We start from the raw sequence: 234,976 nt of genomic DNA, 5'->3' as shown, positions 1-234,976 counted from the left end.
TCTATGTGCACAGTATTTGTACTGCAGGCGGTGGTAACTGGATGCTGGTGGTTTCTCTTCCACATAAAGTCTTGTCAGCTCCCATTTAAGCCCCCATACTCCTCAGCTTCATGACACATCCAGGGCTCCTTTTCATTTTCCACCAAACTGATCTCCTCGGAGACAGCCGCCGCCTCACTCCTCGCCCCTTCACCCCCCTCATATCTTCCTCGCTCCCCTTTCACATCCCTCCTTTTGTCACACCTCATTTTCTCCACTTTTGTACCGCATCCCCAACCAGCCTTTTGTTCCTTTTTTCATATTTTACTTGCCACTTCTCATGACCCTGTGCTTTTCCTTCACTCCATTCGTTGTACCACCAGTCACAAAATGTGCAAATACTGCCACCTGCGGGACATTTGCTGAACTCCTGCTGCTCAGTCCAGCTCTCACTGTCACCACCTAACTGTACTCTGTTCTATATTGTATCATTTTCTTCTGTCAATCCTTAATACCACACAGTAACAGTGTAGCTTTTCCACTGAGGTCAGTTTTGACATGTCACAGAAGGAAATTATGTAAATATTAAAATTATATTTGGCTGCTTTGCTTTTAGGGCACTATTGTGCACTGCAGTGTCTTACCGTCAGAGCGGTAATTAATATGATCACTAACATCTTCGCTCTGCCTGCTAAGATAAGTAAAAATGTATGCAGTGAAAAGGGCCTATGTCTAAAATAACTTAAATGACTGTGTGTGCAACTAAAACTAAACGTGGAACCTTCAACTCCTTGAAACCTCCCTGACTGTCTATCTACAGGGCTACCTTCCTAAACAGTTTATTCCTGCACGCACTGTTTCCTTTAAACACTTTTCCTTCAGATAACATCTTCATTCCCACACATCCTCAGTGGAGTCACCACAAACATCTGTTCTCACAGTTTGCCAAGGCTGTACTATACTATAACATTTTTACACCCAAAGGCTTTAAAATGAAAAATGTCTGAATGAAAATATTCAAATATATCATAAAGATTTTCCAATTGATACATTGTAGGATTTATATGTACAATTAACACATGATTGGTGTGATGCAGATCCAAGCAGGAGTCGTCAGACGGAGTGAAAGGGTTGAAAAATAAAAGCCATTCCTAAAATGAATATGCCACCACTCCTTTGATTGATATTGATTTGATTGCACAATAAAGAAACACATAATTTAGCTAAATAAATTAAAACGGAGATACCTGTTTTTGCAAATGAACCCTTGATAAGGAGAAGTGTAAGTGTGAAGCTGGAGCACCAGGCTTTAGTTTGCAGTTTTATCAGTTTTTGGAATCAACATGACTTGAAAAAGGGAGCAGCACTGAGTTTCTGTGCCAGAAAGTAAATCACAGTAATTGAGCTGCTTGATTTTGATGTAATTTCCTGGCACACCCATTAGCGTATGATATGATAGATAATAGAGGTGTGGTCAGCTGCCCATCACATACAATCACCACAGTCTTGGCAGCTTGAAGCAAGGCCGGCCGCTCTGTAACTGACAACATCAGACAGCTCTCAAACTGCTGAGTCATGTTTAATTAAGGGAATCGTGCATGGATGGACCGAGCCGGAGAGGGGAAGGAAACAGGAAAATGAGGAGATAAACGGACAGGACAGGGAGAGATGAGATAGAGGGGAGGAGTAAGAGACTGAGACATGAGTGAGTGAGAGAACAAGACAGGTTTCTATTTATAACTGATTGTTTCTGTTGCTCTGTCAGCCGGCCGGTTGTAAGGACTTCAGCTCCACTCTCAGCTTGGCTGCACTTACGGGAAATGACCCTTCACTTCATGCTTAACTGCACACACGCACACACCGTGCAGGCACCCACACACCTGCACATAAACACCAAACATCTTTATACTGCCTTGTGATGAACATTTACTCAAGTACTGTACTTTTTAGGGACTTTACTTGAGTATTTCCATTTTCTACTACCTTATAATTCCACTCCACCACATTTTGCAGGCAAATATTGTACAAATATTGTACTCACTACAACTATTTACTTAGAGTTACTTTACATACTTCAAGCTGAATAAATGCTCATATTGGTTGATTAATAGGACAGTTTATACATTCATGTAAATATTTCTACAGTTTACTTCTACTCGTACTCATGATACTTAAGTACATTTGATATCAGATACTTTACAGGTGTAATATGTAAGAATTTGGCCCCTGTTGATACTCCAAATGAAGATCAGGCAGCATATCACCAGAGTAACTGCTAACTGCTGCTGCTATCAGTTAGCTCAGTTAGCCGTGCAGCTAGCGGTCTGGACTGGGAGCTCTAAATGGTTTTATGAGAACGGACAGGCCAGGGCTAGCAGTTAGCATGCTAACTTCAAGACATCAAAACTCTTCACATCCGTCTGACTATTTCAGTTAATTTTTGAATGTTTTTACACTTTAATGCTTACAGATAGTGTGTGTTTACTTTAAGTGCTATTCCTATGGTTGACTTTTACTTTAACCAAAGTAACATTTTAACACCATATGTTTGGTTTTGATGACATTTAGGCACTTTTCACAACACTGTTTGTCTCCATTAGCCCTGGAACAGCCGGGTCACATGCAGTACTGTTGTATCCATAAATCTTTCTCACAGGAACACTGTGAGAGACCGACATCTACCTTCCTACCTACCTCCATCCAACCTCTCTCCTTTGCTTTCCTCTCTACATGTCTCTGATTAAAACTCCTGCAGTCATACTGCATTATTTTGACGAAACCAGAGGGAATTCTCGCCAAGTTTCCATATAAGGGCCCAAAACGAACCGGCGCCTCTTTGCAGCTGAATACTTGCTGGGTGAGCTGTCTCAGTGGAGGGCTTCGACTAAAACAGGATGGGCCAAGAGAGAAAGACACCCTCCCTCAAACATACACAGAGAACAACACACATGTGCAGACACACAAATCCAAACAGTTTACAAGCACATATGCTCACCTCATATATCAGTCTTGAACACAGATGCATGCACATGTGCACAAGTTTTTGCTTACCCGTGGGTAGCCCCTCACAGTCAGACATGGCCACAGACAGGGGAGGGTCAGGACAGTGTCTTCTCTTGTCAGCTGAGTGTCTGCAGCCTGTTGCTTCTTCTGAATCTCCTTGTTTTTGCTGTGCAAACTCTCAAACTGTCCCACTCTCTCTCTGTTTAGCTTTCTTACTAAACTGTCTTTCTCCTTGACCTCCCCCCTCTCTCTCCCTCTCTCAACAATCTGACCAGTGGCCAGTGGATATGCCAATCAAATATCAGACACTGCGCCATTGGACACTAAATTTGTAACCAACAGTCCTCCCTTGGGATACAGTTTCCCTTACATATGGCAGGAGTTCTCAGTTATGATTTCATGAACTCTCTTATACATCTAACATACATCTGACCTCTAAAGTACTTCTTCTAATTGTTTTTTAGAAGAAGGCCGAGGGCTCTCCTTACAGACTCACCCCAACATTTGAGTTTGTAAGAGCCACAGTTGTTTTCTCGTATCAATTTCTCCTTAATCCCTTGAGCCTGTGACAGTAAACACAAAAAAAGTCTGTATCCCTGGAGGAACAGGTTGGCTAAAACCTGGCAATGATCCAGAAAAGCTCAGTATTTTTGGCAGCAGCAGCTTTTCTTTCCTCTGGGGGGCGCTTGTGTCTCATTGAATGGCAGCTTGTGCAGGAGAAATCCTTTGTTGTCTCCAGTTCCTCAAGTGGCCTGGATACCAAGAAATTTCCAGGGTCAAGTGACTGCACTCAAGACTGCCATTTTGACAGCAAAACTTAATCACAATAGTCTGTTTTATTTCCCATTAAAGAAAGCCAGAGGCCGTATTTCCAAGGAGGTGCATTTGCTGCCAATTTCTACTGAACGCAGACAGACAGGCAGGCGGCGGAGCAGGGAAACAGAAAGTTCTCTCCTCAGCAGAGGCAACATAAAGAAGAACCCACGATGAGGAAAAGCAGGGGAATCAAAGATGGCAGCCAGCTTTGTCTCTCCTTCTAAGTCCTTTCATAACACGGGAGACAAAGAAAAATGCTTGCAAGGCACTTCATAATGCTGTACAGATTACTGGCCCACTTGAGTGCACAAATGTTCCTCAGCTTTGATTAAGCTCACCGCCAACCTCTCCGTACCCTCGTTCCTGAATTACTTTTCAGCTCACTCAGCTGACCCTTTGTCACTTGACTAGGAGGATTATCACGAGGGAAAGGTCCAGCATGTGACTGAGTGGGGTCAGGCGTTAACTTGTCCAGCAGCACCGGTGTCGGAGGGGTCAGGATTTAACGTCGGGGACCGGGGTTATCTTGAGATTTTGAGAGAACACAGGTGATGAGATGTTGGAGGGTTTCTTGCCCCGTTATCAGAGACCCCCCCGCCCCTCCAACCTAACACAGCACCCCAGCCTTCACACCGGGACCAGCTTTGATGTTTGGTCTCCAACTCTTGTTTGCAGAAGAGCTGGAAGGCCCTTGTGCAAACGTAACCCAAACCTTCACCCTGCAAAGACCTCTCGACCCCTCTCGTTTTGGCAAACAGAAAGTGGACCATCCACCACTGCGGCTGTTTTTCCTCACTAATGATCACATGCAGTTACCTCGGCTGAGGTAATACACTCCAGAGTGTCTCTAAAATAGGACTTAATTAGATTGTAAAGTAGTTTAATATGAGTTTGCAGGATTTTTGCATTGGCTACAAACAATGAAATGTTTAAGACAAGAAACTAGGTTATTATGAGAAGTTAGACTAAGCAAGAAACCTAACAACATATTAATGACCACTGCAAAAACCTGGCTACTGTACGACCTGTGTCTACTTACAGCTGAGGATTTTAAGCTATATCCAGTAGCCTTAGTAGAAGAGTCAATGATTAATCTATTACATCAACAAGTGATAGGATGCTTCATGTTTGCTGAATTCTTTGCAAGCACTTAAAGTGTAACTCTCGCCAAAATGCAACCTAGGCTTTTTTTGTGAATGTACCCGAGTCAAACCTTCGTGTAAAAGCATAATTACGATGAAAAAGCCACTTTTAAGATTTCCTGTAGTTTCGTTTTCGGGTCAAAATCATTTTCAATGGCGTGCTAGGGGCAACATTACGGTAGCATCAAAATTGCTATTTTTTAAACACTAAGAAGACTCGACACAACATGAAACTTTGCTCGTAGTATCACCAGGGTCTCTACACATGAACTCGAGCATTGAGAACATTGGTTGTGTACACAGAGTTTGCTAAAAAGAAGGTTTTTGAACAACTCACGTTAGCAGTAGCAGTAGCTGTCCTGCCAGTCGAGAAGAGTCGATCCCTGGGTGCGACGCTTTAGGAGCTTTCCACCTTTACTCTCCTCCATGTCACGGGGATCGACTCTTCTCGACTGGCAGGACGAGTAATTAAGAACCTTCAAATGGTGGTAAAAGCTTAATTAATTAAAGCAGTTTGACGGTAAACTAGAGGTTAAATATGCAGTTTCCTTTCTCTCAGTCTGAGTGAGGTAGTCCTTCTGATGTCTGAGTATTATCAGACTTGACCTTCCAATGTATCATCAAGTAAGGAAGGAAATTTGTGATACATGGATTTTTAGATAAGAGACAGCAATGTTAGTATCCTGTCCACACAGAGAAGACCATCCTTCACAAGACAAATTGGTAAAAAATGACCGAAAGCCCAAGAGTACATTGTTAAACAGCATCAAGAGGTTACACAACATGGTAAGGACAGCATAGAGGCTCAGTTGTTAGCAGTGTCGCCTCACATTAAGAAGATTCATTGCCTTATTGTGAGTTTGCATGTTCTCCCTGTGCTTGCATGGGTTTCATTCAAAACATGTGTATTGGATTACTTTTCTTATCAGTGCCCTCGATTGACACGCTGCAGAGAAGATTCAAACATTGTCCTGTGACAAAAAGGATTCTTCCTTTTTTTATGTGCTGTGTCCATGAATTATGGAGTGCAGGAAAATATGAAACATTTTGTTATGTTGACCATCACGGTTCAAGCCAAAACACAGATACATGAAACATGTGAATATGTGTACCATCAATGGTGCAGATGTGAATTTCAGCAATAGGGCAATATTATCTTTAAAGACAGAAAATAAAATGGGACCTAATATGGACTGCTGAGGACTATAGACTTTAGAGGAAAATACCCCTACATCCACACTCTGTTATATGTATTTGTTTTTCAGATACTTTTCAAATATTTACGTATATCAAAAGTAAGTATGTCCTATCAAGCAGTGGTTCATGGTCAACCATGTCAACTTCCTTTGATTAATCAAATAAAGTGGCTGCACAATGCTGCCTACTATCTAGGGCAGAAGAAATAATTGCTCTGTGATTTGTCCTGAAACCAGATGGATAGTGACCTTTGGTCATTTCCATCAAAGCAAGTGTGGTAGTCTTTCATGTGGCGCTCTGTGTGCACTCAGTCTAACCAGCTGCTGCTTGAATTTGAATGCATAATCAAAAATGATTACATTGTATGTAAATATGAGGATATTAATATTACTCACCACAATATCTTTATTAGTCTACTTTACTTTTGAAGTATTTCCTCAACATTTAAATCTACTAAGCTATTGTGTCAGGACAAAAGAATAATAAAGGTCTAATCATCCTTTGCAAACGAGATGGTGGCCTCTGGGTTATGTTGCCCTTTCTCTTCAGTTCATCCCTCTCCATCACTGTCTCTGTCGACCTCTGACTCTTCCTACAGATGTTTTTCTTTCCCTCCCCTCCCCTGCATCAGTCCCTTTCTGTCTACTTCAGTCGCTGTCTCACTCATCAAGCTGCTACCACTTTCTTCAGGGCACATCCGCCCAGTGCACAACACTTCAGCTCTAAATGGGAGATATGAGACGCGCTTTAAGGTGATTAGCTTGTCGGCTAATTCAGGTCACAGACAGTCACTTTCTCCTGTCCCCTTTACAACTCTCATTTTTATTTATGAAAACATTAGTTCACCACGCTGTTTTGTTTTGATTGCTTGTTTGTTTTTTTGATTTTTAAACTGTAGGTTAATTCTTATATTACACACACCAAGTGGTTTTCATGTATATATGTCATCAGATTATATGAGGAGAGAGACTGATCTGAATGGAGGACTCAAAAATAAATAGACATGTGATAATTAAAGTTAATGTCATTAAATGCACCAAAAATTATACAAAAATAAATGTAAGCTTTAATTGATTCATTTATAAATTCTACAAAAATCTATATTTCTGGGATTTGAACTTTATACTTTAAATCCACTACATTTGAGGCAAATATCGACTACAATTATTTGATAACTTTAGATCCTAGTTACTTTGCAGATTGTATGCTGCATCTGAGCAAAAATAACACTTTTAACTTTATTTTATCTGCAATAGGATAACAAACTAACTACCACTACTTCTAACAGTCTCTCAATTCTGAATACCAGATTATTAGTATGAAATGTGATTTTTCTTCATCACATCAAGTTAACTTTATTTTTGATACCTATCTAGATTTACTTTAATTACACTTAACATCGGATAAGAATATTCAATGACAATTTAATTAAGTTATTATACTTAACCAGTTGCAAATTGAATCAGACGCCACACCACACTGTATCTTCCATATAAGACTGTTAATCTGTTACTCGCCTAGCTGCAACCTAATGTTTACGACCTGCGTTGTTTAGACTGCCTCGCTTTTAAGATAAAAAGATACAGAGTGTGTATTTATACTGAAACATGATATATTTTAGGAGTTAGGAGTGATGCAGTTGATGGTCAAAATGGGAGCTTAATTAATCTGAGTGAAAAGGCCTCCAGCCTACTTTAACGGCTCTATGTAAATGATCCTCCCGTGGCAGCAGCAGTTGTGTATGCAGGTACTAATGAACTCTTAATAGTGTTAAATCTAGCAGCCTCTGAATGATTCCCCTAACTGTTTTATAGCCGTGTGGGCAGAACCCTAATTGGGGACTTGTGGCAGAGAGCTCTCTTCACAGCCCTCCACAGGTTTAACAACCTGCACCAGGCAGCAGAGGCTGCGCTACATTGTGCCAGAGAAGAGAGAGTACAAACAACTTCTGCATTTGTAATTAAAGTTGCTTAATTTTTACTTCGTTGTCGTGACACATGTCAAATATTTTGCCCCATTTCACGTGAGATTGCAAGACAAAAATACAGATGAAAATGCCAAAAAAAGAACATAATTTAAAGTGAAATACTGTATATTTATGTAGATTCTGGATCTGAAATCTGGATTAAATGTGCACAGAGTTGCAGGAGAAAGACAGAAAGCGTTTTTTGATCACTATGAAGGGCTTTCTCCCACATCGCTCAGGCTTTTAAGAGAACAACCAAAACAAGTTTATTTGTGTGTATCACAAAAAGGTCAAAATACAGATTAAAGTTGCTTGTGTGTTTAAAGAAATTGGAAAACCGTATCAAATTAAAAGTCCTGCTGGCACAGATTCATTTAAATTGTGTGTAATTCTGTGACTCAGAGGGGGGGCCGTGGTGTATTTCTGGTGGAGGATTAACTGCAGAGAAGGAAGACTTCCTCTGGCTGGGGGCAGAAGTCCCCCCGCTGAGAAACGGCCGAGGTGTGACGGAGGGGATTCCAGAGCACGCAACAAAAGGCAGGCACTTTGATTTGAACAGCAGTTTTACTCAGCACACACACACTCACACACTCACAAACCACAGTTCCTGAACCTCAGCAGCCCTGCCCTCAGGTCCCAGCTAGTTCAAAGAAGGGGGGAAACTCCAGATGCTCCGCAGCAGTTGTGAGCTGCGACTTGGAAGGAGGAGAAGGCAGCAGTGGAAGACTGGCAGGAGGAGGACACTGATGGAGGGTTGAAGTTATGTATGGAGTGGAACAATTTAACAGCAGTGGCGGAGGCCTAAATTAATAGTACAGCTATGGAGGTTTTTGGCCTGAAGGAGCGGTCTCAAACAGAGAGGGAGGGCAGCGGCAGCAGCAGCAGAGGAGGACGGGTGGGGTGAGAGGAGGTTCCAGAGACTGTATGATGGATGGACTGGTGAGGAAGAGTGGTGGGGAGGAGGACGAGGGGGAGGAGGGGGAGCTTTAAAGGAAAAATTACCCAGACTGCTGCTGAGATGTAGAGGGAGGGAATGCAGGGCAGCAGAACATGTGGGGATCTCATGACCGAAAAAGGCTGGCCAAAGACTGACATTCAGTAAGATAAACTGAACATGTCATAAATAAGGAGGTTATGTTGTCCGATTGTTTATGTGCTGGTTGGTTGGTTGGTTGGTTTGTGAGCAGGATTACATAAAGACTGCAGTTTTCCACAAAACTTGAATGGAAGATGGGTCTGGGCCCAGAATAGACCGAATTAACTTCCACTGCGGACGCAGATAAAAATAAAAGTGACAGAACCAGTCATTTTACCTCCCTTTTTTTAACATTATGAGATTGGGAGTGTTTAGACATTTTGGTTTATTTCTCAGGAAATAATGCATGGATCCAGATGAAGAAATCTGGCAGCTGTTATGCATGATTGAGTACAAAAGTGTCCTCCCTTAGGCCTTGGTGGAGGTATGCGCTCTACTGAGTGCCACTCTAGCTTCTATTTCTTTTGTAATTATCCAGGTAATGTGATTGCCTCCTATTGGCTGTTGCTACTATTTGGGTTGGGTTTGCTGTTTGAAGCCCTGATGAAGACTTGATGGTCGAAACATGTTCACTTTTTTAATGACTGGCCTTTTAATGATTTAGCCTTTATAGCAAAGGCTTTTAAAAGGTGCCAGAATTGTCAGGTAGCATTGCACCAGAGGAGACGCTAACTGCTGCTAACTGTAGTCGCCGTTGGCTAGTTAGCTCAGTTAGCCGTGCAGCTAGCAATCCAGACTGGACTGCAACACAATACATAGACGTCTTTGTTACAAAGTCAAACCTGTTACTTCTTCACAAATGTTTTAAACCAAAATTCCCCCATATCGCACCTTTAATGTTTCCATCTGTATTTTTATACTTTGTCTTGTTTGGAATGCCTGGATTGAATCTGTTTTTTTTTTTAATACTCTCTTCTCCGTTTTCACAACACAACATGTGTCTACCTTGCTGGCTCTGAAATCATTTGCTTACATCAATGCTCCATTCTGAGGCATGTCATACAGCACTGCAGTAATCCGTTTCGCTGTATGCCAGGAAACTATGCAGTGGGTCCATGGAGATGTCACTGGATACAACGGTGAGCTATTACACCTTTCAAGATGCCTCTGTGGCTTTAGTGGTAGGCATAAACCTTTTGACTGGGGTTAACTTCAGGGCTTTTAAAACATGATCCTGCCACACACCCCCCTTCAACACAGACAGGCAGAAATGAAAACCTCTCCTCACACACCTACTTGCTCTCTCCTTCAGGGCCTGCTAAAGCCATTATGGCTCTAAAAGAGATTGTATCGGCTCCGGGCAGACAGGCAGACAGACAAATAGTTAGTTAGACAGTTAGATATACAGACAGCGCCCTGCAAACTAAGACGCCTCTGTGCTTGGGACAGGCTGGCTAAATGTCTGGCCACTCTTCAGAGGCTCTCAGGTGTGACCGGCCGGTCTCCTGTGTACCGCAGCCAAGGCGGCAGACAGGCACAGAGGTGTTCTGTGAGCCCGGAGTCGAGTGAATATCTGCTCTATCTCTCCCGTCACAGGCTGCGTACGCTCCTGCGAGCAACTCAAACACAAGCCAGATCTTCTTTCCTGCAGAACTATGCAGGCTTTCACTCAGTTAATGCATATTTTTAGGCTGAGCCAAGGTCAAGCATTTTTGCCAAAGACCTGCCTGACACGTAATTTCTCCCAGCAGCTGCGGTTTCTTGCATTTGATGACTAACTTTGCATTCGAATCAAAGACTTTAGCCAGACCACAAATGCATTGCAGCAGGATTTTAAGAGAGCATGATGGAGGCTTTGGTTCTTAGCTTAGTCATACACGCCGTTCTCACTGCCCTAACACTGTTACATTGGTGGAGTCTGAACCCTACAGAAGAGGCCCTGATGTCCCTCTCCCTGCACACACATATGCACACACACAACCCTTCCCTAAAATTGCTGATGGCTTGTTTTCATGAACATATATTATTTCCAGATGGAGGTCATGAATAAAACCCGACGGAAACAAGTCGGGTGAAACTGGAAACTTAAAAAAACAGAAATGGAGGGGTATGGAGCTGAGTAAAGAAAACAATCTTCCTCCTCCCCCGCTCATTCCCTGAACCTTAAGGAAAAACCAAGTTGTCAATTACACGGTTAAAAACAGAGAAACAGTGTACCACACAAGAACATGTGGACAGCACAACGCTTTAAATCTTTCACCGCGATGCACATATGTATCCCTAAACAAAAAAATGACTTTCAGAACAAAACAAACATAAAAAGCTTCGGGCAGCTCAACCTTCAAACCTCCACACATATTTCCAGCTAAATAAACAAAGTGAGGGGGGAAGAAAGGGAATACTTTCAGACTCAACTGAGAATACAAAAACGGGGCTGTGAAGACCTCGTCTGCAACGACCGCTTGTGCTGATTCACCGGCCCTGGGCTCTCCAGCAGAGCTGTACATGAAAACGCTGCATTATTGTGCTGTGAGTGTAGACTACATTCATCTGAATGACCTAATGAATCAATCCAGTCTGCGTTTGTGATGCGTTTCATAACATTTGAGCATAAAAAAACATGTGCATGCTACAAATGAAGCCAGAACATCCATTAGATCTGTCATAAGGAGTGCCAAGACAAACCGGTTGGACGCCAGACGTTTTCTTCTCCGAGCTGACGAGGAGGAAGATGAACTGCAGCTGGAAGTTTCAATAAATTATAGCTCATCACTGAGAGATATTGGAGAGGTGTGGTGTGCTCTGGGTTATCAGTGCGAAGATCTTTATATAAAAAGTTTTAAAAGTTAAGTCGTGTGTGACCACTTTTCTGAGTCAGCCGCTGTCCTGGAAATTCATCCATCAGCTAGCTACTTTGGTTGCCCCTCCAAATTCTTGTGATATGACTGTTGAGTCCGAGCTTGCAGGAGAAAGAAAAACAAGTGAAAAGAATAATTAGAAATTTTGGGTAAGACGCATGTTCACTGAGAGTTAGATGAGAAGATTGATACCACACCCCTGTGTAAGGTAGCCTAATTATGAAGCTACAACCAGCATCCGGTTAGCTTAGCTTAGCATGAAGCCAAATTAAGGTAATTGTCAGCCTACTTTTATTCTAAAACATGCTTCTCCGTGCTTCTCAACTTACTCTAAACCAACGAGCTGTTTCTAGTCTTTGTGCTGAATTAAGCTTATCGTCTGCTTGGGGTAGATTGATAAAAAAAACAGTCTGCTGTTCTTTCCGTCAGATCTTAAGTCTGTTTACTGCAGCACAGTTAAAACACACAATCCTGTGGGGGATTATTTCCCAACCATTCAACCGGCCCGTCGAGTCAGTCCTGCTGTGTTGGTCCAGTGAGTTGGTTTGGTCTTATCTCAATCTGGCTCAGACTCCTTATCTCCATAATCAGACTCTAATCAGCCAGCTTTGTCCAGACAACAAGGGGCCAACATCAGGCTAGGAGCACCCTGAGGCCTCCCCGGTGTCTCAGCCATAAAAGTGTAATTTGTAGACCGGGCATGCCCTTTCAAGTCAGCGGTAGTGGTATGGCTGAATGGCAAAGGAATCACATTCAAACATATGTGGAGCTTGTTGTACGTTCGTTCGCGACCCTTGTATTATTTTCTGCGATGAAAATGAGTGTTTTTTTTATTATTACTTTCTGTTTTTTTGATAAGACTCTGAGTTTCAACATAATTAGATTTTTTTTATATTAGGAATTTTAAGATATTAAGACAGATATTTAAATATTTTTATTACCCAAGCTTGGGCATCAAGCTTTAAGTTTTAGATTTTTTTCATCCCCCCTTTTCTTTCACAGCAACAGGAAATAATGTGAGCAGTGGGGGCTGATGTGTGACTGAGGTCTCTGGCTCATATCAGAACATCGCTGGTATTTGGTCTGCTCTTTCTCTCCAACCACAGACTCATTGACTGCGACAAGTCCTGACTTTACAAATCCGTCAGCCTGCCACCCAGCAGTGCTGCTCTTATCTCAACCTCACCTTGGTCCTCCTGGGAGGCACAGATGGCAAGCCCATTCGTGTGCAAACCACAGATTCAGCTCTGATTGTCCTGATGACCGCCTTTGTCTTACAGTCATGCCCCCGCTCTCACCATAAGAAAGGGCTGGTAAGTAAGCTAATTTACATGTATTAATTAAGACTCATAATGAGCTCAGCATGACGGGGCATTTGAATGCATTCCTCTGGTATTGTGCAAACTCTGCGGAGCTCCGTGGGTTTGCTGTCTCATCCATTCAGATGGGCTACAGATTGTAGATGTGGGGGCACGCGAGCAGATAAAGGATTTAAACACACACAAAACCAGGTCAGTATACACATGCAAGTTTCACCTCCCCCACTGACACACACACACACACACACACACACACACACACACAGACACACACATGAAGGTGCTAATGAGAAATAAACAGGCTGTTACTTATAGTACTTACAGCTAGACTTAAGGTGCATTATGTGGTTTTGGGGAAGACATTTAAATTAGAAGAGAAAGATAATTATTGACTGATTTTTTTATGCCTAAACAAACTAAATGAACAACCTGACCTTAGAGGACAACACAATTTTATACTGTTTTACTTTGTTTATATCTGGCGGACCCTGCCACCTTTCTAGCTTCGAACAGTGTTCTGGGGACCTTATTTTCCTCCGAGAGCAGCTTGTTTAATCACTTATGGAAATTTTGTATTATTTTTTTGTATTAAATTTTGTTTGTATTATTACCTCATTAGTATTGTAAATTTGGATATATTGTCCAAAACTACGTAGTGCCCCTTTAATACAATAAAAATGCAAATGACCACAACAGCAAAAAAGTAGAAACAATACCTTTATATAATTACAAAACTGTACAATTACAAGAAGTGAAGTATAAAAAAACACTGACGTGAAATAATTTTTCATTGAAAATATAAGTTTCACCCACAAGGTGCACGTAAGCTATAACGCACAATCATGTAAGAACAATTACATTTCATTGGATCATATAAATATTTATGAACTAAGCACTATAAACTAAGTTTACAAAAGCATGTAAAAACAGACCGCTCTGGAATGGTTCTAATCGTCTTCGCTCATTGTTGATGTGTAAAAAACTTACATGGTTGTTGCCGTCTCATACCACAGCGCAGCTAAGCCGGAGAACCATGAAAAAACAGCCACAACCTCAGCGCATTAACATCAAAGTGTATTTGTATAAGAGCTTGTTTTCTTTCTCGTCCTCAGGCTTCAAACGCTGAGCTGCGGCGGCTGTTCTTATTACCTCTTTGGCTTAAAAAATCCTACTACGGGGACCCGGCCTCACAAGGAAAGCCAACACACATGGCAAATAAAGACAAGGTAGAAAAAAAAAAAACATGTCGAGGGCACAAGGCTCTCCCCTCCTAAATTGTACCTGAAGGGAAATCCCTTTAAATAGTAGTTGGCAAAGGCAGTGAACTGGCAGGCACATCAAACAGTCACTGAGCAGAAGCCCTATAAATACATCACATTCACTTGCCTCGCTTCAAACGCCTCCTCCTCGGCCCGGCCTCTGCGCTCCTCCTGCAACGCCACCGAGCCGGGTCGCGTTCAACACGTTCGCGAGGAGGACGTTTTCTCATCTTAAGCGCACATCACTGACTGCATGTTATCTCTCATCCTGCTCGACCAAAACAGTTCTGCTCGCTCCCCTGCCTCACACCGTGGGCGTTTCAGGAGCTGTGGTTTTCTTCACGTACACCTCCGATGTCCCGTCAGGCACCAGATGAGCGAAGCTGCTCCTGAAGGAGGCCAGGAGGCGACCTGCAGAGCATGAAAAAGAAGAAAAAAAGAGAGGAAAAAAGCCATGTTAAACACATCTGCAACATCAATTCATGTTTCGACTTGATATCCTTAATTACTGTATACAGCTCCACATTCAAAAGCTTCAAGAAAAGATCAAGGGAGCAGTGGCTGTTTACTCAGCAGTCTCAGTCATGTGATGGACATGATTTACTGGGTAATTATATGTGCTAATTACAGAGCATTTTCATCATGTGTGCATGATTGTGCTGATTTAACTTGTGTAATGAGATTCATTCAGAACAAAGTGAGCTGAAGAGAGAAAACAAATGTAATAAAAAAAATAAAACAGATGAAAGAAGGAGTTCATGTGCGTCTTCACTGACCCGTCCAAGTCTTCTGTCCCGTCAGAGCGAAGCTGCTGCACTGAGAGTGGGAGTTACAGATGAGCGCTGCCTCTCTGGCGCTGTGCACCGACAGCACGCAGCCCTGCTGGCTGTACGACGGCCAGCAGCGATACTCCACGTTCCCAGAGGTCCCCATGCCTCGCATCACGGTGTAATCTAGCCACAGAAAGAGGAGATGCCACTTCAAAACATGAGGCGACTGAAAGATTCTGAAGCGCTCTCTGAGGATAAGATGAAAGTTTAATGATCCCCGAGGGCGAAACGGATACTGTGCAGCGTCGAATGACGAGAATACAGATAAGAACGCCAAGAAGAGCGAGCAGGAAAACAGGTTGAAGGTGAAGCGGCAGCGTCTTTATCATGCAGCTGCAGAGCTTGAGCTGACTCAAAGGGATTCTTAATATGGCTATGACTGACAGTTAAAAGGTAAAAGATACATCAACATATATTCAGCTGCTTCATGTTGACTATAATTTCTAGTGGCCATTTGCCTGCAGTAGCAGCAGCAGAAGGATTAATTTAGTGCAAAGCTGTTTAACAAAAATGAGACGTCAGTGAAACAATTTGAGTCCTGTGAAAATGTAGATATATTGATGGAAGAAAAATGAAATAACAGCCCTGAAATGTCCTTAATAATTATTCTATATCTGATGCAGTTAAAAGTTACCACGAGCCTTTAGATTTGGCTTTTATTTTTTTCTGCCAGCCAGTTTTGATGACAAATTTCCCATTAACATAACTTTCCAGAGCCCAAAATGATATATTTATATTGCATGTTTTTCCTGACTTACAGTCCAAAACACAAAAATATTTAATTTTACTTTCAAAAGTGCAAATCCTCAAAACTGATGAGCTGGAACCAGAAAACCTTTGGTAATTTTGCTCAAAATAAAGCAAAACAGAATAGTTGCTGATCTTTTCTCCGCCAATAAATTAACTACTAACCGTTTGAGCAATGACAAACACAAATTTTCCTTTGATACATATGTCAAAGCCAATGTCTACTACAGATTGATAAAAATAATCTACATTGACACTATTTTTATAGCTTTTCTTTGACAAACTGTTGCTCCGCACTGGAAGAATCGCTAAATCCCTTCTCTTCACCTCTCTCCTGCCCAACATTTGCGTTACATTCATCATCATAACTCTTTCAGTCAGACGTCTTGTGGATCGGGCCTTAAATCATCTGCTACACATTAGCGGGAGCCATGAGAAAGAAGTATGCACACATGTGCCGGCACACACACACACACACACACGCACACACACACACCAGAAGAGGACAAAAGCCTCGTCTGTGAGTCTGTACGGAGGAGGCACACGGTTACAAACTGTTAACCTTCCTAAATGGCAGGAGCCGGTGTGTGTGTGGGGGTATTGTTAAAGAGGAAAAAGACACGAGGATCTGAATTCTGGGCCCGAGACAAGGGAACAAGGAGAAGGAGTGTTTCGAGGATCCTTCTCAGGGGAGAGGAAAAATGAGGCCTGCTGGGGAGCGAGGCCTCAGCTGCTGAGGAGATAGAGACGTATGAATATAAGCTCTTTGTGTCTAAGATGAATGACGGGACAACAGCCTTCCCTTCATATTAACATAAAGAATATTGAACGTTTGCGGCAGGGCTCAGGACCTAAATGAATTTGCTCGTTGCCTTTCAGCACACATCTGAACTTGCATAAAAAGCTGTTTTTAAGATCCTACGTCTTTATGAGATTCTGGCCTCCTCCAACAAATCAAAGATGATGTCAACAGTGGAAAAGTTACATCCACATAACCAATGAATCTCCATCTGTCAGCAATTTCAAATTAAGACTTGGGATCTGATGATGTCTTTCTTACAGAGACACACACAGACACACACACACACACACACACTAACACACTGTGGTTGTCTTTGAGCTGCGTTGCCATTTGGCTTCTTCTGTCAAGCGCAGTTATGTCTTTGGCTGCAATCTCTCTTTTGAGGGGAGACAAGTTAATGAGCCCATATGTGTTTTTTTTAAAGCAATAATCTTGGAGATTTTCATTTAAATGTATGTTAAGTCCCTATCTATCAGCAAATGAGGCAAACACAATGATGATTGAGGCAAAGGCCCATTGATCAAAGCACTTGCATTCGCCGTATTACGAACTAACATTCCTGGGAAAAATCACCAGCAGGGCACAATTAGTGACCTGTTTTTCATCACACAGCGGTGGTTGGTTGCAGAGACGGTAGGCGACACGAACGCGACAGACTCGCTCTGGAAGCGGTGGACTGTTTTTTCCGGTCCCTGCTCGCGTCGAGAATAAACTGCGGTCACTGTGGTCGAACAATCAAAGAAAAGTTCGATGACTAAAGTCAGTGAAACAACGGCAAAGGCATCACACGAGAGACACTGTTTGGATCTCGAATGAAACAGAGATTGTTACCATAATACACAATGTTTTGTTCTTCATCCTCTGTTTGTTTGACAATTTAACAGTTTAACACTTTAGGAAACACACCCATCTGTTTTCTTTGTGAGGGTCGGACAAGAAGATCAATACCATTCTCATGTCTATGTGTTAATATGAAGCTAACACCGGTAGCAGTGGATTAGCTTAGCTTAGCACAAAGACTGGGAGCAGAGGGAAACGGGTAACCTTTCTCTAATTCATGGTTAAACAAATCCAAATACTGGAAATCGAATAAAGCCCCACCATGTGGCAGTAATTGAGGGAGATCCAAGCAACACCTTATGACTTGTACTCACCATTTTACAGGTGGTTACACGCTGCGCTATGTCTTGGCAGGGGCCAGGAACCTTCCTCTAAAATGGTTTTATCTCTTGACAGAGGCAGGCTTAGCCGTTTTCCCCTCGTCCAAGTTGGTATTCTAGGTCAAGCTAAGTGCCTGCTAGCTACACATATACCGTTTCTTCAAGTTTCCAGTGAGAATGATGATAAGTTAAGCCAACTGGCCACTGGCTATAGCTGTATATTTAACAAGAGAGAGACCGAGAGTGTAACTGTATGAGAGTGGTATAAAGTTTCTCATCCAAGTCATCCAATAAATAACCTCAAATGCATTTCCCAATCTGAAAGAGGCTAAATTAAGTTCAACTTAATCAACAAACTCCCCCAGTATGACGAAATGACACACACACACACAGACACACACACATTTTTTTGAGGTCTTATCACACACACTTAGCAGCAGCAGGGTTGACTCATGGCACCTCCTTGTTAAGCTAAAACATTCCCTCCTGGTGTCAGCCTCAGCGCCCAGGCCTCTTACCCTGAATCTGTGATTAAATTCACAAAGCGCTGCTATATAAACAGTCCAGCATCTGGGGGACGGAAAATCTCACCACAGGAACGCAGCCAGTCATTCTGTTATTAATATTTCATAGAGCTGAGAGGAACGGCGGGAGAGGGGGGTGGGGGTGGGGGGCTGAAGGGAGGCGAGTTGAAGAGAAGAAAAGTGAAGGACTTTCAGTGCTTATACTGAAAGAATACAAAAGTGGCCTGGAAAGTTTGCAAAGAAATAACTGACTATAACTATACTCAAAAGGCAAATTTATTTTGTTTTTTTCATATAAATATTTCAAAAGCTGAACAAAAAGTTTGCAAGAAAATCTCTTTACGACTATCCCAAAAGCAAACAGAACGTTTCTTGTGTAAAGAATAGCTTCATGTAATCCCAGCACTGTTTTTTTAAATGAACGCCGAGCTGTGCTTTCAGAGCCAGAGACATGCAGGATTAATCCCACTTTGTTGGTCTTGTCCTTCTCATTCCAGCTGCCTAATAAACCTGTCAAAACAGCCTGAGCGTGGAGAAACACCCCGACCCCCCTTCATTTTTTTAAAGATACAAAATGAAAACAGGGGTGTAGACTGTCTGAGGGGAACAAAAAAGCCAATTCTCCCGAAGAAAAAAGAAGAAAAGGGTCTCTACAAGAGGGCCCACTGTATCTTATAAAAGCTGCCTTCATTCCTGCGCTCTTACCTCTGATTATTGATGGAGGCAGGTTGTCCAGGTGCAGGCCAGACTTGTAGAGTAGGAGGATGTGTTCAAAGGCCTCCAGCGTCTGATTGATGTCAGCTTTCAGCTCCCCTGGACACACATGATGCATTCAATCTTGTAAAAGATCTAACTGACAACAGGCATAAAATCATATCCATCCAATATGGATGATTTGTTTGTTCCCCTCTCTATGCTCTCCCGTAGCGTGATCACAACACAGAACAAATTGTATTCATTACGGTGTTACATGTCGTGAAGCATCTTGTCGAGCTCATTAAAAAGAAGCCCTTAGAGTGAGGCATGTCATCACACGACTACAATGATGGAAAGATTTGCTCTCTGATCTTCAATAGTTAACGTCCCATCATGTCAAGACGTCTCTCGTCCTCACCTGTTGAGTTCATGATGTGGTCTACCAGGTGTGTGAGCCCGGGCGGGGCCTGGTGCGGCAGCAGGTAGGTGAAAAAATACCTGGGGCCAGGCAGAGACAACTTATTCAGTCAGACAGAAAGAAGACAAGCCCAATCACATAGTTCCCCAGAAGATGATTTGTCTCACACGGGTGTTAAAACAAACAGTCCATAAAGCTGTCAAAAATCTTAAGGCTTTTTTAAACAGGCAGGACTCCTTTTTTCCACTGAAACTACCAATTTATTCATCACACATCCTCCATCAAATTTCCAGCTGTATTTCTTTACAATCAACAGCATTTTAGGTGTCACTTGGACCATATATTTAAGCAATCATCCATGTAGCTGCTACTCCTTCCATTCATCACACGTCTATCATGTCGTAAAACTGTCGCTTTTCTTACCTATAGGCGTTGTAAATGTTCCTCTTCTCACTCAGGCCCTCACACACTCCCCGGGCCGAGCACGGCAGAGTGAAATTTCTGTGTGGAAACTGGAGGGTGCAGTCCGCATCTGTCTGACAGGAGGTCTCCTCAGCGCTGGCGTCATCCAGGTCTGTGAGCTTAAGGCTGCCGGAGACGGTGACAAACTGCCGGGGCTGGAAGTCCAGCAGGGCCACGGAGCCCAGAGGAGACTGGGACAGGAAGTGGAGGAGCCGTACCAGATCCAGACACACCTGGATGAGATCAGACATGCCAAAACCGGATTGGTTAGATTGATGACTATTTAAGTGCACAGATTGTAGTTAAGGAGAAACATATTGTTCTTATACTAGAGTGGAAATAATAAGTCGATTAGTCAACAGAAATGTAAATCAAGGACAATTATGATAATCAATTAAATGCCCCAAAAATGTCTCCAATGTGAGGATTTGCTCATTTCTTGCTGTTTTGTAGCATTTCAAATGTAATATTTTTGGGTTTTCTAATGTTGGCCAGACAAAACATCAATTTAAAGATCTCACCTGGTGATCAGGCAGCTTCAATTGCATATTTAAGGATTGATTTAGGGCTACAACTACAATATTTTCTTTATTATTTAATCTGATGACTATTTTCTTAATTAATCGTTTGGGCCATACAATCCATAATAAAATGGCCACCGTCGAAAATTGCAAAACCTGAGAGCAGTGGATTTGTTTTGCAAATGACTTAAATGACTATTAGATTAACAAATTGTTGCTTATTTTCTGTTGCTTGATAATCTGCTGTTTATCAGGTTATAATTTCAACACTAGATGAAGACCAAACGATTAATAAAAATGTTAGTTACAACCCTACTTTACAGGTTCCCTCCAACTTTTGTCAAATAAAACCTTAAAACAAATGTTTGAATAACCCAAAAATTCTTGGTGGTCAAGCTAAAAACAGACTTGTTTTTTCCTGAAAAGTTGACACTCTGGACAATGTAATTAAGACTCATTAAACAGCTAAAAATGGTAAGTTATTTGCTCGTAAGCCGTTTCAGCAACCGCATTTGCATGCCATTTCCTGAGACTGTTTTTATAGTACAAATTAAATCCTATAATAAAAACAGAAAGAGAAACTAAGTCGGCTACTAAAGGCAAAATAAAGGCATTAGCCAGGGATGGTCAGAGCATGAAATGATCCTGTCACACTACAAACATAGCTGCAGTGTTAGGTAATGCTCCGAGTCTCCTGGACGTCACTTGGTGGGATCGAAGCTCTGTAATAACAGGGCTGGGTGAAACCGAACACCCCCGGATTACTGTAGCCTGCGCAGATGCAACGTAGCTGAAAGGGGCCGAGCAGCTCGAGGGGGGTATTATGAACGGCTATTTGGGTGATGCAGCAGAATGAGGCCCATAGTTGAGATGATACTCTCAGACTGGGATGTTACTTTTGCTAATCCTAAAACAAAGCGTGCGTGCTCAGACATTTTTTTTTTCCTCTTCCAGCCATTCTTTCTTTTCAGACACATTCATGCGTGAAGACACACACACACACACACACACACACACACACACACACACACACACACACACACACACACACACACACACACACGTACTTGTACTTCTGTACTTGTGAGGACCCTCACTGGATTATTGCATTCCCTACTACAACCATCACAGCTAAATGCCTAACCCTAACTTGAGTCTAACGTAACCCTTAAAACCAAGTCGTAATCTTCCAACAACAATTTGTAATTGTGCTGGCAAAATGTCCTCACTTTGCACAGACGTCCTAATGTAGCAACAGTCCTCACTATGTAGCAACTACACACAGAGATTTAGTCGACCCCCATCACAGGTATGCTCACAGTGGGAGTCAACAGAGGCTGAATTTACACTCCAGGGATCCTAGTGTGTGTGTGTGTGTGTGTGTGTGAGAGGGATGACATGACATTCCTAGCCTGCAGTGGATTAACTCCAGGACCCATCTCCATTCCAGCCACGGCCTGATCAAATTCACTGAGGGACAGATGTCGGACCTCCAGGAGTTTCAAATGTCTGCCTCCCTCATCTCTCACCCTTCATCTCTCCTGCCAAGATGAGCAGGAGGGCTCGCACACACACACATGCGTGCACCATGTGTGAGGAAGACTTTGCAGTGTGCAAAGAATAAATGACAGAGCATGCATATCGACAGCTGGAAGTGGGCGCTGACGTGCTTACCCTGAATCGGTCCTCCCAGGGACTCTGGAGCAGCTGGATCATCTGGAGAGGATTCCCCTGCTCCAGAATGACTGTGACTCTTCCTTCCCCTCCTTCTCTTCCTTCTGAATCCCCTGCACAGTGACCCTTGAGCTGTGGAGTGGAGGATAACTGTGGTTAGTCACAGTGGTTAAGAAAAAAAAAGGTCATTATGCTACTGTTTGTATTTTAACTCTGCTGAAAGCAGCAGGCTAACGTGTCCAAAAGTTCTGGAGGTAAATCAAGAGGACACGATGTTCTGCCAGCCTTATACAGTCCGCAGCTCAGACTTGTGACAGTAAAATCGCATTAGCCCACAGGGGGAATGTGCTGTATACACTTGTGAATTAAATCGATTGAGCTGTCGGACACACACCGCCGTCACACGACCGCTGGATGTGAGAAACAAACTCGTCCGTTCAGTTCAAAACTAAATTGGGCTGTAATGGTTTGAGTGTATGAGCGCGGGGGGTTTCAGATGCAACCAAGGATAGTAGAGAGGACAGAGGCACATTGTCTGCTCCTGCCAAACTGGACGCAAAGGTCAGAAGAGGGTCAGTGAATTTAATTTAATTACATGGGAAGGTCCTGCAGAGCCAATGAGGCCTTTCATCCAGCTCACTGTGTGCGAGACAAAGGAAAATGTGAGCAGTGGTACATGGATTATGGAAAATCTTCATTATATACCAGCTGTAGTTCCAGTGTTCAGAAGGGAGCTTCTAATGTCTGAGAATCCTTAACTGTATTGTCTTTACGGCATTTGGACATTAACCTGAAGTTTTTTGGGTGCAGTCTACGAAAAGTTTACTCTAAATGTCCACATGGGCAGGGCTGCAACTAACAATTATTTTCACTGTCGATTAATCGATCAGTAGTTTGGTCTATAAAATGTCAGCAAATGGTGAAAAATATCGCTCAGTGATTAAGAAAGCCCAAGATTACATCCTTAAAAGGTGCAGTATGTAGTTTGAGGAAGACATTTTAAGAGAGGAGACGGAGAGAAACTGACGTCAAAGGAAAACACAATTTTAGACTCTTTTGCTTTGTTTCTAGCTTCAGACTGTGTTCTGGGGACCGTATTCGCCTCTGAGAACATTGTTTATTCAGTTTTGGAAATAAAAAAAACAAAAAAATCTTTTTGTAGGATTACCTTCTTAATATTGTAAATAACAAAAAACGACATAGTGCACCTTTAAATGTCTTGCGTTGTCTGTTTACTCCCACAGAGGAGTAAAGAAACAACTAAATAAAAAGTTGGATTCAGATATTTTTGACTGTTTTTTCTTAAAAAATGACTTAAACCGATTAATTGATTTTAAGGAAAGTGAGCTCTTATGTCAGCTCTGCACACAGGGCAGACAGAGGGAGCGTTTACCTTAATGACGTTCGGATGCTGCAGCCTCTGCAACAGGACTATTTCTTTCTTCAGCTTGTAAGAAACGAGCTCTCGGCAGCCTGTCGGGTCTTTAAAATCCTCCACACACTTCCCCATGTCTATCCCCTGCTCGTTGACCAGCTTTAACGCCACGGGCTGACCCCCGGCCAGCCTCACTTTGACAACCAGTTTGGTGTATCCAGACCCGAGGACCTCCACCGCCTGCATGTCCACCAGAGAATCACAACCCATTTCATCCATATGCGCCTTCCTCGAGCCATGCGTGATCTCACTCCACAGGCTGTTATCCAAAGTCGAGTCTGGAGCTTGTTCTAGTTGGAAGGAATGTCGACTCTCTCCGGGCAGTCCGTTTTCATCATCATCATCATCTTCAGGTAAAAGCAGCGGAATGATTTCTTTGCGCCTCTCGTTCAGTTGGTGGATCAACGCCCCGCGGAGAGACGCAAAGTCTCCCTCATCATCATCACCGGAGAGAGTCGCATTGGAAAAGTGAGATGTCCTCGCTCCAAACTGCTGCACGCTGCTAATCAAAAGTGACACCAGAATAGAAAGAACCACGAAAGCCAGGAGGGCAGCCGCGCGTAAAGAGTTGCCCATCCCGCCGGGCATTTTCCTCTCGTGGCACGGCTACTGCTGCTGGAGAGGGGACGCACGGCGGCCGCAGGCTGGCTACGAGTGAAAGACGCCTGACTTTTCTGCAGGAGAGAAGCGATCAGCTCCTTGTTTCCACCTCCCCGGGAACTCCCTCTAGAGGTGTGTCCTGTGCGCTCGTAACTTTACACCGGCTCAACAACTTTGCAGGAGAGCTCGACCTCATGTTGTCACTCAATCCGCGCGTCAAAGCGCTGTCCGCAGCTGATTTTACAGCCGCAATCACGCACTGCATCCGCGGTCGGACAAAGAATCGCATTAGCCGAATGATAAACGACATCTTTTATCCAACACAGACGCACGAAAAAAGGAAAAAGTGTAACTATTTTAACTTTTTAACTTTAAATGTTGATCACAAAATAATCCTGATTTGCTTGGATTAGTAATCTGGTTGATTTCCCCCAAAATCTAAGATAATGATGGTGTTTGTCTGACATTGACATACTTTTTTTTGTGTTCATATGTTGTACATTATTATGGAGAGAGGGATTGGCTGTTGATACCTTCACAATCTGTCCAACAGGTGGCAGCAAAACACCTGTTTGTCCTCACTCATAAACAACCAATTACACAGATTGATTTCTGTGTTCAGAAACATCACACAGAAACACATAACTCTGCTCTTCGTCCCCACGCAGTCTTCAGGCAGCACTGAGGCTGTAATGAAGTGTTTCCCCTCGCATCACTACTCTACACAGAGATCTGCCACAGGAAATTACTATGGCTGTCACCTCCATACCAGCCAGAAACCAAACCCCCCTCTCCGCAGCCTCTCATTATATGTGTGCCTGCTATCCAGTTTGTGCCTGTGTGGTGTATTTGGGTGTTTTTTCCTCTTGTGTGTGTGTGTATGTGTGTGGCAGGCCGAGCAGTGTAAGTTAATCAGTGTCTGAAGTCAGCGAGGCATTAGCCATGTCAGCTGCAGAGCAGGCTGTTCAGAAAACTCCATGCCAACCACCAACACAGCAGGCCTTTGTTGAGTCCACAGCACAAAAACACTTGAGCATGAAGATCGTTAAGGAGGTCTAAGCTCAAAGGTTCACTTACTAGCTTTCTGAGCTGTCAGTTGCATCCTTTGAACCACAGTTAACAGCTCTGAATCATTCAGATGACACCTAATCAACCGTTTTTTGCTTTCTGTGAATCCGTTTTGAACATCATGGCTCACTGAAGCACAAAATGAAGCTTCATTATTGAGATGAAAATAAAGATATCCCCCCTCCACCGTGTCTGCTTCTCATTAAAAACCATAAAACAGGACTTTTATCTCTCCCACAAAACTTTCTCACACCCTCCTCTTCCTGATCTTTGCCTTTCAATAAATCGTTTCCTTTTCTTTTTCCAAGGTGGCCCTTCAGACACAAGGGCCCAGCGCCATGATTCATATTTATAACCAGAGCCAGACCAGCGGCCGCCTCATTAGAGGAGAGTCACACAGGTCTGCTGTGTCACAGTTTCTCCTTTCTTTTTGAAACGGTCGGCTCTGGCTGACTCTCACTTCTCTTAATAAGTAGCCCAAAGTCATATTCTGCTTCCCTCTGTTCCCTTTTTTCTTCTTATCGTTTCATCTCATCTCTTATCTTCTGAGGAGACAGTGAAGCTTCTTTTTTGGCATCTGCAAATCAATATATGATGTCTTGACAACTTCATACAAAGGCTTTTATTAAAGAGGTTTTCTTTGTAATTGTCCTCCACAACATCTCAGAGGGAAGTATTGTTCATACTTAACTGTGTGTGTTACTGTATGTAATGACTGCAGCCTTAAAACAAAAGATAAGATAATAATCGTTCGATGAAGACTACGCTGCACAATGTCCTAATAAGGAACACTTAATAAAGGATTTATAAATTGAGTAATTGCTAATTTACAAATGCTTTATTGATCAGGAACTAACTTTTATTGAAACAACCTTGGGGTTTGGGAAAAAATCCTTTTCTGTCTGGGAAGAACAAAGTAATAATGTAATCAAGTCATTAATAAATGATAATGTTTCTAATAAACCATCCAGCCTGCAGCTGGGAGAGTTAATAATTAATCAATTATGGGATTTTACTCCAGGGCTGCGCCATATATTGATATTACATTGTTATCGTGATATGAGACTATAAATCATCTTCGATTTTGGATATCGTGATATGGCATGAGCGTTGTCTTTTCCTGGTTTTAAAGGCTGCATTACAGTAAAGTGATGCAGTGTACATGTTACATAAAATAAGATTTTGTGTTTTTTGGTCTAAATAAGTGTTCATGTATGGAGGACTGAAACAGAAAAAAATGAATAAATGAATAAATTAAATGGAAAATTAATTTGGAAAGTATATAAATAGTTGGATAGATATAAGGTTAATAAATACAGAGGCAAAATAAAAATGTCTATAGTCATTCATTTATGATTTTGGCAGTTTCAGTCCTCCATAGTCACAAGGTCCAGCTACTCAAACACATTTTTCCACAACCTGGCAACCCAAAAGTTGTTCTTATTGATCGCTAGTAGCTGATCTATAAAACATTAGTAAATGATTCATCAACCATAAACAAAACCACTTACAAACCCTTCATAAATACTTTCTTATATTTCTAACTTATATCACATGCTGCAGCATTTAAGTTCTTCTTTCTTGTTACTGAAATAATGCATGAAAAAACACAAAGTGAGCACACTTGAGACTTTTAAACCCTCAGTTTGATACTTACATGCATTTACCACCTGTGCTTCAATAAAAGCTCAATAAAAATGCCTCTTCTTTATTGAATTTGTGTTTATTGTGCTTTTGTTCAACTAAACGATTCAAAAAATGATGATCTCAGTCTCCTCCTTATAAACTGATTTAAATAAAGGCAACTGGGGGTCGTTGCTTTGACGTTTTGATCTCGGCTCCTCGGTTGATATGTAGGTCACTGTCAGTGTGCAGCACCGTGGTGATCAGCAGCTGGAGGTCCCGATGAAGTGCCTGTTGTAATTGATCCCATCATCATCGTCTGCGCACCTTCATAACGTACATTAAACAGCAGATGTAGCTGCAGCCCGAGCCAATTAAGCAGCCACTGATGCATACTATCCGTCACTTTAGTGCTCCAGCACCGCGGCCGGTTGGACAGCGACCAGGCAGCGTCCTCAGCATCACGGCGGCTCCGCCAATCAGCGCGCAGCTCGGGGCAGATTAACCCAAAGAGCCCCGGTGCTGCTCTGTAGTAGCAGCCTCAGAAACAAGCCCGCACCTCTGATCCTCGTGGACTCAGACTGGGCAGATGGAGGCTGCCGGACCCAATTCATGAAATAACAGCAACATTCATAATTGCCTTCTTTCAGATTGAGTCTCAGAGCGGATTCGGGAGGGAGATGGAGGCTTGCTCGAGAATAGGAGAGAGCACGGATGCGATAGTGATGGATGAGTCTCCCACAGATGAAAGGGAAATTCAGCAGGCTTGCCAGAGGTGGGTTGTTTTTCCTTGCGTGTGGTTATCTCTGGTGCTGAGTGTGTAACTTGACTACTGTGGGAAAATAACTGAGATTTGCAGCAGGAGACGTGGATGTGCCTTTACCCTCCGGTGGCCGATGTGAGTATTGTTCAATCCAGCTGTGGACAATGGGATAATGCACTGGATATGATTACTGCTGCTCTTTTTTTCCCCCATTACACTATTAGAACTGCCATTACAACATTATTGCAGCATTCGTTCCTGATTGTGTTTGACTGCTGGTGAAACCAAGAGATGGTCATGTGTGTCTGTCAAACTTACTTTTATTTTCTTACATTTCCAGGTCAGATATCCTCTTTTAATTCACAAGATCACACTGCATGTCAGTACGTTTGGGAGATGCTAACCAGAGCTAGTCCCTTTGATTTAACATCATGTAAAAAAAAAAAGGGAAAATCATTTTTTGCCTTTGATGCAGCAACACAAACGACCCACTCTCTCTCTCTGTCACTGTTACACTCTATTTGACTTCTGTGAGATCTGTTCAGTGTCATCAGCCTCCTGCTTCTCTGGGTCACTGATGTCACCCCGTCACTCACTCTGCTGCTGCATATAAAAATGGCCAAGGGGCTTCAAACATGACAGTCGGGCTGGAAACAGCTGAGGCCTGCCATCCTTTGGCTCAGCAGCGACAGGCCACGTTTTTGTCTCTCCAACAAGGATCCTCTGGTGGTTTCTTTTCCTATATCTCGAGGGCAGACCCCTCAAGTCTTCTTCCTCTTAATAAACGCCCCCACAGATACCAGCTCTCTTTTTAAGAAGGTTAACAGTTTGCCTCCCTGCACGCAGCCTGAGCTTTTGTCCTTTTTTTCATGCGTACGTGTGGGTGATTGGCGGTTTAGGAGATGTTTGAGGACACGACACTGACTGGCAGCCAGAGAGTTGATGAAAGAGATGCGCTGCAGAAAGGGAAAGAGACAGAGGGGAGAGTAGTGAAAGCTGACTGTCTTAAGCTTGTTAGATTTTTTTGTTATTCTTCCTGCTGGAGTCTTTTTAATGCCTTGAAGCTGTCCTTTAATGCTGTTGTTACAGCTTGAATTAGTACCCATAAGATTAACTTAATGAGCTGAAACTTAGTTTGGACCACAGTTAGAAGGAAATAAAATGAATCTAATAAACAACTTTAATTACATACCAAAGGAGGATGTAATAAAATGAATCACAGTGTGCATGGTATAGTAAAAATGTCCACCTCGACCAACTACAACACTAAAATGCACAATAACTCATCTTCAGTAATTATCGGATAGAATATAGAATTGTGAAACACCCCGAGGGGCCATTTTGTCTGCACTGATTAGTTTCACTTAATTGAGTAACATTTTCAAGGCAGTGTGGTTTTCTGAATGCTTCAGGCACGGCATACGTTCAGTCGTTGTCAGGTCCACCTAGCTTAAGATACAGCAGTCTAATACAAGAGGCCAGCACTTCCCTTTGTGAAGGTTATAATGTTCTTTTTTTCAAATTAAAATGTTTTAGTGCTGTGCTGATAAATCTTTCTTGTCATTTTTGAAGCTGTAGTTTGTGATGCTATTGAATTATAATGCTTAATAGTGCGAGGTGTTTCTAATATTTTGTCTGCCCTCAATAGTATGTCAAAGCTGTTGTATTATATAAGGTAATTTTAGCACCTAATGACCTGGCAACAGACGTTATGTAAAATAAAAAGAGAAAGCAACATTTATATATAAGCATGTATTCACTGAGTTTTGATTGGGCAATTCACAAATCACAAAAATACATTAAAGGGGCATTGTGTAGTTTTGCATAAGAAGTACAAACTCAGAATTTTAATATTTTACAATATTAATGAGGTACTAATACAAACTCAGAAATGTTTATCTTTTCTATAACTGAATAAACAAGCTGCTCTCAGAGGAAAATAAGGTCCCCAGAAGCTAGAAAGGTGGCAGGGTCCACCAAATATAAACAAAGTAAAACAGTATAAAACTGTGTTGTCCTTTAAGGTCAGTTTGTTTATTCAGTCATGAAAACAAAGGGGTTGTTTGTTTAGTTTGTTTATGCATGAAAAAAATCAACGAAGTGATGATCTTTCTCTTCTGCAAAACTACATAGTGCACCTTTAAACAAAACATAAAATGTTCATAACAATGTCAACCCTCCACCCACAAAGACAAAAACATAAAGAGCGAAAACAAAACAAACACATGGCGACAGCATTGATAAACACATTGGACTACCCAGCATCAGACTGGATGTTAACATAGGAGTTACACTGGCATTTCCATGAAAGTATCGAATTAAAGTGTCCAGAGCTTCCCCAAGATCACAATTCTCCAAGAATGAAAGAAAGGGACTCCAAACCTCAAGGAATTTGTCTGATTTCTCTTTTCATCGAGTGTGTCATTATTTCAAGGACTAGGCATCCAGAGAGCTCCTTAAGCCAGTAACCAACAGAGGGTTTTCACATCCTTCCAGCAAAGAGAGATTAGGCGTCTTGCTTGTCATAGACATAAATCAGTCATTTTCTTTCATGTGCTGTTTTTAATTACAATCCTTTCGGCACAAATTAAGAACACAGAGTTAAGGGCGACGGGGAGGGAGCAACTTTTGTTTCAGCTTTGTTGTTTGGATGTCTCTCACATTTCTGACGTCATTCTGACATAAGCGACAGCATAAGCGTCCTTTTTCTCTCCCGGGTGTGGGGAGCGGCACGGTGACACCTTCCTGGATGTATTTTTGTATTCATCCACTGAAATATTGATGAGTTTCACAAATTGCTCTCCTCATGTGTGTGTGCCCATCAAAGAGGAGTAACGGGCTTAAATGCTAACAATTATCCTGAACCCTGTAGAGAGGGGGCTGCCAGGCACAGGTTACAGTCTACCCACTAATGATTTAAAATATGGAGTTCTGGTTGGATGGAGTTTATCATGCCACAGCAATAAAAATACTGTACCTTTTATATGAGTGTATTTACTCACTCACTCGAGGCTAAACTACATGGTAAACATTTGCTATGTGAGAGAGAGCTGCTGAGTACACTGTGAGCTATTTATTATTTAGATCATATTACACTTTTTATTGTAATACAGAGACAAAACACTGAGCTCCACCACTAAGCTGCTCCATAACCTCTCTGCTACTGTGTACCACCGATTCAACAGGCTGCACATCATCTGTGTGCCTTATTATGGGATGCAAATAAACCTGTGTGAGGTCATTTAGACTCTGTTGACTTACTCCGTTGCCACGGTGACAAGACAGGAAGTGCGGTTGCATCCAGTCTACTGTGGAAAAACAAGCATGTGGTAGACTACACAGACCTCGTGGCCCCTTTAGTGAGACACAGCTAGAGCATTACTGAGCAGCTCAGTTCGGTCTATTTATTTACTCTATAATGAGACTTTAACACGTCTTAACATTAAGATTCTGGAAAGCAACGCTCAATAAAACGGGAGAAATTATTCTGTTGGACTGCGAAACAAGACTTTAGTCAGATTCAACCCCTAATATACAATCTCCTCCTTTAGGTTTATGTAAAAAATCATCTTTTCCTACATTATTATACATTATACACATTTGCTCCCACTTTGAAGTTCTGCAGGTTTGAATGATATTTTGAAGCCCAGCACTTACAAATCAGTGGGGTTTAGGGCCTTTAATACACTGGTGCATTTTGCAGGACATACATTTGTTTCCAGAATATATTAATACAGTAGGAAAGGAGTGGAGTCTACAGCCATGCTAGTGGCTCCATCAGGCTGTACTTTGAACCAAAAGCATGCTAACACACTAATGTTTAGCAGGAATAATGTTTACTCTTATTATTATTAAATAGAAAAAGATAGTGAATTCAAAGATGGCGCCTATTTCTGGATATGCACAGTGGAGTTTCTCTCACTCGCCCTGCCCGCAAGTTCCCACTCTGCTCATATATTTACATTGTGATGATGTTACAGATTTTCACCTTTCTCAGCTTGAGAAAATTTATAAACGTATGAAACCTCCACGGATCAAAAATTCAAGATGTAAGGGAAGGTTTTTTTGGTTTTGCAGGAATTTTATTTTGAATCCAATATACTAGACATTTTAATTTTGACATGGTGATGATGCTAGATACAAAGTCAGATAATCACCAGAGTTATCACAGTTCATCCGGGACATGAATGTCTGTAACAAATTTTATGGTAATCAATACTATAGTTGTTGAAACATTTCACTTACAACCACAAAGGTCAAGATCCCAGGTTCAACAGTCAGTAGGAACCAAAGTGTCACGTTGATCTGAAGTTATATTTCAGGCTGGACCAAAGTAATGGGCCAAACAACCACCACTGTCATCCCTAGAGCCGGTGTGGCTCAATATATACATACATATATATATGTATATATATACTGTATCCAAGTAACCAAGTTTTAAAAAAGTGAGCCTGCAACACACACTGTAGGAATGAGAACAGAATACTTTGCAAATATAGACAGGACAAACGTATCATTTCACTCGTCTCTCCAGGGTCCTCCTGACTGCTACCATTACCCACGAGTCCTCACTCAGTCTCATGTTATCTCTCCTTGACAGCCACCAACCTCTCTAATAATGGGGTCTGTGACACGATGCGAAAACAGTCCCTCACTCTATCTCTCCCTCTTCCTGCCTCCTTTCTTTTTTAATTGGGCCTCCTCACTTCCAGTAGCCAGAAATCCATTCCTTACCTCATTAGTTCTGCCGGCCTGCTCAATTCTCCGTTGAATATGAGGTGAAGCCAAGCAAAGAATGCAGTCGAGTAACTGAGATGTCAGTCAGCCTGTGGTGGGGAGACAGATTGTTATGCCTAAGTTTTATAAACATTCCCTTCTGCATATTTGCACTGTTTCATACTGAACTTTTGAACCCTCGACTTATCAGAGCTTTCCCCCTCTCCTGCTTATCTGTCAATCACTTCTCCTCTCCTGTTACCATATTTTTTACATTTCCCTTCTCTTTTATTTATCTTTTCACACCCTCTCACCCATCTTCCACTCCTCCTGTCTGTCTTCTTCTTCTCCTCAGTGAGATCCCAGCGTTGTCTCTGTGCCCTCCTGACAGTGAGTGTGCCACTGAGGCCCAGTTGACAGTCATCCAGTCTGAAGGGGAGCTGTGTGACAGCTGCAGCAGCCTCGGCAGACCCTCGTCCTCCTGCCAACTGTACCACCAAGTATGTCTGAGCTGACTGTGCTGTTTGTCTTTTAGGATAAATGTTTGTGGATCCATTAAGACAGCGTCAGTGTCTCAAAATGTTAGAGATAAATCCAAGTTTGGCAGGCACTCTTCAATATTTTCCTCTGTTTCCTCTCTAGGTCCCCCGCGGTCCTCAATCTGGAGCTTACGATTCACTACAGCCTAGAAAATGTCCCCACTGCAGCCATTACGGGCCAATCAAAGCAAACACCTGCCACGACAGTCATTCAAACACAACAGGTCCTCACGGCGAAGCAGGTGTAGTGGTGAAAGTGGGACATGGCTGTGGCTCTGCTCATCAGACGTCTCATCGTGGCGCGGTGAGATGTCACTGGCTGCACGGGTCGAATGAAAGTGGGACACAGAAACCGACGCAGCGACATGTGGTGACAGTGAGGTGCGTTTAAAGGAAAAGTTAGACATTTTGTGGCCACCGTCCTAAAGTTGTGTTGAGTCATTTGTATAATGACGTTTTGTTTTATTTACAGGGATGGAGGACTCTACTGCATCCTTAGAAAGTGAGTAGTGAAATCAGTTTTCGCTTTAAAACCCAGAGGTATTGCTAATCCAGTATTTTAAATGTTCTTCTTCGGTGGTTTTCTATTCGGCAGATATTCTCAGGTGATAGTGGACTACCCGTTGGTAGTGATGGTGGGTTGTGCTGTGCTGCTGCTGGGATGCTCACTGGCTGGACTCTTGATTGGTCCACTGCCAGACTTCTCTGACCCGCTGCTGGTGAGTCTCAGACGCACAGACACAGTCACAGTCATGAACACGTACACAAAAACATACAGTGTCTAAAATGTAATCCTGAGGCGCATGTGTCTCTGCTGTCACCCCTCTGTCAAGTCTACAATACACAGCACCCTCACCACCTCAGGCTGAATGTTAATTACTCTTTCCATAAAGACTGATGATCTCACCCGTACCCCTTTCCTTCAGTCTCATCTCCGATCCAATGAACCGCGCTGAATAAGATCACACTCGCTGTCATCTTAATTAAATACATCTTTTCACCTTTGAGATGCATGCTTTCAGGATAAAAGCTGATTAAGACATTATTCTAGAGATGCAACACGTGAATCACAACAATGCATCATTAAGGATGAGTCATAAGAAGGGCTACACGAGGGTTTCTGCATTGTAAGTGTGGGGATAACATCAAACACTCGTCGACCAAACAAGCTCATTCAGGCTGTTTTTTTTCTCTGTCAGTTCAGAACAACATTGGCTACTTATTATGCTAATTCATTCAGTAAGCTGCTGCAGTGCATTGATGGGCACCAGTGTCAACACTGTGTCTTAGCTTTGATGTCTATCTATGTGTGTGTGTGCTCTGTGTTCAGGGCTTTGAGCCTCGGGGAACGTACATTGGAGTTCGCCAGTCCAGCCTGTCCGAGCTGCAGGAGAACACAGGCCCGGGGAAAACTCTGTCTCCTTTACCACAGCAGCTCAGCAAAAGGTCAGCATACTGTTAAGATAAGAACGTACTAATGAAGCATGAGCAGTCAGTAAATATATATATCCACATTCCATATCGATATCTTTTATATTAACAATGATCAAATGACTGTGTTTATTGATGTCAGCACTAATTCTCAGTTCATTTCCAATTGTTAGACGCCTTTTGGCATGTTTAAGCTCATTGTTTTGGTTTTCTTGCTCTCACTGCTCTTACCAGCGTCATTTATGGCTGCAGCAGGTGGATGTTTTCAGCAAAAATATATACGCTCTGATAAATCAACCATACATAACCTGCCCAACACAACAGGCAGACAAGTTAGTCACCACCTGGAGAATAAAGTGAAGAATTAAGCAACTAAAAGGCTACATATTTTCCTGAGCAGATGGTGGAGGCCAAAAACAGAGCTAAAAGAAATACTGGACAAACATTTATCAGGTGGACACAAACTGGATTTGTCATAAGCAACTTTTAAAAGGTGACAATATGTCAGTGTAGTGTTCGCAGCTTGTAACACTGCCCCCAAGTGGCCAACAAAAGCATTTTTTTCCTCTTTAAACGTGACACCAGTTTTGTGTCATTTGGAACAAAATTAATGTGATTAATAAGGGTTGAATTTGCATGCGTGTGTGTGTGTATCTATCTGTGCTAGTTTTGGGGTTGCTGGCAGCGGAGACGGCAGCGGCAGTCAGAATCCCTCCAGGCCTCGCACCAAGAGGATGCTGGCTAGAGATTCATCTCCAGAAACCTTCCTCTGTGATTCTCCAGGTGGGTCAGTGCTGATCGGTTCATCCCTGTCAATTAAATCAAAATAACGAACGTAATCCTTATTGTAGATTTGTGTTGCACATTTGCGAAAATTAGGAGGGAACACTGCTGGCTCCAGCATAATCAGCAGAGCAGACAATGAAATGTTAATATTAATAAAACAGTGTAAATGTGATACGTGCCTATGAGCAACTTCAACAAGTATGTAAGCACTGAGAGCTGAAGGCAAAGCCCTCCAGCCTGTAGAGGATTAATCAACACTCAGCAAACTGATGAAAACAGTGACTGCTTTTTGGTTGAATGCAAATTCACAAAAAATAGCGGGATACTACAAAGACGTGAATAAAAGCTTTTATTGAGTGGCTTCAAAGAAGACAGATTTTCCAGATTTTCTCCTTTAAGCTCTACTTAAAATCGTGTGCTGTTAGATCAAAGACTTCTGTTTGTCTTATAAAAGCACAGAAAGCTAAATGGATTTATTAGTAATTCCAAGCTTTGAGGTTTTCATTTTATGAGACTTGTTTTTTTATTCTACACAGACAGCAGGATACAACAGAAAATGAGTTTGTTGTTCGCTGAGTTTTACCTTAACTTAAACCCCAAGACTTAAAGGGACAATTCACCCCAAAATGAAACATACACATTTACCTGTCGGGTGATTTATCCATCTAGCTGAGTGCCATCTAGTTCTATTATATTTATGAGAAGACAGACGTAACGTACAACTCACACCAATTAATCTAGATGGAGTAATAGCACCACAGGGAAGAGCAAAATATGTATTTTTGATTTTAGGATGTGCTGTCCCTTTAACTCTTGTCAAGTGCTGATTCACAGCTGGTCATCTTGTTCCTGTATGTTGAATCCATCTGTTCCTCTCCATGCAGGCGAGCGTTTGGCTCAGTTGGTGTTTCGATCAGAGAACTCAGCCAGTCTGTGGAGTCTGAAGGCCATCCACGCCATGTGTGAGATGGAGCAATCCAGGGTTCGTTCTGATCTACTCAGCCCTCCGTCTCACCTTTGCTCTTCTGCCTTTTGCTTCATTTCTTCATCTCTTTAGTCATCAGCTTCTGTCAGATTTCACTCTGTCTTCTATTTCTCTTCAACGCCTTGAGACTTAACCCAAATTTAAATGCCCTGCTGAAATTAAAAACACTACTTTATGTGCATTGCCTCGTCTAAAATGAATTCATTTTTTGTGAATTGTTTCAAAACTGGGCATGTGTTCAAAAAATATTTCCCTTGTCTGATGCAGATTCGTTCCCAGGCTCAGTTCCAGGACCTGTGCCAGCAGCATGTGAGGGGGGAGGCTGAAGGAACGTCCAGGAGCGGCTGTTGCCCCAGCTGGTCTCTGGGGAATTACTTGGCTGTCCTCACTAATGCCTCGTGCTGCCTCAGCCTCACCTCACACCAGGTACAGCAGATTTTAAAAAACATTAACAATCACTCACATTATAAACATAAAGTTTTTGTAACACAAGTAATAGTCTATCTGAGACTGTACAGTAAGTCTATCTTACACTGTACAGTAAGTGAACCAGCATGTTGTTGAAACAAAAATCTAATACCTAAAAATATTTGCTCATAGAAAAGCTGAAAAGAAGACCTTCAGTTAAGATTTAAACATTTTCATTTTGCATTTACAAGCTCATTTAGGTGTTTGTAGACATGCTTTTCAATTTTCTGTAAAATAACTGAATAAACATTGAATATGTTAAGTTATATTGAGTTTTTTGTAGTGCAGCTACAGCTAAAAGGTTTTATTGATAACAGTCAATGACTAAATGTCACATTTTATCCCCCTCTTCCACTGCATTCACGTCACAACACCGCTATTGTTCAAATCATCTGCCCCCTCAAGTGGTTGCTAGTTTGTGCACTACTGTAGCTAATGTTGCTCGTTAAGTCCCCAGAGTCTCGAGGACTTAGTCTTTTTACTCTGAGTTGATGGAGAATGCAGTTATCGGCTTTCGCACCAGGAGTTAGATGGGAAGACTGATACCACTCTCATGTCTGTACAGTAAATATAAAGCTTCACTGGCACCTGCCTGGTTAGCTTAGCTTAGCATAGAAAAAGGAAACATAGGGAAACAGCTAGGCTGGCTCCGTCCAAAGGTTACAAATTTCATCCTCTAAAGTTCACTAATCAACAAGTTGTATTGGTTAAATCTGTATACAAACCTTGGTGTGAAAATGACAGTTGGCTGTTTAATGCCTGGTTTTGTTCTGGACTATTTGTTGGCTGGGAACAGCGACTTCCTGGAGTCTCGACTGATTGCCTGGAAGCTGGTCCCAGCCAATGATTAGTCAGGCATATAACCCCCTGTAAACATTGGCACAGCATAAGAGTGGTATCGATCTTCTCATGCAACTTCATTTTAATATAACTCTGGGGTGCACTGAATGGGTATAGGTGTCTGAAGGCTTTTGTCATTCTCTCCCTTTCACACCAGGTGTCTGAGTCTCTGAACCTTCTCCGGAAATGTGCTCCGTACTATCATGAAGGACATCTAGTGGAATCCTGTGTCGAGAGACCCAAACATGGCGGCTGTTCCTCTGTCCCTTCTCGCTGTAAACAATCCCGAGTGGTGTTCCAAATCCTTCACTTCCTGGTTGATAAAGACTTCCTTGGCCCGCAGACTGTCGAATACCAGATCCCTACACTGAAGTACAGCCTCCTGTTCTTACCCGTCGACAAAGGAGAACACATGATGGAGATGTACATGAAAAGTCTCGAAGGCAGGGATCTTACACACAATAATACGACTATCACAGGCATGGACTTTGGCATCAAGCAGACGCTGTTCAAGTATTACCTGGCAAGAGATTCGGTCTACCCTGTCCTAGCTGTTGTGTCTCTCCTCTTCACTATGGCTCTTTATCTCCACTCTCTCTTCATAGTAGCATTATCTGCAATAGCAATCACAGGCTCCCTCCTGACCTCCTATTTCTTCTACAAAGTAGCATTCCGCCTTACTTTCTTCCCTCTGGTTAACCTCTCGGTAGCTCTTATTCTCTTAGGGAGCTGCTCCAATCAGGTTTTCATCTTCGCTGATTTCTGGAATCTGCAGCTATCCCAGAATCCCTCCGCCTCCCTGGAGAAGAGAGTAAACAGAGCTTTGCAGGAAGTGGGCTATTTGATTTTAGCGTCAGGGTTGACCTCCAGTGCAGCATTTTTCTCTGGATATCTCAGCAGCATCACAGCCATCAGATGTTTCTCTGTTTATCTAGGCACCGCCTCATTTATCAGCTCCATCTTGGCGTTGGTGTGGCTGCCGTGCTCTTTCATACTACGTGAGCGCTACACAGAAGCATCCTCTGCATCCGTAGCGGCGCAGGGATGGAAACCATGCTGCTCCAAAAACACCGGCGGCTTCTGGGATACAAGCTCGCGCAAGAGGTGTCTCTTCACTCTCGGGCAGAAGCTGAGAGAATTAAAGAGGGGTCTCTCAGACACTTCCAACTTACTATTTATGAAAATCCTGCCTTGCGGAGTGGTGAAGTTTAGGTACATCTGGGTGTGTTGGTTCGCAGTGCTCGCTGCAGGGGGCACCTACATGTCCTGCATTGACCCAGGCATGAAGCTGCCCACCTTAGACAGCAGGGTCGCCCAGCTTTTCCGCTCCAGTCACCCGTTTGAGAGATACGACGCAGAGTATCGTCACATGTTTATGTTTGAGAGACAGAGGAATGGAGAGGATAAACCTGTTACATTAATGCTTGTTTGGGGCGTCAAACCAACTGATAACGGGGATCACTTTAACCCCAAGAGCAATGGATCTTTAGTTCTCGACCCATACTTTAACATGAGCCAGCCAGATGCTCAGGTCTGGCTGAGGGACCTATGTGGACGTGTTCAGAACCAAAGCTTTTATTCCCCACCGTCACCTGAGGATAAAGATGTTATGGCAGAAAATATCTGTCTGGTGGAGCAGCTAATACACTGGGTATCTGTCAGACGGTGCTCAGAGAGTGATGACTCCCTACATTTTTGCTGTAACGACATCCCTTTCCCCTACCCTCCCAGCGTTTTTGAGAACTGCCTCAGTATGATGCTGGCGGAGAGGTATGCCGAGGGCCATCTGGCCCACAGCGGAGGCCTGTACTTCCAGCCAGATGGCACGGTCGCTGCCCTCGTGTTGGCATTCAAAACCACATACCTCTACAGCTTCAACTTCAGCAGAACCAGCCATTTCCACAGAGAAATCCTGACGTGGTTTAACAGAGAAATATCAGGGGCGCCACAAGGGCTGGAGAACGGATGGTTCATCAGTCATCTGTCTCTTTTTGACCTACAGCAGTCTCTGAGCTCAGAGACTCTGGCCGTGGCCGGCTTCTCGGTCGCTCTCACGTTTGCTTTGCTTCTCTTAACCACTTGGAATATTCCACTGAGCATATACGGGACTGTAGCCGTAGGAGGGAGTGTTTTTGTCACTGTCGGCCTCCTTGTTCTTCTTGAATGGCAGCTGAGCGGCATCGAGGCTCTGTTTATCTCATCAGCAGCAGGGCTTTCAGTTGACTTTATTGCGAACTACTGCATATCCTACAGCTTGGCTCCTCATTCAGACAGAATTGGGAAAGTAGCACACGCCACTAAAAGGATGGGATGTCCTGTAGCAATAGTTTCTGGTGCTTTTTTCTCCATGGGGATCATCATGTTGCCTGCCACGGCCTTGCTGTTCAGAAAACTGGGGATTTTCCTGTTTTTGGTGAAATGTGTAGCATGTGGATTCGCAACCTTCTTTTTTCAGTCCCTTTGCTGCTTTTTTGGACCCCAGAAAAATTGTGGAACGATCACGCTGCCGTGTTTTTCAGATCACGCGGATGGCACGGCAGCGGAGCCCGGTTCCTCGTCAGCCTCGGCTGCTAACGGAGCCTTTGGCAGATCTAGAGTGAGGAGGAGTTATGACAAAGAGGCAGGTGGCTATCTCTACCCCAACCACCAACATCCGCAGAGACAGAAACAGGCTGGAGCTGGAGGAGGCGGAGACCGAGGGCCGGAGCAGTACGAGCTGCAGCCATTGGCCTATCGATTGAGCGACAGCTTTGAAAACAGCACCTGCACCAGTAAGCTGTCCAACCGACCCTCTGTGCTCTCTGATGAGATTGAGTACTGTGGGAAGGACGCGGGCAGGAACAGCATGGACGGGGACAGCGAGGAGATGTGCAGCCGTCAACATAAGATCTGCCAAGCGCCTCCAGCCCTGCAGACTTCATCTCCTTACAAAGAAAACACCCTGCGGCCTGTAGGCCTGGCACAGGAAGACGTAGCCAAGGACAAGCTGTTATGTAAAACATGCAGAGGTCAGTCTGGTGGCGTGAAGCACTGGGGCAATACATCCTTCTCCTCATCTTCCAGCTTAGAGGAGACCATCATCAGCCACACGATGGAGACCATTGACCAGCCATCTCTCTGCAAAGACGAACAAGCCACAGAGGAGAGCCTCCATCCCCACTGTCGCTCCAACAAAGGACACCTCTCCTCCCTGTCTCAGAGCTCCTGCGAGGGCCTGGAGGACTCGAACGATACGTGCCTGAGCGACATTGAACCAGGGCCTTCCAACACGCAGCAAAACGAAGGAGAAGAAGAGGTTCAGTTACAACCAGGACATCTAAACGGGAAGAGAGACACGCTTCGTCTCTCACTGAAAGAAACTGTTTATGAGACGTGCAATAAAGGCCGAACCAGTCAGAGTGAGGAAGTTGTTATTATACCCAACAGTAAACCAGACCTGCCAGACGTTTGGATAAAGAGAGACGGACAGCGGGAGGATACATGTTGAGGGAAGTCGGAGGAATCTTTGCAAGCACTGTGCATTAATCGCTCTAAATTTATGAAAAGGGACAGGAATCACTGAACTAGAAAAGATGCATTCACTGTTAGTTTTGTACAACACTCAAAGGAAATATAAGCCAACTGCAAATGTAACATGTGACAGCATGGTTGTCTAATGTTGCTGCTAAGGTTGTTACAGTGTATGTTACAGATGGATGAGGTCAGAGCATGAGTGTTTCTTCAGCCAAAGGTCAAATCAAAGCATGACTTGTTCAGCCTGGCAATGAAGGAAGTCTATTTTTCAGCCACAACCTTGCAGCAGTATCACACTTGAAGAGACTGCAGTGTGTTCTTAACACAAAAATCATCAAGTGCTGCAGAATTTATTTCGTGCCTGGAACTTTTTAACACCTGCACAGACTAGGTAATGACAGCAGCCACTGGCTCCTCTTCATGCTGGTATTGACCTTAATGAGCCATATACATTCATGGTATTCTGAACATTAAAAGATAAATAGGAGATATGCAGAGAGAGAGAGAGAGCGCTGCACTGAGAGTTGGTTTCTCACTTTGTGGCGATAATATGTACAGTAAGTATCCTTTGTGACCATGACGTGGAAAACCAGAAACCTGAAGTTAGTAATGTGTCATTTGTTGTCATGACTTGTTTGCATTTAGTGTTTCGCTGTCAAATTAAAGTCATGCCGTTTGTTCCAGTGTCTGTGCCAAAAAATTAGGGATGCACGATATGATACACGATAATTACCTGCTTCTCATGGCTGATCCTGACAAGATAACCAATAACTTACAGTTTTGTTGTGATGGCAACTTTTCAGGTGACGTGAAAGATTTGTTGTATTAAAACTCTTACACTTTCTCCCTCCGCTCCAAAGCCTTGAGGAACATGTACTGCAAATTGCAATCTTGTTGTTCTCTGTAACTGTAAAACACCGGCGACGACATGTTTGGCTTTCTGGTCTGCGCTGCATGGCTCTACCCAGGTGCAGCAGTTTGATGTCAAGAGTGCGACAACAGCATGCTGGGCTTGTTCTTCTTCTCTGTGTTAACTGATGGATTGCTGGATGTCGACTGTTGGTAGCTGCCATTGACCGACCCTCTGCTATCTGTGTGTTACAACAACAGCCGAGCTAGCAACCTATACATTGAAATAGCAGTTTAGCTTCACATTAACCTGGTCGCTCACAAACCTAATCAAGCTAGCAGTTGCTACCTTTTTTCTTGCGGGGATGTAGCCATTCTAATGCCAGGGTTCGCCTCTCCCTTCTACAGTGGAACAATCGCTGCACAGAGAGGCAAAGTCCTGCCCGATCTGGTGTAGGACCTTATTTTGGAAAAGATTTATACAGTAGTCAATGGTGAGACAAAACATTTTTGATCTCCATTTGTTGTAAAGAGAGTAAAAAAATATCTAGTTTTGTGTAAACCTGCTCAGTGAATGACACCATCTCGCTACCATACATATTTTTCAGAAATAAGGTCCTACTATTGAGGATATGCAAGACTGGCAGATTGAAAACCAACTTAGAAGATACATACTGCCACCTACTGTTTTGGAGTATGTAGATGCTGCTTTTTTAAAATCGATGAAAGCAAATTTGACTTCATATTATCGGCTGTATTTATTAGCTATAATTTAATTATTGGAATAATAAATAATAGTCTAAATTTCCCGGCTGATAAGTTATTGGCTCCGATATACTGTATATCGTGCATCCCTACAAAAAATGTCATTTTTACTTAAAATACTTAAAGGCAAAAAGGGTTTCTTATACAGATATAAAACTATATGCAGGTTAAAACACTGTTAATGAGTTAAGGTGCGTACTATTCCAGGATTTATGGATGTCAGTGTATGCCTTAGCTTTTAAAAAGAAGTCATTTATTTCTAAAGCAGGAGTCGTACCATCACGTGCCACTGCTTCAACAGCTCACTATTTGTACATAGACCTTGCTGCAGCACTTTTAAGAGAAACTTAACAGAATATTTAAGGAACAGAGAGCCTTTATCTTCGTTCAGTCCCACAGCTGAGATGTCACATCAGCTGATTTTGTGTGTCTCGGTTACAATAACAGTATTTATGACATGAACAGCATGTGCCAAATGTCTTTCAACAGGTTGTTTCATATGTGGAAACAACTCAAACTGTGTGTTTTGTGCAAGGATGTGTCCTTTAAATACATTAATTAAGAGATGTTTAGTGTATGTAGTGATGGTGGTTCAGACCTGGATGAGAAGAGACTTGTGTGTCAAATGTGCCTATGAGCAGCGTTATTTTTGTTTGCTTTTGACATCTTGACTGTATAATCACAACTCTTCAATGAGCCTTCACTTTACATCACTCAGCAGAATAACCTGCCTTAGAGACGGATTAAACTAACCACAGGCTTTCAATGAAAAGGAGAACTTAAAAGGTCACCACCACTATTCTGTACAGGTGTCGATGTTGTTAATTTTTCACAAAACTGAAATAAAATCAACCATTTATTTTCCTGCAGAGTTATGGCTTTTGATTTATTTAATGTCTTGGTTGGAGTACCAGATGGATCACAGGCTTAGAGGGATGAAATTAGATTAAAACAATATGCTCGACATTAATACAGTTCCCAAAGTAAAATTAAAACTTAAACATTTCTATTTTCCATTTTTGTTTAAGGCATGAAGCTTGGAGCCAAAGAAAATCAAACAGTATCCTGGTTAGCAGATGCCAAAACAAATTTCCATGCATTTTATACCACCTTCACCTTCAAAACCTCTTAAAGGATTTCTGCTCAGGCTTTTTTAAATGTCTGCAAAACATGTCAGAAGGTCGGCTCTAGTCGGCTTCCACCCAGTCCTCTTTAGCCCAGTCAGGTAAGCGCGTGGAATATTCAAAATCAGGTCCTTTGTAGCGTAACGCGTGGAGATACATGATGAGTTCCTTCTCCGTAGGATCTGGTCGTACCAGCTTACATTCACTGCACAGGTGGTCTCTGGTCCCTGGAGGAGTTTTGGGAGTGGAGTCAGTTGCTTCTGTTTGATTTCCGTTTGAGTTGGTTGGGGATTTAAGTGGGGTATTGTTAGGGTTTATGTCTGTGCAGCCCTGATTCACCATTTCACTGCTTGTTGGCACCTGTGTATCATTCTGTGTCTGATTAATTTCCTTGCTTGTGTTAGGTTCAGAGGTGCCATCTAATTTATCTACTTTCTCAGACCTCTTCACATCCTCTGCGTCTTTTCCAATCCCATCATCGGGAATATCCAACATGTGAAGGCTTTCCTGAGAGCGATGCTCCTCTACCAGAGCCTGCAGCAGCTCCTCGTCACTCTTTTCCACCAGGCCCCCCTTCCCCATCCGAGGCCCCCAGGCTGAGGACCCATAGATGGGATCATTGAGGATGGGGAAGCCAAGGTACTGGAGATGGACCCTGATCTGGTGTGTGCGGCCAGTCAGGGGCAGACAGCGGACCACGCTGTTTTTTCCATTAAAGCTTATCCTCTGGAAGACGGTTCTGCAATCCTTTCCTTTCGGGTCAACCCTGCAGAGGCCAATTTTAAAGGAAACGACCAAAATGGGCTCCTCGCATATCAGCTCCCCCTCTGGAAACTCCCCTGCTACTCGGCATACGTACTCCTTTTCAAGCTGTTAGAAAGCACAGATGTAAAAGGACATTTCTGAGAATTATATCAATGACTTTATGGAAAAAGTGAGCTTTTTTTACTGCCACTATTGTGCAAGTGCACGCTTAAATTAACATACCTGTCTGTCTCGCACCAACTGGTCCAGTTTCTTTGAGATCTCCAGTGTCCTTGCAAAAAGCAGCACTCCAGACGTCAGCCTGTCCAGTCTGTGGACAGTGTGCAGCTCAGAGATGCCCCGCTCTTTTCCCAGGATGAAAATCACTGTGTTGTGGCGGAAGCGGCCACAGGGGTGGACCGGGATGGAGGCAGGCTTGTTAACCACAAGCACCTCACCGTCGTCCACCAGAATTTCCAGGGGAGTACCGACTACAGGGGGCTCGTGGCGGTGCACTGTGTTCTTCATGTGGTCATTATTCTGTGGACAGTCGGGGGAGGTTAAAACGTTTTCAAATGAACTTGTTTTGTTCCTTCAGATTAAGTATTTTGCAGCAGTACTTTATGAGAGGAAAGGTTGTTAAACATCTGGCTATTTTTCAGACGTTAGAGTTAGAGCTGCAACAAAAAAAACAAAAACAAAGCTATGACTACATTTAGATTTTGTATTGGTATGTGCTCAGTGACTTTTTGCAGGATGCGTACACAAATAAGAAAATCATATTTCTTGTGCCTTTAAGTAATTTTTGTTTATGTTATTCTTTCGTTAAGCCATGTTTGCCTCATGATAACACTGTGCTGTGTACCAAAGACATAAAGTCATGCATGTGTACAGGTGACACTGACCCTGAGCACCACAGACAGGTCCTCCACAGGTGTCTCGTTCAGCCGGATGCGACCCTCCTTGACAGCCTCCTGGTAGTACTCTATGGACTCGGCTCTGAACTCACTCTTGAACACCTCCAGGAGGCTTTTCCCAATCCACCGACCTTTGCAGTAAGTCTTGAAGTCAAAGTAGTACGGACACACTTTTCGCAGGCCTCCATCAAAGTAGTAGGAGGTCTCGTCGAAGTGCTCCTGGCTGAAGCTGACCCCCGGGTTCCTCTTCTGCGGAGGGGGGATGTATCTCTCGCCCCGACGGAGGTTCTTCCCGCCGGCTCCTCTCCGCCTCTTCCCTCGGCCTTTTGCCTCGGGTTCGCCCGGCTCGTCGCTTTTGCGTTTGCCCGTCTCTGTTGCCTCTTTCTCCGCGGGTTTCTCCTCTGACACCGAGCTGTTTACCTCCGCCGGTGATTCAGTGACGACGGCTGCCTGCTCCATCGCCGAGCTGCTGTGTTGACACCGTGACGAAGGATTCAGAGGACGATAAACGCTGTAACATGAACTAATGTGGTGTCGTACTTTATAACTGACACGTCTGTTAACTTTACTCGGAAAGAAAGACGGAAAATGACATTTTATCAAGCCTCTAACCAACAAACTCACGTGCATTACTCTCAAGCTAGAGGTCCTCCTCGTTTAAGTCGCCCAGTGATGACGTAGATATGTAGTCTAACCAACCACATGTGTAGTTCAAACCTCACTTTTTCTTTGACCTCAAGCGCAAATCACCTCCTTCCCGAAGCATTATCGCCACCAGCTGTTCATAATGTGTATTTAGTTACATGTGATGCTACAAGTACAAGATATGCCTTCATGATATTTCAAGGGTAATAAAATAATATGAGGTTGACGTCATAATCCCAATTTGTTTTTGTTTTTTTAAATCTTTGATGTGAAATGTGACAAGTGAAAATGTTGAAACTGCTGATCAATGATGATTCAGTAAAAAAATGATGAGTAATATGTCTTGTAATGTTGATAAAAGTACTGGCTATGATGGATCATTATTAATTTATCATGAGAAGGGGACTCATAATTAAAGATTTGTCCCCTCCGTGCTACTTTTTGATCATGGATATAGTATCATTTTGTGACACATTAGGGATCAAATGATGACCTATAGAGATTAAGTAATTAAGGAACCAATAACCAATATTACGAACTGATATGCACACATTTGCAGTAAAAATGAAAATCTAAGTGTCAGAATTTAGAATAACTACTGATGGAAAGTAACAAAGCAATTTACTCAAGCACTGTACCTACTGTAAGTACAATTCTGAAGTACTTTACGTCAGTATTTTCATTTATTTTATGCTTCTTTATACTTCCTCTCCAGTACATTTATTTGATAATTGTAGTTACTACTTACTTTGCAAGTTCTGATTATTCAGTGATGATAGGCTAATACTTGTGACGTGCAACCCATTGATAGTGGTGACTGCAGACGGAGGAAGAATGCAGCATCAAAGCCAAAATAGCACATTTCAAAATAAACTGATCTTACGGGCACTAATAATCAGAAAAATGCTGAATATCGGCCCAGATAATCAGCCAAGTCTTGAAGCAGTCTGTCTTTATTACATTTCATTTTTGAAAGTACTTATTTAAATACTTGTAAATAAAAGTAATGATGTAATTACATTTTGTCCTAATCTAATTCAAAATATAAAAAAATCCTTCCTCGGCCTAGCTCTCCCTGACCCTGATGCATTCATGTTCGGTAGAATAATGAAAACAACAAAGTATCCATTTAGTAGATTTTATTATTAAAGTGTACACATAAATCAATATTTGTACGGTTTCAGAAAATTAAGTGCCTCAGTTGATGCATTTTTGGCACTCCTCTTGCCTACAGGAACAAAGTCAACAACACACATCCTGCACATACACTAAATGAAGCCAGTAACAAGAAGATTTTATCACAAAAAATATATTACTTTGTTATTTTGCTGAATTTTCATTTATATCCCTTGGCTTGTACTGTCTTTATATGTTACTGCATTCATAACTAAAGCATTCCAATTAGATTACACACAAATTCATACATTAACAAACATCTGAATTTCCCTCAAGCATCCAGAAGGACACAAACTAGAAGCTCCTCATGCTGTTATTGCATTTTTCCTATTGCCGAACTTCACTAACTTATCCACAAACAAAACTGTGAGTCATCACAACTGACTCCAAGGATTCTGGGAGTAAGGTCATCAGTCCAGCGGTGGTCGCTCCTCCGGTCACTGTTTAAGTACCCTTGGAAGACAATCTGGTTTGGCAAACAGAGAGGGATCCTCCTTGTACGTTGCTAGGTGACAACCCAGCGGGGCAGGTGGCCGCTAAGTCTGGGGCTCAGTGAAACCACGGGGAGTGCTAGGGGGCCCCGGAGATGCAACACCAACGCCACCTCCTGCAGGGGCAACCACACTGCAGTCAGAGCTCACCTCTGGGGAGAGAGGGATAGCATGGATATCACCAGGAGCAAGCTAAGGGATGTAGGTGGATGTGATTAATGAATGGAGTTTACACCTAATGGAGGTAAGGTTTTTTTTTGTTTCCTTCACTGATTTTGGTTTAAAAGTGATAGATATTTTTGTGCAGTACCCAGGCCACTGATGCCTCTTGTCGGTCAGCGGGACGTAAACCACTCCCATCAAAGCTTTCTTGAGGAAGGTCCCATCACTCTGCCGATCGTACTGTTCGAGCACCTGACTGCCACCATCGGGGCCCACTGGGAGAACCAACCGCCCACCGGGCTTCAGCTGCTCCAAGAGCTTCAACAGAAAGGGCAAAAAAAGGAATTTCATGAGGCATATTCAGCTCTGTCAGCCAGAATGGAGACACTTTTGTCTGCCACAAATCAATATCGCCGACTGCAATGTGTTTCAACCTCAACTCATTGTGTGCACAATCTCTATTTTCTATTCTATTCAATTATATTTCATGAAAAATCCAAGCAATCCATGTAAGTGTCCTTACAGCCTTAGGAACAGTAGCTGCTGCAGCACCAACATGAATGGCATCATACGGCGCTCCATCTGGGAAGCCGAGTCTTCCGTCTCCCACTGTGGACACATGCACTTTTTTTAGTCTTCTGCAGCTGTGCGGTTTCAACGTCTAAATTTGAAAGACGCTCCTGACTCACCAAGAAGTTTGATGCGTCCCGATGTGAGCAGCTCTGGGTCGTCACCTTGCACATTCTTTATTGACCTTTGAACCAGTTCGTCGATGTGTTCAATGCCAACCACTCTCCCACTGGGTCCTGTCTACAAACAACAGACAAATTCAGCTATTGTTTATTCTTTTAAATGTTAAAAGCTTTCCCAGAGCATCCCAGAGCACCAAGAACCCTAAATTTAAGAAGGTGGAACCAGCTAGTTTCTGACATTTTTGCTTGAAAGATATAAATGTTTCAATAATTTTCCTCTTATCGTTGCAGCTTTAATTAACCAACTTCAGTGCAAAATATCTAGTCAGTAATAATATTTTTTTGGTACGAAATGTGTTAAGTTTAAATAGAACTTACCATCCTCGCAAAGCAGGCAGTGAGATATCCACTTCCTGAACCCACATCTAGTGCTGATGCTCCTTCAGTTAGTTGTTCACTTAACAGCTCCAAAGCATGAGCATGCTGTCAAATCAGCATAAGTGTACATAAGTGAATTATAGTTCATCTTAAGATTTCTATTACATATCAGCACAGTTCAGTGTTTGTTACTCACCATGTGTGGTGCACTGATGGTCGCCCTGTAGCCTGTGATAGGAAAATGACACAGAGTCACAATGTACATTTAGAAAACAGCTATTACTCTACAACACCCATGGATTCACTGAAATATCTGTTGCCATACTGATGTGCAAGTGTGTGTATGTGTCTATAAAGAGTGTCTAGAATGAATACCGATGGACTGAGGAGAGTCTGCATAAGGATAATCTGTAGAGTAGAGCCCTCTGTCTGTAGCCAGCATGGCGTCAAACACTCGGTCGCTGCGGATCACCCCATGATCTGGTAAAGAAAGGAGTGTAATGTGTGCAGGATGAACTTTGTGATGTTGAAGTTTCTGTTTTCTCCTTACCTTTTTAATGTGAAGAAAAAAAATCATTAAAAAAGGCTTTTAAGAAGAAAAGAATGAGAATGAAAGCAGATCATCGGGTCAATATTTAAAGCTAGGTGATATAATTATATACTATTCGTATTATGATAATCATGCATCATAAAATATTATTTGCCATACTTTACATTTTCACTCTGGGTAAAATCACCCTCCATTATTTTCTGAGTAAAATTCATAATGACTAATACAGTAAAAAAGTAAAGTTTTTTTTTTATTCAAAGACCTTGAAATGTCAAAGCTCAAGCCTCCCTTTTACCTCTCAGCCTGCTGATGAGCTCTGCATGTGTTTTGCCACTGGACATCCACGCCATGGTCCGGGACAGCAGCACACCCATAGGGATTGCCACTACTGCCAGCCTCAACGCTGCTTGCATCTCCTACACTGGGTGCAGTGACATGATGCACACATCAGTACATGACACACGCACATAATAACTGCAGTCTGGTTGCATCCTCCCTTTTGCAACCACGGTAACAGTTTGGGGAATGTCTTACAGTTTTAATACCAAACAGACTGAAATTAATCTAGCAGAGCAAATTCTTCACATATTAAAGTGAACTTGACTGTCAGCCAGCGAACTGACAAACGGCTATTCTAACAAGTTAACGTCACATTATAAGCAGATAACATCACTGAACAGTTGTCACTTCTAATATCAGTGCTAAAATGGTAAATACTCACAAATAAAATAATTCGACAGAGGTCAGCAGAGCTTTTTGTTTTTACCTTAATAGTTCGCCACCGTCCCTTTTTCCAGCTGAGACCAACTTCCTGGGTCCCACCTCCACGAGACACATCGCCTGGCCAATGAGATCCGTCCTCTCCAATGGGACATCGCAGACATCCAATCGCACCTCGAAGCAGTTTGATTGGCGGTCCAAGCGTCCAATCACATAAACGTAAATAAGGAAGTGGGCTGTCGCTCATTACAGCTAGTGGATCATGGACACAGTTAGCAAGCTAGGCTAATCTTCAGTCTACAAATTGATACATTAGAGGAAATAACAGTAGATATATTGAGATTTCCACACAGGTAAGACACATTTTGACTGTGTTACGATGACGCACTGTTTGGAGAAGATATGAAATGCATACAAATAGTAGTGCAACGAGTTAGACACCAATTTTGCTTAAGTATGTTGATGTAAATGAATCTTGGACTGCCCTCTGTACTTGGAAAACCTGCGCAGTTTTCCTTTGTCAATCACGAACATGTCTATCTTAATGTGTCGTGAAGAAACGGTCCATAAACAAGATTGGGCTAAGGCTAAGTGGTGCTGAAAACTGACGTTAACATTTGCTCTGACTTAGCTGGTCACGACATCAGAATGGTTGACGACTTCGACGGTCAGGAGGTCCGGTCCAGCGGGGAGCTGTGGACCGAAATCTGCTCCAGTCTGCCGGATGGGCAAACTGAAGCAGCCCCAGAGAACAACCCGGAGTTTAAAGACTCATTCCAGCCAGCAGCACAAGTCGAAGTGCAGGTCAATGGACTGTCAAATGGGACCAACACCAGTTCCTCCAGCGCCAAATGGGAACCAATGGAGGATTCTGAGATCTACATAGCCAGTTTAGGTGCAGACACCCTTCCTCTCTCTCTACCCCCTTCCTGATATTTAGCTCGGATTATAGCATCCATCATACATCCTTCTCATTAAAATTTTAGGGGATATTGTAGGGATAGAAGTCCATCAAGATGAAACTTTTCTCCTGCGTACCATGCTTTATTTCCCAAATGTTTCTAGCCATTTCACCTCCATCAGGGTTGTAGCTGAGGTTTTTTCAGATTTCCCCACATGTAGTCCATTCATTTGCCATTCGTCTTATTTATAAATGATCCCAAATGCTAGTAAAACATCCCAATCATCTTATCAAATAGTTTGGCGTAGTCACTGTTCGATTAACAAAAAAGAAAGAAAAGGTGATGAAGACAGTTTCCCTGACTGAAATTCTGTAGCAGAGTCGGGAGGATAAACAGACCCTTGTGCGTTTTGGGTTATTAGATAATGGTCTAAAAATTAGCCACACTCATTAAAAATATATCGCATCACGGTGATGGTCCCTATGCTGTTAATTAAGGTGAATTATTTTTATTTCAGCAATTTAATATCATCATCTTGGGCTTTAAAAACTGTGATGGAGCATTTTGTACTAAACATTTTTTAAACTGAGAAAACAGATTAATAAATCATGAAAATAATTCTATAACCCCAGACTAATTGACTTCTTCATGGATTGAGAAAAGAGGTCAACACATAATAAAGCTGTAGAGACAAAAACCGTTTTCTTTTTAAAGCTGTAATCATGTTTATTTCTGCTATAAAGTCTGGCATTAACATTGGCTCTTATGGGAATTGAGTCGCTCTTGGAGCAAGTCTTAAGTGGCCATTTGAGAAACTGCAGTTTTTGGTACTTCAATGTTGGTTCCGTCTTTCAGCCCCAGGTTGCTGCTTGATCTCTGCCCATCATTATGGCTGTTTGGATCAGTTCTGCAGTTGCACAGTCTTTCACAGCGAATGGTTCACACAGCACACATTACCTGGGGGAGATTTCAAAATCAAGTAAAACTGTAATTATACATTTATTTCTATATTCATCTGTCTACATCTTGGTGCAGAGAACCGCCTGAAGAAACTCAAGGGCCAGTCCAGTGATGTGACCTCCAGGGACATGTTGCGTTCTTTGTCTCAAGCTAAGAAAGAATGCTGGGATAGATTTCTGCACGACGCCCAGACATCAGAGCTCTTCCAGGGCGGCGACATGGACGAGAGGTATGATGGGAAGGAAGGAAAGATTGAAGATTATCTTGTTATATACACATTGCTTTGAAATAGACCTCTTGAAATAGACAAATGTTTTTGTGTTCCTCCCTTCCCCAGTGCAATTGAACACTTCAAGAGGTGGTTGATTCCTGAGAAGGTGGCCATCAGCGCAGAAGAGCTTGAATATCTTCTGAGGCCGCCCCAGAATAAGGAAGCAGCTGAGCCGAACCAAACACAGAACGATGACGAGGACACCGAGGGAGAGCGACACAACACAGAGGAAGACGATACTCACAGCCCGGAGAAATGAGTGTTAAAATAGTAATGCTGAAAAAAAGAACTAATCAGGCTCACATTCAGTAGAGGTGACTTGTTACCCGTGCGCTCATTTTGAGCTGCGTTATGTCACAGCAGTGTTATGGCCAAAGCTTTTGTTAACAGCGGTCGGAGGGGAAATTAGAGCCTGTCATCATCCTCTGTATCCCCAGCAACTGAGTGTTAAGTACTTATTCAGTCACACGTGTTTTGTCCTTGCTATTCATCCCTTCAGCCAAATCACACCATGAGAATATATAATTAAAAAATTGAAATTACACTTGTTTGTCCTGTAGCAGTAAAATTTGCATCTAGACTGTTAAGTGACCTCATTATATCAGTTACAAAAATGACTCTCTACTTTAAATACAATGAAAGGCTAATGAAGGACCACATGCAGTATCGTGTTGTAAATTACTCTGATGATGTAAGCAATGCATTATCTTGCAGAGACATTATTTTTCCGTTTTTTAAAAATTGTTAACGTCTAGAGTAGGACTATATTCCATCAATATTGTAACATATTGTCTAACATCTTTATTTTTGCCATGTTGATTTTACATCTTGAAGTTTTATCCATGTTTCAATAAAAACAAGTAGAATGGATTCAGTTTATTTATCTTCTCCTTGGGTGAATTGTTGTGAGTTGTATTAGACCATTTGTTTGAGCTAGATTTTTTGATTTGTTATTCTGAATCGAGCCATTGTAAAATCTTCTTAATCGGAGTTCATTTGAAAAACAGCAACCATGGCTTCATTTTTCTAATGTGTAATGTTCTGGACATGAAAACCTTTGGGAACTCCTTGATTACCTTCCCGTCTGTCTCAGGACCCTGAGGACTGAAAGTGTGAAATCAAATTGCAGCACACAATTAAATTTGTTCTCAATATTCTTTCAAGTGGAGAAACAATTCGGCCACTTATCTCAACCTAATAAAATGTCATAAAGTGAGGATCTTTATTCCATTTATTACTATTTCATTGAGTGGAATTAGTGACTTGCCAAGTCTCCAGGCCTCACAGAGCTGTGCTTTGGTGTAACAGGTCTGATTAAGATGGCAGGGAATTCAAATTTGATTGGCACCCATCCTTGATTATAATGTAATTTCCACTTCTGGAAGGTGTTAATACAGAAACCCAGCTGTGGTGTCCCCTGAGAAAAAGAGCTTCACCAACCGTTTAACCCTTATTGCCCTAGTTTCACTTTGAATTATAATATATTAAAGTAGTCATCTTTCATCTCTATATCTATTAATTTATATTCATAGAGTTTCCAAAAGCATAAATTATACATTTGTGATTACTTTTATCAAAACACTCTAAATGAGAGGACCAGGACTGATTCCCATTCTAGGAGGTTAAAATAATGAATGTTGGAAAGAAGCTGGATCTTTGAATGACATTGAAATATTGATGGTGTGAGTGCCACAGATGAAAATGTTCTATTGCAAGCTTGCGTAGTAAAACCAACGAGCAGGCAAGGTAAAAACATCACCCAAGGACAGAGAAATACAGGAGTGGATTCTTCACATGTGAAGACAGAAAACAATCTTCTCCGTGACACAAAATAACAAAAAGCGAGGAACACCAGACCATGGCCATCTTTTCTGCCTCCTTGATAGTATTAAAGATAGCTGTAAGACCCGTATTCACCACGGACAAATCATCAGCACTGATGAGCAGATCGTTACAGCACAGGCTCAGACAAGATATAGACAATACATTAAAGGAAAACCAACAACATGGGGCGTCAAGCTTATTGTGTTGGCAGGCAGTTGCAGTTGTTACACAGTTGACTTTGCTCTGGCTTTTCCATAACCTCTTTGTCAGAATAAATGTTGCCACTGTATGTTTCTTCAAACTGTAGATATGTTGAAACGTCACATTTGTTTAGGTTAAACTTGCAATTTTATGTTGTGACAGCACTGTGCTTATGGTATGCTTAGGTTTAGACACAAAAGCCACTTGATAAGGATTAGGGAAAGATCGTTTTTTAGCCTAAAATATCTGGTTATGTCATCACAAACACGGCTGGAAAATATCCCAAAGTCTTGTTAAAAATATCCAGTGCAAAGGGAGGTGAAGAGCCAGGCTGGCTGATCCACTGTCTACCATAAAACCATGAGCTGGTACACTGTTTTATCACTTTGTGGAGGATGTATCCATGTTAATGGCGCTATTAAACTAACCAAAATGTAAATTGTATATATGTCACATCTATAATCCTTTATTATTTTGCTTTTTACCTGAGGTTCTTTGGCTGCGTTGTAAATCCAAGTTGTTTGTGGTGGACAATGAATAAAATGTTGAATGTTTCTGTCTTGTATAATGCATTCAAACTTTTAGATATTAAGAGATGGGAGGCAACAGTAACAGGAAAAAAGATGAAAAATTGAGTGTTAAAATGACATGACTGTTGAAACAATCAATATCTTGGTTAAAACTGGATGATTACTGAGATGATCTGTATGACACTGTGCTACACCTTTGCATTGACAGTGACCACTACTTTGTCCTAAAACTAGTTCTTATTGAGATCCTAAATGTGTTAAAAAATTAGTGAGGAAATAATAACTGAACTAATGAAAAGAGCCTTATAAATCCTCACTTGATGAATCACACGGTCACGCAAGTCTTTTGGTACCTCTGGCTCTGAGACATTTCACAATTTTGATTGAGATTAATGAATATTTAAGATGTGCCGGATAAAGGTCATGGTTTGTCCCTTCATTGTTCTGTTTTTGCTCTGTGTGTTTTCCTAGACATCGGTCTTATTGGGAAAAACTGCACTGAATCATTTTACACCAAGCATCAAAGATGATTCAGGGGACAGTGTGGGCACAGACTAGTCAGGATAATAAATTTCCTTCTTCTGGAGTCAGTAAATTAAGGACAACATGATTGACGTCAGCTGAAGTAAAAAAAGAATGTAATATAAAACATTATCAACGTGTCGCTTCACAATAAATCGATTATATATAAAACCACAGACACATTATAAGTCCCAAAAGGTAAATTATAGTGATCCATGGCAGATAACAAATACCTTATAAAAGGGCAAGGTCATTATAAAGTCCAAATGTATTACCAGAAAGGCTCCATAGTTCCCAAGAGGAATATCAGGAGATTATAATGATCTTTCATTGGAGGTGATTAGGATTGAGATGACAGACAACCTTTTTTTTTTTCACTGGAGGTGACTCACTCTCGTGAATGAGTACGCTGTGTGAGAGAGAGACCAGCCGCACACCTCTTTATTCTGAAGCGGAGTGGGCTGCAGCGAGGAGGTGAGGCTATACAACTGTGAGACTCCTCGCAGACTGAAGACGCTAACAGGTGCTGGATTTGTTCAAGTCATTTCAAAAATGTCTGGCTGACATCTCTCACAGGTATTTTTTTCATTTAATATCTACTTTTTGAAAATTCATGCAGTCTGATAACTGTAATTTTGCATTTGATAGATTTTTTTTAGAAGAAATGGCTGCTTGATAACCAGACTAGGATGCTTTTTTTGTATTAAGTGCTTAAAACATGCTTTTTAAATAAGCAACCAGCTAAAGGTCAATTATGTGCAAATCAGTTCGTCAGAGATAAATTCAGGTCAATGAGGCACTGAGCTGATTCAGCTCGAGCACTGCACGATTCAACCAATAATCCTTGAAAAACTGAGATCATTTATGCCGAGAAATACAGTAACATTAGGATAATGTTACTCTTGTGGTCAGGAGGTCTCGCTCAGCTTAAGTAGGTCATTAAAAACGCACTTATTCAAGCTCTACAATAGGCCAGGGAAGATTTTCCATTTACAAATGTAATATTGAAGCTTTCCAGTTCTTTTAAAAGTACTGGGAATGTGGCTAATCTGCAAGGATTTGTTCCGATAGCTTGTTTTTATGGATGAAACTGACAAAATGAGAATGCAATTAATGCCAAAGAAATAATGCAACTGCTCAAAACATTTTCATTTTGAAGGCAGATGTTACTCATCCTCATCATATCTTGCAAATTTGAATAGAAAATCCACTCAGGCGCTCTCATTCTCCCCTTTGCTTTCTTGCGGTTTTTGTTAATGACCCAAATCTTTGAGTCACACCATGAGAAACAGATTGCTTTTCAAGGCCAGAGAGCATGATGTGGAATAAATCAATATTCAAGCCTGTTTTAACACTCTCAAGTAACATCCAATTATATGGTGATAGGCGATGAGTGTTTCTTATTGTTCAGCAACAAGTGAATGCTTGACCTCAATGTAGATAACATGATGTGCATATGTTCCAGTGACTAGGAGGAGAGGAGTAAGATGTTGTGAAGATGAGAGAGTACAAGGATGGAGGACTACTTTTAATGAGACAGACTGACTGACTGACTGACAGACACTAATTAGTTTGTCAAAATGTGAGTCATGAGCTCAATCTCTATCATGATGTTAATATCAACTTGCCATTAGTCATTAGTTGTACCCAGTTATGTATTCGGGACGGAAAACTGCCAAAATCAAAAATAGCTTAATCACTGGCTCAATAGATACATTATTTTGAGCAAAAACTATATTGAATATAAATGCTGGCATTAACGAATTTATAAAATGTAACAAAAATTGATAATAATGTTTTAATTTGCTGCTTTATTTTTTATTCACCTTTGTATTAATTCACCTACTTATTTACTTTCCAATTTTCCATTCCATTTGTTAATTTATTCATTTTAAAATTCATTATTTTATTTACGCCATTATTTATTTATTTATTTATTTATTATCTTCTAATTAATTTCCACAAAATTATCTATTTATGTGTCTTTCTTTCCTTTTCAGATATATATACAGATATATGCAGTATATGCAGCAGGTTATGTGGAATGATCTCACCATAAATGTTTTTTTTATTCATTCTGACTTCTGCAGCCATGGACTGGGAGAAGTCATTGAACCAATCCGGGGTGAACTCCCCTACTCCAGCCTCTTCTTCATCTCCGTCCATGTCTGACTCTTCGTCCACCTTCTCTTCATCCTGCTGCAGCTCCTCTCACCCCCTCCTCTTGACCTCCCCGTTCTCAGCATCCTCCTTCTCAGGGCTGGACCTCCTGTCCGACCTCAAGCTCGTCTTCATCCCTCTCTACTCGGCCGTGGTCCTGGTGGCCTGCTCAGGCAACCTCCTCCTGCTCTTTCTCATGTGGCACAACAAGAAAAGACACAACACAACAAATTTCCTCATCAGCAACCTGGCGCTTGTCGACCTCGTCATGTGCATCTTCTGTGTCCCTTTGACAGCATCTTACGCTTTTGACCAGCGTGGATGGATATTTGGTCCTTACATGTGTCATTTTGTCACAGTCATGCAGTCTGCAGCCGTCTACGCAGCGGTCCTGTCCCTCATGGCCATCGCAGTGGACCGTTACGTGGTTGTGGCTTATCCCATCCGTGAAAGAGCAGGGTGGCGGTTCTGCTGGGGTCTGGTGGCCTTGATCTGGCTGTCCTCTATGGCTTTATCCACACCTACAGCACTACACACTGTCTACCTGGACCTGCGGACTGCAGGGCTGCAGATGGCCATATGTGAGGAGTTCTGGGACGGCCAGGAGCGAGGCCGTCTCATCTACTCCTGTTTCATCCTCTTCTTCTCCTACTTTGTCCCACTGGCTGCTGTCACCATTTCCTACTGTGCTATATCCTATCAGCTGAAAAAGAAGACCACGTTGGGCTTGACGGCATGTCCAGAGTTGAGATCTGCAAAGGCTGCATGGAGCAGAAGGAGGAGGAAGACCTTCAACTTGCTGTTGGTGTCCGTCCTCTGTTTTGCCTTCTCATGGCTACCCTTACAGGTACAGATGAATGGGAAAGAGACACTGATGATTTGATGGGTATATGCTTCATATTTACAGTAAAGGATTACAGAGTCAATATTCTCAGCTTACTTTCTGCAAGAAAGCAAATCATCTTCAGACTGAAGTCACTACACTGATTCATCATTGTCACTGACCTAATCATTAGCAGTGGGGCTCCAGTAGTCTGGTGAAAGCAGCCTTGACAGCTCAATGTGTCATGTTACTTCCTTGTTACAAGCCTATTAAAAGACCGAACAAAACCATAATGTGATAGCTATCACGAATAGTTACTTGCTGAGCTTTAAACCTCATTAACAGTGCTTGTAGGCCTAGTTTCGTATTGAACTGAATGTAGCAGCTTAAACCAGCAACAGACTGAACATGTCTGATTATCACACATCTTTGACTTGAACCAGTGTTCCATAATTTAAATGGCTCACTTGTGTTGAACTATTTATTTAAAAATAACAAATTCCCAAAGGAATTCATTCTTGACTTAAATATCAGGTGACGTTTACCTTTGATGACTGCTTTGAATAACATAGTCTTAACCCTACAGGTGGTGAATCTGATCCGTGACCTGGACACAGACTTCTCCATCCTAGGGAAGAAATACGTGAACATCATCCAGGTGTCGAGTCACCTGTTCGCCATGAGCTCCGCCTGCTACAACCCTTTCATTTACGCCTCGCTGCACGACAAGTTCCTGTCCTGTCTGTGTCAACACTTTCTGCACCAGAGGAGAGCAAAAGGAAAGGACAGGGGTCAAGGGTCAAGCATCCTGACGATTTCACACAGGGTGCCGCGGCCCCACACCTCCACCACTGTGGCAGATTTACCAGGTGCTGTTGTAAATAACATTGGCCCTCAAGACAACTATGGTTAAATTGTTTTTTTTTTCAGTTCAGTAGACACAAACATGTCTCCACTGGTGTTTTCTTTTGCTCAGCTGGATAAGAATCTCCTCTAAAGAAAAGACCAGTGACAGCTTCTTCACTTACTGAGTCTTGCCAGCCCTCATACTGACAGACAGCAAAGTCACAATACACACCAGCTCTGTCTCTTTTACTGAATTTATACAATTTAAACATTAGCCTTTGATTAAAAGGACTTATGTGTAATAATTTATATTCTTCAGAAATATATGGATATTTATGTACCGAAAAATATGCTATTGTGAGCTTGAAAATACCTCTGAGACAGTTATTTTGCTCTCGTCTTCGTAAAATAATAGTTATATAGTTTTTTATCAGATTCATCATATTCTTGTGAACTCACACTGTACATCAACTTAATGGCATGTTTATGTACATGGTGTAATGCTCTATATGTGTATTTGCCATTCCTGTCCACTTTTAGTCATAGTGTATTGGGATAATTGTATATGTGGATTATATGTGTGATGTTAAACCTATTCTGTGGAATGTCACTTAATAAACAGGTTTATTTAATTTATCCTTCCCTCACCATCCATTTAATGCTGGTTTAGAGATCAAATAGTCATCATGAAGCGTTTCTGTGATATTGAATGAATAATGTATCTCTCTGTCATTCAGTTTGGCATTGAGCCACTGAACACTTTCCACACTTTCTGCAGCGGCTGTGACATTTGACGAAGCACAACACCGTATGCAAAATGTGCGGCGTGTTTAAATGTCAACTTTTTGATGGTCGGAGAAAAAAATCATCATCTTTGCTTATCATTTGTTTGTGTGAAACAGTATATAGTGAATAAAACCGAGGTAAAATGTAATTAATTGAGAAAAAAGAGAATGTGTATATCCTTTAAAAGGTGCACTTTGTCATTTTGGAGAAGAAATTTCTTCTTCATTCTTCACTGACAGAACTCTCGTATTTGTCAAGTTCACAAGAAAATCTCAACTGCGTCATCATGTCACCTGCAGAACAACATGAGCAGAAAAACCAATATGAACTTTGCAATAAGACTATGCAGTTGTTCTGATGTCTACTCTTCACTGACAATTCTGCGATAGTGTTGCAGGGCATTCTGACATGAAAAAAACAATTTACAGGCTTTCACTTTGTATTGCAGTGTATTCTCTTCTCTCTAAAGTCACAATGCTTCAAAAACACCTCCCATGGAGTTACAGTTTTACCTCGAGGGTGCTCTGAAGGAAGATGGAAAACCCAGAATAATTAGTGAGAGTTTATCATGCAGTTGTGCGTCAGAAAAAACATTAACAAATTAACATCATATTTCATATTCTATACCACATAAACCGAAAGTGTTGTCACATTGTTGATCATTCAGGAAAAAACAGCACCAAATTGCCACAATAATGTGAAACCGTCTTAAAGCCACTTTGGCTGTGACTCAGAACTTCGCCTATGTGTATAGCTGTACAGAGGGCAGGTGATGTTCAAAAGACTGCAGAGTGGTGTCAAATTGGAATGAGTCAGTCCCAGGAAAGCCTTGCAGGTGTGTAATTTAGACCCTGAAATAAAGAAAAAGAGACTTGCTCTCAGAACTCGTGTTTCTTTCATGAGAGAAAGAAATCCCATTTGAAGCAATTTCTTCACCTCTTCAGACAGTTCTGACACGTGAGAAAATCATTTGTTGAGAGACTTAAAGGGAAAAAGGCTGTTTTTTTTTTATCACTTAAAGTAGAAAGCAGGGTATGGATCTTAACCTCAATATAACTACCCTTGCAGCTCTATCAGATGGTGAGTGGTCTCACAGCAGTCGCTTAATGCTGCTGGACTGTAGAATTCTTTGTTTAGGACTCGGGTTGGATTTTCCTCGACAGGATGTGAATCTACCCAACGACCCGCTCTACTACTTGCAAGAAAACCGGTGGGAGTCCTTGATAATGGCACCTGTACTGTACCTACGAAGATATAAGATACCTGTACTGTAGGTACATAGGGTACCATCCAGTTATCAGCTTACAGCTCAAAGCTTACTGTTAATTGTGATGCATTTGTTTTTGCATGGCTCAAATTTGAATTGAGCTGGTTTGGAATTATTCATTATAAGTACATATATATATCTTGTACTGGCTGTCGCTGAAGAAAACAGGACCAGGACATTCAGAAGAAATAGCTGCAAGTCAAACACACACTCACACTGCACTGCATGCACAGAGGCACACTAACAAATATCTTCTGAATAACTTTAATTGAGGCAGTTGAACTTTTTGACTTATTTTCCACCCATTCGCTGTCACAGATGCAGATGATTTACCTACTCGTGCCATTTAAAATCTCATAACCTGATTGAGTAGTGCCACAGGCCTCATACATATTCATCCGAGGCCTGATTATTGTAGATGATTTATGTCTCCTCGTGTCTGCTGTCAAGATGCTCACACTCTTGTTTCTTCCTGTCAGGATCTACGCAGCGTAACAGATAAATGGTGGTAATCACGTCAGGTGCAAAAAGATGAATGAATTACAAATGTGGAAAGAAAGGGGAAGAGTGTGAGGCAATAAAAACGACTGATTTTGATTTATGTTGATAAAATATAATTTTTCTTTGCATTTTAAATCACATTTAAATGCAAATGTATGTGATTTCCTTAAATTCACATTCTTTTCATGCAACAAAAGGTAAGTTCCTTTCATTGCACGCACAGGCGACGGATCATTGTCGGGAATCTATACATTTCTAATTGTCCTTAAAAACAGACAATAAACATTTGGCTGACTGATGCAGAGATGAGAACTAGATGCTGTAAGAATTGATTCAATCATGATTGCATAGGAGCTTGTCAAGCCTTATTAAGTTTGTAATATGGATACAGCTTATCCTACAAGGCTGTAGTTAATTAATATTGACAGTCTTTTAAGTCCTGCATGAACCCTTTGGGTAGAGCACATTGTCTGACACATCAATAATAATATTATTTTTAGAAAGCCTTTAAAATCTCAGTGTCGTGATCGCTGTGATGACTGTATTTGATCAAACCAATCGGGTATAAAAAAATATTGGCTGACTGAGCCACCATGTGGGCACCAACTGTTACTACACCTCTTCAACCTGCCAACAGTGTATGCCAATTAAATTTGAACACAAGCCATAAAAAAAACCTCTCAACACATGTTCAAACTCATATATTATTTATTACAATTAAATATTTTTCTTATATTACAGAGGTCCATTTGAAACCATACAAATAATCTGTGCTGTGATTAATATTTCCAAGATATTTCCAAAAAACGCCATGCAAAGAATAAGAACATAAACTCACATCAGAGGAACCAAAGTTTAGGTTTTTGTACACCTGGGGATGAAATTAAATTCATGTTTCGATACCTTCTCCGCTCTCTCTCTTTTTGGTGCAAACATTTCCTTGTGGTGATTCGAGATCAGACCAGCGTCTTCTGACAAAAATGGAAGGCATTTGGAAGGTGGGTAAAAACAACAGTAACTGCTCGTCCTTCTCTCAATGGAAAAAAATACAACACTTGGAATATATATATGGGCTTAATGGGAACAGGCACAGAGGACCAATTAAGACATAAGTATCACACATCTTGATTACACATAATTAGTTTGCTGAGTGATTCCTAAGGCCATAATATGTGCTGTGTGTGGTCTCTAACTGTGATTCAGAACACCGAGGGGGATTTTAAATTGCAGAACCAAATCAAACCAAATGTGTTTTTACCCAATTCTGCTTTGTAGTATTGTGCTGTGTAGGTTTTACTGCTGTGCATCCACCATCAATATGCAAAAAAATGTTTCAGTCAGTGGAGAGAGTCTGCGATATAACCTTTGGTTTTCTGAGAGAAGCAGGGTCTATTTTTTTATCCATTTTAGCCAATAATTATTAATAATTATAATATTAATCTGAGCAGCCTTGCTCCAATTGAAAGTCAAACATTAAATCCATTCTTTAATTAAAGCAAGTTCTATTTCTGCAAATGAACACACAAAATGTATCTACACCCACCCTTTGTACAGGGAGTAAAGCAGAAGTCAGCAGGATGTGGGCATTTTCGAGTGATACTCCACCCAAATCTATCTTTTGACTCTCACATAATCACCCACTGATCTTGTAAGGTGGCTCTAAGCAGTTTCCTCCCTCATGTACAGCGGTTGCGGTCAGCTTGAAACGTGTCGGATAAATAGGATTCAAATTATGGCAAAATTCAATGGTAAGCAGAAAGAGGAGTGGAGTTAAAACATCTCAAACAATCCTGCAAATTCTTCGCTGTCCATCCATATCTTCAGTATTGTCACTAACTCACCATTTGGCCAAAATATGGCTAAGAACACCGACTCCCTGCTGTGCTGTCAACCTTGTTGAAAAAAACTATATCTTTAACTGTAATTTGGCAAAAGGTGATAGTTTGGAACATAATGAGCACACAGATGGACAGTTGAGAGAAGGATCGTGAGAGAGAAAAGGTTGAGAAAAGTTTCTTTGGACATTGTTTGCTTTTTTTGTCCACCATTAAATCTTGTAACAACTGTAATCCACTGTAACTGCTAGGATTCAAGCTGACTGCAGCCGCTGCTCTTCAGGAAGCACAAACTACAAACTTTGAAGGATAAGTTCACCCAGATATGAAAGTTAAATTTTGTAGCCCACAAAACATTTCTGGAGTTTCACAGCAAATGAGCATTCTACTAAAATTTAAAATATTCTACTTTGGGTGAACTTATCCTTTAAGCAGTTGTTAAATAATCTACCACGCCTTTGTCTGTACACTAACTACGAAGCTAAAGCCGGCAGATGATTAGTTTCGCCTCGCATAAAGACTGAAAACAGCTATCAGCAAACTTGTTTTTATGCTTTCATTTTTTTTTAATAAACAATGTGCTAATTAGGGAGCTTTACAGGTGCTTTTGTTGCCTTTTCCAACAGAGCCAGATTTCCCCCTGCAGTCTTTATGCTAAACTCGGATAATCCACTGCTGCCTGCTTTAGCGTGAAGGTATGAGCGTGGTATCAATCTTCTCGTTTAACTCACCACAAGAAATTAATTAGGCATATTTCACAACATTTTGCGCGTTGGGTGTTCAAACGTGGGCAGACTCTTGTCAAAATAAGTGTTTATCGAGGATCAGTTAACCTTTCAGATCATAGGAGATCGACGGACCTGCGATGCATCTCCAGCATCTAGGAATCTGGATCAGCACACTAAAAAGCTTCATTACCCCAGGCTGATATCGGTACACATTTCTAAATGAAAGGCTGGGAATGTTCTCTAAGGCAGCAAGATAAAGGGCACAGGCTAATGGCAAGGTTAGGTTTAAATCATTGAAAAAAACTCAGCATTTAAAGGTGAAGAGGCAAAGCTTTATCATCTGAGGAGTGACAGGAGAATGACAGGGAGCTGGGAGAGGCCAAGGTGCGTTTTGGTCCTGCAGGTTAAGCATCTCTGGTCACATGTGTGCAGGTGTCCTTCAAAAACTGTATCTAAGATCCTTCCAAATAATCCAAATGGCTCCTCTAATCTGCCTGGAGGACTTCAACATCTCAACACAACATTTAGTAGGTTCGTATTGGGCAAGCAAGCTCAATCAGTTACAGAAATACTATTGCGAATGACTCACACACTTTTCATCTTAGACAGTGCAGCTAAGAAGGAGAGACAGCCTCGACCTCCTCTCTAAACAGGAATGAAAGCCACTCATCTAAAAACTCTATTCTTTAAAATTATCTTTTGAAAATAAATTATATTTTCTCAGTACAGAAATAAATACATATCTTCTCTCAAAACATAGGAATGAATCATCATCACAGATCTAAATGCTACACTGAATACATTACTCACCATCTCATCGGTGAACAAACAAGAATATAGGTGACTAACTGATGCCATCTGCCATGAACAGACACTCATCCAGATATATAAATGCAAATATACAGTTAGCTGACACCGGATGTCAAATCACACCTCTGGCGAACAGCTTTGAGAAAGAAAAATATTCCTAAGCATTGGCATAACAGAAAGCCCCTCAATGCTCGGCTCATTGGACATCTTCACACCGCGAAATCAAATCAACTGAACTGTGCTTTCTTTGTAGAGTGCAGGTCAGTACGGAATCGTGAAAACCACCACTGAGGGGAGTTTCAGAGTTACGGATATGACGTGAAACTTGTAATTCTCTCGGAAAGTATCGAGAGACGTAGCCACGTCCACATTTCATTGTTTGCTGTGCGTGGTAATCAGTAATCAGTGGTAATAAAGTTAAACTGGATTTAATCAAACCTTCTGATCCAAAATCTCTCATAACTTCATGAAAATGGAAATGTTAACAAGGGACAATTCACACCGAAAAACCAAAAACACATATTTTTCCTCTTATCTGTAGTGCTATTTACCCATCTCGATTGTTTCAGTTAGGAGTGTTGAGTTTTTGAGATATCGGCCGCGAGACGTCCGCCTTCTCTCTAATACAATGGAACTGGATGGTTTGTGGTGCTCAAAGCGCCAAATAAATACTCAACAGCAATGGATACATAGCACTACAGGTCAGATGAAAGCATGTATTTTGGGGTAAACTGTCCCTTTGAAAAATAAAATTGTTTAAAAATTGGATAATACACTAATCTGCTTTCTTACAAAGATTTAGATAAGAACATCGATACCACTCTGTCGTCTAAATATGTAGCTGGAGCCAGCAGCCGATTAGCTCGCTTTAGAACAAAAGCCTGGTCTTTGTGCTTACCTAAGCTAAAGTAAGTTAAGATAAAGCTAAGCTTAACCAACCCAGCTTCGTCCAAAGCCAGTGAAAAACGCTAACTTAGGAAAACCCTTTCCCTTTGTTTCCAATCTGTATGCTAAGCTGGCTGGCAGTAGCTTCATATTCACCAGACAGACATGAGTGTAGTATAAATCTTTTCATCTAACCCTCGGCTAGAAAGTGTGAAAGCAAATTTCCCAAATAACAACACTAGAGCTCTTCTGTAAGACCTCTGTCTGCAGTGCCTCGTAGAAAACCGCATGTTTCCGCATTCAGATGGACATTGTGCAGCTGCAAATTACAGAGGAACCAAACGACAAACGTGATTAAATCTCCAGTCACTCTGAAAACTCTTTGCTTCTCGTCTCTTTTCAGGAACGGATGTGGCACGATATGCATCAAATTTTCTTTAGCCATGGCGCATCATTGAGACACACTGTGTGTCTGATATCTGTCAGGCAGACAGTAATTCACATGTAACATCAACTTCTCTTCGTATCTATCAAATGTCACATTTCTAAGAGCTACAGTAGCATTTTCTACAGCAGAGTACGTTCAGGTTCTTCACACAGCTGCTACGACACCAGAGAGCCATGTAGGATAAAGACCATTTACACTGCCATATCAACTCTTATACAACATGTCAGACCATTACGTATACTAAATAAATGTGTGGCATGTAAGTATGAACACGAGCGTCCAAAACAAAATCATTTAAAGAACAGCTCATCTCTCATCCTTCATCCTGAACTTCCAGTTCCTCTCACACAGGCAGCAGGTAGGTACGTAGCTAATTAAAGTCGTGGAGGATGAAACCGGAGTAACATTATCTCACGTCCCATAGCATCATGTGTCACGCCCCGTCAGATGCTACTGCAGGTTCTTGAGGAGGCGTCCGTAGCGGAAGTCATAGACGTGTCGACAGAAAAACACAAGGTCTGGGTCGACGTCATCGGGCACACAGTGGTGGGTGGGCATGGCACTGCCAACAACAGGTGGCACCACGAGGGAGGCGGCACTGTCACGTACGCCGTCCCTACGGCGTTTTACCAAGGCACAAAATCTGCAAAAAGAACATCAAACTCAATCAACGACCAACTGTCTGAGAACTGAGGAAACCTGCCCGCTTTTAATGTTAAACATCATGCTTTTTTTTTTTTTTGAGTTAATCCAGCGGGTGTTTGAAAAACGCTTCAAAAAGGAGCACTGTCGACTTTTCTCAGCAGGACCGTGTAATCTTTCAAAAGCAATATGTTTTCGTGCAGGGAAAATGCTTCAAATAAATACGCCAAAGCCACAATGAAAGGTAAAAATGCTTTCTCTCTTACCGGCAATACTGTGCCAATGTTAGGACATAGCATTTGTCTTCAATACAGGCCACACTGTTCACATCCTGGTGACGAGATGCAAAGACCTCATTCTGGAGAAAAGAAAGTTGTTTGTTGTAAAAAAAAACATCTTCCAGCAAGGCTCAAAATTAAACATGTGTTCCCCTAAAGCCTTCACAGTCTGCACATGTACACAGGGACTTTAAAAGACAACATCTGTATGTTTCATTGAACGCGATCACCTTCACCTCCAGGTGTGAAGACAGTTTCACAGGAGGAAGATGCTTCTTCCTCTGAGTCAAAGCCATGCTACTGTTCTCACACCGGTGCCATGATGTGTTTGTTGTTTGTTAGTGTAGCTGAGAAACGACAGACTTCATGCGGTTTATTGTTTCTGGAGATTTAATAAAGTGCAACTTGTTCCTCTGGGAGATGACTGACAACAGGAAGCGAGCGCAACAGAAGCTGCTGCTCAACATGTGTGCCTGCCTGTGTGCATGTGTGTTTGTTCAGTCGCTCCTTCAGACACACTTTCTGTTACTGACTCGAGCCGAAATCTTAGAAGTCTGCTCTTGAATTGTAATTTTCCTTTTGAGGCAAACTACATAGTGTATAAATAGGAACAATTGGAAGGCTGAGCTAAACGGAAACACATTACTGTGTCGCAAAATTATCCCACAATTAAAGTATTTTCTTAGAGAAAAGCGAAAAGTCACAACAATGAGCCATGATATGAGGAAAACGTGTAAAAGATCAAGCTGAAGAACAACCCTTCATGACTGTTATTTCCTTATATGGAGGCACTTTGGATTGTATTACAAGGATTACACCACGGACACTTACCAACAGATTTGTTTGTTGTCAATAAATCTCATGAAAAGTCCAAAACCAACAATGCATTAATCGTTTTCTCGGTACTTTCCAACTTCCGTCTGCAACAAAACCATTTGTTCCTACTGAAAATCTTTCAAATCAGGTCAAAAAATATATAGTTTCACTTGGAGAAAGGGAGTGTTTATTGACAGATAGTGTAATTAGGCCATTTGTGGCGGACTTTTTTCAGCTGTGGATTAATACGCATTTGTCACTCTGGTAGAGTGCTTACAACAGCAGGACTGTGTGTGTGTGTGGGATTGGCTCAAAATAACTTAGGGGCCATGTTTATGATAATGAAGGGGCATGTCACCCAGAGGAGCCGTGTGGCTTGTTGTTTCTAATAGTATCTGGACAACAATGGAGGTTAATGACACAGAGGAATAAGCTATATCAGGCTTTGTTTACACAGATGGTACTTGTGAATGAGATCAATTCATTGTTGGCTTTGTTCTATTCAAGGGATTTGTTGATAATAATTAATATCATAATAATATAAGCCTTATCATTTAAAATGTCAGCCAGTTTTAAAAGTCACTTCAACTGATGGTTATGTGAGGTTCACCTGAGAGACTTAAAAGCTAAAATGACACGAAGCATGAATATTCTTCTTCCTAAGTCTGAAATCCCATCTCATCTCAGTTTAGGATGACATTTAAGATTTTTGGTATTACAGAAACATGTTTCCTAACCGCATATTAGAAAACATCCCATCTTATCTTAGGACACATCCTCAATCGGCATCCTGAATCCTAAGTCAGGATGGTGTGGACCCGAAATTCAACATAATAATAGAATAATAATAATTATAAATTCCAACTTCTGGGGTATGGTGCCATTCCCAGCTCTGACTTCTGACTGAACTGTGCATTCTGGTCGGCCGACCACTCAGAAACCAGTTTAAAAGGATTTGCTTCTCACCTCACAATGTATATCGGGGTTGCGCCCCCCCTGTGTGTGTTCTGGACGGTAGTACCAAAACAAACTCATCATCATCTCTCCTGAAGAAGAGAAAAAAAAAACATGTGGTTCACTTCAGCTCTGGAGCCCATTATTATTGTATCAGTTCAGCATCTGTTGAGCTGGAAGTGTGCAGAGCATGTGTCCTACCTGATTCTGGCTCTTCCCACAGAGCTGAGATCTTGGCCACGTAAGGCAAAGTCTTCTTCCTAGGTCCAGATTTCAGCAGAACAGTGTCTCTGACCCGGATCAGATCCCCGTCCCTCTGGACTCCCTCGTAACACCTCCTCAGCACCAGAGCCTCCTCTTCCTGGGAACAAAGGCAGCAGAAATACTCACTCCTCAAGCAGCCATGAAACTGATAAGCTGTGAGAAGCTGTGGAGTAAAGAGCTCGAGGATGTGATTTTAATGACTTCTGAGTCTCAAGAGAAATGTGGACAGTCAGGTGTTTGGATGAAACTCAAAAAACAGTGACAAGCCTGTGATAAATTATCCCAAACTCTCTCTGGACACCCGAGTTAAACAACTTACACCGTATTTAATTACAAGCGGCACCATCGTGGTTGCGTCACAACGCACCAGCGTGACTTTCTCTACGTACCACTGAGAAAACCTCCTTCTGAAAGGGCAGGCCGACTGGCTGCCAGCCGTTGGTGGTTTTTTGGCGGCTGTTCTTCGGCTGCTTGGCAACCGTCCGCTCTCCGACGCTGGCAGGGCTGAGCTTCTGTTTCTTGTCCCTGTTGAGAGGGCAGACAGCCGAGCTGATGCTGCCGGTGCCGCGCGCGCCAGACCTCGACCCGCTGGGCGACTTGGCACTCTGCGGGCACTCCTTCGCCACCTGCAGCGGAGGCTGCGGTTGGCTGGGGTCGGACAGCGGAGTCTGAATGTGGGGCACTGATTGGCCGGCTGGAGGCACAGTGGGAACGGGGCAGCCAGTAAGGACTCTGGGGCTGGGACAGATGGGGATGGAGGAGGGACTGTGATGGTCATTGAGTGTTGATGAGTAGTCGTCTGAGGAAGGAACAGAAAAGATAATGGAGTAGAGTGGCAGAGAACATGCACAGTCCTTAAAGGAGCAGCAACAGTGATCAACCATCTTTAACAAGGTTACATAATGGAGACATGAACGACACTCGGTTGTTATTAGTTCTGCTGAAGCAGCAGAAAAAACAAACGGAGCCTCAATTAAGGTCAATTATAGCCTTAAACAGAGCAGACGCACACACACACACACACACACACACACACACACACACACACACACACACACACACACACACACACACACACACACACACACACACACACACACACACACACACACACACACACACAGACTGACACACACACACACACACACAAGACATCCCTTGTGATAAACACTGGTGCTAACTGTGTGAAATAATAACAGGTTGTGTGCACCCCATGACATAGCTGTGGTGTCGACATTATGTTGAAATCATGATAAATTTATTTCAGCGTGATCTCTCAGCTCCCAGGATCGAAACGGCAGCAAATACAGGTTACATGTCATTAGATGCACCCAGCACACTGATGGGTGTGTATCTAATAAGGATCAGTTAAGAGTTTAAGCACAAGACCTTTGATGAACAAATAAAATCCGATGTGTTGTTACAGATTCAACGGCCCTGCAGTGTTAATGGCAAAGTAAATCAAAGTTGCTTAACCACAAAACACCCAGCCACAGCCACAACGTTAAAATGCTGCTTACACTGTATTGATAACCCAGTGGGCAGGCATGGGTAGTAATTGATTACATGCTCACATAAATAATTGTATATATGTTCAGTATTGTTGTAGCATGAAGGAACAACAAATGTTAATTTTGTTGTGCAACCTTGTGTTGGATAACAACAAATAAATTACCTTGTCGCTATGCATCTGTTTTGATATGTTTATGGAGAATATTTGCGGATGTTAAAGTTTTGGAGCTGCATCCGTTTTTTTAGTATAAGGTGCAATACTTTCAATGTTTTATACAGTAAGTTTAAAGTATTTTATTATAATTTTTATCCTGTATCTTAAGCAGTACGTTTTCAGAGAATGGTTGAAAAGAAGGACTTTTTGTTGAAGTATGCATCAAAATTACGCTTGGACTCAACAGCTTAAGTGGGCATTTTTAGGAAAAAGACGGAGCCACACTAACATTTGGTAAACTGTGGCCAAATGTGGTGATTACACAACAGATTTACAAAAACAGTGAACTGACTCTGTTATGTTAGTGGCAGCAACATCACGTGAAGTTTTGCAATGCCCCTGGCTGTATTGATTTAACATGGTTACATTTGATTTGATTTATAAAAGGATGATCATTCATTTTCTTCTGTCACATAGTGTTGCTTTAGGTAAATGATGTGAATACCTCTGCAACTGCTGCATAGGAGCATTATTACATAATTATATCATTATTTTATTTCAGCCGCACACCCACACAGGTGTTTTCACGGCTAATTAGACCTCTGCTTGGGCGTTTGTCGGGTGGAGACTTGATGGGAATGACATGAGGTCCCCAAAGTCCATGTGTGAGTTGTTTCCCGCCGATCAGGTGCAACAGAATGAACAGGAGAGCGAGGGAGATGTCAGTCAAACCTGATCTGTACTGAGAGGAGGTCTCATCAGGCGGAAAAGTGGAATCGCCCGTGTGGGTGGACAACAGGTCTTTTCACCACAAGACGTTTTGACTCGTCAGGGCAGGAAGAGCACAGGCGTTGCTAATGACATTAACAATGGATCTGCTCTATTCAAGTCTCCTGGATGCAGGATAACAAGAGAAGCAGCTAAATGGAATTCAGCCGTCGTTAGTTCTACTTTTTTACACCTGTGACATGTCAAAATGTCTGCCATGAAAAAGGACTATTTGTGAGGATCACCGCTGAGATGAAGGCTGTCGGTGCTATTGTAGACAAGAGTCTCAACCCTCCTCGCAGCCTGACCTGGTTTTGGCTGCTGGAGACCACAGAGAGAGGGAGAGGGAGGGAGCAGCTGAGGTGCAGCAGTACTCTGGTGTGTGTTCCTGTGCTATTAGTGTTGTTTTGAGGTCACGTTCAGGTGTTTTTAACCACACATTTGCACATTCAGGCAGACACACACACACAATCTCACGTCCACACACACACACACACATCACAAAGACTTTTCCTGTTCTGCTTCACGTCTCTGACTCGAACACAGTCACTAACTGCTGACACTGGAGCTCATACAATCAGCTCATTAGGTTTCAGCTGCACAGGCCTTGTATTCACTTGTCCGGCAGCTTGTATTCAAACTTAGACAAAAGAGGTCTTGCCCTTTATCTGATATTTTTTTTTGTTACCTCCCACTCAAGTGACATTCCAAAATGGGAGATTAAAAACACCCGACATAATAGCTATTCTCAGCACATTGTACTGCTTTGGCAGCCGGATTAGGAGGGGAGCACTGCATGCAAAATAAGATTATAACTATAGTGCGCTCATGAATGTTGAATACTTAAACTTATTAGGAAGTCTGACTGTCTTACTTAAAGGGGTTGATGGTTTTACACATGACGTTCAGCGACTCAGCCTGTGTAGATAGTTAAGTTTCTCTCGCGGCTCGGCAGGGAGCTCCCTATAGTCGGAGAAAATCACTCTGATAATGCCACTGAACAACACAAAATTACTGGAGTGACCTTTTAATCAGCACTCCATGATGTCTGGTCTTCACCATCTCACACAACTACATGTACACCGACTTACTTTATTACCAGAAAAACAGCTTTTTTTTTTAAGCACATCAAGGTTTTCTTCAGTTTTTTGGATTCATAGTCTGGATGTGTTAAAGTATCCTCTTTTGTCACAGGCTTTTTGTACGTTGTAGGCATAGAAACTTTGCGTTATTATTTTTAGCTATGAATGCCCTGTTGTAATGCAAGGAATTATTATTCTGTCAAATGAATCGTACTTTTGAGGGGCTAAACGTGCTGGAAAACTCATGAAACTTTGCACATGCATCACACGTGGTTGGATTTTATGGGTTTTGGCCAAAAGGTGTGACACGTGACTATCACACTTGGATCTACAGTGAAAGCCTCTTGATGCCATGACTTCAACCCAACAGGAAGTCAACAATCTTGAACTCTGTGCTCATTTTCACCCGTTTACACGTGTCCTTGTTTAAGCTGATGTGACTGAAAGCTTCAGAAAAAAACAAATAAGTGGAGCCTGTGGCACAAACTCTCTGTCAAGCTGCTATTTCCACAGTCAAACCTTCAAGCTCAAAATTCAAGTTCACCTTCATTACATCCCTGCCATCATGACAGATACCTGTGCATTAACTCAACAACACTGACACACTGCTGATGTTTGACAGAGAGTAAACCTGCTAATGTCAAATCGTGCGTCTGCTCACCTCTTTTGATGCCGTGGTTACATGTGGTGCAGTCTGTGGGGTTGAAGGAGCACCCTCCTCTGGCGATGGCTGGAATCACACTGGTGTAGGAAGAGTAGCCCTTGATCCTGCAGGGCTCTCCGTAGCACGCCTCCACTGAGGTGCAGCAGTACACTGGATGGGTAATCCCTGAGGGCTGCGGACTGGTGCTGGGGAGCAGCTTGGCTCTCTTGCCGCTTCTTGGGCATAAAGTGAGGGGTGATATGGGAGAGGGGGAGTTGTCCGGGTGGCTGAAGTGAACGTAGTAGCCGGGGAAGCAGGTGTACGTGTGCGGGCTGATGGTTATGGCTGCTGGGTGGGTGGACTGAAGATGGTGGTGGTGATGATGATGGTGGTGATGGTGGTGGTGGAACACCTCAGACAGTGAGCCGTCCTCTGGTTCCTTGAATGTCTTGTCCTCCAGGAAGAGGGCCAGTCTGTGACAGTACTCGACGCACCTCTCCTGGGAGCAGCAGTAGCAGGAGGACACCTCGGCCTCCACCTGCTCCTCTTTGATTGTTTTCAACGGGAACCCCAGTGAAGAGCCACGGTGGAGCGAATGTTTGAGACACTCCTCTCCTCCTGCGGTGCCCTCCCACTCTGGATCCAAAGCCTCGCTTTTACACAAACTACAGCAGCCCTGGATGGTCGAGCCCGGCTGGGAATGAACCGGCTCCTCTGTACCCTGTTTTCTGTGCTTCAGTTGGTCCTCATGTTTGGGACGTGTTCGTCTTTTGGTCTGCGTTGTTTCTCCACACGCCAGCTTCCCGCTCGTCTCATCCTGAGTCGCAGCCGCTGCTTCACCTCCGCTTTCCGGCTTGGGCTCGGTCTTCTTTTGCCTTTTGGGTCCGTACGCGGTACTGGTGAGCTTGAGCAGCGTCGCAGCAGTGAGGCCGGCCTGACGTCGAGGCGTCGGTGCAAACAAAGCACACCAGTCGATATCTTGAGCCTCCACTGCTGACCGCCTCTGCTTTTTAGGTCTTTCTTTTGGGTCCGCTTTCCCTCCTGAAGGAACCTTTTTGGTTTTATGACCTTTATGTTCAGTTTTAGCTGGATCTTCATTAGCAGGCTGCAGTTTCTTTGTGAGATTCGACGTGAGGGAGTCGTCTCTGTAGAGCAGCAGGCTGTTGACAGCCTCCGCATTCAGAGATGCCATTCTCCGCCTGCGGGGCTCAAAGACAGGTGCGGGCAACATGAGTAAGGCGTCAGATCGGTTGATTTTTGGTTCAGGTGCTTTCTGATTGGCTGTTGAAGTTTTCTTAAATCCAGATTTGGTCCGTCTTTGAATGGAGCTGGAGTGCAGCTTCTTTTTGACTTTAACGCTTTTTTGTTTCCCCGTTTTTGGTGCATCCTTTCTCTTACCCACGTCTCCTTTCTCCTCCAGACGGGTGAGCAGGACGCAGCAGTCCAGTGCCTCTGCATCACCCACCGCCAGTGTCTTCTTTCTGTGTCGGTGTGACTCTTTCTTATCCTTCTTCTTCTTTCCTCTCATCTCATTCTTTCTCTCTTTCCCTTTTGTCACACCACCTCCTTTCCCCTTGCCTCCCTTCTGCTTTAGGGGCTTCCTGCATTTCACAGGCTGGCTCCGCTGAGCTTTCACCATGGTCTCAGCATCCGCAAGAAGATCCACCTTCTTTTCTTCATCCACAGGGTCGTACGATGTCGGGTTTGAGCTCAGAGAGACCCTTCAGTGAGCATCATCATGGATCAGCACCTGGGTCCATGGGGAGACACAGATCATAGATTTAAGTTTAAAGCTTAAGCCACAGAGACGCTTACAAAGCTCTGCTAATTAAGTGTTTAACACATTTATTTCCTATAAACTCCTCACAATAAATGTCCCCTGTTATTTTGTTATCTAAAGCTTTTACTATGAAGCATCAAAATCAGAAAATTCGGTGTTTTCACCAGCAACGACTGCGGTAAAGCTGAAAGCAAACATGATGAAACAGTAAAATAAAGTCAAGAGGATACCTGAAAGTAAAAACGGGGACGTAGGAGAGAAACCGAACTTCAAAACACAGAGGTTACAAAAGTACAGAGAGCTGAGCACACAGACACTTTAAAAAACGCCTTTGTCTCTGGTCTCTTGCACAGACATGAGTTGAATCTTGCAACACAGGCTTCTTTGAGGGGGAGAGGGGAGCTGTGGAGCATAACCACAACCTGTTTGGAGGCAGGGTGGAAGTCTTCTCAAAAGCACTTCATACATGCTAGAACCAAAATCAAATATCAGGATATTTTTAACCAAATAACTCAATGTGGATATAGCGACAATATTATTTTTAACACAATGAGACTTGATCATCAGTAATGTGGATTTAATGACTAAGAGGGGGAAGGCAAGAATCAGAACAAGTAGATCAGTCTGGTGAGCTCAGAATATTGCATCACTTTACTGTAATGCAGCTTTTAAAACCAGGAAAAGACAACACTTAATCCACTTCAGGATAAAACAGTATCCCATATCTAAGATGACACATAGTCTCATATCATGATAATGATGATATCGATGTATTGCCCAGCCATAAAAAGCCCCAGTCGACTTCATTCTTGTAGAATCTGAGCGTGACTTCATGTAACAGACTGGATCCTTTGATGAATTATTTAACAACAGGTTTTACTTTCTTAGTTTTCTGTCAATTTCCAGACCACTTAGACAACCTTTCTGACTAACATGCAAACCACACTGCTCCCACAGAACGGAGAAGAAAATGAAATAAAGAGCACATTATGTTATGTCAAGTCAAAGCCAGAGGCTTAGAAAACTCCAACCTCTTGCTCTTTAAAACATTTAGATCATGATATATTAATTAATTCTGCTGTGGCTGCTACAAGTTCTCCAAATTAAAAAAAAAAGATTGCCTTTTTGTCCCTTTGTATGGAAAATGACCATTTTCAGGTCCTTGAACCCATGTTGAGGCACATTAATGACTCACACAACCACCAGGAGCCCAATATTGCAAACATTCACCCACTCACTGATAAAACACAGAGGCACAGCGAGATGTGGCATTTAGGTGATGTGTTCAATGTTTGATTTGAAGTGATTTGGATGTGTAATTCACAATTCCACACCGATTTAATTTTGGACACAGCCTGTAGCTGATCTCTTACCAAAGAGTAGGTCGTTAGATTAAACATGAAAAGACTGCAAAGACCATTTCCCAGCGAAGGACGACATATTTCAATTTCTACAAGGTCAAAGAGGCGGCAAACTCTTTGAAATCACAGCGAGGTGTGAAATTACAAAATAATTCTCTGACAAAAACAAAACAGTACGAGCGATTGACTCATAAACTGATCCTTATTCCGCCAAAACTGGTGCCACGAACACTCATCACACAATAACATCTTCAGTTTCCATGTCAACAGGCCGCTTCATCAAAGCATCTCCAGCACCTTTACAGTGGAGGATTGACGATGAGCTTCACGATGCTCAGCTGATCACACAAGTGTTCCCGCTCATCTAAACACACACACACACACACACAAAAAAAGCCTCACTGAGAAAAAATCCTTTCAAGATCCCGATGATTCAACCGCCGGTGACCTTTATGCAATGACACTCCTGCGTGCAGCATAAAGAGATGGATCATCCTTCTTGCTGCAGCCCTGGAACACAATTAGGCCACTTGACCTCCAAGAACTAAGTCAACACGGGTCTGGTTTTCATATTAAGTGACTCTTCGGGGAGAAAACCATTCAGCTTTGGCAATCACATGCTCTCTCAGGAATGAATATGTCTGAATCTAAGTTTCCATCAATACCTCACAGAAACATGAACCATTAGGAGACTTTAAAACAAGCTGCTGTACTGTATATGTAGTTTTCTACAAACAGGATTAGGATTAGCAGGATTATACAAAAACTAGTGAACGGGTGACCACGAAACTTGGATGGAGGATGGGTCTCCCAAAATAGACCTCATTAAATTTTGGTGTGGATCCAAAATGATGCGAATTACTTTATCATCTACTGACTGTTTCAGCACTAAATGAATGACGTACACAGTGCACATGCAAGTTAATAACAAGGGTTTGACTTCATTTTGAAAGACAATGCACTACCTCACAAATAAAATCCCAAATTCTTGTAAAAACAGTCTTGACTCGCACCAAAATTCTGATATACATGAGGCCATAATTGGGTTAAAATTCCAGGACCATATCGGGACAAAAATGTCTTCTGGAAGTATCTCTGGTATTGACGATAACTGTCGGCGCTGATTGCAATGTGAGCTGCTCTTATATGCCCATTTATGCTCCCACTGTTTTCTTCCTCTGAATCAAAGCGCATCACATCATGTCTGAATGTCATTTTTGTGCACGCTATCCTGTTTTTAGAGTGAGCCACTGAGAGTTGCAACTAAGCTTTAAATGACTCTGGAGGGGCAGTCAAGGGGAGATAATGTGTGTGTGTGTGTATGTGTGTGTGCACGCTGCACGTAGTCTTTGCTCATAATACATACAGAACAGCTGATTTGTGTTTACCGGCACTGCTACCGGTAACAGTCACAATAACTCAATCCACTTTCTCGCGGTGAAATAACGTGTGTCAAAAAGAGAATGGCGACAGGATGTGACTCAGAAACGAACGCAAATTCTGCTCAAGCCGTTTCTGCACTGCATAATAATTACAGATTAATTCAATCAACAGCTTATTTAAGCACTAGAGTGTTTACGCGATTTTCTCATCACCAAGCGTGCAACAAATCTGCTGTTCTTTCATTCTGGTGACGCGCTGATGTGTAACACCCGATGAAGGGTCGGGAAACCAAAGCAAGGTGTGGTTCCTGACGGTTTGAGGAGTTTTATTCTCAGGAACAACATCCTCTATTCTTGTAGTTGGATATCTGTCGTAGCATTTTATGTCATCTTACAATAATTGAGAGCATGCTCAGGGTTGAGTCGTACCACAGACACAAACCCAGGCTGACTCCGGAGTGGACGCAACTATCTGGCTGGACATTTCTTCAAACCATCTCATAGCTCAGCCCGCCTTTATTGCCAAACGACTCGGTGAACCGTGAAATGCAATCCATGAGAGAGAAATTTAATTTCCAGATAACAAGAGGACAGCAGGAGCCTCACATTGAGTTTCTGTCTGAGGATATCAAATCAAGTTGCTTCATTTGAATAAGACAAGCACGCACAAAGGAAGGACAGGAGCTCAGAGCAGGGCATCATTATTTTAGTCAGCTGGAACGTCACCACACTGACCGCAACAGATAAAACCACAGAGTTTAACGCTAAACCGACTTGCTTTTACACACCGTTAAGAAACTTAAACAGGTTGCCGCTTTAGAGGCACTTTGTGCACCCGGCCTAATGCATAGCATTAACACCAATAGCTGCATGCACCCACACACACTACATTTGTGTGAGGACATTTTGTTTGCTTGGTGGGTTTTTTTTAGTTCCCCCAACCTAGAACCATTTCTGGCTTATATAATAAGATAAATAAAATTAAATAGATAGAAATTAGAACAATATGTGTATCTATATTTGAAGAAACCCTACAGGTGTGTTTAAGAAACGGTACAGAATGACATCTTTTAAGTGTAATTTTGCCATTTTGAGGGTTTAAAGGAAAGGTCACCCCAAAATGAAAATGCAGCCATTATCCACTCACCCCCCTGCTGATCAGAAGTTGGGAGAAGTTTCACAGTCCACCAAACATTTCTGGAGCTTCACGGCTGAACAGAGTCGCAGCGTTCTCCTTCTACTTCTGTCATTTAGGAGAATCTGCAACACTGTTTTGCTGTGAAGCTCCAGAAATGCTTGATATGATAGATATGTGAATTTATCCTTCATGAGATAAATCTGAGGGGTCATAAGATGATTAACGGGAAAAGACAAAATCAGAAACCCATTTCGTCTACATTCATTTATGTATATTCTTTAAACTTTTCTCTAAAAACTGAAATACTGTCCAGTTTCACCTTTTCATGCCTTATACAAGTTTTATTTCAGTTATTTCTAACTGATCACGACTTACAGACAAAACAAAGCAGGATAACAAGAAAAGCATTGCCTTGTTTTAGCTACACGCAGGCCATTTAGATCAATGTTTCATAACCTTTCTGGCCTGTCACTGTCAATTTGTGATCCCCTCGTCACAGGTTATGACCTCAATGGGGATGTGAGCTGTGAGAATGTTAACTAAAGAGCGATTTTTAAGGTCCCCAGAACACTGTTTGAAGCTAGAAAGGTGGCGGGGTCCGCCAAATGAAATTGCGTCGTCCTTTAAGGTCAGTTTGTTTGTTCAGTTGATTGGTTTATGAAAACAAAAGGTTTGTTTATTTAGTTTGTTTAGGCTTTAAAAAAAAAAAAAATCACAATGAATTTTCTCTCCTGATTACAGTTTCTTGTAGTGGACCTTTAAATACAGCATCCAGCCTTTCACAAGATAAAGGGAATTACTAGAAGCAGAAAAATGAACACGTACTTGTGTTTGGATCGACTCCTATCCTGTTAATCATCCAGTGACCCCTCAGATTTAATCTCTTGCAATAATTTTAAGAGAAAAAAAAAATATATATGTTTTTTCTTTCTAATCTCTTTCAATTATCTTGTAATGCCCGGGCTGGTAAACCAAATGGAAAGACGTGTTTCTACATTCCTTAAACGCTCTGCAATTTAAAGGCAATGGAGCATAATTGACACATAAAACCCACTTAATAGTATTTTTCACATTATGGATTTCACCCTTCTATCTCCTCCTGCTGATGGCATATTAACTGACTGTAGTTTGCCCTGTATATGAGGAAGAGGAGGAGGAGGAGGAGGAGGCTGTGCTGCCTGGCTGTCTCACACACACACACACACACACACACACACACAGAAGAAGAAGGACATGGTGTAGAGCTGTCATCATGAGAGAAAAAGCCCCGAGGCAAGAGCTCTAAGCTGCTGCTGAGCTGTGTGTGTGTGTGCGGCTTCACATATCAACCAAGTCCACTTTTCCTGGAGCCAATCAGTCCTACACCACCAACACTAACCATCCTCCACCACCACCACCACCACCCTTCACCTCCATGCAGGTTCAGGCACCAGCACTTACAAACACACCCACATCACCCCCCTCATGGATCTGGATTATTATAATAATGAAATAAAAACACGAGCGTTGTGCATGTATTGCAATCAGGCTGTGTGGAAGCAGACTCGCCTACTGGAGCTCGTAGTTGGCCATGGTGGTGGTGGTGTTGGTGGTGGTGGACGGTGTTAATCTGACAGCATGCCGTAGCAGGAGTGCGGGCTGTGATACGAGAAGTGAAAAAAGCTCCTCGGCGAGAGGAAGCGAGTCTAAAACCCCCGAACATCCGCGATCATTTGGAGCTGCCGGTTAATATCGACATGATGAGGAGCTCGTGTTACAGCCGAGTTGTTAGGAGCAGGCGGACTACCCACCGATCCGATCATCTCCCAACTGTGACGGGAATTACAGCCGCGATTCATCATTACCTTGTGCGTCCTCTTCGGAAACGACGGAAAACAGAGAGAATCCAGTCCGTCCCGGTCCCGGTCCCGGTTTGCTCAGCTTCTGCTCGGTCGGGCTGTCGACCTGGGGAGCGATCCGCGGACCGAGCAGCCCACAGTAGCTGGAGACATGGTGAACAAATCGGTGAGCGGTGACCTACTTCCGAAGTGGCAAGCTGGAGATAATATTCATGCGCTGCCTGCATTCACATTCAACGCTGCACCGGGACATCCCTGTGTACCACGGCGAAATCACGCTGCTGTGGTGTTCATGCACGGACTCAACTGTGTCCACAACCTTATTAAAAAAAAAAAAAAAAAAAAATCTCTTCTGTGAGAAAAATGCATGTGTCGTTTTTCCTGCAATCTCAGTTTATCACAGGAATGCGCAGCTCTATTTTAGAGCCACAACATCCCAGTAGAAATAACCAAACTTTCCCCTATCTGGTTTTACTTCTTTAAAATAAGACCAGCAAGAGGTGATCATCTGAGAAAATATATAAATATGTATATATATATTTCTCACCAATAAAAAGAAAATGGGTAGAAAGTAAAAAAGGCAAAGGTTAGAGCAGTAATACGCAGACAAATAGGTCCTATAGTGCCAAACATGACTGTAGACTCACCACTGAATGTTTAGGAAGTCAATACTGAAGAAGTAAAGACAAGAAACTAAGAGTGTAATCTCATGCTAAGCTCCGATAACATAACCATCATTAAGATCATCTCTCTAATGAGTTTTACATCCATATCATAAATCCCTAAAGGAGTATTGTGATTCTGTGCATCAGATTAATGACAGCAGCATGCATCCCTCTTAATTAGGGTCATTCACTGTGTCCTCTGCTCTTAACAAGGCAATTAAGAATGGTTTTAAATTGAGCAAATAATCAGTCAACTATAATAATAACACTATACTGTACAGTAATGAAACACAGATATCTGACTCTAACTTTCACACACAGTATATGCACTGAAATGGCACTAAGAGCGCATACCTCCGCTGAGGCCCAGCAGTCCCCATTAATCCAATCAAGCTTATCCAATATCCAATAAAACATTAAACTTTAAATCCACCAGATCAAGATTTTTATCTGGATCTGCATCAAATTGCACTCACTCAAAGATACCGGCTGACCAAATACGTCTGAATTTTCAAAACACCCTCTCCCACAATGTTAAAGAAAAAAAATATTCCTAGATCCTGTCCCCTTTATACACTCAATTCTGGACCGAGACTCATTCTCCATCCAAGTTATGTGGAAATCCGCTCAGAAATTTTTGTGTAATCTGCTCACAAACCAACAAACCAACAAAACGTCAGCAGAAAATGAAAGAAGCATGCGCTGCTCTTATTTTGCGTCATTTACTGTATCCTCAGTGGTTTTACATGAAGGAAATACTTAGTAAACTATAGTCCTAACACAAGTGTACACTGATAATACCCCTGACTATAGCTACCACATACAAGAAAACTATAGATCCTATAACAATATAGTAATATATATGATACTAATATGATCAATGCTAGATATCAATATCAATAAACAGCAAAGACTAATACACAGACAGCTGACTACAACCTTCAGGAAATCTGTAAGTCCTGTAGGAATATAATAAACTATACGATCAATTTAAGCTCACCATATTGAATACGCTACAAATAATATAAAACACTGAGGGACACTAAGTACCTCCACTTCCTGTTAACAGCAACATAAACATTAAGCACACAGCTGAAGCACTATTTACACTATTCTGTGTACTACACTGTCTGTGTTTTCTTGTGTGCATTTATTGCTGAGTTTTTGTTTGTGTTGTCTTTTGTGTATGTTGTCGAGTTTTATGTATTTTAAAAGGCCCATCTAGGGACGCGCATTGCAGATTAGCTCAGGCTGTAAGTGCTGTGGTGTGTGGCAACAGTTTATGCTGCCTACTTGTCCCTACACAAATAAACTTTAAATAAATGATAAGACAATCTACAGAAATGTACCAGCGACAATACTGATAATAAATTTATTATTTAACAATTATTTCAAGCAAAATATGCACACACACACAATACACTTGAAGAAAAGAAAGTGGCGGAGAGAGCTTCCCTCAAAAAAGAAGGAAGGAGTCTAAAAAGGACGAGCTTTAGCTTCTTTGGGTTTTGTCTGTTAGTTTGGGAAAAATTGACATTTAAAGACGACTAGTTGACCATTTGACGTAATTATTAATTGTAGAGCGCATACCTCCGACACAGCCGAACAGTCTTCACTCATAGACATCAGCCACTTAAATACGCCTGATTTTCATCATCAGGTCTCATGCATGTTTCGCTGAGGAATTAACAAAAACGTAATAAAGGAAGTAAGAAAAAAATTCCTGGATCCATCCCTTTATCTGGATCGGCACCAAAAGTTAATGGGGTCTATTCTGGGCCGAGACCCATCCTCCGTCTGAGCTTCATGGAAATCCGCTCAGTAGTTTTTGTGAAATACTGCTGACAAACCAACCAACGAACATTATTGCCCCCACCTCCTTGACGGAGGCAATAATGAAAATAACTGTTAGTTTGAACCCACATGGACACATATAGTCCATATACAGTCACATAAACATTATTAATTATCAGATCATCTCTCTAATGAGCATTACATCCATAAATAAAACTCCTAAGGGAGTATTCCTGTGATTTTTTTCCTGTCAGATTAATGACAGCAGAAAATAGAAGCATGTATCCCTCTTAATTAGTCTCAATTACTGTATCCTCTGCTCTTAATGATACGTGGAATCTAATAATGATGATGAGTGATCGGTCGCTGCTTATCATTTATTACCCTTCTTCTTGTGGAAACAGATAACATCAGCCTATTGCAGTGTGACGCACACAAAAACACACACCGTCACTGACGGCCACTCAGCTGCCGGACTCAGGGAAAACTTTAATATCTGCAGGTTCGGCCTCTTAACGACTACCTGATTGGAAAAGCCACAATGTTATCAAGTTAGCATGTAGTCAGAATCAAGCTTAATTAGGATAAATGCTGATTGTCCTCATCAATATCAGCTTTGCAGTGTGTAATTAACAGCTGTAAACAAGCTGAGTGTGTTGAGTTAATGAGGCGTGAGCACCGGGGGAAGCTGAGGGAGTATAGACTGCTGAGAGCTGACCTGCACTGCAATAAACACACTGCAACACACTGCAGAGAGAGGCAGGAAACCGACCAGGACGGCTAAATGCTTCCTACATGCAGGAAGCACTCAGTCACTCACTCACTCACTCACTCACTCACTCACTCACTCACTACTGGTGGTGTACTAAATATTAAAGGAAAAGTTTGACCCTAAATTGAAACTTAAGCCATTATCATGTTTTCATATGACATCATGTTATGTTAAAATACACTCTATGAGCAGTGAGAGTGAACTGAAACAGTAAAGTTACTGGCCAAAGAACAGAGAGCTGAAAGAAGCTTTGAAGCTCCATGAAGCTGAGAGGGAACTGATAATTACGCACAAGTTCATCACTATGAACGCCTCCTTTCAGAGTACGCACAGTCATTTGATTCATCGTTACCACAGAAATATTGATTTTAGCCGCTTATTACTTCTCTAAATGCAAATTTCCCTCTGGCAGAACATGTATGGCTTTCAATACTCTGATCATTATGAGAGTTTTATTTATTTCCCAAGAACAACAGGGGGAAAATTTCCACACGCCAACTTATATGAAGCAAGCTAAACTGTGTATTTGTCCGTGTTCTGGGCTCTTCTGCAAAAAAGGATTACAATCCAGCATTTACCAGGTTAGACAGGTGTAAATAAATGATCAGTAAAGCATCAAGAATGAACACTGTGGGAGGCTGAAAGTGAGCTGAAATTTCAGAGAAATGCATTCAATAAAATAAACATAAAAATATGTTGTAAGAACACTTACTACGAGATCACTGATAAATATTTGATAAGATGTTTCTTTCACAAGCAAAGCAGATAAGGGCTCTTAATATAATGTCAAGGCCACTTGACAGGGATCAAGTGGATCAGGATAAAGAGAAGTGTTTAAATCCACAGATTTTTCTAAAAGGGCAGGATTGACTGCTCTGATCAGCGGTCATAGACAGCAGGCACACTGTCCCTCTTGTCTGGAAAGCATTCACCTTGTTGTCCTTGAGAGAAGACGTGTAAAATGATTTTACACTCAACAGCGTTTCTCAAAGAGCCTGTCTGCTCCTTTGTAGACGGTTCCCGACCACTGTCACCTCAGATATCTCCAAACCGATCTACATTTGGCCTTGTACCCCCATTCGACAAGATCTCGCCCCAGAAACTCTCATCTCAGGAGATATTTACTGAAGATGATGAATTTTTCATTCTGAAGGAGGAGGGATAACGTCAGGGAGAGTGAAATAACACTGAAATTCTTTATTGATCTCTCTCTACGCACGTCTGAAAAGCTCATAGTCTGCTACAGACCAGCCCCCAGAGCATCAGGCCTCTGTAAACAAAAAGTTTACAAAAATATATGAAGTGTATTTTATTCTTTAAAAGAAACACCCTTTAAAGCAACCTTTTCTACCCTTTTAACCTTATCTAGTCCTGAATGACGGCTAATGTCAGCTACAATTAGCAAACCTAAGCTAGATATTGCCGTGTAACTGACTTTACTGGGATTTGGGATTTATAACAGTTGTATTGCTCTCCGAAACCGTAGGCGGCGCACAAAATATGAATAACAACACACTGTTGCTTTAACACACGTTTCCTCATTCATTTCCATTTGAATAAGCACCACACGTACACTACACTTTTAGGTTTTATATCAACAAAATCCGAGATTTTTAATGTGCTAGCTGTGATTTCTCCAGCAACACTAATCTATATTTTTTATAATCAAATATATTTAGCTGGCTGGCTGCAACTTTACTGTCTTGGTTCGCTCACGCTGCTCTCAGATCTTTGTTTTCAGCTGCAGCATGCTGATGAATGATAATGAATGATAATGTTGCTGTGTAACTGCTGGATGTGTTTTGCCACACCAACTTAAAAGGTGATAATATATACACTTTGTCCACAACTTGGATGGTCAATTTGTCAATCTGTCTTGGTCAACACATTTTTCAACAACGTCCAATCTCCAAACCACCTGTGAACGTGGTCTATTTAGTCAAATAAAGCAAAGCAGCGAGCAGCATCACACATGTTGTGAACGGAGAGTGCTTATGGGTGCAGGCCAGCTGTTAACCACCAACTGACAGTACAGTAGGAGAGGAGCGAGGAGTGAGACGCACGGCAGCTACTGACATTTGAGGGAAATATGTCTTCAGTGTGATGATTCATGCTGTATACACGTAATAAAATGAAGTCATTCAGGAGGCCTCGTCCCCTCTAACCACTTCAGCAGCCAGTCACTGTCATACCACTGAATACTTTGTTAACAAAAGGTTTTCTAAAGAATGCGTCTGTAAAAGAGAAGTATTTGCGTCACGTGTGGCTGCAACAATGCCTGACATGACTAGTTTGTTTGTGTGATATCAGCTTGTTCACCAAGATGGTGTTTATTTGGGTTAAAGCGCTTTTTATGAAAAAGAAAAGACTGAAAAATGAATATTGACAGGACATACAGAATCAAGAACAACTTTAGTAGAGAAAATGTCAGGAGAACAGAAAAGTACATTTCAGAAAGCATATGCTCGCTACAGTACAGAACAGGTAGTAAGCTGTTATTTCTCAGTTTCAGCATGTAGCCTACAGATGTAGAGATGACAGTTCAGCACTACAGAGCAGATACAGGACAGGAAGTGTAATTATCTGCGTCTACTGTTCCTCTTCAAAGAGACAGGGCAAGATGCCAGACAGCCTGACTGGCAAAGGGGGGGGGAGAGGAAGAAAAAAAAAAAGAGCAGAGAGCCAGATAGAGAAAGAGAGCTAGTGATGAAGACTGAATTCAAAAAAAGATCGAAGCAAGGCGCCGGAGAGGAGCGAGGAAAGTGGAGAGGAAGTCCCACACCTCACATCTCATCGAGCAGCAGAAAAGTCAAACTTAGTAGGAATCAGAGGGGCAATTTTTCACATTCGCCCTCCTGTTTTTCTTTGCACGACAGCTCCGCAGAGATACAGACGTTTGACACAGACTTCCTGAGCTAAGCAGGCGAGAACAAGGGAGAAGAGAAATTAGAAGAATGTGTGAGAGACAGCGACGGACGGGAGAGAGCGGAGGGGAAGAGAGGGGGGTCAAAAGACAAGAGAGTGATGGATTGAGATAGCACAGAGAATGGAGACAGAGAGAGATTGTCATCATCATCATGAACAATGACTCTCTGATAGAGGAGGCCTGTCGCTGGATTTTCAACCCAGCTGAGGAGGCAGTGAGGAGGGGGCGGTCGCCCGCCTGCCCACCTGCCAGGGCCTCAGTCATGCTTTTAGCATCTGCCAAACTGAAGGACGCTCGGTGCCATGTGCTTTTCACTGAAGGAGCCTGACGTTTGTCAGTCACAGTGAGGGCTTCTGTTCTGTCCGGCCTCAGCCAAACAGGGTTTAATGTCTCCCCTCACAAACACACGCACACACACACTCGCAGCCCATGTAAACAATCCCAGTGTGTGTGTGATGTGAGCGAGACCCCGGCTCTGAAAGCCCCACATCGACTGCAGCTGTGGGCTGGCCAACAGCTGACGCTGGGTTGTGTGTCTCTGCTCTCTTTCTGCTTCCTTCCCCACCAACCCCGCCTCCTCTTCTTCTATGTTTCCATGAAACAGACCTGTAATTTTCACAGCTGTGTCTCGGGCACTGTGCCAGGGTGAGTCAGGGAAAGAGAGAGTGAGAGGGAGGGAGAGAGAAGGAGGGAGAGAAGGGCTGGCTAATGGCTTTTAGAGGAGTAGAGGCTATAGCACAGCTTCACTAAACCATGAGACACTCGAGATTCAAACCAGGGGAACGTTCAAACAACTGAGTAAGATCCAAGTCAAAGCAAAAGTACAAGTTCTATGAGTTATAACCACAAAGGACAACTGCAGTTTGCAACTCGGGTCTCGTTTTCAAAGTTCTGCCATCCCATCTGTCGGTAAGGATGACATCGTACCCAGCAAACAAACTGCTGAAATCTGGAAACGCACCAACATCGCTACCGCAACGTCAGGTACCACGGTTGGTAATGAGGTCAACAGTTTAGTCTCGTTTACTCTAACGTGTTATTCGGAGGTAAAAACAGAAAACAAGCTCACCCAAAATGACTGTAATAACCCCAATTTGCAGGAAATCTGTTTGCACGCACAACTGAGTAAATACAGTAGGTCAAAGTTGAACCCAGAAGTCAGTCTGGAAACTGTGATGCATATTTAAAACTTTTAAGAGTTTAGGTCATCATTTTGCTGTTTGCTGAAGTTTTCTACAAAATTACGATTGACAGATCTAAGCTTTATATTTTCTGGCCATTGCCTGCTGGTCTCATTTTTAGCAATGTTGTCATATTCCCAGATCTGATTACCTACAGGGAATATCGGACATCTCTCCTGAGGGTTTTTTTAAGATTAGGGCTTAAAGCAAAAGGGTTCAACTGGTTTGGACAAACTGTAATTCAAGTTTTTATAGAAAAATGCAGGCTGTGTTTCAGACCCTGATCTTTAACAGTCCTCACTTGGAAGACTTCAAGAATTCAAGAGTGTAGGTTTGGTTCAGAAGTGCAAACAGAACAGTACAAAGGAAAAAAAGATAAATAAGTACATTTTAGTGGAACATTAACTGTAGATAAAAAATATTTAACCCCGAGAAGAACCTGTTGGTCTCCTTCTAAAGCTGCTGCTTAAATCCACAACAACCTCCACGAACAAGAGCCGAATCTAAATGTCCGGACGTCACCGTTCTTGCAATCCAGAGAAGTGTGTGAGTGCTGAGGGCTGTCTAAACCCACGATTCAACCAGTCCTCAAGGGGCCTCAAACAGAGAATCCTTCCAGAGCATCCACTTGGGATGCAAACTTCACCAAACTTCACTGATTTAATTACCTCCGATTCATTACGATACAGACGCAACGTTGTAAAAGAAAAAACTAAACAGATTTTACTTCATTAAACTGTTATCATGTTGGCCAGAAATATTATTCAACAACATCATGATGTATGATCTGATATCGCTGTGTTGTTCCCGGAACATCCTAATTAATGTTGCTCCAGGACCGACATTGAATCTGATGTTTGTTTGCAGCAACAGACACACAAATCGGGAAAGTGTATGTTTTAACCCAAACCATGTTTTCCTAAATCAAAGAGAGACTGAAAACTGAAAAGAAACATGTAAAAAAACTGAACAGTATAATAAAACGTCCTAATGAAATATGAACCCCAGTCTTATACTAGTCCCATTCAGCCATAGCGGCTTGCACCAGGTGCAGGCTTTGTCGTGTTATTGTAAATAGAAATGATGCCCCCTGCATAACATTAATTATAATGTGTTAGGAACAACAGCAAATACACCATACAGAAACATGTAGAAGAATAGGCTATAGAGGTATTCAAGATGCATTTTATTAGTGTTTGGGCCTGTCTACCAGCTGCTTATATAACCTCTCAAGTCCAGAGGGTGGACATTTGGATTCAGCCAAGGTCGGGAAACATTTATCTAGCCCGAGAGAGAGCTACTCAAATGAGCATATCAATATTTGTATCAACTCTGCTCTTCTCTCATCTGGACTGAAGAAGCTGTATAGTAAGAAGACAATGTTCAGTAGTAAATAATAATAATCCTCAATGTATATTACTTTCCTGTGCCTGTATGTTGCATATTCCTGCGTGCATGTGGGAGGGATGGGGGTAATTAGTGACCCAGCGGTTCATTTTTTGCCTCTGGGCCCCCTCACGGGTTAATCCAGCCACAATCTCAGCCAACAGCTTATACAGTGCATTGTTGTTACCAGTGATGGGATGGTCATAATCACAAAAATAAGACCCACACTGTGAAAATAAATTAAAATATGATATGCAAAGACACCCGAACAAACAATCTACAACTTTAACACACAGGTTTCACAATGATTTACAGCCCCACATGTGACCATGCAAATCTCACTCAAATGAAGTCATTTACTTGGCTGACTTAAGGAGCAGCATCTGACAGCAATAGGTTAAAAAGTAATTTTGTTGAAGAGTTAATTTTACAAATATGGCCTCTCATTCTGGCTGTTTCCCCTCCTGCCCTCCTACACCACCCTGGGTTCTGTTCTTGAGTGAAACACAGATGAAAAGCAGTTGATAAGTATAAATCTACGAGCTACTAAATATCCATTTCCTACTAAATGTCCACTCTTTAAATCAGAAATGGGAAGAAGATACTGAATCACAGATACCGGATGTTATGTGGTGCATGTCTATTCAAAGAATTTATTCATCCTCTATTTTTCTCTGGCACACACAAGATATGTGCCAATGTGAAAACTCTTCTTTTTTGAGATCATAATGCAGAAAAAGATGCTTGGAATAATCTATAATCCTTAAATTCCTGGTAAGTTTGCTGTTTCACTGCACTGATGTCATTTGAACTGTAAAATATCCTGTCCCTGTTTCATAGCTCTATGACACGTGTTTGCTATCCCATATTTGAGGGCTCACTGCAAAAAATGTGTGTATATCAGCCGATCTATCGATATCGGAATTTTCTTCCTTATATCATTATCGGCATTGGCCCCAGAAATCAAGCATCAGTCGGGCTGGTCCAGAGCTAGATTAGGTAAGGTTAACAGTTTTTGATCCTACGTGTGATTGGTGTTAACAGTCCTCAGCCACTTTGTGCCACATGTTTTTGTCATGTCCGAAATGATTCCTGTGGACGTCAACCTAAGCAGAGCCCGAGCTGATATTGTTTCTTTTTGCACACTTCTGGCGCTCAGGCTTATCCCTGTATGGATGGTTGTCAGTACGTAGATGGAAAGACTCTTCACCTTGAACACATGGACACTGGATTCAGGGTGTTATGTACTCTTAACAATAGAAGATGTGTTGTTTTATCAAGGGATTGTAAACACACTTTTATAATCTCATATGGAAGCTGAAGAATTGTAGTGAAGTACACTATGCTCCGCTACTCATGTCATGTATGTCTATTAATACATTTGTATTTTTCTCTCTGTTTCTTTGTGTCCAGTCTGTCTCTTCTTGTTTGCCTTGGCATGTTGAGGGGAGGGTGAGGTTGTTTTTCTCGGATCTGTGCTTGTTTATTGCTACTGTGTGTGTCTCTTCCGTATCGTTAATAAAAATACCAAAATAAAAGACCCTGAGGTAGCTCGTGCTGATTGGCACAATGAGCTGTGAGTTCCTGTTGGATAATATTTAACATCACTCTGTGGGGAACAACAGTGTGACAAGTGTTTTGGAAAAAGAGGGATGTGCCAGTGTACTTTTCCAATGCAACTGAACAATAAGGTCATTCATACTGGGTGGGATGTTTTTTCCACGTTTTTTTTTTATGCCTTTAATTTGGCAGATGAACTACACAATAATATGAACGATAATAATACGTTCACAATACAAACAATAAACAACACGGCCGACACCTCTGCTGCACACATGTGGCCTGTATCTGAGCAGGAAGTATTTGTCTCCTTAGGGACAGCAGGGAGGACAGAGTGTTTGGGTGACAGGAGGCATGTTCCCCTCCTCCTCCTCCTCCTCCTCCTCCGCTCTATGGCCACAACAGGACACTTCTTCAGAAATAATGGGATTATGCTCATGATTGATATCCAGCTTTATGGCTCACGTGTGTGGGCACTGCACCTCTATTCAGCGTCGCGCTATGACAGGCCTGTCAAAGTCGGCTCTGGAGAACTGACTAGACACAAATCTACCACGACCTCCAGAACTGAAGCTCTATTGTCAGGCTTTTCTGTCCACGAGAGGCTTTACAAACACCATTATACTGAAGAACTCACTAGGCAACTTGTATGTCATGCATTATGTGATAACCCCGATGTCACGTCAAAGCCTGTTCTTTTCAACTGGATTTTCCAGCAGCAGATGTTCAGCTTTTTTACACATCAGATGGTTTTTAATTCAAATAGGGCTGCAACTCACATTTATTTTCATTGGTGATCAACCCAATGATTATTTCCTTGATTAGCTCTGGAATTAAAATCAAATATAATTAAATAAATCATGTGAAAATAAGTGTAAGATGTGCATGAGCAGGTTCCGAGAGGCCCAAGTCTTAGAGAATAATGCACTTGTATTATTACAACCAGCAGAGGTGGAAGAAGTAAAAAAGGATTCCTTGACAGTACACCAGTGAGAAAATACTGTGTTACAAGTAAAAATACAGGAGTATTGTTGAAATAAGGTTCTTCCAGCGGGAATGAACCTGAATCAGAAGCTTAATGGGTTTGAGGATGGCAAACATTCAAAAGAGAAAAGAAGGACTTGGGGCACACAGATAGATATGCAGTTCTCACACTACACAGCTGAGTCTGAGTCCAAATGCACAATGACATAAACAAACCCATATGTATATTCAGCCTAGAGAATGTGTACAGTCGTCATTGGACAACTGGAGCGGTAACAGGGTACAGCTTTTATAAAACTTTTATTATCTTTCTTTCACACTACGGTACCGACCCAATCAAAAGAACGGAAGTCAGCGATGTACATTTCTGCAAACCGCGGATAAGTTGCAACTTCACTTTTCCTAAAGGTCATAGACATGTAATGTGAAAGTGATATGAGATGTTTCTTTGAAAGGTCAATATGGTACGTAGCCTATGACACATACAAGTGCTGTGCAAAAGCTGCCAACATTTTATCCTGGTGACTGAGCTGATGGTTCAGCATAAAACCTCTGCTCACTTTCGAGAGCTAACACTTGAAAAAGGGAAACAACAGCACTATTAGGACTACAATCTGTAGATATATATCGTAAAGCTGTTCCATCATACGTCTCCTCGGCCTATCAGAAGACCCTACATACAGATAGGGAATCCATCAATTTCTCCGTTAGTTATTCTCCTCTGGCAGGAGCGATCAAAACCATTATAAACATGTCCTTTAAAAAGTGATCCATCTGTAAATAATATCAGCTCCGTGCCTCCCATCACCTTTAAATGTTCCTTAAATCTGACAGACACCTGACACTGTCTCATGTATCATCTGCAAAATGGACTTAAAGCACGCAGTCTGCAAACATAATTGTCCATTAGAGATTTATATCATCACACATTCTATTACTGGATTATAACAGCTGCAGCATTAAGATATAAGGAGCATTTTAACGTCATATCTGGATGAGGACAAATGATTTTTATAGTAACACATCATAATTACCATCATGGTAAAATGGTAAAATGAACTATTGGCTCTCCAAATGAAGTTTAGAGATGAACTACACCACCTAAACCTTTTCCCTTGAGGGGCCAAAACTAAAACCAAACGTAAAGACCAATCACATTGTGTTGTATTGTGAAGATGCAGAATAGTAACAGGATCCAGAGTTCCCCAAAATGACTGACTTCCTCTGGAAAGTGTCTCCCCACCCACCCTGCTCAGATTACAAAAAATAATTAATAATCAGAGGTAATCAGAGCAAACTAATTTGACTATTTTGGGCCCATTGGCCCCATCTGGACAGCCCTGAACCACACAATACGTGTTCATCACTTACAAAGAACTATACACATCAGCTGCAACTCTGCAACAAACAATTGCTTGATAAATGGTCCACAAACCAAAGATATCAACATTATAATCATATAAAAAACACTTACAGTGCTTTTTTCTTTTTCTCAGCAAATGACAGAAGTAATCCAAAAGAAACAGGCAGTAAAAGGACCACCAGGACCTTTAAGTCTACATCAGCTGCTGGGCTGTTTTCCTGGCTGCGCTGGGAGGCTACAACTTAGCTTTGTAACTGAGCACCGTGCATCAAACACCTCTCCTCCTCCATCAAACAGCGAGTGTAACAGTACACCTCCAAAACACAAACTCGGCGGCAGAGAGGAGCCTCAAACTTGCCTCGAACAGAAGCTGCTTGTGTGACATTTTCTGCGATCACGAAGCCGAGGCTCCTCGCTCACCGTGCCGCCACACAACACCCCAGTGTCCGTGCCACCTGCAGGAGACCAGGGAGCGAGTACCGCGAGCGATCCGGAGAAAGTTTCCCCCCCACCAGAGCAGGAAGGGTCCGTCTATCTGCGTGTGGCTGACACATTATTATCAGTATCCCGACCTCGGAGCCGTCTCATGGCTCGAGCTCGTCCCAGCCTGACACTTTCAGTTTTGCCCCGAGAGGCGATAAGAGTTGAAGGCTGTTGTGTCTTACCGCTTCGTAGACTGGAGAGAGAAAAAAAATAATCCTCCCCCCGAGAGAGACGATCTGAACGGGGAAGATCACTTCCACAGGGCGAGAGAGCGATGCGTCAGGTGTACGCTTCCCACAAGTGAAGGAGGAAAACGGAGCGGAGGACTCATGTTGAGTTGATCGGCTGAAGCCTGTTTTTTTTTTTCTTCTTCTTCTCTCTCTCTTTTTTTTTTTTTTTTCAACTCCGAACTGCGCCGCTCCGTGCGCTCCGCGTAAAAAAACACCCCGCAGTCGGAGCACTTTAAACTACAATCCTGGCTGAGGAGACGAAGCGAGGCGAGGGAAGCATTCAGCGGGCTCCTGCGAACTACGGCTCCACTTCAGCGTGTTTTTACATAACAGCATCATCCGCTTTTTATGTTGACGCATCATGTAGCGAAAACATGGAGTTTCTTAAAGGGCCACGGACGCGCCCGTCCACATGTCACCGTCCCCGGCAGCGGCAGCGGCGGCAGCAGCCCCGCTGCGGCTGACAGATGGCTTTCACCTAGTTAAAGTCTTTAAGCCCTCTTCTTTTGACACTTGTGTTAACCCTGGCAGCAGTGAGTGAAGGAGCTGCTCAGGAGGACTCTGAAGGATCTGTGGTCTGTCAGCTCTGGCTCGTGACCAAAACCTGCCCCGACATGTGACTGCACGGTGCCTCATGGATGTAGTTTGTCTCTTTATGTGACTTTGTGTTTTTTAATGTGTCTTCACTGCTGGGATAATGACACTCTGGACTTGTTTGTGCAATAGTGAAAGAGAGCAGAGAAACCAAAAACCCAAATCTTCTGCAGCACAACCAGTCATCTGACAGACACGTTGCATAATTGAAACCCACACTAATCTCAGACAGGTGCTGATGTAACACATGTTTGCATACATTAACATTTAGCCTGCAGACCAAGACAGAATCTCATAATAATTATCATGATGCCACTTTCTAGTAATTCAAATGTTATGAATTTATAATTCTTTATTGATCAGTTAGGAGCAATTAGGCACAACTTTAGGATTGTCAGGTTGTGGAAAATTCCTTTCTCAAATCAGTTTAGGATCTGTGGGCTTCCAGATGCTTAGATTACACCAGATGAGCTGTGTGGAGCCATTTTATGTTTGTTTTTTTTAAGTCCCCATCTACTTCAGTTGTTTAGTTGAATGCAGCAATGCTGTTTTGCTGTAAAGGTCCAGGAATGTTTTGTGGACTACGGAAGTGTCTTTCTTTCCATCAGCATGAATGACTGAATTTTCAATTTTGGGTGACTTTATCCTTTAATAATGACCCATAAAGCTATGGTAAATGATTTTATAAATGCCTTATTAGAAATAAGTACCATAAGATAAGATAATGAAAGCTGTGTGAGTTGTGAAGCAGATCCCCATCATGTACTTCTTTGTATACGTCAGAGAGGTCGCCTCCCACGGCATTTCGCGACTAAAAGAAGGTTGCATGGCGTCCAACAAACATTTATCTGTGACTTACTCACATGAACTTCAGACTTGATGCTTATGTAAAGAGGGAACCCTTCGCTTAACAATAAGGCATTCAGTTTGAATGTCTCCCCTGAAGGGAGGAGTCCTTCCTGCTTAATAAAGAGCCATACAGCCAAGAAGACAAAGCACACTGACAGAAGTTACACAGCAGCTTTTATCATACAGATGTCGACTCACAACCTGGAGGCCCAGGAGTCATTAAAAGAATGCATTACAATCAATTACTACTGATAGTATTTGTAACATTACATTAGGTTACATGACTAACACACCAAGGTATTAGTACCTGTCAAATAATGATACAACGACAATGTATTTATCCTGTTCAAAAAGTATGACAAATTGAATTTTCTTTAATTGAGATTCAGGGAAGTAAAAGTAATCAAATAAAAACAAAAAACTTTATGAAAAGCTTTCTTAGTTTCTTCTCAATCAAAGAATATTCCCTCCCCATCACCGCAGTATTCAAAAATACTGTCTCCCCTTTGGCTTTTCTAGAAACAAGAGGCTCTATGTTCAGTGGGTACAGAGGGATCATAGAAACATGCGTCCTTTCTTTATTCTTTAATCACATCTGAACAATAATGCACAAGCCCAGTCATGTCTTGCTACAGCGCACACAGAGTGCCTTTATCATTTCTGCAGCGAGCTGAGGAAGAAGCATCTTCAGATCTAAAATGTCACTCTTTTATCTCCAGCAGAGGGTTTAGAAATAAAACAACCGGCCCTGAATGTTACTGTTAATCCTGCAGCTCAGCGCTGAGTGGTTTTATCACAGAGAGCCGAGAACGACACACAGCGGAGCGATACTGAGCTGTATCAAAGTCCAACCAAACAATCTTGTGCACATCAATCAGCCTGAGTCCCGGCCGCTGACAGAGATGAAATGACAGGAGATGGATCGGAGGCAATAAGTTGACGATCCATCATCTTAACAGGTGATGGATGGAGGAGTTTCAGCAGCAGATTACCGAGAGAGGGATTAGAAGATAAATTTGAGGAAGGACAATGATTTAGCGGTGTGTAATTGTCGAAGTACTGCTCAGTTCATAAAGACGTCAAAGTACTGCTTTTTTTAAATTTTATTTTATATATTGCATTCAGTGGTAGAAAGTGAAGCTTAGTTTTACTTAGTCTTGAGCTATTTACTGGACTTTATTACTTACTTTATAATTATTAGAGGCAAATATTGTACTTTTTACTCACCTATACCTTTATTTATTATAAACTATATACGTATGATAATAGTTACTTTGCAGACGAAGATGTTAAATGATCTGTTAAGAAAGATAAGATAGACTTTACTGTCATCCATCTTTGCACAGTGCGGCACATAGAGGAACAAAATTGTGTTTCGCTGGTGCAAAACAAAAAGGATGCATGATGCAACATTCAGCAGGAGAGAGGCAAACATTGGGACTTTATATAAGGAGCAACAACAGGATACACAAACAGGTACAGAAACTACATATGAAACAAGGTTCAAACACAGAGTGCAATGTGCAGTACAACGTGCAGTTGCAGCAGGAAAAGGAGCTTGTGACTCCCTGAGAATGTGTGCTTAATTATAAAATATATTATAAATGTAGAATATAGTGAAATCCTGCAGCTACAACATTAAACTGCTGTTCACGTAGTAATGATAATAAAATAACATGGTGATATGAAAAGGGACAGTCAGAATAATGACTTCGAGCTTTGATGCTTAAGAACATTTGTGACCTGCTCCATCATTTTGAGTTACGTAGACCCGAAACACATTTTGAGTTTTTTGTTTTTCTGTAAAGAGGAAAGTCTCACCTTCATGGGGATACCAACATCTACGCCAGATATTCTGAGGTATGCTCTATCTCGAACTCCAAAAATGCAGGGTCCTACGTTCACAACACAACTAACGGCATCTTGTTTTTTTAACACTCCCAGCCTGGTGATTGCCCACACAGCTCACATCCCCAGTTTGTAATGCAGATGTTCACTTATAGATTTGTTTATGGTTGAGATAACCTGCTGATGACATCATCAGGGGGTCATGTTACAACTGAACTGTCTTTAAAATGCCGAGTAGCAGCCCCGATCTCCAGTGAAGTGACTTCACTGCTTTTGAGTTGTCTCTTCGAATTTCTTGAAATTTCACCTTTACTATGAATTTTGAGTGACGAGAAATGATCAAGCACTTTGAAAACAGTCTCCTCGTGAGACATAAATGTGACACTTTGAGTACAACTTTTGTAAAACTAAGTAAAAAGAAAAGTTAAATCCAGAAATAATAAAATGTTTTTTATTTATTTACTGCAGACAGAACAACTATAGTTCATACATTGTACACTGTACATCTACATTGTGACAACGACAGTCCTTCTGGAGAAAAGACAAATAAATCCACTCAGACAGTACAGACAGGATACAACAGTGGAATATATTTCTATACAAACTGTTTTTAATGCTAATTCTCTACAACAGAATACTCAGATATCAGATGATTTTCTTTATTGATCAGTAACAGTTTCGAGTTTGCATTGAGATCATAAAGGGGAAGTTAGAAAACTCTACACATTTACATAAAGTTTTTGTATTCAGCTGTAGTGATATTCGCTGTTCAGGTCATTACTGGATGCTCTCAGGTTTTACAGAAACAACAGCGGCCTGACAAAGTGTCCCAGAGCACCGAGCCCTTCACACGCTCAATAATGCATCAGCTCCTCTTATATAATGGCTCAGCATTCAGAATCATCCTGGTAAACCTTGAAATGCCCACTTGGTTTGTTGAAGGAGAAATTAACCAGCCACTATAACAATATTCATGCCCAATTCTTGGCACTCTCGGAGTGTTAAATACATGAAAATCAGTGTTGGAATAAAAAATAAAAAGTTTCAGCTGCTACACATCCGCATTAAATATTTCCAAAATCAAATTTCATTTCAGCACATCAGAGAAAAATCTGTGACACTGCCCATTTATAGGGTTCACTGCTTTATCAAGTAATTCCAACAGAACAAGGTAGACTCATTTGAAGAAAAGGCCACTGAATCGACTAAAATCAACATTTCATTTATTTTACCTGTCAGCTGGTTAGATCACTATCCACTCTGAATGATTTCATGTGTGTTCTATGTGTGAACTAAGCGGTGCTTCTGAAGCATTTGATAACAGCAGCTCATACAGTCCATACAGTATAAGGCCCCGGCTGTGAGTAACTGTGTTCATCCACGGCAAACCACTCGAACAGTCTTTAGCAATCGCCATTTCTCACTTCGGATTATTTGTACATGGCGTTGAAGCCTCGTCCAATGATGAGCCGACGGATTTCACTTGTGCCGGCGCCGATTTCATACAGCTTAGCATCGCGTAGGTATCTCCCCACTGGGTAATCGTTGATGTAGCCATTCCCACCTGTTGTGAGGCGACGCATAAATTAAAGTTAGTGTGAAATAACAGAGCAGGGTGATGGCACATACGCAGACTTATTTACCTGCAAATATCTTTATACTCAAAAAAACAGTGATTTTATACAACCTTATGTATGTTTACTGATGCTGATAAAATCAAAACCGTTGCCTTTCTTGGCACTTACCCAAACACTGAATGCCATCCAAAGCAACCTGAGTGGCGTTCTCCGCACAATACAGGATCACTCCAGCACAGTCCTGTAATGACAACACAAGTCATCGCAGTCAGTGTGTGCAGTGGTGGGGACAAACATGACGTGACCATTTAAGAAAAAGTTAAATAAGATAACTAATATAATAAAATAAATAATACAAATGAATGATATGATATGATATGATATCATATGTTGCATGTTGCCATTAAACCCTTCTACAAACAGTCCATCATTTAAGGAGATGCATTTAGATCATTTAAAAATCTTCTCTTTTTATTATAAATCAATGATGCAATATTTTTTCTTAAGTTATCTTAAGTTAGATTAACAGAAGTTGTAAAAGAAAAACAAATTGCTGCACACAAATGCAATAACAATATCCATAAATATCCATATAATCACAAATTGTGTTCAACTTTTGTAGTCAAATTTAAATAATCTTAATTTCTAAACTCAATGCTGCAGAAGTGGATAAGTGATTCAGTTCATTACCATTGCACTGAAGTGTCCTTTGTCACACGCCCGGGCAACATTGTACACATACTGTCGACAGGAGCTCAGCCTGGTGTACATGTCGGCCATCTTGCCTTGCATCAGCTTTAGACAGATGACATAAACCAGTGCGTTAATTTGTGTCAAAGTCAAATCATACTTTTAAATTCAGGTGTCACAGTTTGCAAAGCACACTTTTTGTAACTTTTCAAACTTTGTTTTTTGTGTAAAAGTAAAGATTGAAGGTCAAACCTGAAAGTGTCCAATCTTCTGTCCGAAAGCCTCTCTGACGTGAAGGTAAGGGATGGAAAAGTCCAGGACTGCCTGCATGATGCTGAACGGTAATGATAAAACAAAAATCTTGTTCCAGTTCTCAATTATGACTCAATTTAAGTAATACAAACAACAATAGGCTAAGTAAAATGCTAACACTGCTTGCTCGTGTAGATACATGATAACTTATCACACGTGCAAATTGTGTCACTTGTTGTTTTGACTGGATTCGGGTAACTAGAGGACTTACTGTATGCACTTACATTCTACATAATGTCCTCACACTTTAAACATTAAATTATATTTCTGGTATGAGCTTACCCAATAGGTCCTGACGCCAGCACAAGCCTCTCCAGATCCAAGCCGCTCATCATCACATAAACACCTTTGTTCAACGGTCCAAGGATGTTCTCCTCTACAACAGGCAAAAAGAAAAGAAATCAGAAGCCCACTAACAAAGAAATGAGCCAAAACAAACAAAAAATGACATACGTGTTTTTACACACGTGGACATATGGTGGAGTGTGCACTTAAACACAAACCTGGGATTTTACAGTCTTCAAAGATCAGCTCGCAGGTGTTGGATCCCCTCATGCCGAGTTTGTCGAGCTTCTGTGCTGTAGAGAAACCTGGCATTCCCTACAAAACACAAACACAATTCTTGTGCCTTAGCATAATTTTGATCATATCCCTCCAACAAAATGCGAGGCTGATCCTCAACAGACCAAATGAGAAAACGTAGTCACGAGTCTGGATTTACCTTTTCAACAATGAAAGCTGTGATGCCTTTTTGATGGGCTTCAGGATTCGTCTTTGCATAAACAATGAGGACGTCGGCATCTGGTCCGTTTGTGATCCAGAACTTGTTGCCATTCAGAATATAGTGGTCGCCTGAAGAAAAACACAAAGATAAAGTAAAACTTAACAGGAAGCAAAATAGATGTTACACTGCAGGAAAAACATTTGTCTGGATCCATTGTTAAATCTTGAATGAGCACACGTTTATAAATGTTCTTCAGAGGTTCAAAGACAGAAGTTGTGCAGACCCGAGAGTGTGATTATTCAATAGTTACCTTCTTATAAAAAGCTTTAGATCATCACATTTCCTGGTTTCCTGATACAAAAATCTTTAGCTGCTAAATTCTCTACTATTTTCACCAACTAGTCGCTAACTGTGTTCGTCTGCTGTTTGGTGCTGAACAAAGGGTTTTTAGGGCTTTTTTGCTGGAAACAGCTCCCTTGCCAACTGAAGAACAACACTCCGAGAGCAGTGAACGTAAACCAAAATAGTAAATATTTAGGTCAGACAGCTGAACAATAACTATAACTTAGTATAAAGCTCCATAAAGCCGAGCGAAGCTGCAGTTTCAACTGATAATTCTCTGTATGTTCATCCTAAGAAGTTAGTCCTTCTACACTGTCACATTGTTTTCACATCGTCATTTGATACATTTTTGCCATGTTGTTCTTTCGTTGGTTTCCTTGGCTCATGCTCAGCCCACTCTCTCTCCACCTAGTGCAGCTGTATGTCGCAATCACTGACTCTGATTTTTGGGAAAAAATACAGACTGCTGATCTCTTCTGAGCAGAATTGGCCAAACCTGCTGCACCTCTGTGTTCCCAGTGTCTAAATCCACCTTGCAGTGGCAAATCTACCAAGATGAGATGTGAGGTCCTAGTTTCACTGTATACAGACACTAAACTTTATGAGTGTTTATTAGCTGAGGAAATATGGCTCCAAAATGACACAGGCAAATCCTTCAGGGAAATATCCAAAATTTAAAGATTCTGAATTAAGTTATGCTGTGGGAGAGACGATGAGATGTAAGATGCATGAGATGGAAAGTTGTTCTCTGTCCCGACTGCAAAATGAACATCCAAAATAGTTCTCTAATCAGAGCTTGTAAGTGAAGTGACGTGAGATGGTGTAAACTGTCGGAGGATCGGCCAATCTCAACCCTGTTGCGTCAGAGGCATTTGATGAATGTGACATTCAGTGTGAAAACGGCTGAATGCAAACAGCGTTTTTGTCAAACCTTGAGTCGGGACAATCCCCATGAAATGACTAATTAATGACTGTGATCATCAGCAGAGCAACCAGAGCAAATCATGTAATATTTGATGGTGATTAATTTATGGCAGGCCTATACTGTGTACATGCATGAGTATTAATATATGAAATAAAATATAAGACAAGCAGTGATTGCAGCAATATACCAGTTTCAGGGTACGACTTGGCATGTTATCATGCCAGGTACATTTGTTTATCTACAATCTACTTATTAACGTATTTCATAAACTAAAGACAAGAATGAAAGATTAAAACTATACAAGAGCAATAATGCAGAGGAATAAATAAATCATACTCGTCTGGTGACCTACCCTGCTTCTTTGCTTTGAGTTTCATGGACACGACATCAGAGCCGGCGTTGGGCTCACTCATGGCGAGGGCTCCGATGTGCTCTCCTGTCATCAGCTGTGAACAGAAAAGACCTCGATGAGAGTGAAGAATTGAATCCATCTCAGGTTGTTTGCTGAGTAATTTCAAGCAGTTTAGAAGGTAAAGAGTGAGCTGTTTGCTCCTGACCTTTGGCATGTACTTCTCCTTCTGTTTCTCGTTGGCGTGGCGCACCATCTGGTTGACACAGAGGTTAGAGTGGGCGCCGTAACTGAGAGCGATGGCCGCTGACACTCGTGACATTTCCTCCATCACAATGACATGATCGAGGTAACCCAATCCTGTGCCGCCGTATTCGACTGATGGAGATGTAGAGAGTGAATTAATAACATTATAAAACAATAAAGCCACCTCCTGTCTATGCTTTGATTAAACAAATAAATGAGAACAAGCCTCCGTGTGTCTTACCTGGAGCAGTGATCCCGAGGAGTCCCATCTCGCCCATTTCTGTCCAAAATTCCTGGTGGAGATGCAACAAAACAAGTTACAGAGACAGAAATCCTGCTCTCGGTCTGACAGTAAATTAACAAGTAGAACGACATGACTGTGTTCGAGTGTTTCAACTCACCCGCAATCTCGCAAATTCATTTTTCTTGTCGATCTCGTCAGCATGAGGTGCAAGTTTTTCTGCACAGAACCTACGTACCGTCTGCCTGAGCTGTGCAAAAGACACAACACAAACAAAAGACTTTAAAATAACTAATTTAAGTATTCACTGAATAATGATTGCTCTCACTTCCCATTGTCCCTCCTCCATCTGCCTGCATGGCAGACTGAGACGCTCATTAGTTTTACCTATAAGCAACAAGTGTGCTGTTTGGATTACAGAATGTGTTACAAAGGCATTTCATAATCATTCAGACTGAATCACAGGTATATTCAACTTCATAACACCCAGGTCCGGAGGGCAGCCACCTTCATCCAATCAAATCTCTTATATGGACCCCACCCCCTGCCTCCTCCCACACAGTGCCCAGTGAAGATGACTTTGAGCCAAACATCACTGACCTGCTGTCGCGTTGCTGCCATTAAATGACCAATCTTAATTGGAGAGCTTGTTTGGATGAGCTTTTCACCTTTCACCCACTTTCCCTCAAGATAAGTGAGCTTGCTATGTTAGCCATCAGGGCTAGCTGTGGTAAAACAAGCAGGTTAAAGATATAACGCTGCCAATAGAGAAATTAAAAGTGCCACTTGCTTCAGTGATGAAATCAGTGCAACGAAAATTTATTTAGGCTAACATTATGTAGCTGTGGAGTGCTGGTTAGCTAGGTCGGCTAATATCAAGGTCTCGTCTGCGCCGGTTGGCTGATGTTATGTCATCACGTCATGTGCACAGCTGCCTTAAATAACCCTCCTGTTTCTCTGTGAAACTCATTAACCATACTGTGATTTATCTTTATTAGAGTGAATCTGGCTCCGTGTCTTCCACCATCTGCTCATCTGCACATATAACACAAGTAAACTTGTGCTGCTTGTTAGCTAGCTGTGCTGCTAACCTGTATCTGGTCCTCGGTGAGTCCGTTCACAACATCGTCCACCGGGATGGAAGCTCCGGCGCATCCTCTCCTCGCCACCGCGGGGATGGACAACCTCGAGCCGAGGCGGAGAGCGCTTCTGACGGCAAACATGATCGGTAAAACAGGAGAAAGTACCAGAGGTTGTCACGGTGGATGTTTGTCCGACCCCGGCAGAGCTGCTCCTCAGCACAGAGTAAGAAGTAGGTCTGCTTCTACTACCAGCAGCACACTTCTTCTTCTGCTCTCTGCGGATTGGCGCATGAGCGCCGCCTGCTGGACTGGGGTGACTTTGTCCCAACACGGAGTTATAACATGGCCATAACAAAGGGGAGATGATGTGTAAACCTGCCCATGAACAAACGCATTTCCACCAGTTTAAGAAAAAAACTAGAAGAAAATTAAACCTGATGGATAAAATCTTCCCATTTTAAAGAACCATGAGATAAAGAGTCAAAATTATGAGATAAAAAAATCACAACTATGAGATTAAAAAGTAATTATGAGATACAAAAATCCATGTTTATCTCAAATGATCTCAATTGGACTTGTGGAAATGGGCCGCCATACAAGCCTGATCAGAGGGAATCCGTCTCTTATGGACAAGCGCACACACTTGAGCTTCATCTAGTTGGACCACAGGGATTTTCACCTGAGAAGAAGGCTTCCGGTGGCACGTAGGCAGCCTCGAATGTGGCCCTGGGCTCTGGTGTAAGCCACAAGATCAGGGCTGACTCTCTGTTGGTCGGCCCCTGCTGAAGGAAGGGGCCAGAGGCTGAGGGTCCTAGGAGCTGAATACTGATGTGAGTCTTAAAATGCCTTATACAGCATCTCATCTGCAGGATTTTATGATGATTAGTGCTTGACGTTTACTATCTACACATCAATTTTGGACTCTGGATAACTTTTCATACATACTCCCAATAAAACTTTACTTACTAAAGAAAAGAAAAGGGCATGATAAAAATTCGTTCACGATGAATGAACACCTCATCATCGATTGTAACTATTTACACATGAGGATATATCAGTTATAATTGTGTCCACGGTGTCCTCCCCCCAGCTTGCAGTCCTCATCCCAGAAAATAACAAACCTCAGAGCCATTCAGCACCCGATAAAGGGAGGTACCTGAACCGATGTCCACCAACAGGTCACCACTCACATCAGGTGAGACTCTGACAAACTTTTGAATTACAGCCTAAAACTCCCATTCTTTATCTTAAAGGTTTTCCCTGTACTGGCACTATGGAGCAATATTTTCAAGAACCCTTTTTGATTGTATCTCAGACTCGACGAGTGTGAGCACGATAATGCACATGCCACAACGGTGAACACATTTTTTCCACATGCTCTACCAAGGGATTAGGCAATTTCACTGACTGACAGCTGGTGGCAGTAATTTGCCAAGGAACTTAGCAAGGTACAAGCAAACGTGGACGTGATCAATACAGGTTTGAAAATGTTTGTTTAAAATCTGCTCTTTTCACAAAAGGGAAATACTTTTGTTAGGTCTCAGTGTAAACTTAAACCGCATTAGAAAAACAAACAAGTGTTAAAAAGGTCAGTACTTTGCCGTCAGAGGAAAATCCACCCACCAGACCTTTATTTCCTGAAGGGCCAAAGTGACCTGCTGATGCTGATGCAGACAAAATCAACCATAAATGTAACTTTGCTTTAAGTTCTTCCATATTTGACGGCGGCTGTTAGCCAATTTCACAAACTTCTAAAGGCGTTCCCTAAATTTCACATCAGCGTTCTGGCTTTAAACTCGGGCAGAGGACAATCAAACTTTTGTTCTGTCTTCAAATATTTGCAATCACATGTTTCCATATCTAAGACATGACCTCTGTTGCTTATTTTCCATCCTATAAACCACACCCAATGGCCCTCTTGACTCAGAGCCAGAGTCGGCAAGGCTGGATCACCAACAGGTAACTGCAGCCGGGTTGTTGTCCTGGTTTCTCACAAAAAAGTCATTTCTCAGCTTCTCTGCTCTTTCCACACTGTTGGCAAGGAGATGAGGAAGCTTGTGCATCTATTCCTCATGTGTGAACCGTCCATGATGGCTACTTGTGTAGTTTTTTACACTGCATTATTATTTCTATATTTTGCTCTGTTAAGCCACAGATTTCACTTATGTATACCCCGCGGGACTCTTTAAGTAGGAGATCTGAAATGTTGGGTTAATTAAACAAGCACCACCTCTGTTACAACAGGATACTCTATAAGGACCAAAGGCTGTTACAATATTAGTTTTTCACTTCACAGTTATCGTGGCTGAAAGAATTCACAAAAACGATTTTATCGTGATATCTAGAAGATTTGAAGAAAAAAAAAAATGCTCAGACAAATTCATCTTTAACTTTATTTGTTATGACAAAGAGAACACAGAAAGAAACGAAAACGAGTAAAGAGGGGATGTATTATTTACACGATATTATTATATGCGTCTTTTTTTTAACACAATATCGATATTTCACCCAAAAAATATCATGATTATCGTCAATACCGTCATAATCCGACACCCCTAGACCATACCACTGCTTTTGCATATGAAGTCAAGTTCTTTATTTGCCATGTGCACAACAATTACAATGAAACAGGCGCTGGCAATCAAGTTTATGTTCCCAAGCTCTCTCCAGAATACTTTTACTCACACAAAATGTAGGCTATAGAAAGAAAAGTGAAATGATGAAAAGAGAATCTAATACAAGACAAAGTGAAAACATATAAAATAGAATAATACATAATAATACAAATAATAATATAATAAATAAATAAATAATTAATGGATGAATAATAATAACACAAATAATACATCATTTAACAAATCAGCCAGATATAAACATGAAGCTGGCAGACATTTCAGTTCACTTTTATAATAGGTATAAAGGCACACTGAGATTAAATATCACCTTTCAAATGAATATGTGTTGTAATAGCTGAGTCACCGCAGTGACTGTAAGTGTGCATTTGTTTTTCCTGACGCAGTTAATCATCCAGTTTCACACCTTCTTTCCTCTTAGCGGTGACTGTTTCTTGTCAGGGTCTGTCTGTCAGCAGTGCAGCCGCACAGCAGCGCCCCTTCCTGGACAACGATGACACGATAATAAAGACTTTTTGAATTTTTTGAAGTTCAATTTTGAATTTGGACTTCCTCTTTATGTCGCCAGATTTAAATAACGACACGGCTTCGTCAAATGCCCAAATATTTCTTTTTATTTTGAAAGTCCGCACACTGTTTATTAGAGAAATCAAGTTTGCATTAAGCTACATTTGGTTTTGCATTTGAAATGACACTATTTTGTGTATTTAAGCCACATCTGGGAGGCTTGACTGTAGATATACTTGGCCGCAGCGGCTACAACAGAATCGTCTTTGTGTATCCGATGGTTCGTTTGGATTTAAACGTTTAATTCAGGGTCGCGTTCATGTGAAACAAAGGGAAATGTGCAGGCTCCCAGTTTGAAAACTTAACCTGTCAGCTGGTTTAAATGTTCAGTCAGGAAGTGAGAGACTCAAGGCGGAAGATAATAAACCCTGTGCACTGGTGTAGTGCGCCGGCGCGCGTGTGTAAACCGCGTAGGAGCGAGAGCCACACTGCCAGCAGAGAGGGGTTCCCCTTTCCAACAGTGCGCACGGAGCACAGAAGCTCACAGAGGCTGTTTAGTGTGTGAAAACTCGGACAACAAACAACAAGGAAGTCCCTCAGAGGATCGACCGACCGCTTCAACTCAAACTGCGCTTCTGGAAGTGAAATGACCAGATTTGAAGGTTAAAGCGAATCGGCTTTTGCGCCTCTCGTCGTGCGCCCTCACGACGGATTTCGATTTCCAATGCCCAAAGAGTGCAGGAGGAAGACCTCCAAAGACTTCGGGATTTCTGGAATAAACGAGGGGTCGCGTTTAGAGCGGAGAACCGCCGGGAAGTCCTCCCAGATATGCGATGATCTCATTCAGAAAGCCGCTCAAATCGCGCCGTCGTCCGCAACCGGAGCGCCCGCTGTGATGGATGCGCGCCGGGTACCTCAGGTCACCATCACCCCGGAGGGGGGCGGCTGCTCCCGGGAGATGCAGCAGGAGGACTGGGAGGATGTGGTGGACGGTCCCTTGCGCAGGAAACTGTCCAACTCTTCTATATCCTCCACAGGGTCCTCTGCTGTGGAGTCCGAGGATGATTTACTGAGTGACAACGAGAGCAAGAGCAAGGGCATCATCACTCTGGAGCATCTGGGGGACACTGGAGAGGTGAGTCAAGGCTGTTATATACAGGGATATCAAAGTGGGTGAGTTTTCAAGGGTCACTGGCAGGTTTATCGGTGAATCATTGCACTGTAGTTTTACAGAATGCTTAAAATAATTCAAAGCATTCTGTCCACATGGAGACTCCTGGGACAAGACCATCTCAGATGTCCATCTGTGGCCTCCTGTTAGTGTTTTCACATCAGCATCCCCCATAATTACCCAGTTACAGTAAAGAGCTGATGTTTTGAAAACAAGAAACAGTGGAGCACAGCAGCAGTCAGCAAACTACTTCCTCACTGGAGACCTGTGGGATCTCTCGGACTGCAGGGAGGAGCCGATTACTCCGTTTGCATTTGTTCAAAGTTTGTTTTAAACTAATCTCATAAGTCAGATCTGCAGCGGGAAACGTCTTGTGGGAAATTACTAGTCACTTCTACATTCTTGTGTCTGTTCTGCAATCTACAGTCGTTGTTTTAAAGATGTGGGAGATTTCAGTTAGAGTGAGATGTAAAAAAAAAAAAAAAAAAGATTAAACAAGCTGCCAGAGAGCACAGGATCATCTTCAGGAAATGAGACTGAAATCACATTATCTCTCCTTATGTTTGATGGCTTATCAGAGACTCTCACATCACCTTAATGATCCAAGGTGCAGTGAACTCGAACAAACACGGAGAAGCTGCAGATAACCTTTGTCTGAGCTGTTTTTTTCTTTTACAAATGATTCATGCCCACTTTACGCACGTTAATAATGCATAAAAGTGCATCTGTTGCATGTTAAATGTCAGATCAACAAGTCACTCTATGTTTTGTCAACCCTGACCTTTATTCCTCCTGTGCGTCCCTCCCTCGGCACACACTAGTGTTGAAGGACCGGCCTTCGGTTCAACGCCGAGGGTGGAAATTTGTTTGACATTCTTGGCTGATAAAGTCGTTCAGAAGCACACATTTTCAAGTTTTACATCGAGATCTGGACCGAGGGCCGTGTATTTGTACAGCTGCGGAGCTTTTATTCGACTCTCCGCATGTGATTCGTGGGGAAGTCGACTGAGATCTTAGTGAGTCACCTTTTTGGTTTCTCCGGCTAACAACAGAATCTGCTTTTTGTCTCCACTGTCACCACGTTACTCACTCGGTGTGCGTGTGTGTGTGTTTTTATGGTGCTATCACTTCTCTCTGCCTTCTCCATACAAGGCCTGTGGCTGTCACTTTCTTTTAAACAGACTGAATACACATTGCCTGTTAAGCCTGGAAGGAAAGAAGGAGGGTGTAGGTTAATTTTTCTTTTTAAGCGTCTGCTGAATGTAACGTTGTCCAGCTTTCCAAAATAAAAACTCCAATCTAGCTCTTCATTAGCTCTAAAAGACATGGTAGGTTAAATGGAAATATGTTGGTTGTGTCACCTCTGAAAATAGCCACTTTTTATGCTTCTGCTCCTCCAGCCCACACATCAGCCCACACACACACACACACACACACGCTCACACACACACACAAACAAGTACAGCGACGGCTAACATGTCATTGTGTAATCATGTTCTTTTGTGGTCAGTCGCCAATTTGAGCTCTGGCCTTTGACATTTAATGAAGAACCACATCAGGAAGTCAGAAACACTTGAGTATCAGCACTTGGCTTTGGAGCGTAGCTGTTTCTTCGCAGTGCACATTAAAGTGCTTTCTAATGGAAATGCAGCAGAGGAGAGGACAAACAAACAGGCAACAGAATTGATGTTATAAATCTTTCATTGGTTTACATCCCATTAGCACTTCAAGATGACAGTACTGCTTTCTTCACATGGCAGGTATGAGTTAGCAACCTGGCTGAGTGAGTCACATCTTCTCACTCATGCTCTCCTCGGTCCCTGGAAACGCATCGATGGAAATCGGCGAAGTTGGCTTTCAGGGGGCTGTGTTTTCAGCATCGCGATCGACGAGTCTGACTGCTCAGATCAGCGCGGTGCTCTGTGAGTGTGTCATACACACACAACGGGCCTGGCGTCACAAAGAAAATGTGTGTCTGACAGCACAAGAAGCGAGTGTGGAGGGTGTCGATCCTAGAAGCAGGTTCCTTTTCATACGGGAGAGTTTATTTATTGCATTTATCAGTTTTAAGCAGCATGTCACTCACAGACAACAAGCTCTCATGTGTCCAAGAACCCTTAAATCAGACTAAATTATGGAAAATCAGACAGACTTCTCTTCTAGATTGCTCATGGAAATAAAAGGCATTGATGTGTTTGTGACACCGATTCAGATACCTGAACTTTGTGTATTGGCCGATACTGCGTACTGATCTGATGCCAGCAAAATAAGTTAAAAGTTACTCGTGCTGTAAACAATCTGTAGAGTTTCATACAGGGACTCTCATTTTGTATAATAAATTAAATTTTGAATTGTTGCATAGATTCAGATTCTAGTTTTGGGATCAGAACAACACTATTCCAGACCAAAGGACACACGTTCATTTCTACAGACCCAAGAAAAAATCACACCATTTTCATTTTTAGTATTTCTTCAGTGGAAATGAAAAGCTTAACTTTGCATTCTTACGAAAATCATGACTCATATCACAATCACAATATCTGTTGAACTAATCACATTATGATTTATCATTTTGCAAATCGTTCAGCGTTAATGAAGGTTAAGGTTCATGAGTGTTTCTATTTTCTGCCACTTTCTACTCCTGCTTCTCTGCATTTAAAAGGGAATATCTTACTTTTCATTCCCCTACATTTACCGGACAGGTGTAGTTACCCAGTTACTTTTAAAATTAAGATTCTACATTAAAAAACTTATGATAAGTTTATAGAATACAATTAACTATTAGACCTGAAACCAGTGTTCATAAAAAAGTGTGGTTGGGTGTCAGCTGTCTGATTTGTTTAAGACGTTAAAGAGCCAAAGAGTTGAAATTATCCAGTATTTCACAAACAACAATTGAAAAAGAATTACATTTAAAAAAAACAAAAACATTTTATTAATCATCTCACGACCCCCCACCAAAAGTGCAGTAGCTCCATTTTGACCAGCAGAACCTACAACAGTAAAATACTAGTAAGCATCAAAACAAACAATCCAATAATGTCACAAATCCCTTTTACATCAGTCGCAGGGGCCATTTTTCTTTGACTTTTGATTCTGTTACTTATAGGTCGGATTTCACATGCAGGACTTTAACTTGTTGTGGACTATTTTTACATTATTTTTTGCTACTTTTACTTACGTAAAGTATCCTAATACTTCTTTAGCCACTTGTATTAAGACAATTTTTGATGCACCGCGCTCTCATTAAGCAGACCTGCTATTTCAAGAGAACAAGCAATGTTGTTCTAAGTGTTATCAGTACAAACTCGTGTGCTTTCTGTCATCAAGGCTGGTCAGGACAGCGTGTCGCGAATAACACGAAGTTTCAATGCCAGACGAGGTGTAAAATATAAACACCGGCCGTAGAGCTGCAGAGTCGTTATGTTTACATCAAAACTCCGAGCTCACATTCACTCTCAGTCTGTAGATAAGATATTACACAACTTTATTTCAGTCAATAAGGCAATCAACCACTAACACGCTGAAAATATAAGTAACCTCACTGCGCGATATTATCAGTAAACAAGTAGCGCTGCGGCAAGTGAAGCGTATCACCTGACATTTAAGAGGGACTTGGCAGGCTGCTGCAGAGTTCTGCTATTAGTGGGGAGGCTCACTGTGAGACGCTGGAGCGTGAGCTGAGTGTTTCACTAACATGAGAATCCCTGTTTCACTTCCTATTTCAATCAGAACACACAGAGTGAGATGACCTCTCCAAAGATTAGAAGAAAGGATCCGAGAACGTGTGCTACTTTTCCTTTCCAGCACAGAGGAGAGTGTCCCTTATGATTTTATAGGGGATGATTGCATGGAAACACAATCCTCTCAGTGTTAAAGTGTGAATTATTAAGATGTGGTCAGATTTTTTTCTGCGAGGGAATAATACAGGCAGCTCCTCGGAAGTGTGAAGCACTCCTGTGTCTCTGTGAAACATCCAAGCTGTTACTGTGTTTCTCTCTCTTTGTGTGTGTGTGTGTGTGTGTGTGTGTTTAGTGAGAGACTTACAAAGAGAGAGAAGGAGGGAGTGAGGGTGGTGGGAGGAGAGTCCTTAAACAAACAGCCATGAAAAAAATAAACATTTCTGCCAATAAAAGATAATTCACTTGTCATCCATTGTTTATTCATTTTCTTTGTTCAGGATTCAGTTCAAACTCTGATGTGCAGCAAACAGTCACATGAGGCGCTTAATGATTTGACTGAATTCCTTTCAGAGGGCTACGATGCGACTGAAACGATTATCGACGCATCTTGATGCATCAACATTTCTGATATCTAAGCATGACTTATTTTTCCTCGCTTTGGCTCTACATGCTATTTCTAAATGCAGCGTATTTGTAGTCATCCATAGTTAAAACAATAGGGCTGAACCAAGTGCTTCCAAGCTTGTACCGTTGCCGTGGTAATCAACGCCCAAATCGATGTTTGAATGAAGGAGGCTGTCGGCTGAAATGAAAACCAGGCAAAAGACTGATGACGAGCGGGAAATGGACCACTTTGGTCACATAGGCGCCCAAAAATCTGTCAAATGCAATAAAACATTTTCATTGGTCGAACTGGTGCACCTGATATTCAGCAGGTCAGATTAAATAAATGTATTAAAAAAACAAACAAAACAACAAAAAACATCCACTTCCACAAGTGCTATATGAGACACAACAGTTTTAACACTAAGTTTTGTGCACAACTTTTTGAGTTTGAGTTTCTTGCTACGTATGCTGTAATTAAACTATGAAAAACATTTGCCTGCACCTTTTATTCTTGTTTATAATCATTCCCCTTATGTGTTTAGACGCAGGCTTTAGATGCAGGCTACTTTTGGGTACACCTAAATGAAACATTAGAGCCACTAGTGCAGCCAGTGTAAAACACTTGCCTGGAGCCCTGTCCACTGCTGTGTTGAAGCTGTCTCAAAACCTCATGACAGCAAGTTTGAGAGCCCGAGAGAAACTGTGTTTGGGAGAGCCCTATGAAAATAAACATATGAAGTTACTTAAATAATCTTTGCTCGCGTTCGGCCATCCTCACCGAAACTCAAGAAGTAGTCTGGTAGTTCATGTGACACTAAAAAAAAAAAATCACACAGTGAGTGGGAGTTTAGAGGCCAGCAGCAAGGCCACTGTCATCCTTTAACCTTCAGGTTTCCCCTTGAGAGGTTGAAATTCAATTGTGTTTGATTCTAAATCATACTGAGAATTAAAAAAAAAAAGCAGTATAACCAGAAAATGTCTCAAGCTGCTCCTGATGTTTGATGGTAGATTTAAACTTCACTCTGAATCAAAGTTGCAGGCCCATCACCACAGATGCTGAATTGTGATGTTGAGTGCAGATACGAGTTTCCACAGAAATGGCATTTAACTGACCTAGATTGGAGGTTTCACGCAGTGGAAAACTAAAGGCCTGGCATCAGATGTACTGAGTAGAACTGCTTATGTGATCAGATTTCTGTTCAGACAGTATCAGGTGGACCGAGGTTCAATGACCTTACAGCACGTTGACCTGTTATCAGATTGTTTATGTGAGCAAGGACTCAAAAAACTTGACTCAGTGCTAACAAAGAGTGTTTATTCGCTTCTGTTTGTTTTCTTGTCCACAGAGCAAACCGTGGTGGAAGCTAAGGACGATCGTACACTGGCCCTTCACTGCATCTCAGAGGAGAAAACTGAACTGGGTTCAGCTAGCCGGGCATAAAGGTACGACCTGTTCATATCGTATCACACACTGCTTGTGATATTTAAGACCAGGAAATCGAATGTCCCGTTTTCCACTGTCAGCATTTGGTGTGCAGTCTGAGGCGTTTACTGTTGCGTCATTTGTGTTGGACAGATTCCTAGAAAAAGAAACATGTAGGGTAAGAGGATGGGCACAGTCACCACACTAGCAGGGGTTAAAACACTTTCTGTTTTCCTTGACGCCTGAAATCCAAAGTGATCCTCTTTATCTCATCGATCAGGTAACTTCAAAGCGGCAGATGAGGGCAACATTCTGAAGAAGTTCTCGGAAAACGAGATGCAGTGTTTCGAGAAGCTGAGGGATGACGCACTGTTCCCGTTTGTTCCTGGTTACCACGGCGTTGTGGAGAAAGATGGAGAGTCTTTCCTTCATATGACCGACCTGCTGGCCAGCTTTGATCTTCCCAATGTCATGGACTGCAAGATGGGAGTGAGGTAAAGGATATTTATTTTTTATCAGTTATATTTATATACCACATATGTAACCGTGTCAAAAAGGAAGATTTCCTTGTGTTTGTTTCTGCTACACTCAGCGCCAATTTGAAACGATAACGTCAGATCACTTCCTCTGTATTTATGTAATTGATGTTTGTGTTATCACTCATGATTTCTTTGAAAGAACATTAATGAGACACGTTCAGACTGGTGACAGTACTGTACGTGCTGCCTGAAGCGTTTCTGCTCTACAAGGGAACACCTGTTGTAACTGCAGGCTATATGCTTGGCTTCCTGCCACAGCGGGCGGGGTGCCTCACAATATCATGTGCACAGGCTCAAATACACAAACAAACACAAACACATATACAGGCCCACACACATAACACATGTACAGTTCATTTATGCATGAATGCACACATGAATGTATGCGTGCACACGTTGGTGCAAGCACAGGCACGCAGGTACGGACGTTCTCCCCTCTGAGAGCTTTACTTCCTGTTCAGACGACAGCTACACACACAGAATCAGGCACATGTGCAGTAAACTTACATGCACATGTGCCTCAGACACATGACGAAAAACTCCCGGACAACATCTTTTTATTGTCTACTAAGCATCTGTGTGTGTCTGTATTTTAGAGGCTGCACACACACACATACATTCACACAGTCAGGGTGTCCCTGGAGACTCCCCTTTGTCAAAAACACTCTCAACCACAAAGTTGCAAAACCACTAACTTGCACAAACACACACTCAGACGCTCACACAGTTGAACGCTGCGTGCTGGAGTCTCCTCTCAGCTTCCCTCTTCAGCACAGAGGAAGTGCAGCTCACAAACTGAAACTGAAATTCACATCTGTTTGCGAGTTACTGTCTGGTATGAATACGACGAGTGTGTGTGTGTGTGTGTGTGCCTCTGTACTGTCCACCAGCAGAATTTAATACTCACACAGTGTGTTGCTCTCAGCTGTGCAGTCAGGGCATTTTAATGCACTGCTCATCGTTTTGTGCATGAGTGAACGACTTTAGAAAGAAGTTGAAAAACGTCTTATGTAAGTTATTACCGTAAGGTTTTTATATTGATAACAAAGCCCCGTGGATCTTTGTATTCAATAAATTATACTCAAGTCACATTGGCTTCATAAAAAGAAGGCTGCTTTTGTTAAAGGGACACTGTATAGTTTGGGAATTAAATATTTACAATATTAATGAGGTAATAATACAAACTCAGAAATATCAATTTTTTCCATAACTGAATAAACAAGCTTTTCTCAGAGGAAAATAAGGTCCCCAGAACACTGTTTGAAGCTAGAAAGGTGGCAGGGTCCGCCAAATATAAACAAAGTTAAACGGTATGAAATGATGTTGTCCTTTAAGGTCAGTTTGCTTATTAAGTTTATTCAGTCATGAAAACAAAGAGAGTTTGTTGAGGCATAAAAAAAGAAGATCTTTCTCTTCTGATTAAAATTTCTTCCCAAAACTACATAGTGCACCTTTAACTATGTGTCTTACATGGTAATAACTAAGGGTGTGAATGCAGGACAAACCCTAAACTGCCATCACAGAGAACACAGTAGTCTCTGACAGATTTATTCCTCCTGCTGCTTCAGGACGTACTTGGAGGAGGAGCTTGTCCGGGCGCGGGAGCGGCCCAAGCCGAGGGAGGACCTGTACAATAAGATGGTGGAGGTGGACAGCGAAGGGCCGACTCCTGAGGAGCATTCCCAACGAGGCGTCACCAAGCCCCGCTACATGCAGTGGAGGGAGACCATGAGCTCCACCAACACCCTGGGCTTCAGGATAGAAGGGATCAAGGTAGAGGGGGTGATATGCCACATGGACGTTATTTACATGTCATTCTACTTAATATTTCTAATAAACCAGATTAACTAATATTACTTATTACTAGGGCTGTCCTGAATGCTTTGAAACCTTTACCTTTGCCATTGTAATTGATGTCCAAATCAGTATTTGGATGATTTAAGGTAGTTTTCTTTTTAATCAGAAGGAGATGTTGCATCAGCTTCACTGAAAAAGAGGCAAAAAACTGATAAAAATCCAGAAATGGAGCTCCTACATGGCATTAGATTTGTCTCAAAACCAGCATACATAAAAAACAGGTGTGTGACTATTCACGCTCCACACGCACAAATGTTGTCCTGCGAGCATAGAGCTGTGACGAACGCAAGCTTGACCCTCGCTACGCATCTTTTGCTCGTCTAGACAGTGGCTGATGTGACGGAGCTTTGAATATTTGTGGGTAATTCTCACTGAAGTTTCGAGGCCCCGTAAATGGTATTCAGGATTGCTGTACCCCACGTTGCAGGTCCCTTCAACTCAATAGAGCCTTGTAGCTTCTCTCAGCTTGTTTTGATAGCACAGGGTGCCACGTTACTGTTTTGTTGGCAAGTGTTTCTGTGAAATAGCTCTGATAAACCCACTAAAACAACAGACAAAGACAAATTATGTGACCAGCTGTTGAACACTACTATTACAGAACTAAAAGGAGGCTGATTGTCTGACATAGATTAATCAGGTCACCAGAAACATGATTCCAAAGAAATACTAAGGTTGCTCCGTGTCTGCTGGATGTGTAAATAAGCAGCAGGTCGCTTACACGTTCACCGTATCGTCTTTATCAGGTGATGGTTTGTTTGGCAGGTTTAAAGTATGCTCATATATTCAGTCTAATCGGGTACAGTCTGTTGGTTTGTAGCAGAATCACAGAGTACATGATAAACTAGAACAGCACTTGAAAAACGCAGACCACCTACAAGGCCAATAGTCCACTCTTTGATGATGCAAATCTGCATACATATACTGTATGTCTGGATATATCTCTAAAACTGGTAGAATAACTGAAGCTGAAGCCTCATATCGGATATGATTAATACTATATGTACTTTGATGATATGCGTGTAAATGGTAAAATGGACTGTCAAAGCGCTTTACTACACTTGAGGCTGCCATGCAAACTCATCAGGAGCAATTTGGGGTTCAGTGTCTTGCTCAAGCATCAGCATACAGCCAGGGATTCGAACCAGTGACCTTCCGACTACTGGACGACCCGCTCTACCTCCTGAGCTAAACGTGTATGTTTCCATTTCCCTTTCCATCGCCACGCATTAGTTTGAGTGAAAAGCACTTTAACAGTTGTGGCCATATTACAGTTACACCAGTTCACTGTCCAGAGTGCTCCATAACAACTTTTATTTCTGTATGAAGTTTTATCAATGTGCGTGATGTGTAGGCTACGACCAGAGGATAAGTGGTGCCTGTCAGTGTGGACTGTGACATGGAGTCACTGTGTGTCTACAGCTGGCTATGTTTTGTCCCGCTGGCAATGTTTTAGGAATGTGAACTAATTGGGTCAGTAGTTTTTCTGTCATTTTGCCGACAAATAGACGAAGAAGCTCAACCAAAAACACAACCTCCTTGGCTGAGGTTATAAAATGTGCTCTCAAGTAGATGACTTTGTCTGAAGTAAATTTAATATGTAATGTTCTTATGCAGCCCCTTCCTTCTCTTTTAGAAATGCGATGGTACGTGTCGAACTGACTTCAAGAAAACCAGATCGAAGCAGGATGTCATCCAGGTGTTCACGGACTTTGTTGAAGGGAACGTCAGCATCATAGTACGTGGCAATAAGTTCACTTCTGCACAAACATAAAACATACTTACAGGTATTACCTGTAAGACTATCTTCAAATACGTCGCTTAAGTAAGCTCTCACATCCGTGTTCAGTGTTTGGACTAATGTAAATGATTTTGTATACTCAGCACTCATATTTGACAGAGATCGCGGCCTGTCTAATCATGAATGTCAACAGCCTCGAGATGTTTGAATTGCATTTAAAACCACAGAGTAATTTCAACTGAACTGCAGAAAGCAAATATTCACACTGCAATGCTGTTTGAGTTTTCTTATACGGTGGGAGGTTCCCAAATATACAGTCTCTACTGTTATGTAAAACTAATTTAGATTCAGATTAAAAGATATATGAAATAAAATCATGGCCGTCAGGTAATGTTTGTTGTTTACGTTTTCTTGAAACGCAGAAGTCGTACCTGAGCAGACTGACGGAGATCCAGCAGGCCCTGAAGATGTCGGAGTTCTTCAAGCAACACGAGGTGATGACTGATCTAAAGATGACAAAATAAAGGAAAAGCAAACATAAAGTGCAAAAGTGAAGTGCTGCAGCAAGAACTTCATCTGGAAGTGTTCGCGAGGGATTGAACAGCTTTTTACAAAAGATATTCTTGTATTTTGAGAGGTGGAGAGTGCTTTCTAACACGTACGTGAATAATGTCTCATAGGTGTTTCATTCAGACCAGTCAGATGAACCGTTGTTACAAATGTGTTCCTTTGAATTGACTCTAAATTGGGTGTTATTTAACATTTCTAATAGTATAAAAGTAATATTTTGAAACCTACAATAATGTTCTCACATAATTAAGCTATCAGTGTTTTGTTGGATGGACCACTTGGAGTGGATCAAAGTAGTCTTTTCACTGTATTTATCCATTACACTAACAGAAGCTTACTATTTTAATTCGTCACTCATTTGTACTAATGGATTGATGGATGAAAAGAAGCAGAAAAAAAAGAGAAGCAAAAGCTAACATGAAACGCTTTTTGTTTTTGTAGGTCATTGGCAGCTCTCTCCTCTTTATCCATGACCACACGGGCAATGCCCAGGTCTGGATGATTGACTTTGGCAAGACCACAGTGTTACCAGAAGGCCAGACGTTGAACCATGGCATTCCCTGGCAGGAAGGCAACCGGGAGGATGGCTACCTGTGGGGGCTGGACAACCTCATCCACACACTGGAGTCTGTGAGCAGTGAAGGGGCGAGCGAAAACACCTTCTGCTCAGCTACCAAAGAAAACAGCCAAACTACAGAACGTGAGGGTCAGTGACCTTTGAGTTGTAGACGGGTGAGAAGAACTCAAACTGTTTTAACGGACACCACAGAGAGACTCTTAGGGATGTTTCATATCTGTTGATGCTGCAAGAATGAACATTAAGTGTATAAAGCCACTGACAAAAAAGAGCTGATGGACTATGAGCAGAGAGGCGCCGAGAAGTTGTCACTAGTTACTGAATGATTGAGCAAATGAACTGACACTAATTCAACTTCCTACAAAATGAACAGAAGTAAAAGTGTAAGGATTCTTTATTTCAGTCTGAGGGATGAGATGTTACATGTGGAGGAAATGCTCATACGAATCTTTTTAAAAAAAGGAGAAAGTGGGGGAATCACAACTCCTCCTTGTTACCACCGAATCAGCCCTGATGTTACATCTGTAATAATGATTTAAAGGAGAAATTCTGTGCAGTATGAAACTGACTGGGTCACAGGCCTCATAGCCACACGACTACAACACATAACACACTGTCAATATACTGTAGTACTGCAATATGTATAATGATTAGAGTGTATTATCTGTCACTGTTCTCAAAACCTGTCTTTTATTGTATATCAATTTATATTTCTTTCACTCTCTTTTATTCCTGTAATCAAACTTAAAGGTTATTTTTTGGAGGGCATTTCTTCTTTGTTTAGAGAGCGACAGCTGGAGAGAGACAGGAAAGGCAGGAGAGAGAGAAGAGATGATGTGTAGCAAAGGGACAAAGCCAGGTCGCTGCAGTAAAGAGTCATCCTTAAAGCGACAGTTCACCCCAAAATACACTATTACCTGTAGTGCTATTTATCCGTTTTGACACAAGTTGAAGAGTTTTGGAGATCTCAGCTGCAGGGAAGTCGGCCTTCTCTCAAACTATGTTCTACCCACCATCAGGATCACCACACAGAAGGAAGCATGCTTCATGGACGAGAGGCTTGCAGTCGTGACCGTTGGGGATGTAAACATTATTGGTGTCCGACTTGGCTGAGCTGTAACGTTAGCTAGCTTCTCGTAGGTGAGAAATCACACGCTTCCTTCTGTCCGGTGATATGCAAAAGAAAAATAGTTGGCAACTCACACCAAACCAATCCAGATGGATAAATCGTGCGACATGTAAGAGGAAAAATGTGCATTTCTGATTTTGGATCAAACTGGATCAAACTTTAATTTAAAACTCTCAAATTCAAATTAAACATTATTTTCATTTCTTGTGCTGCTGCAAACCTTGTTGAGTATCGGTGCTGCAGTGTTTGCCATCACACATTCTTTGGTTTTGGTCCGTGGTGTTCTGCAAATGAAATGAAATGAAAATGTGTACACGTGGAATTAAAAAGGGGAAATTACTGTTACATTTATTTTCGATAGTAAAACACTATTGTGGTATCTTAATATGTTAGCCAAGTCTGAGTTCAGGTTTCACTCTGTACCACTGAAACAAAACTCTGTATAACTGATCAAACTCACACGAATAGGATCAATATATGCTGATTTATTTAGGGCACAGTAAGGTTAGATGAACATGTGAAAGACAGTATATTGCATAGAATGCATTTTTGGTTGAGGCATAACATCCTCAGCTACATAATGAATACAGAAAAACACAATGAAATAAAAATGCACCAGGCCATTAAAAATAAACACTGAGAGCAAGATGAGGATGATTTCTTTCTTCCACAGTAATCAATATTTCTGAATGGCACAAATCTCTCCTTCAAATCTTTAGAGAACTATGTGAGATATCGTTGCTAAAACAAAATCACTAGCAGGCCTGAGCATAAAAAACACAAGGTGAGCCTAAAGAACCCTCATATAAATGCAACCGTTCATTCAACATGTGAAAAAATAAACTATCGACATGTTTAGGCTCAAAACAAACACGTGTAGCGGCTACAGCTACCAAATCGATTAAATAAGAATAGCCTAAAAACATAAATACCGAATACAGATTTTCACAATTCAATATTTTAGTAACTGTATGAACTGAGATACCTGCAGCAGCATGTTTGGTATATCAAAGCGGAATACCTCCCCCTGCTGAGTAAACATAGGTACTACCAGCACCACATCATTCAGTAGGTGCAGTGCAGAGGTATCTTAATGGCAGTGATCGACTACAAATACACATCCATCATTAACATCAATGAATTCAAAAAAATACATGATAAAACAGCTACAAATGCTATGGGTTAGTCCAGTGTACAGGAGTGAGTACAAAAATAGCAAATATTTTCACAGCTGCATGGTCATCATGAGTGTCTATATGCTTAAACATTTATGAGTCCAGGTAAATATTGGGACATTAGGAAAAAGAGTCAGGAAGAGTAAAAACAAAATAAAAATAAATGCAAAGCCAAATCAAGATCAGTTTCATTTTGCAATCAAGGCAGCGCCTTCCACAAACCATTTCACAGCTTTTCAAAGGAAAGGCTCAACATTTTGGAAAATGTGCCTTTTTGCTTTCATGCAGCGTTATTTCAGAAGATTAATAGCACTCTCGTGTCTGTACAGAAAATAGGAAGCCGATTAGCTTAGCTTAGCGCAAAGACAGGAAACAGAGGGAAACAGCCTGGCTCTACCTGAAGGTAAACATATCTAGAGCTGCAACTGTTAGTTTCACTGTCGATTCATTTCTTGATCAATCCTTCATTTAGTCTATAAAAGTCCCAAAATGGTGATCCAGAATCACCGCCTCACAGCTGTATGCCTCCACGCACCAGTCAAGTTGCTCCTCCTGAGCTATGATGTTGTCATGTCACACTTTTTGGAGACTATTATGATGTCACAGTGAAGTTGACCTCTGACCTTTTGGATATAAAATGTCACAACTTCAACTTTGTTTTTCTATCAAACATTTGTGTAAAATGTTCCCATAATTATCATATGAACTGTTGAGTAATGGCCAAAAATGTCTTTTATGACATCATGACCTACAGAAATCAGAGGATTTTCTTTCCTTTTCTAATCAATTATAGAAACAGTTGGCGGTTAATTTAATAGTTGACAACTAATTGATTAAATTGAAAATACCATATCTGCCTGCTAGTCCCTCGTAAGCTTACCAAACACATTATATCTTCATTGTTGTAATCTGTACAAGAACCAAAGTGTAGTGTGGGCGTACGTGAGTTTGTGTGGGACTATTTCTCGGCCAGGAGCAGTGACTTCTGGTCTTTATCATGAGGTTTTCCAGGAAACCTTATGTTTCAAGAGGTCAAAGACATTGCAAAGGTGTCGTGTCAACGGCCAGAGGAAGATTCATGCTTGGCACCTAAGACCATCACTTATGATCTCTTCATTCATACAACCACTTGTTATTATGACCGAAATCCCATGCTAAACAACCAAACTATCTCCATGACAACTGAGCAAACTCCAATCTTCACAGGAAGCTTTGGAAACAACAAGTCAGAAGACCTTGTGTTGAGAGTTTTTGCCAGACTGCTGAGAAATCATGAGACACATTTTCAGAAAATGCATGTTATTGCAGTATGTTAGGCAGATGTGTTTTCACATTATTTGGGTGAAAGCAAATCAGAAGTTGTACCGATAATTATAAATGAAATAGTTTCAGTAACTTTCAGTAGACTTTCCTGAATTTCAAACTTTTGAAGTTAAAAATAAAAACAATGCTCGGAGATTCTCTTCCCAATGACTCAATATTTTCGGCTTGTTCTTGTCATACTGTACACTGAATACTACAACTTGTTTACTATGATGCAACATACTTTCAAAGCTTTCATGAAAACACCAAAAAATAGGTATAAAAGGAGTCCCACTACAGCAGTTATGGACGGCAGCCGGAGAAAGCGCAGGGCCGCGTGCTGCCATGTCTCAGCTTCAGTGTTCAGCTACCAGTGTACCAGAAGTCCAGCGTTGGCTCCCTGTATCACAGTGCAGAGGAGTGTTCGTGTGTTCGAGTGTGTTTTCCAGCATTCCAGGAGCTCGAATAATTTGATGTTGTGGCTCTCAGACGTGGCGGAGCCGTCATGCTTTTTGTTCCAGAAATCCAGGATTCTAGTCTCAGGCTGTGAGAGAAAGGGCTCTGGGTGACGTTTAGTTTTAATATCAGTTAAAATCGCTGTTACAGTTTCTTAGATGGGGGTGACGCTGAGGTCTTCGGACAGAGAAAAGCCTGAGTCTCGGTCACGTGTGGGTTTCTCAGCTTTGGTGTGTCTCCTGACGTCCTCGTGTCCGTAGCTGGCGTGGCGCTTCAGCAGCAGCTTGGGCATACAGGATGAGGAGGTGTGGAGGCCTAACGCGAGACCCAGGCTGGCACCTGAGGAGACACTGGGGGCAGAGCTGGTGTTTGTGATGGCGTCAGGGGCTTTGGGCACAACCAGTGGTAGACTCTCTGCCTCGTAGCTTTGCTCATCGTAAGCATAGTTGACGTTGCCACAGGGGAAACTCTGGAGCTTAGCCAGGTCCATACCAGCTTTTGTGCTGCCACCTGCTGGGGTCTTATGGGAGGACGTGCTCGTGGCAGCTTGAGCCTGGCAGGAAGGGGATGGTGTTGAGGGGGTGCAGAGGCTGGCATTGTCGCACCCAGTCTCATTGCAGGTCTGAGGAGCCTGAGTGTTGGAGGGGGAGGAGGAGGAGCTGGAGAGCGGCATGGACTGAGTGTGAGCGAGAGTCTTCTTCCCCCTGAAGTTTTCCAAAACCCAGGAGCCATATGTGGGGTTCCACAGGTTCTTCGTCTTGTTCTTCAGCCTCTGACTCCCTGAGGAGGAGTTGTTTCTGGAGCATGGGCGGTGATGAGGAGGTTCGGGGTGGAGCCAGTGGCCTCCTGCTGACAAGCCAGGTGCAGGAACGGGCTCAGCCCAGGACGGCTGTAGAGCCTCACGGCATGATGTCACTTCATGGTGGACGGGTTGGGTTCTTTGGAGGAGCAGACGAGGTTTGGTAGGCTGTGGGGGGAGAGGGGATGGACCCAAGCCCAAGGAGGAGAGCCCCAGCTGGGAGGAGGAATCCTGGGAAACAGGGTGGGAAACCACGAGTGGAGCGAGGCTGTTGGAGGTGTGGTCAGAGGGACGGATTACCCTGCCACCTTCATCATCTGTGTTTGGGGTATATTCCATTGGTAGGGGGGTGTTGATCACATCTGGGTCCTAAAGAGTAGTGAAGGGGAGGAAGCGAAGAATGAAGAAGGAAGAGTAAATAAATGATATAACACTAAGGGAAAATAGTATGCATCTGCAGACAGGTGTGATGTAGTTCATACCTGAGAGCAGTAGTTAATTCTCTCCAGGATAGTAGAGAAGTTGGGCCGGTGCTCGGGACAGTGCTGCCAACACTGGGTCATGATCCGATAACTACACAGCAACAGAAACACCTCTCAGATATATTTTTTCAGCTTCATGTCTTGTAAATTAGTACTATTTAAGTCTTTCCGTTGTGGCCTTAAAATATCGATATCGCAACAATGTTGTAGAGATGACTGCTGGCACTGTCACAACATATTAATACAATGAGATTTTTGACAAATATCACAAGTCTGGAGTTATTTCTTGGTCGAGTCGAGTCAAGTCATTCCCTTAAGAATAGTGTTGCATGAAGGAAAGGGAACTGAAACTGAAGATCCATCTTGCATCATCATAGCAGGGATTTGGTGAAACATTTACTACCCAGAAAACCTGCCTGACCCCGCTTGAACTTAACATCCAGGCTCATCATTTCAGACAGACTTCCTGTCAGTACTCACACGGGCCCTGGGCAGCTCTGGGGAGGATCCATCCTGCCTCCGGAGGTGACAAACTCCAGCACCTCTTGGTTGGTTTTACACGGATACGGCATGTAACCCAGAGACATGATCTCCCACAGCAGCACTCCAAACGACCTGCAGGGGGAGAAACAGATCAACAACTGAGCTGACTCCATCACGTGTATCACACATTGAACCTTCATGCTCCTTAGACCGAGGATACCAGAATCGATACTACATATTCCAACATTCAGCCAGCTGGAGATGTAATCATTCATTGGCTGAAAGCACCTCCTGTGCATCCAACTTCAGAGCAGCTCTTTGACTAAATGAACGTTTGTTGCATGTAGTATTATTGGAGCTGAGCCCCATAGTGTGAAAGCAGTAAGTGAAAGCATAAGAATGTTTCTGTTTGCAACACCAATAGAAAGTCCTCCTGAAAGTCTGACCGAACTATACTTTTCTGTGGTCAAATTTGAGCTGATGCTGTGCATATCTCCACCCCCAGGCTTTATGAATGCCTTGTATTCACCTAAAGATTCTGATCGCAACTTTGCTTTTGTTCAAACACAATCTGTAAACAAATCTGCCCTCCAGTCTACAAAAGACATTTTGACGATTTTGGCTCATGTAAAATATTTGACCTGACATCCGAGAAGTGGTTTGGACCCTGTTCCCCACAGCGTTCTCTTTTCAGCTGGCTCTGTGTCTTGAATACAGATGCTGTTCCGTCTTGTAAAGATGTGTACTTGATATATGGCTTTTAAAGATGTTGAGTTCCCTGTAGGTCTGTGCTAAGGGGTAAAATGGCTAGGTTTGGGAAAATCTTTCCAGCTTGTGTTGTACTACCTTCAAGGGGGCTTATAAATTACGCTGCTGGGACTCTCAGGAGTATTGTATGTGGTGTCAAAGGCAGAAAGGGAAATAGTATTCCCCTTTTTAAATCCAAAACAGTTCCTCTTTATGGAATGGAAATTATCCATTTGGAGCCTTACAGTAAAGAACATATTATGCGTTTAGGATTTATACCATGTGTCGGTCTTGCAAGTGAAGATTCCTTCCATGAAGGCCTCTGGTGGCATCCATTTGACCGGCAGCATGGCACGACCGCCTTTCCTGTAATAGCTGGCTCTGGGGAGAAGAAATAAACAATCGGATTTAGGAATTTCCATTTATCGTCAGTTTAGAAGAGAAGGAAATACCACAGTGCCATGAACTCTGTGAGTAAATTTAAATTCTGCCCCTGCAGCTTTTCAACTGGCCACATTAACCCAGTGATGCCCGGGCTGAAAAGACATCATCGTGACTCATCTTGTGTGCTTTGTTAAGTGAAATGCCGGTGTGTGAGACGATGCAGAGTTAACATACAGACCTGTATATGTCTCGTGCCATGCCGAAGTCTCCAATTTTGGCTACTCTTTCTGGTCCAGGGCAGGTTAGCAGGCAATTTCTAGCAGCGATGTCTCTGGAAAAACAAACATCTGTTACCAAATGTAGCTTCACGATGGCACTAAACTCTCCACCAACCCCTCAAATATTAAGCATAGTTGATAGCTCTGCTGCATTTTTTCTGATCCACAATCATTTTTAGATTTTTTTTAACCAGGTTTTATAAGGTTTAAAATGAAAAAAAAAACAAAAAACAATAATTTCCTAGGTTAAAAAAAACAAAACAGTAACAGTTTTATTTGAGTGTTGTTGATCCCCATATTCAATTTGTGTTTAGACTGAGCTCTTCGCAGTAAAGACAGGGTGTGGGGTCTGAACCTGTGTATGAAGTGGTTCTCCTCCAGGTAGCGACAGCCGAAGGCGATGTCTCTGGCCATCTGCAGCAGCTCCCGCATGGTGAGAGAGGAGGCCTGGCCCTGGATACAGCATAGCTCAATTTAGTGTACCACACACACAAACACACACACACACACACACACACACACACACACACACACACACACACAGAGAAAGGTGTAGTGCAGACGTACAGCTCGTGGCCTGTTCTGTCTCAAGAAGCTCTTCATGTCCCCTCCGGTCATCAGCTCCAGCAGGATGAAACGTGGCAGGATGTTCAGGCTGACGCCAATGCAGCGCACAATGTTCTCATGGCTGAACTTGCTGCGTGGAAAAAAAGGTGAAGAGAGACTGGATTAGCAGACTTGTGCGTTAATTGTGTAAAACGTGCTGTGCGACAATGCTGATGAAAGAGAGAGAGAGGACGGGGGTTGGTACACACAGTGTTATTACCATATATACCATGTATATTTTTTCCTTTTCTTATATGTATGAAATAGTAACATTAATTGTCGTTAATGGAGGCTAAATGTTCCTCATCTATTGTTTTCATACAATAAACTGCTAATTTAAAAAATAAACACCAAAAGAAATGTCTGAAATATGCTCTCCAATAACTTAAGCAGATTCTGAGCAGTGTGACAATTATAATGTAAAAAGGGATTTATCTAATTTTTTTGTGTTAAATCTCATCTAACACTGAGATAATCAGTGTAATCAGTGTTACTGATCTAAACATAGGCCAACAGGCTTGATCGTCATTGAATAATTTGAGAGGCTTTACTTTAGTAGGTGTTGTGATTTGTAATGAGTGAATTTTCACATCTGGCTGCAGTTATGTGTTATTTACTCAAACTCAGAATAACATGTTTAGTCATAAAACAAAGCCAGTTGCTGTCTGAAGGCATGAGCACGCAAATCTTCACACATGCCAGGTGTGCAATGAGAAGGGTGCATTAAGTGAAACAAGGTGTGAACTGCACTGAAGAATGTGTGGAGCCGCACCTCATAATCAGCGCCTCCATCAGGAAATCCATTTCATCCTGTTCGGAGCAGATTTCTGGAAGAGTCTGTGGAGTGGAGAGAATCAGAGAAGTAGTGTGAGGCGAGTGTGCGCCATTGTCAGGAGGGAAGACATCATTAGAGCTAATCAGTGGACTATTGAGAAGCAGGCAAGCACATGTGGTGCTCACTCAGCTTTTCCCTTTTTACCCCGTGCAAAGGTCAGTGAGCTCAATTTCTTCTTTTTCACAGTCATCAGTCATTTTGTGCAGTCATGATACTTAATCTGAATTTGATGCCAGCAGCACCTTTCAAACAAGTTAGGACAGGAGTAACAAAGGATGGTGTATCGCGATCGGGTATGAAGGGGCATCCTTGAAAGGCTCAGTCGCTCACAAGCAAAGATGGGGCGAGGTTCACCACCTTGTAACACATGTGACTGTATAAAAGGATATTACTACGTGGGCTCAGGAACACTTTGGTTTTTTGGAATGTGTTATTTACGTCTCAACTTCATTGAAATCAGGGTTCTTTGTAAATAGTGAAGCAAATAACCTTTCTGTAAGTAGATGCATGACTAAACCTGTCTTTTCAAATCCCACATGCGCATGTGACCTTTAAATCCACAAGGTAGAATCAACCCTGTGGAGGTGTTGAGTGGGTTGCACGTAATCAACATAATTCCTTGTGAGGTATCATGTAACATCTAGGTGCAAATTTTCCTCATGCTTCACAGAGAGCGTGCTGACCTTTATGGCCACCTGCATGGGATTGTTATCACCACTCATCCCCAGAACCTGTCCTTCATAGACTTCGCCAAATGCACCGTGGCCGAGAGCCCTGAGAAGCAAAATGAAAAATACAACAAAACAAGTGAAATCATCCGTACTGTGTCAGCAAAGGGAGCTTGCAGAACTTCAAATGAACATTCATCATGTCCAGGTGTGCTGTACCTGAGAAGCGTTATGTTCTTGCGCGGTACCTCCTTCAGTTCATTGAGTGAAGCAGCTTTTCCTGCAAAGCAGTAGTTGGGGTTGTAGTCCGTCATGATGGTGGAAGAGCGGATCTTGCTCAGCTTGTACTCTGGACTCTGCAGACGCCCCCTCACTGCGTGCAGGTCGTTCTTCCTGCGGTACCACACTGAAGGCAAAGACAAGACGAAGACGAGCTCGTTTCACTTCAAAGTCTGTGATGTTTTTTAAAAATCACAAGCCTGACTGGACCCCACACTCGCATGTAAGTTGTAGAAGTAACTTCCTGACTCTCTGCTAACAGTAGGAGCGGTAACACAAGGAGGGGTCAAGTCGCATCTCACTAGTCAATGCAAGTTGATGCACACTCTTAGGGCCAACGGAAAACAGTCAGAAAGTTGGTTATTTTGATCTTAAGAAGACAAATTGGTCCACACACAATGGTGGGATGTCCTCTCCTTGGTTACTGCTCCTAGACTGTCATTGCCAGTGAGTTTGGACTCACCCGCCATGGAGGCAGCCCACGTCCCCGATGCAGGTTGGTAGTCTGCCAGGGAGGGGGCGTTGCGTGCAGGTAAGAGGTGCCGTCGAGCCATCGCCCGGTGCAGATGCTAGGGACTCAGGGGGGTTGGGAGGAGGGGTGAGTTGAGGAGAAGGAGCAGGTGGAAGGGGAGGAGGGGAGGAGGAGGAGGAGATGGGGCGCCCAGGGAACAGACTACCTCCCTGCATGGGGGAGAGCTCAGGTGAAGAGACACCGTTAACCTGAAGGATGTGTGTGGGTGTGTTTTCTTGCAGCGCAAAGCAACATTTGTATACAAGTGCACAAGTGTCATGTTTTTGTTTTAGTATGTGATTTATTCACTTGCAAATTCACAAAAGTACACACAATACAGTTAGTGGAGACATCACACTTCATTTGTCATTATGTTGTGCATAGAAGTCAGCTTAGTTTGGACTGATAATTATAGGAGTATGATGCAGTTACACTCCACAGCAGGTTGTTAATGACTGATTATAATAAGCTAGACCTTCTTGACTGATTACACATGATCTTCTATGTGATGCATAAATGTATTGCCTGAACAAACATTTTACATTATTCTTTCACATTTTCTTTTGTTCTGTGTTCTTGTTTGTTGTCTTTTGTCTGAAAAGAGCATTCATCTGATGACTAATATTTTATGGCCTGGCTGACCTTAACTCCAGCTAAAGTGCTCTTTCCACTTTATTGCATTTCCTTTTTCCCATCGTTTAAAAATATGACATTACTGCCTATTTTCCCAAATCTCTAATCTCCCATTAAGTTTGTCCGCATCTGCAGGCGGAGCTAAATACATTTTCTCATCAGTCATTGGCCTAGTATTCTATTGGTGTGCTTGTAAGGTTTGGCATTTGAGAAAAAAGGGTTGTTCCCCTTGAGAGTATGAATGTGCTCAGCAATTGTGTACATTAAATCATTAGATATTTTGCATGCAAAGATCCAAAATGAAAAGGGGATCATCCTCTGGGGAGCATGAACGTGGGGTCTCCCTGTCCTCTGTGTCAGGGAAAACGATTGTCCAGCAGTGGCGTTGGATCAGAGGTCCCACCCGAAGCCCAAAAGTTGTCAAGATACTTTGCTTTAAAGGGGAACTCCAGCATTTTTAAACCTGGGCCCTATCTTTTCTTTGTCTAAATGACTACTAGATACAAAAATTTTTGGACCACGTCCAGCTGATGGCCTCGGCAGCTGCATAATGGGCTGCATTGGCAGTGTATTCCTTGGGGCCAAATGTGCCCGTCAAATAACATCGTCCACTTAAGGGGATAGTTCAGGTGTTTTGATGCGGGGCGTATGAGGTGTGTACTTATCCCTATTCCCTATTCAGTGTATTACCTGCAGTAGATGACCGTCAGCGACAACCTTTTTTCAAGAGTAAGATCCTTGATTGTTTTACCATAAACAGCTGTTATATCTCTGATCAAAGCCAGACTCTATTGATAAAAACAGTAATTTAACCTTGCAGAACACTGGAGTTGCTGGTCCAATGGTTAATTTGTTTGTTATTCTGCGACTTGGACGCTTTAAAGGTCGAGTTTGAGTCTGACGAAATACTGTATGTAAAAATGTAAAACGAATTTTGGGCTCAGGTTTGAAAATACCAGAATTACCTTTTAAGGTTGGCTCGAAAACTGACATTACCTTACTCAGGTCTTACTGTCAATGGGGTAAAGAAATCTGTCAGATTGATTTGTATTTATCCCTTCCCTGACCTTAGGTTGACTCTAAGTTTTAGTTCAGTCAAAAACCCAAACTGCTTTTGTCACGCCTGGTTTTCCTTTTCAGACAGCACACAAGCACAGAGAGCGGAAAATGTAACCGATATATTTTTATATATACAGGAAGTCGGTGCTGTGCAGATTTCTCCAGAGGGCCCTCACACAAAGAGGTTCTTCAGATTCTGTCTTCGGGAAAGCAAGAGCAAGTCTCTCACTGCTGAGGTTCACTTAATATTCAGCACTTTCGGTCGAGGTTACGCAGAGGACGGGGGAGAGAGAAATCAATATTCAAACACCTGAAACAGCACTTGGTGGGGGATTAGTGGGTCAACCAAAATGTCAGGATTCCCTTCCCATTTACCTGCAGGAGACGCTCGTCAAAAAGCTGACAAAGGTGCAAAAAAAAAAAGCGTTATTAGCTGGATAATCCCTCACTGTCCTATGTGATTGCAGAATGACTGCATATGTTGTGGTTACAGCTACATACAAATTGTATAGTGTCTATTGATGACATGAGGTTTAGTATATAAGTCAACATAAAACAGTTTATATAGCATAGCAGCTTTTGAGACAAAGTTAAATACTAATGCAACATTAGTACCATTAGGTGATCATAATTCATATTGAATATGAGATTATGGTTGTCTCTCTCAGTTGTCTCTTTCCTAGAGTGTAATTGCCACTGAGTAGTAAAATTAAAACTACAAAAACCGGTTAATTCCCTAATTATTCCTATTTTAAGCAGTTTATTTGTGCAAGAATCATAAGTAAAGCTTTTAACAACGTGTCTGACTGTCCGATCGCCTCGGATTACAAAAATCGAACAAATCTAGTCGTCTTTTGCCCACCCTCTCCCAAATGCTCTATATCACAGTGCTCCGCGTGAATCGCATTATGCTGTATCACAGCTGCTATATCCTCTGACACTCTTATCATAGAGAGTCAATGCCCGTGGGTGAAGACAAACTCACTGTGCGCTTCCCAAAGTGACTGAAAGGCTAATCTTGCTTCCCATTTCTCTATTTTTTTCATACTATTCTAATCTTGATGTCTATTTAATCATGACTGTTTCATTTTTCTTTTTCAGCCACTGAATCTTAATGCTTGACATTTACTGCTATCTAATCTGGTCTCATCAGTACACACCTCAAACTGAGAGTAATGTCCTAGTTAAATGTCAGACCTTTCCACTTGTCCTTTTCGAAGCCAATGATGTAGTTTTATATTAAAGTCATACAGTGAGATGCTTACAGTACCCCCCTACTGTTTCCTGCCTCGATGAGAGCAATCTGTAGAAAATAAATATAAACAATAGGGTATTTAACTGCATTATCTCACTTCTCATCTGCACTGTTGGGCGCAATAAAACAGTCAGGATTGTTTTGACACACAGCCAGCGACAGGAGAGCATCACCTGGCATAAGACACAGTAAGTGCTTCTAATAAAAGTGTCCATATGTGCTCACTTCATAATGTCGTATAATTCAGAACCATATCTTTCCCACAGCTCCTTCAATCACTCCGCGCACAGCCAGAGGAGGGCATTTAAACCAACACGTCAACAAAAATGTTCCTGTTTCTGTCAGTAACATCTGGAGGAATCTGTACGTCCAGCTGTGCTCACAGCCGGTGGAAGGTGGCGGGGACAGACTGCACACAGAACTGGAAGAGTCTCTTACTGAGGATGATGCCGGCGCAGATCAGCGCCATGCCACTCGCGATGGTGGAGACCACGACTGCCAGGATCAAAGATGTCGACATCTGGCCCTGCGGAGCCAGGCCGTGAGGAGTTGCTAGGAGAAGAGTGTCAATAATTAGGCATCAAAGGGTGTTTAGATTAGAGCTTTATCGGTTCAGACTGGAAAGCATTTTGAGGGATTTATCGTCCAAATTCCTAACACAAAATGTTTTTTATCCAAAAGAAAAATCTGTGTTTGTTCGGGGGAGGGGGGGGATTACGTACCTATGGCGCCAATACATGTGACATTGTCACTGGCCAGTACTTCTTCGTCGTCGTCGCAGAGACAGAGGATGAGATGAGTATCTTCGTCTCGTTTGCAGCTCTGCGTTTGACAGTGGCTGCAGTTCAGCTGCACCTTGATCTCACACTCGCCGTGACTCTCCATGGCTGGAAGGAACAACGTGCACACACATTGAGACAAAGACGCGAAGACACACAAGCACCAGACACAAACTATTTGTTAGTGAGGGCGATTATCAAGTTTGCAGGATGCTCCAACAAGGTCTGGTGATAATCTTTGTTCCTCACAAATATTCTCTAGGCAGCCAAAGACTGAGGCTTACACATAGGCTATGTTCAGACTGCCAATTGTTTTTTGGCATATCCAGAATGTGTCCAGATTGATTTTATAAAGTCTGCATGGCAAAGAACCACATGAAATGCAATTTGTGCAAATCAGATCCAAGCCACATTTGAAGGTGGTCTGAGATGCTATTCAAATCAGATTTGTGCGGATGTGTCTCGGTCCAGCTCTGGCCACTATTGTAAGATTTGGAAGTGTCTTTTGTGTCACTTACAACAACTGCAATCACGATTGTGTGGAAAACGAGACGATGGATCGCCAATTCCCATGCTTTCGCCTACGTCTACTGTATACCACAGCAACCCATGCAGATAGGTTGCAGATGTGCGGGCACAAAAATCCGATCTGATGTAATCCAAGTCAAATTGATTTGACAAGACATTATTAACACCCTTGACGCACAGCCAAGCTCATGCACCGCTAACGCTTTTAGCTGAGCGGCTACTGTAAAGATTTTGGCTTAAAAAAGGAGACTTTGATTTGAGTGATAAGCTGTGTGGAGATGTTTGTGCTTTTTCGCCTTCTTTTTTAACTTTCAAAACAAGTCCCCATCTGCTTCAGTTGTTTACGAAAAAGCTGCAACACTATTTTGCTGTGAAGCTCCAGAAATGTTTTGTGGACTACGTAACTACACTCGACTTTGCATCGGCCTCAGGTCGATACATCTTTCCTAAAAACTCCAGCCCCGGGCTGTTTTAGGAAATTAGCGAGCCTTCAGTAGAAATGAATGTTTGATCTTGAATTCTTTCCAAAGGTCTTCAGCAGGAAAACATGAGCCAGAGTAAGGGAGTGAGAAATAACTGTGAAAAATTGTGTCAAATTTGTGTGAAACGCAGCATGTGCTCTTCATAAAATGGCTCTGTAATACATTTAAACATTATTGGCTCAACATTGTAGTCTAAATCATACATTTGGCATACATATGTGGATTCATATTTTTAACAGTCCTCCGTTGTTTCTGGATGCAAATTGTGAGTGTAAGGGGAAATTGGCTTGTGCCATGTGCGTTAAAGACAAGAAGATGATTTAACTCATTTATAGAATTGAATTATAACTATTTAAGGTTTTATCTCTTTGTTCAGATCTCGCCTTGCATGTGTTTCATGTCTGAACACTGCAGAGGCTGTCCACTGGCAGCACACGCGGCAACAACAACAGCGTCTTTCACATGAAAAAGGAGGTCTGTCTGGTGGCGCCGAAGGCAACAGGCTACATGAGGCTGTGAATTAGTCAACTGCCTTCCTGTTCCTCCCACGACATAATGAGAATCAGATGGCTCTCAGAAAAATAAAACAAAAAAACAAAAAGCACCATTACATATGTCTATACACATGTGTGTGAGGTTCAAGTGCACACATACACACACACACACTGGTACGTCCTGAGGGATTAATTGGATCAATTTCCTGGTGAACTAAGTGCAAAGACACCCTGGAGCTCAGGATTTAATCTTCACACAGACAGGGTCTCTTTGCTTTGGGATCTGTCATGTTTAACACGACCTGTTCCTGGAATGACTCTAAGCAGCGATGCAACTCCATGTTATGTAACTTTAAAGGTGCCCTCAAGTTACCATCGCAAAAATAGAATACAGGGTGATAATTAACCGTGTGTGAGGTAATGTCCATTAAATGAGCCTGTTATTCTCCAGCCTGTCTGCACATTTAACAGAGGAAAAACACATCAATCCCACCCATTTAAATCAACTTGAATTCTGTCCATGACTTCCAATCAAAGTGATGTGTCGACTCTTGATGTCCTAATTTGTGATTTCAGTTTTAATCCGTTCTTCTTTTCATCCAATTACAATTTTATGTTCCAATCACCTATTTGTTGATCAAATTGTTGCTATGAAAACTTTCAGCCAAACTTTCACAGTGCTACTGGCCACCAAGCTGCTTTATCCATGTGGTAAACACATATTCTGCTCTGGTTTAGTCCTCTTACTGGCTTTCAACTGCATCTCACTATCTTCATCAGCTGATGGTATTTTCTCTCTTTGTTTTTCTACTGAACTTCATGAGCGTATGGAGTTTTTTACTTGACTCTTTTTATTATTATTGGTTGGTCCTCTTTGTGCAATCATAGATAATAACATTAGTACATTTGTCTTCTCGACTGACTCCTTAAACTATCTGCGGCTGCAACCTTTGGTCATGTGAACAAATTATGGATGTTATACCCGACGTGTCTTTGGTGAAAGTCCTTTTTAAAGTTTTTGCACCTTCATCTTGGTGTGAGCTTATAAGATTATAAGAACAGGATTAAGGGCTATTTGAGCACTGAATGCACATGTCCTGTTACTGAGCACTGTTAACTTTATTGTCTTGATGTGATTTGCTGATTTACTGTCTTGGCCAGGACCCCCTCGTAAAAGAGACTTCGAATCTCAATGGGAATACAAGCTTTTACCAGAGCTTTCAACTGCACCTTATGGCTAATCAGGCAAAGGTTTCTGCTCAAGGTCCATGTACTAGCTATTGTTTGTAATGTTTTAACTGCACTGTCTTCAACTGTGCTCGCTCTCTTTGCTCTCTGCTCTCTGCTCTCCTCCATTCTCAGTCTTATTCCTCTTATCGGCAGTGTCACTATCAGATTAATCGGCGTCGGTGTCTTCATCATGATGTGAGTCGGTCTCACCTGCCAGAGGCTGAAGGAAAATCTCTCCCACTGGATGGATGAACGAGACGCCATTCTGACCGTCGGCAGTGATCTCATCCGTCAACGCGGCGTCGCCTCCTGTCACAAAAATGTATGTTGTGAACGCTCAGTCAAATCAGTCAGTATTACAACTAATTGAAACCATTTTCATCCATTACGACACTTTATGCTTGTTAGCAGGTTTGACAGTTTTCTCTCGACGGAGAAAACACCATGTTGCACGACACCCTGCATTTTAAGGCTGGCGACAGAAGTTGAAAGATAAAAAGCTGTGATTATATTGGAGTGATCCAACAGTTAACCTCGCTGTTGTGTCACTTGAGGATATAAAAGCAAAGAAATTGACAAAAAGGAAAGGTATAAATGCCCTGTATGATTACTATGGCACAGAAGCAATGTAATCTCAAAACTGTACATGCCAATTATGTTGCTAAACTTTTTTCAGTTGAAATTGTGCTATTTCTGTAAAGAGTTAACTGCTGAGTGCAACAGCACAAGCATCTAAATTAAGATTTATACTGAATGACAAATCACAACACTTTGTTTGAGGACCTGAGTAGAAGACATGAGGCAGAAGCCGAGAAAAGAAAGTGATTTGTATTTTTAAGGGGGTTGTTAAATGTTAATGCACTGTAGTTTAAGTGTAGCTGACAGAATACTGTTACCTCTGTAACCTCCTCCTCCGCCTCCGGCTGTGCAGGCCCCACCTCCACCTCCAAAACCCCCAAAGGTGGACCAGCTGAGCTTGGACAGGGCCAGAGGACACGAGGATCCACCCTCGGCACCCTCCACCAGAGACTTTCCTGCCCTCAGGTTAGGACTGAGACTGTCTTTCCAGCCTCCACCTCCACCTTCAGGGAAACAAACATGCACATTTTGTAGAAAAATCTTGAAGAGCGTAAATGTTATAAGGTTATAGATAAACTTCTCGTTCAGATAATTTTTGCTGCCGTTCACCTAAAGTGAACTTCATCTCACCTATTGTAAGTGAGTTTTAGTTTAGTTTAGTTTATTTCAAACATGTGCGAGTAACACAACAAGCAGAGGAGGATGGAGACAGAAACATGAATGCCGTGGAAACTTTCACAAGAGTTTTCGTAACACCATTTTAATTCAACCAGGAGCCCAGCGGGGCAGCTTTAGAGATAACATACGCAGATAGATTTAGACGGACTGGAGACATGTCTGACTGCACGTTGGAGAGCTATCTTGATTTCCTCCAAAGGGAGTGTGTAATTGTAATATGTCTGCAGTGTCAGTTATGAGGGCACTCCTGGGATTTTACATTGCATTTTGATAAAGCTGGAGGAATGTCAGGACACGCATTTTAAAAAATGGTCAAAGTCAAAGCAGCAGAGGCTAAGATATGCTGACTTTCAGACCCTAGTATGGGTCAAGCCCAGAAAACAATCACTAAGTTCAATTTGGAACCCAGAGAGGGTGACAGTTACTTCCTTGGAAACAAAAAATGATTTATAAGCTTGACTCCACAGGGGATGAATACATATTTTATTTTGAGAGTTTATGTCGTAGCTTTTATAACGCTCATGTATTTTTTTTTTAACTGTATCATAAGTTTTAAATACTCAACATTGTATAATTATTTTCTGATGGTATTTTGTGAATATGAAATTTGTTCTATTGTTTTTTGTTTCGTGTTGTCGATTCTTTTATTTTGAAGTTTATTGTACTGGTGGTGCTGCTTGCTTTGGTTGCTGGTCATCTTTGTGTTTAACTCTCACAGGTTCAAACAGGCTGTGTGTTTCTTTTGTTGTTGTTTTTTTTTTACTCTACTCTACTCAGCTGTTAAAACAAGAGAAAAAGAAGCTCAGTCTTGTCTGACAAAGGATGAAGACTTCAAGCTGGAGCTTTGAAAGACGCAGGCAGAAACACATGGCGTAGAAATGAACAGGGACAGAACTATTGTTTCTGTTTCCAGTTTTTGTCACGTTGTCGTGCATCTTTGTTCATGTTCACAGGCAGCTGGTGAGAACACATGAAAGGGTCAACAGCAAGTCTTCAGCCTGCTTCTGTCTTTTGTTTACCACTTGAAACACATCAACGTAGACACTGAAGTTTCTGACAACCACACACAATTGTAGACACATTCTCACTTTTGTAGAAAGTGTAGGTGTGATAGATCTTTTTTAGACAACGCTCAAACAGTCACTCCTTGCACAAAAGTAGAAATTGTCAACACTGACAACATAAACCCATGTACCGTAAGTGGCGCTCTTTCATATACATACATTATATCATACATAAAAGAGGTCAGGTTGGGAACCTTAAGACTTATGCATATTTCTCCTTGTTGTTCAAGAGTTGATTGAAATATGACCAGTGTCATTAATGACTATGAGTACTTCTGTATGCATGCATTCTTGCCTTGAATTTCCCCTTGAGGCATGAATAAAGTATATTGAATCACACTTATTGAATTTCATTTCTATATTTACATGTACTTTACGTACGAATTTGGAATTTTTCTCTTGCTACAAGGCAGTGATGGGAATATTGTCCCTTCAGCAATGAATAATAATATTAAAGCGAAGCACTGTTGCAGTGGCAACATTTTTCCACCAACTACCTCAGTAAAGCACATTTTTAAATCCACAGCCACTGTAGGCCTGCCTGGACTTCAGCTGCACAACTTTCCAAAGTGTGCATGAAATAGAGAGAGAGCGAGAGATGCAGGACCCCACGCCAGAAAAGGCCGACTGGAGAATCACCACAACACCTCCTCCGTCTTCATGCTCCTTCCCCTGCAGCCTCCACAGGTATACAAACCTTCCAAGGGTTGACTAATATGGTTGATGGTTTAAAAGGTTAAACAAGTGTCGGCTAGAGTAAGATTCACTAAGTCCAAAGCTTTCAGGTTCTTTTGGGTAACTTTCCATACTCTCAGCTTTGAACGATGCAAGCACAGTCTGTTTTAACATTCCTCCATTCGCGTCCTATTGTGTCCCCTGATTGGGAAGCGGTTTCGCTCTATTATTGTACTGACTATGAGGTCATCTTGCTGCTCAAGAGACTAACAATAGTCTGCATAATAACCTTAATTAATGCCAGATTAACACTAATATTTTGAGCGATAATAATAATTTTACAGCCACGCATTATTCCCTGAGAAATTAATGAAAATGTAAAAAAATAAATAAATGACAACCTATCTTGCAATGTTAAAGAAAATGAGGAAAGATATCTGGATACATCCCTTTAACCAAATCCACACCAAAAGTTAGTGGGGTGTATTCTGTGCCGAGACCCATCCTCTATTAGAAAATACTGTAGCAGTAGTAGTTTTTGTGTAATGCTGCTGACAAACCAACTGATCAACCAACCAACTGACCAACAAGCAAACAAACACAGACACGTGTTAAAAAAACGTGATGCCAGGATGACCGGTTCCAACAACGGCACACACATCCACACGAATGTGCACGAACGCACACACCCCCTTTACTTACAACTAAGAGCTACATATTTCTCCTGTCACTTAGATCTTTATCTAAACAATCCCACAGAGACGTTTCAATAAGATGAGCTGGTACAGTAGATGGTCTGTGCTCAGATTATGTTGGTCAGAGGGGATTTAGTGAGAATGTTCCTGCAGGCATTTTCCAGGAGCAAAGAGAGCCCTCTCTGCCATATATGTCTCGCTTCAAAGGTCAAGACCTGTCAGGAAACTAAAAATACGATCCAGATAGATCGCATTATCCTCAGACCAAACACATCCCGCTGTGAAGGATCATGCATGCATGCCAATGTGCGCTGCACAGAACAAACAACTCCTCCTGTGTCTTCAACCCACACGTCTCGGTGCACAGGGTTTTAATCCTAACTTGCTTTTGATATCACATAAAAGTCAAAAAATCTGTTTCAAGGAGAAAAACCTCGTCATCTGAGGCTTATAGTGCATCAACATGGAGATAAACAGGATAATACTCTTAAATAGGGCACTTAACCTCTCTGTGAACATAAAATGTACAACTGAGTCTGCAGCCAAACTTCAGTGTCATCATGAATAATAACTACGATTGTTCATCTTATACATAATCATACCACGTACATTTTGTTGTGAAATGCTTTCTTATGTTCTTTCTTTCTTTCTTTCTTTCTTTCTTTCTTGTTGAACTCAAAGTTGAACTAGTTGAGAAGTTTCTACGTTTTTGTAACTATAATATTACCATTTTGTCATTCCACTGTCTTTTATATAAATATTATATTTCTCGCAACCTGAATTAAGTTGACAGTCCATGTCAACAGTTGCCATCGGAGCAATTAAAATAAATAGCCCTTATGAGGATTGCATGTTCTGTGGTTTATCCTCACTCTCGTTGTGTCAGGGTGGAGGGAGTCATCGCAAAGTCGTGAAAATGTCTGCACGACTGGATACCACTTAAGGTGAGTGATCATTATTTACACACCATCAACAGCGGTACAGTACCTGCAGCGCCAGTTTGACCGCTGGTACTGGGAGCTATGGTGCTGTTTTCATACTGTTCCAGTGGTATCTGGTCCAGACTGGACTCTGGGTCTTCAAGGTAGGCATTTCCTCCTCCTCCAGCCGCAATCAGCAAGGGAACCAGCTCACCTGTCTCCATCTGACAAGACAGCATCACTGTAAGTCTCAATTTTAACCATGAACATGCTCAGTGGTGCACGTGTGTGCATCGGCATTTCATTGTGAATGCCTGAATCATTCCAATATGCCTACAGACATTTTCTGACGCCTATCAGTATGCACACTTTATCCGCACAAGTCATCATAGAAAGGACACACACTTAAACAACACAGAGTTTTTTCTCTGTCACCTTAAAGATGTAGGTGGCTCCCCCTCCTCCACCTCCACCCCCAGCCCACTCCACACCGGCCTCTCCCCTGAGGTTGTCTTCAATCACTGATGACTCACCCAGGCAGATCTTCTGGGTGTGGGGATTTCTCTACAGAGGTATGATTTAAAGAAAGAAATAAGCTTCACAAAAATTTGAATCCAGCAGGAAGGAATCTTTTTTTTAATCTAGGTCACTCTCATCTTTCCTCTTCTTTGCAAAAGATATCCCAGTGAGACATCACACAACGAATCCTTCACCTCTACTCACCCCCGGACATGCATCCTCCCCCTGATGACCCACCAGGATGTAAAGTACATCTCCTTTCTCCAGAGGAAATATGGCAGATATAAAGACCCCGTGGTTGCGTTTATTGTGGTTTTTGGCTCCTTTCCCTCCTGCAGCACCGTATGCAGAGATCCTGGGGGAGACCAATGCACAGCAAGAGGATTACATATTGAAGAAATTGCTTTCTGGCTCAGGCTCCAAAGCATATATCATACTACTGTAGGTAGACTGCAATACACTTGAGCAAATAGCTATAGATGTCTGCTATAACACACACACACCAGGAGTCACAGTCACCTGTGGTGAGGATTTCCTCTTACAGAGCAACACAATGTGTTGATACTGGCTTTAAGTACAGCTGTGTATACTTATCCAAAGCAATTCACCATGCTCTGTGATTAATCATGTCACTTTTACGTTGCCCCATTTCATGTTGTGACTGTGATTGTCAGGTCCCATGACTGGCTGTGCCTAGACAGTCAAATTGCTTTCAGTCTTGATATGGCAAGACAATAAACGGTTATACTCAGCGCTGCCAGTATCGTCTAGATCCAAAGCACCGGTCACACCTTCAATCTTATGCACAGTTCTCACACAACAATGTCAGTAATTGTGAATGAATACTGACCAGAAATAAGCAATAGACAAATTGCAAACCACAGTTTGACTCTTTCTGTCAAAGGCTGATAAAGCCTGTGAGCTACAATGTGCAAGATACCAAATCCAGGATTGCTCCCAGTGGCTCTTCCATCAGTTTATGAGTGTATATTATTGGTTGCCTAATGAGCAGGTGGTTGCACGGTAGCCTCTGCCACCAGTGCCAGACTTGTGATGTTAAGCACCTTGAGTGGTCGCTAAGACTAGACACGTGCCGTGTAAATACAGTCCATTTATCATTGTGGATTGTGGTCTTTTCATGGGATTTGTTGACAATAAGAAAAACACAGAATATCACCAGACTTACACTTGGACAAGCCATCCCCTCTATCACTTACAGGTATCTGTTAGTAGCAGGCACCCTCCACATCTGGACTCCTTTTAAGGGGCCTTCCTTCCCCACAGTGACACTGACGTTTTTGTTCCTGTAGGTGCTGTCACACTGGGCCTGGGTCGGGCCGTGGGGACCACTGGCACCGCATGAGTTAAACCACCACGTCATCAAAGAAACCTCTAGAAAAATGGAGACAAAGAAAACAAAACATGAGCTGCTGGGAATTGTTGAGTTGTTACAGAGAGAGAAACAACAAAACATGCAAGGACATATGTGAGGCTAAGATAAACAGCTGGACATTAAAGAGCAGAAACACACATATGGCGCTACATCTAGGAGCCTGACTGGAAATTGCATTAAGCACCTGGAACGTGAATGCAAAATGGATTAAAAGCTTCTGGTCAGCCAATATGGTAGATAAAGCGTCGAGACAAATGTACAATCCAACACCTGCTATGTAAATTCTGCAGGCAGATTGGATTAAAAATGACATGGTAGACGAGGCACACTTTGGAAATTCACAAGGTGTCCCAGGTGACAGCTGGAGCTGCACACTACCTGAGGCAGAGGGCTCCGGAAGGGGGCTTAAGAAATCCTCCAAGTCGGCCATGGGCAGGAGAGAGTTGAGATCTGAGGAGGAAAAGTGGGATGAAAGAGAGAAAAGGAATCAGAGTCAGCCTCCTGCATTAATTACGTATATTCAGACACAAAGCGACATGTATGAAAGCAAATGACAACGATTCAAAGAAGGGTTTTTAAAGATGAACATGGAGACTTTTCCACAGACTAATTCCCAGAAACATCATGAATACATTCCTCCCTAAGCACCCCAGCACAAACACTTCATAAATGTTATGGGGGAGAAACATTTAACTAATTTACGGCTTACTAAAGTTCCTCTGGGATCCTGAATTGACCATGATATCATGGTCATATCATGGTTAGAAAATGTCTCAGGCTTGCCCAACCAGAGCAGATGAGCAACAGTCACACACACTGCTGTTATCACTCTGCCTGTCATCCTTCACTTTAAATCATAAAACAAAAACAGACTTATCCCTTTAATCCAGTGTATCAAAGTGCAAATTTATATCTGTATATCAACCCTGTCATCACACATAGAAAATGAAATTCATCCCGGATCATTTAAATGGCGCAGAGAGAGTTTTATAAAGCCCTTTCACATGTTTATGAGAATAAAAAACCCAAAGTCTAACGACACAGAGAGGAATGTTGGCATACATATCACATTGCCGCAATTGCAGCGAATAATTAAACGCTGGTTACCCTCAAATCATGACCAATCATCGACACAAGGCTATAAATGAAAGACCGATGACCGCATCTAGCGAAAGAAAAAGCAGTTGTCATCAGTCAGTCTTAAAAGCTGGCAGGATTCACTGTGCTGCTCTGCTCTCCATTTAATTCAGCAGGGGTCCGAGTCTGAGAAGTGCATCTCAAAAGTATTTAGGAAAGTCATAAGCAGACAGTTATGAGACAAATAGTCTTATTGGGCTTTGTTACATTTGTTGCACAGTGGTCTGTAGCCACAAGTTCTCATTTAAGATCCCCTTCAAGAGGGAACAAAATTGTGTTTCCATTTAGGGTTTCCATTATGTGTTTATCCTTGAGGTCTTAAAAACATGTCTTATACATTTCTGTCCTCACAAAACATTTGCAAAGAAAATGTTTTGAACAATAAAAATGGCACGTAGTTTTCATCCATGTTTTTTAAGCTTGGGGACTTATTCCTCACTGCATTCGTTGGTGCATTGCTGCGCCTCATAATTACTGCCACTTGCTCAGGAGTGCGAGGAATGTCGGGGAGGTGTATCGCAATGCCCACAAGCTCGTGAATGAGTCGCGTAAATATATTGCTCCGTAGTGCAACAAGTGGGTTGAACAATCTGATAATGCCATGTTGGTGGTGATCCTTGAATAATTAATGTTGCCCAAGGAACATCATTGAAACTGACCGATCACGCTTTAATAATGTCATAGCTCAATGAGCGGAAAAGTACACACATGGGAGATGTTATCCTTTCAAACACTTATTTAATGTTGTAAAAGGGTATATTTGAACCCAAACCGAGTTAACGTAAACCAAAGCAAATATCTTTGTTCCCTGAATCTAACCAAACCAGAACGGAAAACTGAAAAGAAACAAAACAAATAATAAGTGAGTTTAGTGTGGAAATGATAGGTGAGTCAGTATAATTATCTGTTCCAATTGAATACAAATTATGCTCTCCTATGTGAACCCCACACTCAACCCACTCAGCCACAATGCTGCTCCAGATTCGACTGAGATATGACCCTAAAGCAACAATAATTACTCTTGTTCTAGGAACAACACCAACGAGGTAATGTCAGATACAGCTTAGTGTGTTAATAGAGTGAGAGAACACACCAGCTTGCATTTCATTTTCCATAAATGTAACATTCAATTTGTGCGTCATGTGACGTTCAGTGTCAGTCTTCATTCAGATGTTCCCCAGGCTCTTACATCCTTACTCCCCCTTGATTTGAACTAAAAATAACCTTTTTTTGTATCGGTTTTACATTATAATTCCCCCAGATGGTTGAACCGAACTTAAATGGCAGTGTTTCTGTTATGGTCTCCAGAATTGTATGTTAGCAACAGCTTACCTGTCTTGAAGCAGGCTGCTCCAATTGCAATGTCATCGAGAGCGACATCAGCATTGGAGCCTTGTTCCCACGTAGCTGTTACCTTAACATGGAACCTGGGGTAAAAATAAAAAAATTACAGTTGTCTTAATGTGAAAAACAGGAATTCAGTTCCAATATGAGTACAAAAGCAGCTTGTAGGGAAAATAGGTCAAATCTTCAAAAAGATTTCAAATTATTTAGATGAAGGCAGCATTTTCCTCTTTCTCATCATCAGCATGTTCGCATGCTAAATCTTCAGCATGACTGGAGAATTGTAATGGCATTGCTGCCTGAGAAGAGCTTTAGTTTTGCCATGAAATATAAAGGAAATGGAAATGTTACAGAGTCTGATGTGAAAAAAAAAACTTTTTGGATGACAAAGAGTGAAAAGAGGTCTGTAAAGTTGAATGAGAGGTAACTTTAATACACATGAGACCGTGCCTGATTCTTGTAGCACTTCAGTGTTGCATGATCATCTACTTCTACCCTTTTTTTTTAATGTACCCATGTTGAAGGCCAGTCAGCTGCAGGGCAACCTCTTCCCAGTCGTCTGTCCACTGACCATTTCTCTCCCAAACCAGTGGTGCAGAGTTGGTCCCATTCTCCACTATAGCCACCAGCAAAGAACCATTGAAGTCCCCATACAGGTGCAGAGAGAAACGTATCTGCACAGAAAATCAGACACAATTTTCAGCAAGAGTTTTTGATGCCTCACAAGGAGAAGGAAACAAAAATATGTCAACAAAATTATTAAAAGACTTTGTCTATCTAAATAACTGACCTGGCAGGCAGCAGTAGAGACTGGGACAGGGAAAAAGGAGCTCTGAATGGACGCCTCACGAAGGGAATTACTCTCACTTACCTGCAGAAACAGGAAGTGCCCTGGGGGCGCACAATAAATGTGTCACAGCAGAATGCTATCCAGGTCATGACACAAAGACACACCAGAGATACGTTTAATGTGTTGTGTTACATTCTTTCAAGCCATACGTTTTGAACTAATTGCTGCATGAGAACCAGCAGCCTATAAAATTAAAACTGTACTTTGAAGAACCATAGGAGCATCGACTGAAATATAAAGCTGTTCCAGGAACAAATAGGCTCTGCAGCTGGATTTAAACGATCCATACAAGCCTTTTTAAGGTAATGTGGTATAACTGCATATGGTAGTAATCTAAGGAGGTATACCCATAAAAAGCCTTGTGTAGAAAGCACAACAACTGAAAAGCTTGTAAAGTTTTGACTGTAAGCAACTTAAGTTTTTTTTTGTGAAAAGAAATGATTTCTGAGTTTTTAACTTCCTTCTCTCCACAACAGAATAATTCACCAATACAGGACAAGATTCACCTGAGGGATAAGATGTATTAATATGCCCATTTCACATGTACTGCACACACACACACAGACACAGACACACACACTGCCAACCTGGTGTGCTCTGCAGAGTTACGCCCTGCATGTCATTTCTCTCCAGCAGCTCGTCTCCAGCGACCCTTCTCCAGGCCGTGTGCTGGTTAGACACCGACCAACCACATGCATCCCGTTCAAACGAGCAGTGTGAGCCAAACGGAAGAGCATCTGGGGAGGAGAAAGACTGTTGTCATGTTTCACTTGAACAGAGGTCGCAGCTGTTAATGTTAATGTTTTCCACATGATTCGTCTTTTTGGAGACATAAGAGGACCATTAATAACATTCTGAAACGGGTGCCATAATCCTGGATGTGACATCTCAGTCTCTACGTCTCTCATATCTCAAACGTGTACACATGACAACATTTGAAAATAATGACACATCACTCACTGCAGGATATTATTAAGATTATCGTGACAGAGGGAGCGATGCACCACATCATCTGTTGTGCCACAGTCTTCACAAAATGAAGAACTGTTGTGCAATAACTTGCTGTAGTAATGTTGTGAGAACAAAACAAAAGCAGAAGAACAGGGATCTGGATGGGAAGCAGTAGTATGTTAGCTAACGTTAGTCTTAGGGCTAGAATGTTCCTGTTGAGTGCCCTGACCTCTCCCAGATTGTGAGGGTAATGTGTTTTTTTTGGCATCTTACAGTCACATGAGACATTCGATGACAACTTAATCTCTTTGCATCCAGCATGTTGTGTTAGGTCTGAAGGCAGGGGGAAAAGTTCACAACTCTGAAGGGAAAAAGTGCCGTCCATCAACTCCACAACGGGTTGCCAATACTTCCAAGAGTTACAATATTTAAAGTGACAACATCACCATAATATCACCCACAATGTCTAGTTTGATAAGTCAACACATTTTGATAAATGTCGATTAAGGTTCTCAGTAATCCAGGTCATGGCAATTCTAAGTGCTGTACTGTAGGCAACTGGACTTGTTTCAGTTTTTCGAAGACGTTTCAACCCTCGTCCAAGAGGCTTCTCCAGTTCTAACTAACTGGAGGGGAGTTGGCAGGCTTTTAAACTCTGTGTGGGAGTGTTCTTTCAGAGTCATTAAAGGAATGGTTCACTCTAGAACGAAATTCAGTCATTATCGACTCACCCTCATGCTGATGAGAAATCCGGTGTAGTTTTTTATTCCTCAAAGTGCAGCTGGAGACCCACGGGAGTACTGTCCTGCAGCAAGAATCCATATAACGGGCGTCAATGGTGCCTGAGACGAAAAGGTCCATAAAACTACACAAACACTTTGTAATATTCCTCCATACTGCTCGTCCGCTGCAATCCAAGTGTCCTGAAGTGGCGACATCCAGAGTTTACTCGAAACAACGTCATTTAGTACATTTTTTTTGCCTAAACAGTCACTATACTATATTTTCCTGGAGGCACGCTCGTGCGTGCATGCAACTCTCCCTGGCACCCGCTCGCACTACAGAAGCCGCACCAGACAAGATCAACGAGAACTCGCGATAGATACACACCGGTATTTACATCCAGCTGTGAGCGACACACAAACACAAGAGGGATCTGCCTGCACTAGTGAGATTTGAAACTTTGAAAGAAAAAAGAAAAATGTCCGAGGACTTCGGCTTTGGACTACGGCTTCCGTAGTGCAAGCGGGTGTGAGGGAAACTCGCGTGAACGCGGGAGCGTGCCTCCAGGCAAATATAGTACAGTGACTGTTTAGGCTAGAAAAATGTACTAAATTACATAGTTTCGAGTAAACTCTGGATGTCGCCACTTCAGGACACTTGGATTGCAGTGGACGAGCAGTATGGAGGAATATTACAAAGTTTTTGTGTAGTTTTATGGACCTTTTCGTCTCAGGCACCATTGACGCCCGTTATATGGATTTTTGCTGCAGGATGGTACCCCCGCGGGTCTCCAGCTGCACTTTGAGGAATAAAAAACTACACCGGATTTCTCATCAGCATGAGGGTGAGTCGATAATGACTGAATTTCATTCTAGAGTGAACTATTCCTTTAAGTAAAATTGTCAGTCAATCAGTCTTTTAATCTGATCTTGACATAACAAAAAAAATAAAAAATCAATTTACTAATTGTCAGTGTCCCACTCACACAGGATAGATTTTACTTGTGGTCCATTGAAAAAAATGACACCACCACAATGACCCAGCTCTTTCCCCTGAGGATCCACAACTCAAGGACTTGAAATAGCACTTACTTCATTGATTTGATTACAGACTAAAGCGAGGCCTTTTGATTTTCAGTGTGGTGAAGTGTTTTTCTCACACTGAGAGATTGATGTTTTCAAAGAGGAGGAGAAAGCTCGGTCAGATGAGAAATGGGAGGAAAAGAATTATTGACTGTCTGAAAACACACATTTCACTGCAGCATATTTTTCCACTCTAAGATTTCAATACTCTATATTATTACAATTGGTTGAATCTCTTATGTTTAGACATTTTAAAGGCATGGCTTCAAGATGAAAATCTAAGCAAAGCATATCACCTTCCCAATGAAACAATAAAAGAATTTCCTGCTAATCAAGAAAAAACATCTGATGGGAACATTTGGATGCAATTTATCTCCTAAGCTCCTTTCAGGCTTCACACTTTAAATGCTGATATAACAGTTACTTCCTGCACTTTGAATATATTTTGTAGAGGCCCTTGGCACGGAATAATCTGGTACCTCCAGTCAAAGAATTAACAATTTATCATGGATCTAAACTTTAATACAGCTAATGCAAATGGCTAACAGCCTGCCAATAGCTCCATTTTCTGCTTTAGGACTCCTGTACCGTATGCTGGTCTCAAACTGAGGCACTCACACATACACGTCTTTTGCTTTTCATGTTGTTTTCGCCTTCCCACTCTGTCCAATCAGTCCAATAGTGCAGATCAAAAAAAAAAAAAGATTCATCGCACAAAGTGAAACCTCTTAAGCTAACTGCAAAAGTGCATTTTCAAGTATGACTAATTGAAATTTAAGTCCACAGGTTTCTCCTATTCTGCTTCCTGTTATTTTACAGAGAAAAAAAAACACAAAACCTCACCACAGATGAAGCCCTCATCCTCTCCTAAGGGGCAGTCGGTGTGGAAGTTGCACACTTGGCTCTGGTCGATGCAATCTCCAGAGTTTTCACAGTGGAACAAATCCTCACATGCTGCTTCCATCACCTGGTGTTCTGCATCGCAGCAACCACACAACGATTACACAATCATGTGACCACATTTTCCTATATTACAGAGAACTAGACCCACTGTAAAAAAATAATTCAGAAGTCAGTGTTAGTTTAGATAAACAACAATCTCATATATGTCTTTCAAATATGAGCTAACTGGCTGTTAGCTGTTGGCTCTGTCCAATATAGGTAATAAACACTGCCCACTTGCACCTCTGAAACTTAATTATTAACACTTCACATCTTGTTAACTTCATACAAGACTAGAGTGTAAAAATGACAATTTGCAGTTCCCCGGGGGGTTATATGCAAGGTTTTGTCTTGGCTGGGAGCAGGAACTTCCTGGAGTCTCTGTTGGTTGCCTGGTAGAGGCTAAGAAATAGTCCCCCACATTTCTCCAAAAGCAACCTACAGCTTTATACAAGTAAAACCATTCAAACTGCTGAACAAGGAACAGTGTTACATTGTTACAATGTGGAAAATTAACTATAAATTGTTTCGGTGTGATTTGGAGATTATCTTGATACCAAATTTAATTTCATGTACATATAGACTCAGTGGCCCCTTTAGTAGGTACACATGTACGATAACATTCAATCCAATACAGCTTACAACTGCCATGAAGTCTACTTTTACATTATATTTCTATTATTATGCCTATAATGTTATTTTTGACACTGTCATAGAAATGTCGATTATAAGTTTTGGCATTGACGTCATAGTTAGTGATGATGTTGTTTCAGACTGCATTACGCTGAGTGGTGCTTCTGATATTCTGTCCCCCCTCTGTATGCAAACATGTACAGTAAAGGTAGAATTGAGGGTAAAGCTATTCTGCTGAATTGCTATAGATTACACAGATGAATCTACAGCAACTCAGTGTCTCTCTTTTCAGCTGCTGTGGAAACTGTAGAATAGATTTTCCAAACATATGCCACTGAGAACCAACAGCAAGCAGCTTTCCAATTTACAAAATGTACAGCTGGTTCCTTCTGTTTTGTCAAAATAGTTGATCAGATGACACAACTGCTACAGGCTTTGGTTTGAACTGAAAGATGTCAATAACAGCTCCACTGAGCTTGATGGACTTACCGAATTCACAGTCTATGAACTCCAGAGAGTCCAGAGCCACAGTGGCTCCACCTTCCCCCAAACAGGAAGTGTAGAGCAGGGTCACCTGAAAGGGCTCGTCCACCTGACCAATCACAGCCTCCAGAACCTCCCAATCAGCCCTGCATCAACCAATCACAGAGAAATATTTTCTGAAGTCAACTGTAGAAATTCACAGGTTCTTTCATAAGAGGGGGTGCATTTATCAACACAAACACTAATCAGCAATAAGGAAGGCTTTTCTACACAGTCAGATGTACTGACTGCATCCCTTTGCTGTTACTAAGTACCCATAGTCACCTGCATTCAATCACTGAGCTAACGTGGCTAATAACATTAGCTAATGTCATTAGCAAACTGAAAAGAAAAAAAAGGTCTGATGGATGTCAGTTTCGAAAGCTGATGTTGTTTATCACAATATTAAGGCTACATATCATAATATTCTCGGTGAAACAAGCAATAGTAAACACATTTTATGTAAGTTCCAAATGTATAACAGATCATAGAGATTAAAATTGTACCCTTTATTTTTGCTCTAAGGACGAGTAAAACAATCTACAGTGATCTACGGCGTTTCCTTTCCATTTCCAGAGTTTGCAGGTTATATAAAAACATACAGGTTTACTACGAAATTAAGTGAACAGGTACTGTAAGCTAGTTTTCCATTGAGGACTTCAGAACATTGAACATAAGGTGGGGCCATATACAAAACGTGATGAACGACATATAATTTTTGACAGCACACAATTTTGACAATTTGCATTTACATTCTAAAAATGTGTAAATTTAGTTTTTGTCCGACTTGAGTTCACTGCTGTCTTCAAGATGAAGACTTTAACTGAGAGTTAATACAAACCTTGACAAGTTGATATTAAAAGAAACACTACAGTAGCTCAGAAATCCGAAGGTTCCTTAAACACTCAAAAACAATCAACGTGTTTCACCAAAATGCACTCTTGCAAACATTTGATATATTTCTCAAAGATCATTTGCAAAAGCTTGTTAACTTTTTTAAAACCTGCTTTATTTATTGCAGTTCGTAACCTTCTTCTTTTGCTCTTTTGTATGCACATTGCTACTTTTTAATGCACAACACTGCCACGATTGTCCTTATTTGGTCTATGAAAACATTAAGACACCATTAATCTGTCACCTTGTAATGCTGCTATAGAGTTTGGCTTCTTCAAATCCCCCATTTGATTCAACATAAGCCATATCTCCTTTTTTCTGAGTGCTATCCTATGTGATAGCATCCTCACTTGACATATTACAAATCCATCTCTCAGGGTCTAAAAGTAACCCTGTGCTCTCATGCCCTAAAAAATACTGCACATTTAGTGGAATTGGTGAGTAATGTTTCACTATTGGGAACATACAGTGAAAATAAGATAAGGCACACAATCTGGGGGCCATTTCCAGGAACATTAAGCCTCTGTTTTTGTAGGAATAATGCTCTATTTGAATTGTTGCTGAACTCTGAGAACAGCCAGTACAGGTGAAACATCAGAACACACACAGCACTATAGTAAATGTGTCACGTGTGATAGGAAGAGTGCTTCAAATGGAGAGTCCATCCAGGAGTTACATCTACAAGTGGGAACAGTGGGCTGAATAAATGAAACTACTGTCCGTGTGTGTCTCATAATGTAATTGCTTAGTCCATTACTGCAGAGACACTAACAAAGCCAATGGACAAACTTATTACATATGCCCATCCATCCCTCTTCTGTCATAACCAATTATATAGAAATTCATTTCCAGAGTCTGCATCTAGAGACATGAATGCTTTTAGCTCTCTAAAGATGGCTACCCCTTAGCAATAGATCAATAGGAAATACCTGTTCCCATTTTCCAAACAATACACAGGGGACCGCTGTCTCCACATGAACACAACTGTACTGTTTGTCCCACATGAAAGCTAAGAAACATTTTCCTTATTGAACTTTAGTGCCGCAGAAGTAAAATGTATTAGTCTTTGTGTCCTTGCTCTGTCTAAAGGCCCCAGTCTTTATTTCTAGGCTGGACCTCAACTTGACAAGCACTTCAATCATTGAAGATGCAGGGTTTTGCTTTTCTGACACTTATTGGCATGTTGTGCTGCATAAACCGTACGCCGATAAATAAATAACAAAGACTCTGAACAAACAGTAGAGCACAGGCTGGAAGAGTCTATTCTGAGTGTGTTTTCTGACCTTCGGTCGTCACGTCTCCTGTGGTTGAGAACCACAGAGTGAACAGCTGAACCTGAGAGAACTGGCTTGATCAGGAGTGTGAGGTTCCCCACCGCTGGACCGGCCTCATACAGAGCCACCTGTAAGCTGCAGTACCTGTCGCTTTCTGGCAAGACTGGGCTGGTGAAATGGTACTCGCATGTCCCAGAGGCCTCGGTGGTAGGTGAGAAGCTTAGGAGAAGGAAGTGGCCTAGGGTGATAAAACAGAGTGCAATTTTCACAATTGACAGTTTTATGGCCCCCTCATAATACTGTCATTCCTGTGAAATCATTTGACAAACGCTCCAACATTAGGACAAATCCCAGAGTGGGCGCGAGTACAAGCACAAAAATCAAATTCAATAGAGATTCAAAAGAGCTCTGACTAAGTTCAAAGATACTTTACAGGCTTTTCTTACCCCTAAATATGTTTCATGGAAGAAAGGGAAGAAGAAGAAGAGGAGAAGGCATGATGAGTATCCTGAAGCACTCATTTCATTTCTCCTCAGTGAGTCTTACCATCAGAACTTCCCTCTGAGTGGTCGGTCACAGGTGTCATCCCAGCGTGTGCAGTTTCAGGTTGCTTTGGAGACACCACCGACCAGTCACTTTGGTCGCTGTGATTTGATGAACTCCAGAAGCACTGTGACTCAAAATCACAGGAGGTAACTGAGAGACAGAAAGATGGGAGTGTAGTCTGTAATTAAGTGTTCAGTTGTGAAGAAGCATGATCATTTGCTAGGACAAATTTTGAATTTTCAAAGACAACTAGTAAACATGTTTTGCAGAGAACAAACAGCATCTGTCATCCCCCCAAAATGAGTCAAAACTGATTTTTTCAATAAAAGCCACATTGACGATAGGCAAGAAAGATGTTTACAGTGTGTTTTCTTGCAATCACGAGAAAAGTATTTAATGATCTCAACATAACGAGCTGTTATTCTGAGAATATTAAATATTCAGGCCAAGGATACACTGGGCCGAAGATTTTTCCCTGGACTTTTGTCCAGACCAGCTCACAAACAGGCTCGCGATTGCCTATTTTTTTCTGGAATTCCATCAGTGTTCTGCTAACACACAATATTAGCACGATGCTTTGTCCTCCTACAGTACTTTAACCTCAGAGTTACAGGCCACACCAAGTTCAATTCGCACATCACCCGTAACCTCAGAAGACACGTCAAAGTAACGTCTAAACCCAATCACAGCGCAGAAGTGCAGGAATTGGCGAAGAGTGGGGAAAATTAGACCTCCTCTCAGATGCAGCAGCCAAATGGAATTTCCCCCCCGGTCTCATGCCTGCATGAGGCCAGTCAGCAAGGTTGAAAAACAATCTTAATTTCACATTTCGTTAAAGTTTAAATCTACAACTTTCTGGATGCAGAAGGGCATCAAGATACATGTAGTGGACTATTTTCATTCGCTGCAGTTCTGGAAGAAAAACAGCCAAGTTATCAAACATACCATCAAAAATAAATGTTAATGATCTTAAATGACCTTCACCACATATTGATCACATCAGTGGTCCATGGCCCAAACCTCCTCCAGTGTTTATTGAAATCCAAAATCTGCCTAACAGCCAAACAGAGAGGCCTTTTGTACATTTTGAGTGATTTTGAGCATCTGTCGTCTGTTGGGGGGGGGGGGGTTGATGAACAGGATGAGAAAAAAGGAGCCGTTTGAGACATCATGTGATGGCTGGAGAGGAAAGTGCCACTCCAGTTAATATGAAAAACAGCCATAGGACTCGCTCTGTGGGGATAACAGACAGAAGTATGAAGCTCATCATTGAACTGAGTGTCATCTATATATCAATGAAAAATGCTTCCTCTGATCACAAAATAGTTGAAAATGTGGCTGCTTTGCCCTTTTCAGTGCCGAACTGTTTTCCCAGTGTCAACATGCTGCTTGTGTGCCGCTTTATTCTTCCTCTTTCACCATCTAACAGAGCATTGTTGTGACACCTCGAGTCAAGCTCGCGCCTGAACTTCATAATGAGCAGTTTTCTGGTCTTCTAAGTCTCTCCTTGTGGATAATTGGCAACTCATTTCTGACCTTTAAAAAGACTTCAAGTTGTCATGTGCTCTATTAATCAAATCTTCCTCTCTAAACTGTGCTTTCCTGTCAAGACAATTTTCATTCAAGTCAATGACTATTTAAGTTGATGCAGGTGATCAATGCAGGTGATGACAATAACGACACAGACGATCACTGAATATTTTTTTTTCCTTCTGTTTTTGTGTGTGCATATGTATCCATGAGTGAGTACATAATAGTGTTGTCACAAAAGAAAGACAGCAAGTCAGTTTACATCTAGAGGAGGCAGGGCTATGTGGGCACTACAATGGTGCATGTGTCAACACACTGACAGAGAAGAGAGTTAAAAAAGAAAAAAAAAGCAGCTAGCACTGGCAATACTGCCAAAAATGAGTAACCAGTTGGAATATTGAGGAAAGATATATATCAGTACAATAATATTTTTGACAACACCAATCCATAACTCTTACTTTGGCTGTCATCTTCTGAGCCCAAATGATGAGGAAGCAGCTCTTCTGAGAAGCTCTCCTCCAGAAATCTGTCAAAGAGAGCGTGGCAGGCACTGCTGACTGAGGAGAGACAGACAAAAAGTGGTTTAAGTACTTGTTTTAATTATGAAGGCATGTCATACAGTTCTTCTAGATGCTATACAGTCCCCAATCACCCTGTCTGAGTAGGAATAATCGGGTGCCTGGTGGTGGTGTTCCGATGTTTATCAGAGGAATTCATGGCTGTCGATAGAGCGAGTTAACAATAGCACAGCCTGTAGCTGATGGAGTACTTGCCAATCCATATTGAGAAAATGGATTGTCCAAAGACATTCACGTTAGGAGTGTCGATTATGGTCCGTCTCTACGTGTCTATCAAGGGGCTATTCTATTTCTTTCATAATATGAGCAAGGATGGTCTCCTGTATGGAAGATTTTAAATGCCTAAATGAAGACAAGGAAGATGTTTACAGTGTGTTTTTCTTGCAATCACGAGAAAAGTATTTAATGATCTCAGCATAATGAGCTGTTTTCCTGACAATATGAAACAAATGAGGCCAAGGATACACTGGGACGAAATGTTTTTGTCCAGACCAGCTCACAAACAGGATTGCGATTGCCTATTTTTTTCTGGAATACAATCAGATAGCGTGTTCTGCTAACACACAATATTAGCACATTGGAATACGATACATAATGTTGTTCATATTTCCTTGTTCTAATTAAACAACAAACAGATGTTCAGTGAAACTTATTTAGGCAGATGTAAGTAATTGATGGGAAGCAAAAATGCTACAAATGTTAATGACTGGTTAGTTTTTTATAGATTTTTGTTTGGGAAGATGACGCAAAACTTCTCGTGTCAAACTGTGAATTATGGACGGTTTGCATGTGAAGAGTCTAGTTCGTCATTAAAATGAACATCATCAATTGTGAGTGACTTAAAAATGTGCCTTTTGGAGTGATTTAAAGGGTGGATTTTTCTCATATGGTATGAAGATCCAAAACAGATGGGAATCTTTTTATTTATCTGATGACAATTTCTAACACAGAAAACCAAGTTCATCCAATGTAAGTTGAAGCAAGTGAAGAGCTCCTTATTATTAACATTTTTATTTACATAATACCTTGAACCAGATTTATTTGGGCTTAATTGTCAACAAACAAAATCCCTTGAAAACTACTAATTATCTCCATTATGCAAGATACTCAACATAATTGAGATTCGCTCAGCGTGTTTGCCTGATAGCATTTTAGACAGCACATTTGGAGTGACCAACCTCTCGGCACATTAACTGTGGATGAGGCAATATGGAGGCAATTTACCACTTCTGTGCTGTGAATCGTCTGATGCCATCAGAGCTTTAATGTTACCTTACTTTTTGGATTATTACACAAACGTGCTTCAATTGAATGTGTTTTGACTCGCACAGATCATGATTCTCTTTTGCAGTTTAGAAAACCCACTTCTGAGGAGCCAATGAGTACAGATAATACAGAACAGGATAATGACGTTGTTTACTTGTGATAGCCAGATACATGACATGGGAAAACAAAAAGGCAATCATTACAGATAATTAACTTATGATTTCCAGATAAAGGCATGAAATAATTCGCAGATCAGTTGAATTTGCATGTGGATGCATAATGTGGTTCTCTATGAGAACTCCACTTCCGCTGGGAATCAGGCACGAACACGCCACAGCCTTTCTCTGTTTTCTCTGGACATGTAGCACCAATTTTTAAAAAAATTCCGCCTTTTTAGTGCATAGACTCTTCCCAGCGGTGGAGTACTTCTTTAAGGGCATCAGTATGCTCAACCACAACGTTGAGCAATTTCTGTAACAGACAGTCAAGCATTCAAGCTCAGGAGGGGAGACAGTAAGCACGGTTTCAAGCTCTCTTTTTTCATTCTTTAAACTTATGTATGTAACTTTTTGTGTGTAGAACTTTCAAAAAGTATGCTTTGTTATCCTCGTAATTACCTGCCTTTGTGCATGGCCATTCAGGACATGAGTGCCTCCTGTGGTCGAGAATACCCAACCTCACTCAATTTTCTTGGTCTGGGTTGAATTGGATCTGCAGACACTGTTCAGAGCTACTTCAACTAAAATAAAATGCATCATACATAAGCCTGGAAAAGGACAGTTTTCCGTCTCTATCAATTAAAGTTTATATAATTTCAACTGCGGTTAGTGCATTAATGATTCAGCACATTTTCTGTACATAACACGTGTAACTCTTTTGTTAAGACGACTGTTATTATGGAAAGAACATTAAACAATTAAAACATAGTGTATTATTTGCTAGATTGATTAAAATGTTAATGTGATACAAAATCTGAATAAATGCAGGGAATAGCATTAACATAAGTGGTAACATAGGACCTGTAGGCTGAAACCAAACCGCTCTTGGTTGTTTGTTTTTGTCCGTCAGGCCAGTGAGAGACTGGTAATGCCTTGGTCACACTCACGATTTTCAAGGTCATCAGATTGCTGGACTGTACTGTTCACACTACATAACTTTCTGCCTCATATTAGGGGACTCTTGCAGTCATTGTGCTTTGTACACTATGTGACCGATCAGGGACACGGGGGTCACACACTACGAGATCACACACACAAGACGTGACAAGGGTATGACGCCGTCCAGGCCATCCAAGTTGTTTGTGTGTTGATTTGCAGCGAAAGTACAAGGAAGTAAAAAAAAGAGGAAAGAGAGGATGGAGTAGGAGGATTTTGCACTGAACATGGCTACTCGTACTGTGGGTCGGCGAGGATGACATGGTTACAAATACTGATCAGCTTGTGTGTATGTATCCTGATAGAAACCATAAACTGTTATTGCGCCCGCTATATACAGTTAGATGCATGATAAGACTGGGTTAACAGAGCTGCTGCAGATGAAACCAGAGGAGAGAGGGAGAAAGGAGAAAAATGTCTGCTCTCAAGCAAGATCAGGGCTAAAATCCTAAAGTGTGAACTTAGCGTTACCTGTCCAGTGTGCGTCTCTCTCAGTCCAGTGTTTTCTTTAAATGGCGTCAGACCCCACAATAGATAGATGGACATATGAACCACATAGCTGATCCAGAAATAGAGCCACAGCAGCCTGCCCAAACACTCATAACAAGCCACTGACAGACATGGTCTTGTTCTGGAGGATGACTGAGATGGAGGGCAGTTAACACATGACACAACATTCAACATGCTAACTAGCATGACCAGTAGACAGAGAGGGAGATCCCATATCTCCGGGGGTCATCGCAATTTAACCCCTACACTGGCAACTGGACAGTGACATTACTGTTGTCTTGAGCCTGTAAGGCAAGGTCCCAAGGGTCAAGCAGGACAAATTGGATTATCTAAAGGCCAGCTTATTAAAAGCTATTGGTTATGATAATGATGGGGGGTGAGGGGGATTGTGTACTTGAATTGCAGCCTAGCTATTCATTGGTAATTGGGGAATAAAAGCAGCTATGGATAGATATTTGAATAGGGAAACCGGAAATATTAAATGGCCCATAATGAGGGGGATTCATACAAAGAAAAACATTAACAGACTATAATTAACATGAAACAGCAGACAGTTTTTGGGGAATCCCACTAAAACTCAAACTTCCTGTCTATCACTTGTTTTTGCAGTGTCTAAAGAATGATAGCAAAAAAAAACATTGGGAAAAAGATGGGAATAATAAACGATCTGCCTCATCATTAGCCAGCAGAGCAGCCAGTTACTTTGATGACAATCCAGGATGCTGGCTGACGTCCGTGGCTTGGAAGTGCGTGACTTTGAATAGTCAGTTCTGTCTGAGAGTAGTTTAATAGGACAAAGGCTGAGAGAGTGCAGCTCCGAATAGTTTCCTGAGCTGAATGCTGCTGCTGGTTGTAGTTTAGTTAAAAGGTTGGGGCTTTGGAGTGGAGCAGCTCAGAAAAGCCATCTCATCTGATGTTCTCAAAGAAAGAAGCAGCAAAATAGCTGAGACCATTTTGCCACTGATAGACTTGGTCACCTGTGATATGTCTTCTCTCCTACAACTCCCAGCTATCTTCCAATGTCTGATTTTAATTTTCCCCTCAGAGGATTTAGTTCACATTACAGTTGAATGGGCAATAACAAAAACATCTGGATTTGTTGAAAATGATTTTTGTTGAAAATTTGTTGTGTGAATATTGGCTGATTTTCAGGTGAAATAACCGTGAAAGCAACTCCAGAAAGTCCCGGATAAATGTTCTGATATCAAGGCCCTGTCCCTGTATGTGATCATGAATACTAAGCTGCATCCGTTTCAGGACCTTAAAATAATCACATCTGCTTTTTATGTGCTCAAGCAACCAGTAAATAGTATTTGACTGAAAACAAGTTTAAGAGTCAACAGCTGTGCTGGCTGCTCTTATGTATCAGAATATCGAAATCAATGCAGCAGAAATTGACATGTTTTTATTACACACATTCTTCTTCCTTGTCAAAAACCTGATGCCTTCATTACCCACATTGCAACTCGACCACTGACAGTTCGGTTAGTGATTCAGGTGCATTAATCTAGTAAAAGATAATGTAGCTTTGAGCTGCCAGCCTGCAGCAGAGATGAAGAGTGACCTACCAATAGAAATTTTTTCAGTTTCAAACTTGTAGTCTTTATTCCCAACCAACACTGACTCCTGAGGTTTTATACAACTTTTTCAGATATGCAGTAGTACCAGTGACTTTATAAGAGAAGAAACAAAGGTGAGGTTATTCAAACATTAGACATTAAACTCGCATTTGTTCAAGTTCTCTGGTAGGATGAGCTAACACTTTTAAGTGTTTTTTTTTTAATCAGAAATCACTGGTGATTCTATACATGCAGTTATTATCTGTTGACCACTGACAGTGAAATCATGGCTCTCTCCCCATTCATTTTAACAGGGGCCTGGTCTTGTAAGCCCGAAAAAGCTGCCTGAGGGCGTTGCCAAGATGGCTGCCGAGTTTCCCTTAAGGGATCACTGAAATGATTACAATTAATTCTGAGGGGAACATGAATGTTTGTACAAAATATATGGTAATCAAGACAGCACTCATGGGAGCACTGGCAGTAAGATCTCCATGATGGAAATCCATGATATTCCATCAAATAGTTTCTGTCTGGACCAAAATGATCTGACTGATATTGCCATCCCTAAAGCCATACTGCTTGCGTGGCTAAAAACAAGATGGAGACTGCTGCGTAATTAACACTCAATAAAGATCATGCTTCTTTCCTGTATAACAGCGCCAGAACTCACCACATGTTCATTTGAACTGGTTGAAGAGTGCCGCATGGTCTTTCCAACTGGTGAACATGTTGCCAAAAGAAATAGAACATTTCCAACAAATGGGTGTAGAAGTGTGAAGTGTAATATTGAAGTCTTAAAAAGCCAAGAAACCATCTCCATGTAGTTCTTGTGAAACGATCATGTGCTAAGAGTGAAGCTTCACCCCTCTCCATCTGCTCAACGGAGTCCTGATCACCTCAAATAACAACTTCATCAAGTGTGAAGAAGGATGAAGGCTTAGAAGAGCATCGCTGACAAGGAATGGCACAAAAGCACTCCTTAGAGGAGCCTCAAAGGTAGGGCTTCACATATTCAAATCACATAATTAAACTATTCATTAGTTTACAAGAGTAAAAATAGCTATTGAGGGTGTTTGAGGTTGAGTAATCGCTTGCAAGTGTGCGGTTACGAGCACATTCAAGTGTGTCTCAGAGCTCTGCATGTCATTTACGAGGCTGGGAAAGGAAAAAAGAGCAAAACCTGCTGAAATCAAACTAAACTCTCCCCACAAACATTTCCCTCCACTCAGAGGGGCCAGAATATACAGCATGAACAAAGCACTGTCTCGGATATTAAAGTTGTGAAGAATGACACTCTCTCTGCTCAGTCTCTGTTGTACTGAATGTAATGAATGTTTTTACTCCAGAGCTGGCACCTGGAAACTCAGTGAATCCAAGGCTGCATTGATAATGCCCCCCACCAAAATCAAGTCAGAACCAGTTTCCAAAGCTCTCAGAGACATAAAGTCAGTGGGATGCCTGGCACTTGGCTAGGGACGCTGAAAAACAAGTGGTTATAAAGAGTGAGGGCAGCGTTTTCTTGGGACACAGATGTTGTAAGAGGGAAACTGAGATGATGTAAAAATGACTGTAGAATTATGCCAGTACTCTCATCCATCTTTTCCATTTACCAGAGCCACTCAGGAAAGAGGAGTACGTACACGGGTAGATGTTGCATTTGAATATGCATTATCATTCACAAAGCGTTTCCAGAGACAGAGATGGAGGAAGCAACTGGCTGCTGGATAGATAAACAGTGGCTTACGGCCATGTTTGACATGGCCGGAGGACATTCATTAAACAGGACATAGAGAATGCAAGCTTAATGCACAGCACATGACTTTTTCTATACGGTTATTGTTACTGTATGTAAAGTATCTCCTCCAGGGGGGAATAATTAAAGCACTTTCACAGTATGTTTGTGCATTATATGAAATAAGTTATGACTCACGTTGCAGTTGAGATTATGATGTTTTTGCCGAATATACTGTTTGTCTGGTGCTTTGTCAAGAACATACACAAAGCGGTCTGAGAGAAGCAGGAACAGACAAAGCTTTTCGTATTCAATCAGTTAAAGGTAGAGTCGAGATGAACAGGCCTTGGCAAAGTAGCTCTGTGCTGTGCATGATGCATGCACCTTTTAGCGCAGCGCAAATGGATCAAGTTCAAAATGAAAGAATATGATTTTCAAGACATGTTTTGGCAGAGGAAAGAAAATTAAATCAAAAATGAAAGCCCAGTACTCTCATCTACCAGTGACAGAGTCTGGGTGATTAAACTTCAGAGAGTGACACTGTTAGACACAAATTGGAGAGCTTCGCTTCATCTTCAATTGAAAAGCCTGACAAAACTGTTTCTGTGTCCTTTTAACAGGAATAGCTTGTTTCTAGGTTCAGAAACAAAGCTCATTTTACCGCTTTGAAAACAGCTGGGTTCAATCCAGGCTCCCCCAGTAGTAACAACTGCAGTCTGAATGTCCATGTAATGGTGAGACGTCACATTTAGACATAAATCTAAATAGTGTGATAATGTGATAACAAGACCTCATCGGAGCTTTTTAAATGTTAAACAGGGTAATGATATTTTTGGTTAAAATGACAACTAGTCATTAAGTATGACTGCCTAAAGTGGCAGCTACTGATTGAACAGAAACATGCTTCATTTCTTAAGAGAGAGAGATAAAATAAATGCTGAATGACAAATTATATTGAGGATAGTGGGTATAAAAGTTTTTTTGTGTGTGGAAAACAAAAATAAGTAGCAAAAATTTATTTGATCTGATGTCAGGTCTCCCACTGTTCACTAGTTATTCAATGTTTGTTGAAAAGGTGCTTTGTTGCTAATCACATTAACTGGCAAGTGACTGGGAATACAATGATTTTTAGCATATGTTTTCGCAGTTGGTACTTGTGTGGTCAATTATAGGTCTGCCCCTTAACTTAAACCATGTATGTCTTTTATGTCAGCGTAATAATAGAGTCTAAATCCAATTACTCCCTGGGATCTATAATGATCAAAATGATCTAATTGAATTAGCAGACATGCCTACTGCAAGTTATTTGTTATAAGTGAGTTAGTGTTTATTGGATTCAATGCCAAATGTCATAAAAAGACAAAAAAAAAAAAGAAAAGGAGAAAGAACAGATGGGTGAAATCATACTTTCTTTTTACATTCTCTTCTCATGCAATGATTTGCTTAGCTTAATCACCAATCAGCGTGATTTCTCTCACCAATGGGCTCTACAGCCGATTCAACATGCTGAATCAGCCAAAAACCAATGGTGTATGTGCAACCCATCGCAACAAATAGGGCCACAGGCACTCACCGACAGCCCGACACTGGCCGGCGGCCGGCCGTCAGCCTGGTACAGTATGTCAGGGACCTTAGGCGACAGAGCACTTACGGTTGAGGCTACAGATAGATGGTGGTCTTGGTTAAAATTAGTACACGTTGTGTCGTAAGATACCGCAGATGTCTTCCTGTATTCAACCAGCGCACGATCTTTCCCTAACCACACTGCTGCCAGTGCCTAAACATGCCCGTAGGACGCAGTAGTGATACTGTAATCACTATGAGAGGATATTGCAAGATTGGATATTTTGGTGGAAAACTAATTTAATATGTTGTCAGTGAACAATTTACTGATACGTTCGTTGCCAGTAACAATATTTCAACATAATGTTAATAGAAAATGTGATCCAGCCTGCATTGGGTCTCCTTCAAAATGTGTTGTTGCAAATTACTTGCAGACATGGTTGCAGTAGTTGCCTTAACACACAATCTGTACATCCTATATGATCATATGGCACACTGGGTTAAAATTGGCCCAGCATGGAGCTATAGAGCACTGACGCAATAATAAGTTAAAATCACCCAGTACCCATGGGTAGACAACCACCTGCGATAACGGGTCATAAAACAAGTACAAGGTATTGTAAAGCGCTCTGAGCTGTCAGTAGACTGGAAAAGCACTATGGAAATGCAAGACCATTTACCATTTACATAAAACAGTTAGGTAGATGAGTCAGTTTTACATCGCAACAGTCTAAATGCTGGAGCCTGCTGTCGGTAACATCAGACGCAAAATCTGCAGTTCAAAGCATGTTGATCTTCCCTCCAAAAGGGAGCAGCTTGTTTTTTTTGGTGTTTGATGCATCATCAGTCAGAAATTATGAGAGAGTTCACTGTAAAAACATTAGAATAATCATTTCAGCTCTGGGTTATTTTCTCAAATACAATGCATAGCCATTTAAAGCCAAACTGAAGCCTAAACCTCAAACGCGTCTCATATTCCATCTGTCGTCGCCCCGTCACAAGCTGCGAAAAATTTGAGGTCTTGTCTGGGCTCAGAGGTCCAAAAAAAGCAAACACCGCTCTCGATACCGCCTAAAACCTCATCTATTCAGCTCCAGACACACGCACACACATATTTTGGAAACCATTTTCACATACCAGCACGTATGTTAACTTTCTACTCTACTTTAATGTCAGTCATCAGCTTATTCATCAGAGGAATTAGACATGTAGAGGCAACCTCAAATCTCTCTCAAGGCCTCCTAATTGACCGTAATGTGTCCAGAGGTGTGATGAGAATAAACATTTAGGCAACTTGACGACAATAATTGCTGACAGCCTTCTCAACTACTGGATATTGAACAAATACTTTGTTCAGGATAATGTTTATGGTTTTTTAATCATCAGGGGTTTATCGAACTTGAGAACACATGTTGGTGTGTACTAAAACTTTACACCTTAACTCACTACTTATGAAGCTTACCAAAGCCCATTACTTCTATGTTTAAAACATACAGACTTGAGTTAGATTGTACTCTGTTAACAGAAAAAAAACTTGGATGGCACTCGATAGAGAGCATACAGTACCTCCACCAAGGCTCAAAGTCCCCTTTAATTCAATCAAGCATGATCTAATATCAAATAAAACAGATCTTAATCCCCCAGATCCTGAATTTCCCCCTCCCCCCTCTTAAACTCAGCAAAATACAAACATTTTTTTTGCTAAGCAACACATACTTAGTTTTCTTATATGATGCCCCTATGACCGTTACATTTAACTGTTACATGCCTCGTCTCCCATCCACCCAACACATACAAAGTTTCACAGCAGCTAGAGGTCCCTGTCAGGTAAACATAACCATACTGTCAGCCGTTTAAGGCCTTTGAACAAAACAACAATGCTCTTGTTTTCTTGTGATGAGAGTCTTAGACACGTGGCATTGTCAGAAAAACGTAAACGCACACAAGGAGTCAGAGGACCTCAATTTATCCTGACAAAGAAAATGCTTGTAGGAATCAAGAAACTTACATTGTGCAATGGAAAATAAAGACATTGAATTGAGTGTCAGATGGGAAAATGTTTTGCTCAATTTGAAACACATGAAAAAGAGCCGGAGGAAAGCTCATTCATTTGACCTTTCAGTTCTGTGTCCAGGTAAACTAGAGGCTAAGTGTTTCATTTCCTTCTAGAGAAGACGCTCCATTGACTTCTGATAAGAGCTTGACTGCGACAGTGCATGTCCACGTCTCACTGCTGAGACCCTCGAGTGTCTGCACCCAGACACACTTCTGAAAGACCCATTCATGTGCAGTGAATCAGGCTTTCGGGATTTCCAAAATAATTAAGTCCCATAATTCAATTTGGGATTCCAATTGGTTGCATCTTGGCTTCAATTAGCCGGCATATCGTACCAGTATGCTGTCCCTTCTCAGTAAAAAACACACTCCGACTCTCGGACACATCCTGTCTGTTTTCCCCTTTTCTCCTGACAACCACCAGATGTTAATGTAAAGATAAAAAGCAGCATACACGTACTGTAGGCATTTTAAATCAAGGTGACTTATGACAAATTAGCTGACATGGAAAAAGAACGGGTGATTTGATGAGAGCTGTATCGACTAAAAGCTCAATGGTGATGGTGAAAAGCTTTCACTACATTAATGTGATGTGTTTTGTTGCAATTCATGAAGCAGTGTTTGTAAATGTCAAGGTCCGGAGGGTCAAACCATTACTGCTACATCTGCACTAGAATCATAAGAGCACGCCACTGTTCATACATTTGCCTTTTACTGAAGTTAAATGTACAACATATGAATCAAATAAAATGAACATATTAAAACCAAAACCAAGACTGTTTTGTCTCAAATTAACTGATAGGTCTGGAATAAATTCTGAGTAAGCCTTATGTTCTGATTGTTATCTGATGTCGTGCCATTGTTGACAAAACATGATGTGTGTTTTACGATGCTAATATTGAAGTAAAATAGTCTGTTGTAAGATGAATGTTTACTCAACTATCTGGAGCAGAGTGAAACATGAACCAAGGAAACAAGCTACTTTGTCCAGCTAACTCAGAGAATCGTCTTACTGGAAGAGCCACTAACTGACGAGAACAATGGTGGTTTGTTGAACGACTTTTACAAGGGGGGTGTGGGGAGTTTTCCTGACAAGGGCCTTTTGTAGCTGACTAAATAATGACTTGATAAAAACAAGAAAAATCAAAATATTGACTTAATGACTTAATGAATATCTGGCTGGAGCATTGGTGGAATTAGAGTTACATTCCAAAAAGCAGAAGAGAAACTAAAGTCAAACCTTAAAGGAAAAGTTTGACATTTTGGGAAAACAATCTTATTGACTTGTTTTTTTAATATACATGCACATGCGGTCACATGTCTGTAAGCTAAAGACGAAGTTACAGCTGGATAACGTAGCTTAGCACAAAGAGTGGAAAAAGGGGGAAACAGTTGGCGTGGCTGTGTCAAAAAGGTGGGTGGATTTTGTTGGTCTTAGTTGGTCACAGCTTTTCCTAACATACAGGGAGAGAGCAATGGAGTGTGAAAAATTAGCCAGATACAGTGCTTTTATTAGATCAAGCATCAGAAGCCTATGACATGACCCTATTTCCCCTCACGGATCCATTAGGTAGCCTATTTATGATTATAAGGTAATAGTAGGCGCATGAAAGAATAAATGACTAATTGCATTAATAAAAAACTCACTCCACATGTCTTTGGCACGCAACATTTTTCCGTTCCGCCATTCTTACTCTGATTAGGTCGTTGTGTTTTTTCCACAGCTGCTGGAATTGCACAACACAGCCAATCCAGTCAAATCAAATCAACAAGTGCACACCGTTTTTGTTAACATCATTTTCGTTCCTAAATCCAATCTAACCTCTAATTCTGTCATGTGTGCACAAATGCTGTTTGATATGAGATGTCTGTTTGAGGTAAGGCAACTTATTAATTATACTGAGGAAATAACCGCACAGAACAGAGTGTGCGGTATTTCCTTTATTCTCCCAGCACCAGCTCGCTGAGCAGGAACAGCTGACATGCGTGCTGGCTGATGCACAAAGCAAGTTAGGACATCGTCATTGGTAAGAACTGAAATAATCGGATGTTCACTCATTTGCTTCGCTTCCAGTTAGGAGGCGGTGTCACTGCTGTCATCAGCATTGTTTTTGACCACAGTGGATAGCCGTTTGTGGAGTGTGTGGCAGCTAAAGAGCCACACATTTACCCCAGGAGATGGTGGAGAACGAAAAGAACTAAAAGGAGAGATCAGAAAGACGTAAAATCTTAAAGAAAGACTTAAAACCCTAAAATCACTGACACTACTACTGACATAACTGAAAACGCATATCTCATAGCCATTCACCTACACTGAGCATGTGTGTTGTAAACAGGAAGCAGAGTGTATACTACGTAACACTGTTTTGTCAGCAAAACATTGTAAACAGCCGTTTTTTGTCTCTCTTTTCCATCATTGTATTATGAATGTCTGTTTATGTCTTTCTAAATATAACGTCAAACATTATAACTTCCATTCTGTCAACGTACAAACTCAAATACTCCAATACCATAACACATACTCCGAGTTCACATTGCAAATGATGCTACAAAAACTCATAAACGCTGGTGTCTGCGTCATTCTTTCCAAAAATTGTAGTTTCTGCCCATCCAAACACAAACATAGACGACAGTTTCTGACTATCTTTACCATGGAAGGAGTTTTCCAAAAGGCCAGTTTTCAACTTGAAATGCCGCTTACGAGTTTATGAAACGCCAAAACCGACAGAAAGAGCTTTGTTTCAAGAAATACCCGTGTACAGGTGTACAGGGCCTCAGTCATCTGTCTGTTATGTTGACAGCTTTTTGTGCTGCCCCCTAGGGCTGAAAAAAAAAAAATTAAACAGTGATGGAGGATCAGAAGAGGGTTATATGAACAATTTTCATAACGTTATTTTTAATGACTCCGGCTCACTGGAAATGTTTAGAAGGCAAAGAGAACCAACTCAGTACAAATTCCCCGAATACTAAAATGTGGCTTAAATTTACAGTATGTGGTTAAAGAATAGCAGCCTTCAGTGACAAGCAAATTTAACATAATGTACTAATTAATACTGTCTTCCTGAGCACTTAATTAGTCCTACCAACTAACAGTGTCTGTACTGTGGTCGCCCTGACCTGTCTGGTTAACATCCTGAGGAGGCTGGGGACTGAAGCTGCCCTTCTCATCTCTAACCACAAAGTCCAACTCCCACTCTGTAGGTGCGGGTGAGCTGACCTTCCTCCATAGAGATCAAACAGCAGTGTGTGTGAAAACTGTACGTGCTTCACCCATAAGCTCCATCTTTTAGGTCAGCATTGAGGCATAAATTAGGTCAGAACATCACTGTGACCACCCGCTGTCTCTTTTATGACTCACTTTGCTTTACTGAACTTGAATGAACATCTGCTGCTCAGTGATTTAACATCGATGCTTCCTGACAGTGTGCAAAGGAACAGTTCTCCACAATATGGAGACAATTGAAAACACAAGGTCAAATATATTAAAATGCTTCCTGGTAACAAAATGTTGTTTGTCAGTTTGTACAAAATCTTGCCATATGAGCAACAGAACAGCTAAAAACTTACTTCTGTTTCCAATTTCCTTTATAGATGGACAATAATAGCTGTTAAGGTCTGTTACAGTCCCAACTGTTGCCTGTCAATTCTCTACCACAGCCTTAAGAATACAAAATGACACATTATTGTGGTTAAATCTCAACTCTATCGCTAAGAGTCAGGACACTACTGTGTGACAGAGGAAACCCGGTCACTGAATTGAGCAGAATGCAGCAAAACATGAAAGTCTCATGATAAATTAGCATGTGACTTTGAGTCAGTGACATCGAACACTCTGTTGTTCTGTTTTGTCCTTTTGCGTCCCCTGACAGTGGCCTGTTTTCACTTTACAATGCCAAGTCAAGTAATGGCCAAGTTATTCTTCACCACATGAAAGTTTTTAATGTTTAAAACCAAGCTTCCTTTAACTCTGTGTCACGTCAAAGGAAAGAGAAGAAACTGTGCGTAAAATGAACATGACGGACCCATTTAAAAAGACTTTTCTGCCTTCTGTATTACATGTCTTTCGTCAGATACTCAATATTTTTATTATAAATAACATTTGTGTTTAGATCTCTCTTCTGTTTCTGTGACTGTCAACATAACAAGCCCCTCTATTTAACATTTTGAATAGCATATAACATTTAATAAATGGTTTATACACACAATAATGTAGTTTTAAGCTGATTTGAATGTTTATTTATGTCAACAGCTATAACTCACAACATGCCCTCACACCTAAACAGCAGAAAAGGTTGTTTGCCACTGAGTCCCAACAGGACATGACCATTAGAGAGTACCAGCAACAGGCACACTGGACAATCGTCACAAGGTTAACACTGTTGTTTTACAATACAGTAAAACACAATGTCATCATATAACATTTGTCTTGACAGAAGTTATAATTGCTGGCATGATACTATACAATAACTTAAAAATGTTATCTGCTTGCAACTACATTGTAGTGTGATGTAAATCATTTACCAGCAAACCTGCGCACATGATGAGCCGGAACATGCAATTATTTTTTTGGTTAAAAAATGACGTTAGATTATCAAAAAACGCTGCAGATTTCCTTTTTCTTTCAATAAACTAATCAATCAGCTCTACTTTAATGTCTTTGTCATTGTCAAGCCTCCTGCTGCTGGTCATCATCCCCCTTTTAAATAATTCTGGAAAGCACTGCATTTGTGTACTAATAAAATCCACCTGTGGTTGTAAACACGTTATTCTACATTTAAATAATGGCAACATAATGACAGATTGGCACGAACTGTGCTTTTACATTCCCGATAATTTTCTCAAAAATTGGTTTTGCAGTTCACTGCAGTCTTGGGAAATCCATTTTTTCATCCACATTATTGTAATCTATCCACGTCTGGAGCTTATTATCTATTTGTTACTGCATGGTGCTTTAGGTGCCAGAAAAATAATTTGAAAAACTCTATAGTGCACACCCACTGCTTTAAGAGCAGGCAGGGGCGGGTGTCCACAAATCTCCACTAATGATACTAATCTGTTATTTTTGTCTTTATTGTTTTGTTTTGGGTATTCTAACAACCCCCCTTAGGACCTGAACACATTACAACTTAAAGCCACAATTAAAGCTATGGTTGGTTAGTTTTTTAGTAGCACTATTTGTCAGAAATCTCTAAACACCCCATCAACAATCAATAAATCAAATGCCCAGAACAAGAAAGAGAAGAAATCTGGTTCCTGTGGCTTTCAAAAGCCCCTTATAAGCTCATTCTTGTTTGGGATGACCTTCCTAGGTATCTGTGGCGCTTTGCCCATTCACTGATTGCACAGGACCTGAACCTTTCACAAAGCTTGACACAATAAAGCTAAAGCTAAGAGAGCTAGAGGCGCAAGAACGGCAGAAATAGTGCCACCAAAAGTTCCTGATACTAACATACTAGCTTGACAGCAGTGAGGACCAACAATAGTTATGATTGTTACTACTTCATTATGATAACGTTAAAGGTTTTCTTACATGTCTACTCCTGTTTGAAATTTTTGCCAAAGTTCGCCTTGATGTTGCTCCCAGTGTCTCTCTTGCCTATTTTTATCCACCTGACTTTCTTTTTTCCTACTGTTTTTGATGACAAGAATAAAGAAATAAAAATAAAAAATAAAAAATCTGACTGGCTATGCCCTTGAACACAAGGGATGCACAGCTGGCTGCTCATCTGTGTGTTATCCAGCCAGCAGAGTGACGGCCCTGAGGCACAGCTTTGATCTGCTGTCTCTCTCTCTCTCTGTCTCTCTCTCTCTCTGTCGGACAGAATCATTACACCTTAACTACACCTGAGGAACAGGCACAAGATACTCATCCACCAACCTAATTACAGGGATACGGACAAAAATCATTGTCACTTCGTATTACAGCCTGTTGCTGGTTCAGGATGTGGGAAACACTAAACGCAAATAGATCAAAAAAAAAAGAAGAAGAAAAAGGTGAAAACAATTAAGTCGGTCCCAAAAGCCTGCCAGAGCAATTCTGAGAGGAAGCAGGCGGAGGAAATGAGACATTTTGCAAGGAAAAAAGAAATATGCTGATTTAACAGGGATTAAGTTCATACCTCTGAGGAAAAGCTCAAATGCAGAACAGCAACACATCTGACTCTTCAGATATTCAAGTGAATAAGCACCTATTTTCAAACCGTGTTGGAGGCTTTGACTAATCGATTTACGCATTTACCCAGCTCCTCTTGGGTCAAGGCTCGGTCAGGCTTTAATGTGTCACTTGATCTCCCAAAAAAGTGCACGTTACCATCTATGCCACCCCATCTCAGGATAAATTTCACACCCAAATTCAAGCAACTGAACTAATCCCACTCAAATCACATTAAACAACTCGCAAATGTTAACTGTGAGTTTGAGTTTGTCTAGAAATACATCAAAGCATGAAGTCTGAAATGTCTACGCTGGTTTAAATAGAATCACTCAAGCGATGAGCTGACTTCTGTGTGATCTATAGTGCGCGCCGCCTGCACTAATGAGATTCAAATTCTGCTGATTAAGTGCAAATCTGACCCGTCTTTTTTAACATTCATGGAGAGACAGGGGAACGAGGTGCAAAATAAACACACATGATTGGTTGGAGAGGAATCATCAAAGCTGCACGCACACACACAGTTAGTGCGGTTTGAGAGCCACTGCTGTTCAATCAACACTCGTCATCTTTAGTCATTACCTCAGGGTGATATTTATTTCTAAAGCGCACATTTTTATTGCAGTCAAACCTCCATAGTCATTAACTAAGAGCCTTTGTGGTTTCAGTATGAATTAGTGACTCACTGAAGTAACCCCAAATCAGTTTATGTAAGTCTTTATTTGAGTTACCCAATATCTTCAACAACTATAAAAGCTGAAGTCGAATCAAAACCAGGAGCGGAACTGAAAACCAGAATGTAATTTGTCTGGTTTCTGTTATTGGAGACTGGAAAAGGTACATAGAGAATTGAGTTACAGGGTGGAATGAGATCTTTTTGCATATCTTAAATTCTTTCAAGTTAACAAAAGCCTTCTTTCCGATCCTTGGTGTTGTGGAATTTAGCCGACGCTTCCTAGTAATTATTTGAAATGGTGCTGTGAGTCAGTGTGAAAGAAACGCTTTCTCTCAAAGACAAATGGCATCATTTCATTTTGGCCATGGTATGAAAGCTGGTATGTAGCATCTGGCAGAGCTGTTAACAGATAACAGAGTCTGAAACAGCAATGTTAATACCTCAAGTGTTTCTACTATACAACATCAGGCCGCATGAGGAGTAATAGGCCAGAATTTCAGTATGCCGACAGTAAACCGTACAAACAACGAGTAAGCACAGACTGCTAGGAAAATGGATTGATGTTGCTCGGGCCAGATGTTCTTAAATCTCATCATAAAATAGTAAAAATAAGTGCTTTTTTTTTGTGCCACAAGCAAATGGTAGGAAGGCGGGAAGTTAGGAAAATATTGTGGCTTGGAATTCATATTAATACAGTGAATATGACGGGTGTAGTGCTTCAAGTGACAGTCGACTTTTAAAATATTTCACTTAAACCACAGTCTCTCCCAAGTGCCATGATTGGTGAAACATAACCACAAAATGTTGATCATGCTGGACATATAGGGGAAAGATCAGGATTTTGCAGACAGGTGAAGCGTTAACATACTATAAAAGCGTTACATTTTGCTAACTGCAAAACACATTTGTTGTTGCAAATCAGTATGTAAATGTGATTTCAAGAAGACAGGGTGGACCTAATGCGTCTGTATGCTGGTATGAGACAGAGTGGAAAACTGTCCCTCACTTGCTGCTATGCGAGGCTGCATGCTGGATAGGATTCAGGAGGAGAGAGGGAGGGGGTCTGACATAATGCTGTGAGTTTTGGCAAAGCTCAGCCTGGGTTTTCTCCTGTCACTGGGATTGACTGCAGTAAGAGCCACTCGCGACGGTCCTGCCTCTGTGACTAAAGAGAAAAGCCAAGAGACTCACTTTTCCTGTGCCTCTAAAAGAAAAGGTGGTGTTGTTGAAGACGTGTGAAACAAGGTATTTGCTGCCGTCTTATCGGGAAAACTTCTGACATGAAGCTTTTGAAAGGCTGAACACATCAAGTACAGTACATGCAAATATTCGCTACATGCACTACATACCAGAAGATTTGTGAAAAAACAAATGAAACCTTTGTGGGCAATCAGAATGAGAAGGTGATTCAAATCTGGCCGTAACCATGTGAAAGGTGAACAAATGTGCTCCATGGAAAAATGCCAATCAGCCAGCTCTGCTGGATCCAAGTATGCTCATCACAATTGATATGCCCACATGACATGCTTCTGCTAGTCGTAAACACTCAACCCATTCATATGACAGAAAGCCAGGTCGGATCTGATGAGCGAGAAGCTCAAATAATCACTTTCTTATGGTAAACAATGTTATCTGAGTTTGATACAGTAAAGAAAATGGTGAGGGAACAGAAGCTTACACCAACATTTAAATGTGCTTAGATAAAACAGTTAACTATATTGAATGTGACCATCAACCTGTCATACTGTTACTTTAACTTGTGAAGACAAAGGTTATAGTTACTTCCTCACAATAATTAATATAATTACCAACCCAATAACTGTACCGGGAGCGGCTGCAGAGCTCATTTCCTGCCCAGGTTTGTTGTCATGCGGCAGTGTAAATGAATGTAGGCCTAAATCAAATTTCCCCAAGTTTGCCTCAAGAGAATATGACACATCAACTAAAGCTGTTTTTCAAAGCGGATGTAAAAAGAAAAACCTTTAGATGTCTGTGTGGAAATGAGACGGGCGAGAGAGAGAGAGAGAGAGAGAGAGAGAGAGCTGCTGCATATTTACAGGCACTCAAAGAGATGAAATGAAATTGCAACAGGCTCAGTGTAAATACTGGACCACATACTCAACTGGTAGTCCCTTTTAACTGGAGTGACTTGATTTTTGGTGGGTCTAATAACGATATTTAACGGTAAAAAATTCTGATGTCAATATAAATGTGGTTATTAAACAACCACTGGAGGCAGGATACTGTGCAGTTTAACAGTAAACTTTATGGTCTCAATGACATCAGTGGATTGAAACAGTAGACTTTACTGGGAATTTAAGAATTAAATGACCTGAAGGATCCTTTTCCGCATAATATTCTCTAAAAAAAAATTTTCACATAAGCACATCAGACAACAAATACACTGAAAAATATGTAATGGCTAATATCAGTATACTTGTCCCCTGTCGGGGTCTAGCTCATTGTTTTTACACAACTGGTAGTTGTTCCAACTGAGCAAAACACTCATTTATTTCCATGGGAATAACCCAATTAAACGAGAAGCATGAGTTATGTGAGTCTGGGGAAATACATGGACCAAGGGATGTGAAATAAATGGACACACAGGAGATGTGCAGTTTACCAACTATTCATTTTTTACATTTTTATAACAAAAATTAAAGCGAGATGCACTTTAAATGTCTGCGATGGCACTGATGATGATCGCTGCAGATGATCTTAGGCTATTGTTGTTTTTGTCTATCTGATGTGTTTTTAATGTGGCCATATGTTCTGCGATGTGACACAAATTGCCTCTCAGAGGACATGACTTTTTTTTTTTTTTAAGTCTTTGAGTTTAAGTCTAATTGACTACAGCAGAACAGCAGCAGCTTATTAATTTATCTGAAACAAAATCTAATTATTACCAAAAAGTTTTAAGGCTTGACTGAGATGGTAAGCTTTGTTTATTTATAAAAGCAAAATGCTACAAAGTGCAATGGAAACAGACTTAGCTTAGCGAATTTAGTGAATTCATCTGACTTGCGAGGCATGTGACCGAAGAGACAGAAAAATGTAGGCAGACTACAACAACAGCTGTGTTAAACACAAGGAGACTGTCATTTTTCAAATTAATACAGAGAACAATCATAAATACCCCGTGTCTATCACGTTTTCTACATTTTCGCCACTGTTTCAGGTTTCATGCATAGATTTATATAGAACAATCATAATTATAATAACATCATACAGAATAATTACATATATATCATTTATCATAAAATAATTATATAGAATAACGATAAGAGAATAATAAATGTTTGATGGCGCTCTTTTGATAACCGTCTTCTTCTGCAGTTGTGAAATGGCGCCTGACTAGAGAATTAGCGCCACCTACTGTTTACAGCATAACGTGAATGGATGGAAACAAGCATAAATTTGTTTCTTTTTCTTTTTTCTGTGTTAAAATGAGCGCCACCTTTGAATGGAAACCTGTCTATTGTGGGCAAATTGATTTATTCTGGCATTTAGAGAGAAAGATAAAGTAAAGCCGGACTGAAGAGGGGAAAGTTTTGGTGTGGTTTAACACAGCAAAACACTAATTGAGGAAAACGTGCATTTCTGTACTTACTTATCAAAATGACGATTGAGAGACAAGTGTTGTGGTGTTTTATATAATCCATGGCTTCCTTTCTTTTTTCCACCCGGCAGATCCACAGAGAGTTGTTGCGGTCTTTGGCACCTTTACGTCCTCATGAATGCGCTGAAAGAGACGGTCACAATCAGGCTCCTGAGGCGCACAGTTCCCGGACACACTGGCGCGCTCCTCCGGACAGTGTAGTTGTTTCTCCAAGTTGCGCACTGTTACTCATACCGGTGATGCTGATGCTGCTGCAGCTCCCAGTGACGACAACACCCCCACCACCAGCACCACCACCACCACACACACTCTCTCTCTCTCTCTTTCTCTCTCTCTCTCTCTCTCTCTCTCTCTCTCTCTCTCTCTCCCTCACTGTGTATTAGTCACCACTCATATAGGCTCCTGGTCCTAGAGACATTCATTTTCTCTGTCTGCTTCCTGCCCTGATGTCTTTTTTTATCTTCAGTTTTAAATCTCAAAACAGTTTTATCTCTTTGTTCCGGCTGCAGGTGGTGCCACCATCTTGATAATGAATAATAATACATTTTAAGAAAGATAAAGTTTAAAGGTGCTTTGTGTTATAATGGGGAAGCTATTTAGTCAGTGGAGAAAAGAAAATCTTCATAAAAAATACATATTTCTTGAATTTGTTTTCTTATACTGCACAGTGAACCTTTAAATCAACAAAGAGAAGAGAGGAAATAGAATCATAGTGGTATTTAGACCGATTACTATATGTTGTCTTATTCGACTATTTTTGCAGTGTTGTAAAAGTACCTAAGAATCACAATTAAAGTAAAGATATTATGTTTAATATCAACCATATGAATAGTAGGATACTTGAGTAAAATTCTAGTTCTAAAGTAGCCTATCTGATATTAAATGTGGGCTTCTCAAGTATCAGAAGTAATTTCTGGCAATAAATAATAGATGTAAAAAGACAAAAAGTCTTATTATTATCTAATTAATGCACCAGGTGTATAAGTGACACACAAAGTAGTTTTAAGAACTTTAAGTAGTTCAGCACGTTACAATACATCATATTTTATAAACTAATGTTTGGTACGTGAAATCTTGATCTTCACAGTAACTATAGCTGTATTAAGTAAATAAATACATTTCCCTCTGAAATAGAGGTGTTTAAAATGAAATGGAAATACTTTAAACTACTTTCGAGCACTGACATTTATATTCATTGAACCAAAAACTGTCTATTGCGAAAAAAAACATGCTTTTTTATAATTCACATTGAAGGTTGAACTGCTTGTGTTCTGTTTTCCAAGCAGAACATTGTCCCTGTTTCCTATTGTTATTTTTTAATTTACTATGGTATGTGCTGCCATGTGTTTCTAATAAACTGCTTAGAGGCACGAAACATCGTCCGTGTTTAAGAGGTTTTTCGAAGTACAATATTGCAGTCCTTCATTTATGACAAATAAAACAGAGGTGCAGACAGCTTGTGGGTTAAATGCAGCCCTTGAGCAACCGTGTTTCAACCCTTTGATCATTTTGTTAGTAGACTATTAAGCCCATTAATTCATTCATTAATTCGTTCAATCTGTTGCTAAGCATGAAAATACTCTAATTTCATTAAAAAGTTTAAAACCAGGCTGTTTAAGCAGAGGCAATTTTCAAGATTCAAACTGACTACCTACTGCTGGCCCAGATGTTTATGAATCACTGGATAATGTGAAAAACCATTTCATCATATTTACACTCAGCTTGCACAATGCAGATGTCCATGTGTATTTTAATGTATGTACACAAAACCTACACTACAGAATAGATTCAGCTAAACTACCGATCACCATCTTCATTGTTTTAAATCATGCAGTAGTCTTCTTGTGAAGTCTAAACACACAGCAGTGTATGTTTCTCTTTGATTGAAAAATTAAACGCATGAATCCACATCAAGCAGAATTTCAGACGCTGCTTCATCGATGTTTTCATTTTGTTTTTACTGAGAGCTGATAATAAATTCAGGACTGAAGCTTGATGTGACGCACGTTCTTAAAAAAGGCAAACTCAGAGCCAAGGTTGTACTACGATGCACAGAGAAGTTCAATTTGTGTTTTTGTCTCTAACTGTCATGGTCTTGACTTTTAGATTAGTGATTTCCTATCTTATGTTGAAAGCCTCTGCTTGTGTGTCATGTTTTACTTTCCACTTCCTGTCTTTGTCTTTTCCCCGCCTGTTTTTCTGTGTTCACCTGTGTTTCGTTAATAAATCATCAGCGTGTATTTAAGTCTGTTATTTTCCTTCACTCTTGGTTGGCGTGTCTGTGTTCCTGTGTCTGTTCCCTCAGCCCTGTTGTGTCCCTTGTGTGTCTTTAGTGGTCCTGCATTGTTCCCTGTAACTTGTTGACAGCCTTTTGTTGCCCGTCTTTTTATTGCTTGCATGATGGATTTTGGATTTCTCAGCTTTGTTACTTGAACTCTCTTTTGTTTATCAACCTGCCTGCATCTGTGTCTTAAAGTATAAAGATCAAATTGTCAAATCTGTTTTGTGTTTCTTCTTCTTGAAGCTCCACAGAAACAGCAGCTGTGGTAAAACGGTCATGTCTTCAATCAGATCGAGGTCTAATTGGAGATTTCCAACTTCCAACTGTTTAAAGTTATCCAATACCATTTGTGTTTACGTGCCCCAAAGCATTTAACCAGAATCTTAACAAGGGGGAAATCAGACTGGGAGGAGCACAGGGACACAGAAGGGGAACAGAATACTGGGAACACATGTGAGCAGAGAGTGGAAAGTGACTAGACACAAGAGGATAAAACTACAAAATAAAACAGGATATAACTAACTGAGGTGGTTACATGAGGTATAGTATTAGTGAGTATTAGGGTCCATGTAAAAGCAGCCTCATCTTCACATCTGTATGAGGAAGAAAACTGACCAAAGACAGTCGCTAAACATATTTGAATTCACTTAATTTGTTATTGCTGCGTGTGTTCTTAAGTGTTTTCTCTATTTCCAGTGATTGCTTCATATAGGTGTACCTTTGTTCTTCAGGAGCTAGTGCTTTAGTCAAGACTTGCGATGAACCTGTCAATCAGTGGTGGTTTGGGGGAAATGTTATTCAATATTCTGAGCACTTCACACTGCAGATTTGCAAAAGACAAAAAAAGGGTAGGGCGGCTGTGGAGGCGGGGGAAAATAGCTTCAGGATAGAGGAAGAAAGAGAGATCTAAGGAGATTAATAGCTTCGAGGGTAAGAACTGTGGCTGTTGTGACTGCGATTATAAAAGCACCAGGGGATATTCTTTATTTTGAAGGGTCGTCCTCTCAAAGACGCCAAGAGTCCATTTCATGCACCATGGGAGAATCAACCGCTGCTGAAAAATGGAAGGCAGGGATCGAAGAGATACACAGGTGCTATAGGCTCATTCAAATATGTTGTTGTATATTTTTCACAGTCCCACTATGTCTGTCTGTCTTCTCTGTCTGACAGAGCAAAAAATGACAGCAGCCTGCACAGATGTTTCTTCCTGTCAGCTTTTAAAAGAGAATAAAGCTGCCACCCTCTGGTGTCTGAGTTGTTGATCCTTCTAGCCTTCTTCACATGTGTTCATATTCCTCCTGTGAGACAGTTGTGCTTTTTTAGGTAATAATTACAAACTGACAGGCTTCGCTGTTTGAGGGAGCTCAAACCACTGGAGGGACTAACGACACCTTAACAAACACATACATAAACATTAAATCTTATTTGAATCGATGGCGTGAGAGTATCAGCAGAATAACACTGAGAAGGGTCAGGTTATAATACCTGTGTACACCTGCAAGGATGGTACTGGGCATTGTGGGATTGGTCGCTGAAACAACTTTTGCCTCGCAGGTGTTTTTTAGAACTTTGTTTATTTTCAGTGTTACCAGAATTTAGAAAATAATTGCACTTGTAAATCTAACAAGTCGAAGAAAAGTAATCAAGCACACATCTGGAAACAGCTTGAAAGAAAAAAGGTAGTGCCCACACACTTAGTTCTTACTTTTCCGTCCAAATGTTACATTTGCTTTGTCTGTGAATGGATGACCAGAATTTTTAATGCGTTGCGTTTCAGAGTATGTATCAGGGTAGAAAAAGTCTTAAATTGTGTTTCAACTGGAAGGATGGGGAATTGGGGATCTCTGCTGCAGCAATCCTATCACCAAAGTTAAAGCTGGCAATGTGTATTTCTGCAAAACCACTAATGTGTAGAAACTTTACAATATTTTATGTTCCGACGTTTATTTGGGTTCAATTTTCTCAGACGTGAGAGTTCGGTCATAAACAGCAATGTCAATGTGATCGGACACATTTTGTTGAAAAATCAATATGGTACACAGCCTATGATGAGAAAGGGAACATGTCAGTGGTTTGCAGGAACATTAACTGTTGGCTCTTTTTAATCATTATTTCATTTTTGACTGTACTGAACTTCAAATGAGACCAAATTGAAATTTGAAAAACAAAGAGATTGTTCAGAACTCAGGGTGACCTCCTCATTGACTCTAGACCTTTAATGTTGTTTTGAAACCTATATATTTTTGCTGAATTTATGGCCTTTAATAAGAAAATAATGCCAAGTATGACTCAACAGCTGTGCATCATCCCATGTGCAAATATCAAAAAAAGAAAGAAAGAGAAAAGTTAAAAGGCTGAACGTCTGTTGTTAGGCGCTGGTGTGCTCATAAAGCCTTGCTTCTTGAGGCTGCCTTGAAAAAGCTCTCTTGTTGTTTCCATCAAGATGTTTCCTTTATCTAATCCTCTTACAAAGGAGAGACTACTCTTCACCATAAAAGGCGGAGGTGAGTGAGTTCAGAAAAAATAAGCCACTTTCTTAGTGTTGCTTTAGTCTGGTTTTAGTTATTCTAGTTAAATATTTACCACCAATTCTACGTAATTTATATACACCATGTGATTGTTTGTGCATTTGTAATTAAAAGAGTTTCGCGGCTTAATTTAAAACATCCTTTTTTGTTTTGAAACATCCTTTATTGTTTTGAGACATTCTTTTTTGTTTATTTTTTGTGGTGCTATTGTCTGTAACCAACTCAAAAGGTCTACAGGGGTACAAGCTACAGATGTGGACTTTTGTCATTGTGACTTAGAGTCGACTCAAGATGAAGTTTTGATGACTTGCAATCTGATTTGACAGAAAATAAATGACTTGAGACTCAGCTCGTCACTTGTACATTAAAGACTCATGATGACATGATGATTCAAAATGACTTGTCAGTGTTCATTTTACGTTTTCAGTTGAGTGTTTTTAGTCTTGTTTTGTCTGGCTGTCGTTATTTCACTGTTTGGGATATTGAAAGAAATTAAGGAAAAATAAGCTGTCATAAAGTTATATATATTTTTATATATTTTTATTTGGTTGCACTTATTTAAATAAACATCAATAATTATGAGACAAATTCTATTAATTGTCATACTTTCTGGAATAATATAATTATTAGACAGCTACTAAATACCTTGTCTTTTCTCTTTATTGATTTGGGACTTCGACCAGGTGACATGAGTCACATGTGTGGTACAAGGTAGTTTAAATAATCTAACTTAAATATATCTCTATGAGAAGATGTTTCTTTGTCTTCTCTCCCCATCATCAGAAACATGCATTTACCAGCTACACCACAAATGAATGCATGTTTTTGTAAGTTGTAAATATGTTGATTATGAATCTATTTTGGTTATTTGATTCATAGTAAAGGGCAATAAAATATACATGCCAAAAAAAGGCATGAAGGACACTGCTGCAGCTGGTTGAGCAAATCAGACCACCACAGCATCTGCTAGAGTTTACACCCTCTTTACATCCCCATGACACTAAGCAGAACACTAAACTTGAGGATGTAGCAATTTGAACAGCTTATTCCCGCTCACTTGTCATGTTGTCACCACATTCGTCATACATTTGGCAGTTCAAGGTCAATTCCAAGTCATCTGAGACCAAATGTTGCACAAGCTCTTACCCCAGGTTCTGGGTGTTCTCTTTTCAGCAAAAGAGGTTAGGTAGTTTCTAGACTTAACAGACCTGTTGATCCGTTGAGCTTAGTTGCATGTAGCAGACTGAATGCAAAATGTCCCTAATGTACTCTGCAAGATCCTCCTGCAATCATTCCTTTTGTGGGAAAAAAGAAAGTAAAAAGGATTTTCGCAGGGTGATTTGACCACAGTGGTTTCAACAGAGCTCAGTCAGTAAAACATCACTGATTGTGATTGTCAGTCCGTAATCCTCCAGAGAAGACTCTTCCAAGCCGACTGTCAAAGCCTCAGCCAAATCTGACCAATGAATCATCTCTAATTGCCTCTCTTCTTCATCTGCTATTGCACAGGAGAATTCCCCATGCTTGAAACAGCTGCAGTTGCCTTTCAGTATCCAGTTTCTCTACATCATTTTATCTTTATGTTTCAATCCAAAATAAACATCATTGGACATGTTTTCATGCTGCTACAGCTACACAGTATGGTTCTCTTACAGGAGTGTATTCTAACAAGGCTGTGAAGCTGTCCAAAGCTAATACACAAGAAGAAGAAAAAAAACGTCCACCTTTGCCAGTGTGTTATTGTCAATCCCAACTGCAGAATCTCACATAATCACATCATCAACAAGAAAATAGTGGCTGATTTTATCAAAATGATGGTCTCTGCAGTTGTTTGGGAACACTGAAAAAAAATACAGAGATTTGCTTTGACAGAAACTCACAAAATTGTGTGAAAGCAACACAAACTATGTATGTTCAATCAACACAAGTAATAAGTGTTGATAAAAAGTGATTGAAATGTGTTTTGATAAAGTAAATTAAACTGATCATTTTACTGCCACACAGTTTCATCCCTTTATTTCAACACAATGCAATCCCTTTTATTGCAACACTATTTGTTCACTTAATGCTAACAATATTTGTTATTTAAATATTCTGATGTCGATTACATTTTCATATATGTAATAGTTAAAGTAAAATATAATAATTTTGTAATTAAAACACATTCTACATATAATAATAATTCCTTAAAATATTAATTAATCAATACTTTTCAATTAGATTTTTCTTGATCATTCTTAACATTAAACACTTTTTCCCCATTGAAAATGATGTAACAGTTACAACCTTTATTCCAGAACCTGGGAAAACAGCAAATATTCGCAACATTAAATGTGTAAAGATAAAAAAAAATCACAGAAAAAGTCAAATATTCTCAGCTAGGAAAATACTACTCTTCAGAGTGTTTCAACCTGGTGACACCAATTCTCTACATCACAACCAGTTGAACAAAAGGAAGCTCAGGTCCTTTAATGCCTGCAGCCGGATGCTCCACCAACAGACTGAACAAACTCACCAAAAAGGCAGGGTCTGTTGTTGGCTCTAAGCTTGTCACCCTGGAGGAGATGGTGGAGAACAGGATGCTGGCAAAACTGCTGGCAATCATGGACAATGCCTCTCACCACCTCCACAAAACTCTGGACAAGCTTAAGAGCAGCTTCAGCAACAGGCTCATCCAACCCCGCTGTCTAAAGGAACAGCACAGGGAATCATTCCTACCTGGTGCCATCAGACTTTATAACGCTCACTCCAAAACACACACCTACTGCACCTTATCCTCTTGCACCTTATGTTCTATCTATCTATCTATCTATCTATCTATCTATCTATCTATCTATTTGTACTTTAAACTTTTTCAGATGCCAACAGTCAGTGTTGTTAAATGCAACATGTATCTTGCACTAGATCATCAGGATCCTCGTTGAGGTAGACACTGGTATCTTTGTCTTTCATTACATGTACTGTATCCCCACTGTGGGCTGCTCAGTAGATCCCTGGATGAGAGCTTTGTGATCTGTGACCTGTAGAATCCAACTTCACAAAATGAAACAAGATGACATTACATGTTGCCATTCTATAATTAATTCAGATAGAGTCAGGAACGTGCACATACATAAACATAACATGAACCACACTCGCAGGCCATATACAGGCCAAGAGCTGTTGGTGTGTGTAATTATCCCTTCTATCCATACAGTCTGTGGAGCGATGACTTCATAACAAGACCACACTGACTGACATAGAGGAAAAAATCCTCAGACCTCGTTCTGAAATTACAGTTTTTCTCCATTGGTTTGGCTCATTTCTTGAAACAGAAATTACATTCTCAAAATTACATGGACAAACCTCCAAACCACTTGGCAATTGTTCACAGCAGAATTGAATTTCTCATTCATTCCATCAAATTGCAAATGTCTTTGTACATCTTTGCAAATGACTAAGTACAGGTAGCCTACAGTTAGCACAGTTAGTCTACATTTAGCACAATTTCCAAGTGAATAGATCTTGTTGATCTAAACTGATTGTTGATTCTCAGTCTAATGGTTGTTCTCTCCAAAACATGTCAGCATCATTTCATTGTATAAGTAATCACATGCACAATAGTCTGTTCAATTGTCAAAATTAGTCAAGGACCTAATACCATGAATACCATATATGAATCTCTGGGAACATTTGATAAATTGATTAATTGACAGTCAGGTGAAAATAGAACTTGACTAACGAAGGAGGAGTTTCACACATCTCAGATGACCAATCAAACAACATGTTTGGTTACCTGACAGGTGCTGTCCATGATTGTGAATGCTGCCAAACATGTATATGTAGAGCTTGACCAGGACCAGTACAATTTCTGAACATGGAGGCACCTGGCCAAGTAAATGAACAAGGGCAACTGCCTGCTCGAGGAAGAGGAAGAAGAGGAGGAGGAGTAAGGGTGCGTGGTGGTAGAATAGGGGGAAGAGGCCAAGGAGCACGAAGACACCATGCTGTCCCGGATGAAATTCGGGCCACACTTAGAGACCATGTTATCAACCATCGCCTCACAATGGCGGAGGCAGGTTGTGATGTGGACGAGAATCTGTGGCCAAACAGACAGCAGCGTGTGGATGGCCAGGAGGGCGAGGAGGACGGCCAGGAGAGGGAGGGTGAGGACAGCGACCAGTGAAGAAATGTTAGTTTTGAATCTCCAGCTTTATTTACAGCACTGTAGGCTACATATAATTTTCATTGTTTTTGTTTGTGTTTATATTACAGTATATTGTGCTGTATACATTTTCTTTTAACTCTGATGTATGGAAGTTACTTTATGTGTGTGAATAAAAATGGTTACAATTTCCTTGGCAGTATGAGTGCAATGTGTGATGTCAAACCTTGGAGGGTAGTCTTACCGTAAAATCCTATTTTTTTTTTTTTTCCAGTTTTCTACACAATTGTATTCTGTTAGCTAGACAAAAAAACTAGTACAGTAGCCATTGTCAATGAAGGACTGGGCTAAGACTGACAGGTGGACATATTTCAATGGTCCTCTGCCATAATGACAAAACATTTTGACTTGCAGTGCTTACACAATGCCAAAGGGACAATGCATTTTGGGGGCACTGACTATTTATATGAGAAAGGAATTTAGTTTTGACACATGAGTGAACTGTTTTGGGAGAGATATGAGCTTCTGCAAGTGAACCATGGTGTTGTGCTGAACCATCCAGGTTATTTTGGCAAAAGCACCAAGAGTGTTTGAGAATGTCCGGTCTGTTTCGAGAAATGAGCCAAAGCAATTGAGAAGGATATTTTGTTTTTTGGTGGCACTGACTATTTATATGGGAAAGGAATTTAGTTTTGAAGCATGAGTGAACAGTTTTGGGAGAGATATGAGCTTTTGCAAGTGAACTATGGTGTTGTGCTGAACTGTAAGACTGTTTTGCCAAATGATCTTAGAGTTTTGAGAATGTAATTTCTGTTTCAAGAAATGAGCCAAACCAATAGAGAAAAACTGTAAGATAAAGTTAATGCAAGGCTTCAACAATCTAAGTTAGAAATGAATTTGAAGTTTTTAGTTCCAAATCAACTTTTTGACAGTGACAACAAACCTATAAAAATAAAATGACTAATGATGATGAAAATACCCACTATTTTATCTGAGTCAGACTACTGAGGGCTCAGTAATATACTTAATATACTCTGTTTATTTCATTAAGCTGAACCTTAGAATGTATGAAGGGTGAAGCTTTTGACAAATTGGGAGAATTTTACTCAACATGACTTTCGAAGTAATTATCACCCACCTTAAAATGCAGTTATAAGTCAAGGAGTAGTCTGAGGTTGTTGCATGAATTTCATGAAACACACATTACAGATAAGGTTTAAAAAGCTATTTAAAGGCTATTGTTAGTTTGACTAGTGAAAAGGAGCTAGCTCTAACATCTGCATTAACATTAACTGCCTCATGTTGCTTACTGGCAGATAAACAGGATGACAGCTCAGTAAAAACAATGCATTTTAATAGACCATCTCTAGCTCTTACTGATTGGATTTAATTACCTTCACTGTGTAGAACGTCCTGGAGGTCCACTACAAATCCTCCGACACAAGAGAGAAAATGGTGCAGTCTGTAACGGTCCTTGGCTGTAATTGCGTCTGTTTCCAGGAGGCGGGGGTTTCAAAAAGACGATGACAGGGAGAGACACGGCGCCGTCTGAAGTAATCATTGGCATAATCGTATAATCATGTAATCATAATCATAAACTATGAAAATACTACCAAACTACTACTTACTAAAGTTCTATGTGTGCTTGTCCAAATGGTGTTGCTGTACCTAAACGTCCATGATGGCGGTCAAGCTTGAACATGCGCTACTCAGATTTCTCAGATACTTTCAGCGCATTATTTTGGTTTTCAGACCTGCTGCTTTTGGTTCAGTCTCAGTGCGTCATCAGTGTTGTTTTCTCTGAAAAACCCACTTCACTACTTGCCTTGCACAAAACAGCAAAATTCGAAGTGAGCAACAAGCTGGTGAACAGGCAGGAGCACTTAGCAACAATAAAATTATAAATGTTTCCCTCAGGAGCAGGTGGAGAACAAAAAAGATATTTGAATCCTAATGAATGCTAATTTATGTGTAACAAGTGGGCCATATTTACTTAGAAGGAGATTATATGTCAATTATTTGGTCTTCCCCTTACTCCACTGCCCTATAAATTAGAGTCCCATGGAGTGCCCTGAACTTTTTATGTGACAAAAGGTTTTGTGAGCAGCATCCAGCATCCATTATTCATCTTTTGGTACACCATGAGGCCCATGTGGGGTCCTCTGTTCAGGTCACTGGAACTAGTTATTTCATGCTTCCATCATGAGAATTTAATGGTATCCTTCAGACATCATGCAGGCTGTCATAGCAACCAAGCCTAGGACGTCTAGTATTAGGGCACCTAGCTGTTGTCTCTCTCTCACCACGCTCCCGTGACCTTTGTTTGACTATGTATACCATCTCTCAGGATGATCCTAAATCTAATCATGAAATTAAATTAGAAGAACTTCATTACTTTGAATCGCCTGCAGAAGTAAGGCTTTGTCTCAGGGTCTTATTACATGACATTTCTACTACCATGAGCAGAGTCTGGTTTGGTGGCAGCAGGATGGGTAGTGGAGGACGAAATGAGGACAGAAATTTGTGGGCTTGTTTTCTCAAGTTACTTAACTTGAGAAAACAGGCCCTCAAATTTATCTGCTTAAAAAAACACCAGGACTGTTACGTTACACAGGCCAAGCATGTGGTTTGAAGTTTTCAGTGAGACACGTCTAATTAGCCTGAGGATCACTGATGTGACATGTTTTTCTTGTTATTTCATTTTGCATTGCTTAAACACAACGTCTGGAAACACGGCTTGTCATTTGTGAACAGACCCTGAACACTTTTATCACTCGCCAAAATAGAAACCCAATGATTGAAACAGGTTTTTGTTGTTGTTGTTGTTGTTGTTGTTGTTGTCAGCTTTTGTTTTGGCGTTGTTATAGGTATAAGCCACGCAATAAAACCTCATTCCCCTACATCAAGGTCTGAGCTCTGGGTCAGTGAAAGCTAATGAGGGGCTGTCTGGCGTGAGATTTCTTGTTCAAGGACATTTCAGACATGCCGACTCTCTGGAGATGTGACAATGACTTTTTAAGCCGCTGATTGCACCACAGTAAATGTGTGCTACAGAACATCTGGTAAATCACATGTGGCTTTCAGCAACTTTTCTGTGCCAAACTTCATCGAATCTGACTTGAGCTGTTCAGAAATGTTGTTTTGCCGCACTGCTGACCATGCAGGTTGACATCTAATATTCATGAAGTAATTTACATGCTCAGCAACATTTATGCAGCTGAAGACTTGACATGTTAAAGGGGCACTATGAAGTTTTGTAGAAGAAATTCAAACTCAGGACTTTAACATTCACAATATAAATGATGTAATAATTCAAACTCAGAAGTATTTATTTCTTCCATAACTGGCTAAACAAGCTCAGAGGAATGTAAGGTCCCTCAAACACTGTTTGAAGCAAGAAAGGTGGCAGGGTCCGCCAAATATAAACTAATATAGAGTAAAGCAGTGTGAAATTGTGTTGCTCTTTAAGGTCAGTTTGTGTATTCGGTTTATTCAGTCATGAAAATGAAGATACTTTGTTTATTTAGTTTGTTGAGGCATAAAAAACAAATCAGTCAATGAAGATCTTTCTATTCTGAATAAACTGTCTTCCCCAATAATACATAGTGCACCCTTAAAATGTCCCTTTGGGTCATAAATTTAAGTTTAGATATTTCATTCTGTTAGATGTGATCCAGATGCTGCGATTCAACCTCTGTTATTACTAAAAATGGAGGGCAAAAGCATCAACACTAATGAGCGCACCCTATAAAATTCATAATATACTTAGGCACGCTTCCTATTAACCTACTGCATTGAAACTCTTTATAGTTTACAATATGCCAAGCCTCCCTGAATCCATCACCAATAACTTTATTAGCTAACAGACAGATGTATTGACAGATGTTGTCTTGCAGCGGTGAGCGTGTTGTTTACCCCTACAGTCGGCAGGAAATGACTTGCTCTTGATGTCTAACCTAATAAACGTGAAATACGTAGCCGTCTGGCTGTTTCAGGACGCGTTTCTCCCATCTTTACTGTGTTTGTCGGTGCGTATAAGACCGTCTTATCAGAGCCCATCAGGAAGCGTCTCCTCATTTATTGTGTCTACTGTAAACAAGTCTCCCCATACCTCTGCAGTGGTTTGACAGTTTATGGGCCTTTATATATGTCATCCTGTAACTCGACGAATTAGATCATCTCTGTCTTCCCTTATCCTCTTGTTCTCTGTTCTCTTGGGCCAAACTGTTGGACGCATTGACAGAACAGTCCTTGTCTTTGCAGCTTTGCTAAGGAACCACATTAAAGCAATATATATCATATATCCATGTTGACTGTGTGCACTTTAGCCAAGGTCAGCTGATTTAAACTCGTAGGGATGTAAAAGGAGGTTAATGTGTGTGTGAGAGGGAGAAAGGAAGAAAGATTTTGTAATAGCACAGATTTTTCTGCATTTTCCCTTAAAAAAAACACATTCATATTCCAAAATTGTGGTTTGTTCTGTAATTGGGAAATACAGGAAATCTTGGCTTGAGTGACCTACTTTGACTTCCTTCCATCTGGCAAAACATAAAATCCTGCGGCAAATTTTAAAATAGTTTGAAACATTGTGGAGGACCTTGGTGCATAGCAAACAATGAGGTGATGCTCTCACAAATGAAAAATTCCTGAACAGTGGAGGACTGCCACGAATATAAAGACCGGAGAAGGAGTAAAGTCGAGAAGATTAGAGGATATGATGAAGAATGAGAGAGGGAGATAGAAGAATATTAGAAAAAAGAAACGTTGAGAAGAAGGGGAAATCCAAAGAAAACAGAACTGAGAGGAAAAAAGGGACATGTAGAGGCGAATCAAGAAATGATGAGAGTAGAGAGAAAAAAAGTAACATTTTGTTTGGAGTCTGGAGACAATTTCATAGAGAGCAGGGCCAAGAGAGAGAAGAGGAATGAGGGGAGGGCATCAGTGTGACAGGGAAAGTACATTGGCACTTCTTCTGCACAGTCTGTGAAGGCTCACAGTCATTCATTTTCTTGCTGAAAGTTATGAGGAGATCGATAACACTTTCATATGTGTTTGTTAAATATGAAGCTAGAGCCAGCAGCTGGCCTGGCTCTTCAAAAAATCCCCTGCTATCCCCTCCGAAGTTAACAAGGTAGATCTTATTTGAACCCACCGTGAAACCGCATTGGTTGATTTAGTATTAAATGAGGTACAGCATAGAAATGATTGAGCTTTAGAAGTGCTGACTTTATAACCTTTGGACCAGACTTGCTTCAGCTTTTGCAGTCTTGATGCTAAGCTAGCTAACCGTAAACAGCAAGACTAGCTCTAAGGTAAAAAAAAACAAAACAGCAAAAGCAAAGAAAGCAAAACAGCGTGTTTCCACAGCATGTGAACTTTTTCTCTGAGAGAACTTTTTACAACATTTGGATGAACCACACCGGCAGAAAATAGGTTTGAGGGTGCTTTCCAGTGTTTATTCATGGTCAAAACCGGGACCGCGATCAGGTCCCTGCTAATGTTACTTCTGGCTGCTAGCTCTGTCACGCTGCTAATCACAGCAACCACAAGCCGCTGAGAAAAGAGATCAAGCATTTGCACTCAGCTGTGAATACTTTCTCAAATCCTTCCAGAGGTTGGAGAGAAAGAAGAAAATATTGTTTCCATACAGGAATGCCACAATGTCAGACGAGTTAGAAACACAATGCTAAGCCTCTTGTTTGGAGACATATCTCCAGTCTCTATGTATTCAAGAGAGAGATGCAGCTGGATATTACAGAGCTGATACACCTGTCATCCATCCAGCCAAACATTAAACTCAGCTCATATCTCCATTTCTATTAGATATTACAGGAGCAGCTCTTGGCAAAGATGTGAGCTGCATGAAATAATCCATGAGTTTGCATGAAGGAGTCCATTATACGGCATTAGAGTGCATGTATGTGTGTCATTAGACCGCTCTTAGACCGCAGTGCTCAGCAGACTAAATTGTCTTTTCTTCGAAAATATCCGACATAGAAATTCATATAATGACAGACACATGCAGGCGATCACTCGCTCTCACTGAAAGCAGCATCTCATCTCTTTCCATCAAGTACTATATGTCCATTTACCATTTTAATATTTAAGGTTTTGGTCTGGTTATCACATCTTATCATTCTCCAGTAATACGATTACAGATAGAACAATACTGTATATCGAGATAAAATCTTTGCTCTACTGGAGTCAAATATTTTCATCAGTCCAATTCATATAAATGTTCATTGTCCCTGCAGATATTGCGTTATGTTTTGTTGCTCTGCAGTCAACAAACACAACAAAGTCAACAAAAACAAAACAATAGTAACCACTAACCGCTGACACATGCTATCAATTTAGACACAAAATGGTGTAAAACATCATAAAATGTGGTATTGTTAAGTTGTCAGTCTCAAAACAAAAAGACGCTTTGTAGGTACTGTTGAGTACACACACACACACACACACACACACACACGGGTACCTCAGTCTGTTTTGAGCGATTCTGGAAGCCTACAGATCTTACGGTAACATATGATGAAGCACTGACAGACTCAGGATGAATGAGAGGCGGGGGCAAAAAAAATTAAAAGGGCACCAGCTGTATTCAGTTGGGCATCAGTGGTATTTATAGTGAAGAGAGGGCACTTAACCACATTTTGTCCACTGGAAGGGCACGGCACTTTATCATGTTTTATCTACCATAGGGGTCTCCAAGAGGGCACTTTCACTGCATTTCTTTTTCAACATCCAAGTCCACCAGTGTGGTGAGGCATCACCTACGAAAGGTTTGTGTCTCACCAATGCTTTAGGACAAAATGCGTCCGTTTGACTGTAAGAGCCGTGCATTGACACTTCCGACCGATAAAAGACATTGCACACGCAAAATTAACACACACCATTTTGCAGCTGTACATTTATAAAATGTATTATTGAATACCATTATATAGACCACCAAGTTAAAGGATGTTTTCATATGATGTTCTTAAAAACAGTGTTGGTAAATAAGTGCTCTTAACCTTTATTTAACTGGGGCGTCACACTGAGATTAAAACTCTCTTTTACATGTGAGACTGAGCCAAGAAGGTCAAAATAGCAGCATGAAGGACGTGACAAGATGACAACAACATCAAATCAAATCATAGTAGCTGTACAAAAGTACGTTTCATTAGACCGTGCATAGACAAAGCAACTATACTCTCAATGGTCAATTCCAATCTTAACTTTCTAGACAAAATACAAAAAGACATCACTAATAGGTTTCAGTTGACCAAAAGGATGGAAAGTACAGCAAGAATAACATTGCTGTTTCTAATTTTCTCCAATAAAACAGGCTGTGTCACCAAAGGCAAGGCATCTAATAACAGGCATGTCGGACCATAATCTGGAAATTATGCAGTTAATTAGCAAAGTCTGGTACAGAAATCTAAACAAAATAGAAGTAAATAAATACATTTCATGTATTCCAAAGTTAATTTTAAGGTTGATTTTTGAGTCTCATTCTCGACATGTCAAATACTGATGCTTTGGGATGGCAGCCAACCTACAATCCCAAAGCGTCAGTATTTGATGAGTTGGGAATTCTTACAAGTAGGACCATTAAATTTAATAGAAAAAGTAAATGTAATTATAAAATTGTTCTTGGGGCTCCACTAATTGTTTACAAAAACTTCTTAATTCAGTTCACTGATTTTGATTAATTGGATCAAAACATTTTCTTGTTTTCCCTCTGATGACCTCCAGCTGCTCTGCCTCAGCTCTCATCGAGACAGCTTTATTTGTTGCTAAAATCGCTGTTAACTGCTGCTGACTGTGGCTGCCATTAGCCCAGCTAGCCGTGCAGCTAGCGTGTAGCTGACTGGAGCTCAGAGCACTTGGGGGGTCTTTCTGTTTACACCTGTGGTACAGGAGCTTTGGACTGCTGTGAGGAGGAGGTTGAATAAAGCTAAACAAGCTTCTTTTTTTTAAGCTAATGGGATCGTAAGCTGCACAGCTAATTGCGCTATCCAGTTAATGGCAAGAGTCAAGGTAGTGAACCACAAGAATCCATTTTGCCTCATGTTGCAGATCCTTCCTTCCCTCCTTCAATGTGGCTACGACACTCTCGTACACATGGCTAAAAGATTGAGGATGTATGCAAGTCAGACCACCTTTCCATTCATGACAATCTGCGATGAATAGCAGGGATCAGGGTCTTCCAGTCCTCACTGACTTGCTCAGAATGACTTTGTCTAAATGATCTAAGCGGGTACAGATAGACTAGTACACACAGTCCAAGCTCTATTGATCTCGGCCAGGCTTCACTCCAAGCTGCAAGTGGCCCACTTTAACACAGCCAGCCTCAGATAAAGTAGACTGCAGGCTGACGGATGACAAAATCTATGAGATAATGAAGCAGCTGAAGAATAATGAGAGAAAGACACAGAGATGACGCAGACAGGCTGGTGAGTGCGGAGTTTTTCGAGTGTTTTCTTATTAACAGAGGACCCATGTGGATTTCTCTTCAGTAATAGAACATCACTTTCTGCCATCTGTGGCATAAATCTCACAGGATTAACTGATAGATAGTGTTTCAACCACAGCTGTAATGAGAAGTATTTCCAACAGTTTTAATTAAAACTATATTCTGAAGCTTTTATGCTAATTTGTTCCAGCATTATCTGTCAAAGCTGTCATTATGGCGCGTCTATTCACGAATTAAAACTGCCCGATGTTTTGATTTTCATGATCCAATGTTGCGTCTTTTCCCACCAAAGAGATTTTGGCAGGTGTTACCACCATCTCATCGTGATTTTATTTCAGCATGCTCTGTTAAACACATCAAAATAGGAAAAAATATATAGTTGTGAGACACCGTGATTTACTGCTGTGGAAAAGAAGAAAAAAGTCTCTTCCACCTCCAAAGCATTGAATTTGTATGATTTGCAGGTTAACATGACAGCCAAACCTAGTGCACTTGAAAAAATACACACCTGCAAATAATTTTACAAATGCTCAGTCAAAACAGACCAAAGACCATCTGTGCCCTGATGTTTGATGTAAGATTATGAAAAGATTTGATTTAAACATTTCCTGCTTCAAAATGTATATTGGGGGTTGCTCTGACGTTAAAAAACTGTTGATACAATGCTAATATGCAGTCTAGATGTCAGATTTGGACTTTTTTTCAAAAAGCTTTAGCCCAGATTTATCTTTGACAAACGTTCTGACCTGCAAATCAGAAACATCAATGCTTTTACACAAACTGCAGTATATGTAAGTGACTTAATGGGGGGGTTTTATGTCCTGACACGCTGCGTGCTCTGAAGGTGCAGCAGACAAAATGTCATGAGATTGTTGAATACTGTCACTATTAAAAAAAACATTGGGACAGATATGTAAGACATGTGACATCATTGTACCTGTTGGCATTTTAATAGTTAATAAATTAAAGAAACATTTTATTTTTTTAAGCCTTTTGGTTGGTGATCTTTCCTGAAACCGGTACACTGTTTACTGGACACACAAGCTGACAGTGTGCTTCACGGTCAATAGCTTCTTTTCACAGCCAACCTTCGACATAATTGCCACAATGAAAAACAGGTCAAATAAGCCCACTGACCTGCCTGAGCCTCTGCGATTTGCAACAAACAGCTCCATTAAAACATCAATAGGAAGCAGTGCAGGCGCTTCAGTGCTTAATTAAGGCTCTTTCAGTAATGCCAGTGTAGCTTTGGCCGTGTAATACAAGTCTAAATACTCTTTGACACAAACACAGGAAAACTAATGCATTAATAAGACACATTTATTAAATAATTAAGGATAAGTATAATAAAGCCAGAATTTTGGGCATATGAAACATTTAACTAAGCAAAATATGTCAGTAAATAATTAATGCTCTGATAAATGGTTTTAAGCATGGATGGCCAATGATGATCCACAGTGAAGTATCTCAACAACCATGAACTTTTATACAAACATTCATGCTCCCCTCAGGATGAACTACAGCAACTCCATCCTCTTACGATTTTGTCCCCATCACTTTTTTAAAAGCATTATTTGTTTTTGACATGAAAATTAAAAAACTGAAAACAGCTGGCTGACATGCGCTGGCGCTTTCTACAGTAGACTTAATATTGGCATCACTCTATTGACACTGACAGTTGTGGATGAGATGCAAAAGGATAGCTGCTTAGCATGTTATCGACGTGTTAGCATTAACATTTAAGCTCGGTCTGACATTAGCAGGTCCTGTGGTGCCAGTACAGCCTCACAGAGCTGCTAGTGCAGTCTGTTACGGTTACTAATTTTTTCTTTCGTAATAATCACAATTTGCAGGAATAATACAAATATTTCAGTGGCAATTATTTAAATACAACACCTGAAAAAGGAAGAAATTCAAATTCAGCTTTTGTGTCAGAATGTCTAGTTATTCTGCAAGGAAACATGGAGCATCTTCTTGTCAGGAATGGAGAGTGAAAGGTTTGAAAACTCAGGGACAGTGAATACAAATACAGTATAAATAGGATTAGAGACAAGTTGCTGTCTGTTGTAAGTGCAGTGAACGGTCTCAAACTAAACACTAAACACTACTACTAAACACAAATGTGTGCACATCAATATGCAAACCACTTCATCATAAAAACACCAGGAAAAAACTCTAGAGAGCTCATTTTAACATGACTGTTTCCTAAGAAGAAAGGCTCTTGATTTATCTGCAGTCCTGAAACTCTAGTTAAACCACAAAAAACATACAGCTGGAGGGAAAAAGATTAGGCCACTGTTGTGTAATTGTGTTGTTGTTGTGCTGTGATGAGACTGTGGCTGTGAGGAACATAGTGTTTGGTCGCAGGGTGTAATTCTGTGGTGAAATGTGTATTCTTCATTCAGTTTTGTTTTCAGTTGGGATCGACTTTTATTTGTGTTTGCTTTCCTCTGTCTGATTAACACACGTTTTTTCGTCTTTACAAGTCTTTAAATGAACAGTTCAACATTTTGAGACATACGTAGGTGCATTTTCTTTTGTCCCTTCTTTGTCTTTTTGCAAAAATGACATTGTTGTCATACATTTTTAGTGTAGAGTGTTGAATAGACAACGTTCGTTTCTTCTGGGTTTTTTTCCTCTTTCCTCTCACTCATCCACCCCCATGACCCCATCAGGGGTAGGCTAACGTGTACCGACAGTAACTTTAAAGTGTTACAATAATCACTATGAGCTGTAAAAAAAAAAAGTAATATTAACGCATTACAAAAAGGATTTTGGTGAAATTATTACGTTAACTAATTCAAGAAAAGCGTTGCCACAATGCTCGTTGTCAACAAAGTCATATGCAACATAGAAATATGTCACCACACACTAAATAATCCTGGAAAGCTGCATGTTACAGACTTTTTTTTTTTTTTTTTGCCCATAACTTTCCGGTGTGATTGTGTCCCTTTCAGCAGCTTTGTAATGCAGCCTTGAACTTCAGTGTCTTTTAACAGACTCTGTAAAAAAAATCCGAGAGTCCTAATCTGAGAACCTCAAGGGCTACCGACATCGCAGTGGTATCTCCTGATCTAACTCTCAGCGAGAAAGCAAATTTCCCAAACTATGCCTTCATTTTATTTTCTGGAATCGCTCAAAATATATGTCTGTTATCTAAGAGAGCAGAATTAAAGTGTCCTACTTACAGCAACAGGGTGTAGTGTAACTACTTCAAAAACGCTGACTTTTTTCGATTAAAGGAAACGATGAGGTAATGGAAACGATAATGACAGCTCTGAATGCTGGCCGAGAGAGTGACCTGTTCGTCCTTCATCTTGCCTTCATCACTCTTCTCTCCGGGATTTGGCTTTTGAACAGAGCAAAAATCTGATTTAAGTGATCAAAGACGCTGCTGATGCTGCTGCTGCTGATTATCCTGAGTCAACAAAAACTGTACCGTGTGAGTGTGTTCGTGTGTGTGTGTATGTGTGTGTGTGCATGTATACTGCAGATATACCTGTGGGGCAAGTACTAATTCATGCCTCCAATCGGTGTTCAGCACAGCATAATGAGGTCCTGTAATATGTACAATACAATCAGTCAGTGGTGTGTTTGATCTGGTTGATTGTCCTGGCCTTCGTGACATGCTCTGCGACATATCAGCGATGTCATTCAGAACAGATGTAGCGATCACTGGTTTTGTTTTGATCAGTTAGCTGAAGTTTGCATTGTTTTCATTTGATGTGGTCTGTTTATGCCATCACAACAGAGCAGATGCCAGGAATCCAGGAGCCAGGAGGTCAAACTGGTATGGCTATTGTTTTGTTTTTGTCGTTTTTGACTCTTCAGCGCTGTCATCATCTCATTTTCTGCATGATAAGTTTAAGTTCTTACAGGGATGACTTGAGGATATCAGAATCACATCCTTTATGCTATATACTGCTGGTTCAATCAGCAAATGATGAGCATGCTTCTTTCTTTTTTCTTTTTTTTTTAAAGCTGCACAGACTTTATAGCTTTTCACTTCACTTGCTTTTAAAAACTACCCACTTGGTTATTTTCCATCATTTTAATCTGACAGCAACAAAAGACCTGAAGCCGAGCAGTTTGCCCGATCAATTCCCAATCGATATTTACACTTAATGAGCAAGCAGCAAGGATTAACAATCTGCGACTGTAAGTGATACAACTAACAAAGAGCATTTGATTAGAAATTGACAAATTTGAAGGAGGAACACAAACGATTTAAGTGTTTAACAGGAACATCTGTTGTCCCAGCTCTGAGGAGGAATGCGCTGAAACAATAGTGTCTGTATGAGATGCGCCGGGCTATTAACTTATTCCCATGTAAACCTCTAAAACACTCAGAGCAAGACAAGTGACGTAGCTGGCTATAAAATACGAAGAAAGTCCATTCTTCCTAATGACATAACGTATGCCGTGAAAAACAGCAAGCAACAATTGGTCGGGGGCCAGTGTGTGGTCCTGTCTCTTGGCCAAATCCGGAAAAGAAATTATCTGTAATCTCCTAATCTGCGCAGAGATCAATTTATTTTTTTGTCTGAACCCAACAATATTATTTCTTTTCATTACTAATTTCTGCTTGAGTGCTAAACTGCTTTTCCTGAACTCGAAAATGCAGCTGGTGTCCTCCTCTTTTGGCTAGAGGCTAATGCTTCTGCAGACCTCCAGCCCCATCTTGCATCAATTTTATTCTTTTATTGTATTATGTTAAGATTGTTATTTCTTCTTATTATTATTATTTGATCTTTTCAATGATTCGCTTTTCTGTCTGTTTGTCTGTTTCTAATTTATTGCAAATGTTTTTCGTTTATTCATTTTTATCCTGTTTTGTTAAGCACTTTGAGAAACATCTTTCCATGAAAGGTGCTATATAAATAAAGTTATTATTATTATTATTATTATTATTATTATTATTATTACGCTAACATGTCGTTATATTAGCACCATTTAAGACCTCAGCATTGATGCATGATGTTAGGATGGGAAATGTAAAAAAGAGAGTAAACTTCCACTGTCTGTAGGACATTGGTTTTGTTGTTGTTTGGGCAAACATTATTCATTTCAAGCATGTTTTTTGTTTGATATACCTGTAATGTTTTGGATTAAAAGTAAAAATGTATGCTTTGTCTTCCTCTCACTGGGTCGCACTATTGAATCATACAAAAGCATACGGATTGCTGCGTTCATAAATTGTCAGGGTCCCAGAAAAGTCTCTCCAGGAAGAGAAACTGATCCACCCTGCATCTACAGTAACTCCCAGTAAGACAGCAAACAAGCCGAACCAAAAAACGTCAAAATAGGCGTGTCACCGGGATTAATAACAGCAACATAGTCACTGAATTCCAAAAAATAAATGCATACTGACCATCTGTATTTCTTCACATTAGTTGAGCTACTCGTCAATCTTTTCACATACTGTTACTCCCTGGAAACAACAGAAGTTCTCTACAAGCACCTGAGGCTGCCTTGGAAAACCAGAAACACTCGGTTGGTAATACACACACTACACACTCCAATCATTATCCCATCATATTTCAGGTCACGTCCACTGGCACAGTTTTCATGGTAAGAAGTGGGACACCCTCCTGGCTCAAGGAAACTGATCTGCACAGCAAATTCACTTTCTGAGCTCAAGCCAAGAAAGGTGACCAGAAACGTGGTAGCTTTCTCCATATGTGCTCAACACGTGGCAGATTTTTAGGACAACTTTGACAAGCCTGAACTCCACTGATCATTACAGATGTCTCCTCCCAATATGGACTCCACATTATAGTATTTGCATCACCATGCGAGGAACTAAATCCATGGAAATGTATGTCTACTGTAGCCGGTTGCGCTTTAATCTGACAGACAAGCCCCATAAACATCCAGCGTGGAGCTGTGCCTCGCTGTGCCAGCTTCATGTTAGGAGGAAGGGGAGAGGGAAAGAGGATTTGAGTCCAAGAGGAAACAAAGACTCTCGCGCAGCGTCTCTGAACTGAGAACCTACACTCAGAGGGAATCATTAAAAAGAGTATCTTGGGCTGTTTTTTACATAGGCCTGACAGTTATCCTGCAGCTGGTGTTATTAATGGCCACGCAGCTCTCCAAAGTGCAATTCACTGTCCATTGATGGAAGGGTGCGGTGATAAATAAACACAGACTTTACACAGACATACTTCTTCTTCCAGACCAGTTGCTCTAATCGATCACTTATACAGAGATCGTTTTTGATCTCTTTGTTACTGGAAAAATCATCAGTGGCGAATTTGATAGTGATCAACAGACGTTCCTGCTGAGAATAACTCAGAGCCAAATATTTTTGGACACGTTTTCTAATTTTGAACAATGTCATAAATCAGTCAAACTGTCAGCATCTCCTCTTCTCCTTGGAAGACCTGTTAGCTTTCAGTCAAGTCAAATTTATGTCTATTGGCAGATATCAAATCTGTCTGGGTTTAAAGACTCGCACAGAGGAGCCCAAGCTCGTTTAAAAGACAGTGAAAGAAGAGAAAAGTGAAAAATAAATATAAATTGTTTGAATATGAATTTGACAGGTGGGTGGCCAATGCTTACATATTGCACCTGCACAAGTGCATCTGAAGATGAGGGAAGTGATTTGTTTCACAGGTTTTTGGTCATAAACCAAATTACTAGACAAATTTAAAGGGGCACTATGTAGTTTGGGAGAGGAAATTCAAAATCAGAATTTTAATATTTATAATATTAATGAGGTAATAATACAAACTCAGAGATGTTTATCTTCCACAACTGAATAAACAAGCTGTTCTATGAGGAAAATAAGGTCCCGTGAACACTGGTTGAAGCTAGAAAGGTGGCAGGGTCCGCCAAATATAAACAAAGTAAAACAGTATGAAATTGTGTTGTCCTTTAAGGTCAGTTTGTTTATTCAGTTTATTCAGTCATGGAAATAAAAGAGACTGTATATTTAGTTTGTAAAGGCATAAACAAAATCAATCAATGAAGATAAAAATGTCTTCCTCAAAACTATATAATGCACCTTCAAAAGTTGACCTGTTGACCTTTGACCAGAGAATAATGATGAAGTTGTGCCTGTTAGAGGAAATTCAAAATACAACAACAGATCGTAATGGATCCAAAGACCTCTGTATGAGAGGGAACAAGGCAGCAGCACATATCTATGGAGATCCTCCCGCACCTTTACTATTTATTGGTGGTGATGGTGGTATGGTAAAGACTTCCTATTCACCACCAGCATTATCTAGTCTATCCACAACATACACACAGTTCAGAAAAATACACTTCAATCAGTTCTGGGAACTGTTTATTCTGACTGAAATGAGGAGCCTTTCTCGGAGAAAATATGTAAAGCTTATGAACACTACAGGGTGAATATGACACGGTCCTCACACAGCCAGGAATGTCATGGAAGTATGCACATGCGGAATGTCAACACAGCAGTACACACACACACACAAGTAACCAGAACTAATGTGGCTCGACCTGCTTGCTGGAAGTGAGCAGTCAGCAGAGAGAAAGCCAAAGCAGCGGGGAAGGTAGAGACCCTACTGCTGTTTGTTTAAAACACATGTCTGGATCCCGTGGGGAAAGGAGGTTTAATTGCAGATTATCGCAAACAGCATGAGCTGCCGGCAGCAGTCGAGCTGGAGAGCAAAGTGTATGTAATTCACTGTTTTTCAAGAAAGTAAGGACATGATGTATTTATTCATACTGTCATATATATGGGAACCAAATGTGCTCAGTTAGGCAGATACATGCGGGAAACCTTTCTAATGGGCCAGTTTCAGATCAGGACTGAAATGATTATTTTAGAGTATGAGTTGAAACAGCTGTAATGAATGCTAGCAACAGATCCCAGGACTGCTTGTATGTGAAAGAGATAACCCATTACCACCATTGTTCCCCTCAACTCTACAGAGCTGTATAGCTTCTGATGCAACATTGACGTCGAAATGCAGGACAATCGTGCGCAAACAATAATATGCAATAACAATGTGACGTAGCTAGCCTGCTATTTAGCTACCGAGACATTGTTAGTGGTTTTATACTTATTATAATCGGTTGAATATGCCTCTGAAAAACCTCAGTTTGGAGGTCAATGTAGCCCGAACACTTTGCCTTAGCACTCTATCCTAGCAAGAATCACCACAGACGACTTGGCCTAGCTCAACTGGATTTGGCAGCCTGACGTGGGAGTGTACAAGACTGGACGCTGATCTGGGACTGAACACAGTCTCCAAGACTTATGGAGGTCAGTTTGACAACAGGGGATATTGTACAGAGGTGATTTACAGTGGCTCTGACCAAAAATATGACTTCAGGGACGACAAGGCACAGCAGGTGGCGATGGGAGAGGCGTGCAGCTGGAGAGGAGCTGTTTAGTGTTTAGATGTTTTGTAAGGCCAAGACAAGTAAGAGTATTTTATTCTTGACATTTTGTGAGTTTATTGTTTTCATTTATTACACAGCGGGCAAGTCTTCCAGCTGAAACTGTGGGGGGGGTGAGCTATCAGACTGTGGCCTCTTGTAAAGAGTGGTATTACGAGACACGATGGGCAGGAGCTAGCTGCTTCGCATGCAACCAGTAAAAATCTCTGCAACACAATACATACTGTAGACATTTGACATGGCATGGACTCAGCTGATAATATAAGTTCTTCTTTTCAATGTTTTAAACTAAAAGTCTGGCCATATTTTATCAATTGCTCCTTCAAGGTCAGAATAAGGGAGTCAGCAAGTACAGTAACTCTCAAGCATTTTACTAATTTAATAACATTGGGTTCAGTTTACTTCTCACGGGGACCATTACTCAGCCCATGAAAACAGCAGTTTAATGTCTTCTATGACTTTCCAAATTCTAAAATAAATAACATTAATGATGTCATTGAGGTTGTGTCAGAAAAGCCTGTTACAAACTGGAAGTGTAGAGAAATGGGATTTTGGGAGGCGGGTTGGGTCTCATGAAAGACGGTTTGCATTATAAATATTAAAAATGATCCAGTATTTTTGGAGCTCAAACTATAAAATCTGGATATCTTTGTTCTGCAGGAGATACAGATGAAACTGATGGCATTAATGGTGGGTCTGTTCCAGCAATTACTGTAATTCTACATTTTCTGAAATGAGTTACACCTGGGTTTGGCAACGGAAATTGTCCCAAGTTTCTCCAAGTTTCTTGTGCACCCCCCAAGTTTGGGAACCACAACTCTGAATAATCCACGCTGTCAACATTCATCACTGGGGCTTTTTTCCTCAGTGAACATTAAGTGATGGTCCAATGAGAATATATAATGTGTTCCAGACATTTTCTTGATTTATTTATTTTTTTTTTTTGCAATGCTGTGACTGCCACAAAACATTCACGTCCATTGTACTGGGGTGGAGGGAACATGAATAAAGAAATATGGTAAAATAAACTCGAAATCAGTTTGCATCATGAATTGCTAAATCCAGGGGAAGGTTGAAAGCATTGGTTTTATTTTTTTTAAATTTTGGGTGAACCACATAAATAGGCTTAACGTATTAGTCGTTGCACGCATTGTTAAAATAAACAAGGAAGAACCAAGCTCTAGTTAAGTCACCCCGTATCTTTTCAGTGTTTAAAAAGTCTGCTTCACACACACACACACACACACACAGCCCGGGGCTTAGTCATTAAACGGGTCGACTAAATCCAAAAGTATGATCAGTCTGCACACACTCACACAATCAATAAACTCGATATTGTTGTGTGCATGTGTGTGTGTGCATCACATCACATTGAGGCTGTTTAACAGTTAATGATTAACACAAAGCTTGTTCAAAGTGATCACTTCAGTATTGATGTTTTTAATGGGTTTATAAGTACATCCATACACCCACTGCCCCTCTCTCTCACACACACACACACACACACACACACAAACACACACATAGAGTGCTCTTGAGCTTAATTAAGTAGTGTGCACTGACTCACTCCCCCTGCCCCCCCGCTTTATCACATTGCTGCTGTTATTATAGGTTACTGGCTGTAATGGAAAATCTCATTTACATTTCCGTCTTTTCCATTTACGTGGATGTTAATGTGTTTTAACACTCTCATGGGTCATGTAAACACAAACTAGTTGACAGTGCTGCAGTCATAAAATTTCAGGATATTTGACACACTGCCTCCATGTGTCTCAATGTGTCCTAATTTGTGTCTCTGATTATAACGGTGACTCACAAGGCCATAAAACCTTTCCTGTGTCTCATATTAAATCGGATATTAAATTGGCCAAGAGCCTTAAAGGGTAGCTTCACTAACTTTAGTTTAGTTAGTGAAAGTGTGTTTACTTGTTGAGTAGAACGGCATGTGAAAAAAGTACTATAAAGTCTTGGCTCCAGATGAAGCCACATGTAATTTGTCCACTGGTCTCGCATTTCAGTCCTAAAATACTGTTGGGCTCATCATAGACAGTTTAAAAACAAAAGAGTAAAATCGATACAGCAGAACCAGAGATATCACCTTTTTTATTCAACACAAACCTGGTGCTTACATTACCCACAGTGCAACTCAGGCATGGTGTGGCATCACTTGAGGCAATTTATCATATTACATGCAGCTTCCTCTATTATTTTCACACATGCAGTAGTCATCCGCAAGAACTGTAAACACACTTTACCCCTGAGTCACCTGTAGTCATCAAATAGCAGGCAGATTGGTTAAAAATGCTATTTAAGCACAGAAGGCTTGAAAACAAAATTCAAACATAGGCAGAAATGCTTTGATAAAGACAATGTTAAACAATAAACCCCCTTTAGAGCAGTTTTGCAACACCAGACCCGATTACATTTCTAGCTTGTTTTGCCTGCCCCATGTATTGGTATTTCATTTCTGCTTGGTTTCAGCTAAAGGCCCTTTAGGGGAAGAAGCTGCAGCAGCTATGACAACTCATTGGACATTTTGATTTTGATTGTTGACGATGATCCCAATGTGTTTTTAACCCCAAAGTTTAGTAACACTCGAACAAGTCATCTTGCAACATCGTGCAACAACCCTGAGCATGTCTTGCCAGAACTCACCTAAAACAAGGATCTTTTTGTTCATTTTCATTCACAATGAATTGCAGAATCACAATGCTTGTTTGAAATAACTTACAGGTAGAAAACCCTGCATCACAGACTGACAACCGACCTCTACCAGTTCTGTCCCCTCCAGTATCTTTTGTTGTAATTATTGTGAGCAGAATTAGCTTTCCAGATGGTTTTCTGTGATGTTTTATCTTGTCTTAGGGTCTATATTGATGCGGCATTGCAGCAGGAATGTTTGGACCGGGTTCAGACAGCCTCTCTCTCTCGTTGAGTTATGTAATTACATTATTCCGAATGTTTCCAACGACGTTCAAACCCACAGAAACCCATAAATGTATTAAAGTTAATGGTGCTTTTCATTTGGTGGCCTGTCGCCATAACTTCTGGGAGAGAGTCAGTGTGAGGAAGGAAGTCAGCAAAAGAGATTAAATGTGACGTACAAAGACAATTAAAACATTACATCGTCTGCAAACATTTCTGCCTGAGTCACGTTAGACTGTCACCAGCAGTGGGGGTTTTTAAAGGAGACCCATTATGATTTTTTTGTTATATAGGTTCCTGGGTGTGTAAAAGATGCTGAAAGTTAAAAATGTCAAAGCCCACACCAACAGAAAACAGGAAACGCATTAGAGCATGTAAACCTACTTTTGTAGTAACCTAAAATAAAATGATGAACCTGAACATTTGTATAATGTCTCTTTTAACAATAAAGACGAATCTTGGATCTGAAGACTTAAGATAAGGATTTTTACATATTACTATCTGATTTTATGTGCCACCTGTCAACACGAACTAACCCAGACTGGAACAGACCCAGTCCAACTTGGTCCCATCAGTCTTGTGTCCCTGTCTTAATTGAAATCAGTACTTATCTCCTGCAATTCATCGTGTTCCAGTAGCTCATAAGAATTCAGAAATTTATTTTGTTTAATGTGATAAATGTGCACTTGAAAGACGAAGCCTTTTCTCAGCTACGGGCAGCTACATTTTAACAATGAGGTGTGCAGTAAGTTGATGAATCATTTAGCACATGTATTGAATCTCACAGTGATCTCATGTAAGCCTTTGAAGGCTTCATGAAGCTTCATGCATGTGGGCATATTGAATCCAGAGACATCTCTGTCAAGATACCCCCATGAGCCACGAGGAGTTATAAAAGACATTCATCCAGAAGGAATCCACAAGGATCCACCCTGTCAAACATGCATCAACAAAGAGAAAAATGAAGACATCTGGGTTGTTGATGGAGGATAACTTATAGAGGTTATACAAGGACAATCTCTCTAATTTTACAATGGGAATTGGTCTGCAAAATGGTACTAATGACAATGTACTTTCCAAGTTAATCACAGAGATCTGAGAATGTGATCATAGACAGCAATCATCAATATTTGTATACCAACAATGGATCAACTGACATAATGTAACCTGAAAGGTGTAACTTATAGTGGAGACCAAAAGGAGAGTCAATGTTGGACTTTTGGATTTATTTATTTGATCAGAAACACCTTAAATAGGGTTGGGGTGAGTAATGCTCATGTTGGTCCGTGTCTGATTCAAGTATGAGGAAATGTTTGCTAAGATGTTCGCCATACCAGCCTCATACATGGAGTCGGTGATGTGTTCAATAGCGTTGTGGTACTTGAGATCAGTCTAAGTCTTTTGGAAGGTATCTGTCTCATCTCGGAATCGACCACACAGCTCCTCCATGTTTCTCATGGAACACTACATACCTTTGTTTGCTAATTTTAAAAGTGCTTTAAAAGACGGGGATTTGGGTTTTTGGTTTAGTCATTTCCTGTTTTATTTTGTCGGTTATATCCTCACATGTTCATTTCCTGTCTTTGTCTTTTTCCCACCTGTTTTTCTGTGTATACCTGTGTTTTGTTAGTTAATCAGCCCCTTTGTATTTAGGTCAGTGTTTTTCCTTCACTTTTCGTTGTTTCTCTCCGCCCCCGGTCCTCTGTGCTCCTGCTTTGCTCCCCATGGCTTTCTGGATGTCCTCAGTTTTTGAATTACTGTTTAGTTTTCTTGGATACCCCTTTGCTTGCCTTTATGTTGCCAGCGATTTTGTTGCTTGCCTTTTTATTGCTTGCATTTTGGATTTTAGACCTTGGCTTTATTAAAGCTGAACTCTTTGTTTTATAGCCTTCCTTCCTCTGTGTCTTGCTTTTGGATCCTTTTTTTGCTTGAACATAACAAACCCCCGGATTAACCAAATTTCTTTAGTTATCTGTTGCTGAGCAGGTTGTGTACAGTGGATTGTTAAGGGTGTCACTATGAGCTACACTTAAAAAAAATTGTAATTCAGCAGGTGCAACATGTATTGCTCCAGCCCACACTGACAGGTTCATGGCCTTCACCTGACAGGGCAAATAAAGAACATTACAGTTATACAACACCACACTTAAGTCCAGATTGCTCTGGTGAAAAGCTCCTCTTCTGTCTTCTGCTTCTCCATCTGTTTTTTTTTTTCCTTCCCACACACACACCTAGCCATACACACATACACACATCACAGGCTGCAGAAGTAGAGGAATCCCCAGGTGGCTTTGAGCCAAAAAATCTCATCTCTTTTAGAATGAGCTTCTCAACACTTGGCTTTCCTTTGAAAGAGTAATCTGGTGAATCCCACTCTCTCTCTCTTTCATGCCGGGTCAGCTTTACACACTGAGCAGCACGGCCCTCGTAAGCTGAGCGTTAAATAATGAATGTTCCCCAAACTACAGAGAAAGAGCGAGACAGTGGACAAGAAAGGGAAGGAAGCTACATGCGGCAGACGTGACGCAAACACATTGTGGCAGCGTATCTGTGTTTTGCTTTGAACATGTACCCAGCGGATGACGCAGTTTGGGGGTGTTGGTGTGAACTCAGTCAGCTTTATCTGGGAAAAAAAGCGTTATATGTTTAAATTAAGACTTTGATGAATATTTTTTGCCCTCTTTCTGTCTTGTTTCTGTTATATTTTTTAATGAAATGGCCTATAGAGAGAAGCTATTGGTATTTTAGAAGTTTGTAACACACACACACACACACAGTGGTGAACACACAAGCTCTTCAACATTAACTTTAATCTATTCAGTGTGTCCTTTTTCTTTTTCAAACACTGAACTCAGGTTGGCCGGTAGGTGGTACGCGCACATCTATATTCATTAATAAGCTTTTATGTGACACATTTTAATAAATGCAGTTAATTTAAATACCACACACAAAAATAAACATGAATTAACACAGACAAACGCATGCACGCTGAGCTTGTTATAATTTCAAACTGCATATGCCACATGTAGGCCTATCTAACCCTTTCTAAAAAGTAGCACACCAACCACTTTTTTTTTTTTTTTTTTACTCAGATTTGCATTTCAAGCCTCTTTCTCTTCGTCTCTCTTCTTGTTTTTCAATGTGCTGTAAAGAGTAGCTGTGGCCTGAAGGCAGGCTTTGTTAGCGGGACATCGTGAGAGCATCATGTCGTCGTCCCCCCCTCCAATATAATCAGTTTCAGTGAATTACAACAGTGCCTAATGGCATTAGGACCTGGTGACACTCATTACGTCCACTTAAGTCCCTGCATGTCTCAGACTTTGGAAAGCGTGAGCAGAGAGCTGAGCGAGTGACAGCTGTCTAAACAGCATCGCTTCCTGGTGAGACGGGGGAATTACAATGACGAGTTGTCACACAAGCATAAAAACTTTGGGGTACTCCAAATCTGTCAAGGTCTTCAAAGAGGATCTCTCTTATCTTGACCCGAGGCACTATCTCAAACTTTAGCTACAGTAATCTGTCTGAAGGGGATTTTTGAGGAGTTTAAGTGAGTTGAGCTCCATTTTATCATATTCATTTGTCCAAAAATGACAATCCAAATCACCAACCTCAGAGAGAGAGAGAGAGAGAGAGAGGAATGCTGCTTTCACTCAACTTCAACAAAGGATTATATTCAGGATAAATTAATCTGCCAATTGTTTTTGTAATTAATCACTTGGTCTTTAAAAAATGTGGAGAAATTCCTAGAACCCAAGGTGACATGTTCAGAGAGCTTTTTGTCAAAGATATCAAGTTTTGCCAAAATGTAAGACAAAGAAATGCTGCAAATTCTCATTTCTGGAGCTTAAAAGCAAAACAGCATTGCAGCATTCTCCTTAACACGTGAAGTCGATGGGTTTTAAAACAGAAAAATATAACCAAAAAAAGCACAAAATGGCTCCATACAACTCATTTGGCATAATCCAATTCTATGGATGCCCAGAGATCCCAAATTGATTTGGAAATATGTTATTCACTAATGTTAGCTTATGGCTAGTGTACAGTAAACTAAACTGGCCAAACGTCCACCACTGTAAATGTATACACCATTAAACAACCACCACTGCTAATGAAAATCCATCTGATGTGACTCAGGCACAAATTTTCACAGCTGCGGTCATGTTTTAAAGTTTTATTCACAATAAATTTAGTCTCCTTCGCTGACTTCCCTATCCCAGAAGCAGTGGCGGTGACCTAATGAAATGCACCATTACCTTGAGTGAACATGTGGATTTCTCCGAGCCTGAACATTGTTGGAAACATTTGGGATAATGTACTCGATGAATTATATAATAAAGCAGAATTAATACATATTACACTTTGAAGTAAAGTAATGAAGAATTTATACTTTGTACTGTAGCACCATAGAAACAACCACGACCTACAGCTGAAGCCCATACGTCAACAGCTTCAACTATAACTCAACCCACAGCCGAGCAGAGCAACTGCAGCTGTGAAGTGTTGGTGCTCGGCCTTTTGAAAGAGGTAATCAGCAAAGAATGACCAAATGTCACGTCATGTCTTTGTTCTGTGGCATATGCTGAACATTTCCCGAAACTGGCAACTCTCCCAATGACTGACTCAACCCAATAACTGTCCCTATTTATCAGGAAAGTTAAGAAAACACAAAGCACATGAAATGAAAATACAGCATCTTGAGCACTTGTTAAAACTTTGAAGATTTATTTGAACCAAGAAATAAAGGCCCCAAAAAAAGAGAGGCTGTTGATATGTTTTAACAGGATCATCATTTTCAGATACGTCAGCAGAAGACATATCGATTCCTGTCTTCATGTATTCCCACAGTTCGCTTCTTTTGACGTCAAAAGCGAAAAGAATACAGTGAATGTTGATGATACGAGGCTCAAGGGTGTCATCATTTATCCACACATACACGTTATTATTCTGCGTATGCAGCTGAAACTTCAGAAGGCAACACAGGGCTCATACATAGCTCTCAGGTCAGAAATGTTGTTTTTTGCTATCACAGAGATGTTATTAGCCACTTTGTTGGATATTGTCCTGCAGGAATGAACATCTGAAAACATTCTTTGCATTGTAGTCACTTCAAACCATCTGATCACACTCACATTGATGAGTAAAGACAAGATTTTAGATATGGTCAGAATATTCGATTCATATTTTAGCATGTAAAAAGTGGGCAGTCTTCTTTGACTCTGCAAGTTTGTGGATAAGCCCCTTTGGGAGCTACACTGGAGAATTAATTATTAATTCTCTCATTCTGACTTTACAAATTAAATCCGATGAATTGACTGGAAAGAAACGAGAAGGAAAGAGATGATATTAAAATCTCTCCAAAGGAGTGGGCCTTCATCCTCCGCAGACGACTACTACAAATTCACAAAGTTGGACGCCAAAAATAGAATCAAAAGAAACTGGACACAGGAACCAATGTTGGGGACAATGTGGGCTCTTAATGGCAGACCACACTCACATCATTTGGTCTCATCCTGTCTTGCAGCTTTCCTGGACTGAGTATGAGCATACTAGGATTCAATTATAAGTTCACTTGTCTTTTGCTAAATGTATTTGTGAAACAGAAGTGATTGTCAATGAAAGAGTACCCTCATGTTCATAAAACTGGAAGATAAAGTGTTGTCTGAGGTGAACATTGCTATATCAATATGCTGACACTAAGTGAGGTGCACTGCAGGATGTAAAGAGTGTTCATGGAGTGATGTAGGCTGACATAAACATCACAGTAATAATAAGTTATTCTATTCAATGTACAGGGATCAATACTGTGTAGATCACAGTATGGCAGTAGAGCGTACAGTGGAAGAAATACTCGATTGATGTCTCGCTTGATGACAAACTGATCATTTGAATCAGGTGTGCTGTGTGTCCTGTAGCTTTGTGTTTTATTCCACCACACCGTTTACTTAGTGGCCAAACCCTCCAGCATTTTCCACTACACTTGTGTGATGCAGCACCTGGATCTATCTGCAGAGCTGACCATGTTCGTAGGCTTTGACTGGATTACTGAATAATTATGGAAAGACATTGACAAACTGTTTCACATAAAGTTTTACGACCTATTTATTGGCTATAATTTTAAGGTCTGAGAAGAACTTTGAATCTCAAATTTTATTAGAAGAATAATTACCCAGGATATTGAAACCTTCCCACTCCATGGTAGTCTCACAGCTGAAATAAAAAGTATTACTCAGCCTCTTCTCTCTTGATTCTTTTTAACTTCCTGAGTTAAAGCAGCTGAGTGAAGAGGGTGAGTCAGAGATCAGTTGAGAGATGTTAAAGAGCTGAAATACGATTCTCTGGTGTTCCATATTCTATCCTAAAAATCGATAAAAGTTTTAGTAGCTGGCAGGAGATTGAAATGTCAATGAGACTCTTCAGATTGGAGAAAAATAGGCATGCAGGGCTTTGTCAGGCTGGCTGGAGGCACACTTTGGTTTTCGTGTGACAGAAGAGGATAAAATTGAACCGTTTGAAGCTCAATTATTAAAACAGTGGTTCATCATCCTGGGAATGACCCTTTACACGACAGATATTCTGACTTGTTAGAGCAGGAATAAAGTTAACAATGGCTGCAAGTGTCCCAGTAAGTCATGTCAGCGAGGGAGCATACACAACACTAGACCCCTGGAACCAGCTCACCCTAAATGGAATGCAGCCATTATTAGGGTTATGAATTCCACCTGTGCTTTTTCTGCTTTGACAAATAGACACGTCTGCCGTGAAAGGGCTCTGTTTGCTTTCCTGCCGAGAGTTAGATGAGACTGATACCGCTCTAATGTTCCAATATAAAGCTTGAGCCAAGCAGCCGGGTTGGCTTAGCTTGGCATAAAGACTGGAAATGGGAGAAAACAGCGAGTCTGGCTCTGTCCAAAGGTATCACAACTTGTCAGTGTTACTTTGATTTTTGTACGTATTCAACAAATTACATGTAACTTGTTAAAGATAACATATGTAAGAATGTTTTTATCAGCAACAGTGGTTGTTTAATGGTGGTGTGGTGACCGCATTATCATGTGTTGTATGTGCATTTCTTGCGTAAGTGCTCCATATTTACCAAATAGAAGAAAGTGAATAAGCGTATTTCCCAAAATGTTGAGCTACTCCTTTAATGTTTGTTTTTTTAAGGTGTTAAATTGGGATTTTACAGTTTGCAAACCTAGAAATGAATAATCTGTCAGCAGTGACCCATGTTTGAGGTTCAAGCACAGGTTCATAAATCATCCAATACCTCATCATAAATCATCAATAAAGGATGGATCTAGGATGCCTCTGGGCTGGACTCTAGATGCCAAAAGTAGAGGTCATGTAAAAGTTCACTTACATAATGTTTTTTTTTTTCACAGTGGAAAACTTCAGGAGGGGCTTGAAAGTAGCAGGATAAAGATGGATTATTGTTTCAAACTCTTCCACTCCTTTTCTTTTAGTCATATCTCTTCCCTCGCGGTCTCCAAATGATGATTTTCATTTTGTGAAAGTAGTTTGGAGAGTTTATAATCAAGTTCAAGCGTAGTTTTCCTGTAGACAATTTAGCTTTCATCAAATGGACCAGTTTAACGGTCAATTTAAGTGCCGATGTTGGCAGATTCCTTATTTTAGTAGTGGAACAATTGCCCAATTTTTTCCACTAATTAAATCAGTTACAGACCAGATGTGGAGTGACCCACGTTCCCCCAGTATTAGTGCCCACAGGATGCATCATTGTCTTTCAACAGCAAATAAAAAAATGGCAGTGCCAAACAAAGGAATTAATAATCAACATGACATCAGCCTGACCGGTGCTGTAACATGTTGTGTGAAAAACAAATTACTTTAATCACAAGCAGAAATTCACCTCAGCAACCAAATTACAATATAATGGATGTAAAGATAAATACCAGTGCACCGACTGCCACAATCTGAATGGTTCATAGTGGTTTGGTTTTAATGTTGAGGTGCGGCCTTTAAAGTATCAGCTTGCAATTATTTCATACGTACTGCAAGGAGGAATTTGACAGCTCCCTGGAGCATGTGAGAATGTCTTGTTTAAAATAAAAACATCCTGCTCACTTTCACAAGGATGGTCTCCACCTGTTAGGGGATTAAAACCACAGCCATATGGCTCTTTCATACATCTAGTTTCACATTAAATGATGATTAAATGTACGAATGCAACCTGAAGTTGCGTCAAATAGTCCGTAAACAGACTCTCTTTCTTTCTGCTTCTGCTTTTTTTTTGATGCCATAATCTTGAGATCACGAGTTAATTATTTCATTATCCTGAGAAAATGAGCTTTGTTATCTTGAGGCAATTTAATCAACCTGTTATACCAGGAAAACAAAAGGATGCTTCTCTCATTACTTACCACTTAATGGTTGTTGTTTTTTTTATATCAGCAGCGCCATGCCAGCATGCTTACATTGACATACACCTTACAGTAGCCATAATGTCAATACCCTTTTATCAAATCAATAGGTAAAACATTCAAATGACAGAAGTTCATTAAAAGTTCATTTAGTTCACAACTCCCCACACAGCAGTGCGTTTATGTAATGCTCCACTCTCATGAAGTTAAGGAGTTATCTCGGCAAAACAACACTGGCTTTTTCGCGATGATGACATAAATAACTTGTGATCTTGAGAAAACAAAAGCAAATTGAACTTCTTATCTCCCTCACCTCTTTGCTGCCTATTTGAAGAAGTGCTCACATTAATCTTTATGATTATGTTGTCAATTTTAGTTATTTTGTACGTAACAAGCTTTGGTTTTGCAACTTATACAAACCCTGGAGGGTTTTACTTCTGAATCAGTTCCTGTCGGGGGATTGTTTGCAGTTGTGTTCCATTGAATTCATTAATCAAGTGAATCTAAAGAGTTGTGGTGTCAGATGGAATCTGTATATAAATCAAAATTACAAAGTAAAAAGAGATTTTTCTGAAAAAATAATCTATGTTATTAGTGCTTATCAAAGCAAGTTTAACTTAATTTGATGTCAATGTGAACCCAATCCTCTACTACAACGTGTGATCCCAGTACATGCACATGCACACAAAACTTTCCCGTCCCTTTGGGCATTTTCCAACACTGGCAACAGCTAAACAACTTCAATGGAAATTTGTCTGTGAAGAAAGCCAGAATGAGTGCCACTGATCAATAACATGGATGGATTTTTGTTTGTGTTTTTCTAACTGCATTTTAATTTGTTAAAACCCACTGAAAACAACATATCTGCTGCACTGTTTTAATCAAATAGTGTGTTTGCGTCTGTGGTGCGGCCCTACGAACTCAGCTTTACTCTTGTTAAACAGAATTTGTGAGAAGTGCACAGCCAACGTGATTAAAAAACATTAAGTTACACATACTTGAAATCATGTTTTATTCACAGAAAAGACAATTTCACAGGCACTTGTGAAGTAGGTCATCTGTCTCTACTTCGAGATGCAAAAAAATGTCCTGGTCTGTCTTCCAAGCTCATCAGACACATTAAGTCTGGCAAAGTGCTGGTGTCAAGGAAAAATGTTGAATTCCTTCAGATTGTGGGTCCTGTGCATCTGCACTTTTTTTTTTTTCCCACCCGAGCCCAATCTTGATGAGACACCTTCAGTACTTACCATTAATGTCTCACTTCGTCTCCCACAACCAGCCTCTCTTTCCCACGCTCTAGTCTCTACTAAGATTTTCTCCCAGTCACATACCGTCCCGCCGCTGTATCCTCTGTTTTTGGTCCACTACTCTCATTTTTCCACTCCCTTTGCCTTCAGTCTCCTTTGTCATCGCCACTGTCCCGCAGTCTCAGGACGCTCTCCAAACGTTTCGCCCTAATGGGCGGCAACTGATCGTACGTATCGAAGCCAAACTCTAAGTGCTGTTGTGGCAGGCGGAAGAGCAGCAAGTGGTTTCTCAACACCTGGAAAAGACACAAGAAGAAGGAGGTGAGGGGAGCAGCAGAAGTGGTGACGTTAACCAGTGATTCCCAACCAGAGGTATTTGTACAGTTGCCAGGGGGCAAAAAAAAACAAACAAAGAATTATATGTTTTTTTAAATGTATACTGATGTATTCAGCTGTTACACAAGACCATCATATGTTGCAACTGACAGAGCATAAAAAATAATTAGCTAGCAAACAGAGGGTCTTAACAGTTGGCTAAAAATAAATGAATAAATGTTTGAAATAGCTTAAACAGATGAGGAGAGGTTTAACACATACATAATAAAACCAAGACATAAAAACAGAAAAATGTGAAGGATTTTAAATAAACTGCAAGCTACAAAAAACATGGGGAAAAAACAATAACAGTAACTTGGATGCGGATAAACAAGATCGTAAACGGCAAGAAACAGACTTGTTTGTTCGAGGCATGTGGTGAGAAAACATCAGAACGTTTCGTGAGAGGGGAGGCGAAGAGTAGGTACAATCAATAAACACCTGGCAGTGTATAAGATCAGAGAGGGAGAGAGTGGAGTACCTCATCAGTCAGGTAGTAGATTTTCCTCAGCATACTGCGTCGAGCTGCCTCAACCTCCTGGAAAAGGATGAGGGGATTAAAGATCAAAGGACCCATTGATGTACTGTACAGACGCACTTCACCCCTCGCAGTGGTTACTAAAAACACTTCCCACCTGTATGTGTGAATGTTTTCAGCTCTAAAATAATGTCTTTCTGAATTGAATAACTAAGTTGAAGATGTGTGAGTATTTATACACAGGAAGGAGTGCTTTTCACACTTAATCACCAACATGAGGGTCAGTTAAGTAATCTTTAAGATTTTGCATTCAATGAGCTCATATTTGGCACAGACAATGTGTGTGTGAGTCCCCGTAAAACCACAGCACTTCTCACAAATTCAGCCTTATGTTCAGTGCAGCTGCAGGACCTTCTGGATTTGCTTAATCATTACACATGTGCCAGTTTGCCTTCAGGTTTCTGGGTGGCGAATTAAAAAAGCCACAAAGTACAACACAAGACAAGACAGCAGACCTTATTAAGACAGGCGCAGATTTGTTTTTGAAGCCTTTACGTAACTGTTGACATGCATCAGGAAAAGACTCCCGAGCCACAGAAACCACCTTATTTCCATCACATTCCTTTTCGGTCCTTCGTGCTGAGAGACTATGTGGGAATTCAGATGTGGTATGAACACATGTCCTGAGTGACCACTTTTGAACAGATCTCACTCTCCCACTGTATATGCAAATAAACACTGGGATAGACATTGTTTTTCACACAAAGACATAAATGTCTTCATGTGTAACGTTTGATCAATTAACACGAAGGACCAGTTGTTGTGAGTCTGGGGACCAGCAGACAGGCTGGTGATGCCACGAGAAACTGACACTTTTTATGCAAGAAACAACTTAATGTTTAGCGTTCAACGGCGAATTTACAAGAAGGCATGAATGATTCAGAATTTTCCATAATGTAAGCAAAGTTTGTGCTCAAAGTTTCTCCTCACTCAACAACCCTTAAAATTTACAATTTGTCTAGGAGTCTGGGGATATTGGGTTTACTAGTTCAGTGGTTAGTTCACAAACATGTGCTGCGAACATGCGGCTGGTTAACAGAGCCCAAACACGTAGTTTGCGTCACAGTTAACCACATTTAAATCAGACAGTGAGTGATTCATTCCACTTGTGATCGGATCACTCAGGATGCATGTTGATAGGTCTGAACAGTACCTTTGTGTAAGTGTGTGTGCCATGCAGTGCTGTACCTGTGCTGCAGCATCCTGAGAGAAGATGAACGAGTTGACATGAGACAAGGCGACCACGTACAAAACAGGACACCAGCAAGGCTTCAGGGTCCTCGTCACCAAAGAGCGGAAGTAAAGATGGAGCAGGGGGAGGGAGTCTTCAGGGGGAGACGTGAAGCGCTCGATAGGGATGGAGAGCTTCAAATAAAGAGACAGAGAGATAAAGATTTAATTCACTATGTTAAATGATCATGGAATATTTGTGTTATAAAAGACGGTTGCAACATTCTCAATGTTACCTGTCCATTAGTGACTCCCAGTGACCTCAGCATCCCCACATGTTCTCCAAACACAGCCAGCTTCATGGTGGCACTGTACCTCCTCTGCAGGGGTAAGAGAACCCAGCAGCCAAACAGCGGGTCTCCAAAGGACACAGCTTCGTACTGAGTCAGAAGAGCAGAGTACAAGTCCTGGAAAGAGGCTAGACCTGGAGGAGGGAAGTTCAGGTCCAAAGAGTCCAGCCTAGATCGCCTGCAAAAGGAAGAAGCGCTTTAGTCCCTTTTCTCTGTGCTTAATTTATATTTTGCAGGACAGGAAGAAGGATGTCAAACATTTTCAGACCTGGTCAGCAGTCTGAACAGACCCCAGGTCAGTTTCTGAACACGTCTCTCCAGGAATAAGTCACTGGAACACAGGAACACACAGGACAGGCGGGCAAGCTTGGCAACGGGAGGCATCACCTAGAATATGAAAAAAAGGTTCTGGATGTTAGTGAAAATAACATAAAATAAAAGTATGTACCTGACAATGAGTATAATTATATAATATAACAAATAAGTTAATAATAAGCCATCCAAATCCAAGTCCAGGCTTAATAGAAGCTTGCACAGTTAAACAGGGGAGCAGGTGAATCTAGAGTTTCAGTCTGTCTATGTAAAAACCATAAGTTATCGAAACTCTCAGTTAAACCTCTTAGAGTATACTTTACTTTTTTGAAGTGGAGAAACAAATATAAATCTGAATATGTGATGGTGGTGATTCTTGCTTCCATTTCAACTCTAAAGCCCTTTGATGCAATTTTGTGCAATACAAATAAGATTGACCTGACTTGACTTGTTTCTGTACCTTTAGTGCTTCCTCCCTCCAGACCTCCAGCAGCAGCAGCCACTGCAGACAGTGGGTCACCGCCTGTAGAGCCCCCCCTGGGAGCTCCTCCACCGCTAACCCTCCACCGTCAGACACCCCCGATCGCTCATAGAGGCTGACAAGCGGGAGGTAAGGCCAATCAGACGGCAACGTGGGACCAGTGAGCTCTGGGAGGAGATGGGAGTTGATCCAGGGGTTGCGGCCGAGCAGAGCGTCTCGAGACATCAGCACGGATGGTTCCAGGTGGGCCAGGTGGGTGAGGAAGCAGCCTCGTATGGACGGCAGCTGGACGCAGGCTTCTCTCAGGAGAGCTCCGACAGTCTGGAGAGAGGGGGAGGTGTGTTCTTGTTTGTCCTCTTGGAGTTTCAGCTCGCCCAGCTCTACGGCCTCTGGTCCTCCACTGTGGCCCTCTCTGGAGAGCAAACACATAAATACTGTGATAAAGTGGGAGCAGAGAATGTGGATCACCCTCTGACGGAAATGGGTCATTGGCTAATTTTAGTCCAGTTCCAAAGAAAATAGTTTGTGAATTAGAAATGATCCCCTTTTCTCAGGCACCAATCTCAACCGTTATTATCAGAAAGAATGTTTTATATGCAATCAGCAGCTCTTTACATTGATTGTGTTGGAACTCACTGGCAAATAATCCCAAATTAAACCCGAGGTAAACTTACGATATAAAGTCCTTGCTGAAGATGATGGTGGACAGCAGTTCATGTGCCAGATACTCACTGCCTGGTAACAACCATGGCAGCAGGACCAGAGCCAGCTGGTGGTACATTGAGGCATGCTTGGCTACTTGTGGCTCAGTGGGAACCTGAGAAGAAAGAAAAAAAGAAAGGAGTGAAAACTGGTGAGGTGAAAATAAAACACAGCTTGATGATGATGATGATGATGATGACAAATCTATAGCAACATCTGACCAGAGACAATGAATAATGTGTTTTTTTAACACATTAGAATAAGATGTTATTAGGAATTACAATCATTTGTAAACAGAATTTGATGTCACTTAATGAGAAAACAAAACCTAAACTACATGTTTCAGGTCAGAAAGAATGTCGTTTATGGGTGTCTGAAGTTGGAGCCTACAAGTCTGTGTGCCAGCCGGAGCAGCAGGTAGAGGAGGTGGTGTTCATGACGGAGAAGCCAGGCTCTGGTGTGAGACAGGGTGGGCGTAGCCTGACTGCAGCTTTGCAGGTAACCAATCACAGGTTCTGACAGGAGGAGACCAGTGAACTGTAGAGGAGGCCAGACACAAACAAGAGAAAAATGAGCTACAACATGGGATTTTGTGTTTGTCACCACAAGATGGCAGCAAAATACATCTTGCCGTCTTCTTTGCTCAGTGATGGGCCAACGCAAGACTGCCAAGAGGCTGCAACCTAAGACAACTTGCCTGATTAATTTATTATATTTGGCTGAAGATGTGTTTAGCAGTAACATAATCTCATGGAAAAAACCTGCAGTCTCAATATTTCTTGGCACATTGTTCTTCGTCCCTGTCCTCACATTATATAAAACACTCTCTAAAAGCATTTCAGACCTACCTTGCAGCTGAGGCCTTTATGGATGCTTGTGATTGTTTCCAGGAGGAGCCCCAAGCCTGTGAGAAGAGGGAAGGGGGAGCTGGGAACAACCAGGCCCGGGTGGTCCCTCAATCCTGGGCAGGCCAAACCAGGAAGGCTGGGAGTAGTCTCTGGGCCCAGATGACTAGACTGGACATTACACACTACTGAGGAAGACCTAGTGGGGGGAAAAAAAACAATAATAATAAAAAAAACTTCAGTTTTCAGACTGTGCTGTTGATAAAGGTCAAGAAGAAAGAACAAAAAAGCCGCTGCCATCAGTCTCAGACTTACTTTAGGTTCTTCATCAGGCCTTGAACAACATGGTGGGACATGAGAGGGAGGAGAACCTCGGACGTCAGCAGCTCCAGTTCTTGGAGCGTCTCGAGTGGTTTGAAACAGTTCTGAGGACGAGACTCACATTGTAGTCATTTTTGGTTTGACAATTTGTCTGCATTTTACAGTTTTACACTCCACCATGTTGCATTTGGTCGAGTTAATGAATGTCAACTCTTGAGAAGTCTTTTTAACTGACCACTTTTATTTAATCTATTATTGAGTGTGCTGACATAGATATGAATCACCATATTTTACATGTGGGATGCTATTGTCCCTTGACCTGTCACCTTTCAGACTTGAGAGATCACTGATTATAGCTATGTTGTAAAAAGTCTCATCAATATTTTTAAGAAAAATCTAGTCTAATCTTTCAATAGCTTCCAGGTCATTTGAGCCATCGACTCGAAATCAATGCAGAAATGTCATTCTATACTGGTTGAAAGAGACACAGCAGGTTTTTATTGGATTTTAGTGGAATTTCTGTTTTTCCATAAATATATAAAGATTTAAAGATATAAGATATAAAGCCATTTTTTTTTTTTTTTTTCCTTTTTTATCACACCAAAATCTCACTATTTTACTGTAATCTGTTTTTTGTGTTAAGTACTCTATACGTTTAGTTTTTTTATTGTTATTTTATTGCTTGTATCATCTTTAACATAATTTATCTTCTATTATCTTAACTGCCAACATTTTATTGTTGTCCTATTCAATTAACTTTTTATGGTTCTTGGTTAAGTCGTATGAAGTTCATGGCAGGAAGCAGTACCTGTCTGGAGAGCTGGTGGTAGTAAGCTTCTAGGTAGGCCAGGTAAGCTGGTATCACAGCCAGGCTGCTCTCTTTCTGCTCTGGATTATCGAGGCTCTTCACAAAGCCCTTCAAATGCCCCAATAGGGGCGCCTGCAACCCTGTGACATGGCCCCAGGAAACTGGAGGAGGAGGAGGGCATTCTTCTCCCTGAGAGCTGAGGAGGTAACATGTAGATAAATAAGGAGTGTGTTCTACATGATGCTTGATGTAGCAGCACAGTTTCATAAAACCACCAAAATCCTCTGCTGTACCTGACCATGCCAGCCTGGAGCTCCTGATGACAGCCGGCAGTGTGTGTGACCTGTGTGAGCAGACAAAGCAGAGCCAGGATGCGCTGGATCTGCAGGGGCAACAGAGGATCTGAAGGAGCCAGGACTCTGTGAACCGACTGTAAGGCCTTCGCTAAGCTTGGATACAGGTCTCTGTGGGGAAAATAATGACACTGTATGGTGATAAAAGACAAGCACCATGAGAGAAGAGAAGAAGAGAGGATTCGATGGCTCTTATATTTGGAGAAACTAAAATTGTGATATTCCCGTGAGCCAGCCTTTCTCAAAATGTGGTTCATGGACACCCAGTGTTCTGCGAGAGCCCCCTAGTGGTCTGTGAGTAGATGTGATAAAATGTTTTAAATTAAGTGTTTCTGTATGCAACACTGAGCGACTGCAAAGCGTTGTAGTGATTAGGATAGATGTGTTCCTTAAGATTTATGTTAAAAAAGATCAGCCGTTGTCTGCTACGCCTCCATTCTTCCCATTAAGACGGCATCCGAGACAATGATGAGTGAGTAGGCTGGGCTTTTTGATGGACCGAGATAATTTGTAACATACTGTTGAAGTAGGCCAATTGCTTTGGGGATGCTGGGAAGTTAACGGTAGGTGGTCTGTGAGGGTTTTTTTTAATTGATTAAGCCTTCGTCTGATAAAGTTTGAGAAACACTGCCGTCAGCTAAAGTCTTCTCTGTGTGGGACTACACCCTGGAGGACAACCAGTACATTAGCAGCTGTTTGCTAACAAACAAGACTTCATCACAGATGGTCTACTAGGCGTGTGTTATTGCAAGTTTGTTTATGAGTCAGTCTGCCCCCAGTGGTCAGCTTGAATGTATTAACTTACATGTATAATTTGCAGGCCTGTCCGTAGCCGGCTGCTACAGCCCACAGCCTGTAGGCTTCAGTGGTGATCCTGAGGGCCTCGGTCGACTCCAGCAGCAGCTCACTGGGCTCAGCACTCAGCAGAGAAGACAGACGCTCCCTCACTCCAAAAGAGTTTAACTGGGGAGAGGAGAGAGAGAAAACGAGAGGATATACTATTAATGTGTATATATGTCGGAGTAACAGGAATGATATTTATTTTATGGTACGTAGCATCAGCAGAGGTTACAAATATGCAGAGAAATCAGTGACGGTAAAGAATTTTTTATTCAATAAATGACTAAATTCATTTGTATTTCATCTTTTGTCTTTTACTGACAGTCTCAATGAGAAGAAATCTAATCCCAGAGGTTGGATTGAACAGGATAAATAAGGAAAGATGGCTGCACATACATTCACGTACAGTGGGTATGTTGATCCCTGACAGATTTCACACCAGCACTTACCAGTCTGGCACAGGCGTGTCTGCCTGATGTAGCCAACACTCTCAACAGCTTCATGGTGCTGGCTAGTGGGAGTCCATAGACAGACTGAGGAAGAGGCAAAGATGGCATTGTCCAGGAAGAGGGAAGGAACGCTGACAACACCGTCTCCATCAGGCGAGGACAGTCAAGCACCTGAGAGTGAAATTCATTATTATACAGAAGAAAAATATAGACAATTATAAGTAACTGAAATCCAAGTACGGTAGAGAAAAACTAGGAAATTGTCTGGATATATTTCAGTGATTAAGTGACTGTAATCAGCTGTTACTGTTGCTACCTGTGTGGCAGATGAGGAGGAGTGCCTGGCGATACGAGTCAGGATCTCCAGGATGTCCTGGACCCCTCTAGGAGAAGGTCGCACCACCTCAAGGATGTAACGTAGCCTGGGGAGCAGTTTCATCTTTAACAGACCCTGAAACACAGACAGAGCCAACAAACATCCTTCAACTTTTAATTTCTGTAGATTTAAAATATATTATGTGAATGAAAAAGCAAAGGAAAACAAGTGAAATGTGTATCAAATAAATTCTGCTTGTTTACCTTAACAACATCCTGCCTGGCCACATCATGATCACTCTTCCTCTCTTCCTTCTCCTTAGGGGTAAACCTCATATTTTCAGGCAGCCCTTCATCCTCCTCATCTTCCTCCTCCTGAACAGATGGCAGCAGAGGGAAGGAGGCCAGGCCGCGAAACCAGGAGAACGTGCTGTCCAAACACTCCTGAGAGGGCAAACAAATTTGGATATCAAGCAGAGGGACTAAACATTGGAGTGTTTGGAGATAAAATGACTTTATTTAACATCATGTTTTAAAGTATTGCTTCAAGTTGTCTTACTTCATCTTCTGCACACACAAGGAGTGCTTTAAGAGCATGCACAGCTGCAGACATCGCTCCCTCCACACTGTCGTCCAACGCAAAGCGGAGAAGGAAGAGCAGGCCGGCGTCGAGCAGAGTGGACACTATGCTGCCTGTCAGAACAGACACATACTCGCCAGCACGTGCCTACAGGGTGAGAAATGACTTCAGACATCTGCAGATATGCATGACGCTGTATGTGTTCGTTGGTGTACCTTTGAGAGGATGTTGGCCAGCGTGCTGAGGGCCAAAGTCCTCTGCTGGATGAGCTGACTCCGAGACAGCAGGAAGAGTTCCTGCAGGGAGTAACCTGCCCGCTGGAGAGAAATCCTCAATGTCAACAATATACACTTCAAGCGACAGGCACAGGTAAACAAAATCATGAAGAACAGACTTTTTTATTGTTTAGACTTAATGTCTACCGACCTCAGGCTCCTCTCCATGGTGGTGCAGGCCTAAGTGGGTTGGCAGATCCTCAGTGGGTGGAATCAAGGTCCCCGCAAAGTCAAACCGAGCCTGCATGGCCTGTTCGGAAACCACAGAATCTGTTTTCACCCGTCACTGAAAAAAACTTACTAAAATGCACGACTTGAGTTGAAATGACTGAATTCTTCTTCTTTTTGTTCTACTGGTATTATAAGAAATATCTCCAAACCTTCTTGGTTCCTTTCCTTCTGGGAGCAGGTAAGTCTCTCAACCACTCCAGCTTCTCTGGCTCAAGCTTGTTCATGTGGACCCATTCCTTCTGAGGCTTTATTGGCAGATCTTTCTCTAAATTAACAAACACAGAGAAGCACAAATAAAATGAATAACAATGTGTGATCACAGGTCTTCTTTTCAAGTACATCTATCTTTTTCAATAAATGTTTATTTTATGACTTAACAAGGCTCTGGAGTTATGGGAAACTGGAATCTAATTCTACAAATAACGTAGTACTTGTAGCCTAATCTTTATCTGCAACTGTGCAGAACTACAGTGTTTAAGCAGAGCTAACAGACGTGCCAAAAATAAAAGCTGCAGAGCTCTAATGTTGGTTTAGGATTTGAATGTCAACACAGATTTTTATATTTTCCAGTAAAAAAAGGAAGTCACTTGAACAAAAACACATTATTAATCATACTTATGACTTATAGCTACACATATCAGCAAAAAAATGCAGAATGGGGTGCTTACATTACTGTTAATCCCATCTTGACAACAGCATATGACATTATGTAGATAAAAATATATTACACTGGCAGCCCAGAGACAATTACCATGATTATTTATGCTCTATAAGAAGCTGAGGAACCTAAAACAAGGATATGATGTTTGCTTTAAAAGGGGGAGGAAGAGGAGGTGATAAATAATCTCTTCTAGAATAAAGAGTGACAAAAACAGCTGTGTTCATTGTTGTTTTTGGAAGACGTAATGGTATAAATTATGTGAAAGATCTGCCGTCATATGATCTATTAGCAACACTTTCATCAGGGCCGGGAGTATTCTCTGACTGATCTGCAGAAACTTAATTGCAGCGAGTGGCTACTTCTGGCTCAGTCCGGCCTTCCTGCTAATCACACAAAGTGAAGTCAATGATCAGCTTAATGTCTGGATTTTAGCCATGCAGCAGAAGCATCCCACATCAGTTATACAATTAGAGAATGGATGCTTGTGAGGAGAGTGAGGAGAAGAGGGAGAGCAGAGAGATAAAGACAGGAGTGGAGGCAGAGAAATCTGGCAGACAACCAGACGTGGTGGACAAACTCTGTCTCATTTAGTTTGACAGTCCTAGAAGCAAAATTACAATTTAAAAGCGATGTGAAATAATGATAAAGCATAGTCATCCACATAGCTTAAAATCTGCTGATTTATCATCTCCAGCAGCTGCAGAGACCAGGAACAACTGACAAAGTACAAGTGATAAAAGGGTTTATTTTAATCCATCATACCCGTCACAGCAGGCGGTGGTGGCCCTTCCTCCTCCTCTGCTTCCATCTCGACTTCTTGAGGTTTCTGAAGCAGCGCAGCAGCACTGGAGGAGTCTGACTCTCTGCTCGCATTTTCAAGAGGAAAGTTTGCCTTGCTGCTTTTGACCTGGAGGTGTTTGGATGGGGAGGCAGAGGACGGGACGCTCTGGGCTTTACGAGATCTAACAAACTCCACCAGTCGAGGGTCTAGGAAGCAGAAATAATCATGTTATGCAGAGTGGTGCCAAAAAAATTGCATGTACTTCACTGGTTGCGATACAAACTGAATAAAGATATCTTCATCTTAACATATATTATACATTAATTAGTTATCATTGCCTACCGAGCTGAGATAAGAGTTTCTTCTGCTCATCAAGTATCTCAGACTTAGACATTGCCTGGAGCTTGGCCTGGTTCTCCCTGTGGATCCTAATGGTCTCTCCTGAGCTGCCTGGGCCCTCAAGCCCCTGACCAGACACCAAGCTGGGGCCTGAAGCTGCAGTTGGTCAGTGGAAAGGAGCGAGGAGATGAGGAGAAAGAAAAAAGAAAAACAATGTGAAGAGGGGAGGTTCTGTAGTAAAAGAGAAAGGAGGTATTAAAAATAATATAGCTCAAGCCTACTCACGATCATCAGCAGCACAACACTGATCTGTATCCATACTGGTCTCAGGTGTATGAACAGCTTCAGGTGCGCAGTGAAAAGGCGTCTTTCCCTCCTTAACTCTCTGTGCAGCAATCTGACGTGCAAAGATACTCTTCTTTCCACCAGCAGAAGACAGTGGTACCTGGTCGTAAGGAAGGACAAACAGAGCCAATTATGGTTCTCTCATTCTCTCTCTGTTTTTTTTTTTTTAAGGGAGACATATTACGCTCATTTTTAGGTTCATTATTTTATTTTGGGTCTCTACTTGAACAGGTTTACATGTTTTAATGCTCAAAAAAACGCATTAGTTTTCTCATACTGTCCAGTGCTGCAGCACTGTATTCGCCCTGAAATGCTCTGTTTTGGCTCTTTCTTGAAGGCCCTGCCTCCCGAATACCCCGTCTGCTCCGATTGGTCAGCTCAAACATGCCTGAGCCAGCACCGCTAACAGCACCAGAGCAGCTGGTGTCAATTCTTGCATGCCTAACTTGCCGCTAGGCAAACATTATGCAAATATGTGACATGGTGACATAGTGTGAATTAAAGGTTAGACTACTGACGAGGCGTTTCAGGAGCGGGTTTTCTGTGGGAAAGAAGAGCTTCTGTTGGTGCAGACTTTGACCTTTTTAACTTTCAAGATTTTTTACATGCACACGAAACATAAAAGCATAATAGGTCTCCTTTAAGTAAAATGCAAGTCTGCACATTAAGACACACTATTTTTCTTTTATGTTAATGGACAGTTCATTGCCATTTTTTAAAATGTTGAATAATTTAGAGGGTTCTTTTACAGGGTCTGGCAATTTTCAAGCAAACTATAAATGTGATTGTGAAAAATGAAGGTTACATACATCTTTTATACCCAACAACAACAAAAAAGATGACATTGGGACTGTTTCATTTCAAATATTAATAGTTTTTTTGACATTCATGATTGTGTTGAGATGCTAAACATGCTATCAAGCATGTATCAAAGAGTTTATTAGAGTTCAAGCATATTCTGAACCTTGAAAACAACAATTAATATTGAGCATTTCCCAAACTTTTAAGGCTTTGTGCGAACCCTTTTTACCTGACTGCTGGTTTCTGAGCGGTGCAAAACTTTGGGGAAAGCCAGGCCTGTAAGTGCTGGTAGAGATACTGGAGTAGAGCTCGTGTCTCTTTCCTTAAAACAAAGAATATTACAGATCAATTCGTAAAATAATGAAAAGGAAAATCTGTGTATACAGCCAATGTGAATAAGTGAGAAAATCTGCTGGTTTATTTTGTGCACATCACTGATTCACACTTTGTATTTCCATTCTTGATCAGGTTAGTATTGACAGCAAACACTTACAACGATCCTGGAGAGAACAGCACTGACGTGAGTGTCATGTGTGTCCAGCCTCGCCTCAGCATCCTCATCCTCGAAGGTGACACGACTGGCTTTAAAGCGAGACTTCTTGGCAGGGGCTGGCGTCAGAGATGGGAGTTGGTCTGGAAGATCTGGAGGAAGTTTAATATCAGGTTTGAGATTTTTGTATTAAAAAATCTTACGTATATATTGTTCATTTATAGCATTTAAATATACCTTAAAAACATGACATACTTAAATAACATCCGAGCCTCATGTTGTGATAAAAATGTCAATTGCAAATGAGTAAACATAAGAGACAAGTCTTTTACCTTCTATGGTGACCACATCCCTCTGTCTCCCTTCATCCTCTCCCTTCTGCTCCCCTCCTCCTCCTCCAGCCTCGCCTCTCCTCTTGTCAGGTCGGCGGACCACATTGGCAGCAGACGGAGCGCCGGAGGTCAGAAACTGCTCCTGCTCTCTCAGGAGGTCTGCCTCAGAGTCAGTTGGCTTAGGACGCCGCAACATCTCTCTGAAGGACACGGAGGATGGTTTTAAACACCACTACTGGAGTGTTTCTTTACTTATTCACCATTGACTAACCTAAGCTCTAGCACTTATTGATGCAGGACAGGATTTTGACTAAAGACTAAAGCCCCCCGCCATGAGCCTGAGTTCTTCCTGGGTATTGAGGACACACTATGAATTTAACATAATATCTCATCAACTTTGGAGTAGAGGCTGGACTTGGTTAGCATGGCTAATCTTACGGCTAACCAACGTTATCTTAGAGTGTAAAAAAAAAAACAGGCAGAAAGCGAAAAATGACATTAATTAAGCAAATAAATGATGCATGTCTAGCGTTAGCAATAGATACATAGCTGTTATTGTTTTCTGTTTGTTTTTGTTTTCACATGCAGGTGAGTTTATATCCGACACGCACCGAGAATGAAAGTAACGTGCTGTTAACTTTAGCTCAACGTTAACCTGAAATCTTAAACCTCATTCAGTTAAAGCCAGACATTTTACACACAGTACCAAACAAAATCACGACACTGTGGTTCGCTTTGGTGTTTACCATATCACACAACTGTGTTAGCTAACCTTCAGATAGGCGCTGGATCCGCGATACAAACACACACCGCTCTGTGGACCACACGGAAGACTTTCAACGTGACACCGAACTCCGCCTTCAAAGTAAAAGCACTGCCAGCAGAAAGAGGAGGAAACGTGAATTGACCCGTTTCGACTGCTCGCCCTTCGTTCTCCCAAACATGGTTAGGTTATTTAGGGGCTTTGCTGGGCCGTCGGCGCAAATTGTATTGCTTTTTCACTCGCTGATTTATGTCATGGGACGCCCGCCTCATACCTGAGCTACATCTCGCGTTATCCTTCCTCTCTTCTTCGGGACACTGGACAGCTGTCCTGCATCTGGATGCATTATTAATGATATATGGATTTCATAGGAAATTGTGACTACCGACCACTGGCTATTGACAACAAGCTTCGCTGGCTGCATCATGGTTAACCTCTGCTGCCTTTGCTGCGGTGAAATCCCTCAACCCCGCCCCCCTCCGCCCGTTCAGACGGGACCACCGCGGGATCCCCGCACCGTGCAGCAGCAGCAGCCTGCTGGCTCCGGCCCAGACGGTGTGGGGCTGAAGGGGGAACAAAAAGGGGGAGCAAAGGGTAAGAGCAGAGCCAGTGAATGAAGACATGAGTGAGCTTATTATCTCTGTCTGACATGCGAAAAGTGCAGCATGCTCTCCTCCGATCTGGACTCTGCGGAGGACACGGCGACCAGCGCTCCCAACGATGCTGAGGGAGAGGAGCAGGAGGAGGAGGAGGAAGATGAGGACTCACCGGCTGAGAGTGATGTCCCGGAGGAAGAAGGGGAGGTAGGTGTACATATCTCACCCATTCTTTATCTTATTATTATGCAGAAACACATGAAGACACAGCTGCTGGGAATGGTTCTGATCCATGATTTACTTTATAGAAAAGTGTAAGAAATAACAACAATTCTGAATAATCTTGTCATGCAATGCACATGAATCACTCCAAGATGCATGTTTACTAATCTTGTATTATTAAACTTCATGCAAATACAGCTAATTAACAGTTGAAAGACATGCATTTTCATGTATGTGCTGGTGGCTCACTGGATAAGAAATAAATCCTTTATTGACATCCCCTCTGCATCAGCTGCTTCCACCTGCAGCCAAACAGCCCAGCTCTGCTTTGCTGAAATGTCAGGATAGTCCATTTCACACAGTGGCAGTAGACAATCCAGTGATGTGGAAAGAGACTCTCAATGACAAACTCATGTATTTGTTTCCCAAAAGCCAGCAGACGATTATGTTTGCAAAGCCAGGATGTGATTTCAGGTATTGGTCTGTCCTTTAAGCATACGTGCATGTGATTGCTCCACCGTGCCCTCTGTCTTTACTGTCATGGAGTAATCACTGGGGGATTGGTTGTGTGTGCAGCCAGCCATGGACAGAGAGTTGTCTCAGGCCCATTGCCTGTTTATTGCCACTTTATACTGTGGAGGAGTTAATAATGGAGTAGTAATTTTCTTAAAAGCTACTTGTGTCTTTTTCGCAATCGTCCTGTCTTCAGCCAAAGCTGCTTGTAAACAATTTCTAGGGCTATATTGTCATCCCATCTGAGTCAGGGCATATATTTATTGATTGGTACAATCTTCACTGTGAAAAAAACCCTTATTTTTATGGAATTCATCAGGTTTATTTGACAGATTTCTCTTGTATTTTAAAACTACACAATAATATCCATGCCTGCCCTGTAATTTTAAGTCGTATTATTTGTATTATATACATATTTAAAGGTGCCGTATGTAAAAATTGGCCACCTCTTGAAATTCATGCTCCAAACAAAGAGGAGGCAGCGTTTCACCTGAAAAACCACCAACTGTTGCTGTCGTGAGCTAGTTAGCTCAGTTAGCAGTGCAGATAGCTTTCTTTTTGAGAAAGGTGAGGGCGGGGCTAGCTACTTAGCATGCGTACTTCAGGACATATCTCTGCGATGTAATACAGGGATGTCTGGCAAAACATCAACACTGTTATTTTTTCATTCTGTTGATAATGTTAGTTAATTTTTTGCACTGCACCTTTAAAGGTTATTTCATTGTTTTCATATGTGTAAATATATTTAAATACATATTAAAAGGTCACAAAAAATAAATAAACAATATCTAAATATATATATAAAGTTAAAGCTAAAAATTGTATTTTAATTATGGAGCATTTCGAGATTGTCTGTTTTTTTAGTGCTTTTTGGCCCCGCCCACTGCCAGAACATTGTGTGTTTATGTTTGTTTGTTGTTATTTTTACAATGTTTTGCTAGATTCAGAAGATGTTTCACCTAGCATTTAAAGTGGTATTTTGCACATCTTGTGTATCATCAAAATATAGAAACACTTTGGCTTTTCAGGTAAATAATTACAATCTGTATGTAGTCTATAATGTCTGCAGCAGGAGGGCTGAACTCTTGTACACAAAAATTGAATCCCTTGTTTGCTCCATAAATAACTGAGGTGGAACCAGCAAAGTGACATCCCCACCCCCGTGTCAGCGCAGTAATGGATGGCCGGGCTAGTTGTCAACATAAATCCTTTCACTCCATAAAACACCAGAGGTTGTCTACAAGAACACGGGATCTCATGGGGACGATTGTCACCACGAGACACAAATATTAGAAAGTACCATCAAGTCCTTAATGAAATTTGACTGACGTGATGTGTGAAACTTTCCCCCTTGCAGATGACATTAAACGTTGCAGTCCTGGTTTAATCTCTTCATGCAGAAAGGGTTACGCTCTGGCTTCTTCTGCTGTTAGTGTTACTGATGATGAAACAGCTGCAGGCCAGTGTCTCTGCTGAATGGGACAATTCGACTTGTGGTCAGCATTGCAAATGTGAGCACTTTCTGTTTGGCTGCCCGGAGCTAACTGCCCAATACTCAGCAGATAAGTGTGTGTGTGTGTGTGTGTGTGTGTGTGTGTGTGTGTGTGTGTGTGTGTGTTGTGGAGAAGTATTCAGGTTGTTTTCTTAGGTAAGAGTAATATGACTAAAAAAATAGCATTACAAATGAAACACCTAGATTCTAAATGTAAATGAAAAAAAAAAATCCAATGTATTCTAGCGTTTCTAGCTTTCGATTTTAAAGATAAGTTCAACCAAATTTGAAAATTCGGTCATGATCTATTCACCTCCATGCCGATGGAAAGACTGGTGAAGTTTTGTAGTCCACAAAACGTTTCTGGAGCTTCACAGCAAAACAGCGTTGCAGCATTCTCCAAAAATACAAACATAAATTGGCTCCATACAGCTCTCACAACATAATCCAGTTCTTCAGAAGCCCTGAGACACCAAATAGATTTTTTAAAAAGACGGAATTTTCACCCTTTTTAGTAAATATCTTCACTGTAGCTGCTAAGCTAAGAGTGTTAGCACGCACACCGTCTGAAGTGGTTGCAAAAGCTCAACTGCGCATCAGTGCTGTAAATAATGTCATTTTCAAATCAATTTGGAATCGTGTGACACCATTTTATGTTTTTCATTCGGTTGTTTGTTTACTACATCAGTTGTTTAGGCGAACGCTGCGTCTGTTTTGCTGTGAAGATCCAGAAATGTTTCGTGGACTGTGAAACTTCACCTGACTTTCCGTCAGCGTGGGGGTGAGAAGCGCGTAGGGTGAAGCTATCCTTCGTCTCTGAGGTTTCTAGGAATAGTATCCATATATACATGAGTGTCACCCCATGCTATTAATGTGACAGCTTTACTAGCAAGTGTCCTCATGCAATCTAAATTAAATTGATTTCAGAGATAGATGTGTGAGAACACCTCAGTTAATATTTGGCCCGTCAGCTGCTTTGACTCAGCCTCTCAGGCACACTTTGTGGTTTAATCGAATCCCGCTGAGCTTTCTTTAGTTTGATTTACTTCTTGCTTAGGTATGGAAAAGCTTGGCAATTTATAGTGCAGCCACGTTCATTTGCATTTGCAGTCATAATGTCACCGCCATGTTTCAGGGGCTCATTGCTCTAAGTGCCTTTTCCTCATTACTCTCTCACTCTCCTTCTTTCTTATCTCACTCTCTCTCTGCAGCAGCGTCCAGTGAACCAGTCCCTAGGTGCTTGCGTCTGCCGGGAGTCCCATTGGCGCTGCCTGCTCCTCTCTCTGCTCATGTACAGCTGCCTGGGTGTGGTGGCCTGGTGCCAGCTGACCCGGGTCACCAAGATCAGCTTCAACCCGGCTCTGACCTCCTCCTTCACGGCCTCCTTCACCTCCTCCCTGCGGGGCGCCTCCGGGATGGGCGTCGGAGGACACTCCATGATCTATCACGACAGCCCCTGCTCTGACGGCTACATCTACATCCCTCTGGCCTTCCTGCTCATGCTCTACGTCCTGTACATGGTGGAGTGCTGGCACTGCAGAGCCAGGAGCGAGCTGCAGTGCAAAGCAGACGTGGACAGCGTGTACGAGCGCGTGCTGCGGATGCGACAGGCCCAACCTTGCATATGGTGGAAGGCCATCAGCTACCACTTTGTCCGACGGACTCGGCAGGTCACTCGATACCGCAACGGGGACGCCTACACCACCACACAGGTGTACCACGAGAGGGTGAACACCCATGTGGCAGAGGGGGAGTTTGACTACAGTCGCTGTGGGATGAAAGACGTGTCGCGTGACCTTAAAGGTTTGGAGGGACATTCAGCAACTCGGCTGCGCTTCACCAAATGTTTCAGCTTCACCGAGGCCGGCCCAGAAAATGATTACCTCAACCAGAGAGCCAGGTTCTTCTCTGAGATCGAGGGTTTGGATGATTACATGGAGGCCAGGGAGGGGATGCAGCTGAAGAACGTGGACTTCAGAGAAAACCTGATAGCCTATGTAGACCCAGACAGGATGCCTTGGTACAGTTCCCAGGTGGCTTTCTGGCTGGCAGCTCTGCTGATGTTGTCCTGGCCTCTGAGAGTGCTGATAGAGTACCGCACTGCTTATGTGCATTACCGCATAGAGAAACTATTTGGATTGGAGTACAGTCACAGCAGCCCCTCTCCTCTAGATGAAGACAGGCCTTTGGGGGGGCACACTGCCTGTGTTATTCCAAGAGTAGACACGCTGGACAGCACTGAAATGGAGTGGCACATACGCTGTAACCGGCAGGTGATTCCCAGCTACTCCGAGGCCATGCTGATCAACATGAGCACAGCAGACTCTAACTCCCTACAAGACACTGAAAACACCTCGTCCTCAAACTGCTTCCTCCTGGACAGCAGCCAGACCGCTCAGAGCTACGGCACTCTCCAGGGCCAGGACGACTGCGAGCGAAGCAGCGAGGCCAACGGACGAGGTGTCGGAGGAGACAGGAGGAGGACCATCACCAGCTCCAGCTGCTCCTCCATCTTCTCCTGCCGCGGAGCCCTCTTCCAATCCCACCTCTCCTCTGACACGTCCCGCTTCTCGCTCTGCCGCATGTACGGCTCCCACCGCACGGTGGCGCTGTGGAGGAGCCGCAGCAGCAACCTGACAGACCCCTGCTGCGTGGAAGAGCAGTGCTGCCGGTCAGACTCCAGTCAGCTGGCGCTCAGTGACAGTCCACCGACATATAGAGATGCACGGTTCTTTCCGGTTCTCATCGTGCATCGGTCTGAGGGCTGCGGGAGCGAGGAGGGGAGGGAGGTGAGGCGGTATTATATACGGAGAGGGTCGTCCTGTGTGGAAACGTCTCTGTGAAGGACATAAAGACACATATTGATTGATAGACTTAAATCAGAGGTAATGGATGGTGTTGTAGGGTTGCTCATTATTTGCTCCTTAGACAGAATGACATTAAAGGGTAACGCCACCAATTTAATATATTAAAGTTTGTTTACAGATCTTGTGGAGTACTACTGCGTATATGAAAAAAGTAGTATAAAGCTTTTTTTGGCTCCAGAGGAAGCTGCATGTAATCTAATAAATTGCCTCCAGTGATGTCACTCAGTTGCTAACTTGCATTGTGGGTAATATAGGCACCAGGATCAGAACAACTTTTGATCATTTGTTTTTAAGTTATCCATAATGAGTCCAACAGTGTTATAAGAGTGCAGTGCCAGACCAGTGGACTACTTTTCAAAACTTGGTGCCTACATTACCCACAATGCAACATACGCACTGAGTGACATCACTGGAGGCATAATAAGATAACATTATGCTTCTTCTAGAGCCACAAAAAAGACTTTGTATGACTTTTTTTCACATATCCATACTCCCCAAGACCTTTAAACACACTTTAATGTGTAAAATTGGCGTCGTTACCCTTTAGGAAAGATTCATTGAGAAAATGTGCTCTTTCAGGAAACTCCACTGTGAATATGAAGTAAAAGAAGCTTAAATAGAGACTCTATTCTATTTTTTAACAGTCATGTCCATGTTATGACAGTTCAATAATCTCTATGAAAACAGCTGCAGATGTGGGACAAACAGCGTGTAGTGTATCTAATTACATTTGGGCAGAAACAGTCTCTCAGCTACAGTGTGTACAATGACTTAAGAACTGACACAACTGTCAGATGTGATGAAATGGTGTATACTCTCAGCATCCTGCTGTTTTCATCAAAATTCACAGGAAGCAAAACTTCACCAGTTCTTACACTGACCTTGTATGTGTTAAATTGTGTCAAATTTAGAGGAACATGTAAGAATAATACAAGAAAGTTGCATGTTATTACCAAAGGTCTTGAATTTTAGTTGATTTATAGACAGCAAGGTGAAACCAAAGAGTGTTTTCTGTTATTTTTTTTCCCAAATAATTCTATGAAACACTGCAAAGCATCCATTGATGAGAGATATGCGGAGTGGAGGACCTGAATGTGGAAATGTTTGCAATAAAGAAGTTCTCAAGGAGTAATAATGGATAACAGTGTTTAATATCCATCACCAGACTTATGAGGTTTGCTTGTACCCTGTGGGATTGAATGGGATATTTTCAAAGTGGAAATGCATAAAAATATTCTGAGGAATCATCTAATAGAATAGGATTTGTGGTTTTATTCTCTCATATTAACAACAATTTTCACAAATAAATGTAGAGTCCTTCTTGTGTGTTGAGAAGAAAGGGAGAAAAGAGAAGAAAGATCAGAGTTAAGTTTCTTCGGTCATCATGTTCATCCGAGGCGACGATGTCAGA

General features: G+C 41.3%; 12 protein-coding genes and 1 long non-coding RNA gene across 18 annotated transcripts; 5 read left to right on the top strand and 8 right to left on the bottom strand.

The window, feature by feature from the left end:
* Positions 1-13,960: 13,960 nt before the first annotated feature.
* pkdccb (protein kinase domain containing, cytoplasmic b) lies at positions 13,961-24,586 on the bottom strand. The gene is given in 10 exon segments (XM_084380525.1): positions 13,961-14,926; positions 15,292-15,468; positions 19,284-19,391; positions 19,693-19,772; positions 20,116-20,387; positions 22,350-22,481; positions 23,743-24,363; positions 24,366-24,438; positions 24,440-24,477; positions 24,479-24,586. Coding segments are annotated over 10 exon segments (1,710 nt in total). The 5' UTR covers positions 24,581-24,586; the 3' UTR covers positions 13,961-14,819.
* Positions 24,587-27,199: 2,613 nt separating this feature from the next.
* disp2 (dispatched RND transporter family member 2) lies at positions 27,200-43,599 on the top strand. The gene is made up of 10 exons (XM_084381641.1): positions 27,200-27,850; positions 32,910-33,054; positions 33,197-33,474; positions 33,566-33,595; positions 33,689-33,812; positions 34,424-34,539; positions 35,192-35,307; positions 36,195-36,292; positions 36,563-36,721; positions 37,761-43,599. Exons 1-10 carry the CDS (start codon positions 27,756-27,758, stop codon positions 41,088-41,090), a joined length of 4,491 nt encoding a protein of 1,496 aa, XP_084237767.1. The 5' UTR covers positions 27,200-27,755; the 3' UTR covers positions 41,091-43,599.
* Positions 27,933-32,973, bottom strand: LOC311274180. The gene is made up of 3 exons (XR_014624729.1): positions 32,869-32,973; positions 32,573-32,664; positions 27,933-28,794 (listed from the first exon to the last, which is right to left on the bottom strand). It is a non-coding gene; the product is annotated as an uncharacterized lncRNA (long non-coding RNA).
* rpusd2 (RNA pseudouridine synthase domain containing 2) lies at positions 43,574-46,201 on the bottom strand. The gene is made up of 3 exons (XM_084381644.1): positions 45,504-46,201; positions 44,842-45,138; positions 43,574-44,724 (listed from the first exon to the last, which is right to left on the bottom strand). The coding sequence occupies exons 1-3, from the start codon at positions 46,143-46,145 to the stop codon at positions 43,918-43,920; spliced, it is 1,746 nt and encodes a 581-aa protein (XP_084237770.1). The 5' UTR covers positions 46,146-46,201; the 3' UTR covers positions 43,574-43,917.
* Positions 46,202-47,284: 1,083 nt separating this feature from the next.
* pcmtl (l-isoaspartyl protein carboxyl methyltransferase, like) lies at positions 47,285-50,577 on the bottom strand. Of its 3 annotated transcripts, none has more exons than XM_084381332.1 (9): positions 50,376-50,577; positions 49,905-50,025; positions 49,435-49,539; positions 49,256-49,287; positions 49,060-49,164; positions 48,679-48,799; positions 48,513-48,598; positions 48,138-48,307; positions 47,285-47,979 (listed from the first exon to the last, which is right to left on the bottom strand). In XM_084381332.1, exons 1-9 carry the CDS (start codon positions 50,574-50,576, stop codon positions 47,967-47,969), a joined length of 954 nt encoding a protein of 317 aa, XP_084237458.1. In that variant the 5' UTR covers position 50,577; the 3' UTR covers positions 47,285-47,966. The 3 variants fall into 3 exon arrangements, with proteins under 3 accessions (XP_084237458.1, XP_084237457.1, XP_084237459.1); XM_084381331.1 differs by having other exon boundaries at positions 47,285-47,943; XM_084381333.1 differs by having other exon boundaries at positions 47,285-47,943; positions 49,905-50,030; positions 50,376-50,452.
* ccdc32 (coiled-coil domain containing 32) lies at positions 50,558-53,332 on the top strand. The gene is made up of 4 exons (XM_084381334.1): positions 50,558-50,682; positions 50,961-51,224; positions 52,267-52,420; positions 52,529-53,332. Exons 2-4 carry the CDS (start codon positions 50,978-50,980, stop codon positions 52,719-52,721), a joined length of 594 nt encoding a protein of 197 aa, XP_084237460.1. The 5' UTR covers positions 50,558-50,682; positions 50,961-50,977; the 3' UTR covers positions 52,722-53,332.
* Positions 53,333-57,628: 4,296 nt separating this feature from the next.
* On the top strand, positions 57,629-59,435 carry prlh2r (prolactin releasing hormone 2 receptor; the record flags this gene model as incomplete). Its single annotated transcript, XM_084381465.1, has 2 exons — positions 57,629-58,546; positions 59,109-59,435. The coding sequence occupies exons 1-2, from the start codon at positions 57,632-57,634 to the stop codon at positions 59,433-59,435; spliced, it is 1,242 nt and encodes a 413-aa protein (XP_084237591.1). The 5' UTR covers positions 57,629-57,631.
* A 3,173-nt stretch (positions 59,436-62,608) lies between these two features.
* On the bottom strand, positions 62,609-94,936 carry bahd1 (bromo adjacent homology domain containing 1). 2 transcript variants are annotated; one of them, XM_084382250.1, is made up of 7 exons: positions 94,537-94,936; positions 73,760-75,491; positions 69,972-70,381; positions 69,520-69,679; positions 69,331-69,410; positions 67,537-67,628; positions 62,609-67,271 (listed from the first exon to the last, which is right to left on the bottom strand). In XM_084382250.1, the coding sequence occupies exons 2-7, from the start codon at positions 75,378-75,380 to the stop codon at positions 67,079-67,081; spliced, it is 2,556 nt and encodes an 851-aa protein (XP_084238376.1). In that variant the 5' UTR covers positions 75,381-75,491; positions 94,537-94,936; the 3' UTR covers positions 62,609-67,078. The 2 variants fall into 2 exon arrangements, with proteins under 2 accessions (XP_084238376.1, XP_084238377.1); XM_084382251.1 differs by lacking the exon at positions 94,537-94,936 and adding an exon at positions 81,247-81,391.
* A 3,368-nt stretch (positions 94,937-98,304) lies between these two features.
* Positions 98,305-104,619, bottom strand: ivd (isovaleryl-CoA dehydrogenase). The gene is made up of 12 exons (XM_084381965.1): positions 104,373-104,619; positions 103,442-103,531; positions 103,282-103,333; positions 103,003-103,172; positions 102,798-102,891; positions 101,176-101,306; positions 100,958-101,054; positions 100,737-100,830; positions 100,395-100,476; positions 100,143-100,247; positions 99,621-99,693; positions 98,305-99,439 (listed from the first exon to the last, which is right to left on the bottom strand). Exons 1-12 carry the CDS (start codon positions 104,502-104,504, stop codon positions 99,306-99,308), a joined length of 1,254 nt encoding a protein of 417 aa, XP_084238091.1. The 5' UTR covers positions 104,505-104,619; the 3' UTR covers positions 98,305-99,305.
* A 3,373-nt stretch (positions 104,620-107,992) lies between these two features.
* itpka (inositol-trisphosphate 3-kinase A) lies at positions 107,993-123,817 on the top strand. The gene is made up of 7 exons (XM_084380868.1): positions 107,993-108,638; positions 114,310-114,406; positions 114,667-114,880; positions 116,494-116,698; positions 118,416-118,517; positions 118,943-119,014; positions 119,532-123,817. Exons 1-7 carry the CDS (start codon positions 108,228-108,230, stop codon positions 119,802-119,804), a joined length of 1,374 nt encoding a protein of 457 aa, XP_084236994.1. The 5' UTR covers positions 107,993-108,227; the 3' UTR covers positions 119,805-123,817.
* ltk (leukocyte receptor tyrosine kinase) lies at positions 121,267-176,261 on the bottom strand. Its single transcript, XM_084380869.1, has 29 exons — positions 176,067-176,261; positions 155,671-155,769; positions 153,683-153,832; positions 153,146-153,374; positions 150,936-151,075; positions 149,715-149,846; positions 146,703-146,852; positions 146,056-146,156; positions 145,779-145,939; positions 145,254-145,348; positions 143,163-143,234; positions 142,609-142,783; positions 141,596-141,746; positions 141,308-141,436; positions 140,940-141,096; positions 137,158-137,343; positions 136,472-136,570; positions 133,471-133,635; positions 133,187-133,300; positions 129,231-129,417; positions 129,027-129,117; positions 128,281-128,345; positions 127,470-127,599; positions 127,258-127,355; positions 126,863-126,955; positions 126,520-126,621; positions 125,491-125,625; positions 125,011-125,101; positions 121,267-124,897 (listed from the first exon to the last, which is right to left on the bottom strand). Exons 1-29 carry the CDS (start codon positions 176,116-176,118, stop codon positions 123,884-123,886), a joined length of 4,563 nt encoding a protein of 1,520 aa, XP_084236995.1. The 5' UTR covers positions 176,119-176,261; the 3' UTR covers positions 121,267-123,883.
* A 37,897-nt stretch (positions 176,262-214,158) lies between these two features.
* Positions 214,159-227,987, bottom strand: rpap1 (RNA polymerase II associated protein 1). Of its 2 annotated transcripts, none has more exons than XM_084381529.1 (27): positions 227,885-227,987; positions 227,113-227,312; positions 226,784-226,932; positions 226,520-226,612; positions 225,430-225,589; positions 225,148-225,300; positions 224,787-225,011; positions 223,513-223,628; positions 223,284-223,382; positions 223,073-223,174; positions 222,837-223,004; positions 222,542-222,721; positions 222,279-222,413; positions 221,963-222,133; positions 221,479-221,636; positions 220,614-220,784; positions 220,321-220,516; positions 219,507-219,616; positions 219,195-219,390; positions 218,737-218,883; positions 218,319-218,461; positions 217,624-218,056; positions 217,120-217,238; positions 216,798-217,029; positions 216,520-216,696; positions 215,275-215,331; positions 214,159-214,714 (listed from the first exon to the last, which is right to left on the bottom strand). In XM_084381529.1, the coding sequence occupies exons 2-27, from the start codon at positions 227,306-227,308 to the stop codon at positions 214,565-214,567; spliced, it is 4,236 nt and encodes a 1,411-aa protein (XP_084237655.1). In that variant the 5' UTR covers positions 227,309-227,312; positions 227,885-227,987; the 3' UTR covers positions 214,159-214,564. The 2 variants fall into 2 exon arrangements, with proteins under 2 accessions (XP_084237655.1, XP_084237656.1); XM_084381530.1 differs by having other exon boundaries at positions 227,859-227,892.
* A 38-nt stretch (positions 227,988-228,025) lies between these two features.
* LOC311274116 (transmembrane protein 151B) lies at positions 228,026-233,688 on the top strand. 2 transcript variants are annotated; one of them, XM_084381536.1, is made up of 2 exons: positions 228,026-228,678; positions 231,913-233,688. In XM_084381536.1, exons 1-2 carry the CDS (start codon positions 228,541-228,543, stop codon positions 233,539-233,541), a joined length of 1,767 nt encoding a protein of 588 aa, XP_084237662.1. In that variant the 5' UTR covers positions 228,026-228,540; the 3' UTR covers positions 233,542-233,688. The 2 variants fall into 2 exon arrangements, with proteins under 2 accessions (XP_084237662.1, XP_084237661.1); XM_084381535.1 differs by having other exon boundaries at positions 231,910-233,688.
* Positions 233,689-234,976: the final 1,288 nt, after the last annotated feature.

The sequence above is a fragment of the Pagrus pagrus genome (genome assembly GCF_965226575.1).
Source record: "Pagrus pagrus genome assembly, chromosome: 18".
Taxonomy (NCBI): Eukaryota; Metazoa; Chordata; class Actinopteri; order Spariformes; family Sparidae; genus Pagrus; species Pagrus pagrus.
Note: the sequence above shows the minus strand (reverse complement) of the source record. Positions and strands in the feature narration are given on the sequence as shown.

Excerpts from the sequence above, each read along its gene's own strand:
- LOC311274116 (XM_084381535.1), top strand. The coding sequence starts at position 228,541 with ATGCTCTCCTCCGATCTGGACTCTGCGGAGGACACGGCGACCAGCGCT. Across the intron at positions 228,679-231,909 it reads TCCCGGAGGAAGAAGGGGAG|CAGCGTCCAGTGAACCAGTC; the intron begins GTAGGTGTACAT and ends CTCTCTCTGCAG.
- ivd (XM_084381965.1), bottom strand. The coding sequence starts at position 104,504 with ATGTTTGCCGTCAGAAGCGCTCTCCGCCTCGGCTCGAGGTTGTCCATC. Across the intron at positions 103,532-104,372 it reads TCACCGAGGACCAGATACAG|CTCAGGCAGACGGTACGTAG; the intron begins GTTAGCAGCACA and ends TCTTTTGCACAG. Across the intron at positions 102,892-103,002 it reads AGGAGAAGTACATGCCAAAG|CTGATGACAGGAGAGCACAT; the intron begins GTCAGGAGCAAA and ends TTCTGTTCACAG.
- rpusd2 (XM_084381644.1), bottom strand. The coding sequence starts at position 46,145 with ATGCACGTGAGTTTGTTGGTTAGAGGCTTGATAAAATGTCATTTTCCG. Across the intron at positions 45,139-45,503 it reads ACCTGTCTGTGGTGCTCAGG|AATAATGACCACATGAAGAA; the intron begins GTCAGTGTCACC and ends GACTGTCCACAG. Across the intron at positions 44,725-44,841 it reads AGTTGGTGCGAGACAGACAG|CTTGAAAAGGAGTACGTATG; the intron begins GTATGTTAATTT and ends GCTTTCTAACAG.
- ccdc32 (XM_084381334.1), top strand. The coding sequence starts at position 50,978 with ATGGTTGACGACTTCGACGGTCAGGAGGTCCGGTCCAGCGGGGAGCTG. Across the intron at positions 51,225-52,266 it reads GATCTACATAGCCAGTTTAG|AGAACCGCCTGAAGAAACTC; the intron begins GTGCAGACACCC and ends ATCTTGGTGCAG. Across the intron at positions 52,421-52,528 it reads GGCGGCGACATGGACGAGAG|TGCAATTGAACACTTCAAGA; the intron begins GTATGATGGGAA and ends TCCCTTCCCCAG.
- itpka (XM_084380868.1), top strand. The coding sequence starts at position 108,228 with ATGCCCAAAGAGTGCAGGAGGAAGACCTCCAAAGACTTCGGGATTTCT. Across the intron at positions 114,407-114,666 it reads TCAGCTAGCCGGGCATAAAG|GTAACTTCAAAGCGGCAGAT; the intron begins GTACGACCTGTT and ends CTCATCGATCAG. Across the intron at positions 119,015-119,531 it reads AGTTCTTCAAGCAACACGAG|GTCATTGGCAGCTCTCTCCT; the intron begins GTGATGACTGAT and ends TTGTTTTTGTAG.
- bahd1 (XM_084382250.1), bottom strand. The coding sequence starts at position 75,380 with ATGGTGAAAGCTCAGCGGAGCCAGCCTGTGAAATGCAGGAAGCCCCTA. Across the intron at positions 70,382-73,759 it reads TAACCACGGCATCAAAAGAG|ACGACTACTCATCAACACTC; the intron begins GTGAGCAGACGC and ends TTCCTTCCTCAG. Across the intron at positions 67,272-67,536 it reads ACATTGGCACAGTATTGCCG|ATTTTGTGCCTTGGTAAAAC; the intron begins GTAAGAGAGAAA and ends TTCTTTTTGCAG.
- rpap1 (XM_084381529.1), bottom strand. The coding sequence starts at position 227,308 with ATGTTGCGGCGTCCTAAGCCAACTGACTCTGAGGCAGACCTCCTGAGA. Across the intron at positions 226,933-227,112 it reads GGATGTGGTCACCATAGAAG|ATCTTCCAGACCAACTCCCA; the intron begins GTAAAAGACTTG and ends AACTTCCTCCAG. Across the intron at positions 217,239-217,623 it reads GGAGGGAGGAAGCACTAAAG|GTGATGCCTCCCGTTGCCAA; the intron begins GTACAGAAACAA and ends TTCATATTCTAG.
- pcmtl (XM_084381331.1), bottom strand. The coding sequence starts at position 50,576 with ATGAGCGACAGCCCACTTCCTTATTTACGTTTATGTGATTGGACGCTT. Across the intron at positions 50,026-50,375 it reads GACGGTGGCGAACTATTAAG|GAGATGCAAGCAGCGTTGAG; the intron begins GTAAAAACAAAA and ends CACCCAGTGTAG. Across the intron at positions 48,800-49,059 it reads CTGCCTGCTTTGCGAGGATG|ACAGGACCCAGTGGGAGAGT; the intron begins GTAAGTTCTATT and ends TGTTGTTTGTAG.
- ltk (XM_084380869.1), bottom strand. The coding sequence starts at position 176,118 with ATGGATTATATAAAACACCACAACACTTGTCTCTCAATCGTCATTTTG. Across the intron at positions 153,375-153,682 it reads CTCAGAGGGAAGTTCTGATG|GCCACTTCCTTCTCCTAAGC; the intron begins GTAAGACTCACT and ends TTATCACCCTAG. Across the intron at positions 133,636-136,471 it reads TTTCCTTCAGCCTCTGGCAG|CCATGGAGAGTCACGGCGAG; the intron begins GTGAGACCGACT and ends TGTTCCTTCCAG.
- disp2 (XM_084381641.1), top strand. The coding sequence starts at position 27,756 with ATGGAGGCTTGCTCGAGAATAGGAGAGAGCACGGATGCGATAGTGATG. Across the intron at positions 33,596-33,688 it reads CTCTACTGCATCCTTAGAAA|ATATTCTCAGGTGATAGTGG; the intron begins GTGAGTAGTGAA and ends TCTATTCGGCAG. Across the intron at positions 36,293-36,562 it reads GTGAGATGGAGCAATCCAGG|ATTCGTTCCCAGGCTCAGTT; the intron begins GTTCGTTCTGAT and ends TGTCTGATGCAG.